Source organism: Moschus berezovskii, chromosome 23 (assembly GCF_049115385.1).
Source record: "Moschus berezovskii isolate FMDL1 chromosome 23, NW_MosBer_1.0, whole genome shotgun sequence".
In the NCBI taxonomy this organism is placed as follows: Eukaryota; Metazoa; Chordata; class Mammalia; order Artiodactyla; family Moschidae; genus Moschus; species Moschus berezovskii.
This window is the reverse complement of record NC_142482.1, coordinates 18,629,387-18,917,744: the sequence shown is the minus strand read 5'-3', so window position 1 is coordinate 18,917,744 and position 288,358 is coordinate 18,629,387. Positions and strand designations below refer to the sequence as shown.

Below are 288,358 nucleotides of genomic sequence, written 5' to 3'. Positions count from 1 at the left end.
CTGGAGGGCTCAGTCCACGGGATCGCAAAGAGTGAGATGTGACTGAGCGACTGAACCACCACCCCGCGTGTATGGAAGCACACTCTCCCCATGCTGTGGCACGTGAGGGCACAGAAGGGCCCCGAGCAAACGACCTCTGTCCTCTGTCCGCTTCTCACACCTCAGAAACCTGTCCTTAAGTTCCATGCACTCCTGGACTCACGAACAGAAACTCGGAGGATGCAAGTCCTCTGATACTTTGAAGGGAGAGGTGAGAGAGGCCGAGACCCTGTTGGTGGAGACCTGTCTGAGCTCTACAGGTCTGTCGACAACCCAGGAGAGCAGACACATCTATTGTTTTACATCCGGAAACTGAGGCCCAGATAAGGCACTTGGGCTCCTTAGCTGTGAGCCGTCAGCCTAAGTCAGATCCTTTTATCTACAGCATGACTTCCTGTAGGACTTACCAACACTGTGGTGACTCAGGAGAAAGCAGACCCTTGGGGGATGGGCCAGCACCCACTGTGAGCTGGCCTGGCCTTGAGCACAAGGGAGATCAGGCCGTGATGAGCACCTGGGGGTGGAAGTCCAGCCGTTTTCCTGCTAAAGAGGGGCACTGGAAGAAACCAGGGAAATAAAAATCTTCAAGCTTCAAATTCCCCCCTTTCAGCCAGCTCAAGCTGGAGCTTGTTTTATAGTAGAAATTAGGCAACCAGACCGGTCTGTAGGGCACCAAAGTTTTTGTTGAAAATGTATGTTTGACTCTGGTGAAACGGAGTCTTTTACCAAATGGAGGGTCTCTTGTGTGTTCTGCAGAAGTCTGCATGCTTGGTTGTTTTATTTTTTCCTCTTCCTGCTGTTCAATGTCTTTTTTTTCTTTTCCTCTATCCAGAAATACCAGTTAAAGAGGTCAAGAAAATGCTCTTTTTTATCAGAGTTACACGTCAGGTGGAAAGAAGGCTGTGTTAGGTGAGAGGGTTTTACGTTATAGTAAAACCAGGCAGCTCATCAGTGATTCCAGACACCGAGACACCCTCTCTCTCATCCTCCACTCCCATGGGGTACCGTGCTCAGATGGTCAAAGAGGGAAGCTGGGTGATGGACCTGCAAAGATTTTCACTGATTTTTCTCTGTTTACCCTTTTCTATGTGCTATTTCTAGATCTTCAGTATGATCTAGGCAAGGATCATTTGTTTGCAACGAGTGAAAACAAATTGAAACTTGCCTAGGTAATGTAGGGGAGGTGGGTGGATAAGGGAAGAATTTGAGGAACTATCCTGAACTTCACCTGCAGGAAGTGTGCATGGACCTCCGGGGAACCCTCCCTGTCTCTCACTGTTGTCTCGTGACCTAGGTGACAACTGTTCTGCTATTTCCTAGGACCCTTGCTATAAAATGGCCCAAATGACTATAGTGCTGAAATAGCTACATAACCACTCAAGTTCACTTTTTAAGAATGTGTTTTTTGGGGACGTCCCTAGTGGTCTGGTGATGAAGACTCCATGCTTCTACTGGAAGAGATGCAGTTTCAATTCGGTTGGGTAACTAAGATCCCACATGCCTCAAGATGCAGCTTCCCTCCAACCCCCGCTGCCAAAAAAAGTATGTTTTAAGCCAAGGTTTTGCAAGTTGCTTCAGGAAGATTCTGTAAAATGCTTACAATAAAAGTCTTATTAATTCACATTCATCTTAAAAAGTGTAATGAATCTACGCCTTGTAACTTGTTTCTTGTAAGTGCAGACGGAAGCTGTGTATAAGTCTAGATGATCAAGCAGTTAGTGATGGGGTGCCAGAATTTCTAAGAGGTTGGGGGTGGTTGTTGGGGGTGGTCAAAGAATCTGTTCCCCCAAAAGGCATGTGGCTTCTGGCCAGCACAGCTCAGAATTCCTTCCCTTCTCTTCCCTCCTCTATTCCTGGTGCCTTCTTAAAATGTCTCAGAGTAACCAGGTGGAATGAAAGATAAGGTGTGTCACCCTTCTAACATACACAGTTACTTCTGCGATACATGGCTGCTTGCAAAGTTTGGGTGTGCTGTTCTGGCTTTTGTCTTTTGGAAGTTTTTAAAGTCACTTCTTCATCTTGCATCAAATACTGGGCCAGAGGTCAGAGTCCAGAACATTAGACTCAGATGGTAAGCTGGTGGGTTGTAAATAGGGACAAGAATGGCACTAAATCTAAATAGATCTAGAATGAGTTACTAAAATTAAGGAAACAAGAAGCAAATTTGGATCCACTTAAAAAGAGTAAAACATAAAGAGATGTCCTATTTATGAATAGAATGAAGAGAACTGGAGCATGAAGAGGACTTGCTTGTTCTCTGGTCAGTGACTGGTTGGTCACCTCTCCTGTGGTGACTCTGGCCCTGGTGTGCTGACCACACTGTTGCTGTAACTTCCAGGAGATGGGACCCCATGAGTCAGGCACTTCCAGAGGGCTCGGTCAGGGTGCCACCATAGGTACTAGAACATCAGTGTGATCCGCACCGAAAGGCCAAGAGATGCCTGTGGTCCGATTAGATTGAGAACATTTCAGGTCACAGAGATGTGGAAACAGTTTTCTTCTTCCCTAGGAAAAGGATGATGCAATAGATGACAACAAGCATCTGGGTAAGTCCCTCCATCCATTCTTGGACGGCATTCACGCCACCTGGCAGGTGGGTGGGAGAAGTTTCTTTGGTCCCTAGTGTTCTTCCAGGGCCCACGTCCAGCCAGAGCCTTTCAGTTCTAAGCCAAGAGTGGGGCCAGCATTCCCAGTCTATTTGCGAACGACCCAGAGAGTGAGATGGGGAGAGGAAGAGACCGCTTTTAATCTAGCCTGGAGGGGTCTCTAAAGCTTTGAGCTGATTGAGGAGTGTGCGGTCTCATTGAGCAGTGTGTGGTACAGTGTTATTTTTAACTTGAAATTAATTGATTTGTTAGTGAATCGGCTGATTGATGGGCGTTGGGGATCTGAACATGAAAATCACATGGTCATACCCCTTACGGAGCTCAGAGTTTAGTGGAGAATGTGGATAAATATTTATGGTGTTGTGTGATGAGAGCAACCATAAAGCAAGTTCCAAGACAGAAGGAATCTTCTGGGCTTCATGTTACACACAATGCCTCTGGAAGGCCCTCTTACCTGCAGGCTGGTGTGGGCCTAGCTCCAGCTCCTGTTGTGCTAAATGAGACCTGAGTCTAAAGATCACAGATTATCTCATATCTGGAGCCATGCCTGCTGTCTGAAATTTCCCTGTGGTTACCAAGTTACTGGTCTGGTCCCTACAGGCCCATTAATTATTATCCATCCCACATGGCTACTTCTGGAGCAGACACTGGATAGGTAGTGTCAGGAATGGTACAGCATGTGTTTGTCTCAAATAATCTTTGAAACAGGCAGGCCTGCTCCCGTTTGGCTGGTTCCCATTTGGAGAACCAGGACCTTTGCTTCCTGGTTTCTGTTACACCCTTTCCCTCAGCCTCGTCTGCCAGGCCCAGATGGTTAAAGAGCTCAAAGGGCAAGACATTAGCATGGGTGAGACCCGGAGCTCAAGAAATGAGCAGTAATGTCGCAGCCTGGATGGGAGGGGAGTCTGGGGGAGAATGGATGCATGTGTATGTTTGGTTGAGTCCCTGTGCTGTTCATCTGAGACTTCACAACCTGAGACTATTCACCTGAGGCTATTGCAACACTGTTAATTGGCTGTATTCCAATATAAAATAAAGAATTCAAAAAAAAAAAAAAAGAAATGAGCAATAAATAGTTAGTACATCACAATCATGGATAATTCAGCAGCCCCTGAAAATAGATGACCCTGGAGGGCTGCAGTGATGTTTAATAAATATTCTGTCTCTGACTCTGAGTGGTTCTTTCTCTGCCAATCTTTGGGGAAAAACAATCCTTGCTACATGCAAAAGTATAAAAGACAGTCTGTGTAAAAGGTGAAAAAGGAGCTTCTGTTTTAGACAAAGCTTGTGAAGGTTAAAGGATCGCTTATCTATTGGTCCAACTGAGTTTCAGTGGCTTAAAAATAAAAGAAAAAAAATAAATACAGGTATTCTGGTCTTCTCATTCTACTTAAAGGCACATTTCCTAAAATTTTCTTCTCCACCTAGAAATAGGAATTGGGAACTATTCAGAAGAGATATTAGATAAGACTAGAATTTCCGTAACCTGAAGATAAATCCAATTCTTAGAAGTAAGTGCTTGGTTCCAAAAGGTCTCTGAACACCATGGAGCAAGAAAGAAACCACAGTTTTGGGCTCAGATGACATAATAATTAACACATATTAGGAGTTTGGGCTTCCCAGGCGGCGCTAGTGGTAAGGAACCCCCCTACCAATGCAGGAGACATAAGAGACGTGGGTTTGATCCCTGGGTGGGGAAGGTCCCCTGGAGTAAGGCATGGCAACCCACCCCAGTATTCTTGACTGGACAATCCCATGGACAGAGGAGCCTGGTGGGCTACAGTCTATGGGGTCACAAAGAGTCGGACATGACTGAGCACACACAAGCATTAGGTGATTATTATAGTCAGGCACGATTCTAAAAGCTGTATATGTATACTAATTTATTTATTCTTGTAGGACATGAAAGATTAGCAGCCCCTTCAGGTTCTGGTATGTTCTAAGATGGGGTTAACCCAGAAACTGTCACAGAAAGACAGATTCAGCAAAAAGACAGCAGCCAATATATTAGAATCAAAGTCCCTGTGGCTTAGCAGTAGCGACTGGACATTGTGCCCTTGGGGAAAAATTAATGAGGTCAGAGCAGACTGGGCGAGATCAGGTCTGGCCCTTTTGCCACAGAGCTTGGATTCAGAGATGATCTGATGGGAAGCCAGGCAGACAGTGCAACTGAGGCATTCACCCACAGGGCCGGGCCAGAAAGGCATAGTTTGGGTTGAGAATACGGACTTGCCTGATGAAAGCCAGAGGCTGGCAGAAGGGATGTGGGAGCTGAGAGGAGCCTCAGTCCCTGGGACAAAATTGAGGTGCTTTTTATAGAGCACTGGGTTTGGGATGCTCCAGGGGACCCTGGGAAGGCCTTGAGTGTCCCCAGCACTTTTGGAGATATCCTGCTGTGATTCAATGATTCTAGCGAAGGAGGGGACAAACTACAAGAGTGACAACAGTGGGGAGTTGTGCCAGGTTTCATCCCAGCACCAAGCATAAGATTGTATCCCCTTGTCATAGACTTATCCCCTAAAGGCGGAGAATTATGTTTTATTTGGCGGGCTTTGCTGAGGTCTTAAGCCTGGGAGGCAGCCTCTCAGGGAACTCTGTGGGACTGCTCTGAGGTCATAAGGGAGGAGTCAGGATACATAGTTTTGCAACAAAAACCATGAATTTAGGAACATCAAAAGATGACTGTTAATTAAAGAAAAGCAGCATCTCAAATGGATGAATGTAGCACTTTTCTGTGGATAGGGAGATTGAGGAGTCTGCGCTCCCTGAAACCATCACTCTGACATGCACCTAAACTACCCAGGGCCAGTACCCAGCTTTTTCTCCGTCCCGAGTCCCCCTCAGGTGCCGCGCGGCAGGGCGGCTGCCGTGGCTGAGGGCTTGATGCTGCAACGTCCTCGGTTTACTGATAAGGCAGATGGCAACCTTCGTTCACACCCTGCTTCAAGCCTTAGGGGGCTATTCTAAACTGTGATTCAGTCTTCTATTCGTTCTGGGATTCTGATTCTTAAGAGTGCTCACTCCTGGTATCTCTATTGTTATGATCGCTAGCGGGTTTTGGTGGTTTAAACCCTACCTGGCTTGTACCAATGGGTACTAATGCCAAGCATTAACCACTAAGCTCATAGGCTTGTTCTGAACCAGGAGGTTGCAAGTTACTGCTGGTAACCCATGTGTTTGGGGCCTTGTGATATCCTTTAGTTCCTAATTCCCTAAATCTGGATAAAGCGTTGGCAGACGTCTTCTGTAAAGGGCCAGTTGGTAGATATTTTAGGTTTTGCTGGCAATGCCCAGTTCTGCCCTATAGTGGGTAGCCGGGATAGACAATTAAACAAATAGGGGTGGCCGTTTTCCAATAAAACTTTATTCACAGAACAAGCAGCCCTCGGGTTGGCACGTGGGCCGCCATTGCTGACCCATGATATAAATAAACACACAGGTGAGCAAACAGGTAAATAACTTTCATGCTCTTTACAAGCAATTTTTTAAAAAAATTTTAAATTGTCTTTTCCTAAAGAATGGGGAAAGGAGGACCTGTTTTGCCTGCATGGAACTATGTCACTGTCATTTCCCTTTTATCTTACATTGTGACTTTGGAAACTAACATCCTTAAACCAAACTTCAGGCCTGCTTTTAAGATACAGAAAGAATGTGTTGGTCCAGGCTTCCTTTAAAGAGAGGGCGCCCCTGTGCTGTTTCCCTCCCAGCTAGTGAAGTTCTTTGCTCACAGACGGCCTCTGCTGAGAGTTGAGGAGCGTCTCTGAGGCGGCCTCTGTCTCCTTTCTCCCATGTCAGTGCCAACAATGACCAACTAAATAGCTTTTGGAATTTTACCTTCTGGGGTGACATCCACACGAAGAACTAACAACAGATTTAAAGACAGGACAAAGACGGTTTCTTCCAAAACGGGAAGCAGACTAAAACAGAACTCAAGTGCAAAACTAGAAGAGAGCTTTCCTTAGAAGATCGAGTCTGAGGGTAAAACATCTTTGCTCTTCTCATTTAAGGAGTGAAGATACTCAGACTAGTGGGCAAAACTTGATCAACTCTGAATTCTCTTCAGCAATTAGCAAATCCACACCTGTTACTGTTTGCATTGTGTCCCCCACCCCCAAAGAGATGTTGAAACCCTAACCCTTGGTACTTGGGAAGGGGATCTTATTTGTGATAAAGGTCATTGCAGATGTGATCAAGGTAAGTTGAAGTCATTAAGGTGGTACCAATCCAGCACCCTAAGGGAAGTTTGGACCCACCCACCCACACACACATACACATATGCACACACACACACAGGAAAATGCCACGAGAAGACACAGGGACACACAGGGAGAGGAATGGTCACGGATTTGTAGTCATGGACCTACAAGTCAAGAAATGCCAAAGATGGGCGGAAGCCTCCAGCAGCTGGGAGAGAAGTGCAGAACAGACGCTCCCTCGCAGCCCTCCAGAGGAACCAGCCTTGCTGGCACCTTGATTTTGGGTCTCTTGCCTCCAGAACAGTGAAAGAATACATTTCTATTGTTGTGAGTCACCCAAGTTGTGGTCACTTGTTACGACAGCCCTAAAAACTAGTCCACCACCTGTGGACTCAGATACATCCTGTGCGGGGCTCCCCTCTGCTCATGTTTGCCAAACGCCCCCTTCTTCCTATTTAGATGCCTCAGGAATGGAATAAATTTAATAATTCTGCCATCAGATGCAATGGGCTGCACTCTGGTTTTAGTTTGACTGATCTTTCAGATAATCTGGGACTTTTAAAGTCTGATGGAAGTGAGCATTTTAATACCCATCCTCTTTTTGTTCTGTGAATCCAGGGACGATGCCGAAGGCGGTTTGGCAAACAGTCAGCCACTGGTAGTATGACTGCAAAACCTGATATGTCAGCTATTGTCCCCCTGTATTAGCGGCATCTTTGGGTGCCATGAACTCATGAAATACAACAAAGCAGTGTATTGTCTAAACCCTTCTGAATATATGGCTGGTGTTCACATAACTCCCTTTGTCTTGGTCTGTGCCTGTCAAACGGGAATTCTCTGGTGTCTTTGTTTTCCTGTGGAGCTTTCCTCTCTAATTTGGTCTGTGTTTGATGACATGCATAGAAAGGGCGCCGTGCACCTGGCAGAGCCGGGTCACGACAAGCACTGCTGAGTCGTTCTGCAGGGCTCCTCACTTCCAGGGGGAAGGGAAGGAAATTCTCCAGGAAGAGGAATGGTCACAGCTATCACAGTTAGCCTGTAATACCTGCGTGCCAAACCCTCCTCTAGGCACTGACAGCAGATAACTATTTCCATTCTCACGGGTACCACTTGAGGCAGGTACCCTCACTCAACTGCCCAGGCATCTGAACTGCAGGGATGGTAAATAAAACCTGCTGATCACAGGGCTTGTCAGGGCTGGAGCTGAGCCAAGGAACCCAGGGCGACTGGTTGCAAAGTCTTAGCTTTCACCATCACTCTGTTGGCTTCCTGCCTGAGAAATACTCCCATCCTGAATCTGAATGCTGTGATTTTTTTTTCCACTGAAAACTAGTCTTTCTATTCTTTTCAGCTACGCAAACTTTGGGTCTATAGCCTTGCCCAAGGTTGTGGGATCATCTTTGGAGGAAGGGGAGAGGGTGAGAGGGCCCCTGGAGTCCAGCTTGAGGGAAGCACAATGGGTGGTGTTATAGAGGGCTCTCCATCTCGGAATGAGGAAAACCATGTGGGCACCATTCTCAAGCAGTTACGTTTCCTCCAACTAGACCCACTCACAGAAATCCCTGTTGCTGTTGTTGTTCAATTGCTCAGTCGTGTCTGACTCTTCGTGACCCCATGGACCACAGCAGGCCAGGCTTCCTTCACTGTCTCCAGAGTTTACTCAAACTCATGTCCACTGAGCTGATGATGCCAACCAACTATGTCATCCTCTGTTGTTCCTTCTTCTCCTGCCTCCAATCTTTCCCAACATCAGGCTAAAAATTAAATATTTTACTTTAAAAAATCATGCTATTATATGATAAAATTAGTGACAGTGACTATTTGCAGATCCACTTACTTCCTTACAGAATACACACATTTTGGCGGGGGCGTGGGGATGTCAGAGACCCAGGAAGGGAGGACTAGGGTCCAGTGCCTTGTGGTCACGCAGGCCAGCATCTCCTCCAGTTGGAGTGGGCAGGAGAAAAGAGAGCTAAGGGAAAAGATGGTCAGAAATGTTTCGAGGGCAGGGTTTGAATCCCATCTTCCCCAACACCTCTCCCTGTCACTTAAAAAAAAAATTAACTCCTTTATCTTAAAATAACTTTCAGAGATAATATAACCTGTTATACAATCAGTATAATGACCCACCTGAAAAATAAAGAAAAAATAAAAGGAACATCAGTGAAACTCATAATAGTTTGATATCTGTTGCTCGGGACCAACTAAAATCACAGTGAGGTAGCCAAATGTTTGCACCCACATGGAGCCTCTGCAAAGCCACACAGAGGATGCACTGAATCGAGGCTGTGTGTCTGACTCAGGCAATCCCCGTGGCCTTTGCCTCAAGAGCTGAGATCTTCCGGTGGTGAGCAAATCAAGTAGAATTATTGCAAAACAACCTACAGTTGTCCTCTGCTTAAAAAAAAAAAATTATCAACAAAGCAACACACAATTTTCTTTTTAATCTAGCAGCATTACTAGGATATTCGGCTTATATCAAAATAGAGCAAAAATACTGTGTGCTAATATGGAAAACAGAGTCGACTCCTGGATCTGTCACCTTCCTGGATTAGTTCCATGGTTAAGCAGGACGTGGTGGACAAACAGCACGGTCCTACTGTATAGCACAGAGAAATATATTTAGTATCTGATGATAAACTAATGGAAAAATATTTTTAAAGAAGAATGTGTATATATTTATACATATATAACAGAATCACTTTGTTGTATGTACAACAGTAATGAACAGAACATTGTAAATCAACTCTACTTCAGTAAAAAAAATAGGATATATAAACCATCATTAAGTGACCTTTAAAACATAATAAATATTGATAAGATAAAATTTTTTAAAAAAGCAAGCTGGGACTCTTCTTTGAGTGGTGGGGTCTGGAGATCCACATGACATCTGCCATGTGCCAGCTGCAAGGGTGGGGACAAGCACCTGCTCCCTTAGATTTTCCCAGCATCCTCTGGGGCTGTAACACTCCATCCCAAGACCCTGAGGTGAGCACGTCCCTGTTACAGGGCTTCTCTCGCCCCCTTTCCCTCTCTGCATTTCCTTCTCCCTCCCCTGTCCCTAGACCACATTCTTCTTCATTTTACCTGCCCTTTACGTTCTCCAGTCGTCCCTTTACCTCGCCCAGGCCCTCCCCCTTCAGCAGGAGGAGGTGACGGCTGCTTTCTGGAGTGGAGCTGAGGACTGCTTGTCTCTTGTCGAGAACAGGTCTCATCAGGCTGCCCCCGTGGTCCTCCCAGCCCTGTTCTCCTGATACCACATAGTATCAGGAAAGAGAAACACTCTTTCTCTTTTTTCCAGTTCTTAAGTTTTAATCTATAATTTCAACTGTAGATGTCAGACAATACAGTCTGAGGAACACTGTGATATCAGAACCTTAACTCTTTAATACAGTTTTCATATAGACGCTTAAGCACCAAACAATGGCTAAAATATATTTGCTCAAAAACTAACTTACCGGCACTGTGTCAGGTGCTTCACTACTCATTACTGGCTTTGATGTCTGTGTTAGCCCCATTTTGCAGATGAGTACTAAGACTTCAGGAAATTAAGTGGTGGGCCAGGCTCACAGACCTCATAAACGACAGAACTGGAGTGTACGCTATGTCCGTATGTTCTCAGGGCACCAGACAACCAATTTCCCTCGTCAGAGAGCTGAAGAGAATCTGACTGCAGTACTCACTGGATGGGCTTCCCAGGTGGTGCTACTGATAAAGAACCCACCTGCCACTGCAGGAGACACAAGAGACGTGGGTTCGATCCCTGAGTTGAGATGATCCCCTGGAGGAGGGCATGGCAACCCACTCTAATATTCTTACCTGAAGAATCCCATGGACAGAGAAGCCTGTCCACAGGGTCACAAAGAGTTAGACATGACTGAAGCAATTTAGCATGCATTTATTGGGCATTGCATGTGTCATCAAGTGTGTGCCACTTGCATTATCTTATCATCATTATCCTCTTAATAACCCCGTAATGATCAGGCCATTATTAGCAAGGCCACCACAGCCTCCCCCTTACAGATAAGGGGCCAGAGGCAGGAAGGTTAAGCAGCAAGGCGGAGGTTCAGACTCAAGCTGACTTCCTGGGGGCCTGGGTTCTTTCCCACTAGTCTAAGCTGATGAACCTATTCCCGACATCTGGAATCAGGGAGGAGTGGCACTTGGGCTGAGCTTAGGGAGGAGAAGGGCTTCCCTGATGGCTCAGATGGTAAAGAATCTGCCTGCAATGCAGTAGATCCGATTCCATTCCTGGGTCAGGAAGACCTCCCTGGAGACGGGAATGGCAACCCACTCCAGTATTCTTATCTGGAGAGTTCCATGGACAGAAGAGCCTGGCGGGCTACAGTCCAAGGAGTCACAAGAGTCAGACACGACCGAGCGACCAACACTTAGGGAGAAGAGGAGTTTCCACAGGCAGAGGTGGGAAAAGGGGGTTCTGTGCCCAGAATGGCTGGAGGGGAACAGAGCAGGGAGGTCCCCACAACTGTGCAGACCCCTGGGGAGAAGGCGGGAGCCTGGGCAGGCAGGCAGCCTGTGCTTTCTCATTTATATTTTAGAGGCATGGGGTTTTTTATTTTTCCTTTTTTTCTCCAGCTGAATATTGGAGGGAATGAGCTTTACTGTTGAGCATTTGTGATTGGAATAAATATATCCCTGTCCTGAGTGGCTATCAAGATGATGTGTTAGGAGGACTGCTGTCATCCCTCCTTGGTGCTCTGGGTACCATGTGTACACAGGGGATGGTCTGAAAGCAGGAGCTGGAGTCCAAGTCTGGATCCCACCCTGGGACTTCATCCTCCTCATTCTTCTGCAAGTCTGGGGCAGTCATATGTGCCCCAGCTTATCCTTATCCTGGAAAGACATTAGGGGGTCCGAGAGAGAACAGATGTGCAAGGCTTCAGAAGAAAGGTGCTGTGGAACTCGAAAGAATCAAATCGTGTATTACTCTGATGAGTCTGTTCTTTTAGAACATGGCAGTCATTCACAGCAGCCACAGGAACTCAGTGTAGAAACGCGGTGACCTGAAGTAATCTGTCGGGTGCCCTAGTGTTTTCCTATACATGATCTAGTTTAGTCTTTACAATTGTCCTACGAGATAAGCAGAATGGTTATGATTAACTACCATTTTTACAGAAGCCAAACCATTTGTTTAGCAGATGCTGGATTTAGATATAAAACACCAGTTTTCCAACTCTCAATTTAGGCTTCTTTCCAAAGACGATAGATGAGGTCACGAGGGGATAACCCTTGTTAAAATTTTTGGCAAAATTCAAGGGAGGCCAGAGTATACACTTATAATGCTCTTTAAAAAAAATAAACTAAAAATTTTTATTTATTTTTGGCTCGTTGTTTTGCGGGCTTTTCTCTAGCTGGAGTGGTGGGGGCTACTCTTCGCTGCGGGCTGCGGGCTTCTCGCTGTGGCGGCTTCTCAGGTTGCAGAGCGCGGGCTCTCGGCGCACGGAGTTCAGAAGCTGCGGCTCCTGGGCGCTAGAGCACAGGCTCAGCAATTGTAGCGCACGGGTTTCCTTGCTCCACAGCAGGTGGGATCTTCCCAGAGCTGGATCGAACCCACGTCTCCCGCATTGGCAGGCGGATTCTTCACCAACTGAGCCACCAGGGAAGCCTTACAATGCTCTTCGAATGTAGTGCATGATCCACAGAAACACTGGATATTTAAATCTTTTCTTAAAATCCAGTTGGAAGTGTTCCCTTTTGCATTGACCCCTGTAGAGAAGTACCCTCTCCCGCAGGATCCCATGAGGCTCTGCACACACCCTGGGGTTCCCTGCATTGCATCATCTGGCAATTACTTGTTTACACTTCTGTCTCCCAGCCTCTCTCCCACACCCCTCCACCCCTGGGGACTCCCACGGTCTAGTCATCTTGGGTCCAGCGCCTAGCAGGTTGCTAGACATAACAGTTCAAGATGTAGTTTTATTTTTTCACAAAGGGAAAATTTGTTTTGACTGCATAACAGTTAAAGACATTTAAACAGTAAAGGATATATCCTAAACAAAATAAAGGTTAAAAACAAATGGAAAAATAAGAAACAAAGGTGAATGTCAAATCCCCTGAACTATGAGTTAGTGATTATAAAAATATTGCAAGACTAAGTTTAGCTGGGGATGGTGTTGTCATTTGGCTTCGTGTGTGCATGCACACTCATGTGTTGTTTTTTAAAACAATCAAAATTTTTGAGATATTAACCTACTATTATAGATTTCTAATAACAGCTCATAGGATATAGAAATGGAGAAGGCAATGGCAACCCACTCCAGTACTCTTGCCTGGAAAATCCCATGGACGGAGAAGCCTGGTGAGCTGCAGTCCATGGGGTCGCAAAGAGTCGGACACGACTGAGCGACTTCACTTTCACTTTTCACTTTCATGCATTGGAGAAGGAAATGGAAACCTACTCCAGTGTTCTTGCCTGGAGAATCCCAGGGACAGCGGAGCCGGGTGGGCTGCCGTCTATGGGGTCGCACAGAGTTGGTCACGACTGAAGCGACTTAGCAGCAGCAGCAGGATATAGAAATGATCTTTATGCTTTTGAATGTTTCCTTCTGTCCGTGTTGAAGTTTAATGATGGCTTAAATGATTATGGACCTTTTATTTTAAACACAATGTAATATTTATATGATTTATTCTCTACAGGAAATAATGTATGCATAAGAATTACATAGCAACCACTTATATTTGAAAAACAATACCTTAGGAATTGTAATTTTATCAGCAAATGTGGCATCAATTAAAAAAATAGTGGTTGAACTAAAAACATACATCGAGATGACTTTTAAAGAGAGAAAGCACAGGCAAATCTCCTGTGGCCATGGATGCACAGGGGCCAGTGAAAGGAAACAAACCTGCGTGTGACCCTGGGTTCCAGAGTCCTTAACTCTCCTCCCCCTTGGGGACCTGATGCACTGATCTTTTAAGACCCGTGTCCAGGGCTGCTTGTCGACTGGAAGAACATTAGCTCTCAACTTAGTTCCTCAAAACAGCACACATTTATTCCAGTTCTGTAGGTAAGAGGTGTGACCTTGCTCTCTGGTTTCTTTGCATCAAAGTGCCGATGGGCTGGGCTCTAACAGAGAGGCTCAGGCTAGGCTCATTCAGGTTGTTGGCAAAACTCAGTTCCTTGCAGCTGTAGGTCTGAGGTCCTGTTTCCTGGCCAGCTGTCAGCTGGGGGCTGGCAGTAGCTTCTAGAGGCTTTTCTTCAACCCTTGCAAACGGACAACTGCAACTTGGCAGTGCAGTGAATCCTTCTCCCACCTGGAATTCCCTGACTTCCTCTCTGACTCCAGTTGGAGAAATTTATCTGGTTTTTCAAGGTCTCAAGTGATTATAATGGGTCCATCTGGTGAGTCCAGGATAGTCATCACCTCAAGATCCATAATCTTAATTACCTCTGTGAAGTCCCTTTCGCCACATGACACAAGACATGCACAAGATCCAAACATTAGGGTGTGGTCATTAATCAGCCCACTCTAGGGCTGCTTGGGGAAATTGGAAATTTACTTCAGCTGATTTTTGCCAGGTATGGCCATTCCCTTGTCTTAGCTCACTGAGCTTTCTTCCAGTTGTCGAAGCTGCCAGTCAGCTCTCTTGAGCTTTTTTCTCATGGGAGATAATCCATCTAGCTTTCCAAGAAGGAAGTTGTAATTCTTTCTCCAGACCTTCAGCCAGACCTTCTTCTGGTTGGAGTTGTGTCTCCAATTCATGCTTCTGATGCTTTTCTACATTTTTGGAAGTTTTTCCTCTAAGGGATAAATTACCTCCTCAGCTGGTTTTCTGCAAAGTTTCACTGTGTGTTCTTGACAGTTCAGGCAGTATTTGAAGTTTCAGCTGAAGTTCTTGACTCTCACCTTTAGGCTGTGAATTTTTAGATGTTAAGATACTTGCTCAGTTTGGAAACTTTTCATTTGAACTGTAAACTCTTCATCCATCTGATTTTAGTCAAATTATTTAAAATAATTCCTGTTTTTCTCTTTCAAGGAAACATTTAAGTAAGCAGCATTGATAAGTTTCTTCAAACTGACTTCTGACTGATAGTATAAGTAGCTGTGCTTGAATCACTTTTTTCATCTAATTCAAATGTAATCTTTCCTAAACCAAGCAGGCAGATGTAGCATCTTCACTATGGTTTCAGTTAGAGATGTGAACTGGCTCCCTTCATCATTTAAAACTATTTTGTTTTGTATGGTTTGAATGTTTTTTTCCCCTTTCTTAATTCCCATACTTTCTTCCATCTCGTGACTTCTTGGATCAGCAGTTTAAGGCTTTCCAGAGATGAGTGTTTTCATCCAAACCGTTCATCATCTCTCTCTGAAGTTGCTCTACACTCTTCTGAGATGCCTAGAAGGTACTTTTGGTGTGAGTTACTAGGCACTGGGCGATGTCGATGCCTCTTCAACTGACTGTGTGTCTGTCCTTGAAGGTGAGCCAGTGCCACACCAAGAGATGAGAGGTTGGGGGTCTCGATTTTCTATCTTTTGTCAGGAAGGCCTATTGTATCCTCAAGTGAAGAGATGGACATATTCGGATTTTTGTCACATGCTTGTAACTTCAGAGGGCCGGTCTCCCCTAGAGGTGACTCAGGCCTTCTTGGGTCTTGTAAGCAGTCTGATTTTCTCTCTGACTTTACTGTAGTATTAATCCCTGGCACAAAACCTTTTGCTTCACTCTTTTCCCCTCCTTATAGCTCAGTGGGCAAAGAATCCACCTGCAATGGAGGAGACCCCAGTTCGATTCCTGGGTTGGGAAGATCCACTGGAGAAGGGATAGGCTACCTGCTCCAGTATTCTTGGGCTTCCCTTGTGGCTCAGCTGGTAACAAATCTGCCTGCAATGCTGGAGACCTGGGTTTGATCCCTGGGATGGGAAGATCCCCTGGAAAAGGGATAGGCTACCCACTCCAGTGTACTGACCTGGAGAATTCCATGGGCTGTGCAGTCCACGGGGTTGCAAACAGTCAGGCGTGACTGAGCAACTTTCACTTTTCCCTCCTTAAAGTACGTAGGTTCTTTAGTATAAAGAGCAGATACCACACTCAGTGGGAAATTCACAGAGAACTGAGCACCATGCCCAGCATTCTGACAACACAGGGAGACCTCCATCCAGCTGTTCCAACACTGCTGGAAAGATATTTCTGTGGCAGTCAGCAGGCCCTCCATGGCTCCAAAGAACACTGCAGCTCTGTCGCTGGTTGCCAGTGTCCTGTGAGCCACAACTGATACTCTGCATGGAATCCTGCAGAGTTCTGACCCAAACAAGTGCCTGATATCCAGGGCAGACCATCAGTGGGCCTGGATTCTATGAAACAGGGCTCTCTAACTTTGCACTGCATAAGCAAAGAGAAAATGCACAAAGAGAAAGTGGAATTATGTAATGTGGTGCATTGGGGGAAAATGGAAAAGCCTGAGAAGCATTGGCCTCTGCGGGTTCCATCTGGCAAACCCACAGCCAAATCCCTTCCACTGCATCCCAACAGCAAAGAGGAACTGAAGAGTCTCTTGATGAAAGTGAAAGAGGAGAGTGAAAAAGCTGACTTAAAACTCAACATTCAAAAAACTAAGATCATGGCATCCAGTTCCATCACTTCATGGCAAATAGATGGGGAAACAATGGAAACAGTGACAGACTTTATTTTCTTGGGCTCCAAAATCCTACAGATGGTGACTGCAGCCATGAAATTAAAAGATGATTGCTCCTTGGAAGAAAAGTTATGACCAATCTAGACAGCATATTAAAAAGCAGAGATATCACTTTGCTGACAAAGTCCCTATAGTCAAAGCTATGGTTTTTCCAGTAGTCATGTATGGGTGTGAGAGTTGGACCATAAAGAAAGTTGAGCACTGAAGAATTGATGCTTTTGAACTGTGGTGTTGGAGAAGACTCTAAGGACTTGAGAGTCCCATAGACTGCAAGGAGATCAAACCAGTCCATCCTAAAGGAAATCAGTCCTGGGTGTTCACTGGAAGGACTGATGCTGAAGCTTAAACTCCAGTACTCTGGCCACCTGATGCAAAGAACTGACTCATTGGAAAAGATCCTGATGCTGGGAAAGATTGAAGGCAGGAGGAGAAGGGGATGACAGAGGATGAGATGGTTGGATTGCATCACTAACTCAATGGATGTGAGTTTGAGCAAAGTCCAGGAGATGGTGATGGACAGGGAAGCCTGGCGTGCTGCAGTCCATGGGGTTGCAAAGATTCAGACACGACTGAGCGACCGAACTGAACATCCCAACAGCAAACCCAGGAGGCATCAAAGCAGGGCTGGGCCATCACTTGTTCCCTGCTCAGGAGCGTGGCGTATGGTGGCACATGCTCCATCCCAACCAATGTAAAGTCTCCTCCTGCAGCGTGGAGCCCAGGGCTGCCTGTGGTCACAGGGACCTCTCACCCCTGAGAACTCCCTCTCTCATCTGTGTTTGGTCAATGTAGTCAGGGTCAGAGGACTGACAGACTTCACCAAAGGCAGTGACTTATTGAGTTGGATTTCTACTGGGGGATAGGCTTCCCTGGTGAATCAGTGGTAAAGAATCCTCCTGCCAATGGTTTGATCCCTGGGTCAGGAAGCTTCCTTGGAGGAGGAAATAGTAATCTACTACAGTATTCTTGCCTGGAAAATTCCATGGACAGAGAAGCCTGGTGGGCTACAGTCTACAGGGTCACAAAGAATTGGATGTGACTGAGCAACTGAGCATGACTGAAGGAATTCAACAGGCATCGAAGGGAAGTGACAGTATCTCAATATTTCATGGACTTTTGGTGAAGCCAGTTTGTCCCTGTTCAATCCAATGCTTCTTGGATGGAGAAGTTCTCCTCCAGGGACCCTGCCTCCTTCAGCACGTGCCTTCTGCCTTTGCCTGGGGTCAGTCTCTGGTCTACTGTATCACCTTCAGAAGGGTGCCTCTGGGGAGAGACTCTGAAGAGTAGGCAGGTCCTTCTTTCAGTTGAGTTTACCACCTTCTATTCTATTTAATGTCACATTTTAGTGTCTCTGGAAGATGTCCTAGTATCTCAGGCCAGAGCTGTGCTGTCCATCACCCAGGACTGTGACCCAAGTCCTGACTGGTCCTCAGTATCTTTATCCATGAGGGAAACGAGAGAACCATCCGTGAAGGCCTGTCTGGGGGATCTGAAGGGCTCGAGGGTTTGGGGTGCAGGTGCCCTGCTCCCAGGAGTCCCTCTGTCTATGGCTCACTCCTGAACCAGAAGAGGTCCTCTGGGAGTCAGTGGGTGGGCTCCAACCTTCCTCAGGTTTCCCCATGTGGTCAGGAACATGGCGGCCCTCAAGACGTATTTAAAGAAATGAATGTTGCCTACGAACTCATTCATCTCCTATGTAATTTAAGGCAATGGCATCAGAATGGCTGTTAAATCTCAGAACCAAACGTGATGAGACACAGATATGTCTCTGTCTCTACAATCTTCATCTCCACCTCTGTTCCTAGCTCAGTCTGCTCCAGCTGGGGCTGCTGTAACAAAACACCGTAGACCAGGAGGCTCCACAGCACACATTCATTTCTCACCGTTCTGGAGGCTGGGAAGTCCTGAGAGCTAGCGTGGTCGGAGTCTGGGTGAAGGCCCTCGTCCTGGTCCACAGATGGCCATCTTCTCAAGGTGACCTCACAGGGGAACAGGCAGGGCTCACTCCCCCTCTTCTTACAAGGACACTAATCCCATCACGGGGCTCCACCCTCATGACTTAATAATCTCCCAAAGGCCTGCTTCCAAATACCATCACATTAGGGGTTCAACATAGGGGTTCTTTTCATTTCACATGTGATAATATACATGTTTCAATGCCATTCTCCCAAACCATCCCACCCTCACCCTCTCCCACAGAGTCCCAAAGACTGTTTTATACATCTGTGTCTCTTTTGCTGTCTCATATACAGGGTTATCATTTGCATCTTTCTAAATTCCATATATATGCGTTAGTATATTGTATTGATGTTTTTCTTTCTGGCTTACTTCACTCTGTATAACAGGCTCTAGTTTCATCATATGTGAAACGAATCGTCAGTTCAGGGTCGATGCATGTTACAGGATGCTCGGGGCTGGTATGCGGGGATGACCTAGAGGGAGGATAAGGGGAGGGGGGAGGGGGGTTCTGGAGGGGGAGCTCATGTACACCCAGGGCAGATTCATGTCAATGTATGGCAAAACCAACCAATATAATATTGTAAAATAATTAGCCTCCAATAAAAAAAAAACATAGGGATTCTGAGGGGACACAGTCCCGTTACACATAACATTGTAACTATATATATAAGTACATATATATGCATAAAACTATATATAGGACTCATTTCTACATTTAGCTGCTATTTATTTAGTGATAAATATAGATAGGTCTAGCTCGCTACAAAATTTAACAGGATATATATTCATATTCATATATATACACCATTGACAGAATAAATATAAAAAATATATTCTATCAAATTATATATAATTATATACTATATATTTATATTCTATATAGTAAGCACTAAATAAATGCTTGTCAGTTAACTGCTGAAATTAGTCCTAACCTGCTTTTAAAGGTTTGGCAATATTAGAGAAAAAGTATGCGATTTAAAAAAAATTAATGGGGAAATAAGTATAGAAATATCATCAACCTTCTAAGAAATTTAAAAATAAATAGGCAGACGTAGAGTAAGGTTTGGCTGGATAATTCCCTTTGCCTGTGATGTGTTCTCAACAGTAGAATTCATGTCCCGTTAGTTTGGAGAGGTTCTTGTTGCCATGGTTGTGGCAACAGCCTTCATTATACGCACCTCTTCTTGGGGCAAGGGAAAGTGCTTCAAATGTAGTAGATGTGCAGTAATTGATTATTAAATAAATGAATGGGGCTTCCCTAGTGGCGCAATGGATAAGAATCCACCTGCCAGTGGAGAGGACACGCGTTCCACCGCTGGTCCAGGAAGATTCCCGCATACCACGCAGCAACTAAGCCCATGCGCCACAACTACTGAACCCTCCTGCTCCAACGACTGAAGCCCGTGTTGCCTAGAGCCCGTGCTCCTCAGGGAAGAAGCCACCACAATGAGAAGCCTGCACACCACCAAAAAGAGTAGCCCCACTCACTGAAACCAGAGAGAGCCAGTGCAAAGCAGCAAAGACCCAGCACAGTCAAATCTAACCAACTAAACAAACAGAAATCAAGCTGTTTAAAAACAGTAATAACAAAGGACCTTGTGTGTGTGCTGTGCTAAGTCGCTTCAGTTGTGTCTAACTCTATGTGACCCTACAGACTGTGGTCCAACAGGCTCCTCTGTTCATGGGATTCTCCAGGCAAGAATATTAGAATGGGTTGTCACGCCCTCCTCCAGGGGATCTTCCTGACCCAGGGAGTGAACCTGCGTCTGTTACATCTCCTGCACTGGTAGGTGGGTTCTTTACCAACAGCACCACCTGGGAAGCCCCATAAAGGATATTGTCATTCTTTGAAAATAATTGGCATGGGAATCTAGCAAGCAGTAAGTTACATGGGTTTGTAATTTCATTCACGTGTTCACCCATTTATTCAGTCAACAAAAGGTGCTGATCCCCTGCTGTGCACCAGGCATGTTCTAGATGCTGGATGTTCACAGCAGTGCTTGAGACAGACAAGGTCCTCTCTCTGAAGGGACATATTCCCAGAAGGGTGGCAGAACATGAACAAGCCAGTGAGAAGGGACCCAGGGTCGGCAGCTGGTGTGGAGGTGTCAGTCCAGCGAGAGCCGGAGTCCCGGGGCTGCAGGCGCAGAAGAACCGCGGAGAGGGACGCCTGCTGGAGAACAGGCCAGAAACACCGCGGCCGCTCTCTCCCCCTCTGACCTCCCTGAGTCCTCCCACTGGAGAAGTGCAACCTCTCAGCTGAAGGGTCTGAGTCTGGGTGCGAGTCCCTGGGGGCCAGCCTCCCGGAGCACAGAGGGGGCAGAGACAGAGCATGATCAGGGCCCAGCGGGGTCAGTCAGGAAGCTTCTCACCACATCTGAGCACCCTGAGGGCAGGCTCTAAGCTGGGTGTACCTTTCTCTTCTCCAAGCACCCAGGGAACACAAAACTTGGCAAGAAGCACACGCTTGCTAATTTAATTGTGTGCTGCGGGGTTGGCCCTGCCTGGTCTAAATGTACGCTTCAGGCATCAGTCACCCCTTGGGGACTCTGGTTCTTCACTATCCTTGGGGAAACACGGCATCTTGTTCACCATGTATCACAGCAGAGTGCCTGGTACTTGTAAACATTTGCTAAATTAGGATTCTTTCTGCATGCAGAATTTTCTTTGTTACCCATATGAAGAACTGTGATAGAATAAAACATCTCTCAGCTTCAAGCCTGCACTAAATGGAAAAGGTTTCATAGAGGTTAGGGAAGAAGACTTGGAGGACAGACTGATTATTTCAGTTTCCTTCCTCCTCTCTCCCTGAGGAATCCTTTCTTGTGTTGGTGACGAAGAACTGATGAATTGAGGAGAGAAGGATAAATTAGGAATTTGGGATTAAAATATACACACTACTATATGTAAATTAGATAAATAACAAGGACTCATTGTATAACACAGGGAACTCTACTCACATCTTGTAACAATCTATGATGGAAAAGAATCTAAAAAAGAATATATATTATTTTGCACATATTCATATATGTATGCATAATTGAATCACTTTGGTGTACATTGGAAACTATATAAAAAGAAAACAAAAGAATCGATGCATATTATTTCCTCTCTTAGACTACATAGTATGCTCTTTCTCCCAAATCATCATGCATTAGGAACCTTCTTCTATGGCTGGAATGAGAGAAATTTAGTCGCAGACGAGGACTGTACAGTCCACATTGTCTTAGAAGAGGTATTTTAATAAAATCAAGAAGAGTTTAGAGCATTCTAGAAGTAGAGGGACAGGGAGACCTGGGGTGGGGGGAAGGTGATGTGGACAATTCTGATATTAGACCAATTTCCTTGAGTTCATTGGCACCAGATTTATGCAAATACCCGAGGCTTACAGAACCCATTAAATGTATGCTGGAGACCCATAAGAGCCCTGAACTGAGAAAAGCCTGCAAGAGCTGTCTGCGCTTGTCCTTCAGAAAGGAAGAAGCAAGATCTAAGGAGGGGACTGAGTGTGAGAGCTGTGAGCCCAGAAGTGGGTGGACGGAGCGCATGCTGTGGCGCGAGCACAGACAGAGGGGCGCTGGGAAGCTCCTTGCTCCCTGGACAGCCGGGATGGGAGACGCGAGCTACGGCTTCCTTCATCGTGTGGAGACAATGCTCTGAGAAAGCTTTTCTTTTTCCCTCCCGGGCTCACCTGAAGCCTTCTTTCCCCAGCTCCCTTGTATCCAGGAGGGCCACATGCCTGTTTCTGGCTGAAGTGATGTAGATGCAATTGACATAAATCACTTCCATCCCTGGCCCACCAAACATTCATCTTGCTCAGTGTCCCCCCCCCCATCTTGTTGAGGAGGAAAGATATCCCCAAGATGGAAAGAGAATTTCCGAATATGGAGCCTCTGATGATAACCTAAACGTGAACGCAAAGCAAAGATGGTCAGAAAGGGAGAGTAAGTTCTCCATTCGTATCACTGGACTCTTCCCTCCTCTGGGTCCATGTTGCTGGTGGGATGGGGAGGCAGTGGGAGAAAAGTTATTACTATGATCAGAGCCGTGCTTCTTCCTTTTTGGCACATCATCCCTTCTGGGCTAAACGAATAATGGTAATTAATAAGGGTCTTCTTTTTGAAGACTGCGATCACTTCTGAAAATCAAGGCAAAGTCCGGGTGGAAGATCAGTCATGAGTCAGCCTGACTTACTTTATAAGGCTTTGCTCTGAAAGGGATAAGGAAAGAAATTGCATAGGATCTTTAGGCTAATCTGAGGGTACTGTTTCTGTCCAAAGGTTCAGGAAAAGTCCTCTCTCCTCTGCACCACTCCCTAAAGAGCAGATTTGGTCTGAAACTGGGTGGAAGGTTGGTGCTGGCATGAGGAATAATGCATGTTCCACCCAGGTTCATAAGCCAGCAAAAGGGCTGGGCAGGGTGTTCTCCGGGGCCACTGCTTGGATCCCTCTCTCCCTAAAGCCCTGTCCGCTTTTGTGAAATGGACCTCCTACTTCTCTTCTCTGTACCGCTTTGAAGGGAGGAAAGCAGAGAGGAAGGTCTGAGTATCTTTTCACTGCTAGTCTTTCTACCAAGTTTGCCAAGTACAGTGTGTGCAAAATGGTTATTCCTTTGATACACAAAGGAGTAATTTCATGAAATAACTTCCTGTGTATTATGATATTAATAGATGGTATATGAAAGTCAGGGGAGAGGAGTGCTAACCTGCAGAGAAACTTGGAGCTCTGTGGGGGTTCAAAGAAAATGCGAGGAAACTCTAGGGCCCTTGGCTGGGATGCTCACGATTGGGAATGCCACCTCTGTTTCTGTTTGGGGCCCAATCCCTGGTGGCTAGGTGGTAAAAAAAAAAAAAAATCCACCTGCAACGTGGGAGATGAAGGTTTCATTCCTGGGTTGGGAAGATTCATTCCTGGAAGAGGGCATGGCAACCCACTCCAGTATCCTTCCCTGGGAAATCCCATGGACAGAGGAGCCTGGCGGGTTACAGTCCATGGGGCTGCAAGAGTAGGACATGACTTAGCAACTAAACCACCGCCACTAACTAGTCTCTGTGCCTGGTCATGAGACTTGGGGAAGCTTAAGAAAAAGTTATTTCTGCCATTTAGAATTTTCTAGAAATGACTAAGATGGTCTCAACTGAGTTTTAATGTTTTACTACTAGGACTTCCCTGGGGGTCCAGTGGTTAAGACTTCGCCTTCCAACGTAGGGGGTATGGATTCTATCCTTGGTTGGGGAGCTGAGATCCTAAGGCTGGAACCAAAAACCAAAACAAAAAACAGAAGTAATATTGTAAAAAAAAATCAAGAAGGACTTTAAAAAATGGTCCATGTGTAAGAGAAAAACAAACTTTACTGCTAACTCAGATCAAAGGTTGAACACCTCGTGTTGGTTACATGTCATTTACTCGTTTGGATGGTGAGGTGGAAGGGAAAGGCTGTGAGGCTGGTCTCGACAGGAACACGGTTTCATTTCCTAAGCGGTGGTTTCGTTGCAAATGATGATGAATCCGAGTCTGTTTCGGGCTGGCTGTGGTCAGCGCAGAACCAAGATGAGAAACCACACTTAATCTATGACTTATGCACGGTCAGGACCCACAGACAGACCTGGGCTTCTGTCTAAGTTACAAAGCAAGTCATTAGCAATGCTTTTTCCCTTTTTATTTTTCACTAGTCTTCAGGTTATTGGAACAGCTTTTTAAATGATTTGTTGCTTCCTTTTTTGTTGTGTTTCGTTGAGGTGAGTCATCATGAAAACAAAATAAAGAAGAAAACAAAAAGAAACCAACACCCAACTATCACAGAAAGAACACTTCAAAGCTGCCCACATCTGATCACTGACAAAGCGCTTGTTGAATGCAGCTTTATTGATAGTGAGGAGATTATAAACAGGATATACCTTTTAGTTTGTTGTTCCTTATGCAGTACAAGAATGTTTTAAGCAAACAAAGAAAATTTTGGCCAAAATTTGCTGAACAAACACAAAGATTTTTAAGGAGTATTCAAGACAAGTATTTTATTTCTGGTTCCCTGAGAGGGGCATTTAAATGATCTTTACCCTCTCAATGTGCTGAAGGGTAAATTGTTAGTTTTAGAATCTTTAGTTCTCATAATTACAATGGAGGAGTGTTTAGGAAACCAGTCTGCAGTTTTTAAAATATGAAAGCATGTACTGAAAAATAATTCCTTTGAATTATTTTTGTGCTGGAGAATATACCCATCAGTGGCTGGGCTGGGAATTCTAGTTTATTCAGAGATGACTCATTCAGAGTAGATGGCATAAACTCATTTCTTTGTAACTCTGGAAAAAAAATAATTAAGTGAAGTGATATTAGTTTCTTTTATCTAATAACTTGGATGAATTTGGAAGCTATTTGGCCAGGGTAACCAGCAAAAGATGGACCTCTTAACACTTACATATTTCCAGGCAAACTAACTATATGCATGTTTATAAAATACACTTACTATAATGCTGCTCTGCCTTAAGTCATAGAGCCAGTCAGTACATTCTCACATCCTTCTTACCTCAATTATACCTCCTCACTCATAACACTCCACTACCATCTAATCCTGGTTTAGAATTATATTCATCTGCACCATCACTGACCTCCTATTCATAACCATTCTTACAACATAGGAAGCAAAATTAAAACCCATCCAATACCGCTGAAAGCAACTAGTACATCAGGGATAGTAATCTGGCACCAAAAGTATAACTAAAAATGGACAGACTACAGTCTGGTATCCTGGAAACCTTCACATCAGATCTCTGGCCTATTCCAAAAAAGAGAGCTTGAATTTTATTATTTCAGCTGCTGGGTGGCCTGCTATTTCTCTGATACATTGAACTAAAGCTTTTATTTCATCAGAGGACTCTGGTATTACAAAAATAACAAATCCTTTGCTTTCAGAAAAATAAAAAGAGGAACAGGGTTGGATCCTAAAGGCCTGGAAGTGTGATTGATTCTAAGTTTAAAACATACTGAAAATAAAGTAATTTTCCAGTTGGAAAACATGGGGAAATCATCAAGTTTTCTAGGAACACCTGCTTCAGTAGTTGGGTTAAAGAGTCTGTTTCCCTTACATGTGGAAGGTGACAGACATCATTTTGATGCTATACACTTTCATGTCTTTCAATTGTCCATGCAGGATGTTCTAAGATGTAAAACTTTCACCAGCCCTTAGGTTCCATGCTCCCTACTAATTTGTTATGTCAGAAATTCTGGAATTTCAAATTTCTATTAGTTTTTTTGTTCATTGACCTAACTGTTGAAGCAGATGAAACAACAGCAGTAAACCCAGGAATCTGGTTAGCGCTGATATTTGTATTGTCTGAGTCTTCAGGCAACCAATGTAGAATGACATTAAAAACCAATGACATTAAATGGTCATCTCAAACGATCTGTCCATTCTAACCCAGGCTCTCTTCTAGAAAGTTACTACCGAATTTTTGCACATCATATTTTACCAAGCTCTGATGGATGAAAAATCTTCTAGTTTTACCATCTTTTCTCATTCTTCCATGATAAAGTACTATAATTGATTGATTGTATTTCATTCAAATCTTAGGCCCCCCACTTCACAATGTTTCTAGGATCTTGGTGGGAGACACATCCAAGAAATCATGTCTGTTTGCCCACTTATGGCCTGTAACCCACAATACATCACTTTTATCTCTCTCAGAATTAACAATGTGCTATAGGTTTCTCAACTGTATAAGAATATATCATAGCAAACTAAACACTATTACAGCCACCCTCACATTGGCTTTGAAAGTTGTGGCCAAAATAATTTATTACAAACCAAAAAGTTAATTTTACCAGTAGCGCTGCAAGGACAGAAGTCTATCTATATGTTGCACATTGTGACTCAAGAGCTCAGTGCTATAACTGGCTCCATACACTGGCTTCTCACACAGGCTTTATTTTTCAGCCTGGGACAGTAAAGAATTGAGGAGCAGGTCTGCTCTGCATTGCCCTGCATGGGGAGAGGAAACAGCCCAGTGTTTTTATATTAATAATGTCTTATTCTCAACCTATGGTGTTTTAGCCTTTACCCAAGTGTTACCATTAAACATGCCGAGACTGAACTTTCTATCAGGGGCAATGATATACAATTGTTCCACAAAATGGACTATATGAACCACTTTTCACAGTTCGAATAAAATATTTTAAATATAAATATTGTAACTCTAGCCATAACATATCTACACACGGTGGGAGAGGAGGGGGTTCATGGAAACCCAGTTATACGGTCATAGATACTCATGTTTCACCATGTAGATACTTTGTCTTATTTTCTCAAAATCCATTTGCATGTAACCCATAATTGATAAGCCCTTCCTCTCCAAAGCAAATGAACTATCAAAGAATAAAAGGATAAATTATAAGAAAGGAAAATATGTATCATTTACTACCATCATTTCTTTGCTCCCAAACTTGGCAAACATAGTAAAAAAGTGATATGGAGTGGATACAGTTTCATTTGTAAAGCTAATTTGCAACAGACAAAATTTTAAAAATATGTAATCAAATGGGCATATATTATTTTAACATTTCAATGCGAAATGAATGTGTTAGATTTTTAATTAAGAAATCAGGATTGACATGAAATGGTAAACAATAGGATTTACCAACAGGAAAAGCCATTCATCCCACTTCTGCCAAATCCGGGAATTCTAAACATTTCCTTCATTCTCACTCATCTGAGAGTGAAGAAATCAAATTATTGTTACTGGCTCCATAACCTTTGGGCTGTGTATGCTTTAAGTTAATGATCCTTAAGGACAGACTTTTATTTGATGTTCTTCTGGGGTCCTACATGAAGGTCAAGGTTGCCTTTAACCATCTTGGAGTAGTTTTTAGATTAGCAATTATATTAATAATATCAATATTTGCAATCCCTTTAACAGGGAAGTAAAATAAAGTGCAAATACTTCCAGGAGAAACAGAAACATGATCTAAATTTGCACGAGAAATGAAATGACTAATGTCGGTTTCTCTCTGAGAGTAGGATTTTATGAGAGGAAATACTCGGGAGGGCCTGAGGCACGGAGGAGGCAATCACTCCAAAGCCAAAGGCATCGACCTGACAGCCCGTGGGTGGAGCCCCTGTTACTTTCCAGTCGGACTCTCATCTTATGCTTTATGACTTTTCTCCTGGGATGCCTTTCGAAACCTTTTACTCAGGCACGCGTAGGAAAAGAAATTGCATTGAAACATAGAATTAAATCTGAGTCCTTATGGACGCAGACGGATTTCCATTTTAAAATAAAGCCTATAAGGAATATTTTTAATTTCCTAAAGAAATAAAAAAGAGGACAATCAACTTTTGTACGAGAGATCTTCTACTCACATAAGCTTCCTGTGTTACTAAAATGCGGAAGCACCATCTCCAAGGTGGGTGTAACCGCTCTAGTTTAAAAAGGATGCGGCCATGAAGTGCGCACCGCGAGTCCTGCCTGCCACCCAGTGGCCGCTGAAATCAACGGCTTCTTGTCTCTGTTGGTTCTGGCCCTGTCTTTTGCTTAAAAAAAAAAAAAAAATCGACAGAGAGGTAGATGATGCCCCACCAGCAACTGCAACCCCCCAAAACGGGTGCCTCGATGCATCTGAAAAGACTGCCCGTAGTAAATGTTAGATATTTTCCTTTCCTCCCGCCAGCTCACGCTTCGCCGCGCCGGCCGCTCGCTCTCCCCGCGGCGCCCGGGCTCAGATGCTGACCGGCACCGAGGACACCGAGCTGGCGCGCGACTCCCGGGTCACGGGGTTGGGCATGGCCAGGGCGCAGCACGCCACGCCCACGGTGGCCTCGGGCAGCTCGTCGTCCTCCGTCCACTCGTTGAGCTCGGGGTTGAAGCACTGGATGCACTTCTTGTACTTCCTCTCGCCCTCGTTCCAGCCGCCCAGCAGGTAGGCGCGGCCGTGCAGCACCGAGGCGCCCGCCGTGCTCACGCCCACCGGCAGCGGCGCCGCGTAGCTCCACTGGCCCGAGGCCGGGCAGAAGCTCTCCACGGTCAGCACGTCCACGCGCTCGCCGCGCGGCCCCAGCTGGCTGCCGCCCATCACGAACACGCGCTCGCCCAGCGCCACCGCGCAGTGCCAGCCGCGCGGCGTGCTCAGCGCCGGCCGCTCCTGCCACGCGTCGCGCGCCGGGTCGTAGGCGCACACGGAGCGCGAGTAGGCGCCGCCGATGTAGCCGCCGGTCACCAGCACGCGGCCCTCGGCCACCGCGCTGGCGTGGCAGCAGCGCGCCACCTCCAGGGGCGCCTTGGGCAGCCACTGGTTGGCCGAGGGCACGTAGCACTCGAGCGAGGCCAGGCTGCCCTCGGCGTTGCGGCCGCCCACTGCGTACAGGAGCCCGTTGAAGACGCTCAGGCTGAAGTGCGTGCGCCTCTGGGTCATGCTGGCCAGGTGGATCCACGTGTTGAAGCGGGGGTCGTATCTGGAAGTGGCAGAGCAAGCGTGACAGCCTGGCGGGAGGTACCCGGTGTGTGTGTGTGTGGGGGGGTGTCGGTGGATGAGGGAGAGACCACCAGCCCGTCCGTTCGAGGACCCCGGGGACCCAGGGCAGCTCCTTGCCGGGATGGAGGCTGCTGATCCTCTCTGATCCAGTGACAAAGTGGGGCCCTTGGCAGGGCCGGCGAGGGTGACTCCCGCTCCTCCCGCGTGTAAACCCAGCCGCAGCCGCCCCGCTGAGATGACCTCCAGCCCCCTATCCTCCGTATTCAAATATCCATTCTCCGGCAGGATTTAGGGGATGCCCGCGTGGAGCGGGGTGGAGCCGGGATGTGTGGAATCAGAGAAGGGAAAAGCAAAGGCGGCTGCTTGAAAGCCAATTCCACTATCCTCAGACACCCCAGCTTATCCTCAAGCTCAATCAAAGTAGGGGTTGACTAACTGGGTTTGTTTCTCTTTTTCTCACAAATCCCTTCTCGTTCACACACCTCTCCTGTCCATTGGCACCGTAAAGCTAGTCTTCTATCGTCTGTGTAGAATGAGAACAGTAGAACTCATGTCTCAGCGCATCAACAAAGCTAAACTTTGGATGCTTCCCTAATTTCTAGCACTTATTATTAATAATAGGTCCGATTTTTTTTAGCGTAGGTATACCCTTTTTTCAGTGTTCAACGTTACAATTATTATACCATCAGCATTGAAGTCAGTACCGCAAAAGGTCGAGTACCAATAGTTATCAGCTGGAGAAAAAGAAGCACCCATAGGAAACTAATACTTTCCTATTTCCTAGTTCCAAATAGTGTAAACACAGAACTGACTCTGTCTGATGTTCATTCATGTTTGTCTCATTTCACCTCCAAGTCATGACTTTACCATGGCTATCAAGGCTAAAAATCATTAATTGTTTAAATGACATGTGCATATAATAAAATAGTAAAGAATATTTTTTATGATTTACTAGATGAAGTTTCAACTCTTGTTCATTAGTTATGTTTGGCTTTGAATCACTACCACAATAGAAGCACTGCTTTCTGAACATTTCATGTGTATGTAGGTTTCATTTTTTATTATAAATATATAAAAATAACATGCATATAAATTTCACTTTCTGCAGGATTCATTATGCTTTTGCTCTCTACGTGCATCAACGATATTAATGGCATTTAGTCTTGAAAGAAATGTTTAAATTAATTAAAATTAATTTAAAATTAATTAAAATTAATTAGCTGTCACATTTTTAATAATCTCAACCTAGTTGCCAGTTATGAATCTGACAGTCATCAGAAACAATCCACTTAAAAGAAATTTTGCATCCTTTTAATCTTTCTTACTTTGCACCCAGTTCCTTTCAAGAAGGCAGGGTATCATGAAGAGTACACTGACCAGAAATGAGAACATGTGAATTCCACTTACTAGCAGTATCACTTCTCTGGGTGTCAGATTTCTCATATGTACAGTCAGATTCATCAGACTCTTCCTGGCTTGCTTCACTGGCATATGCAGAAATTTCTAGTGCAGAATATATGTGAGTGCACTCTATAAAATGTGAAGTTTTATACATGTGGTGTTATTATTATTATTGATTTACTGAGCCAGTGACCTAAGCTAATAGACATGATTAGCTTCCTTCTATGTCAGGGCAATTCCCTCATGATATTGAACCATTTCTATTTCTAATAAAGAGTCAGTACCTGCAGAAATTGCTGACTGCATGCTTGGCTTGATTTCTTGCATCGTTCTGGTCTTCCCCACCGGCCACATAAAGAAATCCATCCATCACAGCCACACACTGATTAAAACTCTTGGCTGGCATCTCTGTAAGCTTGCTCCATCCGATTTCAGGGTCTCTATACAAAATGTCTCTACTAAGGGACTTCTCTGTAAGGCCTGGACGGCCCCCCACAGTGACAAGCACACGGCAGCCTCCTCGGATCCTCGTGCGTCTAGACTGTAACGTGTTCTGATGATAGGGAAGGAGGTGGTAGTTCATAGCATCTACAAGAAGCTTGTGACAGTCAGCATCTTGCATCATTCTCGGTACTGACTGAACATAATTGACCAGGTCTTGTGCAGAGATGGTACCAAAGCGAATATTGCTCAAAAGATCGGCAGCATATTTCACTCTCTTTTGGTCAAATTCTAACCATTTCATTGCAATCTGGAATGCTACTATTTCAGAAGGCAACTGTAAATCATCATCTATAAGAAGTTCATTAATTTGCTCAAAGGTGAGTTTCATAAAGTGATCTGTTTCTGCAAATTCAAGGAAGTTATCCCGGATAAATTTCTGGGCGGCTGCCTTTGCGGTTCTCAGGGAGTATGTTTCGGCAATGTTAGCAATGTACATGCAATTCTCAACGCTCATCTCTTGTATCAGAAAATCACTGCACATCTTGACAAGGGTGTGGATCTGAAGATAAACAGCAGCAGAAATAATGCTTCCTATGGTATACAGGGAGAGAGTGAGCTTTCCGGTGTAGGCGTATGCAATGACCGTGGCCAGGCCCAGTGGTGCGATGTCATTGAGATCCACCCTTTGGGTTGAGGGGTCTTTTTTTAGGATATTGTAAAAGTACTCACTGCATGAAGCCATCACTGACTTGTGAACGTCAAAGGATTTGGTTTTGGTGCTGATGACTAAGTCACAAAGGAAGCCCTCCTGCCTCATTTTACTCAAACCTTCCAAGAGGTTGGGGCCATAAGAAGCATCTGTCAGTTCAGAAGAAATGCAGCTAAGGCCGTTGCCTCCTTCCAGGAGCCCATTCAGAGCGTTGAGCTTGTTGAGGGGACTGTCTTCCACAATGATGGTCATCTCATTGACATCAGCTTTGTTCTTTCTGACAGTCTTCTTTTTCGGGGCCATGTTGGCAAACACACTGTCACAGGCAAGAACTTGCTAGAAAAATTTAAAAAACATGGTTTTAATTGTGCTTTGGACTTTGAAATACTGCCCTGAGAAACGTTTCTCTCTTTTTTTTTTTTTTTTGTAAGATAGTAGTTTTTTAACGGCACAATGTAGATTGTCTCAAAAAAAGATTTAAAGACATTGAACTAGATCCACATCTTATTGACAGTTGACTTAAGCATCAATCATTGCAGACAATGCTAGAAAGATTTATGTTATCAAATGAGACCTCTCAGTAGCTATATGCACAAATGTTATACAGCAGAGATGACCAAAATTCTCTGATCTAGCTGTCCAATAATTATGGAATAAGTTAAACATCATTTCAAGGACTTAGTTTGCACTCAGGAAGAAGTAAATTATAACTGTGCTTAGTCGCTTAGTCATGTCTGACTCTGCGATCCCATGGACTGTAGCCCGCTGGGCCCCTCTGTCCATGGGGATTCTCCAGGCAAGAGTACTGGAATGGGTTGCCATATCCTCCTCCAGGGGATCCTCCCAACCCAGGGGGCCACCAGGGAAGCCCAAATTATAACTACTCTGAAGTTTTTCTCAGTGAAATACTATAATACTAAAACTCAGGAATTCATGTTAAATGTAGATGTCTGAACATATATTAGAATACACATGGCTAATAATCAGTGGATAAGAACTTGTAATGATGTTCAAGTACTTCCTACTCTGCATAGTCACTAAAATAATTTCCAGATGAATTAAATAGCTAAAGGATGCATATCCACACACACAAACTTACAAGAACTAGAACAAAGTCGTTAAAAAAGAAATCTTAGCATCAGAAAGATACTTAAAGCATAACATAAAATCCAGAAGCATACAGGGAAAGACTGAACTCTGAATATTAAAAAAAGTGAAAACTTGTATCTATAAAACAACATCAACTATTTAAAAGACAAGCAACAGACTTTGAAAACAAATCTTTGTAATATTTTTGACAGATAAAAGGTTAAAGTTAACACGGTGTCTATTTTTATTTATTTTTATTTTTTGGCCACACCTCACAGCTTGTAGGATCTTAGTTCCCTGATCAGAGATCAAACCTAGGCCCCAGCAGTGAAAGCAGCAAGTCCTAACCACTGGGCCATCAGGGAATCCCCTAACATGGTATTTAAAGAGCTCCTGCAATTAAGAAGTAAAAGGTTAACAAAGGAATCTTTGTAACAGAAAGTGGTTGCTAAGGAACATCCATAAAAATGCTATGTTATAAACAACAACAAAAAAAGATGCAAAAGGTAACCTAACTAGAAAATGGATGAAGATTATGACTAGGTAACTAGGTTGTTCACAGAAAATAAAATACAGAGTTAATATTTTTTTTAAAAGCTAAACTAACAATAATCAGGGAACTATCAACTGAAATCCAGAGAGCATTTTTATTTTTTGTGGTCAAATTTTGCTTATCAAATGATCAAAATATCTTAAAACACGAAGAATATCAGATGTTGGTGTGGTACTCTCCAAACATTGTTGATGGGAGGATAGTTGATACAGACTTTTGAACAATAATTTAGCAGACGATCAAAAACAACAAAAAAATTTATGCTTTGACACTAAAGTTCTAAATCTACTAATGTGCCTCTTAGAAATATATTTATATGGATGCTGATGCATGAAGGACAGTAACCGTGTCATATGATCAGTACCATAAATATTTGAACCAGCTTCTAAACCTATAGGGAGTGTGGGTTTAGCTATATATTTAGAGCTGTGAACAGCTCTAATATTAAATGCAGACTTGAAATATATTGAGTTTACCAAATACATAGCTCTTAAAGTATCACAGATTAAATTATTTTAGCCCTTCTCAAAATACTGGGCACAGTCATCAGAACATGCTAAACCTGGCTTTTTAGATGAATTTTATCTACAGTCATGGTAGCCTTCACTTTCTTTGAAATTAATGGCATTTAAAATTTTTTATTTTTTATTGAAGTATAATTAATTTACAATGTCATATTGGTTTCAGGTATACAGCACAGTGGTCCAGAATGTCTATATATATTTTCCAGCCCTTTCCTCTTATAGGTTATTACAAAATTCTGAGCACAGTGCCCTGTGCCAGTAGGTCCTTGCCGGTCATCTATTTTGCATATAACAGTGTGTGTGTGTTACTCCCAAACTCCTAATCTATCCCTTCCCCACCCCACCCTGTTTCTCCTTTTGGTCAGGGTAGTTTGTTTTCTGTCTGTGGGTCTATTTCTGTTTTATAAATTAGTTCATTTGCATTTTTTTAGATGCCACATATAAGCGATATCATATGATATTAGCTTTTTTCTTACTTAGTATCATACTCTGTAGGTCCATTCATTTTTTTTTTTCATTTTTAAAATGACAAAATCATGTGGATGGACCTAGAGAGTATTATACAGAGTGATGTTAAGTCAGAAAGAGAAAAACATTGTATATTAATGCATATATGTGGAATCTAGAAAAATGGTATCAGTAACCTTATTTGCAAAGCAGAGATAGAGACACAGCTGTAGAGGAGAAATACAAGGACACCAAGGTGGAAAGGGGCGGTTGGGAGGGGTTGGGAGGTTGGGATTGACACATACATACCATCGATATTATGAATAAGATAGATAACCAACCAGGACATACTGTATAGCACAGGGAGCTCCACTGGAAGCGCTGTGGTGACTGGACCGGAAGGAAGTCTCGAAGGGATATGCGTGTGTGCGTGGCTGACTCACTTTGCTGTATGGTAGAAACCGACACCACATTGGAGAGCAACTAGACGCCGACAAAATTACTTTAAAAAGGAAACATCGTGTTTCCCACCAAAAAGAATAAATTTATTGCAAACAAACAGTTTGCAGTTTGTCGTGTATCATTCCAGATTGTATATGCTTATGCATATAGATACCCATAGATCTTTCAGGGCGTCCCTGTGGCTTAGTGGTAAAGAATCCACGTGCCAATGCAGGAAATGCAGGAGGTGTGGGCTCGATCTCTGGGTCGGGAAGATCCCCTGGAGGAGGAAATGGCAACCCACTCCAGTGTTCTTGCCTGGGAAATTTCAGGGATGGAGGAGCCTGGCAGGCTATAGTCCATGGGGTTGCAAATAGTCAGATACGACTGAGCGACTAAGCAACAACAATCTCCTTGATATAAATACACTTGTGGTTGGTTTTAAGCTGTCAACAACCAGTTTGCTAAATTCCTGAAAATATAAATTGGTTCTTACAAGCTCCAGCATACCACTGTGAGACAACTTATCTCAACTGTGTGCAACTCCATGCAACCCGCCAGGCTCCTCTGTCCATGGGATTCTCCAGGCAAGAATCCTGGAGTGGGTGGCCATGCTCTCATTAGGGAATCTCCCTGTCTCAGGAATCAAACCCGAGTCTCTTACGTCTCCTGCATTGGCAAGCATGTTCTTTACCATCAGTACCACCTGGGGAAGCCCAAAACAAATTTGTGCTATATTATTCAGCAATTTGCTTTCTTCACTTGGATGTACTCACGTACGTCTTTCCATATCAGCACATACATAAATTTATCTCATTCTCCCTAATAGCTGCAGAGACTCCCACAGCAAGGATATATAAAACTTGTTCAGTTATTCTCGTGTTTAGGTGTTTTATCATTTTTGAAGGGTGGTGTGTATTTTAGGTCTCACTGAAGGGTGACACTTAGCTTTGAGTCCCTCTTGAATGTTTTCAATTTAATTACTACTGGGATAGATGTTTAAGAACTCTATAACCTTTCTGTTGCGTTTGTCCTTGTTCTTTTCCGTGTGGAAGGAGAGAAGCAAGTCGGGAAGGAACAGGCCGTCTGTCTCTTTGTGGGCCTTTTGTCTTCCCCATGAGCTCTAATCGTCACGTTCACATTTGTGTTTGTTGACAAGACGAGCACGTTTGTCTTCCCTCATTCCTCCTCGTGAGCAAAGCCACGTGCAGCTTTACCTGTGAAGTAGATTTTCAACCCACCATCACTGTAGTCTTCAAATGCATTTGACTTATGTGGTAAGTGACCCTTTATTGGATTTTTCTGGGGAAAATTTTAAAAAATTGTTCAGCAAGCAGTTATCAGTGTGTGGGCGGCACTGTGCTGGGAGTGAGGGAGCAATACAATATGCAATTCATGTTAAACAGACCAACAAGGGCAAGTACGAAATGACAGCCAGAGAGTAGGGAAGCACAGCAGAGTACCTAAAAAAATAACAAACAGCAGTTTCCACCACTGGGAGCACACATGTGTTTTTGGAAGAAGCCCTGTCTGTTTTTCCTAGAGGAATCCCTGTGGGCAGTTTTTCACTCATGTAGATGTAGGGCTTGTAACTACTCATCAGTCTTTGTTTTGGAGGACATCAGGGAAATCAAATAATACATTTCTAAATAATCCATGAGTCAAAGAAATCACAAGGGAAATTGGATTGTATTTCAAACTGAATGATTATGAAAATATGATGTCAATAGCAGCTTGCCTACTTACTTGAGATGTGACTTTTCATAGATTACTAACCGCTCAGAGTCTGCACGGACTTACCTCTAAAGGAAAGATAACAATGGTGCTTGCCTGTAGAGTGGTCCATGAAAGCTTAGTGAGGAAGCATCTGTACAGCATTTAATAGGGTATCTTGCAAAAAGTCAATGTTCAGAAAATTTCAGTTGTTGTCATTAAAACAAACAGCCCCTGTTATTTGTGTTTAGAGGAATAAAGGAAGTGACCTGTTTAAGCTTTGAGGTGAAGCCCATCAGAGAAAGCAGCCACAGTATGGAGAGGTAATCATGAGATTAGGAGAAGATTTCTGGAACAGTAGACATTTCTAAGGGATCTTTGAAAATGCCAGGGAGAGAACTGGAATTCATGCAATGACATAGGCTTAAGAACAGGTTATTTTTACGTTGCTATGAATAAGAAGGGTAACCCTGGAAGTTTAGGAAACTTGGGACACCGATTATGTAAACAAAAGAACTGATATATGGGTGACTTCCCTGGTGGTCCCCTGGTTAAGACTACCCACTTCTGCTGCAGAGGGCACCGCTTCCATCCCTGGTTGGGGAACTAAGATCTCATATGCTGCATGGTGAGGCAAAACAAAAAACAAAAAAATACGAGCAAACCAAACAAAAACCCCCAAAACAAACAAAAACACGGATTATATGGAACAGGTTGAATCTATGAGCCTGGACTTTAGAATTCAGATGAAAGGAATTGTTTTGTTGTGGTGAAGTTAGGATGGGAAGGTTTGCAGATAACAAGAATCTTGCTGGTTCTAGTACTGAAAGCTTTTTAAGAGGAGTAGGTATGGGAGTGGGTGGGGGGGGACAAGGGCTTCAAAGCAGAGGAAATGCCCCTGTGGAAGCAGAGAGGGATGTGCAGACCGAGACGGCTGGGGTGATGGAGACAGGTGGGAGGTAACACCAGACCGACACAGAAAGGATGCTGGGCGCTGGGGAGGGTTTGAACGCGAGAAGCTGGGACACGACTGGGAAGGATAAAGAGGCCTCCAGGAAGGAGAGGACATGCTGCGGCCCTGGTGCACCCCGTCAGGTTTCCGCACGGCATCCTGCTCTGGCTTCCTGTTGCTGCCTTCTCTTTCCTCCACAGTCTGGCCTTCCTGCTTCCTGCTGCCCTTGGCGTTCCCTTGGAGACCTCTCAACCCTCTACTGAATCCTCTTGCCTTTGTCCCATTTCTGCAGCACCCTACTGGGTGAGACATCTCACCAGTAGGGTGATACCCTTCTGGTCTGATAGATGATCCAGGATATGCATGGTTTCTCCCAGATATGCGTGGTTTTTGTTTTGTTTTTATAAGTGTCCTCCTACAACTCACATACAAATTTCTAACAGAGTTGCCACCGTGGAACATGTATTTTTTAAAGTATTATTAGGATATAAATATTCAAGTAATATTTTAACATTAATTTATTTAATCTTACTGTTCTTGATGCTAAAGCTGAAACTCCAACACTTTGGCCACCTCATGAGAAGAGTTGACTCACTGGAAAAGACTCTGATGCTGGGAAGGATTGGGGGCGGGAGGAGACGGGGACGACAGAGAATGAGATGGCTGGATGGCGTCACCAACTCGATGGACATGAGTTTAGGTGAACTCTGGGAGTTGGAGATGGACAGGGAGGCCTGGCGTGCTGTGATTCATGGGGTCGCACAGAGTCGGACACGACTGAGCGACTGAACTGAACTGAGTGTTCTTAATTAATATATTTTAAATACATAAATATTTTTTAAATAAGAGAGGGTTTTTAGAGTCCTCAAAAGCACTTTGTAAAGGCTTCTTTATCTCTTAGATGCAGGGAACCATTTAAGAGTTTTGAAAGAAGAGCCTGCAGACCCCTTCCTGGTGGCCTGTTTCCCCAGATACGCTCATACGTCTGGTCTTTCCTTACAAGAGCTGCCGCTGCATTCCGTTCCTAGGTCTGCACCTTGGAGATAAAGCTGTCCAGGCACCTGCCCAGGTGTGCTCGGTCGGGGCTGTGTTCCTTCAGCAACACTGCAGACGCCTCCGAGGAGCCTGGGGTCCAGGCTCACTCCTTGGAATCTGGGCCAGGTCCTGATGATGTCCTCTCGGCTGCGGAGATGGTCACCGCCTCCCACACCCTGGGCAATGCTTTTCCTCTAGCGTCTCTCAGGGAGACAGGGCCCTGGCCACAGCTCTTCTCAGTTTATGGTGGCCGCAGGGTGCTCCGGGCCCCACTGCAGGTTCTACCAGCTCGCTCCTGATGGGGGGAGCAAGACCCAGAGGCTCTGTTCTCCACAGGCACCCTGGGAAGCCTTCAATGACCCTCTAGGCCCCTCACACCGAGGCCTTTCTGACATGACACGCTAGGGACAAACATACACACACTCTCTCACCATGCCATGTGACTAACACACCAGCATTGTTCTACAATCACACTTAAATGAAAAGCAAAGGCAGCCTTAAAGGAAAGAAGTTATAAGCAGGCAGCCCGAGTCATCAATGGAAGGAAAGGGGAACAGTTTAATTCACTTCCATTCACTCATCTAGTGGTGGTGGTGGGTTGCGAGGCTGATGGTGTGGGCTTATTAGAAAAAAACGGAATGTTCACAGACACATACTACTCAGCCCCAAGGTCATATGTGAACATGTAGTCGACACAATCTGCACCGGAACCCTCACTGTATTTTTCAGTTATTTTGTGTGAAAGTGTTAGTTGCTCAGTAGTGTCTACTCCTCGTGACCCCAGACTGGAGCTTGCCAGGCCCCTCTGTCCATGGGATTCTCCAGTCAAGAATACCGGAGTGGGTAGCCATTTCCTTCTCCAGGAGATCTTCCCAATCCAGGATCAAACCCATGTCTAATGCATTGGCAGACAGATTCTTTACCATCTGAGCCACTCGGGAAGTGAATGTGTGTGTGTGTGTGTGTGTGTGTGTGTGTGTGTGTGTGTGTGTGAGTTTTTCAGTTCAGTTCAGTCACGCAGTCGTGTCTGACTCTTTGCAACCCCATGAATCGCAGCATGCCAGGCCTCCCTGTCCATCACCAACTCCCGGAGTTCACTCAAACTCATGTCCATCGAGTTGGTCATGGTATTCAGCCATCTCATCCTCTGTCGTCCCCTTCTCCTCCTGCCCCCAATCCCCCCCAGCATCAGGATCTTTTCCAATGAGCCAACTCTTCGTATGACGTGGCCAAAGTATTGGAGTTTCAGCTTCAGCATCAGTCCTTCCAAAAAACACCCAGGACTGATCTCCTTCAGGATGGATTGATTGGATCTCCTTGCAGTCCAAGGGACTCTCAAGAGTCTTCTCCAGTACCACAGTTCAAAAGCATCAATTCTTCAGCACTCAGCTTTCTTCACAGTCCAACTCTCACATCCATACATGACTATTGGAAAAACCATAGCCTTGACTAGATGTACCTTTGTTGGCAAAGTTATGTCTCTGCTTTTTAATATGCTATCTAGGTTGGTCATAACTTTCCTTCCAAGGAGTAAGCAACTTTTAATTTCATGACTGCAATCAGAATCCGCAGTGATTTTCGAGCCCCCCAAAATAAAGTCTGACACTGTTTCCACTGTTTCTCCATCTATTTCCCATGAAGTGATGGGACCAGATGCCATGATCTTAGTTTTCTGAATGTAGAGCTTTAAGCCAACTTTTTCACTCTCCTCTTTCACCTTCATCAAGAGGCTTTTTAGTTTCTCTTCACTTTCTGCCATAAGGGTGGTGTCATCTGCATATCTGAGGTTATTAATATTTCTCCCGGCAATCTTGATTCCAGCTTGTGCTTCTTCCAGCCCAGTGTTCCTCATGATGTACTCTGCATATAAGTTAAATAAGCAGGGTGACAATATACAGCCTTGACATACTCCTTTTCCTATTTGGAACCAGTCTGTTGTTCCATATCCACTTCTAACTGTTGCTTCCTGACCTGCACACAGGTTTCTCAAGAGGCAGGTCAGGTGGTCTGGTATTCCCATCTCTTTCAGAATGTTCCACAGTTTATCGTGATCCACACAGTCAAAGGCTTTGGCATAGTCAATAAAGCAGAAGTAGATGTTTTTCTGAAACTCTCTTGCTTTTTCGATGAGCCAGCAGATGTTGGCAATTTGATCTCTGGTACCTCTGCCTTTCTAAAACCAGCTTGAACATCTGGAAATTCACGGTTCATGTATTGCTGAAGCCTGGCTTGGAGAATTTTGAGCATGACTTTACTAGCATGTGAGATGAGTGCAATTGTGCGGTAGTTTGAGCATTCTTTGGCATTGCCTTTCTTTGGGATTGGAATGAAAACTGACTTTTTCCAGTCCTGTGGCCACTGCTGAGTTTTCCAAGTTTGCTGGTATATTGAGTGCAGCACTTTCACAGCATCATCTTTCAGGATTTGAAATAGCTCAACTGGAATTCTATCACCTCCACTAGCTTTGTCCGTAGTGATGCTTTCTAAGGCCCACTTGACTTCACATTCCAGGATGTCTGGCTCTAGGTGAGTGATGACACCACCATGATTATCTGGGTCGTGAAGATCTTTTTTGTATAGTTCTGTGTATTCTTGCCACCTCTTCTTAATATATTCTGCTTCTGTTAGGTCCATACTGTCTCTGTCCTTTATTGAGTCCATCTTTGCATGAAATGTTCCTTTGGTATCTCTACTTTTCTTGAAGAGATCTCTAGTCTTTCCCATTCTATTGTTTTCCTCTATTTCTTTGCATTGATCGCTGAGGAAGACTTTCTTATCTCTCCTTGCTATTGTTTGGAACTCTGCATTCAGGTGCTTATATCTTTCCTTTTCTCCTTTGAGTTTTTACAATTATACAAATGTTCATTATGCACCCCTGGGTCATACTGTAAATGATCACAAATGATGGCCACAGATGATGCCAAAATGTGGCTGCAAGTGAAAGGCAGAGGTTACACCAGTGAGTTAGTTGCCTATACACGTCCTTATATGATCCAGACTATAATCCAGGTGTAGAGTAATCAGTTTGGAAAGCCTTCCATTCTTATTATATCAACTCAAAGTTGGATGAGCGTTCTACTTGTTGTTTTCAAGGTGTTTTGCTTTTTTTGACGAGTGAGTGCTTTGTGGCCAGTGGCTCAGGGAACCCCCCAGCTTGGTAGCTGTCGCCATGGGTCCCACACCCCGGGGGTGGGGGCTCTAACTGGGGTTGCAGTCAGTCTCCATGGGGTCTGCATGGTCAGCCTAGCTGAGCGGCCTGCAGCTAGGACACTTTCAAGACTGTTTCTCTGTTTTTCTCTGAAGCATAAAGGGCTGGATTCTCCCTCCCCACTGTGGGGTTCTAATGAGTCGTTCCCTTGGGATGGAAGAACTTTTCCAGCACCCTGGGACCGTGAGTGGCCCTGCCATAGCAGGACACATTAGACAGAGCAGGCCCAGCCCTGGCAGCTGAGGTTGTGTAATGGGATGAGCAGCTATTTGGAGGCACTGCCAGTCCCCTTCTGTCCCTTCCCTTTTTGAGTAAAAGAGGTGCAGGGTGCAGCAGGCTGCAGAAGGTTCTCAACCGAGCCATGCTTTCATTCTGTGGAGGGAACTGGAAGAATTCTTCTCTGGTCTTGAACCGCACCGCCTCCTTCCCCTCTGCTACATCCACTGTCTCCCAGAGCAACCTCCTGGCTGCCCTGGAAGAGCTGCCCATTAGAAAGTGGGCAAAAGGCAACATAAGGCCACACTCCTCCCACTGCCCACCACTGCTCTCAGCACTTCTGTCATTTCTATGACAACAAGATCATGTATTCAACATGTGATCAATGAGTGGGCAGTTACATGAGCTGTCGAATTTGCTATGATCTTTTGTCTTTGAAAATTTTAAGTATGTGAATGATTAACTCCTAAATATAAATCATCAAGCATGAATCTAGACTCTGTATTCAGTGGAAACCATTACCTTTATTTCTACCTAAAATATTGATAATATTTAAAGAACTAGCAAATGTTGAGGACTACTGTGTTCTGTGCCTAGGTAAATACATTATTTTATTTTTATAAATTTAAGCATCATGAAAATTCCAAAAAGGCAGGTGGTATTATGTTCACTTTACAAATGAAGAAATTAATATTCTGAGAGAATTTAAAAACATATCCAAGTTCACACACACTGGGTACAGAATATGTAGTGGAGCAAGGATCCAAATCCAGATTGAATCCTGAGCCCCTATATTACCCTTGCATCCAGAGCAGCTTGTAATCTTTCATAGGTTAGAAAGTTAGCTCCTTCCAACATGAGCAGATAGAGACTGAATGAGGTGGAACTCAAGTTTATAATTTCAAAGGGTAGATATGGAGAACATGAAATGGTTCTTTCTGGCTCCAAACACTGAAGCTGTCCTTCTCAGCGTGAGACAGATTTGTTTAGAGACAGTCAAAGCCTGTGAGTTTCTTTATCTTATTAGGGGTAGTGCAGCTATGAAACTCTAGTAGTTTGGGTTAGCCAAAAGCAAAAGCAGGTTCAAGGAGATCTTACATGAATTTGTTGACCAGAGAATCAAATACTTCCTTTTAAGTGTTAGGTTGAATATGAAGTTATCAGCTTTTGTTTAAAGACAAATATTGCCAATTTCTTACGGATCAACTTAGCTGGAGACCTGTTTATCTATAAAGTGTACAGACTCTATACCTAAAGCTACCTTCTGTTATCCAAACCTGCATACACGATGTAAGGACTCTGTGCTAAGATTTTTGGTCTTGATTTTGTTGAAAATTTTAGTAAAATAGTTCTTTCTTATTTCTAGTCTTTGGTGTGTATATGTTAAGGTTGTGAGAAGCGAGGTTGGAAATCTGGTTTGTAAGGCTAATGATCTGGTCATCACAGAACTGAGAATTGGGTTTTGGTGTTAATGTTGCTGTAACCATCTGAATGATCTGTGGCAAAACACTCAATTTTTTAGGATTTCAGTTTAATCATCTGTCAAATGAGAAGGTATATACCTTTCAGTTCTAAAATTTTACAGAGTTAAGAGTAAACAGCTGGCTTTTGCTGTTAGAATTGTCAAAGTCTGGTCTGTATCACTTCTTCTCCCTGACCCACCTTCAGTATGGCCTTTTAGGCCTGTAGTATCAACTCATGATTAGCTATGGATAAACCAACAGAGATGGGGGATTCTTCATCCCGAGATCATGCATTTGGGTCTGAGTTGCCAACTTTAGCAAATAAAAATAGAAGATTTGATAAATTTGAATTTCAGAAAAACCACTAATCATCTTTTAGAATTTAAGTATATCCCAGGCCATATTTGGGACAAACTTATACTAAAAACTGGTTTGTATCTGAAATTCAAGGTACCTGGCTGTCCTGAATTATATCAGGCAACCCTTTTCTGGGTTGGGTTTCAGGAGCCCAGGAATTGCGTGAAAATTTCTGGAATATTATGAAAACATATTCTGCGTGTGTGTTCACATGTATTTTTCTCTAAGTGGGCCCAGAGTTTTCATAGGTTCAGAAAAAGGTCCGTTACCCCAAATATTGGGTTGACCAAAAAGTTCGTCCAGGTTTTTCCATAGCAGCTTTTTAGGCAATCCAATAGATCCGGAACCACTGGACTTCGAAGTGAGGCTGCCAAGAAATGCTAACGTAATTCTACCCTCTTTTACCAGGGGCAAGCCCACATGACAGGATCATACTTGTCCCTCATGGCCTGAAATAGATTTCAGATGAAAACTCCTAGAAGCGATTGCAGAGTGGAACAGTCCCTTCATAAGTAAGAACGTGTTCTTTCCTTCCGCCTTCCATCCCGCCCCCGTGGAGGCCTCTGCCCGGTGCAGCCTGGGCAGCCTTGTGTGTCCAAGTGTCCCTGTCACTCTCCTGCCAGACCGCGCTGGGATCCCAGAGGGCCTTCTCGCCAAGGGGGCGGCAGCTGCGCCTGCCCCAGCCCCAGCACATTCCAGCCACCGTGTGTGTCCGCCCGGCAGCCCGACTCCGGGAATAGAAACAGCCGGCCTCTGCCTCTTGCCATTTTAAGCGAAGCCCAGCTTTAGGGGGGGTTTCCATTTTACTGTTCCACTTCCAAAATGATTTCTAGCGTAAAACACACGTCAGTATTGCCACAGGTGCCCATTTGGAACAAAAACTTGTTTTAAAGTTAAATTAAAAGCTCTTCTTTTTTTTGCAGGAGAGATTTTGTCAATAGGCTCTCTTTCCGGGAATTCAAAGAGCTGTCTGACTTGTTGGTACCAGTTTCAACACAGCGGATTATATTTTATCTAAACTTATCAGATACTAAATGCTCCTGATGTTCCTGATAAAAACGAAGATGAACTTCTAAACTTTATGAACAAAACCTCAGAGGCTTATTTTCTCCTCCCTCCTCTCTAACACAGAAAAAGAAAAACCTACATTAGCATTAGAGACTTAAAATGAATGTTAGCAATTATCAGTCACTTTGCTTTTATGTCATCCCTAGCATGCCTTTCTATGACTATACTTCCTCCTCATCTATCATATTCCTTAGATTTCAAGAAAATGTTTTCTGGCTCACAGCTTCAGGACTTGGAGGGCCTGACCGAGGGGAGACCGCTGTCTATAAAATCACTACCACCGCACAGACACCCTGCCTCCACCCTCCGCCATTCACCCCCCCAGATTCGGAGACTGGGGCCCCAGCTCCTTACCCTCCTGTGTGAGAGGCGTCCCCGACTTGCGATGCTGAAGTTTCAGCTGCAAACTCCTTTTGAGAAGCAATCTGCGGAGAGAGGGCGGAGGAAGACCCGGTGGGGAGCCAGCAGCAGCCACCTGAGGCCTCCAGCAGCAGCAGTGCTAAGAGTGACCCTTCACCGCCCCGCGGCTGAGGCGATGAGCCTGTGCTCTGCCCTCCGCTCCCTCTCTGGCTTCAATTTCAGGCCACCCCAGGGCAGAGGGCGGAGCCTCTGGTTGGTAGAGAGGGTTTGGGTTTCTTGATCTCCCCACTTATTGAAAAACAAAAAATAGTCAAGCCCCCATAACCTGAGAGTGTGGAGAGAAAGTTAATTAGGTGGATATTTAATTGTCAGAAGCAGATTAGAGAGTGTGTGGACTTGGTCAGAGAAAGGGGAGGTCGTGGATAAAATGAGCTTCTGGAAAGGTGAATAGCCTGGTCAGCTCAGGTCCTTTGAGAAGACTGGGCTTATAAATAGACTGTTAGAAGAGGAGCTTCTGGTAGCCCGTACATGGCACCGTCATCATTGGAGCCACAGTTTCACGGGGTGAGGTTCACGACCAGCCCCGACTCTCTGGTGGTTCCCAGGGAGGCCCGAGATGAACATGCACCCCAGCACACCCAGAGCTTGGGGAAATACTTTGGCAATGCTTCCTGTGGGGGGAGAAACAGAGAGGGTCATAACTGACCAAAAGCTTTAAATAGGCTCTGGGAGAGTGAAATGGCTGCTAAAAAGGTTACCCTGATAGTAGACTGCAATAATAGAAAAATAGATCATGGAAAATAAATGTTCTAATTATTCTTGATTAGTCAGATCGTGCATTCAGCATTGCTTTGCTGCTGTGGCTCGCTGAGAAATTCTTTTGTATCCCAAAGGAGGGGGCTGGAAGGAAGCTGGCGTGTTGGGACCATCTGCAGAAAAGAAGAACCAAGAGAGGACTCAGGAGGAGTGGGAATCCCGGGTGCAAGTGTCCTGGGCAGCAAGGGGCCTTAATTAAAAATGTGGTTTTAAGATATCAAAAGTTAAACCCAATGGGTAGAACTTCCAACAAAAGACCAAAGTACTCAACTCTATTCCTGCTGTGATAAAAAATGAGCCTTATATCTGTATTTATGATAATGATGATATAATGGCAAGAGTGTCTAAGAGGTAGGTGTTGGAGCCAACACTGTTTTCGAGGGTTCAATACTGTTCATTGAACAGTATTGTTCCAGTTGTTCAACTGGAACAACACTGAGATAATCCTTTCAATAGACTATTATTTTAGGTAGAGGTATGAACCCAAGTGGAAGAAATCAGTGGCAGAAATGAGAAATCTAAGACACTTTGATTTAAAAAAATTTACAGAGTAACTACATGTGCCAGGATTCAATTTCTGCTGTGGTTTGTATGCTAGAAATGGAGGGCATAGAATGTGGGTGAAAAAGGAGTCCTAGTGTATATTAGGACATTTAATCTTTATTTTTAAAGCAATGGGAGCCTATGTATTGAAGTCTGTTATGACCGAAAGATGTTCATGATGAGATTTGCATGGGAAAGAATGCTCTGGCATTTGGGGACTTTAACCTTTGTAGACGTTAGAGGTTTAGAAAGATAGAAAATATTTGGTGAGTTATCAGCAAAGACTGGGGTAGAGTAGATGATGCTGGTGGTGGAACGTGGGTTGGGATTGCCTGGCAGGATAGAAGGCCCCGCTGAGGTCAGTGGTAATGACTGTGGGTCTGAGACAGGTCAGTCTGCGTGTATGCTTTTCTTAAGCCAATTTCAACTGCAGAGAAACCAGTGAGCTGGACTTAACCGGAGAAGGGGTATTGCAAAGTGGGTAGTTTATTTGTTTCCATTGCTGCTGCCATCTCTCCTTCACCAACCTCTCTTCCAGACCCTGTACGCAGGCCATCTCAAATATAAGCTCCAGGAGAGCAAGGATCTTTTTCTGATGAGTCCTGAGTGCCTGAAACAGTGCTTGGCACATATTGGATGATGCGTCATTGTTTATTAATTGACTTGGTGAATAAATGAATGAATAATTAAACACTGAATGAGTACAATGAAGAAGTATTATAATAGCAGGCCACAAAACTGAGCTGAGTAAGGATGGATATGAAATCCTAAGGGCAGGGGATTTTTCTTGTTAATTACTGCCATCCCAGAACCAAGACGCTGCATGTAGTAGATACTCATTAAACTAGAGTTTATAAACAAACAAACACTGGACTTACATGCTGGTCCAGTGGTTAAGACTCTGCACTTCCACTGCAGCTGGTGCAAGTTCAATCCCTGGTCAGGAAGCTAAGATCTCACCTCCCTCACAACGTGTTAAAAAAAAAAAAATCCACTATTATAAATAAATGGTTACTTTAAAAAATAATACTGACAACACAGTAAAATACAAAGCTGCAAAGTATTGTGATATTTTGCTTTTTACTTATCCTATTTATCTCTAATAGAAATTCATAGGGATTCTGTAGCTAAAACAAGTGTGTCTTTTTAAAAAGCTTTTATAGCTAAAAGACCCATTGGACAATAATGCATGGTCCCCAAAGTATATGTATCTGCTGTAGATTACAGCTATGATCCTTTAGTCAGTTTTCAACTCTTAGTTTTAATTGGAAGTCACTTAGAATGCTGTTTCTCAAGTTTTAGTGGATACAGGAATTCTGAGAACATTTTTAAACACTGATTCTGGTTAAGGGATGTCTGAAGTGAGGCCCAAGATTCTGCCTTTCTAACTAGCTCACAGGTAATGCTGATGCTGCTGGTCTGAGGGCCATGCTTTGAATAGCAAGGGTTTGGAATGCTTGGTTACTCAGCATCTGAAAGGAAAGGGTTTGTTAAAAGGCAATAGAAGCCACTTCATCAGAACTCAGTATTTCAGTATCACGTCTTCAGTATTTCAGTATCACGTCTTCAGATCTGCTGGGAAAAGTTCCTGACATTTCTTCGTGAAGTTGTAATAGCCCGGACTTCCCTGGAGGCTTCCTAGTAAAGAATCAGCCTGCCAACGCAGGAGACACAGGTTCGATCTCTGATCCAGAAAGATACCACATGCCTCGAGGCAACGAAGCCTGTGTCCCACAACTACTGTGCCTCCAAACTACTGAAGCCCACCCACTCTAAAGCCTGTGCTCCGCAACGAGAGAAACCGCCGCAGTGAGAAGCCTGAGCGCCACGACTAGAGAGGAGCAAGCAGAGAAAACCACAGAAACAAATCAGTGGCGTGGCGCAGCCCTCTAAACCCGGCTTTGGACCGCTGGCACAGCCACCTGTTTGGGAACCTTGCTCTCTTGCTTCCCCCCAGTCTGTACCCCACCCTCCGTATCTGCAGCTAATTTCTACCGCCGTTGAATGGTATGCAGGCTCTCTCTATTAAAAAACAACAAGAGCAAACAAAACTTTCCGTTTAGTCTGTTGTTCCCTGCAGTTAAAGTCCTGTTTCCTTCCTCGTCCTCACAGGCAAATTCCTCAGGCTGTCTTCACCTGCTGCCTCTTCTCTGTTGCTTTCCATTTTCCCCTCAACTGTATCCAACCATGCCCTCTACCAAGTGATTTGCCAAGGTTGTAAATAACCCCGGGTCACTGTTTCTTTGGACATTTGCCAGTGTTTGACCTTTCAGAATGATTCCACACAGCTGACCAATCGCTCCTACTAAAAATGCGCTCTCCCCACGGGTTTCGGTTTTTCTCAGATTACTCTGGCTTTCTCCTCAGTCTCTTTTCCTCACGGAAGGTCTTCTGCTCAACTCTTGAAGATTACAGAGCTTCAGGTCTGTCCTGGACTCCCTTTCAGCCTCAAAACTGTGTCTGGAAGACGAGCTCATGCATTCTGAGATACCCACAGATATCTAAGAATATCTTTCCAAGACGGAAGTCGTCCTTTCCCTCCAAATACGTTCTTCTTACAGTATTCTCTTTGGTAGTGAACAAGCCACCCCTCGTGCAGTTCCTTTAACCGTGAATCTGGGCTCATCCCCGACCTCTTCCTCACCACCCCGTGCCCGCATCTCCACAGCGGATTGATCGCCATGCCCTTGTGCTGCTGCTGCTGCTGCTGCTGCTAAGTCGCTTCAGTCGTGTCCGACTCTGTGCGACCCCACAGACGGAAGCCCACCAGGTTCCCTCGTCCCTGGGATTCTCCAGGCAAGAACAGTGGAGTGGGTTGCCATTTCCTTCTCCGTGCTACATACCTGTAATTCCTTCTCACTGCTGCCATTCCGGTCCAAGCCATCAGTGCCTCTCACTTGGACCACCGTGAAATCCCCCCAAATGACTTCACTGTGTCCCCTCTTGCTTCCCTCCAATCCATCCTCCACACAGTACAGTCAAAGTGATCTTTTCACATCTAATCATGAGACTCCCCTGCAGAAAATCCCACAGCTTTCCATTTCCTTAGGAGAAAGTCTCCACTCCTTCTTGGTTTGCAGTGCCTCTCTGCCACCTGGTCCCACAGTGTCCACCTCTGTGACCACTTCATTCAAAACCCTCTTCAAGGGCCCCCAATACTCCGTACTCATCTTCTGCCTTGGCTTTCCATACTGGCTGTTCCTGCTGCCCGAGTGATCTCTTCCTCACCTTTGCCTAACGAGTCCTAACTCATCCCTTGCCTCGTGGCTTAAATATCACTTCCTCAGAAAGTCCTCTCGTGAACCTTCAGCTCAGCTTCTGTGTTCTCACAGCAGCTTCAGTCCCTTCCAGAGCACATCGCTGGTGATGGGTGGAGCCAGGATGCGGACCCACACGGTCAGGTTCCCGAGGCCACGCTGATGACCTTGACTTCGATGGAGGTTCACTTCAGTTCAGTTCAGTTCAGTCGCTCAGTCGTGTCCAGCTCTTTGCGACCCCATGAATCACAGCACGCCAGGCCTCCCTGTCCATCACCAACTCCCGGAGTTCACTCAAACTCATGTCCTTCGATGGAGGTAGGTCTGTCTAATGTGTCCACAGCTCTAATCCTAGTCACCACACGGTACTTAGCACCTACATTACTTGGTTAATTAATTGATTACTTAATTCAGAAAATTACTAAATGAATAGATTGTTTTTGTGCTGGGGACTTTTACAAGTGTAATCTTCAGCGGTATAGTGTCTGTTTGGTCTCAAAAGCATCTTCTCATTCTGTAGATTGTCCAGGTGTGGGGTGGGCCATATACTAATTGACTGAAAGTTATAGATGCATTTCAGTGTACAGAGCAGCATATGCACATCATGTGAGTCACATATGTAGCTTTACATTTTCTGGAAGTTGCTTTAAAAAGAGTAAAAAGGAACAGGTGAAATTAATTTTCACAGTACATTTGATTGAACTCTGCTGCTGCTCCTAAGTCACTTCAGTCGTGTCTGACTCTGTGTGACCCCATAGACGGAAGCCCACCAGGCTCCCCCATCCCTGGGATTCTCCAGGCAAGAACACTGGAGTGGGTTGCCATTTCCTTCTCCAATGTGTGAAAGTGAAAAGTGAAAGTGAAGTCGCTCAGTCGTGTCCGACCCTTAGCGACCCCACGGACTGCAGCCTACCAGGCTCCTCCATCGGGGTGACTGAATTCAGTATATGTATAACATGGGTTATCAATATAAAATTAGGGAGATACTTTAAATTCTAAGTCCTAAGACTCCAAAACGTGGTCTTTTACATTTTCAGCACATTTCAAGGGCTGAAATTTGGATCTGCTCCACTGCAAGTGCACAATAGCTAGTAACATTCACCATAGGCGCATGGATGGTGCGGTGTGTGGGCAGTACAAGTGGAAACAAAGGAAGCTTCAGCCCGTGAGAGTCTGCAGAGTGTGTTATCCTCATTGCTCCTCCTGCTATGATCTCAAGACACACTCCAAATTATTCCAAAGAAAAGCTGAACTTTAGGGACAGAATTTATCTTAAAGTTGCTCTTTATTTTTTTAATCAGTTTTTCTACTCTGTTTACAGCATTTTATTTTTTTATTTCAAAAATATAAATTGTAAAAGTATTATAACACATTTACAGGAGACTTGGAAAATACGGAGCAAAGTTACATATAGTTCTATTATATATTACAATTATTTTTTAGGTAGATAAGTGAAGATGTTTAGTTGGAGTTTTAATGTCAAACTCTCAAAAAATTAATAGCATGAATAGACTGAAAAGTAGAAGGATATAGTAGACCTGAAAAGCTATGGACCAATTCAACACAATTAAGAGTTATACAATTTTCACACAACAGTAGGATACACGTTCTATCCAAGTTCCCATAGACTATAAGCCAGGAGACACTGACATATCCAGGGACATAAAAAAGGTACAAAAATGTCATGGTCTCAAGTTATTAAAATCATATAGGATCTGTTCTCTTATGAAATTGCATTAGAAATCAATATCAAAAGATATTTGAAAATAATCCACTTATTTTCAAGGACAGTGTGACATTTCCCAAGAGAGGTCTTTGACTTAGCCATTGAAAGCCTCAATAAAGCTAAAAGACTGCACAAACACAGAAGGTGATTGCAGCAAAGGAAACATTTAAACATTTAAATGGGAAATTAGTATCAAAATGAGAAATTAACATCAAAGATACTTTAAAAACCCCATGTAATTGGAAATTAAATGTCTACTTTTATTTTTTATTTTATGTTTTATTTATTTATTTATTTTAATTTTTGTTTTTATTGGAGGCTAATTATTTTACAATATTATATTGGCATGAATCCACCAATTAATGTCTACTTTTAAATGATGGGTGTATTTAAGAAGCCATAGCAAAGAATATTAGAAAATATTTGTAGAATAAAAATTAAAAGAATTTATCATAATTTGTTGCATGTAGCTGAAGTTGCTCAATGTAATTAAAGTTGCTCTTTACATGGAAACTGGAAAGTAAATCCTGACCTGTGTCTTAAACGGTAGCCTGAGAATGGAGTTTAAGCTTGTGCCTTTGTATTTCTGACATTTGGGCTCCCTGGGATGTGCACTTTCATCTCAGGCTGGAGACAGGAAAAGTTAAGAGAACAAAGCTGCCTGGGACTTCTCTGGTGGTCCAGGAATTAAGACTTTACTTTCCAATGCAGGGGGTGCAGGTTTGATCCTTGGCTGGGGAACTAAGATCCCACATATCTCATGACAAAAAAAAAAAAAATCAAAACATAAAATGGAAGCAATATTGTAACAAATTCAGTAAATACTTTAAAAATGGTCCACATAAAAAAGAATCTTAAAAAAAGAGAGAGAGAAATATCCAAGCTGCCAGTTTCTGTGCTCTGAAAAGGCGAGACTAGAGAAGATAGCCCTTTATTGATTGAAAGTCAAAGTGTCAGTCGTGTCCGATTCTTTGTGACCCCATGGACTGTAGTCCACCAAGCTCCTCTGTCCATGGACTTCTCCAGGCAAGAATCCTGGAGTAGGTCTCCATTTCCTTCTCCAGGCGGTCTTCCCCACCCAGGGATCGAACCTGAGTCTCCTGCATTGCAGGCAGATTCTTTTACTGTCTGAGCCACCAGGGAAGCCCTTGTTGGGCAACGGCTACAGCAAGTCTTTGGTTGTGCAGAGTCATCAAGGAGCCAGAAAGGCTGGGAGAATAACAGGCCTAAAGGGTGAAGCAGGACGTGTTCCTTCCGGCTGCTGGACCTCTAACCCACCTTCTGATGGCTGTGTGCTTTCCCAGGCCATAAGGTTGGGTACAAGGCAGAGTCGGTCTCCCAGCCTAGAAATCAGAAAGCCAGGTGCTTGCTTTGCCAGCCTTCTTTGCAGGGATGGCGTGGATGAGTGCCAGGCATAGACCTGGCTGATCAGATGCCTGCGCCTCCAATTGGAGGTTGAGAGCTGATGGTGCATGGCAGCAGGCCCGAGAGGAGGCCCGCCTGGCAAAGGGGGTGCCCTGGCTTGCAGGAGCGGCGCGGGCACTGGGGCCAGTGGCTGCCTCACTGTTTGGGCCTTGAGGCATTCAGTTGTGGCTTCCGTGGCCCTGTGGGGGCCACTGTGGTGTCTGGAGCTTGTCTGGGCTGTGGTTCTATCTGCAGAAGCCCCGTTTTCTCCTTTCCTTTCCCTGGTCTGTTTCTCTGGTCATCCAGCTGTGATTCCCTGAGCTGCACGGGATCCTTTCTTTTAAAAAAAAATTTTTTTTTTCTTTTTCTTTTTTTTTAATTAAAGTAATCACTGCAGATGGTGACTGCAGCCATAAATCAGAAGATGACTGCTTCTTGGCAGGAAACTGATGACAAACCTAAACAGTGTGTTGAAAAGCAGAGACATTACTCTGCCAACAAAGGTCTGTATAGTCAAGGTGATAGTCTTCCCAGTGGTCTATGGTTGTGAGAGCTGGACTGCAAAGAAGGCAGAGCACCAAAGAATCAATGCCTTCCAACTGTGTTGCTGGAAAAGACTCCTGAAAGTCCCTTGGACAGCAAGGAGATAGAACCAGTCAATCTTAAGGGAGATCAACCCTGAATTTTCATTGGAAGGACTGATGCTGAAGCTGAAGCTCCAGTATTTCAGTCATCTGATGCAAACAGCCGACTCATTGGAAAAGTTAATGATGCTGGGCAAGATTGAAGGCAGAGGAAGAGGGTGTCAGAGGGTGAGATGGCTGGATGGCATCACCAATGCAATGAACATGAACTTGGGCAAACTCTAGGAGATGATGAGGGACAGGGAGGCCTGGCGTGCTGTAGTCCATGGGGTCGCAAAGAGTTGGACACAACTGGGTGCCTGAACAACAACAACAGGTGATTTACAATATTGTTAGTTTCAGGTGTGCTGCACAGTGATTCACTTACATATTTATACGTGAGTGTACATATATATGTCACATATATGTCTGTATAGATATATGCACATATATATGTTAATATATATATGCATATTCTTTTTCAGATTCTTTTCCCTTGCAGATTATTGCATGCTATTGAGCACAGTTCCCTGTGCTGTATAGTAGGTCCTTGCTGGTTATCTATTTTTATAGCAACATGCATCTATTAATCCCAAACTCCTAGTCTATCCCTTCCATCCTTGCTTCCAGTAGACCCCTTTTCTCCCTAGTTACACAGTTATCCTGCTCAGGAGCTCGTGAAATGAGGGGCACTGAGGAGCTGGGAGCAGACCACCTGGGAGGCAGGAAGGTTGGGGCTGAGGCACACGACTTGAGCTGGAGTCTGTGGGGAAAAGGGGCCCGGGAGGACTTTCTGAGGCCCAGCGGCCAAGGGACCCATGTCAGCAAAGGTGCCTGATGGTCTGTGTTCAGGGGCTTGCGCTCTGTGGAGTGAGGACCCTCCATGGCGCATGGGTGTCAGGAAAGCCTGCTCTCCGTAAATGCCGGGTGGGTGTTTCGAGTGGAGATCCCTGAAGAGAGCGCTCGGTGGGCAGAGCTGACAGGAGAGCTAAGCAGAAGGACATGATGGGGAGTGACAGACGCACCCCTGAAATGCAGGTGAGGGCAAGGAACTCCCCAAAGGCTGTGACTTTGAGAGGTCAAGCCAGTTCTATTTAAATACTAAAAAAGCTCAGAGACCTCAGCTGGCATCCGGGTCACACCAGAGTTAATCCACTTGTCTTCACTGAGGGGGACACGTGGTGACAGGTCCCAGGGAACGGCCAGGCTGTTTCCATCTTTGCTGCGGGTGGAAACTGCCTGCAAGAGGAGCTGTCAGTGACTCTGCAAACAAAGGCAACGCGCAGAGCCAGCAGAGGCCACGTGCCAAGAATTCCAGATAGCAGACTCGAAACCTTGCCTTTTCAAGGGGACCCAGAGTGGGATGCTTCATTATTCAGACAGGTAGGTTGGAAGCATAAAGCCGTAAGTTCAGCACAGATGTGTTGAGTTCCCATCAAGCTCTCACTTCTGGAAAATAAACAGGAGGTTCATCAATGTAGTCAAAACTTTCATGGAGACTGCTGCTAACTCAGTGAATTCCCACTGCCCATTCCAACAGCCTCTAGAAATGCCAGCTGTGCTGGGTTGCACTGAATATAGTTAAGAGCTTCTTGATGTAAGTGGACACTTGCGGTTCACATGCTCTGTTGTGACATTTTAAAGGTAGAAGCACTGTTTTGGATAAGACACACTCGCAAAGGAAAAAGCATATTCATTGCAAGCACTTCTGAAAATATGGTGCAGTTTGCAAACCCCAGAGCAAGGTTCCTCTGACTGTAAGCGGACAGCCACCGTGGGCTGCTCCTCAGTGTCAGATAATGAAAACAGTACGCATGAGAGGGCTGGGGGCCAGCCCGCCTTTGCCCTGGCACTGTTGAAGAGTCTTTCTTCTAGAATGTAGATGCCTGTTAATCAGACTACTTGCTTTCCTGGCAGCATTTGGCTTAATAAAAAGTAGGTACTGACTCCTGTGACATCACTTCACCGACAAAGGTCCATCTAGTCAAAGCTATGGTTTTTCCAGTAGTCACGTACGGATGTGAGAGTTCGACCATAAAAAAGACTAAGCGTCAAAGGATTGACATTTTTGAATTTTGGTGCTGGAGAAGACTCTTGAGAGTCCCTTGGACTGCAAGGAGATCAAACAAGTCAATTCTAAAGGAAGTCAACCCTGAATATTCATCGGAAGGACTGCTGCTGAATTTGAAGCTCCAATACTTCGGCCCCCTGATGCAAAGAGCTGACTACCGGAAAAGAGCCTGATGCTGGGAAAGATTGAAGGCAGGAGGAGAAGGGGATGGCAGAAGACGAGACGGTTAGATGGCATCACCAACTCAATGGACATGAGTTTGGGTAAAGTCCAGGAGTTGGTGATGGACAGGGAGGCCTGGCGTGCTGTGATCCATGGGGTCACAAAGAGTAGGACATGACTGAGTGACTGAACTGAACTCCGCTTCATATGAACAAGTTGCATTCCAAGAATCAGTTCGAAAGGGCAATTTGTTCATAAGTTCAAAGAAGTTAGCCTAGTTACTAACACAATTGGCTGTATAATGCTGGACCATAATAGGTTTATAATACTTTTCACACAAATAATACATAAAAAACAAATACAAAAAAATAAAACATTTTTAATCTTGCAGTATAGTACCTTGAAAATATAGGAGTGTAGCACAACAGCTGGCACACAGGGGCTGCCAGTGAACAGTCAAGAGTTACTGACTGGAGATGGTAGCTCTGAAGGATCATCAGCAATAGGAGATAAAGGGCAATCCGCAATGTCACTCACGCCTGACATTGACAGCACAACTTCTAGTTCCTTGCTGGAACCAGATGCATCTCCTCGTCTTTGGAAGTTTGCAACTTGAAGGTTCACATGTAGGGGGCTTACTGTATAGTTCTCTTGAAGTGTGTATTTTTCTGGGGTCGGTCTGCTGTGGGGCCTGAGATTCTGCATGGCTAACAAAGTGTCAGAGGCAAGGGATGCTATTGGTCTGTAGATCATGCTTTGAGATACATCAGTTCTATTCCTGACATCCTGACTTCCTTGCTCTGGGTAGAACTCAGATGTTACCATTTTCTAAAAGCTTTCCAGGGCTCTTTGTAAACAGAATGAAAGTGATGAGTAGCTTGGGACCCCCTAAGTGAGGGTAGGAACACTGAGAAGGAGACTGCATTAGAGATGCTTCATTCTGAATACTTCAGCTAAGAAAGTGTTCTGAAAGATGAGTGTAATATAACTTGAAATTATGAAAGTTTATAAAATAAGAGAATCCTTCATTCTTCACACAGTATAAAGAAAATTAAAAAAAATTAAGCTACCTCTGCATATGCAACAATTTTTTCTTTTTAAATTATTTTTAGTTATGTGGAACCTTAGTTCCTGACCAGGGATCGAACTCGTGCCCCCTGCAGTGGAATTGCAGAGTCCTAACCACTGGACTTACTCCTTGGTAGGAAAGTTATGACCAACCTAGATAGTATATTAAAAAGCAGAGACATTACTTCGCCAACAAAAGTCCGTCTAGTCAAGGCTGTGGTTTTTCCAGTAGTCATGTATGCATGTGAGAGTTGGACTGTGAAGAAAGCTGATTGCTGAAGAATTGATGCTTTTGAACTGTGGTGCTGGAGAAGACTCTTGAGAGTCCCTTGTACTGCAAGGAGATCCAACCAGTCCATTCTAAGGGAGATCAGTCCTGGGTGTTCATTGGAAGGACTGATGCTAAAGCTGAAACTCCAATACTTTGGCCACCTCATGTGAAGAGTTGACTCACTGGAAAAGACTCTGATGATGGGAGGGATTGGGGGTGGGAGGAGAAGGGGACGACAGAGAATGAGATGGCTGGATGGCATCACCGACTTGATGGACATGAGTTTGAGTGAACTCTGGGAGTTGGTGATGGATAGAGAGGCCTGAGGTGCTGTGATTCATGGGGTCGCAACAAGTCGGACACGACTGAGCGACTGAACTGAACTGAACTGAACTGAACCACTGGCCTACCAGGGAAGTTCCTGCAGCAATGTTCTAACTCAGTGATGAGTCACGAGCCTCTTCCACCATCAGTACTTGGAGACTTACCGTGTCCTTACTGACTTGGCATTGTATTCCACAGCTCAGTTAAGCCATAATTCATCTCACCAACTCCTTATAGGGGGAAATCCTGTTGACTCTAATTTTTCTGTTTTGCAGATAATGCTCTGTGAACATATCCATGGATACATGTACACGATGTTCTATAGGACAGATTTCTAGATGTGGAAGTGCTGGGCTATTTAAATAATGCTCCTCAAATTGTCCTCCAAATCACATCTTCTCCAAAAGGCTCACCAAATTACATTCCCACCATCTTATATAAAAATGCTTTTTTCCCAATCACTTTGCAACTGTGGGGCATTGTCAGTCTTTTCGAGATTAACCAATATGATATGTGAAAAGTGGCTCCATGGATGTTGTAGTTTGCCTGTCATGATGAAGGTGTGAGGATGAATTAAATTTAAGTACCTCTTCTTGGGATGGCCTGTTTATAGCTTTTGTCCCTTTGGCTATTTGATTGTTCGCGTTTTTACAGTAATCTTTTGTCTACTATGCATTATAACTATTTTCAATCTGTTTGACAGTGGTGCACAGACATGTTCCCTTTCTATACAGTGAGATCTATTAGTTTTCATGACTTCTGAGTTTTACTTCTTGTTTAAGAAAGACTTCCTTATCCCAAGATTATAAAATATATTCCTGGTTTCTCTATCTGCTACTTGCACAGATTTGTCATTTATTAATCTATCTGATCATTCAGTTCAGTTCAGTTCATTTCAGTTCAGTCGCTCAGTCGTGTCCGACTCTTTGCAACCCCGTGAATCACAGCACACAGGCTTCCCTGTCCATCGCCAACTCCCGGAGTTCAATCAAACTCATGCCCATCGAGTCGGTGATGCCATCCAGCCATCTCATCCTCTGTCGTCCCCTTCTCCTCCTGCCCCCAATCCCTCCCAGCATCAGAGTCTTTTCCAGTGAGTCAACTCTTCGCGTGGGGTGGCCAAAGTATTGGAGCTTCAGCTTCAGCATCAATCCTTCCAATATTATCCTTGTACAAAATATATGCTTCACTTAGGACTTGAAGTTGAGCTATTATTTTGTTTCATTTCCAAATTTCATTCATCAGCATCAGGTCTTCATTATTCCTGGATTTGAATTATCTCCTTTATCATATAGTCAACTCCACAGATACATTCTGGTCTCTCCTTTTATCTCTTCCTCTTTTTATGTGACTATCCAAGCTGTCAAAATTTCTGCAGTTTTATAGAACTTCTAGAAATTTCAGTTTTCATTTTTCTTTTTCTCCCCTTCTTCCCCGTTTCTTCTTTTAACAAATTTCTTCTTCACTTTTTTCTAGATGGATTTAGAATTTCCATGTCAGGTTCTAAAGCAGTCTCATTGGAATTTTTACTGAAATTGCATTTTAATGCACTAATGTGAGAAGAATAGACCTTTTTACAGTATTGAGTGCTCCAGATAGAAACAAGGTCTCTCTCTCCACTTATACATGTATATTATTCATATATAAAATATTTTTTACAAATATAGATCTTACACATTTCTTATTAAGCTTATTCCTGATATTGACAGATAGACTGATCTATTAATCATAATTTTAATTGATTACTAATAGTATATGACAGCTAATGATTTAAATATCTGCTGCTGCTAAGTAGCTAAGTCATGTCCTACTCTTTGCAACCCCATGAACTGTTGCCCACCAGGCTCCTCTATCCATGGGATTTTCCAAGCAAGAATACTGGAGTGGGTTACCATTTCCTTCTCCAGGAGATTTAAGTATTTTTATCTTCTAATCATCAATCTCACTAGGCTCTTAAGGCCTCATAGTTTAATTCATTGTCTTTGGAGTTATTAAGCTTTGATTTTACAAAACCCATTTATTAGTTTCCTTTTTCAACTATGAAACTAATAAGTATGCAGTTGAGAAAATTAGAAATATAGAAGAGAAACTACCCCAACAACCAAGAACAACTATTATTATTTTACTTGTATCAGTTTTCACTCCTTTTTTAAACATTTTTTTTTAAATTGAAATGTTGTAGGCTTACAGGGCTTCCCTGGTGACCCAGTGGTAAAGAATCCACCTGCCAATGCAGGAGACACAGGAGATGCAAGTTTGATCCCTGGAAAACTCCCTGGATGGAAGAGCCTGGCAGGCTGCAGTCCATGGGGTTGCAAAGAGTTGAACATACACACACAATTGAGCATGCACATGTGCACAGGTTTACAGTATAATATTAATTTCAGGTGTACAACATAGTGATTCAATATTTTTATATAGTACAAAGCGATCATTACTGTGAGTACAGCTACCCTCTGTCATCATACAAATATGACAAAAGGAATTATATTCAATATCTTATAGGTTATTATACTAATTTATAATGAAAAAGAATCTGAAAAATAGTATATATGTGTTACTGAATCACTTAGCTGTACACATGAAATATTGTAAATCAGTTGTATTTCAATAAAAAAATTTTTTTAATTTTAAAAGATAGGAGGACAAGATGTATTTTCATGGCTTCTTCCACATAATTGTAATAACACAGCATACTTAACTGGGTGTCCTTCTTAAATGAATAATTGCCTTCTATTTGCCAAACCGTTTTGCTGGAGGCATATTTGTCTGATAAGGAACAGTGTGCTTCTCACTTAGGGGCAGAAGCATTAGTGTGATTTGTGCACTGAGTTGCTGAGTTCAGGTCAGCGCCTCTGCTGCCAGCCTGGCCTGCTGGCATCTGAACCACCCACTCTGGTTCAGCGTAACCAGGCCTTTTGGCCCTTGCTGCACACATAGCTGCTAACCTCACTGGATACCCAGCTGCCCCTTTTCAGGCCTCTGAGCAGTCACTTTCAGGGTTCAAGTGATGTGGAGGTGGCAGAAGCCTTACAATTCTACTTTAAAGGCTGACTAGGGACTTCCCTGGTGGTCCAGTGGCTAAGGCTCCATGCTCCCAATGCAGGCGGCCAGGGTTCAGCCACTGGTCAGGGAACTAAAGACCCAGCACAGCCCCCCCAACCCAAAACAATTACAAAAAAAAAAAATACTGACTAGACTGTGACATGATAGAGATTTCCCAAGAATACTTTTAGAAACCATTTCCCACATGGCTCTTCCATGGGGGCTGGGTAGCAGAGTTGCTGGTTCTTGAATGGGTGCTTCTCCATAAGCTGACCCTGTGGGAGGTGGCTGAATCCCGCTGCTGTGTGTAATGGTGTTTCTCCCCCTTCTCTGGGCACTAGCAAAATTCCCTGCAACAGGAGAAACCCATTTACCTGATACCCTATTACTCTGCTAGCCTCTCGGGAGTATTGGAGGGTGACACCCGGGGTATTTGTGAGCCACTTGAGCCAAGACAAGGGGATGATCTTTCGGTGTAGCTGCATCACCCACATGACCAACGTGAGGACTGAACTAGGGTGGTGGGCGTGGGCTTCGACCCCTGGTCACGTGGAAATGAGCAGAAATGTCGGCACATGGCAGCTGAAGATGTTCCAAGTCTAGACGAGCCTTTTGTCGTTTGGAAGGGAGCCAAGCTCGATGAGTGACTGCACCTGTTCATCCAAAGAATCTTAAAAAAATCATCTCAAGGGAGCAGAAATATCCTACACTTGACTAAGTCCAGGTTTCTGGACTGAATAAAACACTTTTTTATTTTATTTTTTTTAGGTTTTGAGCCAGAATTGGTCAGGTATTGGCGAAGATTTCGTATTTTTTCCCCTTCGTGTCAATTAACAGGCTTCATTTTTCTTTTGCCTCAGGGATGAAGGTCTCACTTAAATCATTAGCATAACTCCATAGATTGGAGCTTTACTGAGTGCTGATCTCAGAGGTAGCTTTGAATGTTTAAAAACCATGTATAGAGCAGACCCAGACCAGTACCCACAGAAACAGCAATGAGGGTACTCGGCTCAAAGGAGCTGATCAGATGGAGCACAGCCCCGGCTCACAGACACCACGACAGATCCCACAAGCAGCTTTCTCTTCAGCAAATGATATCCGCGATGGAGAGAGCTGAGACACGCCGCAGTACAGAGCCTGACAAAGGCAGGTGATCCCCAAGCCTTACCAGGGCTATCTCCTCTGAATTTCTAGATTATTACAGATTGAGAACTCAGACTACTTGCTCACAGCTGGCATGAAGCTGAGGCATCTTCATTTGTTGCAAACAGCCTGCTGATGCTAAAAAAGGAACTCACTTCATCCCGGGCTTAGGTTGCTGCTTAAGCCGGCTCCGACCAGAGCTGTTTAAAACAACTGCGCTGAAATTAACCAAATAGCCACATTACTTTAAGAGAAACACGTTGTAGGCTGTCAATAAATCTGTGCTGAAGAGAAGCGCAAAGTTGTCTGAACTGATGTTTACAGGTGAGCAGGGAGAGGTAAGGATGGCATTGAAAGGGCTGTTGGATTTCACACATGTGATTGGAGGGTGTGCGTTATGACACCAGCACCCACTCCAGTCCTCAGTCCCCAAACCCAAGGGTAGTTCTGGATTCCTGCTCCCACCTCCCCCTTCACAGTCTCTCAGCAAGTCCTGCCAGGTCCAAAATGCAACCAGACTCACCTGCTTTCTCCCTCGCCACTGCCCCTGAGCAGTCCAGCAGTCTGCCCTGGCTTCCTCTCCGTCCCACTTACAGCCACACCAGGGCCCTCAGCACTTCTCTACCTACCACCCCGCGGGGCACCCCTCCTTAGAGCCCACGGGCCCTTCAGGATCTGAGCCCTGCTTCCCTCTCTTCCCCTCATCTTCTCGCATCTTCTACCCTAAGCGAGGGCAGCACCCTGCAGCCCAGTCAGATGCACTAGTGGCTTTCGTTTCTCTGATGGGACTTCCCTGGTGGCTCAGACAGTAAAGAAACTGCCTGCAATGCAGGAGATCCAGGTTTAATCCCTGACTCAGGAAGATCCCCTGGAGAAGGAAATGGCGACCCAGGGGACGACAGAGGATGAGATAGCTGGATGGCATCACTGACTCAATGGATGTGAGTTTGGGCGAACTCTGGGAGTTGGTGATGCACTGGGAAGCCTGGCGTGCTGCAGTCCATGGGGTCGCAAATAGTCAGACATGACTGAGTGACTGAACAACAACAACCAATATTCTTGCCTGGAGAATCCCATGAACAGAGGAGCCTGGTGGACTGCATACGGTCCATGGGGTCACAAAGAGTCGGACATGACTGAGTGACTCACACTCTCACTGTTTTCAATGTACCTCGTGGTCTTTGCATTGCTATTCCCTCTGCACAGACTGTTCCTCACAGGGCTCACAGCTCAAAGGTCATCTTCTTAGAGATGCAACCCCCAACCCCTGCGCCACGGCCTCAGTCACTGCTCAGTCCCTCTATGGCGTGACCAAGCTTTATCCCCTTTATAGCTTGATTACAACCTGACCTCTGCTTGTTTGCTAACCAACTCCTTAATAGAAGCAGTGACTCTATCTGTCTTATTCACTGCCCTGTGCCTAGCGCCTACTCATTCTCAGCTAATATTGGCTGAGTCGGTGAAAAGTTGCCACGTTTCCCACCCATTTGCTTCTATTTGGACTGTGCCCCCTCTTCCCCCCAAATCACAGAACTATAATGCATAACAGTTGTCAGGAAACTGAGGCCAACAACTTCCCTTCTCCCCTGCTGGGCTGGGGAGCTGGAGGCTGCAGTTCCGAGTGGTTTGCCCAGTAGCACACAGCTCACCAGGGGCAGAGTCCGGAATGAAGCCGGGTCTCAGGACTCTGTCTGGTACCCTCCCTACAAAACCTGTGGATGGGTCGGGGTCCAAAACAATTGGATTTTGTGGCTGAGCGAACAGTAACAAGGAATATGCGATGAAAGGAGGAAGGAGAGCCTGGGGAGGGAATATCATAAGACCCCTTAAAACAGCAGGGATAGGGAACAAGGTCCTGGAGTAATAAGCAAAGGGAAGTCTTCCCTGCTGGCTTAGTGGTGAAGAATCCATCTGCCAATGCAGGAGACGCAGGTTTGATCCCTGGTCCAGGAAGAGCCCGCAGGCCTGGGGACAACTAAGCCCAGGAGCCGCAACTACTGAGCCCACAAACCACAGCTACTGAAGCCCATGTGCCCTAGAGACTGTGCTGCGCAACAAGAGAGGCCTCTGTGGTGATAAGCTGAGCACAGCAGATACAGGGGAGCCCCTGTTGGCCACAATTACAGAAAGCCTGCATGCAGCAACGAAGAACCGGCACAGCCAAGATAAAAAGTAAAGGGAAGTACACGTGCGGGGAGGAGCAGTCATTGGCACGGGCAGTGGAGGCTGAGGTACAGTCTGCTGGTTTATAGAAGGGTTTCCAGGGCACCAAGGTGTGAGAAGGCGTGGAGGCTGCCCTGTGAGACAGTGATAAGGACCCAAGCGGGTAGGAGGCAGACATTCACAGGCACTACTCAAATGCTCTTGTGGACAAATGTAAACTTTTTATTTGGCTGGATGCAGCCCCGGGGAGGTCAGTTTGAATCCTTTGACACAAAATCTCTGAATCTGGTTGGGTCTTCTTGTCCAGTCGCTCAGTCATGTCCAACTCTTTGTGACTCCAAGGACTGCAGCATGCCAGGCCTCCCTGTCCTTTACCATCTCCTGGAGTTTACTCAAACTTTTGTCCATTAAGTCAGTGATGCCATCCAACCATCTCATCCTCTGTCATCCCTTTCTCCTCCTGCCTTCAATCTTTCCCAGCATCAGGGTGTTTTCCAAGGAGTCAGTTCTTCGTAAAAGTGGCCAAAGTATTGGAGCTTCAGCTTCAGAATCAGTCTTTCCAATGAATATTCAGGGCTGATTTCCTTTAGGATGGACTGGTTGGATCTCCTTGCAGTCCAAGGGACTCTCAAGAGTCTTCTCCAGCACCACAGTTTGAAGGCATCCATTCTTCAACACTCAGTCTTTTTGATTGTCCAGCTCTCACATCCATACATGACTACTGGAAAAACCATAGCCTTGACTAGATGGACCTTTTTAGTCAAAGTAATGTCTCTGCTTTTTAATATGCTATCTAGGTTGGTTACAGTTTTTCTTCCAAGGAGCAAGCGTCTTAACTTCACGGCTGCAGTCACCATCTGCAATGATCTTGGAGCCCAAGAAAATAAAGTCTGTCACTGTTTCCATTGTTTCCCCATCTATCTGCCATGAAGTGATGGGACAGGATGCCATGACATTAGTTTTCTGAATGTTGAGTTTTAAGCCAGCTTTTTCACTCTCCTCTTTCACCTTCATCAAGAGGCTCTTTAATTCCTCTTCACTTTCTGCCATAAGGGTGGTGTCATCTGCATATCTGTGGTTATTGTTATTTCTCCTGGCAATCTTGATACCAGCTTGTGCTTCATACAGCCCAGCATTTCACATGATGTACTCTGCATATAAGTTAAATAAGCAGGGTGACAACATATAGCCTTGACATACTCCTCTCCCAATTATGAACCAGTCTGTTGGGTCTTATGTTGTTCCAGATATATAGTGAACTTGAATTGTGGTCAGTGCTGAGCAGAAGATCGCCTCTGATGGGAGAAGTGGCAGAAAAAGCTATGGGGTTGCTTGTGAATCTTTGTCATCTTCTCTTTCTACCAAAGCTGTGTGCAGAGTTTGGCGGCTCAGGCAGGGAGTGACTCAGGAGAAGATGGAGCTGGCCTGTGGCTGGTCCTGGGCACCTGCACACACACCTGTCCACACACACGTCCTTCTTCTTTACATGGACTCCAGGCTATGACGGATTGTGTCTGGAAATAAAGACAGTCATGTACTCTGGTCCCTGGGTGGGATCCCGGATTTTGCTGTTGAGTTAGGAAGGAAACACAGGGGGTTGGAAAGCAAGAGTGATGGGAAAAGTCAGGGCATTAATATCAACAATGGATGTAATCAGAAGAATTGGAAGGGTGGCAAGTAATTAAAGGGAAAACTCTTTAAATGAAAGGGGGGAAGTCCACTCAAGTTGTAGCAATCAATCTATTTTGGTGACTATTCTTTAACTTATCTTTTATACATAATAGGCTGTGTGTGTGGTGGTGGGGACTGTTCCAGATAAAAATAAATACCAACCACCAAAAAAAACCTTTTTAAGGAACCTACCAAAGTAATACCCAATTTTTTTTTGTGGGTCCCTGACTCCAAAGGAACTTTCTGAAAAAACATCAATACGAGATCCTAAGTCTTGGCTTATTTTTGCAGGAAATTGTTCTGAATACAATAGAATTTCCTCTAACGCACTGCACTGGTTGACAATGATCACTGCTGTTCATTACATTTCAGTTCACGGGAGATTAAAGTCTTCAATAACCTGGGCAGAAAGGAAGGAAGAGTAACAATAGTTTTAAGACAGGAAGCCCACTCCCAAGAATTATTCCTCTTCTTCCCCAGCCCCTTAAATAAGGCACATGCTGCCTTGGTGGTCTTTCTTCCTGACTTTCGCGGCCTGTTTGACTGTGTAGATGAGAGTGCAGGCTCCGGAACCTGTGTGGGTCAGGAGGTCTGTCCACATGGGGGCAGTGAGGTCTGGGGATCAGGGCTCAAGTGGAGGGAAGAGGGGAAGTGATGTAGAAGAGGGTGTCTCAGGTTCGAGCATCCAAGCAGAGCGAGGGCGGTGATGCAAGGCAGGATGTCAGAGCTCAGGTAGAGGAGGGAGGCTCCCACCCTCCGGAGGGCCTGATGGTGGGGGCGGTGTGACAGGATGAGGGAAGGGTACATGTGTCTGGGAGGGGGGTGGCAGCAGCATTATGGACTTGATTATAAGGAGGCAATTGATTCGGTAAGTAAACATATCAAGAATGATGGGTGCCTAGTCTCTCACCATCAGCAAGAGAAACTATAAATATGGAAAGGGGGAAAGCAGAAGGAGCCCTGTGGGGAGTGATTAGAATTGGCATCGATGCTGTATATTCTGTGAGTGTGTTCTCTTTGCTGAGAACCTGGGAGCAGGTTCGACTCTAAATTCTAAACACCATTTCCTACTAAAAGGAGCCGGAGATCATTGAAGAATTTGGCTGATTTCAGAGCGAGGGCAAGGAAAACATACTCCCAAATGACTGTGCTTTTGTATTCACGTTTTTGGAGGTCGTCCACCAGTGGAGTATTTTTGTTTTACGTGGTCTCTGCACCTCCAGCCTAGCACACAGTAGGTTCTCAGCATAAATATTTGCTGAACACATTTCACTTTCATCTTTTGAATACCTACTTTGAAAACACAGAAAGCTTCAGAAAAATTTTACCTTAAATTGTAGATGAACACTCCTATGCTAAATGTTTTATTTATGTACTTATCTTATTGAAGTTCAGTTGATTTACAATGCTATGTTAGCTTCCAGTGTACAGCAAAGTGATCCTTTGCTGTACACACACACACATACACATATATATTCTTTTTCAGATTCTTTCCTCTTATAGGTTATCATGAGATATTGCAGATAGTTCCATGTGCTGTACAGTACAAGTTTGTATTTATTTTATATATACTAGTGTGTATCTGCTAATCCCAAACTCCTAATTTATCCCTTATCCCTTCCTCCCTTTCCCCTTTGGTTTTCTATGTCTGTGAATCTATTTTTGTTTTCTAAATAAGTTCATTTGTATCATTTTTTTAGATTTCACATATAAGTGATATCATGATATTTGTCTGATTTATTTCACTTAGTATGATCATCTTTAGGTCCATTCACTTTGCTGCAAATGGCATTACTTCATTCATTATTTCATTATGGCTGAGTAATATTCCACTGTATGTTTATAGACCACATCTTCTTTGTCCATTGATCTGTTGATGGATTTGTAGGTTGCTTCCTTGTCTTGACTATTGTATAAATAGTAATGCTAAATGGTTTAATAAGAATTTCATATTCAACCAATTCATAACCTAGAGTATGACCCAGACATCGGATCAGAACACTTATTGAATATTTAGAGGGAAGGGTAAAATTATAGAAATCAAGATTTTTGTTTCTTTATAAAGGTGATAAAATTCTCTAAAGTTTATATTTTAGCGGAAAGTTAAAGAAGCGTTTAATATGTCTTTTGCTTAATTATCAGTCCGGGCCAAGAGACTTCCGTGGAAATTTTCACATGCTCAAGTCTTGCCTGTTACAGGGGAAACTTGCTTTTAAAGGCAACTGTCACCTGACAACGCAAGTCTACCGGGAGAACAGGTGAGCGGACAGGGCAGGAAGGAGTCTCCGGTGGGAGGAGCTGCTATTTAGTCATAGAGATAGAGAATTGCATAGCAGATTACATTTCAACAGAGAAGGGGTGCTTTCAGGGGAGCTTCAGGGGTTCTGATGTAGTTGAGGAAGAAGAGATGGCATTCCTGAGAGCAGGTTAAGCTGAAGCGTGAATAGGAGTCCCCCAGGCAGAGCTGGGGAGAGAGGTTTCAGGAAGATGAAGCAGGGCCTGAAGAGACTGTGCAGTGCAGCCTGTGCAGCTGGAGGTCAGGGCATGAAGGCCTAGAAGGTGAAATGAGCCCAGAGGGGTAGGTGGGGCTGAGTTTTGGGCAACACAAACCCAAGAAGTGAAGAAAACTAGATTAAGCAAAATCTGAATATACTTTGCAGTGGTAAAGTTCAAAAGCATCTGTATAATACCAGTCTCTGGTTTTTCCAGAAGGCATGTACAGATGTAAGAAATGGACCATAAAAAAGACTGAGTGCCAAAGAATTGATGCTTTTAAATCATGGTGCTAGAGATGACTATTGAGAGTCTCTTGACTGCAAGGAGCTCAAACCAGTCAATCGTAAAGGAAATCAGTCCTGAATATTCATTGGAAGGACTGATGCTGAAGCTGAAGCTCCGATACTTTGGCCACCTGATTCAAAGAGCCAACTCACTGGAAAACACCCTGATGCTGGGAAAGATTGAAGGCAAAAGGAGCAGGGGTTGGCAGAGGATGAGATGGTTAGCTAGCATCACTGACTTAATGGACATGAATTTGAGCAAACTCCAGGAGATAGTGGAGGACAGAGGAGCCTGGTGTGCTCCTTTCCATGGGATCACAGAGTTGGACATGACTTGGTGACCGAACACCACCAACAACAAATACCAGCCTGGGTGAGAGTGTGGGAAACCAGGGCCCTTGTATTAGGCTGGGGACAACTTTCTGGATCCCAATTTGGTCAAGTATATTATAAGCCCCTTAATATCCTTTGACACAATAGTTCTACTTTCAGGAACTTACCATAAATAATTACATGAGGGTACTAAGATAGTGTTATTTAGATTTTGTAGAAAAGAAGATTTCACACTTGGGAGATTTGTTACTTCTTTTGGTATAAATGAAAGAATTCATGAAATTTTCTTTTTGAGTGTGCAAATCAATTTATTTATCTGAATAGATGGGTTTTTTTTTCTGCTTATGTCCCTAACAAAGTAAAAACTAAACATTATTAGTTTAGTCATTATTTTAGTTGATTCCAAACATGATAAAGCCATTTGTTAAGAATGAAGAGATATTTTTTCTTTTAAAAACAGTTCGAACCACATGTCTTCATGGTGGATCTTGCTATTTAAGGCGTTGTTTTGGAGTCACAAATCACTGCCTGTCCATGGCAACTGCTGTAAGTAATGTGATTTTGCAACGTGGCAGCTTGGACACGGGGCTGCTGACTCCTGCAAGTGATATGGATCGGTTTTCTTGCCTCATATAGAATGGTGCTCCTGGCAGGTGGATTATATGCCTTCAGGTCTACAAACATGATTTTTCAGAGTGATTTAAATGTGGTTGCACGTGTTTTAGAATATCATCGAGAGCTAGAACTACCAGTGATCACCCTAGAATTGATAGGACCATGTTAATATTCAGCATCACGGGTCTCATCAGGGCTTTAGTAAACTGTGAAGAAGCCCGAAACCAACTCTGGCGTCAAAGAGCATGGATTCTGCTACTTCCAACTGTTACCTTGCCAGGGAGAAAGAGGTAAATGAACTTCTCTGAATCACTCTCCTTGTCTATGATTGGAGCTAACAGTAGTATCACCTTATCAGGTGATGTAGGGGATTAAATGAGCTAATACAAATAAGTGCTAAGAGTCACACCTCGCTCAGGGTAAACCCCAAACAATGTCAACCGTCTCGATCCACAATAGAGAGATTGTCAGAGATGACATTTTCCAAGTTAAAAGAAGTTATGAATTCACTGGGAGAAAAATGCTGTTATGGAAAAAAAGGGAGACATGTCTGGGCATAGCCTTAAAATTGCCGCTTCAAGAAACCCAAACTCTTCTTTGTTGCCAGCCAAAAAGTGACAGACACAGAACTGCTAGTCTCCAGGTGTCAGAGGAAAGGCAGATGTGGGAGACCCGGGGAGGAGAAGAAACTGGGACTTCCCTGATGGGGGAACGGGGTGAGCTGCAGGTAAATTTGAAGAGAGCCACCTTTGACTGGACATAGAGAATGAATGGTTACCTTGGAAGAAATCATCTCTAGATAGTCACGGGCTACATGACTTTGCAGTAAGCATACACCTCCAGAATCCTAAAAAGTCTTCTTTTCTAGTCAAAGGTATGTGTCTTTTCCTTATGGTTACTTGACATCTTTCAAAGGGATGGTTTGTAGAGGTTCAGTGTACAGACCCTTAAGTCAGAAAAGTCTGAATTTGTATCTTTTTTCTGCCAGTTTCTTAGCTGTGTGACCTTTGGCATGTTAATCACCCTCTCTGGGCCATGTATGGTATTAATTACATCTACTGCAGTGAGTTGCTGTGAAAACTGCAATAATCTCTATGAAGTGTTTCATACTAACTAGCACTTGCTTGTGTGCTCAGTCTCTCAGTTGTGTCCGACTCTTTGCAACGCCATGGACGGTAGTCCTGTAGGCTCCTCTGTCCGTGGAATTTTCCAGGGAAGAATACTGGAGTGGGTTGATATTTCCTACTCCAGGGGATCTTCTTGACCTACAGATTGAATCTGCATCTCTGGCATCTCCTGCATTGGCAGGATGATTTTTCTTTTTACCACTGCACCACCTGGAACTAGCACTTACCAAAAATACTATTATTATGTGTATTATTATTTCTTTTTCCATCTTCTAGTCTCTGGAGTTCTGATTGTTTTTATAGACATTCAGCCCCTTTCTGGGTTCTCTTTTTTCCTTAGGAAACCAGGGCCTGAGCCCATTTTACAGGAATATCTCCACCACTTTGGATTCTGGACACACAGTGGGTCGCTAAACAGAGTGGGTGCCAGGAGAGCTCAGCTACGAGTCCAGGTTGTCAGTGGGGCATCGGCGTTAATACAGGATGTCGAGGCCACTACTGATTGAGAACAGCAGCTTTGGAGTCAGATGACAGGGTCCAGGCCTGACTCTGATCTCTGACCATCTACAGTGCCTTAGACAACAGAGTCCCTAGTCTATGCCTCAGTCTGCTCACCTGTCAAATGGGGCTGCAGCCGGGGCTGCGATGGCGCTCGGCCGGTGCCCCACCAGGTGACGCCCTTCCCCACCTCTGCTCTGTGCCCAGGGGATCCCAAACCCCCATGGGAGGCACCCAGAGGTCGGTTGGCACATTCACCTGCCAGGAGGGCAAAGGTCAGGTCAGACTTGTGCAAATGCAGCTCTCAGGAATCTGCTGGGCCCCAAGATTCCTGCCCATGGAGTGAGTATGCAATTGTCGTATGTAATTCTTCCTGACCTGGCAGGAATCTCCCTTTTACCTCCTCTTCTTCCTGTCGAAATCCCCTGGAGCTGAGCTGATGAGTGCAGATTACTCGCCCCCCGTTTCCTGAGCACGTCCATGCAATTCCCTACCTTTGTGCCTCTGCCGATCCCTGCCAGGTCCTGACTGTGCAGGACTCAATTCCTGTTCTGGCTCAAATGCCTTCAAGACACACAGTGCCTCGTCCCCCCAAACACAGGAACTGGTTTCCTTCAGGAGCATCCACATCCCTGTATGAGTATCTTTGGACACTTCCTGCCTGTATTATAACTGCGCGTTCTATTTCCCATGTTGTTTGGGAAGTTCCATGGGGAAATGTCCACTTTTGGACTCATCCAATGCCCCCACAATTACCTGCCCACGGAGGCGGCTCAACAAAGACTTCATGAATGAGGCGTGGTGTGTTGATGGATGGGTGATGTCCACGCGCTGGTTAAAACGATGATACCAGTTTACGGATTTGCTTGTAACCAGCTCTTCTGGAGGTGTTCAGCCATCTGAGTAAGGATTGGGCCTCTTGTAAAGTGCTGCTCAGCTCAGGGGAGGGATGAGGAGTAAATTCACCTCTAATCTTCCTTTTGGACCACTGCTACTTATAGTTCATGACAACACCCTGTCTAAAAAAGTTCACTGGGGTAACCCTGTGTGGATGGTGATGTTCCAGAGCAGATGGTGGGTGCTGGGGTTAGGTGGGGTGTTAAGAAGGGAGAGGGTGAAATTTTCACTCTCTGCCTGCCTGCCAGGGTAAAAGAGGAAGCATCTTCCACGCTGGCGTCTTTGATTCCCCTCTCACATTAGGACACACAGGAGTGATGGACGCAGTCACGTTGTATGAACCTGCACTGGGTGTCCCGGCACTGCCTCGTGCTTTGGGGGACCCCAAGGACTGGAGGCAGGGTCTCTGCCTGGAATGTATTGTTCAAATTTCCATGGGAAGCAAGATCGAAACTATAGCATCCACAGCAAGGAGGCACGTGGGTTTGTTCATGATCTGACAACTTTTGACCCCCAAAGCCATTCATGAGTTGAAAGTAGTTTGATGTAATTTGAGATCACATTACATGAGCCAGATTCTCTGGCCTGAGTTCTTCTCCAGGAAGAAATAAGGTTCCTTTAAGGCAGCCCAGGGATAAAAATAGCTTGCTGTGGACTTTGAGTTGCCCTCTGAGGAAGCAGACTTGGACAGCTCCCTGCCCTTTTGGACCCCAGGCCTGCCCTGTACTTGTCTCCCTCGTCTCAGAAGCCCGAACAGACCCTGCTGGTGGTGGCCACTGGAGGGAGGCGTGAGACTGCCCTCGGTTCCCGGGAGTGGGCTGGGCTGCTGGCGGAGCGGGAAGCAGTTTGGGTGGCCCCACGCCCAGCAAGTGAGGCTGGGCCCTCCTTTCCCCTGAGTGTCCATTTAACCTGTACTATTTCAGACTTGGGCTTCCCTGGTGGCTCAGAAGTTAAAGCGTCTACCTGGAATGTAGGAGACCCGGGTTCGATCCCTGGGTCGGGAAGATCCCCTGGAGAAGGAAATGGCAACCCACTCCAGTACTCTTGCTTGGAAAATCCCATGGAGGGAGGAGCCTGGTGGGCTACACGATGGGGTTGCAAAGAGTCGGACACGACTGAGCGACTTCACTTCACTTCATTTCAGACTAGTTTACAAAGCCTGTGACTCAGAAATGAAAGGAAAGGCAATTTCACATGTTTAATGTCACTTAATCCACTGGTCACGGCTTGATTCTTGCCCTACTTGTCTGTTTTCCCAGCAGCTTTAGGAGGTTGGGAAGATGAGCTCAAATCATTTAGAGTACTCAGCACTTTTACTTCTTTGACCCTTTATCCAAGATTCCCAAGGATTAACAGAATCCTTAGGCAAGTTATTAGCACATCAGTGCCTTGGTTTCCTCATCCGTGAAATGAGAGGATTATGTGAGATAATACCCATAAAATACTTAGAGTAGTGCCTGACACATGGCAAGCACTCAATGAATGTTGGGCTTCCCTGGTGACTCAGTTGGTAAAGAATCTGCCTGCAATGTGGGAGACCTGGGTTCGATCCCTGGGTTGGGACGATTCCCTGGAGAAGGGAAAGGCTACCCACCCCAGGATGGCCTGGAGAATTCCATGGACTATATAGTCCATGGGGTCACAGAGAGTCAGACATGACTGAGCGACTTTCACTTTCAATAAATGTTGGCTGTCACCAGCTGGCCTTTTTGTGCTCCTATAACAGTTTCTTTCATGGGGCAGTTATTACCTCATGCCATATCTGTTTGATTTCTTTCTATAACTTCTGCCGTATTGATAGCATAAGCATACCTTGTGACCAGTACCAGGCCTTACATGTAATATGCTGTATGTAAATACCCACTGAATAAAAATAAAGTACTTGGCAGGGTGAAAGTGCAGAGCATCGTGCAGAAATATTGTGTCATGTATAAGATTCATCATTTAGTACTGTGTCTCAGCCTATTGATGCCTTGAGAGCAGAAACCACATTCTAATTTTTTCTGATTACAACGTAGCGTGTGGCATAAATGCATTCCTCACTTTGATTAAGCCGTTAATACTATGTGATGATGGGTCCTAAGAAAGCAATTTGTGACAGTACCTGTTACAATGAACCCTCTTCCTTATGTTATGCCTACATGTTTACTGTGAGTGTCCCTCAATGCATCGTTAACTGGTTTGGAAGAGAGGACCCTGCCCAGAACTGTATTCAGAGCAGCTTGGGGACAGTCTTGGTGTTATTGAACTTGTATAAGTTTTTTTTTTTTTTGGTCACAGATGAACGGACATCAACTCTTGCAGCTGCTCCAGTGGCTCTGTCCAAAGGAAAGCCACTCTCAAAATAGAATCAATGGGAACAAATGGTCTGCCTGATAGACTATTTTGAGGAGGAGGTTGGAGAATCCAAATTTGAAATAATGTTGTCAAGGAGGATGAGAAGGAGGTAGCATTTGGAGAAGTTTGGGGGTGTGATTTAAAAATAAAGTTCAGTTGGCCAAGTCCATGGATATGCGCCACTATATCAGAGAAGGCAATGGCAAGCCACTCCAGTACTCTTGCCTAGAAAATCCCATGGATGGAGGAGTCTGGTAGGCTGCAGTCCGTGGGGTTGCTAAGGATCGGACACGACTGTGCGACTTCACTTTCACTTTCACACATTGGAGAAGGAAATGGCAACCCACTCCAGTGTTCTTGCCTGGAGAATCCCAGGGACGGGGGACCCTGGTGGGCTTCTGTCTATGGGGTCACACAGAGTCAGACACAACTGAAGTGACTTAGCAGCAGCAGCAGCAAGACTTCCTTTATGACCAAGTATATGGTCAAATTTTTGATAATGGTGTTGGGGCTGCAGACATCCATGTTAGAGAACATTTAACTCCTTCACCACTGGGACTCTTGGTAGCACAAAAGACAGGCCCAGCTTCAGCCGGATCACCGCCCTGGACTCCACCCATGAGCTCACAGCCCGAAGCCAGCCCAGGCTCCCCTCCCTGTGCGGTCCTAAGTTTCCTTCCCTCTCAGTAAGTTGGGGAGGATCCAAATGAGAGGTCAGCAAATCAAACAGCAGCACCAGATCCAACTGTGTGGACTGATGTCCTTTGTGGGCACCCAGAGTTCTGTGTCCAGAACCATTGCTAAGTTTTTCATGCATGTTCTTACATGCTTTCAATAATAATAAATAATTATAGATGTAATCATAATGTTTATACAGGCATGCCCTTTGCCTTTTCACGTATAAATATTTTCGCCCCTATCTATTTGTTTACGGCTGGCTGGGGTCTTCTGCGCTGCATGGGCTTTCTCTAGTTGCGGCGAGCAGGGGCCACTTTTCCTTTTGGTGCTGGCCTCTCACTGCAGTGGCTTCTTCTGTTGCAGAGCATGGGCTCTACGTGCCTGGGCGTCAGGAGTTCTGGCACATGGGCTCAGTGCTCAAAGCTCGAATGCAGGGCTGAGACGCTGATGCTGAGTGACCCAAATGTTTGTACAGATAGTTCAGTTCAGTTCAGTCGCTCAGTCGTGTCTGACTCTTTGCGACCCCATGAATCACAGCACACCAGGCCTCCCTGTCCATCACCAACTCCCGAAGTACACTCAAACTCATGTCCATCGAGTTGGTGATGCCATCCAGCCATCTCATTCTCTGTCGTCCCCTTCTCCTCCTGCCCCCAGTCCCTCCCAGCATCAGATAAGACCCTGGCAAAATAGATTTGTTCTTCCCCTGCTCCTGCCACCCCAGGGGCAGTCCTGGAAAATCAAGGGAGAGGTTGGACAAAGGAGGGTGCCAAGTTGCCAAAGGGCCTGAGAGAGATCAAGAGACTTAGCCGGGGAAGATTTGAGAGAAAGTCCATTAACAATAATATGTAGTTAGTAATAGCTAGTACCCTCACAGGATTGTTAGTAGTAGCTAGTACCCTCACTGGAGTCTAAGAACTCTGCAAATACGAACTTGTTCTATCCTCACAACAACCCTAGGAGGTGCGGGCTATCAGTATCCCAATTAATAAGAGAGAGAGAAAAAAAAGAGAGAGAAAGGAGAGAGGGAAGAGAGAAAAGCGAAGGGAAGGGAATGAAATGTAGAGTGTATCTGTTAACCTCAAACTCTAATTTATCCTTCCCTTGCCCTTTCTGCTTTGGTAACTATAGGTTTTTTCCCCATGTCTGTGAGTCTATTTCTGTTTTGTAAATAAGTTCATTTTAGATTCCACATGTAAGTGATATCATATGATATTTGTCTTTCTGATTTACTTCACTTAGTATGATAATCTCTAGATCCATCCATGTTTCTTCAAATGGCATCATTTCATTCTTTCTAGTAGAAAGAATGGGTGAGTAGTCTTCCATTGTATTTATGTACCACATTTTCTTTTTCCGTTCATCTGTCGATGGACATTTAGGTTGTTTATGCCCTAGGTATTGTGAATAGTGCTGCTATGAACACATCTTTTGAATTATGGTTTTGTTCAGATATCTGGCCAGAACTGGGATTGCAGGATCATGTTAGCCCTGTTTTTAGTTTTTTTTCCTCCCTTTTTATTGCTGAGTTGCATTCCATGGTATTATACCAGTTTGTTTAACTATTCACTTGTTGAAAGAAATCTGGGTTCTTCCCAATTTTGAGCTATTTCAAAGAAAGCTGCTGTAAACCTTCACTTACAGTTTTTTTGTGTGAATGTAAGTTTTCATTTTTTTTTTTTTTTTCCTGTAACAGTTACCCAGGAATTCAAGTGCTGGGTCATTCAGTAGTTGATGTTGACTTTTCAAAAAAAAAAAAGTAAAAATATTTTCAGAGTGTCATAACCATTTTTTCCTTCCCATCAACCATTCACAGTAATCTAGTTTATCTCTCTCCTTGCCAGCATTTGGTGTTGTCTTCATTTTTCATTTCAGCCATTTTGATATGTGTTTAGTGATGTTTTGTGGTTTTGTTTTTTAATTGAAGGATAATTGCTTTACAAAATTTTGTGGTTTTCTGTCAGACATCACCAAGAATCAGCCATGGGTACACCCATGTCCCCTCCCTCCCGAACCTTCCCCCATCTCCCACCCCACCCCACCCTTCTAGATTGTCACAGGGCCCCTGTTTGAGTTCCCTGAGTCATAGAGCAGATTCCCACTGGCTATCTATTTTACATATGCTATTGTAAGTTTCCATGTTACTTTCTCCATGCATCTCACCCTCTCCCTCCTCCCGTTTTTAGTTTTTTTAAGGAACCTCCATACTGTTCTCCATAGTGGCTGTACCAGCTTACATTCGGAGTGGGCTTCGTCTTAATTCCAGTGGTGATGTTGGAGCCTGGAGGCTTTACTGAAACCTTCTAGCACTTTCTGCTATTACATCAACTGATCCATGGAAATGAGTGTTTCATTGGATTCTGCTCTTAGCTTCTGCTTGATTCAGTGAAAAATCCAGGATAAGGTATCTTGTGTGAAGTTTCTTGATTTTGTGGGTAATGTGATGCTGTAATGTATGTGTGATATATGAGATTATATTTGAAATGCTTCAAAGGTCTTACCTTTCTCAGGGAAGGACTGTTGACCCTTTATGCCAGGGATTTCTTGCCCTTTTTTATCCCCTTGTTTTTCAGTTCTCCTTATCATCTTGGCTTTGGCTCTGTGGTTATTTTAAGGCCACTGTTGTGACTGAGCTTCTCAGTGAACTTGACCCGGCACCTTCCAGTCCCAACAGACAGGGGAATGAGAAAAGGGCTGGACGAGCTGGAAAGAGAGAATGAGAAGGCCAAGTGTTGGAAATGCCACCCCTCTAAAACCATCCACTCGGTGGTAAATTCCAGCAAACAACTTTCCAGGTGTTGCTGAATTTCCAAGATATTAATGCAATCCCTAAGGGCAAAAATCTTAAAAAGAAACCAGAAATCAGTATGGGAAAAGGGCAGTCCTGGGAACCCACACAGAGTGGCTCTGCTGTGTGTACTTCTTACACTTGACTCATCACAGACCATGGCTATAAACAGAGAAATGTCATTACTTGGAAATGTGGACGTCTCTTTGGCTCAGACAAGGTTTCCGCCCCTAGGATGTGAATGATTTGTGCCACAAATAACAGCAGCTTCCTCTGACGCTGCGGTGGAGGAATTCCATGGAGAAGGGAAATGCATTCATTGCCATGTCTCACCCGGTTTGGTCATTTGTCCTGTCTTAGAAGGCCTAACTGCAAGTCCACCATGTGAAACTAAGTACAGAGACAAAGAACCAGAGCATCACCTCCGGCCCCACCTTATTTTGCACACACCCTCCCCTGCGTCTCCACAAGCAGCCTGTGACAATCCGGGGTCCTTGTTCTACACCCCTTCCTCCTTCTCCGTCAGGCTACTTTCATCTTTTCTATGTAAGATGTAAGACTCTATTGACTGTAGTATTTCTTATTTGTTTGGTATGTTATGTGGTTCCAACTGTTGATATTTTTATGAGAAATAGTAATTTGTTCCCAGATTAGAGTTGCACTGACTGAGTTGCCTGCCACTTTCCCTCACTCCATAAGCCATGCTGTTTTTAATGTAGGATATCACAGAATGTGAGGTGTTTATTTTGGGGGTTACATCATGAATGGATGTAAGAGAGCTGGACCAGAAGGAAGGCTGAACACTGAAGAATCAATGCTTTCGAACTGTGGTGTTGGAGAAGACTCTTCAGAGTCCCTTGGAGCAAGGAGATGAAACCAGTCAATCCTAAAGGAAATCAACCCTGAATATTCATTGGAAGGACTGATGCTGAAGCTGAAGCTCCAACACTTTGGCCACCTGATGCGAAGAGCAGGCTGGTTGGAAAAGACCCTGATGCTGGGAAAGATTGAAGGCAGGAGGAGAAGGGGAGAACACAGAATGAGATGGTTGGATGGCATCACCAACTCGATGGACATGAGTCTGAGCAAGCTCCGGGAGCTAGTAAAGGACAGGGAAACCTGGCGTGCTGCAGTCCATGGGGTCGCAAAGAGTCAGACATGACTTAGGGGCTGAACAACAACAAAGAATTGGTGAATACACTGGGCGGACAGCTGCAGAAATACCCCGCTCCGGCCGGCGGGCTCCGGCGCTTTGCCGCTTCTCTGCTCCGCCCTCTAGCTGCGCAGGGCTGCTGCGCTCTGCACCAGGCTGCCAGGGACGCATTTTCCAGCCCTGTTTCTGAACGTTACTCTTCCAGTCCTGAGAGTTTTTGCTCAAGTTCTTGTTTCTTGCCAGAAGAGGGTCAGCTTTAACGGACAACAGCGGTCTTGGGCCCTACTTTGAGTAAAAGTGCTTAAAAAACGTAGAACATCCGGCTGCAAAGAATATGCCCATTTGCAGGAACCAGGATGGGATCCAGGCCCCTCGAGGAAAGCCTCCGATTCAGCACCGTGGGGGCCGAGGGTGGGCTGTCGGGGAGCTGTAGCCGGGCAGGGGTGCCCCTCTTCACCACCCGGATGTCATTCCCAGCTGTCAAGAGGGAGGTAGCTTTTCTGTTCTATTCAGGTTCTCAACCGGTTGGGAGGGTGGGTCCATCCGCATGCAGAGGACAGTGTGCATTACTCCGCCCACCAACTGCAATACTTCTCTCTCCCGGAAACCCCTTCACAGACACCCGGAAACCCCCTCACAGACACCCGGAGACGACCGCACAGACACCCGGAAACCCCCTCACAGACACCCGGAAACCCCCTCGCAGACACCCGGGGACGCCCTCGCAGACACCCGGAGACGCCCGCACAGACACCCGGGGCCGCCCTCACAGACACCCGGAGACGCCCGCACAGACACCCGGAAACCCCCTCACAGACACCCGGAAACCCCCTCGCAGACACCCGGGGACGCCCTCGCGGACACCGGGAAACGCCCTCGCGGACACCGGGGGACGCCCTCACGGACGCCGGGAAACGCCCTCGCAGACACCCGGGGACCCCCTCGCGGACACCCGGGGACGCCCTCGCGGACACCCGGGGACCCCCTCACAGACACCCGGAAGTAATGTTTAACCCGCTTACATGAGGAAACAGCAACCCACTCCAGTGTTCTTGCCTGGAGAAGCCCAAGGGCAGAGGAGCCTGGCGGGCTTCAGTCCATGGGGTCGCAAGAGTCGGACACGACTGAGTGACTAAACCATGAGCATCTCACCGCGAAGTCAAGCTGCTAAGTAAATTAACCATCACAGGGAAAAATTATTTCAGTGAGGAAGTAACAGGACGAAAGTAAGTAGTGTTAGCGTGATAAAGAGAGGAAGTGAATGGTGGCTAAAGGAAAACTTGTCAGTCTCGAACATGGTCTAAGATGAAGAATTCTCAGCTGCTAACGATTACTACTGGTACTTTGTAAACCCAGTAGGGCGGCCAACCAAAGACCCCAAGAAGGCGCTTCGGAGCTGCGGCGTCTCAGTCTGTGGCTCAGAGGTGAGCCCCCAGAAAAGGGCAGGGAGGGCCCCGGAACAACCTGAAGGAAGCGCCAAAGAGAGACCAAAGGACGCAGGTGTCGGATGCCCATCTGAGGGGGATTATGGAAATTAAAAGGTAACTTGTGAGAACGATGAAGTATTTTGCCACACGTTCTACCCTCCGTGTTTTAGTTTTTATGTTTATACTACTGTCTATGTGAAAACAGATTTTACCTACAAACCATTTCAGGTGTTGAAGGTGCAAGTAAAAGTTACATGGAAGCTTTAATGCATCCCTGGTGCTCTAGAGAATAAAGGGGAATGGCCCGTGTCCTGAATTGGAATGTCGTGTGTTCCCTACGAAATCTCATCCGCGCATATAACTCGAGGCCACGCTGACTTCACCTGGAGTCAGAGAATCACCTGGAGACTCTTCAGAAAGTTAAGTTGGAGTGGGGGCGGGGCAGCGGGTTTTTCAGACCCTCCCCAAGTGATCAGAAGGTACCGGTGGCCACGATAGGAACACTGTGTGAGCACTTAGCGCTCCTGCACCTGCGGGGGAAGGGTGAGGATTAGGTGGATATTTTGTTGAAGTGGAGACATGATCCCACACGCTCCTCTGAGGAAACCTCCCCAGGTACCAGCCAGCAGCCCTGTCATCCCCTGGGGACGGCACACGGTCTAGAGATGATATTCAAGTGCCTTATCTCAGGTCAGTGGGGTTATACTGTTGTTTTCTTCCTAGATTGTAAGCCCAAACCGGAAATCTAGAAAAGTTTATGGTAAAAAAAAAAAACAAAAACCAACAACAACAACAAACAACCCAACGGGTTCTGTTTTGTTTTGTTTGTTTGTGCTATTGGCTTTTTCTCATTGATATTTTGCACTTTGATTTTGGTTTTCTGTCATGTATTGTTATACTGAAAGCACGCTGTCAAAGAGCCATCTCTGTTACTGCCTGGGTTTTCTCCTTCACCTGGTGATTTCTGATTTAGTCTCTGAGCCTTAGCACACTGAGGCCTTGGGGACACACTGCCTGCTCGCCCCCACCCCCCATCTGACTTACACCCCCCTGCCCCCGGCTCACATTGCTTTTAGGACGTTGCAGTTTCCTGATGAACTCACCTGTTGGCCTCGCTGCAGAGACCATAATACGCCTGTGGCAGGAAATGGCCAAAAGATGCTGGTCTGCACAGTCTGCACATGCATGCTGAAATATTTTAATGAATGAAAATTTTCAAAGGCAAGAACCTTATCTTCCTTATGCAATATTGAATTTCGAAGTGTTCAGCTAGTGCTTGCCCAGGCCGCCGCGCCGCCCCTCGCCTTTAGCGGTGACTCCCACAGTGCGGCGCTATTTAACGGATGGAGAGTGAGTTTTCAGTATAAGGTCTGCCCCTCGCTCAGCCCTTGTTGGTCTCTGCTTGGGCTTCCGAGAGGACGCTTAACACGAAGTGGTCTGCGTTGCCCTCTAGTGGTCGCCGCGTCGCAGGACACCTCCAAAGAATACCTTCATGAATTCTTACTCTGTAGTAGTAGAGGATGAGATGGTTGGATAGCATCACCGACTCAGTAGACTTGAACTTGGGGAAACTCCGGGAGATGGTGAGGGACAGGGAAACCTGGCGTGCTGCATTCCATGGGGTCGCAAAGATTCGGACAGGACTTGGCGACTGAACAACAACAGAAGTCGTAGTAACGGTCATAATAGTAATCAGATGGTTAGATAGCATCGCCATCTCAATGAACATGAATTTAAGCAAACTCTGGGAGATAGTGGAGAACAGAGGAGCCTGGCCTGCTGCAGTCCATGGAGTTGCAAAGAGTCGGACACAACTTAGCGATGCTGACTGAACAAGCAGTAATAGTCCTCATCATCACCACCATCATCTCTCCATAATGGTAGTGGAATGCCAGCCTGTGCAGCAGCCTGTGTATGACATACCCGATCGTTCTCCCTGCCTTCTTTTACTGTTTTCTGTGAGAGGTGAGGGACCCTTGGTCAACGCGCTGTAGGCATACTCTGCAGGAAATTTTGTGTTTAAGAACAAACCTCGCCTCAACACTCTGCAGGTCCAAGCAGCATCCCACAGGCCATTTCAAATGTTTTCTGTCTTTCGAATCCCAGATATTTTCCCATACGATTTAGGAGTGACTACAGATTGGGTTTGGCAAGATTCCTTTAGGCTAAATATTCAAATGAAATTCTATCATAAAAATTCAACATAGCCCAATATAGCTGAACTACTATGAACAATTTCATGGGGCTTCAGGAAGTTAAAGAAAGTTATTTTTCAGATTTCCCTGGTGGTCCAGTGGTTAAGAATCCACCTGCCAATGAAGAGGGCACAGGTTCGATCCTAGGTCCAGGAAGATTCCACATGCCTCAGGGCAACTAAGCCTGAGCGCTGCAACAACTTAAGCCTGTGTGCCCTAGAGCCCATGCTCTGCAACAAGTGAAGATACTGTAGTGAGAAGTCTGTGCACCACAGCTAGAGAGTACCTCCCACTCGTGGCAACTAGAGAAAGCCCACATGCTGCAATGAAGACCCAATACAGCCAAAAATAAAGTATATAAGTATGTAAATAAAAGAACCACAATGTTACAATAAGAAAGAAAGCTACTTTTCTTTTTATTAAATTATAGTTGATTTACAATATTGTGTGTGTGTGTTTTGGGTATACAAAGTGATTTCATTATACATATGTGTATATCTATATTCTTTTCCCTGATTCTTTCTCATTATACTTTACTACAAGAAATTGAATGTAGTTCTCTGTCTATACAGTTAAATTTTGTTGTTTATCTCAGAAAGTTAGATTCTGTGTTTTGTTGTTGTTGGTGGTGGCAGTATAAAGCCTTTTTGTTTGTTGAATTTTTGTGTTTAAGTGTGACAACAGAAAGTTTTTGTGAGGATTTGGGGAAGAAACACAGAATATTCCTGAGGCCAGTTGCTTTATAAAACCGACCACACAAAATCTGTTGATGAAGAAAAAAGGACATTCTGATTCCTATCTGACCTTTTTTAGATTGGGGCATGGGGGCAATGAGGGACAGTGCAGGAAATAACACGGTGTCCACAGAGAGAGTGTCCCCTGCCTATGACCAGTGCTGTGTCCTACGGATTGCTGCAAACACTCTCCAAATTGCAGGCACAGTTTTGAGTCCCCACAGTGTGGTTCATGATGCAATTTGTAGTCTCAGTTTCTTTTACAAAATTATGATGTTTAAAGCATCGTGTAATTAGGTCAGAGGAAAACAGTGTTTATTCTATGAGCTGAGCAGAGGCTGTGTGTCTGAGTTCTCATTACCCCAGTGGTTGATTAGCTACTGCCAAGAGTTTGCTGACAATGAAGGCATGGGAGCAGTCCGACAGGTAATGATTGCAAAGGAGTTCTTCATTTTACGTTTCACTCTTTAAATTTTAGTGTTGATTACTTAGAACTTCTACAGACTGTTCGAAGAAACTCAGTATTCCTACATAGAATGGATAGATCACCTTATTTGTGTTGTTGTTAATATTTAATATTTTATTTTTTGTTTTGGGGTTTACAATTTTTTAGATTTATTTTTTAATTTGAGGACGATTGCTTTACAATGTTGTGTTGGTTTCTGCTGTACAACAATGCAAATCAGCCATAAGTACACAGATATCACCTCCCTCTTGGTATCTTCCCCCTCCCCATCCCACTTCTCCTCTAGGCCATCCTAGAGTGCCAAGCTGGGCTCCCTGTGTTATAGAGCAACTTCTGACCAGCTATCTGTTTTATACATAATAGTGTATATATGTTGATGCTGCTTTCTCCCTTTGCCCCACTCTTTCCTTCCCCCACTGTGTCCACAAGTCTGTTCTCTAGATGAATGGATAAAAAAGATGTGATATATAAATACAATGGAATATTACTCATCCATAAAAAAGAATGAATTTGCATCAGTGCTAGTAAGGTGGATGAACCTAGAACCTGTTATACAGAGTAAAGTAAGTCAGAGAGAGAAAAACAAATATTGTACATTAATGCATATATATGGAATCTAGAAAAACAGTATTGATGAACCTATTTGCAGGGAAGGAATGGAGATGCAGATGTAGAGAAGAGGCTTCCTTATAGCAGCAGCTCACAGGCAGATGCTGATGGCTTCAGACCCTGATCCTGTCTGAGAACGTGCATAAGAATGAACTGGATTCACACCTCAAACCCCCTTGGAAGAAAATAAATTTTCTTCCCCTCAGATATGTACAGTATGGCACCTGGAAAAATGCAGGTATTCACAGATGAAATTATTAAACCATGCATTTTGGATAAGACAACAAGGCTTAAGAGAGACAGCTGATCTCAGTGCTAGATGACTACTGACCTCAGCGCCCCAGGGAACCAGAGTCAGTGGTGTCTTGGGAAGTCCTTGATCACCTTCTGCTTTCTTTTTGTAGAATTGATCAAAATGCTAATTGTGAAGAAAATCTCCTTGGGAAGCTGTAGGGCTCAACTCAGTCCTAGGCCCAAGGAGATTAAAATAACAGTTATGAAGTTCCTTTCTGGTAAAGCTCCAGAATCCTGTGAAAAGTATCGGAGGAGAGTAATTAATGCAAAAAGAGGACTTAACCTTGTACCTCAGAGTCAAAGGATGTGCTGTTTTTGTTCAGTTGCTCAGTAATGTCCGACTCTCTGTGACCCCATGAACTGCAGGACGCCAGGCCTCCCTGTCCTTCACTAGCTCCCAGAGTTTGCTCAAACTCATGTCCATTGAGTCAGTGATGCCATCCAACCATCTCATCCTCTGTAGCCCCCTTCTCCTCCTGCCCCAATCTTTCCCAGCATCAGGGTCTTTTCCAGTGAGTTGGCTCTTCACATCAGGTGGCCAAAGTATTGGAGCTTCAGCTTCAGCATCAGTCCTTCCAATGAATATTCAAGGTTGATTTCCTTTAGGACTCACTGGTTTGATCTCCTTACAGTCCAAGGGACTCTCAAGAGTCTTCTCCAGCACCACAGCTGAAGATGGAGTAGAACATTAACTTTAGTCACTCCAGTGTGACAGAAATGCTACATATTCCTGCCACCTCAAGTCCCCAGTCTGTTCTTGATCACACACACACACACACACACACACACCCTAACTTCCTTTAGTCTTTCTAGCAGATTGTTTCCTTGCTTATGGTGCTCTATGTGGGAAGCAGCTTAAAGAGAGGAAGCCTTGTCTAAGTGGAGACTGTTTTTCAGAACTTGACTCTTTCACCCCAGGTGAACGTACCTGGATAGAGCATGACTACCACCTCAATGGTAAATCAGTTTAGCTCTGAACCCAAACAAAAGCTCTCATCCTCAGCACCTCCCCCACTTCCTGTCTGCAGGTGTTCCCCCTCCCCCCCCACCCCAGCAACATCCTGCGCAACATCCTGACTCCTTTCTTCCCTTTGAGACAGGCTGGGACCTGGGACCCTTTGCTGCAGTGCTTCTACCTGGACACACCTGTCCTCGAGCAACAAAATACAGAGAAACTGTGTGGGACTGAAAATGCTAGCATGCACATTTGGGGCAAATTCTAGACCCAAAAGATACAAAGAAACCAAAAACCAACTACCACTTTTTTCCAGCTACCACTTTTGAGAACCGTGGTGCAAAAACAGGGGTTAGGGAGCAAAAGCAGGGTACTTGCACATGCCCCCTGCATACTCTACCACCTAAGGAGTGGGCAAACCACCTAAGCCACCCCTCTGGTGAGACCCCTGGATACACCCCTAACCTCAGCCCATATAAGAAACAATCTTGACCCCCTCAGGAAGCAAGCATGGGAACATGTTGCTTGTTCTCCACCCCCGCCCCCTGCCGCTGCAGTACTGCAGTAAAAGCCTTGCCTGAATTTCCTGTCTGGGCTCTAGTCAATTTCTACTGATGAATGAGGCCGAGAATCCTGGTCAGTAACACCTTTGCCAGTCCTGACCTCCTCCTGCAGGGCGCTGACTTCGGGGGCAGGTTCCATCTCTGTCTCCTTCCTTATTGCTTGACTGATAAGAAACGGCCTGAGAAAACGCCGCGTGGATAACAGAGCCATGAATCTGAGAGACTCCTTCTAATGCAGCTGTCTGCTGCCCTTCAGAGCATCTCAAAAGACCCCTCCCTCACTTTCTGCCCAGACTTTAATCTTGTTGTGAGACTGGAAGGCCAGGCGTGATGTTTCCCAGGAGGAGCTGTGGGTGTCGAGGTTGAAGATCCTCACTGAGGTTGCCCCAGGTAGGACTGTGGAACAAGTACTTGGTGTCTTCCATCACCTTTTAGTTTGTACCTGCTTTCCTCCCTTCCATTCCTTTCTTTCCTGGTATATTTGGTGCAGAAACTTCCAGGATCAAATTTGCTGCTGGCTCCGGCATGGAGATGCACTGCGTTTAACAAGGCGTCTCCATTCGTGGTCCATATAGTCAAAGACCCATCTAGTCAAAGCTATGGTTTTTCCAGTGGTCATGTATGGATGTGAGAGCTGGATCAGAAAGAAGGCTGAGCGCCGAAGAATTGATGCTTTTGAACTGTGGTGTTGGAGAAGACTCATGAGAGTCCCTTGGACTGCAAGGAGATCAAACCAGTCAATCCTAAATGAAATCAACCCTGAATATTCATCAGGACTGATGCTGAAGCTGAAGCTCCAATACTTTAGCCACCTGATGCGAAGAGCCAGCTCATTGGAAAAGATCCTGATGCTGAGAAAGATAGAAGGCAGGAGGAGGAGGGGATGACAGAGGATGATATGGTTGGATGGCATCATTGACTAAATGGACATGAGTTTGGGTAAACTCTGGGAGATACTGAAGGTCACGGAAGCCTGGTGTGTTGCATTCCAAGGGCTCGCAAAGAGCTGGGCATGACTTAATGACTGAACAACAACTTCATTCCTGGTGGTAACAAGTTGGTGGGCAGGGATGCTCTCTTTGCCTCTTTCAATGCTTCTAGCTTCAACTTCTCTTTTCCAAACATCATAATGGAAACCCCTTGCTTTTTTAAAAAAAAATTTGCATTTGAATGACAGTTTATTTAGCTCGGCATTTTATTTTTAAAATTTGTGTATATATTTTTGCTATATATCTGTAACTTATAAACAGCAAATTATTGGAAAAAAAAAAAGTCTGTGGAGGCTGCCCTGGGTGGATACAGTCAGGTTCTTCCTGGAAGACTCAAGTTGCTCTGAGAGCCTGTTCTAGAACTCTGCTCCATTGCCAGCATCACCTGCAAAGTTACTGACAGAAGATTGACAATAGTCACCCACTTGAATTTCTCTGGTCAAATTTGATTTTTTATCTCAGAGGGATCTCTTCTTGCTTTAATCCAGCAGCTACTGTTTTCATGGGATACAACGTTTTTCAGATGTGACAGTTTTTTCAAAGCAAGCCTGAGCCTGCAAAGATCTAGGTTCTCATTCTTGGTGGCTGTGTGGCCTCAAGTAAATTGCATCCATTCATTCTACGAACATAAGTGGCTGCAGGCCCTGGGATGCAGTGATGAGGAGGGCACAGAAAATGGCCCCCAGTACAGGCCATGACAATTTGCTCTAAAGTCACAGTACAGGACCAGGAGCAGACAGGAAGTAACTCCTGAGTCTGCTGGAGGAGGAGCCCTTTCACAAAACAGACAGACATTAGCTCTAGTGCTGTGACACACCTTGTTAGCTGTGCCTGACCACAAGCTTTTTGAGAGCATCTGTTTGAAAACTTCTGTTTCTGTTGATGGTGATAGTTACAGTCTGATCACACATGGGTGACTTTCAAAGTCTGAAGTTAACAAATGTCTCTGCCTCCCAGTAGACTTTAGAACACTCTCAGCCAACAGTCTTGTTGGAACTCCATCATATTTTTATAAGTACAAATCAGTCATTGTAATTATGTTGGTTTACACAATCAAGACCTATTTAGAATTTTCTAAATATATAGTAACTTTGCTTACTACACCTTTATGCATCTCACTCCTTCCTTCTGAGTTCAAATTTTTTTCTTCCTGAAGTAGTAGGGCCTGTTAGGAGTACATTATCATCATCATCATTATCACTATTTTAATGATAATAGTAATAGTTTAGTTGGGCACAGGGTCTTAGGTTGGTGGCTATATTATCTCAGCCCATTGAAGATGGGAGTGCGCTGTCTTCTGACATACAGTGTTGCTGTTGAGAATTATTACATGGATCTTTCCATTGTGCTCCTGTGTCATCTGACTTCTCCCTCTGCTTGGTATGATCTTGGTCTTCAGTATTCTGCTGCTCACTACAGGCTGTTTATGATTTACTTTTATTTGTCCTGATCAAGACTTCTTTTTTGTTGTTGAAGTATAGTTCATTTGGCATGTTGTGCTAGTTTCAGGTGTACTACAAAGTGATTCTCAGTTGTGTATATATATATAGCAAGAAAATCGTACAGCTGAAGGGGACCTTGGAGATAAATGTATTTATTTGTTTGTCCAGCCAGCCAGCCAGTTACCTGATGGATGTTTACTAAAACGACACAGAAACTGCTGAGGATACAGTTGCTCCTCTTATAAAGCTTATCTTCAGATAGGAAGCGGCACACAATGAACAGAAAACAAGTGATTAAGTAAAATAGTTGCAGATGGTGATAAAGGCTGCAGAGAAATAGAGCTGGAGAGGCATCTTCCTTGAAGAAGCAACAGTGAGGGACTTCCCTGGCCATCCAATGATCAAGACTCTGCCTTTCTAGTGCAGGGAGCTCAGGTTTGATCCCATCTGAGAACTAAGATCCCAGCACCTGCGTGCAGCCAAAATGGGGGGGAGGGAAGAAAGAGCAATGTGCTGACCCTAAACCGTGAAAAGCAACCAGTTATAAGAACAGCCAGGGCAGGAAGACAGTCTGCAGTCCAACCAGCGGAGGGAACCCTAGTGAGAAACCACAGCAGATGGATTCCAGAACCCAGATCCCAGCTGTGCCAGAGCTGATCCTACTGAGGCTCTGATCCTACCGCTTCTATTCTCTAATTCCCAGCCTCTCACATGCGGCTAATCCCCAAGCCAGCTGTCCTGCTCAGCCCCGTCTTTAGACAAGCTGTCATCTCCCACATCAAATAATGCTGAGTGCCCACACGAGCCACACAGTCACCTGCAGCACCCGCTCCTCCGGCTGTCTCGGGTGTTGGGGCCCCTGGCTCCAAATCCTCAGAGCTGCTGCTATCAATGCCTCTATGAGCTCTTGCACCTGTTATTTGTACGTTTCAGTGTGTGTTCACTTGGATAACCACTAATTATGTTCTGGTATAATAAATATAAAATTTTCTATTGTGATTTTCTCAATAAAGAAAGTGTTAATATGTTAATAGAAAAATCTCTAGCTTTCCTTGTAAAACTCCCACCCACTTTTGTTACATACAGATCTCTACAGCTCTGCTTCAAGTTAGCAACAAGAATATATTTTATACAGAGGTATATATGCATTTATATGACAGTCCTAAAAGAAAGAAAAGGACTGTTGGGGAATTTTACTGTCTTCTCTTTCATATGATATTACTGATTGATAACTACATATTCCTTATACTTTGAAACTATTGTTTGCTTGATTTCACCTTATTTTCATAATAATCACATAAGGTAAATAGTTTATTTCTCTTCCTTTACAATAATTTGAAAACTTAGTCCAAAATGGGAACAGATTTGTCCATGATGGTACAATACAAAATATTACTGAGAATAGAGTAAGGTTAAAATATTTGATCCCTCTCTGTACTAAGTGAACAGCATTCACATTTATACCTTCATTTGTATTAATTAAATACTTTAAATAACTGTAATCTCCAACCATTAGTAGGAAGACTGAGGTGTATAATAATACTTTTAAAATAAACATTCATTGACCAAGATTCATTCATTATTGAATACAATATCAAAATTAAAATTTCAGTTTTTATATGTAAGATATGATTTTATGTTCTTTACCTTGTTTTTCAAAGGCCTTTTGATAGGAAGTCAGGGTCTTCTATGAATTCTGGAATGAGATATATTTCTGAGACATTAACCAAGTTACACGGAGTTACATTCATTAACCCTTTGTAGAGCAACTGAAAAGAGATGGTGGAAACATTCAGCTTGGACATAGAAACACCCCATGGGAGGAACATCCCAGCATGGTCCTGTTTCCCCAGTCTTAATTTCATCTTAGCTTTGGTGCTGCAAACGGAATATTAGGATTTGTACTATCAGCGCTTGTCACGTGAATTTTCTCAGCGACAATGTTGCCTCAGTGTCCCCCTCCTGCCCATCCAGTCCATCAAGTGATGCCCTCGGGACAAGTTAGAACACAAACCAGGAATTGAACAGCTTTCTGATGCAGCTATGTTGCATTTCAGGTTTTGTTTTACTTGGTCCGGTCAAGTGTCTTCACTTGACAGCAAGGCTGTTCCTTCATGCCTATAAAATATATCAGGCAGGAAAATAATTGTGCAAATCACATACATGCATATGATTTCTAACCATCCCTTCAAAAGTTAAGCTTTGGGAGGGAAAAAAAGAGACTTATCTAGGACCTTAATTGTGGATACTAGATAAGTCTGTATAGTACTGTACAAGTTAATCTTCACTAAAGGACACAAATAAAATGAGCAGACAAAAATTAGTAAATATGAGGATTTAAACAACATGATTAACAAATTTGACATAATTGATGTATACATATTAAAAAGTGAACTCAACAGCTGCAGACTGCACATTTTTTTCAAGTACATGTAGAACATTATCAAAAATTTGACCATATACTTGGTCATAAAGGAAGTCTTGCTGCTGCTGCTGCTAAGTCACTTCAGTCGTGTCCGACTCTGTGTGACCCCATAGACAGAAGCCCACCAGGCTCCCCTGTTCCTGGGATTCTCCAGGCAAGAACACTGGAGTGGGTTGCCATTTCCTTCTCCAGTGTGTGAAAGTGAAAAGTGAAAGTGAAGTCGCTCAGTCGTGTCCGACCCTTAGCGACCCAACGGACTGCAGCCTACCAGGGATTTAGCAAACATCAAAAGCAAATAGTACAGAGATGGTTCTCAGGCCATAATGCAGTGAAGCTTGTAATAAATATACCAATATAAAAATATACCAACATGAAAATCCCACAATTTTAGAAATTAGTACTATATTACTAAATAATCCAGTGGATCAAATGAAAAATCACCAGAGAAATTTTAATATATTTTTAATTGAACATATTGAAAATACGAGATACCAAAATTTGTAGGCTGCATTCAAAGCTATGCTTCACGGGAAATTTATAGGCTTAAATGCATTTACTAGAGAAGTAGAAAAACTGAATGATCCAAGTATCCATTTCAAGAAGTAGAAATACAACAGAAAACTCGAAGTAGAGAAGGTAAATAATAAACCACAAAGTATGAAACAGACAACAAACTTACAATGAGGATTATTTGATCTAAAAATTATATCTAAAAATAAAAGGTCAAATTGACAAACACTTGGCCAGTCTGATCCTGGTAACTCAGATGGTAAAGAATCCGCCCACAATGCAGGAGACCTAGGTTCGATCCCTGGGTTGGGAAGATCCCCTGGAGAAGGAAAAAGCTACCCATTCCAGTATTCTAGCCTGGAGAATTCCGTGGACTGTATAGTCCATGGAATCAAAAAGAGTCGGACACGACTAGTGACTTTGACTTCACTTGGCCAGTCTGATCAAGAAAAGAGCTGGAGGAAATGTGTAAATAATGTCAAGGATGAACAGAGTCGTGGAAAAGGTCATAGGATGTCCATGTGAATAATTTTATGCCAATAATTTTGAAAATTTAGACACGGATAAAACCCCAGTGTACCTAAATGGACACAGTAAGAAATAGGATTAAAATCTAGATCTGGGGACTTCCCTGCTGGTCTAGTGGTTAAGAATCCTCCGTGCAGTGCAGGGGACATGGGTTCAATATCTGGCTGGGAAGCTAAGATCCCACATGCCAAGGAGAAACTAAGCCGGAGAGCCTCAAATCCTGAGTCCACTCACCGCAGAGGTCACGTGCCTCAATGGGAAGTTCCCGCACCAAAAAGAAAGATCCCACATGAGGCAACGAAGTTCCTGTGTGCTGCAACTAAGACTCCACACGGCCAAACAAATAAGGAAATAAAAAATTAAAAATCTGGATCAAAGATTGAGCCTCTGTCATCAAACTCTTTCCTACTCTAGATGCTTCTCTAGTGAGTTCTACCAAATATTTTAAAAAGTAATAACATCAGTCTTATACAAACTTTTCCAGAGAATAGCAAAAGAAGGACTTTTTATGAGACAGACATAAGCTTGATACCCAAACCTGACAATGAGATACAAGGAAAGAGGTTACAGGGCACTCTTGTTACCAAAAGAGTGTCTAGGGTTCGGCTGCTCGCCACTTAAAAGCCAATAGACCGGCCAGGTTGGTGGAAAGGAAAGTTTGCTTTATTTCAGATGCTGGCAACTGGGGGCAGAGCAGGGAGGGGGCCGGTTGACGGACACCTGTCCAAAGGCCAGCTGCCCGCCCCCAACAAGCAGGGGGTGAGAGCTTTTATAGACAGAGCGGGGAGGGGCAGGGCTACATGCAGAAACAGTACAGTGATCTCTAACAGTCATCTTCAAATTAGTCATCAGTGGTCTGACCACCATCATCTTGGTTGATTTAGGTAGAGTTAATCTTCAGTTCCAGGGTCCAATTTTTTCCCATTTCTTTCCCATTTCTTTGTGGTCAATTCTCAGAACTGTGGCAGCTCAAGTCCTGGGTATCATGCAGTTAACTTCTCCATCTGGTGTTTGGTATCTATAAGACAGCTCACAGATATGGCTGAGAACATTATCCACAGCCCTTGAGAAAGAACTAAAGGTCCTTAACTATGCCTAGTGACTATATTATTATTATTTCATTTCCTTTGACTGTTTCCTTTGTTTCAGCATTTCTCACTTCTCTGATTAAACTTATATTTTGACTAAAGTTTTTCACAGACAAAAGGCAGACAGAGGACAAGGTGTGGGGTGGGGGCTGGGGGGCAGGAACCTGCTCCATTTCACTCTCTCTCATAAAAGTAGTGAAAGTAAAAGTCACTCAGTCATGTCCGACTCTTTGTGACCTTACAGACAGTAGCCTGCCAGGCTCCTCTGTCCATGGGATTCTGCAGTGAAGAATACTGGAGTGGGTAGCCATTCCCTTCTCCAGGGGATCTTCCTGACTGAAGACTTGAACCTGAGTCTCCTGCATTGCAGGCAGATTCTTTACCACTGAGCCCCCAGGGAAGCCTTTTGGGATTAGAAAAAGAGAAATAAATCTGTAAATATTTATATAATTTCATGTGCAGAAAAAGCAAAGATATCTGCAGATAAACTGTTAGAAATAGGAGAATTGAACAAGTTCACTGCATAGATGGTCAATAAACAAAATCATGTAGTTTATTTCTGTACATAACTAATACTATTGATATTTATCAACATAACACAAAAAGCGTATGTCTAAGAACCAAACCAAAAATACTCTGCAAGATCTTGACACAGAAAATTACAAAACATGGTGGGGAGAAATGGAAGAACCTCTGATAAAGGAGCAACTGAGCATGTTCATGAAGTAAATTCATATTCTAAAGTCGTTGCTTTGTTACCACTCCAAAAAGTAATGGCTGAAATCAGCAACAATCAGTCATTGCTGATGACTCCATAGATGGCCAGACTCAGTGGACAGCTCTGCTGGTCTCCCTGGGGTCCCTCCTGCAGCTGCAGTTGGATTGGTACTGGGATAGCTTCATTCACTGATGCCTTGAGGGGACAGCTGGGCCGCTGGGCTTCACACTTTCTTACTTGTGATCCAGGGTTTTTCCCTCCCCACCTGGCCTTTCCATGTGATTGCCCCAGTGGAGCATCTGAAATTCTTACACGGCAGCTCAGGGATCCCCAAAGTACAGAGAGGAGGCTGCTTGGCTTTGTTAAGGCTTGTGTGCAGAACTGCTGTGGTGTTACCTCTGCAGTGTTCTGATAGTGAAAATAAGTCACCAGGTTTAGTGTGGGAGGACACTGGCTTCCTAGGGGCCTGAAATCCAGGAGGTCAGGCTGACCGGGGTGTGTTTAGATACCAGTTACGAGTGCACTCTCAAGGGGAGCCCTCTCATGGGCTTCAAGGACTCACACCCCTCACAAGCAAAATGCATGTACACCCACTCCTCTCTTCACTTCCAAAGCCTCATCCCATGACACAGTTCTTAAAAAATCCTGTGGGTTTCTGATGCATCAAATGACACACTGACTCCCTTAGGTTCCATTTGTATAAGCTACTAGTTAGCGGGGAAAGGGGCTTCCCTGGTGGCTCAGACAGTAAAGAATCTGCCTGCAATGCAGGAGACCTGGGCTCACTCCCTGGGTCGGGAAGTTCCCCCGGAGAAGGGAATGGCTACCCTCTCCTGTGTTCTGGCCTGGAGAATTCCATGAACAGAGGAACCTGGTGGACTACAGTCCACGGGATCGCAAAGAGTCAGACATGACTGAGCGACTAACACTTTCACTTCACGTCACTGGGGGGAGAGAAACTGATGACATCCTATTTCTTGGCCCGGTGGCCCCCTCCTTCTCCTGTGTCTCCACCTCAGACCCTCTGAGTACCACCTGTGTCTTCATCTTATTAGCACCAGAAAAACCACAGGATGATCAGATCAGGATGTCAGATACAGAATTCTTAGTGAAAACGGCTCCACTGAAGTGTATTAGTGGTGATGACTGAATGATTGTCCCAAACCCAGAATACCAGGTAAGACGCATATACAAGAAAGTTGCTTGAGCCCTGATTTGCTACAAGCAGCACTTCCTGTTTCTCATCAAGTCACAACCAGCTATTCTTAGGCTTTTCCTCATCCAAACCAGTTCTACCTGTTAGAATGCTTTACCTCCTAGAACTTGTTAAGGAAATATTTTACCCACAATGGCCAACTGAGAAAATCTCCCTTGTTCAAGTCACACAAATGGCAACCTAATAGATTTCAAGTGTTAATTTGAAATTAACGATAGCGATATTATTTCACAGGTATCAGTTCTATTAGGAAAGATTTTAAAGTTTGATAATGCAACTGTGGGTTTTCCCGATGGCTCAGCAGGTAAAGAACCTGCCTGCAATGCAGGAGACAGAGGAGACGTGGGTTCAGTCCCTAGGTCAGGAAGATTTCCTGGAGGAGGAAATGGCAACCCACTCCAGTGTTCTTGCTTGGGAAATCCCATGGATGGAGGAGTCTGGCACTGTCCAAAGAATCACAGAGAGTCAGGCAGGTCTGAGTAATGAAGCACACACAGTGCAGCTGTGGGAAAAGGAAACTCTCATACACTGCATGTAAGGTTGACCATACTGGAGTGTAAATACTAGAAGAGCTAAAGCTGCACCTATTCATTGCTCGGAAATACCTCTTCTGGGTGGAGTGTGTGTGTGTGTGTGTGTGTGTGCTCAGTCGTGTACAACTCTGTGTGACCCCATGGACTGTAGCCCACCAGGTTCCTCTCTTCATGGAATTTGCCAGACAAGAATACTGGAGTGGGTTGCCTTTCCTCCTCCAGGGGATCTTTCTAACCCAGACATCGAACCCACATCTCCTGCATTGGCAGGTGGGTTGTTTTTTTTTTTTTTTTTTTTTTTTTTACCACTGTGCCACCTGGGAAGCCCTCTGGCTGGAAACTGCGAAAATTCTGAAATGCTATCATGAGAATCCAGTGTGTCCCTTTTGAATTTCCAACCTATTGAGGATCAACATATTTATAAGGATAAAGCAAAAAAATTCATAAAATGTGGGAGAGGGCGAGGGTGGGATGATTTGGGAGAATGGCACTGAAACATGTATATTATCATATGTGAAACAGATCGCCAGTCCAGGTTTGATGCATGAGACAGGGTGCTCAGGTCTGGTGCGCTGGGATGACCCAGAGGGATGGGAGGGGGAGGGAGGTAGGAGGGGGGTTCAGGATGGGGAACACATGTATATCCATGGTGGATTCATGTCAATGTATGGCAAAAACCACTACAGTATTGTAAAGTAATTAGCCTCCAATTAAAACAAATAAATTAAAAAATAAATAAAATTCATAAATGAAATATAACAACAGACCTACAAAATATAAGCCTGAATAATTTTTTATTAGATTCCATAGATGTAAAAGTCTCAGTTGAATAACTTTTGAAGTTGTTTCTAAGTGCTTATTCTGCACTTCTGCAGTTCCTGGCCGTGAAATGCTAACAGTCTGCAGTTCTCAGTTTGAGGAACTGTGCCATTAGTAACTGAACCCCAAGGCCATGAGGAGATGCATTTAAAGAAAAAAATAAACATTAGGGGAAATGTTCATAGGGAAAAATAAACATTATAGTCATACAATGAAATACAATATAGCAGTTAAAATAAATGTTTCTATCCACATATTAACATGGATAAACCTTCAAATCAAAACATTGAGATAAAAACCTGTGAATTGACTCTTTCTTGTCTGTTATCACTTACAGGCAGACCTCGTTTTAATGCATTTCATTGTGTTTTACAGATATTGCAGTTTTTACAGATTGAAGGCGTGTGGTAACCCGCCTCACACAAGTCTGTCGGAGCCAGTTTTTCAACAACATTTGCTCAGTTCATATTTCTGTCAGATTTCAGTAATTTTCACAATATTCAAACTTTTTTTGTTATTATTGTGTGTTAAAGTGATCTGCGGTCAGTGGTCTTTTATGTTGTTACTGTGATTGTTTTGGAGTTCTGTGAACCGTGCCCACATAAGAAGGCAAACTTAAACAGTGAATGTCGTGTGTGTTCTGACTGTTCCACCGACTAGCTGCTCCCCTTCTCTCTCCTAGGGCCCCTCCTGTTCCCTGAGACACAACAGTATTGAAATTACATCAGTTAATAACTCTCCAGTGGCCTCCAAGTGTTTGAATAAAAGGAAGAGTTGCATGTCTGTCACTTTAAATTAAAAGCTAGAAATAATTAAGCTTAGTGATGAAGGCATGTTGAAAGCCAAGTTAGGCTAAAAGCTAGGCCTCTTGAGCCAAACTGTTGGCTAAGTCATGAATGCAAAGGCAAAGTTCTTGAAGGAAATGAAAAGTGCTGCTCCAGTGAACACATGAACGATAAGAAAGTGAGATAACCTTATTGCTGATGTGGAGAAAATGTTCACCTCTGGGTACAAAGTCAAGCCAGCCACAACGTGCCCTTAAGCCCTAACTCCCTGCAATTCTATGAAGGTTAAGAGAGGTGAGGAAGCTGCAGAAGGAAAGTCTGACGCTGGCAGAGTTTAGGTCATGACTTTTAGGGAAAGAAACCACCTCCCTAACACAGAAGTGCAAGGTGAAGCAGCGAGTGCTAATGGAGGCGCTACACCAGTTAATCCAGAAGATCTTGCGAAGACAACTCATGAAGGTGGCTACACTGAACAGATCTTCCATATGGACAATACAGCCTTTTAGAAGAAGATGCCACGTGGAACTTTCACAAATGGAGAGGAGAAGTCAATGTCCGGCTTCAAAACTTCAAAGGGCAGGCTGATTCTCTTGTTAGGGGCTAAGGCAGCTAATGACTTGAGGTTGAAGCCAGTGCTCGCTCATCATCCCCCAAATCCTAGGACCTTTATGCTAAATCAGGGCTTCCCTGGTGGCCCAGAGGCCAATAATCTGCCTGCCAATCCAGGTGACACAGGTTTGGTCTCTGGTCTTGGAGGATCCCACATCCTTCGGAGCAACTAAGCCCACGCACTGCAACTGCGGGGACTGTGTTCCAGACCAAGGGAGCAGCAACCACGGACGCCCCCACACCCCGGAGGCCCTGCTCCACAGCAAGAGAAGACACTGCGATGAGAAGCCTGCACACCCAGCTAGAGAAAAGCCTGTGCAGCGACGAAGACCCAGCACTGCCGAAAATAAAACACATGATTTTGAAAAATTGAAAGAAGAATTATGTGACATCTATCCTGCCTGTGCTCTATAAATGGAAAAACATAACCTGGGGGATATCACATCTTGTTCACAACGTGGTTTCAGGAAAAAAAATATTCAAAACGTTACTGCTCACTGAGAACGCACCTGGTCTTCGGAGAGTTCTGATGGTGCTGTGCAAGGAGGCTCATGTTGTTTTCATGCTTGGTAACAGGACATCCACTCGGCAGCCCAAGAATCAAGGGATAATTTCAACTTTCCAATCTTATGATTTAAGAAATACACTTCCTAAGGCTATAGATGCCATAGAAAGTGATTTCTCTGATGGATCTGAGCAAGGTCAATTGCCAAGAAAGGATTCACCATCTCGGAGGCCATGAAGAACATTTTTGATTCATGGCAAGAGGTCAAAATATCAAGGTTACCAGGAGTTGGAAGAAACTGATTCCTCAGAAATTGAGCAGGACCCTGTGGTCGTTGCTCCCTCACCATATCCTCTGCATGCCTTTTGTCTGTGGAAAACTTTAAAGAATAAGTTTTATCAGAGAAGTGAGAAGTGCTGAAACAAAGGAAAACAGCCAAAGGAGACTAAATAATAATAACGTAGTCATTAAGCATAGTCAAGGACCTTTAGTTCTTTCTCACAGGTGTGGATAATATTCTGAGCCATATCTTGTAAGCTGTCTTGTAGATACTAAAACCCCAGGTGGAGGAGTTAACTGCATGATGGCCAGACTGTACCCAGGACTTGAGCTGCCACAGTTCCGAGAATTGGCCGCAAAGAAATAGGAACAAGTGCACCCTGGAACTGAAGATTAACTGAACCTAAAACAACCAAGGTGATGCTGGTCAGACCACTGATGACCAATTTGAAGATGACTGTTAGAGATGACTGTGCTGTTTCTGCATGTAACCCTCCCCCCGCCCCGATACTCTGTCTATAAAAGCTCTCATGCTTGTCAGGGGCAGGGACGAAGTTGGACAGGTGTTCACCACCCTCCACCCCCAGTTGCCAGCGTCTAAAATAAAGCAAACTTTCCTTTCCACCAACCTGGCCTCTTTGTTGGCTTTTGAGTGGTGAGCAGCCGGACCCCACACTCACCTTTTGGTAGCACTCATGGATGACTGAACGATTCAAGACCTCAGTGGAGGAAGTAACTGCAAATGTGGTGGGAAAAGTAGGAGAGCTAGAATTAGAAGCGGAGCCTGAAGGTGTGACTGAATTGCTGCAATCTCAGGATAAAACCGGAACAGATGAAAAGTTGTTTCTTATGAATCAGCACATAGAGTTTTTGACACAGGACCTACTGTTGGTAAAGACGCTGTGAAGATCGCTGAAATGTAGGATTTAGAATATTATACAAATATTCTAAGTAATTATATAAATATCACCCAAAGTTTACAGGTTACTCTTGGTTTTGTAATTTGGTGGGTTTGGACAAATATATTCATCACGTACTTTTCAAAGTTATATCTTAAAACTGGAATACTCCAGAAACTTAGTGGGGATGATAGGAAAAAAGAAAGAAACAACTGATGCTTTTTGAAAACAAAATCTGTGTCCCAGCCCTTCCTGTACCCATAGGAAGCCAAAAAAAAAAAAAGCTTTAAAGTCGGGCAGATCTTGGTGTGAGTTCAAGCCCTGTTCTGTGCTGTCAGCTATATGACCTTGGTCCCAAGGTGACTCTTCTTTAAGTACAGGTCACATATAGCCTCCCTAATGAATTTACACAATGAGTATCTAATGTGATTTTTGCTCGCCCTTTTTGCTTGCTACTGCACCGTTATTTTTAACTCCATGCCTGCTTAGAGCTGATGAGACAGAAAAGTTAACAGATGATGGCAAGTCAGACAAGGGCCAACTGGAGACATCAGAAGTACTCTGAGGTAGCTGAAGAAGCAGTAAGTAACGACTATACTAGACTGTGTTGCCATATAACTATCTGGGTTTCAATGTATTCCCTTATAGAGTAACTCTCTGCTTGTTATTCTCCTGATTCAAAAGTGAGAGCATCAAAGAGTGAAAGTCTTGGTCTGTCATACAACATAACCGCCAGCAGGAGGTGCGCTAGGCAGAATAATGGCCTACGATGTCCATGTCCCTGTGTTACCTAGTAAGGTGGGATGGAGACTGCTAACCAACTGCTTTTATTTATGTTTTTGGAACATAATTATTTATTATTTGCCTGCGTCGGCTCTTAGTTGTGGCGTGCGGGATCTTTAGGTGTGGCATGTTGGAGCTACTTCCCTGACCAAGGATCGAACCCGAGCCCCCTGCATTAGAAGCTCAGAGTCTTAGTCACTGGATCGCCAGGGAAGCCCCAGCTGTCCTTAAAATATGGATTTTATCTTGGACTGTCTAGTTGGTTCAATATAATCACAAGGGAAAAGGGAAGCAGAAGTTCAGAGTCAGAGAAGGTTTTGAAGGTGCTGCTCTGCTGGCTTTGGAGACAGGAAAACGGATGGCCTCCAGAAGCTGCAGAGGTGAGGAAACAGTCTCTCCTGGAAATTCCAGAAGGAACGCAGCCCTGACAGCAGCTCCGTGTGAGCTCATTAGCCCATTTTAGACTTCTCACGTCCACTGTAAAATGTATAAATGTAGAATGATAGATGTGTGCTTTTCTAAGACTTTTTGACAGTATTTGTGTGTGTGCTTATTTTGGCTGCACTGGGTCTTGGCTGCTGGGCGTGGGCTTTCTCCAGTTTGGTGTGCGGACTTCTCACTACAGTGGCTTCTCTCGTGGTCCACAGGCTCAGCTGCCCTGGGGCATGTGGGATCTTCCCGGACCAGGGGTCAGAGCCTGTCTCCTGCATTGGCAGGAAGCTTCTTAACCAATGGACAACCAGGAAAGTCAGATGTGTGCTGATTTAAAGCTGATTTAAGTTTGTAGTAATTTGGTGACAGTGGTGTTGGGGCCCAAGGCAATCTGGCCCCAAATATGCCAAAGTGGCATATTGATTAGTTTGAATGAAAGTTACATAAGAAACAGCTGATATAAGGACGCTCTGATCCTCCCTTCCATCTCCCTGAAAACAGGAAATGGGTCTACCATGTAAAAGTTGCCAAGAAGGCTCTAGAAACAACCTTGTTTCTTCTTTATTAATTTAACACCCAAGCTCAATTCTGTTTAGATTCTTCACTAAAGTCACCCAAGTCTCAGTTTCTTCATCCTCTCCATTCCTCACAATGTGTTGTTTCTTTGTCTAAAGAATCTAAAAGCTGACTGCCTTGGTTACTTCTTAGGTCTGTTTCTATAAGACCTCCATACATATGAATTGTATGTTTTTTTCCTCCTGTTATTCTGTCTTGGGTCAATTTAGTGATTAGCTTATACAACAGAATTCAAGAAGGATGGGAGGAAATTGTCCTTCTTGAAACATGAAAGAATCCCCCTCTCTTTCATGCAAAGACAGGCACAATAAAGAACAGAAATGGTATGGACCTAACAGAAGCAGAAGATAAGAGATGGCAAGAATACACAGAAGAACTATACAAAAAAGATCATAATGACCCAGATAACCACGATGGTGTGATCACTCACCTAGAGCCAGACATCCTGGAATGCGAAGTCAAGTGGACCTTAGGAAGCATCACTACAAACAAAGCTAGTGAAGGTGATGGAATTCCAGCTGAGCTATTTCAAATCCTGAAAGATGATGCTGTGAAAGTGCTGCACTCAATATGCCAGCAAATTTGGAGAACTCAGCAGTGGCCACAGGACTGGAAAAGGTCAGTCTTTATTCCAATCCCAAAGAAAGGCAATGCCAAAGAATATTCAAACTACCGCACAACTGCATTCATTTCACATGCTAGCAAGGTAATGCTCAAAATTCTCCAACCTAGGCTTCAACAGTACATGAACTGAGAACTTCCATATATTCAAGCTAGATTTAGAAACGGCAGAGGAACCAGAGATCAAATTGCCAATATCTGTTGGATCATAGAAAAAGCAAGAGAGTTACAGAAAAACATCTACTTCTACTTCATTGACTATGCTAAAGCCTTTGACTACGTAGATCACAACAAACTGGAAACTTCTTCAAGAGATGGGAATATTAGACCACCTGACCTGCCTCCTGAGAGATCTGTATGCAGGTCATGGAGCAACAGTTAGAACCAGACATGGGACAATAGACTGGTTCCAAATTGGGAAATGAATACATCAAGGCTGTATATTGTCACCCTACTTATTTAACTATATATAGAGTACATCATGAGAAACGCTGGGCTAGATGAAGCACAAGTTGGAATCAAGATTGTCGGGAGAAATATCAATAACCTCAGATATGCAGATGATACTACCCTTATGGCAGAAAGTAAAGAACTAAAGAGTCTTTTGATGAAAATGAAAGAGGAGAATGAAAAAGTTGGCTTAAAGCTCAACATTCAAAAGACTAATGGCATCTGGTCCCATCACTTTGTGGAAACAGTAACTGACTTTTTCTGGGCTCCAAAATCACTGCAGATGGTGACTGCAGCCATGAAATTAAATGACAAACCTAGACAGCATATTACAAAAGAAGAAAAGTTATGACAAACCTAGACAGCATATTACAAAGCAGAGACATTAATTTGCCAACAAAAGTCCTTATAGTCAAAGCCATGGTTTTTCCAGTAGTCATGTGTGGATGTGAGAGTTGGACAATAAAGAAAGCTGAGCACTGAAGAATTGATACTATTGAACTGTGGTGTTGAAGACTCGAGAAACCCTTGGATGGCAAGGAGATCAAACCAGTCAATCCTAAATGAAATCAACCCTGAATATTCATCAGAAGGACTGATGCTGAAGCTGAAGGTCCAATACTTTGGCCACCTGATGCGAAGAACTGACTCATTAGAAAAGACCCTGATACTGGGAAAGACTGAAGGCAGGAGGAGAAGGGGACAACAGAGAACAAGATGGTTGGATGGCATCACAGACTCAATGGACATGAGTTTGAGCAAGCTCCAGGAGATGTAGAAGGACAGGGAAGCCTGGCGTGCTGCAGTCCATGGGGTCCCAAAGAGCTGGACACAACTGAGCGACTAAACAACGGCAATAGTGGAAATAGGAAACTAATCCAATCCTTGATGCATGAAGAACGGATTCCTATGGAAAGCAGCACAGAATGTGAGTCCTACTTTCCCTCTTTTAAGAGTCACTATGCATCAAACTGGAGACACTGGGTTCAAATGGCCCCTTGTGGCTGGTCTGGGCCTCGTCTAGCTTGATGCAGCTCTGGCAGCCACAAGGCTGTGCTCATCACCATGTGCTTGTGGCCCTGGCGTATTCCATGACAGATGCTGATCACGGATCCCCCAGAACACGCCTGACTTCTACCCTCAGGACTTTTCTTGGAGGTCAGATACTGTGCCTGAATGGTGCTTGATCTTTCTTGATCTTTGTTTTAGATGTTTAGGTTTACCTGGTAAACTTAAGCTCATCTCTCAGGATGTAGAGCCAAGGTCTTCTCTTATGGTAAATTGAGTTTGGAGCCCCGGTTTCTTTACTCCCCTGTAGAGCATCCACACCGACACTGTGGAAAAGTGGAGTGTACTGCCCAGTCCCTTGACTTTGGATGTGAAATTTTAGTGACTGCAGTGAGCGGTGAGACTTACTGTTTTTGTACTGTGGAGTTCTCTTGCTCTTTAGAGACCCACTCTGAGAGCAAATTCAGATCTAAGGAAGAGAAGAGCCATGTGGAGTGGATGCAAATCCAATCAGCAGCCTAGAGCTGGAACCCAGAGCTTGCAGTCAAGTTCAGCCCAGTGGTTGGCCGTTGTCTGGTAGACCGTGAGCCTGAGGAGTATTGTTTTAAGTCACTGTGTCTTTGAGCCATGAGCTGCAGCACTATTGTGGCCATAGCTGGTTGATACTCCTCCCACAGGACAGCTTTTCCAACTCCTCTCCCTTGATGGGTGGAACGGACCACCCTGCTTGGTGCCCGCCATACAGCCTTACTGGGACAGATGTTCACATCTATCTCCCCAACTGGACTTAAGTTTCCCTGATGGCAGGTACCAGGTATTGACTTAGAATCTGTGACCTCCAAGCTGCTCAGAATATAGTCAGCCCCGATACATTTTTTTTTTTAAACGAAAAGAAATGATTAACCAAATGAATGGATACAAGGAACACAATGGATTCCAAGTCTGTGACCTTCAAGTAGTGACAGTGAGGAGAGGAAGAAGTCATAGGTTTCTGGGCTACTGCAAATATCATCTAGTTCCTTAGGGGCCAAGCGTTGTTGGTCAACTGAAGAGTTCATATTTTTTAATGAAATTTTCCAATAGCATAAATGCTATTGTAATCCATGAGGCAAAGAAATTTATTTCAAAGTCATAACAAAGGTGCAGCTGCTGGTGATCATGTAGGCCTTTCTTCAAATGATGTATTCAAAAAGAACAACGCAACTCATAGAGGGAATGAAAAGTTTTGACAGGAAAAAGAGGCCCTCCTATTCCAAAATATTGGGAACTGTTATTCTAAATGATCCCTTTTTAAGACGCCATCAAGAATTCAGCTCTTGCTTGTTGACTTGTGTGGTTCATGGAGCAGGGACTTTGTGTGACTGTCTGACTTATTCTCCTCTGAATCTTTGGGTCACTGCCTGTTTACATGACCAGGACAGGACTACTATGAGCCTTCAGGATGCCTCAAAGGAAATTATAAGCTTTCATTCTCTCTCCACCCTTCCTGTCACAAAAGCTGTCACATCACGGCACTTTCTAGCTCAGTCTTGGGTTTGCAATTAGTTGTTGCCATAAGAATGCTCCCCAAAGAGAGGCTTATTCAATAGGAAGAAACTCACATACACAAAAGAAGGACTTCCAGTATGGGACAAATGATCGAACTTGACTGTTTAAAACAAGAGATCTATACGCTGAATGTGGCTGGGAGTGCCTTGAGCCGTGTTGCCTTCTTATCTGAAAGATTCTTAGCAGCAAAGAGGTTTCTGTGCAACATTTCCCTTCTGTGTTAAAGTCCTTTCTTTCTCTTTAAATTTGTTTATTTTCTTTCGTTCTAATTCTTTTAAAGGTTGACATGTCTAATCTATGGGTGAAACAGAAGATTGAAATACTGAGGAACTTCCCTTGCAGTCCAATGGTTAAGACTGTGCTTCTGCTGCAGAAGGCGTGTACTCCATCCCTGGACACAGAACTAAGATCACGCATGCCTCTCGGTGCAGCCAAGAAAAGTACTGAAGGATCCAAAGGCATGTTCTGGGGCCTGAGAGTGGAGGTTGGGGAGGGGGAAGCAATAAGCCAATGGTGACTTCACTTAGAATCTTTATCTGCTCACTGGTGACTTTCAGTGTCTTAACTTTAGCCATGACACAACCATAGCTCTCTGGGGCTGGTGGAACTAATAGGAGACATGGAAAGAATGTTAGATAAATATTTGTTGATGAATATGTGAATGACGGTCTCCGCCTAACCCCTCATTCTCCTGTTTCCCGATCATCCTCCTTGTAATCCTGCAGCAATGATCCGCTTGCAGTTCCAATAAATATCACATGCTTCCTCTTGCTGTAATTTCTGACTTCCTTATCATCCTAGGCAGCCCACCACTGCCCAGCAGTCCCTCCTCAACTTCCAAGTTATAACTCAGGCTCCGTGCTGGGGCGGTACTTCATATGTATATGATGACACAGGACTTGGCTTGTTGCAGTTTTCCCAGCCCAAGCGCAGGAACCATGTATTTTAGATACTAATTTATTTGGCTGTGCTGGGTCTTAGTTGCAGCACACAGAATCTTTAGTTGTGGCAGGTGAACTCTTAGTTGTGGTATGTGGGACCCAGTTCCCTGATCCGGGGTCGAACCTGGGCCCCCTGCACTGGGAGTGTGAAGTCTTAGCCACTGGACTAGCGGAGAAATCCCAGGAACCATGTATTGTAATCATTTTCACTAAGCAACTGACTTGGTGCCAGACACATCACAGGTATTCAGTAAGTGATCACGAAACAACCTTTATGTTATTTGAGTCTTCCAGTGCCTTCCAAATCAGACTATAAATTACGTCCATATAGGATGGTCTCCTCTGCGATTCTCTTATGTGTCTTCTATTCCTGATTCATGGCAGTCCCTCACTCTGACCCAACAGTGATCAAGCTGGGAGAGGAGGAAGACATGGTTCTGGGTGCTGGGTTAGGAGTAAGAAGGTAAGACCACTGGGAAGCTTTTAGTTGGAGATGATGTCATCAGATTACCTGTGGGAAAGAAACCTTAGAGTTTAGAGAGAACACCATTTAGAAGTAGACAAGAGAGTCATGGGGACAGTCCAGAAAAAGCGACTGCAGATTATTTCAGATTTTAACTAGGATCACAGCTCTGGGGATAGAGTTGGAGATCTATATTTTGTATTGCAGAGATTGCATTCAGATTTGGCAGATGATTAATAAATGGTGCAAAAGATGGAGGGAATCTAGGATGACTCCAGGGTCGTTTGCTTGGGCAGATTGTGTATCCTTCTACACAGGGGGAATAGAGTGGGAAGAGGTCCACCAGCAGAAGGGAGAAGGGCCCTGAATTCAGTATTGCTTTGACTGCAAATGTGGATCGACCGGAAGATAGGTACCCACTAGCAGATGGTGCTTTGGAGCTCAGCAGGGTGATCTGGATTGAAGATGCAGTTTTCAGTCATTAGCAAGCAAGCAGAAGTTGAAGATGAGATAACTACGGACTGACTTTGCCCAAGAATATTGTATAGAGCAGAGGTTCTGGGGGTCTGGGTTTACACAGAATTTCCCCACCTGAAAATGTTTTAGGTGACCTACAGAATATGCCTTCAGGTACTTCCCTGGAGGTAGAGCGGTTAAGAATCCACCTGCCAATGCAGGGGACATGGGTTCAATCCCTGGTCCAGGAAGATCCCACATGCCATGGGGCAACTTAGCCTTTGAGCCACAACTACTGGGCCTGAGCACCTACAGCCCGTGGTCCACAGCAAGAGAAGCCGCTGCAATGAGAAGCCCTGAAACCGCAGCTAGAGAGTAGCCCCTGCTCGCCGCAACCAGAGGAAGCTCACACACAGCAGCGAAGACCCAGCACAGTCAAACGCCCCACAAAACAAACAAACAAAAATCCCCCTGGACCCCACGCCTTTCATTGCTAGGTACAGGCAGGAGCAGTTTTGAGGAGGTGAGACTTACTGAGAGTGCAGCATCCCAGCCCCCTGGAGGCGGCTGTGTGCGATCTGAAAAGTTCCCCGTGTGTGTCTGCTATCACCTCCCATCTCGTGAGCCTCTGTGGAATCCGCTTCTAGAACCCTGGTTACATCCACTTACAGATTTGACTTTCCTGTAGATTCTGCCCTGTTGGAGAGCTGCAACTTTGTCTTGTTCAAAGTATATCCCTAGGACTTAGCACAGGGTCTGGCACACAGGTGTTCAAGTGTTTTATGAGTCAAATGATCTCATGTACTGTTGACTTCATGAGATGTTGTTTGTCACTGACATTTTAGATGTGAGAAAAGGAAGTCCCACAAGATGAAGTATCTTGGTCACGTCACACAGTTATTAATAATAAGTGACTCCACAAATACTCTACTGCAATGTCAGTCCAGGCTCTTCCCCTGTAGACAGGCCTCTGCTCATTCCTGCCCAGCCCCCAGCATCAAAAGGAGGGATGGGAGATTTGCGGCAACGTGGATGGACCTAGAGATGATCCTAAGTGAAGTCAGAAACGGAAAGACAAACACATGATATCACTTATATGTGGAATCTAGAATATGACCCAAATGAACTTATCTGTGAAAGAGAAACAGACGCACAGAAAAAGGGCAGACTTGTGGGTGCCAAGGGAGGGGAGATGGGGGAGGGACAGAGCGGGGGTTTGGGATGAGCAGATACAAGCTGTTACACATGGGATGGGTTAACAGCAAGGTCCTCCTGTACAGCACAAGGAGCCATATGCAACAGCCTGTGATAAACCACAGTGAAAAGAAATGAAAAAGAATATATACAGACATACACATATATATGGGGCTTCCTGGGTGGCTCAGTGGTAAAGAATGTACCTGCCAATGCAGGAGATGCCGTTCAGTCCTGGGTCAGGAAGCTCCCCTGGAGAAGGAAATGGCAACACGCTCCAGTAATCTTGCCTGGAAAATCCCATGGGTGGAGAAGCCTGGTGGACTACAGTTCACGGTGTTGCAAAAGAGTCTGACATGACTTAGTGACTAAACAACAACAATGTATGTGTGTGTGTGTGCATGCTCAGTTTTGTCCGACTCTTTGCGGCCCCATGGATTGCAGCCTGCCAGGCTCCTCTACCCATGGGATTGTTCCACCAAGAACACTGGAGTGGGTTGCCATTTCTTCCTCCAGGGGATCTTCCTGACTCAGGGATCAAATCCATGTCTCTTGTATCTCCTGCTTTGGCAGGTGGACTCTTTACCACTGGGCCAGCTGGGAAGCCAAATATATAAAATGGAGTCACTTTGCTGTACAGCAGAAATGGATACAACATGGATACAACATCAGTTATACTTAAAAAAAAGTATTTATTTACCTACTGGCTGTGCTGGGTCTTCTTTGTTGCACAAGGGCTCTCTAATCGTGGGGCTCGGGCTTCTCCCTGTGGTGGCTTCCCTTGTTGTGGAGCACAGGTTCTCGGGGGTGCTGGCTTCAGCAGCTGTGGGCCTCGGGCTCTAGAGCACAGGCTCAGTAGCTGTGGCTCATGAGTCCAGCTGCTCCTCAGCAGGTGGAAACTTCCCAGACCAGAGATCGAACCCAAGTCCCAGGCACTGGCAGGGAGATTCTTAACCACTGGAGCACCAGAGAAGTCCAACTATACTTTAATAAAATAAATTTTTTAAGAAGGTGGGATAGCAGTCCAGTGGTTAGCACTTTGAACTTTCACTGCAGAGGGCGGCACAGGTTCGATCCCTGGTCAGGGAACTAAGATCCTGCAAACCATGCCCAAAACAAAAATTTTTAAAAAATTAAAAAGTCTAAATAGGAGGCTAGTTTAGCAACTGACTGCAGCTCTCCTGGAAGATTTTGCTGAGGGAAATACAAGGTGCCCTCTAAGATTCATGCAATTTAGCTGCTCTCTATTAATAGATTTCTTAAAATGTCAATGAAAAGAATAGGAAGATGGGGTTATTTCATTTTGAACTCAAGCTTGGGTGGGAAAATAGGAGAAATGAGTAACTGGAGACGTGTGTGTCATCATTCTTGATAAGCATCACCCTTTTTATCTGATCAAATAGGGAGTTTGTTTTCACATGTTTCTTGTATGAATAATACAATTTTTCAAACCGGAAAGTAAAATTTGTACTGTTCTTTAAGACTCTATCCAATATCTTGTAATAACCTATATTGGAAGAGAATCTGAAAAAGAATATAGGTATATATATATATACACAGACACATACCTGAATCATTGTATAAATAAATAAATAAATTATATACAGGTGTACATCAAAGTGATGTACACCTGGATCATGGTAAATCAACTCTTCTTTCAGTAAAACAAAACAAAAAACTAAACACTATTGAACAAAAAAAGAAAGTTGACAGATATACGGTTGTTTAAAAAAGGACTCTCATTAACCGAAACACTGATAGGTGAATGCTGAATTTGGGCTTCCCCAGTAACTCAGCATGTAAAGAATCTGCTTGCAATGCAGGAGACAAAGCAGACTTGGGTTTGATCCCTGGGTTGCGAAGATCCCTGGAGGACAAAATGGCAACACACCGCAGTATTCTTGCCTGAAACATCCCATGGACTGAAGAGCATGGCAGGCTGAAAGTCCAAAACGTTGCAGAGAGTTGGACGGTACTGAGCATGAACCTGATGGAATGTTGGATTTAGTGCAGAAAATATAGACAAAGGAAAAAGAGAAAAGCATTGAGAAGGGTGGTGGGGCTAGAGAGGAATTTTGTGATTGAAAAATACAGGGGGCCGTACGGGCACTTGGCTCCTCTGAGTGGAAACACCTAGTACCTGCCAGAATGGGGGAGGCAAAATTGTTCTGAGGCTCAGATCTTTCCTGAGCTATGCGTCTGAGATTCTTGGTGGTCTTCCATGAGTGAATAAGCATACAATTTTGCCCTGTCAGAGTTTTCTCTTCTATTTTATACTCAGTTGCTGTTAATTTGAATTCCTTTCTCCCTGAACAACTTGTTGTTTGGAGTTTTCCAAGGACACATTTTATTAATTTTTTTTCTCATTATAAAAGCAACACTTGTTCACTGTAGAAAACTCAGTAAATACAGAAACAGAGAAAGAAGAAAATAAATGTATCGTCCTTCTACTCATGGCAGCCACTTGCACACCTTCCTTGAGCCCTGGGCCACCTTCTGAAGCGGGCTGGCTGGACTTATTGATGCCCTTGGGCCTGGCCTCCACCTCCATCTTCTGTCTTTCCTGCCTCCTCCCCTCTCCCATCTCCTTTACTTCTGCCACTCACCCCTAAATCACAAACAGCTCCCCAAAATGAAAAGTGTAAATGTCATTATGAATATTGTACTTAGGAAATTTAGGATGGGACAGATCCACAGGTAAGGGCATAAACTTGCCCATTCACTTTGATAGGACAGGAGACTATGAGCACAAGTCATCTGAAGAAGGAGCTGGGTAAGAACCAGGAAAGAGTTTGTTCTGGGGTTACAGAAAAGCTCACTTTCTCCACCTTTACAGAGTTGGCAGTCCAGGCTTTTCTAGAGCAAAGCCTATCTTATTTACTGTGTTCTAATAAAGATGATATACAGCACACAGCACTTGAAAGAACTGAAAGTGAAAGTTGCTTTACAGTCCTTGGAACTCTCCAGGCCAGAATATTAGAGTGGATAGCCGTTCCCTTCTCCAGGGGATCTTCCCAACCCAGGGATTGAACTCAGGTCTCCTGCATTGCAGGCGGGTTCTTTACCAGCTGAGCCACCAGCGAAGCTCAAGAATACTGGAGTGGGTAGCCTATCCCTTCTCTAGCAGATCTTCCCGACCCAGGACTTACTATGCACCAAACCCTGTTAGAAGTGCTGTATGTATACTGGGGTTTCCCTGGTGGTCCAGTGGTTAGAACTTGGCACTTTCACTGCCAGGGCTGTGGTTCAGTCCTTGGTAGAGGAACTAAGATCCTGCAAGCCGTGTGGTGCGGCTGGGGAAAAAAAAAAGCATTTTGTATACATTAAATTCATGGTGCTGTCACTCCATTTTACAGATGAGGATGCTGAGGCATAGAAAGATTGAGTGACTTACTTAATGTTGAGAAGCTAACAAGACTTACATCTGGGGTCTGAACCCTGGCAGTCTGTTCCTAGAACCCATAGTTTCAAACCACTGTGCCACGCTGCACCTAAAGTGCTTTCATAGGCTTTAGGTTATGATTTCCACAGTGTGGGATGTGAGACAATTTTAGGTAGTTTTTGGAGAAAGTTTTAAAAATACCATGTCTTTCATGTGTGTTAGGGAAAAAAAAAATCTCTTACAAGTGTAATGTTACAAATTTTTCATGTAACATGAACAAAATTTAAAAGTCAGCTCCAAGTCAGCTACTGTTAATAACAGTACAAATAGTATGAAAAGTTGCAGAAATAATAAAAGTGACATGCTTGTGAAACACTGTTGTTTAAAAAACGAAAATAAAAATTCCCACTTCCAACTTGATGAGGCACCTGGGAGAGATTTTCCCACTAGTAGAGATTGATTCAAAGGTGGTGGACTGAGACCTGCTGTACAGCACAGGGAACTATACTCAACATTTTGAAGTAACCTATATGGGAAAAGGATCTGAAGAAGAATGTGTGTGTGTGCCTGTGTGTGTGTGTGTGTGTGTGTGTGTGCATGCCCAGTCATATCCAACTCTTTGCAACTCCATGAACTATAGGACTCCAGGCTCCTCTGTCCGTGAAATTTTCCAGGCAAGAATACTGGACTGGGTTGCCATTTCCTCCTCCTATATATATATATGACTGAATCACTTTGCTGTATGCCTGAAATTAATATAACATTCTAAATCAACTATACTTCACTAGAAAAAGCAATAAATTAACGATAAAACCCCTCAAAGGTGGCAGGCTCAAATTCCTGCCCAGAGCTGATTCTATTGGTGCTGTGAGTGAGGCCTCTCTGGGTGAAATTTTTTTAAAAAATTATAATCCTAGAAAAAGTTGACTTAAAACTCAACATTCAGAAAACGAAGATCATGGCATCTGGTCCCATCACTTCATGGGAAATAGACGGGGAAACAGTGGAAATAGTGACAGAATTTATTTTCTTGGGCTCCAAAATCACTGCAGCCATGAAATTAAAAGACGCTTGCTCCTTGGAAGGAAAGTCATGACCAACATAGACAGCATATTAAAAAGCAGAGAGATTACTTTGCCAACAAAGGTCCCTATAGTTAAAGCTGTGGTTTTTCCAGTAGTCATGTATGGATGTGAGAGCTGGACCAAAAAGAAAGCTGAGTGCCAAAGAATTGATACTTTGAACTGTGGTGTTGGAGAAGATTCTTGAAAGTCCCTTGGGCTGCAAGGAGATCCAACCAGTCAATCCTAAAGGAAATCGGTCCTGAATATTCATTGGAAGGCCTGATGCTGAAGCTGAAACTCCAAAACTTTGGCCACCTGATGTGAAAAACTGACTCACTGGAAAAGACCTGATGCTGGGAAAGATTGAGGGCAGGAGGAGAAGGGGATGACAGAGGAAGAGATGGTTGGATGGCATCACCAACTCAATGGACATGAGTTTGAGTAAACTCCAGGAGTTGGTGATGGACAGGGAAGCCTGGCATGCTGCAGTCCATGGGGTCACAAAGAGTCAGACACGACTGAGCAACTGATCTGAACTGATACTCCTAATAATTTTTAAGATATTATCTGCCTTGAAAAGTTGTCAGCCTGGGTATCACAGGCTGAAGTTCTACCTAAGGAGCGAGCAGGGAACGGATAGTTATTCCATTTCTAATCTTCACTATATTTTTATTGACTCACTGAGAAATACGTTAGAAATATTACAAGATTGTGTACAGTTTTTATAGCCGGTGCCTTGGCTGAGGGCTGGTTACGTGAGAGGCATAGTCCCCTGGTCACTGAGCTGCACCAGAATCTGCCCACAGAGGGGTCAAGGTCAGGACAGAGTCTTGGCAGCTCCAGTAATCATTTGTAGTGAATAAAATACACATGTATTTTTTAACAGTGTGTTTTGTCTGCCCATCCTTGAAACTTATGCTTCAACGACTTGATTGATGCTCCAATTCTACAAAATTCTTGATTGTACAGACGTTGAAAGAATTTTTTCAATTTTTTTACAAGGTCCTCTTTTTGACAATGCTGGAGGCATTTTCCCCCTCTAGTCTCAGTTCCAGACATTTTCATTTAAGCAGACTGTGAATATACTAATTGTTTTCATACAATAAAAGGTAGAGCTGGGTGAGTAGCCACTGTCTCAGTGGCTCTCAAGTCTCAGATACCATGAACGTACAGCCTTTGACTTCTGTCTCACCATTTTCCCACTTATTTTTCATTTGGCTTGTGTTCTTCATTCTTTTATTCAAAATTGTGTTTTCTTCCATGGCCCATATATCTGTATAATCCATTTTACATTTTGCATGGAATAAAACAGAATGTAAATAAGGAAAATTATTATGCCCCAAATACTAAGCATTAAATAGGTTATGACTCAAATCGCCAAAGGCAGGGAAACCATAGAAAGTGTATTTGTAACTGCCAGTCACCATTAATTTGGCTTTGTGAGCCAGAGCTAATACATGCATCTTTTCCAGTCCCACACCCAGGCATGCATATTCATGGTGCCTTTGACATCCTGCTTCTCCCCTGGTGCTTTATGGCTCAATAACAGAACTAGTTGTCTGGGTGTGGAGCCCATGAAAGCAAGATTTTTTTTAAAATTTCTTTTTCCTATAAAGACTGCCTGATCTATTTTAGACAGGGTCTGGGTATTTGTGGTAATAGGCATGATTCTCTTGTTCTGTTATGGTTCAATATCATTCTGATCATAGATCTATTTAAAGCTTTTTTAAAAAGTTTAAGAAATTCACAGCACCAAGAAAGAAGTAGGGAAACCAAAGTGCTAGTCAAAACACTTCTCCGAGACTCGTGTGTAAAGGCCTAAATAGACATCTTTGCTGTTTCCTTGTCAAACTATTTTTGGTTTAACCTTTTAATTAAACTGCCATCAAGACCCTTTTCGGAGAAGGCAATGGCAAGCCATTCCAGTACTCTTGCCTAGAAAATCCCATGGATGGAGGAGCCTGGTAGGCTGCAGTCCGTGGGGTCGCTAGGGTCAGACACGACTGAGCGACTTCACTTTCACTTTTCACTTTCACACATTGGAGAAGGAAATGGCAACCCACTCCAGTGTTCTTGCCTGGAGAATCCCAGGGACGGGGGAGCCTGGTGGGCTTCCGTCTATGGGGTCACACAGAGTCAGACACGACTGAAGTGACTTAGCAGCAGCAGCAGCACGACCCTTTTAGAATCACACTCTACTCTCCGATCCATTCTGAAAACGAGGTGAAGTTGCATACGCGCTTTAAGATCTCAGTGACTGCTTTAGACTCAAGTTTTATCTACCAGGGACACAGGGAGTTCAAGTGTGTGGGATTCTGGAGATCTACAAACTGTTGTAAGCAGAGTTTTTTTTTTAAATTATTTTATTGAAGTACAGTTGATTTACAATGTTGTGCTAATTTCTTCTGTAACAGCAAAGGGATATATATTATATATAGACATATATATATTCTTTTCCATTAGGATTTATCACAGAATATTGAATATAGTTCCCTGTGCAATACAGTAAGAAAGTGAAGGTTGCTCAGTTGTTTCCGACTCTTTGCGACTACATGGACTATACAGTCCGTGGAATTCTCCAGGCCAGAATACTGGAGTGGGTAGCATTTCCCTTCTCCAGGAGATCTTCCCAACCCAGGGATCAAATCCAGGTCTGCCGCGTTGTGGGTGGATTCTTCACCAGCTGAGCCACCAGGGAAGCCCGAGAATACTGGAGTGGGTAGCCGATCCCTTCTCCAGCAGATCTTCCTGACCCAGGAGTCAAACTGGGATCTGCATTGCAGGTGGATTCTTTACCAGCTGAGCCACCAGGGAAGCCGGAGAATACTGGAGTGGGTAGCCGATCCCTTCTCCAGCAGATCTTCCTGACCCAGGAGTCAAGCTGGGATCTGCATTGCAGGTGGATTCTTTACCAGCTGAACCACCAGGGAAGCCCGAGAATACTGGAGTGGGTAGCCGATCCCTTCTCCAGCAGATCTTCCTGACCCAGGAGTCAAGCTGGAATCTGCATTGCAGGTGGATTCTTTACCAGCTGAGCCACCAGGGAAGCCGGAGAATACTGGAGTGGGTAGCCGATCCCTTCTCCAGCAGATCTTCCTGACCCAGGAGTCAAGCTGGGATCTGCATTGCAGGTGGATGCTTTACCAGCTGAGCCACCAGGGAAGCCCTTGTTGTTTATTCATTTAGTTTGTATCTGCTAATCCCAAACTCCCAGTCCATCCCTGCCCCTCACCTTGGCAACCACAACAAGTCTATTCTCTATGTTTGTGACTCTGTTTCTGTTTTATACATGTTTACCTGTTTCACACGTTAGATTCCACACATAAGTGATGTCATATGATGTTAATATGTCTCTCTCTGACTGACTTCACTTATCACGGACATCTTTAGGTCCATCCATGTTGCCGCAAATGGCAAAATTTCATTCTTTTTTACGGCTGAATAATATTCCATTGTATGTAAGTACCATAGCTTATTTATTCATTCATCTGTTGATCAGCCATCAGTTTCGGTTTTTTTTTGGGGGGGGGGCTGTGCTGGGTCTTCATTTACAGTGTGCAGGCTTTCTCTAGTTGCATGGGTTTACTAAGCAGGTAACCAGGAGCCTGTCATTTGCTGTCCTAGGAATGCACCGCTCAGTACAACAGGGCCCCTGCTTTGCTCACTCTTTCAATCACCTGGAAATCTTTAAGATCTGCTCCTGCTGGGCCCTGCCCTCAGACAAGCTGATTTAATTAGTCAGGGACAATGGGGATCAACAAGCTCCCCGGGAAATTCTGGGGAGTAAAGCTTAGGAAAGCCTAGGAAATTCAGGAAAGTGTAGGAAACACTGATCTGATAGCTACCATCATTGCCTCTGCATCTTGTAACTTCTGAAAGTGATTATTGAAGTCAGAATAAAACCTTGGTCTGCCTGAGCCCTGAGCCTACCAGAAGGGAACTGCTGATCTTTCAACTCAAGCACTTTATACCTATTTTCTGTGAGTTTCTTAGAAATTTTTACTAGGACTGTATTATTTTCATACAATAATAAAGGCCAATCTTGATAGTCAGAAAAAGCCAGGAGAAATTAGTCATGTAGGGTGACATCAAGTCTATTTTGGTAAGCATTTAATATAATACTAAATGGTGCAAAGAACAGGTATTAACAACTGCTTTGTAAACAGATAATTAAAAGTTCCCTGTTAAGGTAGGTAAGATCATAAAAGTCGGTTCTGGACCAAGTTTTTCAGCATGTGGCAAAAGTTGCCCCTGCCCCCCACTAACAGGCAATTCTGTGAACACCAGCTGAGTGTCCTATGATTCAACACAATTCTGACACTAGTTACCTGGAGATGGTGTCCCTGCCCACTTCAGATGCCAATCAAACATCCAGCCTTTTGCCTGGCTCACTGGAGATCAAAGGTTCCAATGACCTCAGCTGTGGGTTCTGTTAATGTGCTCATAGAACTCAGAGAAACACTTTACGGTCACCTGTTTATTACAAAAGACTGTAACTCAGGAACAGGCAGAGGAAGGCAGTGCAGAGGGTAAGGTCTGTGGGAAGGGGTGTGGGACGCCCATGCTCCCTGAGAAGCTCACCCTCCCCACAGTGCCACATGGTCACCACCAGAAACTCTCTGGACCCAGTCCTTTGGGGTTTCGCGGAGGCTTCGTGGCACCAGCACAACTGATCAAATCGTTGGTCACTGGTGGCTGACTCAACTCCAGCCCCTCTCCTCTTCCTGGAACTGCAAGGTTGGGACTGAAAGGTCCAACCCTCTACCTGTGTGATTTGTTTTCCTGGCAACCATGTGTGTTTCTGGATAAATGGGCTGGAAATAGAACATCACAGTGATCTAGCCAGACCAGACCGGCAGACTCCTGTTGGGGTTCCAGCTTTTCCCTTTATAGCCTTGTGACCCGGGAGCAGGATTCAGGGTACCTGGAAGGTGGGCACCATCAGCCTCAGCAGGATGAAGGCTGCTCAGGACCCATCGCAGCTGTGGCCTCAGGTCACCCGGGACAGAACTGCTCACGCTCTAGCACGTGAATCAGGGGATGTTTTCCGAATGCAGATTCCAACTCAGCAGGTTTGTTTGGGATTTGGCCTGTGATTCTGCATTTCCAACAGATTCCTGGTGATGCCGCCGCTGGTGTACAGACCGCACTCGGGATCGAGACAGCTTGGCATCAGAGCTGCTCGGTCCCCTGCTTCGGTGCTTGACCGACACCCTGGTTCTTTCTCGGTCTCCGTGTTTCTCCATGTACCGGTAGCGTCTGTCCCTCCTCCAGCTGTTTGTATCTTAAGTACAACTAATTACAAATTTCCACAAGAGAAAAGATTGAATTGTTTCCTCTCGGAATAGTGGAGATATGGGCTTCCCTGGTGGCTTAGACGGTAAAGAATCTGCCTGCAATGTGGGAGACCTGGGTTTGATCCCTGGGTTGGGAAGATCCCTTGGAGGAGGGCATGGCAACCCACTTCAGTGTTCTTGCCTGGTGAATCCCCGTGGACAGAGGAGCCTGGCAAACTACAGTCCACGGGGTTGCAAAGAGTCAGACACGACTGAGCAACTAGGCACAGCACAGTGGAGATACGGGAACTTTAAAAACTGTGCTTTCATCCTTTCTCAAAGTTCTTTCATACCTTCTAAATATTCTTTCACACGCTAGCATAACTTGTTTTACCAGAAAAAAAAATTTATCTTCTGCTATTGCAATGAGCCACATTATCACTCTGCTGTCTTACATGCCACACTGACCAGATTTAAGCCCTTCAGAATCCCACAGAGCTGGAGAGGAAAATACAAACTCAAGAGGCAGGAAGTAGAACCTGTGGCACCAAAGAACACATCCTAAGGACACAGCCAGCATCTTTGGAAGGAGCCGCAGAATTCCAGAGGGTCCAGCAAATGGCATCCAAACTTTACGAGCCCTGCTTTCCTGAGAATTTCTAATGTTCTGTGTGTCAGGGAGTCTGACATCGCAGCTCCGCGGGCTCATTCTGGAAGAGGGCAAGAGAGCTTTGTCAGTGTGTGATGGTTTCCATCTTTAGACAAGCTTACAGCAATTCCATGTCAGCCATGCATGGTCCCTTGTCACATGAATACAGTTAAAATGCAAGAGTGGCTTATCTGAGTGTGTCCACAGAAGCTCAAGTCGGCGTGTGGATAACTGAAAGGCTTAAGAAGATTTTTCTGCAGATTTGTGCTAATTGTTGACTCAGGACTTCACTGGCTCAAGATGGTATGTTTTACCAGCTTTTTGTATTTTGCACTCAGCAACTCTGGCTCAGACATAAAGAATCTGCCTGCAATGCAGAAGACCTGCGTTTGATACCTGGGTCTGGAAGATCCCCTGGAGAAGGGCATGGCAACCCATTCCAGTATTCTTGCCTGGAGAGTCCCATGGACAGAGGAGCCTGGTGGGTTACAGTCCATGGGGTCACAAAGAGTCGGACAGGACTGAGCAAATAACACACACACACACACAGAATCAGAGAAACAAGTACCTAACATAACACAGGGGTGGGAGTGGTGGGGTGGGTATCAGAGTTCTTCCCTTCTGGGGAAAGCTCTAGGATTTGACTGAAAACTGCTTCATAATGGTCCAAAGACTTGGACGCCTCTCAGCAGTTCCGAGCTGAAGGGTGGGCCTGCTCTGGTTGGTTTCTGACTCTGTTTCTGTTAAAGAAAGGGCTTTCCTGAGCCTGAACTTGCCCTCCCCTCTGGTCACTAGCCTTTAACCACAGCTGCATGAGAGCATTGTTTTCTGGACTCAGGGGGTCAGGAAATCAGCTGATCCTACCTCCTGCAGGCTCCCATCGCCCATCCACCAGATGGCGTCATGGAAAATTGCACATCGACCCTCAAGTTTTCTGTTCGTGGAAAGGACCACACTCCAGGTTGCCCTTCGAAAGGTTCTGCTGGCCCCGCCCCAGTTTTCTTCCTGGTGGTGCTCAGAGCACACAGAGCTGTTAGTTGCATCTTATGAGCTGCTGAAGTCCTGAGACAGGCAATGACGAGCACCATACCATATACCCCAGGTCAGTGCAGGAGCCATATACATGGCACAGACATTATCTCGTGGCGTAATTTGAGCCCGCTGACGTGTATAGATATTTCTAACTGAACCATAGACATCGTTTTCCATGTTGGTTTGTTTTGCTGGCATTCCTGCTTCAATCCCCCAACCCTTCAAACACTGGTTGTTTCTCCTTGAAGTCATAAAGACTTTCTGGGTTGGCTTGGGCTGTTTGCTTCCTTTCTCTGTGCTTTGTCACAGTGCTTCGGTGGAGCAAATTAAGACAGGGAGGAAAGTCAGAGTGCTTCTAGAAGGGCAGAGAAGACAATGCCCACACTAGAGGCAGAGCTGGAGAAGAGGCTTCAGGAAGAGAGAAAGGTCTAACGGGTAACTCTCAGAAAGTTCGCTGATGGTGTGGGACACAAACCCCTCTGCTGTTTCTGGCACAGAGTCTTCATAAAGGATGTGGTTCTGACTGATGGCTTTGTGTGAACAGAAGACACAGAGTGTGTGAAGATTTGTTGTGTGTGAAGATTCTCAGGTTCTAGGGGGTGTGAGAGAACACAGCTCCCAGGCGCAGGGGCTAGGAGATGGGGGCCCTGGGTGTGTTTGCCCAGGTCGCGCACTGCCTGGGGAAGCACTCCTCCTGTTGGAGGTGAATGTCACCCACTAAAACAGTCTCAACCTGCACAGCCATCTGTGGGGCCCCAAATCAAAGGTCAGCTCCTCAGTGGGTTTGCTTTTTCAACATCAGCCATTTACAGAGCACCTCCTGTGTATATGGGCTTCCCTGGTGGCTCAGCTCGTAAAGAATCCACCTGGAAAGTGGGAAACCTGGGTTTGATCCTTGGGTTGGGGAGATCCCCTGGAGAAGGGAAAGGCTACCCACTCCAGTATTCTGGGCTGGAGAATTCCCGGACCATGGGGTCGCAAAGAGTTGGACACGACTGACTTTCACTTTCCTGTGTATATGGCTAGAATTTTATTCTTGCCTTGGAATTTCCCATATGTTGTAGGGAAGGTGAAATGAAACACAGAGATAAAAATATAACATAGCATATGCTGAATGTCACGTGAGCCGTATAGAAATTCTCAGAAATTCCAGTTCCATCAGATGTTCTGTGAAGTGTTGCAGAGTGGATTCAGTTGGGAAAACACTCATGGAGCCCTTCCTTTCGTATTTCCTTGGAGACTCTCCATGCAGATGAAGACTCCTTAGCATATGAAGGCTGGGGGTCTTGCAGCAGTATAATCTACAGTCAGTTCAGTTGCTCAGTCGTGTCCGACTCTTTGCGACCCCATGAATCACAGCACGCCAGGCCTCCCTGTCCATCACCAACTCCCGGAGTTCACTCAAACTCATGTCCATCAAGTCAGTGATGTCATCCAGCCATCTCATTCTCTGTCGTCCCCTTCTCCTCCTGCCCCCAATCCCTCCCAGCATCAGAGTCTTTTCCAGTGAGTCAACTGGTTGCATGAGGTGGCCAAAGTATTGGAGTTTCAGCTTTAGCATCAGTCCTTCCAACGAACACCCAGGATTGATCTGCAGACCTTTTGTTAACACTGAATTCCCTATTTGTTTGAAACTGGAACCCATTTTTGTATAACACCAATGAAACATTCCAAGAAAATGGTGAGATGCTGTTGTAGGGGACACGCACTGAGGATTTAAGGGTGGAAGAAGTCACCATGGGCTGGAATCGCTGTACTAGGGAAACATTTCAGGGAAGCAAAGGAAAAGCAGCTCAGCCTCCCGAGATCCCCAACAGTCAGGTGAGCAGAGCCAGGCAAGGAAGACAATGCTCGAGAAGCAGGAGAGGAAGGAACACACACACACAATTCATGTAGACACAGTCACACATGCATGGACATGCACACACATAAATGCCAGCACACACATACATATACAGACACACAGGCACACAACACACACACACAGATACACATGCACACACACACACAGATGCACACACACGCACACACAGACACACACACAGATGCACACACACACACGCACACACGCACACCCCCTGCTGCACCACAAGGGGTTTCAGTGTCCCGCCTGCAGTACAGGGATTGTTAAGGTTGCTCAGAAGATCCCGTCAGTCTCTGTCATTGTGTCATCCTAGGTCCTGGAATAATCACCTTAGAGGGAACCTTTGAAATAACTAGTCTTAATGGTGGTAGAAACGCTGCAGACTTAGGCTTCTAAAATGTCTTACTCTTAAACTCAAATCAACAGGTGAATCATATGACATAATGGCACGAGTTCTTTATTTTTTACACATTTCTTCTGGTAGTTTTAAAGTTACCCACAGTGATGAAGTGGCAGTGCTTAGTCTATTATACAGAATAAAAGCACTCCCCTCCCTATTCCCCCTTTAATTGGTTAAACTCATGAGGAACCACTTTTGATGACTCTTTAGAAGAATAAGCGAGATTAAGAACTTTATTTCTATCATACCTTTAGGCTAGGCAGAGATTTTGTGAGGCTTTTAAAGGTAAGAGTAAAACAATGAAATGTGTGTTACCTGAGGGTGTGGAGCAAAGGAAGCCTTTCTACACTGGGGGTGGGAATGTAAATTAGTGCAGCCACAATGGAAAACAGTATGGAAGTTGCTAAAAAAGATAAAAATAGAATTGCCATATGATCCAGCAATCCTGTTCCTGGGCATACATCAAGACAAAACTGCAAGCTGAAAAGATAGGTGCACCCTGATGTTCATAGCCTCACCATTCATAATAACCAAACATGGAAACTACCTAAACGTCCATGGACAGATGAATGGACACAGAATTTTGAGATACATATATATGATGGAATACTACCCAACCACAGACCAGAATGAAACAATGCCATCTGCAGCAACATGGATGGACCTGGAGATGATCACACGAAGTGAAGTAAAATGGAGAGAGAAAGATAAGTACCATATGATATCACTTGTATGTGGAATCTAAAGTATGACGTAAGTGAATGTGAAACAGAAAAGAGAAACAGACTCAAACAGAGAGAACAGACTGCGGCTGCCAAGGGGTGTGTTAGTAGGGGAGGGGCGGAGCGGGACTTTGGGCTTAGCAGATGCAAACTATTCTGTATAGAATGGGTAAACCACAGGGTCCTCGTGTACACTACAGGGAACTCTTCAGTATCCCGTAATGAGCTACAATGGAAAAGAAAAAAAATAAAATGCCGCATACAGATGGCCAGTGAACACAGAAAAGGATGCTCAACACTGCTCATTATTAGAGAAATGCAAGTCAAAACTACAATGAGTACACAAGTCAGAATGGCCATCATCAAAAAATCTACAAACAACAAATGCTGGAGAGGGTGTGGAGAAAAGGGAATTCTCTTGTGTTGTTGGTGGGAGTGTAAGTTGACCCAGCCACTATGGAGAACAGTATGGAGATGGCTTTTGGAAAAAAAAAAACAGGAATAAAACTATTATATGACCCAACAATCCCACTACTGGGCATATACCCTGAGAAAACCATAATTCAAAAAGACACATGTACCCTAAAGCTCACTGCAGCACTATTTACAACAGCCAGGACATGGGAACAACCTAGATGTCCATTGAGGGATGAAGGGACTAAGAAGCTGTGGTACATATATACAAGGGAACATTACTCAGCCATAAAAAGGAATGAATCTGAGTCAGTTCTAGTGGGGTGGATGAACCAGGAAGCCTCTTATACAGAGTGAAGTCAGAAAAACAAATGTTGTTTCTTAATGCATATGTATGGTATCTAGAAAAATGGCCCTAATAAACCTACTTGCAGGGCAGGAATAGAGACGCAGACACAGCAGGGGAAGGAGAGGGTGGGACAAATTGAGAGAGTAGCATTGACACGGGTGCATTACTGTATGTAAAATAGACAGCTGGTGGGAAGCTGTGTATAACACAGGGAGCTGAAACCAGGGCTCTGTGACAACCTAGAGGGGTGGGAGGGCGGGGGAGGTTCAAGAGGCAGGGGACATGTGTGTACTTATGGCTGATTCATGTTGTTGTAAGGCAGAAAACCATACAACACTGTAAAGCAATTATCCTCCAATTAAAAATAAAATGTCAAAAAAGAAACATATGTTATCAAACTGAACACAGCCATATTAATATTCGATCACTTAGACTAAGGATTCTCAACTGGAGACAATTTTGTCCCCCAGGGGACATTTGGACATAACTGGAGACATTTTTGAACGTCACTGCTTGGGAGCCAGGTGTCTTGGCATCTAGCGGGTGGAGTCAAGGATGCTGGTGAACAGCTTATAAAGCACAGGACACCCTCTACTACAAAGAGTTGTCCAACTTAAAGTGGTAATGGTGTTAAGTTGGAAAAACTTGGATTTCAAGATAGAGACAGGGTGGTTCAAACCTGTGTTCTAGTTTCTCAAGTGAAATGTTTCATGAGTGTATGGACTGAGTTCTTGTTAAAAGAGGGCAAAAAATAAAAGTCACTGCACGAAGTTTCTCTACATTCTGTAGGGACAGAGTTGGTGGCATTGAGCGAATGGCAATGTAATCACCGCTTCTGACTTTATTTTGGAGCACACAACTTAATTATGCATGACAGTTCCCAAGGTGAGAAAAGAAATTGTCATGATGGTACAAGAAGAAATAACCACCCTCAAAAGTCCTAACAACAAAAGCGGTAGCCAGTGGAAATCGAAGCAACTGTCACCTTGTTCCTAAAACAGCTGAACCCTCCTGGCAGCAACTGCCAACAGCATGCTGTGTCAAAAGGCCCTTGTCAAGGAAGGGCTGTAATTGCCAACAGTTTCCCTGGGCAAGAGAGGGAGAGAAAGAGTTGAAAATTTCCATCGCTCTGTGAATTGCTGAAACACAGAGCACAAAGGAGAAGTGACCATAACAGCTTCTAAGCAAACAGCTGCTGCAGACCCTGCAGATGTTTAATGAACCTGTGAGAGGACACTGCTCCATCCCACGAGACACAGATGAGTTTCACTAAACCTCACTGACTTGGTGGGCAAGGGTTTCTGAGTGAGATGTCCTATCATTTTTCTTGGTTGCCTGTAAATACATTGCAGGAGGTACAGCTCTGTAGAATTCTAGTCTGTTAGAAGGGCTTCCCAGGTGGCTCAGTGGTAAAGAAGCTGCCTGTCGGTGGAAGAGATGCAGGAGACTCAGGTTCAATCCTTGGGTCAGGAAGACTCCCCTGGAGGAGGAAGTGGCAACCCACTCCAGTATTCTTAGCTGGAAAATCTCATGGACAGAGGAGCCTGGTGGGCTACAGTTCCTGGGGTCACAAAGAGTCAGACATGACCGGGCGACTGAGCACACACTGTTAGAAATAGAAGGAGGTACAGATGTGAGCTGTGGGTGCTGTTTGCTCTTGCACAGGACAGAAGCAAGAAGATTCAGAACCATGGTGACGGCATCAGGGGTCTCTGGGTCACTGAATGGCAGGTACCTTCCCTTTCTTCTGCCACTCTGAAAACACCCCCAATTCAGTGTGGCCTGCCTCAGTGCTCTTCCAGGAGATGATGAAGGGTGTTAGGTAAGCTGAGAATGGAAGAAACATGTCTGCTGGGACAGAGTTTTGGGGAGAAGTACACAGCTGGGGGACACCCTGGAACGGTTTCCAGAGGCTGATTTCCAAGTTTTAAAGGTGAGTGGCCAGAGATCGGGGTATATAAGTCCCAGCCACCAGCCCAAGGGCAGCTTGGTCTAAATTATGAAAGAAGACCCTTCTGCAAGATGATTTTCTGCTGTTCTCCAGAAAACTGTCATAACAATTATACAATCTACAGTGACTACTTCATCAGACCTCACCCCTCAAGTTGTGTGAAGCACAATCTATAAAATCATAACAAAGCAGCTCTGGTGAAAATAACAGTGGTCACTGAAGACTGACATTTTAAAATTTCACTGGTCTTAGTTCATCCCCAGTTAACAAGAGAAAGCTCTTTCTTCTTAGAACCAAGTCAGCTAACAGATTTAGCAGAAAGCATAGAACCAGAAAAAGCATCATTTTTGCAGCTCCCGTTTAAATAACTGGTGCAGGCAAAGATCATCAATGAATGCTAAAACTACTTGGGGAAATGTCCCTGCAGAACAGTACTTCCATGGTGCCAAAGTATCACCCTGCAAATCATTTGATTTTCAAAAAGAACCAAACACGTCTTTTTCTTTTTCCCATTATAACTTTACTTATTCAGTACTGTATTCAGTTACTTCTGTATGAATGTATTTCTAAAACACACACACACACCATGCATCTAAAAGAGTGAGTTATAAATAGAAAAAAGTATTAGGCAGGATCAAGATGGCAGAGTAGGAAGCCCTGAACTCCCCTCCTCCTGTGGACACACTGAAACTGCCACTCCACAGAGAGCAACTCTCTGAGAATGGACGACCCGAAGCCAAACAGCTCTTCCGTAACTAAGGTTTGGTTCAGTTCAGTTCAGTCGCTCAGTTGCGTCCGACTCTTTGCAACCCCATGAATCACAGCACGCCAGGCCTCCCTGTCCATCACCAACTCCCAGAGTTCACTCAAACTCATGTCCATCGAGTCGGTGATGCCATCCAGCCATCTCATCCTCTGTCATCCCCTTCTCCTCCTGCCCCCAATCCCTCCCAGTGTCAGAGTCTTTTCCAGTGAGTCAACTGTTTCCAAGAGGTGGCCAAAGTATTGGAGTTTCAGCTTTAGCATCAGTCCTTCCAATAAATACCCGGGACTGATCTCCTTATAAGGGAAAAAAAAAGCACATAAAGATGGGGGACAGGGCAGTGATGCGGTCTAGTCAGGACCCACACCCCCAGCAAGGGAACCCACTAGCAGGACGGAAAATCCCAGAAGCAAGGTTTTCCCTCAGGAGCTAGGGGTTCAAGCCCCACATTGAGCCCCCCTACCCTTGGGACCTAAACCTGAATGATGCCTGGCTTTGAAAGTTGGGGTGTGTACATGGTAGAGCAGGGGAGCTGGGAATCTGAGACTCCTGTTTTCTTTAGAAATCCTTTTTTTTTTTTTTTAAATAACTGAAGTATAGTTGATTTATAATGTGTTAATTTCTGCTATACAGCTAAGGGACTCAGTTATACATGTATTCTCTTTTATATTCTTTTCCATTATGATTTATCCCAAGACACTGAATAGAGCTCCCTGTGCCACACGCTACAATTTCATTGTTTCTCCATTCTTTGTATAACAGTTTGCACCTACTAACCCCAAACTCCCCCCACCCCCTCCCCCTGGCAGCCACAAGTCTGCGCCCTGTGTTTGTGGAGACTCCACTCCGCAGGGCTCACACGCAGACTCACTGGCTCCAAGTCCCAGTGCAGAGGCAGCAGTGTGAAAAGTACCTGTCCATGTGTGGAAAAGATCCATTGACCGCTTTTATTTTCACTAATTTTTATTGGAGTATAGTTGCTTTACAATGTTGTGTCAGTTTCTGCTGTACAGGAAAGTGAATCAGCTATGTGGATACATACATCCCCTCTTTTTAGATTTCCTTCCCATTTAAATGACCACAGAGCACTGAGGAAAGTTCCTTGTGCTCAAAGTAGATTCTCATTAGTTTTCTAGTTTATGCATATCAGTAAGCATGTCAATCCCAATCGTCCAACTCACCCCACTCCCCCTGCCCCCCTTGGTATCCATAAATGTGCTCCCTACATCTCTGTCTCTGTTTCTGCTTCGCAAATAAATTCACCTGTATCACTTTTTCTAGACTCTAGCTATAATCACTGACTACTTTCAGGGTGAGTGCCAAAGGGGCAAGAATCTTGTGGAACTGTCTCTAGGGAATGGACCACTGATGGGCTCCCCTCTACCTAGCTACTTTGCCGTTTCTGACTCTGGCCAGCTGCCTTGCCAGCAGTGGCTGCTCCAGCATCCCCTGTGGACTCCCCCTGGCTGCACCCCTCCACAGTGGCTCCCCCAAACCCCGCACACTCAGAAGGCAGACTTGGAAGGGACCAATGTCCTGACTACCCTTGTTCAGGCAGCAGGACCACTTCCTTGGGGTCTTTCCAGCCCCTTTCCCTCCTATAAAGTCTCCTGAGCTGTTTATCGTTTTCAAAATATACTCATACTTTACGTTTGTAGATGTATTTGCATATTACACGTTGATTGCCTCTCTTGCCTTATTGGAATGTCGGCGCAGCCTTCCTACCCTCATTGAAGCATGATGGTGCTCAATAGGTTTGCGTAGCATTTGCTGAATGAAAGAGCCCATTGTGCATTCATGGAAGGGCCGTGGGCCTGATGCTGCTAGGACAATAGAAAAATGGATAAAAGGCAGCCTCTGCTCCTTGCAGACAGAGTCCACCTGCCTCCCTGCCTCTGCTCCCAGCACTGTTCACATCATCATTATCTCGCAAACACAGACCTTTTGTTTTTATTCCCCTTTCCCGTTTCTCATATTCTTTTTTTCCTTCTTGTCTTTAACTCTCACCCAATTATTCTAGGAAAATATCTTTTCCTCCCTTAAAAGAAATCACTGTGACTAATGAGCAGAGGAGGTGGTACTAGTAATTACATATTTATTAAGAGAAAGTCAAATTTGAAGAGAAAACAATAATAATAGTATTATCAGTTGGGAACATCTAGTAAGTGTTTGCCATATGCCTGATTCACTGCCAGGCAATTTCTATGCATGGCCTCGTTGAATCAGCACAGATAAGGACACCATGTCAGCAAGAAGTAACCTGTCCTGATCTCAGAGCCAGTAACTGGTCTGAACCAGTGTTGGTCTGATTCCAGAGCTTGAGCTGTCCCAGGGGTAATAGAGGCTGTGCTGTTCATGTCTGCTGTAACCCTCATGGGGGTTTCCTGCATCCCTGCCCTGCCACTGCCATTCATGTTCCTGCAGCAATGAACCCGCTCTGACTTCAGCTCTTATCACCTGAAAGGTGAGGCGTGCCTCTGGAAGATTTTCACCCATTCCCCATGTCATTCACTGCAATTAGCATTGTAATATAAGCAGGACCTCCATGTTTGTGTATCTACTCACAGGTCAGACTTCAAAACCAGAGTTCCAAACCAGTGTCTGCCACCTGCTAGTGCTATCGAGGTGGGCAAGTTATTTAACTCTTCTTTTTTAAAGTATTAAAAAATTTTCATTGGAGTATAGTTGCTTTACAATGTTATGTTAGTTTCTGCTGTATAGTAAGGTGAGTCAGCTATATATACATATATAGCTGCCATATATATATATATTCCCTCATTTTTCAATTTCATTTGCATACAGGTCACCACAGAGCATTAAGTAGAGTTCCCTGTGCTTTATAGTAGGTTATTAGTAGTCATCTATTGTATACATGGCATCAATAATGTATATATGTCAATCCCAATCCCCCGATTCATCCCCTTCCCCATTTTTAAAAATATTTCAGGAATTTTCAGTTTATTTTCTTTTCAATCCTTGTCCAGTGATTTTCAAACTATTTTTAGCTTGATCATGATTTTTTCAAATCTAATATTACTTAATCTATTTTGTTGTTTAGTTGCTAAGTCATGTCCCACTCTTTTGCAACCCCATGGACTATAGCTTGCCAGGCTCCTCTGTTCATGGGATTTTCCAGGCAAGAATACTGGAGTGGGTTGCCATTTTGTTCTCCACTCCTCCATATTTTTCAAAGTATTTATTGGAGAGGTTTTTATTTTTTCATCTAAAATAGATTATATCAATTTGTCAAAGGAAATAAACTTTCTGGATAATTTCTTAGCCTCCTATTTCAACCCTCCTCTGCATACAAAGTCATATGCTAAAAAACTTCCCCAAACATGTGAAGTTACCACCAATCTTTGATTAGCAGAAGTAATGGAACTTGGAAAAGACTCTTTGAAAATACACTTCAACACTATTTCACCTCACACGCAGAAGCCAATTCTAAGTACGTTGAGAGCTTAAGTACAGAAGGAAAGGAAAGTGAAGTCACTCTATCGTGTCTGACTCTTTGTGACCCCATGGACTGTAGCCCACCAGGCTCCTCTGTCCATGGGATTTCCCAGGCAAGAACACTGGAGTGGGTTGCCATTTCCTTCTCCAGGGGATCTTCCCGACCCAGGGATCAAACCCGGGTCTCCTGCATTGCAGGCAGACACTTTACCCTCTAAGCCAGGGAAGCCCAAGTAAAGAAGGCAAAATTCAAATTATTCAATCCTTCTGAACCTTAGGTCATGCGTGTGTGATATGGGCAGAATGACTCCAGGGCTCCAGAATGACGTGAGTAACTCAGATGTGTCTGTAGGCACAACACGGTTGCTCCGTGCGCTGGGTCACCATCCACGTCTCTCCTGCCTCGACTCTGATTCTTCCACTCCACCTTGTATAGGAGTTCAGCTATGCCAGGTATTACCTATTATGGGTTGAATTAGTCATCTGTTACTGTACAACAAACGACTCCAGATTTTGCAGCCTAAGGCAATACACATCTATTGTCTCAAAGTTTCTATGGGTCAGGGATCTGGGCACAGCTTCCCGGGGGGCATTCTGGCTCAGCCCCACCGCGAGGTTACAGTGAAGATGTCAGCCGACCTGCAATCAACTCAAGGGGAAGACTCTGCCCCCGAGCTCAGTCATGTGGCTGCTGCTGCGCTTCAACAGACCAGCTTCCAGGCTTAACTAAGTGGGCGTCTCTGCAGGGCCGTCTCAGGCCGTGGTGGCTGGCTTCCCCCAGAGCAAGTCACACTAAGACAGGAGACAGGACACCCCAGATGGGAGTCGTAGCTTTTTATGACTGAATCAAGTCTCATGAATTTTGCTGCCTTTTGATTCATTAGGAGCAACTCAATCAATCCAGCCAACACTTGAGAGGAGGGAATAACACCAGAACCTGTGCTGTGTACTGAGATGGGGAGATGGCTGGGGACATATGAGAGTCTGCCTACCACATGGTTAGTCCTACAGACCTAGCCCAGGGACTGTGACGTGTCCAGTTGTATTTCATCGCTTTCATAAGAAAGTTAGTCCTGTCTTTCTGTAAGAGGCTTGCACACTATGAAAACAAAAACATTGCTAAGCAGTCTAACCAGCTGTACCAGAAGAGCTTCGACATACCCCACGAAGAAAATAGTAATTACGCCTTCTTCTGTGTAATCTTGGAACTTATCACACCATCTGTACCTTTCAATTCCCACTCTAAGTCTAATTGTACTTTTCCTCTGAGCTGGTTTGTTTCTTAAAAACCATTTCCCCTTTGGCTGTCTCCTTGGTACATTTTCCACTTCCTCTTCTTTGGTTTACACACACACACACACACACACACACACACACACTCCAGCTTCCTTCCTCAGGGAGCCCCGAAGATCAGGTAGGTAGCCATGGTGACATGGAAACATCACTCCCAGCCCACACGGGGAAGGCAGCTTGTTTGCTATTCCCACCTGGGGCGCCGTGAGCTGCAGCCACCTCCCCAGGGTAGAGTGCTCTGCCCCTGGGTGATCGCGGCTCTTCTCCCCTCTTTGTCCTGCTGGCTTCCCCTTAGCTATGGCACTGCCCAGTTGCATTAGCCTCCCAAGAGGCATGACATAGATAAAATCTGACAGTTGCCTCCTTTCAGGTTTTAAAGACAAATTATACCGTATAAATACTAGACTACGTATGATGCAAGTAGATAAACATATCATAAATACTAAATCAGAATTATAAATATTAACAATTTACTGTATAAGTAGGAAAATGTACCTTTTATAAAAATACAACCTGCTTGGAGATTAAGAAGGTCAATACATCAATTTGACATTTTGTGTTCTTCCATCTCTATGAATTACAGAGAGTCTATTTTATTAGGGACAGCATTTAATTCCTGGGTTGCTGATGACAGTCAATCACTCTATTAAACTTAACAATTTCTGTTTTTGAAGTATTCTTTCTCAGTAAAGTAGAGAGAAATTAGGAGCCAGATGAACATAGAAGCGACTGTAAGGGGCTATGAACAGATGACTATTCTGAGGCAAACAAATTTGATGATCACAGTTACACTGGGAAGAGGAAAAGTAATCATGGAAAAAAGGAGATGCCCTGGCTGTGAATCATGAAAGATGCTTGCAAATGTGAAAACCTGCTAGCATGTTTCCTTATGATGGAGTTTGTGCCGTTTACTTTTGCTAAAAAGTATAAGGAGCACAGGACTGGAAAAGGTCAGTTTTCATTCCAATTCCAAAGAAAGGCAATGCCAAAGAATGTTCAAACTACCGCACAATTGCACTCAGCTCACATGCTAGTAAAGAAATGCTCAAAATTCTCCAAGCCAGGCTTCAGCAGTATGTGAACCAAGAATTCACATGTTCAAACTGGATTTAGAAAAGGCAGAGGGACAAGAGATCAAATTGCCAACATCTGTTGGGTCATTGAAAAAGTAAGAGAATTCCAGAAAAACGTCTACTTTTGCTTTATTGACTATGTCAAAACCTTTGTGTGAATCACAACAAACTGTGGAAAAGTCTTCAAGAGACGGGAATACCAGACCACCTAACCTGCCCCCTGAGAAATCTGTATGCAGGTCAGGAAGCAACAGTTAGAACTGGACGTGGAACAACAGACTGGTTCCAAATAGGAAAAGGAGTACGTCAAGGCTGTATATTGTCACCCTGCCTATTTAACTTATATGCAGAGTACATCATGAGAAACGCTGGGCTGGATGAAGCACAAGCTGGAATCAAGACTGCCAGGAGAAATATCAATAACATCAGATATGCAGATAACATCACCCTTATGGCAGAAAGTAAAGAGGAACTAAAGAGCCTCTTGATGAAAGTGAAAGAGGAGAGTGAAAAAGCTGGCTTAAAACTCAGCATTCAAAACATTAAAATCATGACATCCAGTCCCACCACTTCAAGGCAAATAGATGGGGAGACAGTGGAAACATGACAGACTATTTTCTTGGGCTCCAAAATCGCTGCAGATGGTGACTGCCACCATGAAATTAAAAGATACTTTCTCCTTGGAAGAAAAGCTATGACCAGCCTAGACAGCATGTTAAATAGCAGAGACATTACTTTGCTGACAAAGGTCCATCTAGTCAAAGCTATGGTTTTTCCATTAGTCATGTATGGATGTGAGAGTTGGACCATAAAGAAAGCTGAGCACTGAAGAATTGATGCTTTTGAACTGTGGTGTTGAAAAGACGTTTGAGAGTCCCTTGGACTCTCAAGGAGATCAAACAAGTTAATCCTAAAGGAAATCAATCCTTAATATTCATTAAAGACTGATGCTGAAGCTGAAACTCCAATACTCTGGCCACCTGATGTGAAGAACCGACTCATTGGAAAAGACCCTGATGCTGCGAAAAATTGAGGGCAGGAGGAGAAGGGGACGACAGAGGATGAGATGGTTAGATGGCATCACTGACTCGATGGACATGAGTTTGAGCAAGGTCTGGGAATTGGTGATGGACAGGGAGGCCTGGCGTGCTGCAGTCCACGGGGTCGAAAAGAGTTGGACATGATGAGGGACTGAACTGAACTGATACTGAGCAGAACATTTTACAGCATAAAAAGAATCATTGACCTTTTAATAGAAGTTGTCAGAGACCTTACACGCTTTGTCATCCCATCTGCTCTGGGTAGAGATGAGAAACTGAGACCCAGGAGAGGAGAATCTTCTAATGTCTAATGCTATTTTGTTGAAAAGCCAGGACTGACAGTCACTGAATTCTTGATTCAGTGGCTTTTGTTAATAATTACATTTTATAGTCTAGAAGAGAATTGGTTTAAGTTTTTCTTATAAATGTAAGTTAGTTATTTTCTATATCACTTAAGATGTTAAAAATATGAAATAAGCACAGGGAACTATAGTCAGTATCCTGTGATAAACCATAATGGAAAAGAATATGAAAAAGAATGTATATATAACAGAATCACCCTGTTGTATAGCAGAAATTAATACAACATTGTAAGTCAATAAGACTTCAATAAAATAAATTTTAAAAATATGAAACAAACTTATCAAGTGAACTTTCCTTATACGTGAGTGTGGATTTTAGCAAGTTGTGCTTTCAGTGTGAATTTTCCTCAATTCTTGCTATACAGCAGGCCTAAGAGAAATTCAAACTCTCTGGTGAGGGGTTATGTTCTGACTGCCTCAGGACTTGCACAGAGTAATGTCTTCACTGTTAAGCACAGGTGTTGAATAATGTCATATTCAAGACTAATGCATTAGATGTCTGTCTACAAAATTATATGAAACAATTTTTTGGTAAGTAAAATTCAATTTCAGTACATTAAAATAACTATCCATTTAAACCCTGCAGTAAATTGTTTTGGCAAAGCAATAGATTGAGAGAAGGCATCTCCTCAAATTTGCTATAAGATTAGGTATTCTCATGTTTGATTTTCTTAGAGATAGTGTTGTCTTCCTACAAACTGACTTAGGTTATACCAAGCAATAGATTTATAATAATATCAGTTACTGATATTTCTATCCAAATACTCAAATCTTTATCCCTTTTAAGGTGCTAGTAGAATTAATAAAAATAAATGTACTTGCATACAAATTGTTCAACATATTAAGAAAATAAAATTCTTACAAGATAATGCTCTTTAAAAATATTTCTCCCTCATGTTTTGTGGGGGAAAATGAAAAATAAAGAATTTTTAGTTGATCTAGTAATGTAAAATACTAAGAATAAATTAGAATTAAGGAGACCTCTGAATGGTTTATTAAGTAAAGAAATATGATTGAATAAAATCTAAGTGTTCTACTTTTAAATGTATAAATATTTATAACTTTATACATATATATGACTGATCTTTATTATTTGGTTAGTAATGTAACTGGAAGATGAAAAATAAGCTATCTGGTACTCTTAAACAGTTAATTTGTTTTTGTAGATAGCCTGGAAGTCCACAGTTACCTTTCCTTTCTTTAAGAAAGCTTCCTTAGAGATGTCCACTCTCATCACTTTTATTCAACGTAGCTTTGGAAGTCCTACCTACAGCAATCAGAGAAGAAAATGAAGTAAAGGGAATCCAAATTGGAAAAGAAGAAGTTAAACTGTCACTGTCTGCAGATGATGATACTGTACACAGAAAATCCTAAAGATGCTACCAGAAAACTATCAGCACTCATCAGTGAATCTGGTAAGGTTGCAGGCTACAAAACTAATGCACAGAAGTCTGTAGCATTTCTACACACTAACAATGAAAGACAAGAAATAATTCCATTTACCATCATATCAAAAAGAATAAAGTACCTAGGAACTAACCTACTGAAGGAGACAAAAGACCTTATTCTGAAAATTACAAGATGCTAATGAAGGAAAGCAAATAAGACATAAACAGATGAAAAGATATATCATGTTTGTGAATTGGAATAATCAATACTGTCAAAATGACTATACTACCCAAGGCAATCTACAGATTCAATGCAATTCCTATCAAGTTACCAATGGCATTTTTCACGGAACTAGAACAACAAAAAAAATCTCAAAATTTGCATGGAGACACTGCTGCTGCTGCTAAGTCACTTCAGTCGTGTCTGACTCTGTGTGACCCCATAGACGGAAGCCCACCAGGCTCCCCCGTCCCTGGGATTCTCCAGGCAAGAACACTGGAGTGGGTTGCCATTTCCTTCTCCAATGTGTGAAAGTGAAAAGTGAAAGTGAAGTCGCTCAGTCGTGTCCGACCCTTAGCGACCCCATGGACTGCAGCCTACCAGGCTGCTCCATCCATGGGATTTTCTAGGCAAGAGTACTGGAGTGGCTTGCCATTGCCTTCTCTGGCATGGAGACACAAAAGAGCTCAAATAGCAAAAGGAATCTTGAGAAAGAAAAACTGAGCTGGAGGAATCAGGCTCCCTGACTTCAGATTATAATACGAAGCTACAGTCATCAAAACAATATGATACTGGTACAAAAATAGAATTTAGATCAATGGAAAAAGATAGGAAACCCATAAATAAGCCCATGCGCCTATGGACAATTAATCTATGACAAAGGAGGCAAGTCTAATGTTGGAAAGACAGTTTCTTCAACAAATGGTGCTGGGAAAACTGGACAGCCATGTGTAAGAAAATGAAGTTAGATCATTCTCCAACTCCAACTTACACAAAAATAAGCTCAAAATGGATTAATGAGACCAGACACTATAAAATTCCTAGAGGAAAACATAGGCAAGACACTCTCTGACATAAATCACAGCAATATCTTTTTGATCCATCTCCCAGAATAATGGAAATAAAAAAATAAACAAATGTGACCCCTTAAACTCAAAGGTTTTTGCATAGCAGAGGAAACAATCAACAAAACAAAAAGGCAACTCACAGATTGGGAGAAAATATTTGCAAATGATGTGACTGATAAGGGATTAGTCTCTAAAAGGTACAAACAGCTCATGATGCTTAACAGCATCAAAACAAACAAGCCATTCAAAAAATGACCAGGAGACCTAAATGAACATTTCTCCAAAGAAGATATACAGGTGGCCAACAGGCACATGAAAAGATGTTCAACATCACTAATTATTAGAGAAATGCAAATCAAAACTATAATGAGATACCATCTCACACAAGCCAGAATGGCTGTCATCAAAAAATCCACAGACAATAAATTCTGAAGAGGGTGTGAAGAGAAGGAAACACCCCTTCACTGTTTGTGGGGATGTAACACCACCCTTCGGAGAAGGCAATGGCACCCCACTCCAGTACTCTTGCCTGGAAAATCCCATGGACGGAGGAGCCTGGTGGGCTGCAGTCTATGGGGTCGCAAAGAGTCGGACACGATTGAGCAACTTCACTTTCACTTTTAACTTTCATGCATTGGAGAAGGAAATGGCAACCCACTCCAGTATTCTTGCCTGGAGAATCCCAGGGACGGCCGCGCCTGGTAGGCTGCCATCTATGGGATCGCATAGAGTCGGAAACGACTGAAGCAACTTAGCAGCAGCAGCAACACCACCCTTATGGCAGAAAGTGAAAAGGTACTAAAAAGCCTCTTGATGAAAGTGAAAGAGGAGAGTGAAAAAGTTGGCTTAAAGCTCTACATTCAGAAAACTAAGATCATGGCATCTGGTCCCATCACTTCAAGGCAAATAGATGGGGAAACAGTGGAAACAGTGTCAGACTTGACGTTTTTGGGCTCCAAAATCACTGCAGATGGTGATTGCAGCCATGAAATTAAAAGATGCTTACTCCTTGGAAGGAACGTTATGACCAACCTAGATAGCATATTAAAAAGCAGAGACATTACTTTGCCAGCAAAGGTCCATCTAGTCAAGGCTATGGTTTTTCCAGTGGTCATGTATGGATGTGAGAGTTGGACTGTGAAGAAAGCTGATTGCCGAAGAATTGATGCTTTTGAACTGTGGTGCTGGAGAAGACTCTTGAGAGTCCCTTGTACTGCAAGGAGATCCAACCAGTCCATCCTAAAGGAGATCAGTCCTGGGTGTTCATTGGAAGGACTGATGCTGAGGCTGAAACTCCAATACTTTGGCCACCTCATGCGAAGAGTTGACTCATTGGAAAAAACTCTGATGCTGGGAGGGATTGGGGGCAGGAGGAGAAGGGGACAACAGAGGATGAAATGGCTGGATGGCATCACTGACTCGATGCACATGAGTTTGAGTGAACTCCAGGAGTTGGTGATGGACAGGAAGGCCTGGTGAGCTGCGATTCACGGGGTTGCAAAGAGTCGGACATGACTGAGCGACTGAACTGAACTGAAATTGGTGTAGCCACTATGGAGAACAATATGTGTGTGTGCGCTCAGTTGCTAAATTGTGTCCGACTCTTTGAGGCCTCTTGGACTATATCCCACCAGGTTCCTCTGTCCATGGAATTTTCTAGTCAAGAATACTTGCATGGGTTTCCATTTCTTTTTCCAGGGGATCTTCTCGACCCAGGGATCAAACCCACATCTCTTGTGTCTCCTGCATTGGCAGGCGAATTCTTTACCAATGTGCCACCTCCTTAAAAAACTAAAAATAGAGTTACCGTATGACCCTGGGTATGCCAGGTATATATGCCCACTCCTGGGCATATATCCAGAGAAAAACATGATCCAAAAAGATGCATGCACCCCAATGTTCATTGCAGCACTATTTATAATAGCCAAGACATGGAAGCAACTTTAATGTCCATCTACAAAGGAAAGGACAAAGCAGATGTGGTACACATATACAATGGAATATTACTCGGCCAATTAAAAAGAAAGAAGTAATGCCATTTGCAGCAACGTAGATGGACCTAGAGCGTGTCATGCTGAGTGAAGTAAGTCAGACAGAGAAGGAGAAATATTTTATGACATCCCTTATATGTGGAATCTAAAAAGGAATGATACAAAGGAACTTACAAGACTCATAGACTTCGATAACAAGCTTATAGTTGCCAGGGGAAAGGATGGGAGAAGGGGGTAGTTAAGGGAGTTTGGGTGGGCATGTATACACTGCAATATTTAAAAGGATAAACAGAAAGGACCTATTGTATAGCACAAGGAACTCTGCTCAATGTTTTGTGGCAGCCTGGATGGGAGGGGGGCTTGGGGAGAATGGATACATGTATATGTATGGCTGAATCCCTTCACTGTTCACCTGAAACTATCACAACACTGTTATTCAGCTATACTCCAGTACAAAATAAAAAGCTAAAAGTTTCATTAGCATCCCAGTCTTAGATGGCAGCACAGGAATCTCCTGAACTTACCTCTTTCCCTGGATGTACTAAATCTATTCCTCTAAAAGAAATCCAGAAACGAGCTGAGTAATGTCTGTATATTGGGCAGATGAGAAAATACGCATATTGAAACGGGCCTTGGCACACCCTTAATTACTGGGAGCCACTAAGAACAAAGAAGGCAGCTTGAATGATCACAAAGACTCGAGAGGAACACGCAGCTCAGGCTACGCTGAGTGATAAGGGTAATCTCTCACACAAGGCCATTCTGTCCAGACTGAAAAGTGACTGTTTTACCTAAGGCACAGAATTCAGCACAGAGAGTCAAAGAAAATGAAGAAAAAGAAGAATATATTTCAAAAAAAGATAGGATAAAATTCCAGCAACAGACCTTAATGAAATATAGATAAGTGTATACCTGATAAGGAATTCAGAATAGCAGTCAGAAATATGCTTACTGAAGTCAAGAAAGCAATGCAAGAACAAAGTGAAAACTTCCACACAGAATATAATGAAGTACACAAAAGAAAGAACGGAGCTGAAGAGAACAGCAATTGAACTGAAACATTCAATAGAAGTGTTTAACAGCCGGCAAGATAGAGAAAGAAAAAAAACCAGAGAAATCAAAGAACGGGCAGTGAAACTCATCCAATCAGAAGAGCAAAAAGAGAAGAAAAGAGTGAAAAGAAAAGATAGCTTAAGGGATTTATGGGGAAACACCAAGTGGACCAATATTCACATAATAGGGGTGCAGGAGGAGAAGAGAGAGAAACGGGCAGAACGCCTACTTGAAAAACCAATGGCTGAAAGCTTCCCTAACGTGGGGGTGGAAATAAACATCCATATTAACAAAATGAGGTATAAGATATCATGAGCTCATTTTGACAGATACAGAAAAAGAATGTGACAAAATTCAACATTCATTTATAATAAAATGAACTGGGTGTAGAGGGCACACAGTTCCGCATAATAAACTCTGTATGTGAGTCGCTCAGTTGTGTTCAACTCTTTGTGACCCCATGAACTGTAGCCCACCAGGCTCCTCTGTCCATGGAATTCTCCAGGTAAGAGTACTGGAGTGGGCTGCCATTCCCTCCTCCAGGGGGTCTTCCCTACTCAGGATCAAACCTGAGTCTCCTGCACTGCAGGCAGATTCTTTACCATCTGAGCACCAGGGAAGCCCCCTATATCTGATAAGCCCACAGTTAACATAGTATTCAATGGTGAAAAGCTGAAAGATTTCCTTTAAGATCTGGAGCAAGACCAAATGCCCACTGTTACCAATTTTATTCAATACAGCATTAGGAGATCTGGCCAGAGCAATTAGGTAAGAATAAAAAGGCCTCCAAATCAGAAAGAAAGATGTAAAACTATCTCTATTTACAGATGACGTGATATTATATAGGTATAAAAACTCCACCCAAAACTATTAGAATTCAGTAAATTTTCAGGATACAAAGTTAGTAGACTACAATCGGTTGTATTTCTATTCATTAACAATAGACTATCAGAAAGAGGGCTTCCCTTGTGGCTCAGCTGGTGGAGAATCCGCCTGCAATGTGGGAGACCTGGGTTCAATTCCTGGGTTGGGAAGATACCCTGGAGAAGGGAAAGGCTACCCACTCCAGTATTTGGCCTCGAGAATTCCATGGACTGTATAGTCCATGGGGTCACAAAGAGTCAGACACGACTGAGTGACTTTCACATCAGAAAGAGGAATTAAGAAAACAGTTCCATTTACAATTGCACCAGAAAGAATGAAATACCGAGGAATAAATTTAACCAAGGTAGTGAAAGTTGTACACCAAAAGACATTGATTAAATAAACTGAACAAGACACAAGTAAATGAAAAGATATTCCATGTTCATCGACCGGAAAAATTACACTGTTAAAATGTCCATACTACCCAAAGCAACCTACAAAGTCAATGCAATTCATATCAAAATTCCAATGAAAATTTTCACAGAAATAGAACAAGCAATCCTAAAATTTGTATGCAACTACCAAAAACTCTGAAAAGTCAAAGCAACTTTGAGAAAGAAGAATGATGCTGAAGGCATCAAGTGTCCTTGTTTCCAACTATATCAGAAAGCTATAGTTATTAAAACAGTATGGTACTGGTACAAAAACAGATACATCGGTCAATGTAAAAGAATAGAGAGCCCAGAAATAAATCCATAAATATCTGGTCAATTGATTGACAATGGATCCTAGAATATACAATGGGGAGAGGATAGTCTTTTCAGTAAATGGTGCTGGGGAAACTGAGCAGCTATATTCCCTTCTTATACCACACACAAAAATCAAACAGAGAAAGGCAAATACTACATGGTATCATTTATATGCTGAATCTTTTTTAAAAAATTCAAGCTCATAGAAACAGAGTAGGAAGGTGGTGGTTTGCCAGGAAGAATAGAGTGAGTGAGGTTGGTAAAAGGGCAGAAAATTTCAGTTATAAGATGAATAATGTTTTAGCCTCTAATGTAAAATATGATGTCTATAGTTAATAACACTGTACTGTATAAACAGAATTTGGCAAGAAATTAGAACAGAAATTTCTCATCAAAAAAGAGAAAAAGAATAAAAAGACAAGTTTGCTAATTAACTAGATGAAGGAATACTTTTGCATGTGTAATCAAATCACCATTACATACACATTCAATATTTTATAATTTTAGATGTCCATTATACATCAATTAAACTAAATTTTTTATAAAAAGCTTTATCAGTAATCTCACAAAGTTTTACTCTGATAGGGCATAAAAGGTATTATTTCTCCAATCAAGCTTACATCAATTTTATGGATGGTGCACACTTCACTGGAGAAATATGACCTTTTCTAGATTTTAGTGAACTGATCAACATATTTTTATTAGCAGTGGTATTTGAATCTCTTGAATCATTAGAAGGGGCACAGTTCTGCTCATTGATATCTTTTTCTCTTGTTGGTATGCAGTGAGTCTTGGCTTTCAGTGAAGACTTAGCATCCATGCGATTTTGATTTATATAGTAAAAATTATAGCTATAGGAGTAACATACAAAAAGGAGGATTTGTAGGACCTTCTTAAGTCCCTTCTGGATCAAGTTGGAAAATAAGTGAAGCAAGAAATGAAGCCTCTGTGTTTATCTAAATGACTAAATATTAAATTTCAATCCAGTGAGATGATGTATGTTATGGTTCTTTAAACTAAAAGGCATTGAGACTTCCCTGGCGGTCCAGTGGTTAAGACTCTGTGGTTCCGTTGCAGGGAGCACAGGTTTCAAGTAAATTAAAAAGCATTATACAAATGGACATCATTGCCCCAACCTGAGGAAGGGTGCTTGGGAGCCTCCTCTAGGCTTTGCCCGACATGTTCTGCTTTTTTGGAAGGAGGTTGTGAAACAGAGACAGAAAAAATAAAATGGACTCAGTGGTGGGTGCTGTAGTTTTTACTGGGCTCCTCTGGTATATTCTCTTTCATGCTGAAAAACGTTACAGTCTAACTTTTCCCAATCCAATAATTTACATACTGTTTACCCAGAGTATACACACCACAGGCTTTATTTTGGCTGGTGACTGAGAAAAGAATACGGACCGACAGTGACTAATGCCTAATGTGTCATTTTCTGTGGCACAGAAAGCTCTTCCCACTACATTAATCCACAGTTTTCTTGACAGCTTTTTGAGGGTGGCATTTTTCATCTCTTTTGAAGACATAAAGAAAATGAAAGCTGGAGTTAGTATGATTCACCCAAGATCTCGTCCCTAGTTAGCAGCAGATGCAAAAATTCAATGCAAAATTATGAGTTCTTTATACCAGCCTACATGACAGACAGTGCTTGGCTCATCTCCACCAAGGCAAAATGTTGTTCAATATTTGTCTCATCATGAGCACATTTATAACACTGAGAAAAACAGAAGAGCAGATAAGCTGAACTGCTCATTTGTAACTTCTCTGAGTGGAGGAGCAGATTAAAGTCTTCATCATGTGAAATTGTAGACTGCTTACATATATTACAACCTATAAAGCTGGATAAACAAATGATTATGATTGATAAAAAACAGAAAACAGTGACTGAGTGGTTACCACTGGACCAACCTTCCCACAGACGACGATGATAATGTCGGACAAAATGTTAAGAAAAAGCTATCTGGGGTTTCACTGGTGGTCCAGTGGTGACAACTTAGATCCCACAGCAAGGGGGCATGGGTTCAATCCCTACTCAGAGAACTAAGATCCCACATGAATAAATAAATAAACATAAAATATAGGGGAAAAAAGAACAAGAAAAGAGTATCTGAAGGTACTGGAGGGTGACCAAAACCAAGCGGAAACTGAAGGGAAGTCTATACCAGGAAGGGGAAATAACACTTGGTGAGGTTCTGTTTCGTGGTTTTGACAAGTGTAGTCATTATTCTTTACTGCACAGAACAGATACTACTTCTTCTCTATAATAAAACAGCCAAAGTTTAGAGCAGTTTGGTCAGGGTTGGGGTGACCAAAGCAGTTGGGAAGTGAGAGGAGGAGCCTCAGAAGGGATTGAGTGGTGGTCCATCCATCCATCCATCTATCACCTGCTCAGTTGCGTCTGACTCTTTGGGACCCTATGGACTGTAACCCACCAGGCTCCTCTGTCCATGGGATTGTCCAGGCAAGAATACTGGAGTGGGTTGCCATTTCCTCCTGCAGAGGACCTTCCTGACCCAGGGATTGAACCTGCATCACCTGTGTCTCCTGTATTTGAGGTGGATTCTTCACCGCTTGAGCAGTAAAGGCAGCCCCTGAGTGACAGTGGGTGCTCTCAATTCTGCATCAGCTCCTTCCCTATCTCTGGCTGACCTTTCATTCAGTTCAGTTCAGTTCAGTCGCTCAGTCGTGTCCGACTCTTAGCGATCCCATGAACCACAGCACGCCAGGCCTCCCTGTCCTTTCATTATGCATGTGCAGTTCAGTTTCCAAGAATCCCAGTTAAGAATAAAATAACTCAACACAAAATTTCAGCTACATCCAGCAGAGAAGATAAGATGCTATAGATTGAGTAGGTATTCCCCTAAATTTATATCTTGAAATGTAATTCCCAATGTGATGGTATATGGAAGTAGAGCAATTGGATGGTCACTAGATCACGAGGGTGGCACTCTCATGAACAGGATTAGGGCCCTTATTAAAGAAACCCCAGAGAGCTCCCCTGGTCTCCTTATACTGTGTGAGAACACAGTGAAAAGATGATCATTTGTGAACCAGGAAGCAGGTCCTTACCTGACATCATATCTACTGGTGTCTTGATCTTGGACTTCCCCACCTCAAGAACTGTGAGAAATACATTTTTGTTGTTTATGAATCACTAAGTATATGGTAGTTTTTTTTTTTTCCTGAATGGACTAAAACACAAGAGTTTGGAGTTTGATTTCATTCAAGCTGACTGTGTGCTAAAACAAAATTAGTTCTCTTTGGAGGAATATAACAGAATCCAGAGACTCTATCATTCATAACGTCTAGGATAAAGTTAAAAATTACTAGGCATAAGAAGAGACAGGCAAACAAGACCCACATTTAATAAAAGACTAAATTTGTTAAGTATTCCCAATAAAATATGAGATGGGGATAGAATATTAATGTACAGGAAATTAACTTTCCTGCTGGCTCAGATGGTAAAGAATCCATCTGCAATGCGGGTGACTGGATTCCATCCCTGAATTGGGCATGGCAACCCACTCCAGTATTCCTGCCTGGAGAATCCCCATGGACAAAGGAGCCTGACGAGCTACAGTCCATGGGGTCGCAAAGAGTCACACATGACTGAACTACTAAGCACACACACACAAGAGAAAGTCAAGGGGATCTTAGGGTGTTGACTTTAGTGCTGATTATAAAGGTGACTGAATTTTAAACAAATTTATCCCTTAGATTATTTAGGTTCTAAGGCTTCTTGACAGAGAAGCAATGGCAACCCACTACAGGACTGTTGCCTGGAAAATCCCATGGACGGAGGAGCCTGGTAGGTTGCAGTCCATGGGGTCGCACAGAGTCAGACACGACTGAGCGACTTCACTTTCACTTTTCACTTTCACACACTGGAGAAGGAAATGGCAACCCACTCCAGTGTTCTTGCCTGGAGAATCCCAGGGACAGGGGACCCTGGTGGGCTGCTGTCTATGGGGTTGCACAGAGTTGGACACGACTGAAGCGACTTAGCAGCAGCAGCAGGCTTCTTGAATGATTTGGATGTCTTTCCCTTACAGTGAAGATGTATAATCTCTAGAAAAGATCCTTAAATTCAAGCTTGGGGAAGCTGAGGTATAGGTCTTCCAGAGGGCTGTGTGATTCTTATGCAAATTTCTTCCAGCATTGCATTGCCTATAAGATTTAATTTCCCTGTTTGATATGCTTTTTGCCCTCAGTCTTTCTATCCATATCTCTACTCCAATCTCTGACTGCAGGTAACCAGTGACCTAGGTTGTACTGCAATATATTAGTTTGTATTTTCTAGAATTTATATGTATATAAAAGGAATCAAACAGTATAGAGTCTTTTGTGTATGGCTTTGTTTTTGTTAAACATGCTGTTTCTGAAATTCATCCACATTGTTGCAAGTATTGGTAAAATTAGGAAAGTAGTAGAAAAATATTGTTGTTATTCTATTGTTTCAATGTAGTACAATTTGTGCATTCATTTATCTATTGATGACTATTTGGATGATTTCCAGTTTTGGCTATTTTTAACAAAATCAGTACCAACACTTGTAAACAAGGTTTTGTATGGAAATAAGCTTTCATTTTTTTCATTTCACTCTACCTGGGGGTAGAATGGCTGGATCATCAAGATAGGTATATGCTGATAAAAAACTTAAAAATTGTTTTCCAAAAGTGGTTTTTATTATTTCATACCCCTACCAGCAAAGCCTGAGTTCTAGTTGCTCCTTAGCTTCAGTAACACTTGAGACTGTTGATCTTTTACATTTTAGTCATTCCAGTGAAGGGGTGGTGTCTCCCTTTAAAATTCACGTGCTCAAAACTCTGAATTCTCATTTGGCCCCATCTTATCAGCTATCGCTTTGGACTTTCACTGTCAATGACGACCATCACAGCCAAAGAAATCATAATAGGGCAATACCACCACCATTAACGGAGCATTTATTGTTCTTAACAAGATCTGTCTGGAGTACCATCTGGGGAGCATGATAAGTACATTTACAAGTTATCTGTCACTGTGTAACAAATTACCCCAAATATTCAGTTCAGTTCAGTCGTGTCCGACTCTCCGCAACCCCATGAATCACAGCACGCCAGGCCTCCCTGTCCATCACCAACTCCCGGAGTTCACTCAAACTCATGTCCACAGAGTCGGTGATGCCATCCAGCCATCTCATTCTCTGTCGTCCCCTTCTCCTCCCGCCCCCAACCTTTCCTAGCATCAGTCTTTTCCAGTGAGTCAACTCGTCGCATGAGGTGGCCAAAGTATTGCAGTTTCAGCTTTAGCATCAGTCCTTCCAATGAACACCCAGGACTGATCTCCTTTAGAATGGACTGGTTGGATCTCCTTGCAGTCCAAGGGACTCTCAAGAGTCTTCTCCAACACCACAGTTCAAAAGCATCAATTCTTCAGCGACCAGCTTTCTTCACAGTCCAACTCTCACATCCATACATGACCACGGGAAAAACCATAGCCTTGACCCAAATATTAGCTGCTGAAAATAAGAAACGTTTGTTTTATACAGTTTCTGAGAGTAAGGAGTCCAGGAGCTGCTTAAAGTGGTCCTGGGTCCAGGTCTATCATGCTGTTGCAGTTAGGGGATTGGCTGGTTCTGTAATCATTTGTAGGCGTGACTGCGACAGGAGGGTTGGCTTCCAAGTCTACTCACTCACTTAGCTATGGGCAAGACAGTCGTGTGGGTCTCTCTATGGGGCTGCATAGCACAGCTGCTGGTTTCTCCAAAGTGAGTGATCCAAAATACATGTTGATTACACAGAACAACTAGTACATCAATTCAGTTCAGTTCAGTCGCTCAGTCGTGTCCGACTCTTTGTGATCCCATGAATCACAGCACGCCAGGCCTCCCTGTCCATCACCAACTCCCAGAGTTCACTCAAACTCATGTCCATTGAGTCGGTAATGCCATCCAGCCATCTCATTCTGTCGTCCCCGTCTCCTCTCACCCCCAATTCCCCCCAGCATTAGAGTCTTTTCCAGTGAGTCAACTCGTCGCATGAGGTGGCCAAAGTATTGGAGTTTCAGCTTTAGCATCAGGCCTTCCAATGTACTCCTTTTCCTATTTGGAACCAGTCTGTTGTTCCAGGTCCAGTTCTAACTGTTGCTTCCTGACCTGCATACAGGTTTCTCAAGAGGCAGGTCAGGTGGTCTGGTATTCCCATTTCTTTCAGAATGTTCCACAGTTTATTGTGATCCACACAGTCAAAGGCTTTGGCATACTCAATGAAGCAGAAATAGATGTTTTTCTGGAACTCTCTTGCTTTCTCCATGATCCAGCAGATGTTGGTGATTTGATCTCTGGTTCCTCTGCCTTTTCTAAAACCTGTCTGAACATCTGGAAGTTCACGGTTCATATATTGCTGAAGCTTGGCTTGGAGAATTTTGAACATGACTTTACTAGCATGTGAGATGAGTGCAACTGTGCGGTAGTTTGAGCATTCTTTGGCATTCCCTTTCTTTGGGACTGGAATGAAGACTGACCTTTTCCAGTCCTGTGGCCACTGCTGAGTTTTCCAAATTTGCTGGCATATTGAGTGCAGCACATTCACAGCATCATCTTTCAAGATTTGAAATAGCTCAATTGGAATTCCATCACCTCTACTAGCTTTGTTCGTAGTGATGCTCTCTAAGGCCCACTTGACTTCACATTCCAAGATGTCTGGCTCCAGGTGAGTGACCACGCCATCATGATTATCTTCGTCGTGAAGACCTTTTTTGTACAGTTCCTCTGTGTATTCTTGCTACCTCTTCCTAATATCTTCTGCTTCTGTTAGGTCCATACCATTTCTGTCCTTTATCGAGCCCATCTTTGCATGAAATGTTCCCTTGATATCTGTAATTTTCTTGAAGAGATCTCTTGTTTTTCCTATTCTGTTGTTTTCCTCTATTTCTTTGCATTGATCCCTGAGGAAGGCTTTCTTATCTCTCCTTGCTATTCTTTGGAACTGTGCATTCAGATGCTTATATCTTTCATAGTGAATATTTATTGACTGAATAGACGTGTGCCTGACACTCTGCTAAGCATTTTACTTACATCATCTTAATTAATCCTGATAACAACTCCTGGACCATCATCGTCATTTGTGCTGATAAAACTGAGGCTTATAAAAGTGAAGCCTATCTAACTCAACAAAGCTGAAAGTCAGACTTCTCTAGCCCCAAAGGATGTGAAGAGTGGTCCCACAAAAAATTAATTGCATTATTCCAAACAAAATTAGATTTCTATGGTTATTTACATTTTAACTTGAGTCAAAACATTTACACAGTAGGAAAGAAATTAGAATTTTTGTCAGTAGGGAAACCCTCAAACTCTTCAGGAAGATAAAGAATTGATTTTCTAATTCGCCACTTCGCAAAATGTTTTCATGTTTTCTCTATTACCAAACTAACGTTTCAGATTCTTGGCAGATCTTTGAAAATGAGGAAATTCAAGAATTCGGCCACTGGCTTCCCAAAGATTCAAGGCAATTTGATCATTCAGTGCACATATAGGACTATGGTAGTTCCTGGGGTCTACAGAGCAAGTGAAATAGTACCTGTGGTCTAAGAAGCCACAATCTTTTGGAGATTAAGTAAAAATAATCTAATATATGGAAGTGTAAGTGCCATGGAGAGGCACATGGAGAATGCTTCTTGAGGTTTGGAGTCTTAAAAAAAGATCAGCCTCATTTTAAAAACATTTGGTGTTTATGATAATAACCTAGTGTGATAATTCTGGAAATCAACAGAAGATGAAGATGAGGGGGCTGGGTCTCCTTTATTATTATTTTTAAGCAGTTGGAAAACTTACAAGGCCAGAGATTTGCTTACTTTCTTAGACCTAGGCTCTCAGGCAGGAACCAGTCTCCCCAGCAAAGGTGTCAAAAAGTGGGTTTCTGGAATTCGAGAATGAAGGAAGGGTGACTAAAGTTCAAAGTCCAGGTAACCTCCCTTGAGAATGCAGAAATTAAGCCAGGACAAACAAAAGACGAGGTGGACTGGGTAGGGCAGTGGAGTTAAGGGACTGATTGGAATTAGAGTTAAGGTGATAATGCCGGGGAAGAAGCAGACAAGGCTACGGTACTTGGACCAGTGCTCAGTGATTGGGAAGTGAAAAGCTCTCCTAGCAGAGTTGAAATGATGAACTGTTCTCCCCACTCACCCCACAAAGACTGTCCCATGCACAGTTGAAACCGAGACCACTTATACCTTGCAAAAACTAGTTTCAGACCCAAATTTGCTTTGACCACAGAGCACGCTCAGCTCTCAGACTTCTGCAGAAATGTGGATTCCTTGACTTCAGACTCCTTGACTAGCTTCCGTAGTTTGGGGGCGGGGTGGTAGAGCCTGGGGGTGAGAGCTTAAGTTTGTCTTGGTAGAGGTCATAGGTCAAGTTCACTTGAAGGGGAAGGTGTGAGGACGAAGGGGCGCCCAGGTGGGGAGTCAGAGTCGACCCCGAGAAAACAACCCATCAATGTGATTGGTATTGACCTGGTCAGCAACCTTTTGCCAAGGAGCCAGTGTGGTAATTCGGGGACAGGAAGAGGGGAAGTTCAGGGTGCTGGCCCTAGTCCTCTGATACGAATCAGGGGCAAGGTCATGGTCACTCCATAGTGGGCCTCCTGGGTGCTCCCAGCTACTCCTTCTGGGGCTGCAATCCAACCTTTGCAAGAGACTAGGTGTTGGTGGAGAAACGCAGGAGACAGACGGAGGATGCTCACCTGGCGGCCCGCCTCCCCCGCTGTTCCCTCCAGTCCAGGTTGGTCCCCAGGGGCCAACGTCCGGCCGGGCTGCAATGGGCTCAGAAACCCGTCTTTGCTCGTTTGTGTCTGTGGGCTGCCTGCGGGGTGCCATCCCCTCTATGAGGGTCTCGAAGACTCCCTGACGCCTATGTCCTTGTTGGTGTGGTAAAAGGGGTCTCCTTTCACTGCGTGGAGAAACGACGGTTACCGAGGCCGCTAGGGCGGCCTGCAGGCACAGGGCCGGGGGCGGCCCACTTACCTGTGGGGCCGCCGGAGCGTCGCGCACGCAATGGGCGGGCGGGGGCGGCAGAAAAGTCGCGCGGCGGCGACGCCTCAAACGCGCCCGGAACCCGGGGCCCGGGGGCGCCCAGGGCGCGCAAGGTACGCTCCGGGGCGGCGCCTCCCGACCCCGGAAGGGAAACCGGTTTCGGGGCGAGGGGAGCGGGAGAGCGAGGTACGCGCAGCTACCTCAGAAGTTGTCCCGCCGCCCGCCGCGCCCCCTCCCCGCCGCACCCCCACAAGGGGGCTCCCCGGACACGCCCCGAGCTCGAGCCCGAGCCGGGGGGCACGGGGAGCGCACCGCCAGCGTCCGGCTGCCGCGGCGCCGACCCTCGGGTCCCGGGCCGCCGGGAAAGCCCGGAGCGGAGCCGCCCTCCGGCCCGCGCGCGCCCACCCCGGCCCTGGCGCGCATGCGCAGTGGCCTGGCGGCGGCATGTCGAAAGCGGGGCCCGCGGTGGGCGGGGCCCGGGTGGGCGGGGCGCGTCGGAAGCGGCGGTGGCGCGGGGTGGGCGGGGCTCCCGCCGAGGTGCCTGCGCGCGGCTGCGAGCGCGGAGCCCGGCGCGAGGCGCCAGCGAGCGAGCCCTGGGGCCGGCGGGCGCGCGGGTGCGCGGCAGGCGGAGCGCGGCCGCCGGGCGGGCGCGGAGCCCGGGTCTCGGCGGCGCGGGCCCCGGCGGCGGGCGGCGATGTTCCACTGCATCCCGCTGTGGCGGTGCAACCGTCATGTGGAGACCATCGACAGGCGCCACTGCTCGCTGCTCTACGTGCCCGAGGAGGTCTACCGCTACGCCCGCAGCCTGGAGGAGCTGCTGCTGGACGCCAACCAGCTCCGCGAGCTGCCGGAGGTGAGTGTGGCCTCACCTGCGCGCCCCGCCGCCCCCTCCCCCCTTCCCGTTCCCCCTTCCGTCCCCTCGGCCACCCGGGGGGCTTGGCCGCCAGGTCCCGCGGGCCCGACGTCTACCTGCGCTCACCTGCTGCTTCCTCCTCAAAGTTCCTTTTCTTTCTCTACGGAGCGACCTGCTGTGGTTGCCGGAGCGTGTGCGCTTTGTGGCGACGTCCTGGGCAGACACGCCGTCTAGATACACATCTAGGGACCAGAGCCCGGCACCTGTGAGCGGGCGAGTGCGGGGCCAGGCGGCCCAGAACGGTGCCCGGCTGGGAGAGCCCGGCCGGGCGTCCGGCTCCCGGGGCCGGTCCTCTCGGCCCCACCACGCCGCGATCGCCGGCCGGGGCGCGGTTCCCCTCCGGCCCGGGCAGGGCCGGGAGGAGGAGGCGGGCAGCGCGGCCGTGCTATCTCGGCATCTCCCGAGGAATGTGCTCCCGGCCTCTTCGGGGGGAAGAACCGTGGCTGGCCGGCCCTCCCGCCGGGGCTCCAAGACCGGCCGCCCGGAGCCGGGCGGGGTTGGCGGGGGCTGCCCCGGCGGAGCTGTGGGCAGGTGCCCAGGTGCCCGGCTCTGCGTGGACCTGTTGCGCGGAAGGAACCGCGGCGAATGCCAGCACAGCCTCCGCCGGGCGGGCCAGCCTTGCCGCCGGGCTCCCGGAGCGGCGGCGTTCAGCCTGCTGATTGCTGCCTTTGCAGGGGTTGCATTTACCTTTTCTGAGTTGTTTGCCGTACATTAATCACCCTACCCGGCCAGACCTGTCGAAGCGACACATGCTGATTGTGCTTTAGTGGAGGGTATCTCGGGGACTGCGAAACTTTTACGCTTCCAGCCTGCCTGGGGAACTTAGCTTGAGAGAGCCCGAAGGAGGAAGGTAGCCCAGCATCCAGGGCTCTGCAGGAAGTCGGGGCGCTTGATCCGAAGGTGTGCAGGAAGTGCGGAGGCTGCTGGCAGCGGGGCCCTACCTGAAGGCCCGAGCGTCTTCCTGCTGGACCCTTTGTTAACACAAAGCCGAGACGCGGTCACAAAAACACTCAGCAGTCAAATGTTCTGGTCTGTTAGAATGACCCGATTCGTCCTCCGGCCCGGCAGAGCGTTTTAAACACAACTATGTTTTTCCTCAATATTTCAAGTGTTGTTATTATTCCTGGATTAACTTTCCTTGGTCCCCGGTTAGAAGTGATTGGATGGTTTGCTCTGTGCAGTTGAGGGGGGATTATCCTCACTAGGATCTTTGCAAAGCTCCCCCACCCCAAGCTTTATTTAGCTTAGAAGCAGAAAAGCCATCCAGTTCCCTCCGGCATTTATTATTTTGCAGGCATTTTCAAACGCATGGTTTTATTTGGCCTTTAGCTGCCTTAAATTTGACTGAAAAGTCATGAGCTCACTTACTGCCTTAAGTTGTAATAATTTTTAGGCATTTCTACTGTCAGGAATATCGAATACGTGATTTAATACTTTTCAAGGGCTTCAGAATGAAGTTATTAAAGCTTGAGTGAAAAGCTGTTCGACTAGAGATGTTTCAGGGCTTTTTGTGGTGTTCATGTTTGCTTGTTTTCCATTGTAGCACTGGAAGAGTTCCTGTGACTGGATTGGCTTTTTACTGCCTTTCACAACGTTTGTGGGTTTTCTGCAATGTTGGGGGATCCAGCTTGGTATGGGAAATTATGGGGTCTGGCTGTGTCAGGTATTCTTACTGATTCTAAATGGAAACTTCTCAGAAGCTCAATACAGTTGGATCACCCTCAGTAAATTTGGTTAAAAAAAGGCTTTTCAAAGGTTGTAAGAGATCTTGCTTATGGATATTGCTCTTACAGCTCTTAAAGTAGTTTTATAGTTTTCAAGTTGTGTAAAATGTTTCTCCTTGCCTTCTTGTGTGCCTGGGTGTGTGCAAGTCAGACTGCAGCAATGGCCTTGAAAACACGGGTGTTTCATTCACAGTCTTTGAGATCCGAGTGGCTCATTGGTGCTGCTCACCGCTGGCCTGACCTCCTCCCTCAGCCCCTGTCCCACATCACCAGAGGGCCCCTTTTGCTGACACACCTCCAGGGTCCTTGGGGTGGTGGCCATACCTGTGGTACCTTCTCCCCTCTGCAGTTTGTTTGCAGCCTTGGTCCCCCAACCCCAACAGCAAAGGTGCACACGGACCTTAGCCTTCAGCATCATGAAAAGCATCTCCTCGCCCTGAAGGTCTGCAACCTCTGGTTTGCTTCAGTCCCCTCATTTTCCAAAGCGAGACTCAGGATTGACGTGACTTTCAGGGCTCTTCAGCCAGTGATCCCTGATCGCTGTAGCCACCCCCGCCTGCCTCCCCCGCCACAGGTCTGCCAACTGAACAGGGAGCTGGCCTCATGGGCTTCTCACCACCATCAGACCCTCAGTTATTCAGCCCCTCTGGTTTATTCTTGTCATGAAAGCTAGGTCTCAGTCGAGCCTTTATTGACCCTCTAGGATTTTGCTGGTTGTGGGGGATACAGAGATTAAAGAAAATGTGAGTCCTCTGAGCAGTTTGCAGCTTTGTGGAGAGACAGTGACTTTAGTACAAGTGCTGTGGGTGTGGGTGGAGCGGGCACCCCAGTCATCAGACTCAGCGGTGGTTACTGACCTAATTGCTGCCCTCTTGCTGAACCTGCATTGGCGCCCTCAGCGATGGCTACACCCACAGATAGCCTGTCATGGCTGCAGGGGACTCAGAGTCCTCACCTTCAGCCTCTTCACCCCTTCCCCTCCTCCGGCTGGTCCCCTCGCCCAGCCCCATCCCTTTGGGATGTATGTTAACGTGACACCTTGAGGTGCCCCCTTGGGAGCATGAGTTGTGTGTCCAGAGGGTCCTGCTCAGTAAACTCCTGTTCTTCTGTTGAATGAAGGTTGCTGAGTCTGGTGCAGATCCTCCTCTGCTTCTTGTCCCTTGAAGCTCATCACTGCTGTGGCCTCTGGCCTTCTCTGATATAGTCAGAGAACAGTCAGGTCTTCAGAAGGGAAAGTCATCGCGTGGTGCAGTGGTTTTGTCTGCCTCCCCTTCCTTCCTCTCTGCATTCCTGACACCATTAGTTTTCCCCTCCGTGTGCACGATTCTCAGATACCTTCAAACGTGTGTTTGCTGTGGCCTCTTTGGACCATTGCAGGGCCTGGTCTACCAGGCAGCAGACACTTGCAGCGAGTGCTCTCAAGCCTTTCTAGGTTAAAGAATTGAGTTTCATCTTGTCCCCTCCTCTTAGAGCTCAGTTGGTGGTTCCACGATTGCCAGATCCCATCTGCCCCCACCCTTCCTTCTCTTTGGCATCCTGCTTTATTCTTTTCCTGCCCTTAGACTCCAGACTGGGTCCTCACTTTCTCATTTTTTGTCTCCTCAACCAGACCTTAAGCTCCACGTGGGCAGGGGAGTTTCAGTTCGTGGCTGAACTGAGGACAGTGTCTGGGACACCGTGGGCACGCCTGTTGCCTGGATGTGTCCTTACACGTGGTCGCAGGGACACCGTGCTGTTTCTTCATCATCGTGATTGCCCTTCCCACACCTGACTTCTCCCATGCACTGGTCTGTTGGAATTAGAAAAGACGTTCAGAGTTCAGTGTCCTATCCTGCCTGCCTTTGTTCTCTGTCTCTTCTGTGCTGGACAGTTTATTTATTTATTTTTTTTGCCGCGAGGCTTGCAAGATCTTAGTCCCCTCCCCAGGCATTGAACCTGAGCCGCCAACAGTAAAAACGCTGAGTCCTAACCACTGGACCGCCAGGGAGTTCCCCCATGCTGGACACTTTGACTGTCTTGTCTTTCTGAAGTCATCTTCATGCGTCATAAACATAATTTCTGTGAATGTGACTGCAGGCTCTTCAGCTGTGATCTGTTGAGAATAAGTCCGCTCTGTCTTCAACCCACTGTGTTTGTGCAGTGGCTCCTCTCGCCAGCAGTTCCTTTGCTGGAGGCCGGGCCCGTGGTGGTTTTTCCGGGCTCACAGGTTCAGGGACTCACCCTGTCTGCATTCCTCCTGTCAATGGGTCCCACCGTTTCTCGGGCTGGTCTGGAAGCAGCAGGGGCGGGGCTGCTGGCGTCAGTCCAGGGTTGGGCTGTGGGGAGCTGCTCTTGCATCATCTGCATTCTCTCCTCGAGCCTTGGCTTCCTCCTGTGTCACGGTGACGTCTGCCTTGTGGGGTGGTTTCTGGGGATGAAAGAGGATGCATGCAGAGCGCTCACAGTTAGGACTGCGATGTTTAAGGTTTCTGGATATTACGGTAAGTCACTTTTATTAGGAAACGGTGTTTTTTCTCATATAATAAATTTGTAATATTTATACAGTTGTTCTCTTCTTTCACCAAAATATAATATTCTCTTGACTTTTGAGGAAACAATGTCTTTTAAACTGGAGTTTAAAGGCAATTTCCTGGGAATTTGAAAAAAAAGTTAAAATTTTAATATCCTTTTAAGTAATAATTAAAGGAATCATAGATTCTGTAAAATATAGCTGACCTCACAAGGGCATTGTGCCATAAGGATTTCCTGCTGATGTTCCTTTGTGCACTCTTTCAGTTGTAGCCAAGGGGGAAAGAACAGATGTGGACTTAGTGCAGAAGTCATCTCTTGGGATCTAATGAGGGCTGGGAGTTGATGGACGGGGTTTCAGGCAGCCCGCTAGAGGAGAGTGACAGCTGGACGGCTGAGGGGTCCCAGCCCTGTTGGGGGCGGCCACACGGGGCCCCTGGGAGCCCGCTCCGAGGCGGTGGTGTAGTTCATACGCGTTCAGCCGGGCGTGGTTCACAGTCGCTTCGTCCTTGCCTGTCGTGCTCAGTGCATGCTGAGTTCTCTGCTGCTGCTGCTGCTCAGTCGCGTCAGTCGTGTCCGGCTCTGTGAGACCCCATAGACGGCAGCCCAACAGGTTCCTCTGTCCCTGGGATTCTCTAGGCAAGAATACTGGAGTGGGTTGCCATTTCCTTCTCCAGTGCATGAAAGTGAAAAGTGAAAGTGAAGTCGCTCAGTTGTGTCCTACTCTTAGCGACCCCATGGACTGCAGCCCACCAGGCTCCTCCGTCCATGGGATTCTCCAGGCAAGAGTACTGGAGTGGGTTGCCATTGCCTTCTCCGGCTGAGTTCTCTATTTGTTGCTTTTTTTAAAATCTGATTTTTACATTGTCTCACCTTATAGTTTTATAAGGGCTAAAGCATATAAAGCTTTATATTTGGACAGACTTTTAGTAACATTATCTTGGAGGAGGGCATGGCAACCCACTCCAGTATTCTTGCCTGGAGAATCCCCATGAACAGAGGAACCTGGTGGGCTGCAGTCCACTGGGTCGCGAAGAGTCGGACATGACTGAGCGAATAAGCACAGCACAGCAAGTAACATTACAATGAAAATAATTTAAGGCAAGCCCAGGAGGAAGGGCATCCAAGAGAGCGCTTGCCTCTTAGAGCTTGATGAGTTTGTCCTTAGGGAGCCAGTTCTCCTTCTGCAGAGAGCCTGTCCTGTTACCCAGTTGAGCACTTAGCTGTTTCCTGACTCTGTTCTGTGTTAGCCCAGCCCCCCACCTTTCCTCCCTCCACCCACACCCCCCGCTTTACAGGTGAGGAAACTGAGGCCTGGGGGGGGTTGTAATTTGCCCTAGGTTGGTGGACACTGGAGGGTCTTTGATTAGAAACATTCAGTATCTGCTACTTATTAATAATAATTACTGAGATTTGAATGAGCGCCAAACACTGCATTAAGTGTTCTCTAGAAATTATTTCCCTTAGATGGAATCACCACTCACTTTAGCCCTTATAATTCCAGTTTTGCCCTTGCGGGCACCGAGACGTATTTAAGGAGTCTTCCGGGAGGCTCGTGCAGGAAACTTGGCCACGGTCTGCTGTGGGAGCCAGGCCCCGCCTCCAGCCCCCTGTCACTTGCACCGGGGGCTGGGCCTGGCGCTGTCACAGTTTAGAGGCAGCTCCCCCTCTGGGGGGCGGAGGGGAGGTTTCAGGGGGTGATGCTCACCTTAGAAGGAAGAAGAAGATCCGTCGCGGTCCCCAGAGCCTGTCCTTCCTGGGTAGCCAGAGCGAGGGGTGCCTGGGCGGTCGAGCAGGACTGAAGCGGGGCCAGGCCGGGTCTGAGCAGGTGGGCCTCTGTTCTGGAGAGGTGGTTCCTGAGCGGAGCAGAGGAGGCAGTGAGACTTGGCCACGGTGGTCTGGCGCCCTGGGGTGGGCCGTGCCCTGAGGGACGTTCTGGCGTCTGATCCAGCGCGCTTCCTCCCGCTCCCCTTGTGTCATGCTGACCGCCCAAGCCCCTGTCAGTGCTGGGGCTCACAGCGCACAGAACATCCGCCTCCTTGTCCGGGATGTGTTTTCCTCTGTCGTGGGGCATGTTGGCATTGAACTTGTCAGTTGCTGGCTAAACAGCCTACGTGGACATGAACTCAGGAGAAGGATGGAAGGCCCAAGGTGCTGACTTTTCTTTTGGGTTTCAGTGAATGTGGTTATCGAGTTGATAAAATTGTCGCCACAGTGACGCTGGAGACCTTGTGGGTTCTCTTTTCTTCAGTGACATGAGCTTCGCTATGCCTGGACCTCACCAGGGAATTCAGTTTCATCCTCCTCTGCTGATGCTTTGAGGCATTGATGCTTGCAGCATTTCGATTTCCAGAGTCACTTGAAGTGAACTCGTTGCTGAAATCTTTTTTGAAAAACAGTTCAGTTCTTTGAGAAAAAGTAAAGCTGTTCCCTGAACAAACCCTTCCCAGCATTGACAGAGTTGAGTCATGTTGGTAACATGGCAAAATAATCCCATTTCCACAGCCCCCCTCCCTTCTTCCCAGGGACTTTTGGGGAGAAGGAGGCACCCTGGCCCCTCCTCACATCTTCCAGAATTTTATCACCTCTGCCAGAAATTGCGGCTGCTATAACTGTGGTACTTGGGTACTTGGTGGTATTCAGGCGCTCACTCATGTCCGACTCTTTGCAACCACATGGACTGTAGCCCGCCAGGCTTCTCTGTCCATGGAATTCTCCAGGCAAGAATACTGGAGTGGGTTGCCATTTTTTCTCTCCAGGGGATCTTCCCGACCCAAGGTACTTGGGATTTCCTCACAAAGGACCCTTTACACAGGCTTGAATTTTGGGGAGGTGTAAAGAATTGATGCTTTTGAACTGTGGTGTTGGAGAAGACTCTTGAGAGTCCCTTGGACTGCAAGGAGATCCAACCAGTCCATTCTAAAGGAGATCAGTCCTGGATGGTCATTGGAAGGACTGATGCTAAAGCTGAAACTCCAATACTTTGGCTACCTCATGCGAAGAGTTGACTCATTGGAAAAGACTCTGATGCTGGGAGGGATTGGGGGCAGGAGGAGAAGGGGACGACAGAGGATGAGATGGCTGGATGGCATCACCGACTCGATGGGCATGAGTTTGAGTGAACTCCGGGAGTTGGTGATGGACAGGAAGGCCTGGCATGCTGTGATTCATGGGGTCGCAAAGAGTCAGACACGACTGAGTGACTGAACTGAACTGAAAGGGTAGCTGATATTTACACAAGATGGTCAGAAATAACAGTGTCAACAGTTCTCAGCAGTGATGACAAAAATCCCAACCACCATCCCGCCTAGCCATGGCCAGAGACATTGGGCTTATGAGGGCGTGGATCCAGTGAGGCTGTGGGCTTCTCTGCTCACAGGAGTCTGAAGGAAGTTTGCCCATTTAGGGTTTCCCTGGGAAGACAGGGCTAGACGTTTGCCTTCCACTTCGTGTGATAGTTATGGGGGCAGTGAGCTCATGGGCCAGATCTCAGTTAACGTGAGGAGACACTGCTAGATGTCCATTTACTTTCGGCTGTGATTTAGAGGACAGGGGTGGTAATTTACCATTGTGTGTGGTATTTCAGCAGATCTGATCGTGTGTGTGTGTGTATGTGTTTCTATGTATCTTAGTGTAAAATACTCTGAATTTCTAGAAGTCAGATGGGATATGAATTTTTTTGTTATCACAGTTTAGAAGAATTTCCTTATCTAGGCTGTAACTTCTGGATCCCAAAGAATTTGACTCAGTTGGGAGAGATTTGGTATTTCTGATTCCAAGAACCACAGGGCATGGATTTGTCATGTAGCAGGCGGAAGACGTTACGCCTATTTGCAGTACATTCCAGACTGATTCGTGGAAGTGTGGCTTCTCCAGCCTGATGGCTCTCATCACCTGTCTTTCCACAATCCATACCCATTTCTGGGAGATGGATAGTTGGAGGGGCTGTCAGCCGACTTGGGGTGGATATGGGGAGCTTGAGTCAGACAATCAACGGTAAAGGCTGGAAAGGAGCTGCTGAAACTCTGAGGATGTGACCTGGGCTCTTGACTGCCTAACCTGATGTGGAAGATAGGGAGGCCTCTGAGGCTCGTGCCTTTAGCGCAACCTGCCTGACTTTGACCATGACACGGCCTTGTTTTGTCTGTCTGTTATGTGTTGAATATGTCGAAGAACTCAAAGAATAAAAAATGTGACTTTTCCTTAATTCCTTCCAGGTAATACCAGACATGAATGATTTTATTTATTTACTTTTTTAGTGTACTTATTTATTTAGGCACATCCATGCAACTAGTGAGATCTTAGTTCCTACACCAGGGGTTGAACCTGTGCCCCCTGCAGCGGAAGCTCAGAGCCGTAACCGCTGGACCCTGAGGAAGCCCCTGCATGAAGAATTCTAGGTTGTTCTTACTGACTTTTTCTCTTCCCATACAGCATCTATTTATCATTCTTGAAAAGAGGGCTCCTACATACATTACTTCCATGTACGTTACTGTATGAATTGCTTCACCTGTTGCTTTCTCTGCACGTAGCGCCCTGCCCTGGGCGTCTGCTGCGTCCGCGTGTGAGATGCGTGTCAGAGGCAGTGCTGGTGCCCTGGGCTTCCTCGTGCTGGACACGCCGTGAGTTATTTGTTTCACCGTTCTCCTTTCTCTGGACATCTAAACTGTTCCAGTTTTTTGAAGCGCTGATTCATGTTGGCTTGAATATTCTTGTCCATATTATTTTGTACGCCTGTGCAGACATTTAAGAGAAAGTTCAAGGTGCATGATCGTTGCATGAAAGGCTGTACACTTTGCGGAGTTCAGTAGGTGTTGCTAGGTTGTCAGAGATTATTCCTTTAAAATGTTATTTATTTATTTTTAGTTGTGTTGGGTCTTTGTTGCTGCTCGGCCTTCTTCTCTCGTTGTCACGAGCGGGCTCGTCTCTTGTTGTGGATCGTGGGCTCTAGGCGAGGGCTTTAGTATGGGTGGCGCACAGACTTAGTTGCCTCTCAGCACCTGGAATCTTCCCCAACCAGGGATTGCTCGCTTGTCCCCTGCATTGGCAGGTGGATTCTTATCCTCTTCACCACCAGGGAAGTCCAAAGATTGTTATTTTTGAATACAGGTGGGGTTGGAGAAATCTGCCCACTTTACAGCTAAAGAAACGCAAGATGAGAGAGGCAAAGTGATCAGTCACAGCAGAGTGAACGTGGGCTGTCTTCTCCCTCTCCCGACTCCAGGTCCGGTGGTCCTTCTGGGGCTGGAAAAATACATGGTGAGATGGATTCTGTCATCTCTGCCCCCTCTCCCCTTGGCTGGGCTCTTTCCCAGAGACCTGGGAGGACCCTGGGTTTTCCATCAGTCAGTCAGATGTTTGCTCTGGGTCTTCGGAAGACTGAGGTCTGATGCTTGCATCCAAGAGTCTGCATCTTTAGTTGGGCAGAGAGGTTGGCGTCCTGGAATTCCAAATGTGAGCTGACGTGGTTTCTGGAGCAGGAGGGCAGGTGGTGAGCAGGGTGTGGGGCCTGGGAGGCCTACATTGGTCTGCACCTCCCTCCGACCCTCCTGTTGGCGTGTTGGTGCCGGCTTGAATCTCTTGCTTGATGGAAAAGTGTGTAGGGTGGTTAGGAGATACACCTCTTAGCTGTGATGCCTGGGACAAGTTCTTCAGCCTTACTGGATCTTAGTTTGCTCATCTGTACAAAGGGACTAACAGTCCCCACCTCGTGTGTGAAGATGTAATGGGTTACTGTGTATAAAGTGCTGGGAACAGTGTCTGTTCCATAGACAGCACCCAGTCGAATCTGCTGGGTGTTGTCATCGTCCTTGGCTTTTTCGTGGGAGAGGCCCAAACACCTCTGCCCCGTCTCCTTCGAATCCTGTTTCAGTTCCTGGTGGGAGAGATCTGGTGTGAAGGGTGGCTTGGTTCCTGGTGGGAGAGATCTAATGTAAGGGGTGGCTCCCCGCCACAGTGGCTGCTCTCTGGCAGAGCACAGCCTGGCTCTACCTTCCACCTCATCTCCTGTCTCTTCCCAGCCTGAACTGTGCATTTTGGCAGCCCTTTGCTGCCCTGGGTTTCCCGTCATTTCATGGCTCTGAGTCTTCATGTTTGTGCTCTGTCTCCTGGGAGTTCCTCTTTCTCAGCTTCTTTGTCTGCCTCTAATCTTCCTCCCATGGGATGCAGTTCAGGAGGTCCTGTTCCCCGGGCAGCCTTCCCTTCCCCCCTGCCTGGTTTCCGGGGACACCTGTGTCATTACTTTGACCTCCTTGTAATGACCTCTGTCCGTCACCAAAGCTACACGCCTTGCCTTCTTTGCATTCCTGCTGCCCCACAAATCAGGCTTTGAAGACACATTCGAGCAGCATTTCAGCCCTTTTGGGGAGTGTCTTTGGAAATGGGTTGGGGCCAGACCCGTAAATTGAACTTACCGCTGGTTACTTCAGGAAGAGCTGGGCGTTCTCACAGCCTTGCCTGTATGGGTGGCGTCTGGGTGGTGGCCCTGATCTCACGGTTACGCAGCCCTGGACTCGGGTGCTCGCTCTCACAGACCATAGCACTGACCTCAGGCAGTGTGCGTGATCTCAGTTTCCCTGTTTGAGTCATGAAGGGCTGCTATCAGTGATGTTCAAGGTCTCTCTGCGCCCTGACCTCCCTGGATGCTAATTTTATGACAGTTTATGACTCCACGACGCAGCCTTAACCCGAGGGGAGTGGGCCCCAGTTGTGCACGTGACCTGTGAGGTTGCTCAGTGAGGTTTAGTAGAACCACAAGTTGAGGCTTAATCATTATAATCAAGGATTCGATAATAAGGAGAAGCTGTTCCAAACGCTTACCCTCCTGTGGTCAGTTGTTGATTCCCAGAACCAATTAAGGGAAAAAGATCAGCAGATTTTCTTTGGTTAAAACACACACACACACACATACACACCCTCCAGCAACCTTTGAACACCGAATTTTTTCCCCTGTGTCAGTTGCATTCTCCCAGCTTTTAGAAGTGATGTAAGACAGGCCAATTAGCTGAGGCCGTTTGTCTCCTTTTGAAATGAACTCAAGCGGTTCAGAGGAGGTTGCTTGAAACTTCACTCCGGGTTGGTTTGAGCATCCACTCAAGAGATTGTACTTTGGGAAACTCACGTTGGGGTCTGACCATTAAGGAATGTCTGTGGGTTAACATCAGACTGAAGTGGCTTTTCGAGGCGTATTTTAGGATCAGAAGCTGCAGCCTTCTGCTCTTCCGCTGTCGCTTGCTCTCCTGACTAGACACTGGTGTCAGGCTTCCCAGGCAGTGTGGTTCAGGAATGGGCTTTGGGGGCAGCTTATCTGCTGGGCCCCGGCAGACCCTACCTCCCATTCCCCTGCGCACTCAGCATCTTCACTGAGTGCTGTCTGCGTTCCAGGCTTTGTTCTGCCCAGCAAGGTCCTAACGGAGCTTCCATTCCAGGTAAGGGAGTCTGCCAGTAAATGGAAGAGCAAAGAATTTCAGATAGTGATCAGAGCTATAAAGCAAACCAAACAGGGAAATGCCATCAAGCGTGGTGGAGAGGTTTCTGTTTATTCCGAGAAGGCCTCTCCCAGGAGCTGACCTTTGCTCTGGTGTGGTGAGGCAGCTGTGTGCGCAGTGAGGAGGTCCTTGCACAGGTTCGGGATGAGTTCGGGGTGTTTGTGGGCGGAAGGAAGGTCAGAGTAGCTCGTGTGTTGGGAGGTGGGTGGGAAATAAAGGTGAAGATGCTGGTGGGGTTAGTGTGTGTTGGGTCTCAGACACCCTGGTGATTTCAGATTTTTTCTTTTTCCCCACACACTGAAAGTATGGCAGATGTAAGCCCATAGAGATCCGGTTTGTGTTTTACAAAGTTTACTCTGCAGGCTGGTGAGAGTTTAATCTCGAGGGAGGAAGGTTCACAGAAGCAGAGAGACCTGGAGAACCAAGGGGGGCTTGGAGCAGGGTGGTAGCAGTGAGTGACGAGATTTATATTTGGGGTAAAGTCAACAGGACTTTGCTGCTGTGTGAATGCAGGTTTTTGGTTTTATCAGCTGAGGGGCTGGCAGAGCCTTCACTGGTTTGGGAGGACCAGGAAAGGGTGTATAGTGGCATCGTTCCGTTCCGTTCCGTCACTCAGTCGTGTCCGACTCTTTGCGACCCCGTGGACTGTAGCCTACCAGGCATCTCCGTCCATGGGATTCTCCAGGCAAGAATACTGGAGTGGGTTACCGTTTCCTTCTCCAGGGGATCTTCCCGACCCAGGGATAGGAACTGGTAAATCCTTGAGTTAGGGTGTGGCAAAGTGTTTACGAGACCCGGGACTTAGGCGCAGAAGCCTGGATACCAATAATTATAATAAAGACAGCAGACATATTTTGAGCAATGGGCCCTGGACTGCACTTTGCCTAAACAGTTCCCATGATGAATTTGTTCAGTCCTCACAGAGACCTAACTTCCTTTTACATAAATGCATACATGCTCAGTCATATCCGACTCTTTGCGACCCCATGGACTACAGCCCGCCAGGCTCCTCTGTCCATGGCATTATCTAGGCAAGAATACTGGAGTGGGTTGCCATTTCCTCCTCCAGGGGATCTTCCCAACCCAGGATCGAACATGTGTGTCTGGCATCTCCTACACTGGCAGGGAGATTCTTTGCCATTGGCCCCTTTTATGTAAATAGCTTTATTATACTCCCGAGGACTCCCCGGGCACAGACAGACAGCAGAGCTCAGGGGTCAGACTGAGACAGTCTAGCCTGTATCCCTAACCCCCGGACCAACCTTCATCAGGGTCACACACGCAGAGACCACATCGTGGGCGCCAAAAGCCCCCTGATGGGCTACGAGTTATGTCTGCTCTAGGTTCTTTTTGCAGTTGTTTAGAAAAAGAGCGCTGAGCTGAAACACCGTTTTAAGAATTAGGTCACCAAATATTAATGTGCTTATTCACGCATAATCTTTCAAAGAAGATTAGTGGTGCCCATTTTGTGGGGCTGCATTTTTTACCTTCAGGAGAGAAAATGAGCGTTGGTTTTATCCTAGGAGTGTGCCCATTATAATTCTGCTCCCGATTATTCAGCTATTCTACTATTGATTTCTGTTCTGAAAGCGTGATATCAAGTGATTGGCTTATGAGGCAGTTACGAGTCTTGGCTGAAAGGTCAGAATCACGGAGAGGTTCTGGTGAACTGTGCGCGTTCCAGTGCTGCTGCCCAGGGATGCCAGTACGATGAGGTTGCTGGAAACTGCGTCTGATAGGAGAGGCACCTTACCCAGTAGCGTGTCACCGTGACTCACCACCTTCGTTTTTGACATCTTCATTCTAAAATGGCAAGAGATAGGAGAGAAAAGAGTCACGTCATCTCTGTTAACAGTGATTCACGCAAGTTACACAGAGGGCGAGAGAAAGCGCCCCACCCTCTGCCCACCCCTCTTTACAGCTTACCTTCAAGATGCCTTTGTCAGGCAGATAGAGCAGAGGGTAATTGCTTGTGAGGCGTAGTTCACGTGGTCTTTACAAAATTTCTGTATTCTAGAATGTTTGATTTTGATTTTCGGGCTTAGGTCTAGCGTGAGTCTGGCCCAGGAGGTGTGTCAGGTCACTTATGTGGTTTCAGCTCGCTGGTTGTTGCCCTGCATAGGCGCTTCAGCCCCCCCAGAAACAGGAGCGCCTTTGGAATAGTCTTGACTGCAAGGAACAGGCGTCTCAGCCTAAGATGCCTTGAATGACAGGGACCCTTGGGGCCTCGTGTGTCAGGAGGCCAGGAGGAAGGCGGTGGCAGGGTTGGTTCAGCAGGTGGCTCCTCAGAGGGCGGGCCCCCGGGTCGGGCGTGCTGAGAGTCACAGGCGGGCCCTGGGCTCTAAGGGCGGGGGCGGGGGGGGGGAGGTGAGGAGCGGAGCTCTGGGTGTGGTGGGCGTGGGTGCTGTGCTCCGCCAGGAGGGAGGCAGAGACCGGTGCCTGCCTGTTGGCGCTGGCAGGTGTGATCCTTTGGTGACCTCTCTCTGGTCTAACCCTCTGTCTTTTTCTTTTTTTAAATATTTATTTATTTGCTGCTGTGGGTGTTAGTTGAGGGATCTCATTCCCCGACCAGGGGTCGAACCCTGTGTTGGGAGCTTGGAGTCTTAGCTGCTGGGCCACCGGGGAGGCCCCTAATCTATGCCTTCTGACAGAAGCACGGAGACTGCTCAGAAAACATCTCTGGCGGAATGATTTCTGTTTTTAAAAAAAGGAAAGCTTGGACATGTCAGTGTCTTCCCTAGGTTTTCTTCACACTGTGTGTGAGAGATTTGGGAGAGAGGAACAATATAAGTCAGTAGGATATTATAAAGATTTAATTGCCAAGTAGACTTACTTTCTAAGTTGTTAAATTCAAATGTGCTGGATACTTTCTAGTAGTTTCTGATTGTGGTCTTTCATTGCTAACTTTCTCTGACTTAGTGGTCTCACGTCTTCCAGACCTCCATGCCTCTGTAGGTTCTGTGCACTTTGCTTAGAAACCTCTTCTCCAGATGCTGCCTCCTCCGAGAAGCCCTCCCGGCTCTGCAGCCACGCCCATATCTCCATGCCGCCCCCCAGCCTCCCCCACCCCAGCACTGCTCTGCCCACCTCTCTCCTGCTGTTCCTCAGGGTTAGACTTGGCCATGCATCTGTTTGTTTCCCTTGGTTTGCCATCAGGGACTTGTTTTATGTATCTCTGTCTCAGGCACTGGGGAACTCAGTGTCTTATTCACAAGAAGTGTTCAGAAAACTTCTGTTGCGTTGAAAAAAAAAATTATTTTGATGGGGTAGCTGAGATACATAAATCCTTGGATGTTTCCTTTGATGCCCCAGTGTGGTGAGTTGCTCCAGGGGACCAGCGATGCTCCACCCTGCCTCAGCCAAGTCCAGCCTGTGCCTCTTGTTCCTGGAGGGACTGCAGGCCGCTGGCAGGTGGGGCGTGCTGCCCCCTGGACAGGAGGCTGGGGCTGAGTCAGCACACCGTGCCGGTCCGGAGAAGACCCAGCACAGGCCTGCTCAGGCCTGTCTCTTCGCAGAGGCGTGGATGAGGAGAGAGGTGATCAGGGTTGGGGGGGAGTAGATCTGCCCACACACTGGACCGCCTGCCCTCACCTTGGAAGGAGGGAAGGAAGCCTCAGTGGCAGTTTTGAAAATGCCCAGAGCAGCCCTGTGCTGATTGCCTTTGCTGATCGCATGTTTCAGACGCACAGCTAGGCACGTCCCTGGTATGTGCTTGGGCCTCAGGTCAGCCTTAGGTAGGAGGACTTTTAAAAGTCCATTTTACAGATGGAAACAGGAGGCCGAGCCCTTGGCTGAGGCCGCCTGCAGGGGAACAACCTGGTGGGAAGTGCAGGTGCTGCAGAGGCCCTACTTTTCTGCAGCGTGCTGTGTGTCAGAGCCGGGCCGGGGGCCTGGAGATCACCATGAAGCTCCGGGGCGTTGAAAGCCCACCGGGCAAGCAAAAGTGAGCGGTAGCATCCGACACCCGAGCCGATGGTGCCTCCCTCAGAGGCCGCGGAGCTGGTGGCACAGGCTTCCTGGGGTTGGAGCGTGGAGGGCACAGACCAGCCACATGTTTCAGGAGAGGGGTCAGGATGTAGGAGCCCCATCATGGACGGCGGAGGGAGCCAGCTTTGGGAGGTTGGGCTTTATCTTGTCAGGGGAGGCAGGCCATCAGTGGAGTTGCAGTAATCCCAGGCGGAGGGGGGCACCAGGCGGGGGCTGATCAGACTTGTGTGGAGACAGCTCATCCTGGAGGCAGCTTGTGCATGGACTGTCCAGGGAGTGGGTCAGGTGACGGGGGGCATATTTAGGAGGCAGATAGAGTCAGAGTTTGGTGATTGACTGACCTGGGGGGTCTCAGGGGACAGGGGTCAAGGATTACCGCTGAGTTTCCAGTTTGAGTCACTGGGTCCCCCGTTCAGAATTTGAAGAATGAGGGGACGGGTGCATGAGGTTAATAAGAGATCAGGCCTGGGGGCCTCAGTTCTCCCAGTGGAGGATGGGGTGGGGCAGGCGGAGAGGAGGTTGTGGGGGGCCTCCGGGCGTTCTCTGCGGGGGGTCGCGGGTTCCTGGGGTGCTGCTGGCCTTCCTGCCTATGGACCTGGGATAAGGCAGGGTGCCTAGTCTACCCGCAGGGGAGGCCGTAGGATGAGAAGGGGTGATTTGCCTGATGGGTTCAATCCCTGGGTTGGGAAGATCCCCTGGAGGACAGCGGGGCAACCCACTGCAGTGTTCTTGCCTGGAGAATCCCACGGACAGAGGAACCTGGTGGGCTGCAGTCCACGGCGTCGCAGGAGTTGGACACGACCGAAGTGACTTGGTACGCATTAGCTTGAAGCCCTTGAGGTTTCCCATGCCTGAGGTTTGGGTTGCTGTTTCCGCAGACAGAGCAGAGGGTTCCTGTGAGGGGAGGAAGTCCTGGAGAAGCGGTGGGTGGAGGCCATGGGAGAGGTTGTGGCAGGTCTGGAACAGCGGAGTCAGGGGAGTGACAGGAAGTAGCTCTGAGCAGGGTCAGCGTCCCAGGGTGTGACCAGGAGGCGACAGGGATGCCCAGGGCGTGGCGGTCACCAGCCTTCTGTCCCTGCAGGAAGGGGGGTCCAGCCAGAGACCGTGTGGGCGGGAGGGGTGTGCCCCTGCGCCGGGGGGGGGGGAGCCCCTGCTACCGCCTCACTCAGCGCTGTCTTTCTTTATTCTTCTTCTTTTGCTGGAAAACAAGAGTTTCCATGTGAAGTCTCCCGAGTTTTGAGTGTTAACATCTTACTCAACCATTTAGGAGCCACACTGGGTCAGGGGCGCAGGGTCGGTTTGGCTGGGCTTCTGTGGGCTCTGACGTTCCTAGGACTCTGCAGAGGGATTGACGGTGAGCTGGATCCCGCTGTCTGGGCGGTGTCTCGCCTTCCTGGGCATCTCCTTTGGTTTGGAGATGAAGACCTAACTAGCTACTTAGTTGCTCAGGAGGAGCTCCCAGGGGCGACGGTGGCCTGTGAGGCGGGGCCCTGCTCACAGTGTGCAGCAGCCCCGCTGCTTTGCTCTCTCCCTGTCCCCAGATCCCCCCGGCTTCTTCACAGCCTCGTTTTGCTTGCCGCGCTTCCCCCGTCTCTTTGTTTCTGTATCTCCCTTCTTCCCACTTCACTGTCCTCAGAGCTCGCCTCAGGCTAGTTCCTTCAGGCTGAGCGTAGACCAGTGTTTCTGCGTGTTGCTTCAGTAAACTTTCATATTCCCTTCTCCGAGTTTTCAGACTCCGTGAATGAGCTATAACGAAGGCACATGTATAGCCACAGGCAGCGTTCCCCCTTCAGATTCGCGGGGAGCCTGAACCGTGGGGATTTTGCTCAAATTTCAGAAACGCTGTCTGCCCTCAATCACTCTCTCATAGCTTTGACCACCCTTGAGCTGGCAGCTCCTTGTCCCTTTGGAGGGACAGTTGACGTTTGGGACAGGCTGGGAAGCAGGCCTACAGTGTAAGGTGTGGGTCCGTGTGGGAAAGCCCTGCAGCGCTGACCCAGGTCCTCTGCATTGCTGACGTGGGGTATTCCTGAGGCGGCCCCCCAGGTGGCCCCCGGGGAGAGGTACCTAGACATGAGACCCTCGGTGCCTGCCTGGGGTCTGTGCCACTTCCGCCCTCCGTTTTCAGTCTGGCTGTGAAGACTTGGAGTCCAGACACACTGTATTTGTGAAGTAACTAACCATTAAGTTTTCTCACTTCCAGAGACATTTTACTTAGACCTTGAGTTCGTCTTTTGGAGAGAAAGGGCCGATTTCTCTTGGCCTTTATGGTGCTGAGGTGGGTGGACTCTGAGACCTGTCTTCACAGGCCCTTTGGGCTCTGGAGGTGGCAGGTTGGGAGCCCCCGGGGCCTGGGCTCCCCGGGAGGGTGTAAGGAATGCCATGCACGTGGCTGGCATGGTGGGTTGCTGACCAGCACGTGCACACGAAGCAGGCCTTCGGCTACACCCCTCCTGGACCTGCTGCAGGCCGGGCTGCCTCCTCTGGCCCGTCCCGGGCAGACTCTGCTCGGGTGTGGACTTGCTTCTTCATCAGAAGCACCTGCAGAGTTCTCTGAACATCGTGGATTCCGGAGCTGCGTTTCTAGGGATACTGACGGTGGCGTGGAGCCGGGGGCGGTGGGCACCCAGGTGAGTGGTACTGGGGTCCGGGGGCCCTGCCCTGAGGACCATGGGCGCGGCGGGCCCTGGGGTGGGAGGGACAGGTTCCTGCCGCGTCCTCTCTCCCGGTCCCATGGTCTCGCCGAGTGACCTCACGTCTCCCAGCCTCGCCTCTCTGGTCCTTTAAAGGGAGGCTGGCGCCGCCATCGGGAGAGCGTGGTGAGCAGCACAGTCCCATCCGCGGGGCGCCCGGCTCAGTCCGGTGTGTGCCTTGGTGCTCATCACCTGGGGTCGCAAACCCAGGGAGCTGCTTGTCAGGGAGAGCAGATGGCTGACCCCTATGGCTCCCCTCTGTCCTGGAGCCCCTTCCTCTGGGGGGACCCTGGGTGTGGGACCCTCATCCTGTCGACCCTGGTGCTTGGGGCTCAGCCTGTAGGTCCACGTCTGCCCTCGGTTGTTGCCATTCTCTCACTTTCTGATTTGCTCTCCTGTAGGGCCTTCCTCCTCAAACTACCGCACAATTGCACTCATCTCACACGCTAGTAAAGTCATGCTCAAAATTCTCCAAGCCAGGCTTCAGCAGTATGTTAACCGTGAACTCCCAGATGTTCAAGCAGGTTTTAGAAAAGGCAGAGGCACCAGAGATCAAATTGCCAACATCCGCTGGATCATGGAGAAAACAAGAGAGTTTCAGAAAAACATCTATTTCTGCTTCATTGACTATGCCAAAGCCTTTGACTGTGTCGATCACAATAAACTGTGGAACATTCTGAAAGAGATGGGAATCCCAGACCACCTGACCTGCCTCTTGAGAAACCTGTATGCAGGTCAGGAAGCAACAGTTAGAACTGGATATGGAACAACAGACTGGTTCCAAATAGGAAAAGGTGTACGTCAAGGTTGTATATTATCACCTTGCTTATTTAACTTATATGCAGAGTACATCATGAGGAACGCTGGGCTGGAAGAAGCACAAGCTGGAATCAAGATTGCTGGGAGAAATATCAATAACCTCAGATATGCAGATGACACTACCCTTACGGCAGAAAGTGAAGAGGAACTCAAAAGCCTCTTGATGAAAGTGAAAGAGGAGAGTGAAAAGGTTGGCTTGAAGCTCACCATTCAGAAAACAAAGATCATGGCATCTGGTCCCATCACTTCATGGGAAATAGATGGAAAAACAGTGGAAACAGTGTCAGACTTTATTTTGGGGGGCTCCAAAATCACTGCAGATGCCGATTGCAGCTATGAAATTAAAAGACTCTTGCTCCTTGAAAGGAAAGTTATGACCAAACCTGATAGTATATTAAAAAGCAGAGACATTACTTTGCCAACCAAGGTCCGTCTAGTCAAGGCAATGGTTTTTCCCGTGGTCATGTATGGATGTGAGAGTTGGACTGTGAAGAAGGCTGATCGCCGAAGAATTGATGCTTTTGAACTGTGGTGTTGGAGAAGACTCTTGAGAGTCCCTTATACTGCAAGGAGATCCAACCAGTCCATTCTAGAGGAGATCAATCCTGGGTGTTCGTTGGAGGGACTGATGCTAAAGCTGAAGCTGCAATACTTTGGCCACCTCATGTGATGAGTTGACTCACTGGAAAAGACTCTGATGCTGGGAAAGGTTGGGGGCGGGAGGAGAAGGGGACGACGGAGAATGAGATGGCTGGATGGTATCACCGACTCTGTGGACATGAGTTTGAGTGTACTCCGGGAGTTGGTGATGGACAGGGAGGCCTGGCGTGCTGTGATTCATGGGGTCGCGGAGAGTTGAACACAACTGAGCGACTGAACTGAACTGAACTGAGGGCCTTCCTCCGGAGAAGGCAATGGCAAGCCACTCCAGTACTATTGCCTAGAAAATCCCATGGATGGAGGAGCCTGGTAGGCTGCAGTCCGTGGGGTTGCTAAGGGTCGGACATGACTGAGCGACTTCACTTTCACTTTTCACTTTCACACATTGGAGAAGGGAATGGCCACCCACTCCAGTGTTCTTGCCTGGAGAATCCCAGGGACGGGGGAACCTGGTGGTCTGCCGTCTATGGGGTCACACAGAGTCGGACACAACTGAAGTGACTTAGCAGCAGCAGCAGCAGCAGCAGGGCCTTCCTCCTGCATCCTCACACGCATATACGCACATGCAGACACGTATGCACACACGTGTGTGCGCTGCTGAGCTGGTGCCGAGGAGCTGTATCTGAGGCCTGGCTTAAGCCCAACTGTCTTCTCCCAGGTCACTGGAATGAGGTGGCAGTTGTCCGAGGGCCTGGCCTGTGGGGGGCTCTGCAGCCTGCAAGCGCTGGCCTCTGCCCGCTGGGCCTGCGGGCTCAGGGACGAACCCAGGCTCCGTTCTCCCTCCGCACCCAAAGGACACACGAAGCAGGCCTCACACACCGGTCCCCACGAAACTTCATCTCAGCCACCGTGACCTTGAATCTTCCTGGAAGACAGGCAGGCTGGCTTTTACCAAATGTTTTGTTTTTATTGGTTTTTAATGCTAGCCCTGAAAAAGAATGCCTTGGTTTTGGCCCAGGTCACTGTCAAAAGAAAAGCCTTCCCGTATCCAGGATAGATGCAGGTTTCCGGAGGGCCCGAGCGTGTTGCCACAGTTGAGTTTCCATCTCCCCTTTGTGACTTTTCAATAACTCTGCATCCTTCTTGTGCTGATCATTTAAAATTCTAATTGAAAGTGTGGCTTTCATAACGTGAGCTCTTTTGGCAAACACATGAAGGTGTGTCTGATGTAATTCCAGTCTCAGAAGCAGTTTTTAAGTTAAAAAAGGCTTTAATCTTCAATGCCTTTGATGCTGGGCTGTTCATTAGATATTTTGAGAATGTAAATTATGGTGAACACAGTACCAAAGGGCACATTTTTTTTTTTTCTTCGTTTGGTGTGTTTCCTCATTCTTGGGTTGGTAATTATATTTGGGATGATTTAGGCTTGGACTGCAGAATAGATCTTGGGTCTGTGTTCTCTGTTTGCTGTGTAGTACTGCTTCTGTGTTCACCACCTGACAGAGCACCAGGTGTGTGTGTTTCAGGAACCGAACCCCTTCCTGTCTTTCTCAATAGGCTCTTGAATCTTAAGTAAAAGAAACACGTGGGGAGAGAGAACTCACAGAGATGGAAATTCTAAGTGCCCAGCGCCTATAGAAATGAATCAAAAACCTTTTTGTGTTCATTTTGAGTTACCAAAAATCAAAGTAGAGCTAAATTTATAGTTAGTGCTTTTTGAATATGGCTTTATTTCAATAGAATATTTAAATAACATGTTAAAGTTCCTTATTCAAGTTTTTAATAATTTTCTGGGATTCTTTGTAAACTGTTTCTTTGAAAGTCAGGGAAGGCTGATGGACACGTGCCCTTCCTTCCTTCCTGGTCTCTCTGATCCGTACATCTTGGGAATGCTCTTCGAGGTGTCAAACCATCTGAAACAGTGTGAGAGCGCCCTGAGAACCCAGCTCTCTTCCCCTCTACAGACATTTTATCACGTTAGTTTCACGGTAATAGATTAAGACAGAGAAGATAGCCAGAATTTTAACTAGTGCTTCCATTTTTAAGCTAAAAAAATCCAGTTAGGATGATATGTTTGATTCTGGACATTGATTTTGGGGGGTAGTATTTTTTTTTCTGCCTCTGATTACAAATGTGACACTGATGCCCATTTCGGGAAACTTGATAAATTCAGAAATGTTTAACAAGGCAGAAGAAAGTCCCCCATAATCACATCTAAGTTTCAAAAGATTCGAGTCCCTGACTCTGATGAGAGGTAGTGATTGTAAAGAATCCCACCCCAGGACCTCTGGGGGCCATCTGTCACCATCCAGCATCTGGTTTCGCATGCCCCGCCACTGCGTTGTGAATGCCTTTCTTTCTCCTGGACTCAGAGCTCCTGAAAGGGAGGGGCTGCCTTCAGTTTTTGTATCGCAAGGATCTAGAGGTGTGGAGGTGCTCCAAAATCGTTACGTTGAGGGACTTCCCTTGAGGCCCAGTGGTTAAATATCTGCCTTGCAATGCAGAGGACGTGGTTTCGATCCCTGGTCAGAGAACTAGGATCCCACGTGCCGTGAGACAACTAAGCCTGCAAGCTGCAGCTCCTGAGTCCACGTATTCTGGAGCCCACACTCTGCAACAGGAGTGGCTTTCTCTGCTGAACCCCAGTGCAAACAAAAAAAGATTAAGTTGAAATGAAATTCCATGCCTTTTAAGTTCACACCATTGAATTGGATGCAGCCAGTGCTCTGTGGTCAGGACTGGGATTTGTTTTGTTTTTTTGAAATGTCTAGAAATACTTTAGAGAGCATTTGTATTTTGGATAAGTAACGTATGGATGTGATAAAACATTAAGACAGCACCGGAAGCGTGTATACAGAGGAGAAAATCAGCATCCCTTTCCCAGGTTCCAGGCCTGCACTTCCCTTCAGCAGAGAACGCCACTCTTTTATCACTTTGTGTCTTTCCAGAGGTAGTCTGTGCACATACAGACATGAATGCCGATTGCCTTTTAAGCAGCCTTCCTTTGGGAGGCAGGGCAGGGGTGGACATGTGAGTGATAGGGCCTTTCTGGAAGCCGTTCTGTACTCCCTGTGAAAACTGGAAGCCAAGCCCAGCAATTCCAGCTCTGGCATTCAGTTTTAAAAATAGAAGTACCAGTCTGTCAAGATAGAGATTGAAGAATTTTGTTAATGCATTTTTGCAGTGGCAAAAAGGAGGGAGAAGAAAAGGAACAGAAAAAAGGAAAGGAAAAGGAAATACAGTGAAAGCTTGTCAGGGAAGTGATTGAATGGGTTGCAATATACTTACAGAGAGGAGGCGGTTCTTTATTAAGTAGTCTGGAGGAACTCTCTTGATGTATTTTTATCTAAGAAAAGAAAGATGCAGAGAGAAGATCGTCCAGTATCTCCTTTTTACAAAATAATTTGAAACTCCGTGTGTGGCTGTGCGTTTGTCTGTTTACGTGTGATGTTATGAGTGTGGAGAAAGATGGGGGAGGGGAGAGTCAAGTCAAAAATGCTTTCTAAATTGAGTTTACTTTTCTTGATTTTTAAGAATATGCCTGGAATCTTCCCTAGAATAGGTATCACGGTCATTGAAGTGATTTGTGAAATCTCCTTCCTTTCACTTCTAGGAAATGGGTACTCAAATCCTCACTTAATCTCATTGCACAAGTGCGCTTATCTTTCAGGGTCTGAGTCACCCAGGGCAGGAGCTCGCTGCTCAGCACGCACGTGGTGGGTCCCGCCCTGTGGCTGGAACCGCTGGAGGTGCTCAGCGCCTCTGTAATTGCTCTGTAGGACCAGAAGAAATGACTGCTGAGGCTGTGCAAGAGCCAGGGGTAGTTCAGGGTCTGATGGTCATCAGGGTCTGATGGTCTTACCAGCAAGGTGAGTTAGGTGGCAGAGTGACTCAGTGGTGACGGTGACAAATGGAAGGGCGTTGTGGAGAAACAGGAAGTTTAGGGGAGTGTCCGCTGGGTTTGCATCTCAGCATACCTCTTGGTTGCCCTTCGCGTTTATCTGGTTAGCCTTGCTGGGGTTAGGAAAGTACTCCAAGATATCGTGTCCCCCCCCAGCTTCACAGAAGTGCCTACACACTCCTGAGTGAACGTGCAGTAAGTCCCAGGGGAAGGTCTAAATGGCTGTTATCGGGACCCTAAATATTAGCCTTGGGTTGAGAAGGTACCCTGTCTGCTCAGACGTCTGTAGAGGAGTCTGGAAGCTCCCCTCTTGACCAGAGCAGTATAAATGCCAGATGGAAGGGATGCAGGTGGCGGGGCCTCAGCCCCCGAGGGTAGGGCTGCCCACAGCATCTCTCTGGCTTGTTTGTCCCCTCCTGCTTCTGTAGAATCTGGGCACCAATGAAAACTTTCTCGTTCCTCGATTTTCCCTGTTGTGCTTCTGTAGGAGATGTTACATTTCAGCAGAGCTCTTTTAAAAAATGCTACGTCTGAAGTGAGATTTATCAGCAGGGGCAGAGAAGGGCTCCTCCCCTCGTTATGGGCAGAACACGCTCACAGACGCAGTCTGAGAGCACAGAACACATGCGTGACTGTCGGAATTATATTGTGCTTAGGGCTTAGTTAACATGTGTAGTTCGGGGTATAAAATGCTTGGTTAACTCCATCTGCAGGTCTTGCTCACGCACGTTGCTTCGTTCAGGCCACGTCTCCATTATTATATGCAGAATTTTAGTTTTTTTTAGAATCAAATGCAAGACCTCACATTTCTTGGGGCTAAATTTAATCTCATTAGATTAGCACATTAACTCTACTGTGGTTGCCTTTCAAGAGATCTTTTTTCCACTGGATTTTCTTACAAACTTACTGGCTAGTTTCTGGGACCCCGAAAATGAAAGAAAAATGTGTCATCAAATGGAAAGGAAGTGGGAGCCAGGAGCTGAGCTTAAACTTCTGACCTTCAGCAGGTTACTCAGCCCCTGTGACCCATATGCCGTCCTTGGTGTGAAATGGAAACCTCTTGCTCCTAGTCCTGTTATAAGTAAGGGCGTGGCGAGTCCACGCAGATCTGGAGTGGAGCTGTGCACACTGTCGGCTCCCTGGGATTAGCATCAACGTCTGAAACGCCACCCACATTAGTGCCGCACGGCCGGGCACCTGGCTCGTGCCCCCGGTCACTCCTGCAGGTGAATGACACACCCATGGCCAGCCTTCTCTTGAGTTGACCTTGATCGTTCCACCAGTTTCCAGTCCCCCTGTTTTCTCTTCGTTGGTCCAGGGCACCCTAAGAGGTGTTCCCACATCCCTTGTTGAGCTCCAGATGCTCTGTTTAGGGACATGGGAAATGATTCAGGATGTAATATTACAGGAAAAAGGCAAGACATTGGCGTGTACAAATCACACTTCAATGAAACAAAAAATTGCAAGGTGAAGTAGATGTGACCTGAGGTGGCACGCCCAGCCTCAGCACTAACGTCGCAGGCACATGTGGGCTGCACTTCTGTATGCTGCTGTGGCGGCCACCCGGAGCGGCTCCTTCAGGGCGGGTTGCCTTCTTTGCTTTCTTCCCGGGTGCCAGAGCTTGTTTCCTCTCTGCTGTTCAGAGAGCACTGAAACCTTTGTCATCGGCACCACGCTCTCTGAACAACTGAGAGCAGAAATGATGTTTCCTTTCCCTGTGCCTGTTGCAGTCTGCAGAGCTGAGCCCTCATAGCGGGTCATTTGTGTCCTTGCTTTGCACCACTGGAATCCTGCACCGCCTCCTGCGCTCTCCCGTCCCGGGTCCTCAGGTGTCTGCCCGGGGCCCTGGGTAAACAGCGTCTCCGGCATGCTTTCCTCTGTGCATGGGGCTGGGCGTGACTGTCTAGGGCCCTGCTGCAGCACTTTTCCTTCATGGGCCCCTTCCTTTATAGAAATATTACCAGTTCCATTTTATGACCATGATGGACAAATATAATCCAGGCTGGGTTTGCTATTCTTGTAGCCATTGTTTTTTCTTTTGATCTTAAATGAAAATATTTTTGAGGTCCTCAGAGTATCCTGGGCCCTCAGCACTGGGCCTCCTGGGTTGAAAGGCTCAGGGGAGCCCCTGGCACCCTGACCTTGTGCTGACCTTGATCGTTCCACCAGTTTCCATTCCCCCTGTTTTCTCTTCACTGGTCCAGGGCACCCTAAGAGGTGTTCCCACATCCCTTGGTGAGCCCCAGATGCTCTGTTTAGGGACACACCTGCTTAGGGTCACAGCACCCTGAGGGCCATGCGATTTCTGTGGTCGTGCCTGTCCATTTTGTATCCTCAGTTACTCTGAGCATATTGGATGGTTATTCCAGAATATCGATGACCATCTGAGAAGTCACGGCTTGCTTTTCCTGTCTTCATACCTTTCTCTGGCTTTTCCAGGTTATTGGGCCCTGGTGGCCTTTCTCAGATTCTGTGCAGACCCCTACTCTGTTTTTAAAAACAGTTAACTTATTTTTGGCTGTGCTGGGCCTGCATTGCTGCACAGGGGCTTTCTCTAGTCGTGGTGCCCGTGCTTCTCGTTGTGGCGGCGTCTTGTTGTGGAGCATGGGCTCTAGGCACGAGGGCGTCCATAGTTGCTACATACAAGCATAATAGCTCCTCAGCATGTGGAATCTTCCTGGACCAGGAATCAAACCCCTGTCCCCAGAGTTGGTAGGCGAATTCTGGACTGCCAGGGAAGTCCAGACCCTTGCACTTAAATATAGTGATGAAGGGGAACTTTTTCAGTAAATGCTGTTACCATTTCAAGCTGACTTTGGAAAGACTCCAAGGTTAATGCTTTGCTTTCTAATACTAGGCTTTTAAAACATTAAGGAAAAAAACTTTTCTTTTTTTAATGTTGTGAGAGCATTCTGTTCTTTTCCTTTTTGAATGGAGCCCATCAAACATATTTAGGTTTTTGTCAGTAATTATTTTGAACTAAAACTCGTTTATAGAAATTATAATCACCACACTTGTCATGAATTGAGAGACTGTTTACTCTTTGTTCTTACCCTGGCTGTATATTTCTGGGTCCTGTTAGGAACAGCACATCCACTGTTCTAGTGTCAGATGGCTGGTAAGGAATACAGCTCCTTGACAAGAAGAACATAGCAATTGAGAGAGGAAAATTGCAGAGGAGCCGGGAGGACGCAGGAGCCGCAAAGGCTCAGATGCCAGCGAGAGACCAGGGAAAACGGTTTAAACTTGCTTCTTGAGTGTTTAAACCAATGGGTGACCCTAAAATAAAGCCCCACCCCCACCCCACAAAGCCAGAGCAAGTACCACTGAGTGAACCCCACCCTTCTAATGGAGGAGGTCAGGGAGATCTAGACGAGGCTTAGTCTGGCAGTCCTGCTGTGGCCTCATCAGGGAGGTGGCTTTGGCATTCTGAGAGCCAGGAACACTGCTAGCATCTTCAGTGTGCTGACAGGTGAGTTGCCTGGAGCAGTGACAGTGTGTCTTCCTAGAGGTGGCTGGGGAGCGAGCAGCCAGCATGTGGGGGTTTCTGAGCTGCAGCCAGGTCCTGGAGGGCTGGCTCAGGTTTCCGAGGTTCACCCGGGATTAGCAGACGAACGGCCACCTCGTCTGTCCCTGGCCATGTACTGAAATCTCATTGGCACTGAATGCCCGCTCACTTCACTTGTCCATCCTAGGGCCTCTTGGAATGTGCTTTTTTGTAATGGGCAGGAAGAATGGCCACACAAAGGATTCATCCTCTCCTCTTCTTCTTCTTGACCTTGCAGACATGAAATCCACACGTGTATTCTTGGGAGATGTGAATGTGTTCCCTGCAGTGGGGAAGGTTGAGCCCCGTTTAGGTGGGAGCCTCCCAAGTGTTAGAAAGGGCTTGAGCAGGTGCCATGGTGAGAGGTACGCCAAGGCTCCTTCCAGCTCAGCCGTCACTGGCATACAAAGAGATCAGACGCCCGGATGCATCTCCTGAGGTCAGACTCTGAACTGTCCATGTCCTTGGGGAGGTCGTGGCAGCCTGAAGGTGGTGGCCAGCCTGCCCCTGGTCTGAGGCATCATCGTGCTTCACCCAGACCAGCGTTCTGTAATAGGGAAGGGCAGCTGTGTTCTGTTACAAGTGTCCCACTAAAGGGATGTTGCCTGTAAGCTTAAATTCTACATAATGGCCCATCTCTGGCAACCCTGACTCCCAGGTCTCCCAGGTAGTGAGTATGAAGCTAAAATATCTTTGTTCAGGTCACAGGCAGGACGATCTTGACTAGCTCATCTGTGAATGACTACAGGAAGGAAGAAATTAACGTAATCCCTCTGGAGGTTGATGGGAACCAGGAAATGCTTGACTTGACTCCCTCCCCTTTTAGTACAAAGGAAGCCTATCTTCTGACTCAGGCGAGATGGTCTTTGGGACGTGAGTCCACCGTCTTAGTCTGCTGGCTTTCCTAGTGAGTCACTGTTCTTTGTCCCAACAACTCTTCTCTTAATTATTGGCCTGTTGTGTGGTAAGTAGCATGAGTTTGGACTCGGTAGCAATTCCCACTCATAGTTCATTCTCATCTGTGTGTCTGTGTGTGTGTGCATACCCATGTGCTCAGTCACGACTGACTCTTTGCGACCCCACCAGGCTCCTCTGTCCATGGGCTTTCCCAGGCCAGAATCCTGGAGTGGGTTGGCATTTTCTTCTCCAGGAGATCTTCCCAACCCAGGGATTGAACCCTTGTTTGCTGCGTCTCCTGCATTGGCATGCGGGTCTTTACTACTGAGCCACTTGGGAAGCCCCCACTGTTCTCATTTATGAGGTCTGATTTTTGGATTTAAAAACAAAACAAGAGCCTTCGATTAGCATGGAAAGTACTGATAGGAATCAATTAAGATTCCGTATTTTTTTAAAAGTTCTTTGTAGCTCCTGAGGGAGGACGTGGTCCTTTCACGGAGAACTTCCTGTGTTGCTGCCTGCATCCTTGTGCAGAAGCCAGTGGTGATGCTGTCTGGCCAGACTCTTTCTTTATCTCCTTCCTTCCAACTCCCGTGAAAAGTCACGCTATGCTTCTGACATCCGTCTTGCTCAGGCTTATTTTCCTCCTCAGTCACCAGGGGATGTGCTGTCACGTTCGTTCTTTTTGGCAGCACTGGGTCTTTGCTGCAGCACATGGGCCTCTCCTATGCATGGAGTGCAGACTCTAAAGCACGTGGCCTCAGTGGTTGCAGCACGAGGGCTTAGCTGCCCCGTGGCTCCTGGGATCTTAGTTTGCTGACCAGGAACTGAACCCATGTCCCCTGCCTTGGAAGCTGGTTTCTTAGTACTAGACCGCCAGGGAAGTTCCATGACATCATGTTATGACTTGATTTTGGGGTGCTGAATTCTGACCCCAGATAACCTACTGATGGCTTTGCTGCTTCTTGCAGATGCTGTACTTTTCGCTCAGTCGTGTCTGACTCTTTGCGACCCCATGGCCTATACAGTCCATGGAATTCCCCAGGCCAGAATACTGGAGTGGGTAACCTTTCCCTTCTCCAGTGGATCTTCCCAACCCAAGGATTGAACCCAGGTCTCCTGAATTGCAGGTGGATTCTTTACATGCTGAGTCACAAGGGAAGCCCCAGTGCTAGTTAATTATAGGCCAAAGAGCAGATCACAAGTTGTTATCTAAGAACCTTCCTATGTTTTGACTGGAAGGAAGAACATGCCCAAGGGAAGTTGAACTTGCAGGATCTCAGGGTCAGAAAGGTGCTTTGTAGATCAGCTTCCCATCTAGTCCGTCTGATTCCATCATGAAACCACGCTGAGCAGACATCTAGCCTATTTGAGCAGGGAATTCACTGTGTCCCCAGAGGACTCTGCCACGTTTCAGTTCAATTATAGAGGGATGTTTTTCTTTCTTTGGTTGGGCCTTACTGAGCAAGTCTGATTCTTTCACCACGTGACAGGTCTTCAGGTACTCACAAGCCATTTGACAATCCCTGCACATCTGTGCATGATCAGGGCTCATCACCATTCTTGCTGTGCTGGTTGCTCTGTCCTGAGCTTTTTGCAGCATCCTGTGCAGTTCCCTTTGTTGCCTGGCAACCACGCATGGGGAAAGAGCGTGACATTGTCCTTAGACCTTTGATCTGTATGGTTCTTGTGTATACTTCATAATGGCAGTAAGTTTCAAATCTTGCAAATGTGGTGGAAGAAGATGCACTTAATTTTTTTTAAAAATTGAAGTACCGTCGATTTACAATGTTGTGTTAATTTCTGGTGTACAGCAAAGTGGTTCAGTTATACACGCATGCAAGCATGCTGAGTTGCTCTGTCGTGTCCGACTCTTTGCGACCCCATGGACTGTAGCCCACAAGGCTCCTCTGTCCATGGGATTCTCCAGGCAGGAACACTAGAGTGGGTAGTCATTTCCTTCTCCAGGGGATCTTCCTGACCCAGGGATCGAACCTGGGTCTCCTGCACTGCAGGCGGATTCTTTACCATCTGAGCCACCAGGGAGGCCCTCAGTTATACATGTATATGCATAAATGCTTGTGGTTTTTCCTATCCCTTTCCATTCAGGTAAATCACAGGATATTGATTGGGCATAAAGGCTTCTGAGAGGTTGTGGCATTTGGGATGAGTGGCATGTTCCTAGCTGGAGAAAGGTGTTGGAGACAGTGAGGGGGGGCCTGTTGCATAGCAGATGGTTCCCTGGGACTGCATATCTGGGGACCAAGGTCAGAAAGGCCACTGGGCAGTTGTGGGCAGAGGGTAACTGGATGTCAGACTTGCAGCCCAGGGAGCCTGGATGTGAGGGGTGGTTTGGATGCCTTATGTACCATGGAGTCCTCCTTGAGTTCAGTTCAAATGACTGACTGCTCCCTGGGCAGTTCTGTGGGTGGCATGGAGTACGAGGAAGCCCTTCACAAACTGCCAAAACCTACAGAAAATGACGATGCTGTCAGTAGAAGGTGCCCAGGTTATGAGAGCCAGAGTGTGTAGCTCTGGGGCTTGAGTCTTGTTCTGTGAGCAGGGGTCAGCTGCTGGGGGCTTCGAGAAGATCCATCCAGGCTCCCCGGGGATCAGGCAAGCTGTGATGAGCTGAGGGGTGCCCTGAGCGTGCACCGCTGACCTGCAGGTGCGCATGGAAGGCGGCTTGTTTGAGAGGTGGCTGGTCTTGGCTCAAGGCCAGGGAGTGGCCTGCGCAGTGTGCCTCACTCACTCGCCTTCCTTTCTCACCCTTAGGCTCCCAGGCAGTGGGTGGCAGGAGCCTAACTGAGTCGCTTTGGCTTCTGGAGCACCAAGGCTTGCGCTACTGGTCATCACAGGGCCAGGCCTCGAGGGGCCGCTACCCAGGGGGCTTGCCTGCGTGGGCTCTGCCCTCCTCCCGGCAGGCCTCCCGACCTCCCCCCCACCCGCCTGGGCTCTTCTGCCCTCTTCCCGGCAGGCCTCCTGGCCTCCCACCCACCCGCGTACCCATCCGAAGTCTCGTCTGACTTTGCCCTCCCCTGGTCCCCAGGTTTCCCCGAAATACTTCCAGCCCTGTCACGTTGGTTTTCATTCAGTCTTTTGCTTTATTGTGTTTTGGATGATTTGATGAGTTGGAAATAACTGCTTTTGAATTTACTTGCCTTATTTGGTTAGTAGCTCTAGTACTATCCAAATAGTACTAGACTGGGGGTGACTGGCCTTGTTAACTAACATCTAAGGTCCCTTCTCCAGGTCCTGTAAGCATTTGGTCTTAGCATTCTATTGATTTATGTGTAATAACGTCTTTTTGTTTGTGGTCTTTCTCTGCTTTTGAAAATAACAGAAGTCTCGAAATGTATGGATGTTGTCCTCATTTAGCACCTAGCTGCATCCTAACAGGATAATCCAAGGGCAGTAATGCTATAGTTGGATCTATATATCTTACATTTGAGAAGTTTTAGTAGCTTAGGTATATGTGAAGTCGCTTAGTTGTGTCTGACTCTTTGCGACCCCATGGACTGTAGCCTATCAGGTTCCTCCATCCATGGGATTTTCCAGTCAAGAATACTGGAGTAGATTGCCATTTCCTTCTCCGGGAGATCTTCCTAACCCAGGGATTGAACCTGGGTCTCCCACATTGTAGGCAGATGCTTTACTGTGTGAGCCACCAGGGAAGCTCTCAGCTTAGGTATATAGGATGTTTTTTTTTTTTTTTTTTTTTTTTAGTGTATGATTCCGTTTATATGAAATATCCAGAAAAGGCAAATCCATAGAAACAGAAAGCAGATCAGTGGTTTCCAAGGGCTGGAGAAAGAGAGGGTTGGGGAGTTACTGTTTATTGGGTGCAGAGTCTGGTTGGGATAATGAGAAAGTTCTGGAAATAGAAGTGGCGGTTGCACAGCACTGTGAGTACACCCAACACCACATAACTGTATACTTAAAAACAGTTAAATGGATGCATTTATGTTTATATATTACTACAGTTTTTTTAAAAGAGACCAGAAGGTCATAAAACAAACTTTAGTTATTGACTTTTGAGTGGCAGATTTACAAAGATCATGCCTTCTTTCCTCTTTAAAACATGTTACTTCTTTACGGGGGACATTGCTTATGACTGGCTTCGATTTATAAAGTACTGTGGGGTCACACAGAGTCGGACACGACTGAAGTGTCTTAGCAGCAGCAGCAGCAGCAGCAGCGGTATGTAGTCCATCTGAGTTTATCCCACTGCAAAGCCTTCTGATGCAAGAGCCCCTCGACCTCTTGGTGGGGACCCTGCTCAGACGACACCCCGTCCCTGTCGCTGTGCGGCTACCATGCTGCCCGGAGGAAACGATCCGCCTCTAGGCTTCACCCTGGTCGGGAGGGGTTGTTTTATGGAGGGATAATAATGATAATTACAGCTAACATTTGTCCAACGTTTCTCCTAGGCCAGCACTGTTCTACATACTTGACCTGGACTTACTCATACGATTATCACTGCAGCTCTGTGAGGGGTGGGTCCTGCTATGATCTCCTTTTACAGATGGAGGTACCGGGGTACAGAGAGGCTAGGCAGCTTGCCTGAGGTCACACAGCCAGCCAGTAGCCTGGGGAGCCAGCTCTACAGACTCGGGGCTCCACAGTGCTTCTTGACCCTCTGTTTATTGTAGCAGACGGGTAGGGACTTTGGACATGCCTTTGGATCCTGCCGCTGACACACCTGTGTAAAGGGGCCCAGGTGTGTACCTGTGCTGCACTTTCATGATTTGTGAACTTCTGGTAGGTGCTGGGCTTAGGGTGGTTTTTAATCCAGTGAGGCAGTGTTTATAGAGCCCCATCCTGCTACCTGGTACCTTAGAGGCATTTCTTATTTAGTTTAGAGTTACTTTTGTGAAAAGTAAAGTTTTGAAGTTTTTGAAATTAGACTTTCAAAATCCACTCTGATCATGTAGCATTTTGATTTTAAGTCACTTGGACCTATGCATACGAGAGGATTGTCCTTAAAAGAAATGATCAATGATTAGCCAGCCAGTAGTCAGCAGTGCTGCGGAAGGTGCTTTCTAGAGAGAAGGTGATGCTGGATTGGGCTCCGATTCCATTGGTGCAGATAGAATGGATGGATGGTGCTGATGGGACCCCATGGCAGGGGTGAAGGGATGACCTGGTGTCCTTTTATTAGACGCACCTGGGTAAAAAGCTGGACTCTGGGCTGGGAGTTGGAGGCTGGGAAAGTGATAGCACAGAACCTATTGGAACCCCGAAGCTACCACAGAAAATTGCCCTGGGAGCTTACGGGGGGTGGTCCTCACCGTTATAGCAGGCCACCTGGGAGCTCTTGCTTGTTTCCAGGGGTCCAGGAGCTGAAAGAAGGCAGCTGCCTCTCCTGCTTCACTCTGAGATGCATTCAGGAGTTCCCTTTTTCTTGAATGTTCTTTTTGGTCACAGGCTGCAATGGAAGGTTTCCGACTCTGCCAACTCGTGAGGTGATGCACTGAGTAAGCTCTTATCCTGCAGAGATGACTGGTTGGCAGTGTGAGCAGGTTGCCGGCACCTCCCTGCAGAACTTGGTGGCAACAGAAGAACCAAGTCCTTAACTGTTGGGCCGAGTGAGTGGAGTGACTGGTGGGGGGTGGGCCTGGGTACCCCCAGCCCTGCTGTATGTCCCGACGTTGGGCCAGTGCCAGGCACGTCTCGTGGCCTTTGCCTAAGGTTGCTGGCAAACAGTAGAAATAAAATCTAAAACATGTTGAAAAGCACAGCCTGAAGAAGTGGCTGGGAGAGAGCTCTGCCCGCCCTTTCCCCACGCAAAGCGTTTACTTAGATGGAGACCGTGGGGTCGAGTGTTTTCTCGGGGACACTAGTGTTTTCTCTTGTTCCTTGCTGCTAAGTCACTTCAGTCGTGTCCGACTCTGTGCGACCCCACAGACGGCAGCTGACCAGGCTCCGCCGTCCCTGGGATTCTCCAGGTCTCTTGTTCCTTACAGTAGGGCAATTCAGAAATTTTCAAAATTAGGCCTTGTGTTTGTGGTTCTTCATCTGGATTAACACTGGAACTTAGTATCTGTTCAGTTCGTGGCGCTGAAACGCGGGGACAGGCAGGAACTCCGTCATGTTTTTGCGTAACTGTTTGGGAGTTGCTAGGGAATCTGCTCTCGGTTTTTTCCATTTTGCTTCTCACTGAGCTGTCAGGGCAGCCAGTAGGAAGCAGAGTGCATTTAACGTGTGTGAGAAGTTTGAACACGAGAGAGGATCTCCTTTGAAGGTGCCAGGCTGCTCTCACAGGAGCTAGACGCACTTGGGAACCCGAGTTTATCTAGGCGGAGCAGGATGCTCATACTGAAGTTCCTGAATTATGAAATTTTAGTCTTGAATTGTGATACAGACATGCCAAAGTACATGTTAATAGCTCCTATGTATTTAGAATATATTAGAAAATGTTTGCAGGGGGTGAGCCCTGCAGCAGCTTGTAGAACATGGATTCTGGGCGTCTATCTGTCAAATTCACTGGTTCCCCCCACCGCCCCAGAAATCTCTCGATAGCAGCTTACAACAGTGTGATCATCTCCAGTGTTTTTGAGGATAAGAGACAAAGTCCTTTTCTTACCTCTTTACTTATAATTAGTGTGCACCGAAACTGCCGTTAAATGTCACCATAGAAGGTTAGGGACCATTCTTCTGTTTTGATTTATTTCCAATCACATTGACGGACATTTAAAAATTCCTCCCATGTAATCAAATGTTCTGTGTACTTTTTCAGTGCGTTGCCTCCTTTGGGCATCCCAACAGCTTCTCTGTCCTTAACAGACAGTCTTGTCCCAGCCCCTTCCACCCTCTGTCAACATCGGATCAAACACAGGCTCTCTTGCCAACCAGAGACCAAACCAAGGGCTCCCTTTCTCAGTTGAAGGTCAGCATGGCGTGAAGGGCACTCAGCAAGTAGTGCCCAGTAGCCCAGGATGTGCTGTGCCGACCTTCACACGTCTTCAGGCTTCAAATCCAAGACATGGTTTTATACCAACGTTCATGTGATCAATTATAAGGTATTTTGAGTCTGTTGTAACGAAAAGTCACACGATCACTGTTTTCACAGTGAGGTATCTCCAAATAAAAGTTCCCACGTGGAAGGGCTTGGAGCCTTTGTGAGGTTTCTCTAATGGACACTTCCTTTGCCTCGGGACCCAGGCTGGTTTGGGACACTGTGGAGTTGGTGGTGTGATTTCACTGGAACCGCTGCTGAATATTCAGGGGAAATGATGCAGTACAGTCTGATTCGTTCAGATTATATAGAAAAAGACTCACAAATTAGGCCTGTCATTATTCTAAAGATATCAAGCCACAGAGGTATTGATGAGCTTTGTGGTTAGCAGAAGAGGCTCTTCTCCAGAGTTTTGAGTGACTGTGGTCTGGTAACTCAGAGTTAATAGCGTGCCATTATTTCATTGGTGACCGGATTCATCCAGTTCTTGCTTGCTATCCAGAAAGATCAACCCTTGGCTGGGGTGCTCTCAGTTTATTTCTTCAGGAGGTGGAAAACATCAGCGAATCGGCAGTCGGCAGAATTCTGTTCATCTCGGATGGGCGTTCATTAGTGTTGCCTGTATCTTTTCTTAGTTGAGCCTGGAGAATGCAGAGCATTGATACAAATGTTGGTATATTTCTTGAGAAAATTTAGCAAGTCTTCCTAATACATTTTCTGAATAACCCATTCTTAAGTGGTGTCTGAGGAAACTGATCTTACTGGTGTGGCATGACTAACCATAAGATAGCCTGATTTTTTTTTTTTTAACCTAAAGAAACATATCAGGCAGGTGTAGCTAAAGACAACACATTTATTATCCTTTCCTGGTATTTTGAGCCTCACGTGTGATGATTCCACTTTCCCCCTTGTGTTTTAGCTACTGTTTGTGTCAGCTCCCGGGCGTCTCCTGAGAGTAAGGACTGTGTCTGTTGACGTCTTTTCCTCCACTTCAGGGCCCTGTGCGTGGGTTCTGTGCAGTGCCTGCTCCTGTTGTTAGCTTGGAAGAATTGTATCGAATCCAAGACAAAACGTCCCCCAAACAGGATTTTATTCCACTTGAGTCATGTAATGCCTTCCTGAGTACAATGTGTGAAAAATTCAACGTTATTCAAAATCCTGTGTCAAAATACGAGACCACTTTAGTAATTTGAATTGATTATCTGTTTGACTTCTTGTTGGAAGAGCTGTTTTTTGGTGCATAAGCTGGTCTTAGCTCCTTCCCTTCAAGTTTTGCTTGAAGTCAATTCAAGTTTAAAGGAAAATCAACTCTTCAGATAAACAGGCTTTGGATTTTTATGGTATAAAACATCGGTACCCCACAGCTGGGTGATCCTTATTCATTGAATTAAAATTATTTTTTCTCCGATTTAGCTTTTTAAAGTAGTTTTTTCCCCTAAAATTAGTATTGCATTAGGAAATGGATCGTTTATTTTTGGCTGCGTTGGGTTCTTGTGGCTTTGCATGTGCTGTCTCTTTGCGGCGAGCAGAGGCTGCTCTTGACTGTGGAGCTGTTCACTGCGCTGACTTCTCTTGCTGTGGAGCCTGCTCAGGTGCGCCAGCTTCAGGGTTACAGCACTTGAGCTCAGTAGTTGTGGCTTGCTGGCCCCAGAGTGCGGGCTCAGTAGTTGAGGTCCACAGGCTTAGTTGCTCCTTGGTGCGTGGAGTCTTCCCCAACCAGGGATTGAACCTCCGTCCCCTGCCTTGGCGGGCAGATTCTCATCCCACTGTGCCACCAAGTAAGTCCCAGCATTACTTTTTTAGCATAACTGGCATTATACAGTTTATATACTTTTGCATTTTTTTCATAATCCTAGAACACACGGATTTATCATATTATTAAATATTCTCCAGAAACATTTTTAATGGTCATGCAGTAACTCATTGCTTGACTTGGCCAGCCTGTGTTTACTCCTTCCCCTTTGTCTGGTTTCAGGCCGATATCTCTTTCTTGCTGCGGTATCTGATCCTCCCACGCTGGGCCTCTCCTGCTTAGTCCACATCTGTCCCTTCTCTCTGTGCCCCCAGCCTGCCCTCCAGCGCTTGCTCCTCATTCAGGTTCTCGGCACAGGAGAACCCTGTACTCTCAATGAATGTTTCTCTTCTCCAAACCATTGCCAATACCTCTCCCATCCTCATCCACAGACTTCTGATCATAGCACCATAAATGAAGCATTCCCGGTTTTATGATTCTCACCGTGATTCACACCTGAGCTATTTTAATTACCGAGGGGTGCACCCTTGAGATGTTCGTATCCTCCTTACTGTTCATTCATGACACCAGCTTGATAGTATAATGAAAGCACTGTGAAAATGTGAAAATTTGTTGGCAAATAAGAGAGGGTAAAATGGTTAGTAGAGACTAGAGAGAGAAAAATTGAAAAGAGAAATATTCCAAGCAGAGTAAACACCTTTGTTATAAGTGCTTACATATCCATGCCAGCTCTTACTGGGAAGCTCGTTTGCTTTTCTGAACTTTGATTTGCCTGTGACCTTCTGGGGCCACTCAAGGAGAAGAACACGTACTCTTTTCTTTGTTGCCTGAAGATCATGGACCTGTGCTGCTCAGTCAGGAACTGATTAAAACATTGTGTTTTGGAACAGGAGACTTTTTTCCCTGTGGTCTGTTCCACTTATTTGTCTTATGGATGAATCGGTGAGCAGGGAGATAGATTTCTCCCGCTTCCCATTGTAGAGGGCGGCTAGTGTTATTGGAGGGACTGAACCTTTATCTCATTTCACGTTTATCATCCCTGCGCTGGTCCACACAGTGGGGTGTGGACACCAGCTTCCCATTTGGTGAATCAGCATTCTCAATTCTTGACTCTCTTTTGAATTTCATTGTATGTCTATCTGAAAATCGTTCAGAGACTTCGAATTGCCAGTTGAACACCGTGGGAAGTCTTTTTTGAAATCTGCTAGGGCTGCCCTGCCACTGGGGATGTTTCCTCCTTTGCCTCCAAAAGTAGACCGAGCTTTTTTTTATGGACATGTCCCTTTTGCTCTGACATATTGTAGACTTGTATGAAGGCAGGAGGCGAAGGGGACGACAGAGGACGAGCTGGTTGGATGGCATCACCGGCTCGATGGATATGAGTTTGAGCAAGCACTGGGAGTTGGTGGTGGACAGGGAAGCCTGGGGTGCTGCAGTCCATGGGGTTGCGGAGAGTCAGACAGGACTGAGCCACTGAGCTGAACTGGTCCCAGTTCTGTGTACTCACGTCCTGTCTTTCAGCCTTTCCCCGGCCTTAGGCTTTATCTGGAGTTACCATTAACCTCTTATCTGTCTGGATTTCTTCCCCTCCACACCTGGTCTCGGTGCCTGCACTGCCTGGGCTGCCATGAGGGCTCCTCGGCGTGTTGTTTTCTTCTCCTACATCACTGGCAGCATTGTAGTGTGATGGAGCCCTGGTTCCCACTTCCTGGGACTTTGTTTCACTTTGCTCATTAGAATATAGTTTCACAGATGTTTTTTGTTTGCCGGTTACCTGAATTTATTATCCTGTGGTGTTGGAGAAGACTCTTGAGAGTCCCTTGGACTGCAAGGAGATCCAACCAGTCCATTCTAAAGGAGATCAATCCTGGGTGTTCATTGGAAGGACTGATGCTAAAGCTGAAACTGCAATACTTTGGCCACCTCATGCGATGAGTTGACTCACTGGAAAAGTCTCTGATGCTGGGAAAGGTTGGGGGCGGGAGGAGAAGGGGACGACAGAGAATGAGATGGCTGGATGGCATCACCGACTCTGTGGACATGAGTTTGAGTGAACTCCGGGAGTTGGTGATGGACAGGGAGGCCTGGCGTGCTGTGATTCATGGGGTCGTGGAGAGTCGGACACGACTGAGCAACTGAACTGAACTGATCCTCCAATGTGGGCGTGCCTTGGAATTTTCCTGAAAGAATGTTACTGACTGGTAGTGGCATCTGGGAGCTGTGCAATGTTGCCGAAGTCTGTTTGCGCATCAGTGAACTGGAGATGAAAAGCTTTCCCTCACGGGCGGGCGCGCACAGCAATGCAATTGAACGAAGTGCTCAGTTGCTCTGTCGTGTCCCGCTCTGCGACCATGGACTGTAGGCCTCCAGGCTCCTCTGTCCATGGGATGATCTCGGCAGGAATACTGGAGGAGTTTACCCTTTCCTTCTCCATGGGATCTTCCTGACCCAGGGATTGAGCCTGAATCTGCTGTGGTTCCTCCATTGGTAGGCAAATTCTTTACCACTGAGCCACCTGGGAAGCCCAGTGAAATAAAAATGTCCAGGAAAACTCTAATTTGAAAAGATACATGCATCCCCATGTTCACAGCAGCACTTCTTACAATAGCCAAGACATGGAGCAACCTAGATGCCTGTCTGCAGATGACTAGATAAAGGAGGTGTGGTCCATATATACAGTGGCATACTGCTCAGCCATAGAAACGGAAATAATGCCGCTCTATAACAACATGGATTGACCTAGAGATTACAGGAGTGAAGTCAGACAGAGAAAGACAGATACATGGTATCTCTTATATGTGAAATCTAAGAGAACGAGACAATTGAACTTAATTTATATAACAAAAACAGACTTACATACACGGAACACAAATTTACAGTTACCAACAGGGAAAGCAGGGTGGTGAGGAGGGCTAGATTAGGAGTTTGGGATTAGTGGATACAAACTACATAAACTAGATAAGCAACAAAGACCTACTATTTAGCACTGGGAACTGTATTCAGAATCTTTTAATAAATAACTATAATGGAAACTAATCCGAAAAAGAACATGAATGTGTGTGTGTAACTGAGTCATTTTGCCGTACACGAGAAATTGACACAACAGTGTAAATCAACTACATTTCAATTAAATAAAAAGTGTGTGTACCTAGCTTCGGTTCAGTTCAGTTTAGTTAAGTCGTGTCCGACTCTTTGTGACCCCATGGACTGCAGCACGCCGGGCCTCCCTGTCCATCACCAACTCCCGGAGTTCACTCAAACTCATGTCCATTGAGTTGGTGATGCCATCCAGCCATCTCATCCTCTGTCGTCCCTTTCTCCTCCTGCCTTCAATCTTTCCCAGCATCAGGGTCTTTTCTAGTGAGTCAGCTCTTTGCATGAGGTGGCCAAAGTATTGGAGTTTCAGCTTCAACATCAGTCCTTCCAATGAACAGTCAGGACTGATCTTTTGGATGGACTGGTTGGGTTCCTAGCTTCAGTTCCGTTCAGTTTCAGTTCGGTTCAGTTGCTCAGTCGTGTCCGACTCTTTGCGACCCCATGAATCACAGCATGCCAGGCCTCCCTGTCCATCACCAACTCCCGGAGTTCACTCAAACTCATGTCCATCGAGTCGGTGATGCCATCCAGCCATCTCATTCTCTGTCGTCCCCTTCTCCTCCCGCCCCCAACCTTTCCCAGCATCAGTCTTTTCCAGTGAGTCAACTCTTCGCATGAGGTGGCCAAAGTATTGGTGTTTCAGCTTTAGCATCAGTCCTTCCAATGAACACCCAGGATTGATCTCCTTTAGAATGGACTGGTTGGATCTCCTTACAGTACAAGGGACTCTCAAGAGTCTTCTCCAGCACCACAGTTCAAAAGCATCAATTCTTCGGAGATCAGCTTCACATCCATACGTGACCACTGGAAAAACCATAGCCTTGACTAGACTGACATTGGTTGGCAAAGTACTGTAGCTTAGTCTTTTATTATCAAGGGGGATTCCTTATCAACATCTGTCAATTCTGTGCACAGTTTGACATCCTTATTGAGATGTAATTCACAGGCCATACAATTCCCCCACTTAAAGTTGATGATTCAGGGGTTTTAGTATATTCGCAGGGTTGTGCATCCATTACCACAATTAATTTTAGAATGTTTTCATCGCCCCCAAAAGAACCCCATACCTGTTAGCAGTCATTTCCCGTTTCCGAGGCAACTGCTAATCTACTTTCTGTAATTTTATTCATTTTTAACTGCATGCTTGTTATATTGTGCACTAATAGGATTGTCATGTTTTTATGGTACATTGAAGGTATTTTGAAATGCAGTTCTAACATTTTTAGAAGTAAAAAGAGCCCTCCGATCATTTAATGCTTATTTTTTACACAAAGAAACAGAGGACCAGGGAAGTCAAGTGATTGCCCTGGGGACATTTGCATTCCACACCTCTTTACCAAAACATAATAGAAAAAGTATCTTATTAACACTTGTTTCATCAGTGAGTGAAAGCGAAAGTGAAGTCGCTCAGTTGTGTCTGACTCTTTGTGACCCCGTGGACTGTAGCCTACCAGGCTTCTCTGTCCATGGGATTTTCCAGGCAAGAGTACTGGAGTGGGGTGCCATTTCCTCCTCCAGGGATCTTCCCAACCCAGGGATTGAACCTGGGTCTCCTGCATTGCAGGCAGACGCTTTACCCTCCGAGCCAGTAGTTCTTATTTTTGAGTGTTTGCTGAAACCCTTTCAAATTCAATTTCTGGATGTGAGATATGATCCTTTGAATTCTCTGCTTCAGCTAATGGATCTTTTTATTCTTCTGTGAATATTTCTTGGGTCTTTTCCCTTTAACGTTCTCATGTGTTAAAAGTCCTGTCTTAACCAAAGTTTATCCAGTATATTACTACATTTTCTGTTTCGGTTTCCTTTGGGAAAATCGTTACTCCGAGGTGAATCATAGAGTTTTATAGGATAGTCTGTGTGGTTTTTACGTGTGGTCTTCTGTGCTGCCTCTGAGGCTCCTGCTTCATTTTCTGGCAGACCATCTAATCTGCCAGATCTCACCCCTTCCAAGCCTCTTTTCAGTGTGATTAGTGCTGCTCTCCCCATCTGCCAGTGGAGACTTACTTCCCCAGGCCCCTCACGATGGCAGAAGTGACACGGTGCGGATTTCAAGGTTTCTGCTCTTCGAGTCCTCCTGGACTCTTTGCCCCTTTTGAATGCTGGTCTGGGAGCTTCATGTCGGAAGCCGCTGGATCATGTGGCAAAGGAGAGGCTGTGGAGAGCGGAGGAGCCCCAGCTGGGTGTTGGCACAAGTTCCAAACCATCCTCTGAGGCCAGGGCGGTGGTCTTCCTCCCCTCTGACCTGCTCACTGAGTGACACTGCGTGAATGAGCTCAAGTGAGAACAGCAGGCCCACGGAAACGTGAGGAATTTCAGACAGTCGTGTTGCTCGTGCGTCGCCGAGTTTGCGATGGTTTGATGTGCAGCAGTGGCCGCTCTGTATGGATGTTCGCTCTGTGCAGTGTTGAGATGACTGGAGTGTGATGCCGGTGGAGTCCTTGGCTCACTGCTGAGCGCGGGGAATCCGCAGTCAAGGGGGCGGTTGATGGCTGCAGCGTGATCTTTCCAGTGTTTCTGTTTTGGTTCCCGTTGGCCTTTGTATTTCTCCTCCTCCAGACATAATGCCATTGCTTTTCGTTATCATTGCCTCTGTCAAGGTGAAGAATTTGAAGTCATTGGTCCTAATTGTCTGGCATTTTTTTCTGATTAATCAGTAGTTTAAAACTTAAAACTTTTCTTATTGTGAAATAAAACACATATATTAATCGTGCACAAAAGCATAAATATACAGCTCACAGCAAATTACAAAATGAAAACCTGTGACTAGCACTCAGGTTAGAAGGTTTAGAATTGGCAGGACTCCTGAAGCCCATCTCATGCCCTTTCTGATCACGTTTCCCTCATAACTAGAAGTAGCCGCTAACTTGATTTAATACTAATCACCTCTTTGTGTTTTTTAAAAATAGTTTTTACCACCCCTGTATGCATCTCTAAGCAAAAAGTTTAGTTTTGGTGATTTTTCTACATTATATAAATGGAGTAATATAGTGTGCCTTTTTTTGTGTCTGATTTTATTTGCTGAATATTATTTCTAGATTTCTCTGTACTCTAAGAGTAAGCGTTCATTTTCATTGCCGTGAAAAATTTCATTGTTAGAATATATTTCTGTCAGATGTACTATTGATGGGTATTTGGGTTATTTACAGTTTTGGGCAATTATGAATAATTCTGTCAAGCACATTCAAATATAACGGTGAAGAAAGCTGATCACCGAAGAATTGATGCTTTTGAACTGTGGTGCTGGAGAAGACTCTTGAGAGTCCCTTGGACTGCAAGGAGATCCAACCAGTCCATTCTAAAGGAGATCAATCCTGGGTGTTCATTGGAAGGACTGATGCTAAAGCTGAAACTCCAATACTTTGGCCACCTCATGCGTCGAGTTGACTCACTGGAAAAGAGTCTGATGCTAGGAAGAATTGGGAGTGGGAGGAGACGGGGACGACAGAGAGTGAGATGGCTGGATGGCATCACCGACTCGATGGACATGAGTTTGAGTGAACTCTGGGAGTTGTTGATGGACAGGGAGGCCTGGCATGCTGTGATTCATGGGGTCGCAAAGAGTCGGACACGACTGAGCTGAACTGAATATACGCGAAAGTTTTTTATTTTTAAACAAGTATGCAAAGTACATACCTAGAAGAATTTCTGGGTAATAAAGTCATGGTCACTTTTTAGAAGTCTTATAGTGAAGAACATTGCCAGAGGATAAAAATGATAGATACTGTAACATGATTATTCTCACCTGGAGATTAGAACCATTGGTTTACAATATCTTTGCCAAGCTGGTTGACCACAAAGGCAGTTCACGTCTTTGGGGACAGGGATGTGATGAGACTTGGGTAGGGTGGAAAGGGGTCAGCGTTTAGTTGAAGGGTTGAAAAATGAAAGTAGTCACTCAGTTGTGTTCAGCTCTTTATGGACTGTAGACTGCCAGGCTCCTCCGTCCATGGGATTCTCCAGGCAAGAATACTGGAGTGGATTGCCATTTCCTTTTCCAGGGGATCTTTCTGATCCAGGGATCGAATCCCGGTCTCCCACATTTCAGGCAGATTGTTTACCAACTGAGCCGCCAGGGAAGCACAGCTGAAGGGCTGGAAGACGCCCAGGAGGAAGTCTGTGCATTAATCTGGTGTCCTGACAGCTCAGAGTCAGACAGCTTTTCAGGAGTTTAACCCCATTCTTTATAGTGTCATCCCCCAGGTGAGTCTGCAACAATGGTTCATCTTTTCCCCACCTTATGGGAAAGTTTGGGGAGACTGTTGATCCTTGGCTCTATGGTGATAGCAAAGGACGCAGCTCTTTTAATACTCAGATTGCCTAAGAAGAAGGGAAAGGAACTAACACTTTATCAAGAGAAGGAAAAAGAATCTTGTTAGAAGTGGAGAATGGGAAAAAGAAACGTTCTGTTCAACCAGATTAAAGACTCTGTATCTACTGAAAACAATGGTGGCTATAAGAAGGCTGTGGTGTGGCATCGCAGGTCAAGGCAATTTGGGTTTCTTTGCGTGTCACCGTACAGAATGTGCTCGGTGTGGGCCAGGGCACTGTAATCAACACGGTGCAGTTGAAGAATGGTGTCTGTGTGCCCTATCATGCGATCGCCCTGCCAAGACTGCCGTGGGAATTGTTCTTACGGGCCCTGGCTCATCCCAGAGAAGGCAGAAGGGTTTATACACTTCGTGAGTTTTCCTCCATGACTATCTGCAAATCCAACACTTGAATATTTAAGCAGTCTTAGTGATATTGTGTCTCTCTTACAGAATGTAGTTGATTTAAAGTATTTGGATGCCAAATTAGGGTCCCATCAGGATAATGAGGGAAGGATTGAGGAATCGCTGTTTTCATTGTGGGATGCTGTCAGATAGGGCTGTTTCTCTATCTGATTTGTGTGTCCCCAGTTGATTAAAGTAGTATTTGTGATAGGTTCTTTTTAAGGATGTTTTTAACATGCAGAACAACTTAAATTTGCTTGCTTGAAATTAGGATTTAAAGTTAGGATTAAATTAGGATTTCTGTTGAACATTGGGATTCGAAGCTTGTCATTTCCACAGGCGTAAAACTAGCTTATTATCCATCGATGATCTAAGTCCCTGGTTGACTTGGTTTCTTGTATTATTTCTGAACAGTCCTCAAATGTATGGATTTGGTGATGGCTTTTGTGCTATAGCTTTCCTGGAAAACAAAGTGAGCTTTTCATGCCTGAGTAAACACATCGATGCATTATGAAACTGTCAGACTCTTTTGAACAACTGGCATAAGCTGTGTTATTCAAATGTGACTCTTTTGAATGGCTTTTGTGTCAGCTAATGCTTTAGTATAACCCGCATAAAGAAATTTCAGAATCTTTCCTTAAGAAATTAAATTTCAGTCCTATGATTGAAGAACTCCAAAGGATTAGTCCTTTTGTTGAGCATGCTCATTATCATATATAGCTAATTGGTAGTGTTCATTTGATGGGATTCATAGTTCATTTTAAAATATCTTTTTTGTTAAAAAATAAAATTGTTCATGCATTTTCCTTGTCTCTTAGCGTAACTTTCCCGCCGTGTTCTCTTCTCAACAGGTACATGTGCTTTTCCATAGTGTACCTGCTATTCTGTCTTCTTGTAAAATTATATTTGCATCGTCAATCTCTTTCAATTTCTCTGGTGTTTATAGTAATCATTGGTTGCTTAATATTGAGTTCTGAATAGCGTGCTAATCATTTCCCTTATTTGATATGCTTTTCATGTCTAGTGATAAGAATGCAGAAGCATAGTGTGCACTGTAGCTGCTTTTTCTTATTTTCAGTTATGTTACAAGAACAGATGAGCATAAGTATTGTTATGATGTCAGTGGACTTGAAAACTTTTTATGTTTAGTATTGACCAATTGGTTTCCAAAAGATGGTGCCTTCTTTTTGATTATGTAAGTTACAGTTCCTTTTACCAAAAGAAAAACCCGATGAAGCTTATTAAATATTGGCAGCCTTCATAACTATCATTTGGAGTACCCTGTTGTCTTAGTGGAGACGTTTTCTTTTGTAAATTCAGTTTCTATTTTTAGCAAGGTAAAATACGCAAATAATTAAAAAAAAAATACCATAAATCTCTTGTCTTCCCCTCTCCTACTCCAATGTCTTGCTTTTGAGAACCCCCAACTCTGGGATTTCTGTTAACATTTGCTTCCACATTGCTAAATGGCTTGCTTTTACAGTTTGATTTTTACTGAATAGTTATTTATTGATTTCCTTCTGTGGAAGATGAGTCTTCAGCGCTTATCCTCTCAATAATGACATAATATAAAATTTATTTTTAACAGTATATAAATATTAAAATGTTATGAATGCATAAATATTGTTCATAATAAAATCTTGTATTTTGATTATATATCTTCTTTTACTCTTTTTTTTTTCTGGAATTAATAACTCCTTCCTTTTTTTGCTTGCTTTGTTTTCTCTATTTCATTTTCTAATTTGTCACCAAATAAATTTCCTGACACTTCCAAACATGTCAGATAATTCCTCACACGTGTTTTTATGTTTTTTCCAAGCTCTCCTCTGAGAGCCCTCATATTTTCCTCAATGTAAACCGGCTGCTCTTGGGGCCTGCTGCTTGGCTGCCGTCTTGGAATGCCTTCACTGTTTTAGCCTCTGTCTTCTTCTGTTTGGTTGATTCTCTGGTTTCTGAATCTCAGATCTTCCTCCTTTTAGATTTGCTTCCACATTTTGATGGATTCTTGGGAAAGGTGCAAGGAAGATAAAATTTTTTGAGACCGTGTATGTCTGAGAATGTCTTTTATTCTTTCACCATACCTGATTGATAGTTTTGGCTGGGTATGTGAGTTTGGGTTGGAAATGTTTTCTTGGAATTTTGAAGGCATTGCTCTGTTGCTTTCTTACTTTCAAGGTTGCTGTTGAGTCCAGTGCCATTTCTGAGTCCCAATCCTTTGTTATCACCCCCTTACCCTTCTCTCCACCCTTCGGCCTCTGGAAACTTTTAGAATCATCTTATTTCTGGAGTTATGAACTTTTATAATATTCTTTGGTATTCCTGTATGTTTTGTTTCATTCATGAAATTGGCCACGTGGTGGGCCTTTTTAACCTGGAAACTTATGCTCTACAGTCTGTATGTTTCTGTCGTTGGAATATCTGTTCATCGGATGTAGTACCTTGCAACCTTATCCTCTAATTTCCCTAGTTTTTTTGTTTTTTTTCCTCTTCTGTCTCTCCATCTCTTTGTCTTTCTGTTCTCCCTTCTGGGAGATTTCTTGCTTTATTTTTCGTCTCTTTTGTTGGATTCTTACCTTGATGCTGCACTAGTTTTTAATTTCTTAGGTTTTATTTCTTCTTCTTTCATGGCTGCTTCACCTCCTCTTATTTATCCGTGTCTGAAGAACCCCGGCTTTGTCTCAATGAGATTCAGGCACCTGGATTAAAAGAGAACTGAAGCTCTGAGTGCCTGAATGGGGCTCATTACCTGGGGCTTCCCTCTTGTATAATCTGTGTCTGTAAGTCTGTCTGTTTTCTTGCTGAGAAACCCGGCTGCAGGGAGAAGGGGGTAGATCTCATGGAGCAGGCTCTGACTCCCCTGTTTCCAGTTGCATGCCTCTTCCCTGATTTTAGCTGGTCTTACAGTCAGCTCTTCTGCAGGAAATTTCCAGTCCCCTGCTTAGTTGTGCAAGCCAGGGGAGGGGCTATGGGGACTTAATTGTCTCTGTATCCAAAGTGAAAGTCACTCAGTTGTGTCTGACTCTTTGTGACCCCACGGACTATACAGTCCATGGAATTCTTCAGGCCAGAATACTGGGGTGGGTAGCTGTTCCCGTCTCCAGGGGATCTTCCCAATACAGGGATTTAACCCAGGTCTCCCACATTGCAGGCAGATTCTTTACCAGCTGAGCCACAAAGGAAGCCTGAGAATACTGGAGTGGATAGGATAACCTATCCCTTCCCCAGTGGATCTTCCCAACTCAGGAATCGAACCCGGGGTCTCCTACAGCGCAGGTAGATTTTTTACCAACTGAGCTCTCTGGGAAGCCCCTTCCTTCAGAGATACCTGTACCTAATCTCCGTAGGCTACTCATTCCACAGGCTTAAAGTTCAGCTTTGTTTTGACTCTTTTATGCGCTGCCATTTATTCATGTTTCCTTGCTTCAAGATTTTGTCACATGTCTAGTTTGCTTTTCATCCCCTCTCATCTTGAATTGTCTTCATCCCTTTATTTTGTATTTTTATGTCTATGTCCATCTCCCTATAAATTCCTTTAATGCTATTTTAGTGCAGTTTTTAAAGGGTGTGGGGCAGAAGGCATTTGCCCTGTGTGCCATGGTTAAGGCAAGGGTCCAGTGCAGGCTCTTTTTTAGATTGACCAAAAATATTTCCTTTTCTCCTACACACACTTGTGGGATATTTATATATTTTCTGATGCACAGGAATTTCTTTTGAAGTGTTTAAGAAATATTTTATAATAATTTTCAAATATCTTTACATAGCAGATTTCATACCAGTTTCTGTAAGTAAAAAATGTGACCACCTACTGGATACTTTAAAGGAGGCATTACTATTCTCACTGTTACTTGTTCATTGTGAAAAAAATTTAATTTTGAAATAATTGTTGCTTGTGCACAGAAATGTCTTGTGTATCTCATTTACCCCAGTGGTACAATAATAAGATCAGGAAAGTGACATTGGTACAGTCCTTGATAATTTTTAAAAGACATTTAAAAAAATTTATTATTTTATTTTTGGTTGTTCTGGGTCTTTATTTGCTGCGTGGGCTTTTCTCTAGTTGCAGCAAACAGGGGCAGTTTTCTGGCTGTGGTGTGTAGGCTTCTTGTGGCGGCTTCTGTTGCGGAGCATGGGCTCTCGGGCACACAGGCTTCAGTAGCTGCGGCTCGGGCTCTCGAGCCTAGGCTCAGTAGTTGTGACACACGGGCTTTGTTGATCCAAGGCATGTGGGATCTTCCTGGATCAGGGATTGAACCCACGTCTCCTGCAACGACAGGCAGATCCGTTACCACTGAGCCCCCAGGGAAGACCCTAGAAGACAAACTGTTTTACATTTCATATTGGGCAAAAAGTTTGCATTGCAAATATCCGTGAGACCTACATGAACCTGTTTTGTCTTTCAGCAATTTTTCCAGCTAGTCAAGTTACGAAAGCTTGGACTGAGCGATAACGAGATCCAGCGACTCCCTCCAGAAATAGCCAACTTCATGCAGCTGGTGGAGCTCGACGTGTCCCGGAATGGTAAGAAGAAAATGGTTTCATGTGAACCGTCTGTTTGTCTCTTCCGATGCTGATGTTTGCAATTTTTAGTAAATGTGGCTGGATGAATGTTCAGGAAGAAAGCTATGTATACGTTTTGGTATGAAATTACTGCCATTATCGAATAGTTTGCCACAAAACAAATTTTAGGTGCTGATTTTCTCCCAATCAGTTCACCCTGATTCACAGCGGTGGAGAGGGACCTAAGAACTTGGCAGCTCTCCCCTCATTTGATGGGAGGAGACACTGGGGGCTGGGAGCGTGGTCACTTGTCCAGACCTCAGGGGGCTGCTGTGGTGGGAGCCGTGCTCAGGGAAGGGCTGGACTTTCCTGGTGGTGGCCTGGCCCCTCAACTGCTCCCCCAAGAACCTGCCTTTCTGCTGCAGTGAACAGACCTGCCTGCCGTTTCAGGCATTTCTGTCAGTCTCATTTATTTCTGACTACGCCCTAGGTAGGCCTGCCCACTTGAATTTGTGTGGCGTATTTGTGAGTTTATTTTGATTTTCAGATTCCACTGTAATGTTGCCTCCTTTTAATGGAACGTCCTGACAGGGTGTTTATATCCTGTTTAACCTTTCACTTTTAAATGGGTACCTGGTTTCACCTTGCGTCTTATAGCCTTAGAGCATTCCCTGGGTAGACTGGTCCCATGGCTTGTTGGAACATGTTTGATTAATTACCTCAAGGTAAAGTGGCAGCTCCCAGGAGCCCTGTCTTTAGCGGTGGAATTCTGTTCTTGCGAGATCTCTGGTTTAACGTCCTGAGGATAAGCCCACGTGTACTCTGTTGTTTATAGAAACGATAATCTGTTTCTGTCTCACCTGTTGCACACCTGCTTTGTGTTTTAGTTTGCTTTAGTACAAAAATCTGTAGGTTCCTTCTCAATGACCCTCAGGTCTGGCTCTCTTAGTCTGGTGTCCTCTGCAGAAGCCCCAGGTCTGGATGTAGTCTTTTCCTGTGGGTCCTTGCTATAAGGCAGCAGTGATGATCAGTGCTTCATTGAAAACGTGGAGAAGAGAACAATGATTCCCCACCCCCTACTTCTAAATTGCCGCCCCCTCTCAGATCCCTGGAGTTGGTGATGGACAGGGAGGCCTGGTGTGCTATGATTCATGGGGTCGTGGAGAGTCGGACACGACTGAGCGACTGAACTGAACTGAACTGAACTCAGATCCCTAACTGGAGACTGTCTTTAGGCCGAGTCATACGCTCTTGTCATAGTGTCTGCTTTTGTCTGTCACGAGAATTGTTTCTTCCCTTGAAAGTACTACAGAAAGTAAAAAGATTATTTGGGGGGCTTGTTTACTGTCTTCTTTGGTTGCAGGAGAGTTTGGCTCTCCTCAGGTGAAAGGGATTTGGTGGTGAGAATGGGGGTGGAGCTGACGTTCTGAAAGCGTTGCCCTGGGGCCCACACCCGACACTGCTGCTGCTGCTGTGTCACCTCAGTCGTGTCCGACTCTGTGCGACCCCATAGACGGAAGCCCACCAGGCTCCCCTGTCCCTGGGATTCTCCAGGCAAGAACACTGGAGTGGGTTGCCATTTCCTTCTCCAGTGTGTGAAAGTGAAAAGTGAAAGTGAAGTCGCTCAGTCGTGTCCGACCCTTAGCGACCCCATGGACTGCAGCCTACCAGGCTCCTCCATCCATGGGATTTTCCAGGCAAGAGTACTGGAGTGGCTTGCCATTGCCTTCTCAGACACCCGACACTACTCTAGGAGTTTTGTGACCTCTGTTTGTGGATGCTCTCTGTTCCTCCCTCTGCGCTGACCTGCTGTCTCGCAACCAGCCTCTTCAGTCTCTATTGGTGGTCTTCTGCCCTCGTGGTGGCATCTGACGACCATTTCTAAGTGAGGCCTGGTCGACCCAGCGCATCTTTCTAAGGCAGCCATTAGCCCCAATTCCAGGTGACTGGCTGCCCTAGACACTGGTTGTCCACAGCAGGGGTGGCTGGCAGTGCAAAGTGTGGTCAGCCTCCCATACACTCCTGTGCAGCGGGGGGTTGTCAGGCATCTCCCCTGTCTGAGGTCCAGCATCCCCCTGTCTGAGGTCCGGCATCCCCCCCACCCCTCTGTCTGAAGTCTGGGGTCTCCCCTGTCTGAAGTGCACATGATATAAACGGCTTGCTCTCATCTCAGCAGTGCTTTCAGTGGTAAAGACTGGATGGCTATGAACTCTGCAGCGACTTTGAAAAATGACCGCTGAAATCACACAATGCAAAGAAATCAGATAGCCTTTCTGAAATTGGCATTAAGAAGGAAAAGAAGCAGGGCTCCAGGAATCCTCGAGAAAGAGGATACATATTGGCTTCAATTATTTGGGAGCCGAGGAAGAAACATAGAGCTGGAAGGTTGCAGTCCCGTTACTGACTCTCGTGGGAAGACGTGCTCCAGATGAATTCAGCCTCGTCAGGGGCCAGTTGTACTGGTTCCCATGTCAGCTGTGTCTTTCGAAACATTCAGAGGAAGAAAGAAGGGCTATGTGCCTCTCCTCATGCACCCGTTTATACCTTCCAGCGTGGATAGGAGGACGTGAGCTGTCACTGAAGCCCCGTCAGGTCCCAGTGTTTCCTTTCCCCGGGAGAACCTGCCCTCCTGCAGGTCTGGACTTCGGTGATGGATCCTGCAGGTCTGCCCCCTTTTTATCAGGCTCTTGTGGAAATGCTGGGGGACTTAACTGCCTGCTTCTGTTGGCAGAGGCTTGCTCTGGTGTGTGTGCGCGTGTGTGCGTGCGCGCGTGTGTGTGCGCGTGCGCGCGTGTGTGTGCGTGCGTGTGTGCACGTGTGTGCATGTGTGTGTGCACATGTGCATCACCAACAGGTGATGAGCTGTTTGGGTCTTGAGCTGTTTCCAGACCAGGCAGATCTGCCCGTGTCTCCTCTCATTTTTTCTGGCTGATCACATCCCACGAGTGTGAATTTCCTAGGCAGGTCAATCAAAGTGGTAGAGTCTGCAGCCTGAGAGGCCATGTGGGGACCCCCCACTTTTCGCAGATGCGGGCGTTTGTAAGGGTTTGTGTCTGGGGGCCCGTATGAAACTCTAGGCTGCTGTAGCCCCCGCAGAGGCAGCCCACCCAGTGATAAGGGTCCTCTGTGTCCCTGAGCTGTCTCAGGGCCGTGGCCGGCGCTGACCACTGTCAGGGTAGAACCTTTCCTGGCGTCTTCGGTTCCTGACTGTGCAGAGAGCATCACTGACCGTGGACGGAGGCACGAGAGAGGGTGGTGGCAGAGCCCTGAAGCCCTTTGGATCAGTGCTCGTCAGGCTTGAATGTGCCATGGATTAACCGCAGGATTTTGTTAAAATGTGGATTCTGATGCAGGCCGTCTGGGGTGGGTCTGGGGTGCTGCATTGTTCAGAAGCCCCGAAGGGATGCCCAACACGCTGAGGGTGGGGTCTTAGCTGTCCCCCCGGCCCCGACTTTCTCCTGACATCCCCTCAGCAGCTTCCTGTGGCTTTCAGCACAGATTCACTCAGCTTCTGTCAACCCCACACCTGCCCGTGAAGGTGGGAAACCTTCAGGGTCTGACCTCCTGGCTGAAGGGTAAGATGCTGGAGCTGAAAGGGTGAGATGCTGGAGCTGACTGAACAAGTTGGCTTTGATTCCAGGAGCAGAATGAGCCCTTTCCTGATGTTCCCTTGCTCATAGAGGGGAACAGCGCGATAGGTTTCAAGTTAAGGTCTGATGCAGTGTTCTGTCGGAGAAGGCAATGGCAAGCCACTCCAGTACTCTTGCCTGGAAAATCCCATGGATGGAGGAGCCTGGTGGGCTGCAGTCCATGGGGTCGCTAGGGGTCGGACACGACTGAGCGACTTCACTTTTACTTTTCACTTTCACACATTGGAGAAGGAAATGGCAACCCACTCCAGTGTTCTTGCCTGGAGAATCCCAGGGACAGGGGAGCCTGGTGGACTTCCATCTATGGGGTCACACAGAGTCAGACACGACTGAAGTGACTTAGCAGCAGCAGCAGCAGCAGTGTTCTGTGGTGAAGGGCACACTCCACTTGCATGCCTGGACTTTATATCTGTTTTCTCTGTTCACTGATTCTTGCGGTTGGAGGCAAATGCTCTCTGGATATGTGAGAAAAGGCACGATTCTATAGTACTGTCTCACTGTCCACAAATCGACGACAGACTTTCTTAATGCATCATGAATCTTGCCCAGAGGGTTAGCAATTCAAATTTTATAGTCCATGGTGTAATTTGACTTACATCACAGTACTGTATCATTATCTATTTAGTTCAGTTTTTCCCCCAGAATGTAAGGCCTGTGCCACTGGCACTTTGGAGACGATCTTAAGTGGTACTGCAAAGCAGCAGTTTTTAGTGTTGACTCCAAGTGAGGAAGTTAGCCTTTTTCCTTTTCATTAAACATTTTTTTCTCCCTGTAGGTTGCTTCCTGTAAAACTTAATAGCTATATTGTATTGATTGTTATATTTATCTTTGATATCTGTTGATGATAATAGCTTTCTTCCCTGGTCGCTCAGCTGATAAAGAATCCGCCTGCAATGTGGGATACCTGGGTTTGATCCCTGGGTTGGAAAGGTCCCCTGGAGAAGGGAACGGCTACCCACTTCTGTAATCTGACTGGGAGAATTCCAGGGTCTGTATAGTCCATGGGGTCACAAAGAGTTGGACATGACTGAGTGACTTTCATTCATGTTAGTGATTTTAAAAATAAATCTTACTCAGAAGAGTTAACTAAAAAGAATGAAGTAAGTAATAAAGAACACAGGTGCTCCACCAGGATAGCACAAATCATAAAGGTAGAACAGGGATGGATGAAGTTGAGGAAATGCTGTTATTATTTGCCCAGCCAGTGAGGGTTTGAGTTTCTTTCTTTTATGGGGCAAATAATGCTGTGTGTGGAACAAACATGGCCAGAGACTCCACATCCTGGAGAATTACTTTGCAAACTTGAGTGAACAGGAGACGAAAAGGTAGATTTAGTACAGACCCTCACTGGCACCAGGACAGCACTTCACACTTAGCAGAGGGACAGCTGATCCAACGGAGAAGGCAATGGCACCCCACTCCAGTGCTCTTGCCTGGAAACTGCCATGGACGGAGGAGCCTGGTGGGCTGCAGTCCATGGGTTCGCGAAGACTTGGACACGACTGAGCGACTTCATTTTTCACTTTCATGCATTGGAGAAGGAAATGGCAACCCACTCCAGTGTTCTTGCCTGGAGAATCCCAGGGACGCAGGAGCCTGGTGGGCCGCCGTCTGTGGGGTCACACAGAGGCGGACACGACTGACGTGACTTAGCAGCAGCCGCTGATCCAGTCCACCAGCAGGATCCTCGTCCCACAAAGTCAAGAGCTAGATGTGTGCTAAGTGCTGGGGTTAGTTGCCCTCTATCCGCTGCACGACGGGGATCAGAGTCCGTGGTCAGCGGCTGCGGGCTTGTTTAATGGCATCTGAGGCCAGTTCTGAAGCCTGCTGGAATGACCTGGTGACATCAAGTCTTGGTGCTTCTCAGTGAGCCCTGCAAAAAGCTCTTTCTGGCAAGCAAGGCATCCCGTGTGCCTAAAAGTCCCTTCTCAGTGATGAACAGTTGGCCCTTTGGGGGTGATGACTACGTACGTCCACAGCCCAAGTGTGGCAGAGGCCGCTGCCCACGCAGACTTCAGACTTGCCACAGCCAGACCATCGTTCTCTCCTCCGCTTCTGCCTAATTTGGGACTGGGCTTGGAGCCCTGCTCCACTGCTGGACTTCAGCCATGCTGTCGGTCAGGGCGTTTCTTCGTCCCAGTCCCTGTGAAAACAGACCAGGAGACTCCCCTGGGGGAGACGCCTGTGGAGCTCCTCTGCCTGCAGTTGCGGAGCGACCGGCCTGCCTTTGCTGTCTCTGTGGGTGCTGCCACGCTCCTGCCTCAAGCCCCTCCTCTGTCTTTTTACCTTTTGTTCGGAATAGGGGTTCACAGTAAAAAATATGTCTTATTGTCTTTTACTCACGTTTTAAATCCCGATAACAGTACTGATTTTCAAAGTGGATATGGAAAGAAAATTTGGCATCTGTTTTCTAATCACACTTCCATGCCACAAAGACTTTTTCGGGGAACCTTGTTTATTTTTCTAAATTAGCACTAATTATTAGAATTAAATAGACATTTTGTTTATTGACCTGGCTGGTCAGGTCTCAGTTGCCGCATGTGGGCTGTTTGTTGCAGTCTTCGTTGTGTCATACGAATCTTTCTTTGTTGCATGTGGCTCAGTAGCTGTGGAATTGGGCTTAGTTGCTCTGCATGTTGTGGGATCTTAATTCCCCAATGATGAATTGAACCCCTGTCCCCTGCGTTGGAAGGTGGATTCTTAACCCCTGGACTGTCAAGGAAGCCCTGGGAAGCCTTGTTTAGATGTGAGGATGTATGGGAATCATTGTAAACATTGAAAGTTGGAATAAACTTTACAAATGTTGCAAAAGATCCTTCGTCCCTTTTCTTCTGTGCCATAAAGAAACATCAATGGTATTTTATCAAATTGTTAAATTTGAAGGGAAGTTTTGAAGCAGTGCCTCTGCTCAAAATGATTTTGCAACTCTTTAAGGATTTGTTGGTTTGCGATCCACAGACCTGTGGTTTCACGTCCTCAAGTGGATTGGTTTTCAAAAACAGCCACCTTAGGTAAATAAACCAGGACAGTTTTATAGTAATCAAAATCTGCCTCAGGTTGCAATTTCAAAGAAATGTAGAAGAGTCGTTAAGTAAGTCAGTCAGTGAAAGTCATTCAGTCGTCTCTGACTCTTTGCGACCCAATGGGCTATACAATCCATGGAATTCTCTAGGCCAGAATACTGGAGTGGGTTTCCTTTCCCTTCTCCAAGGGATCTTCCCAACCCAGGGATTGAAGTGGGGTCTCCCGCATTGCAGGTGGATTCTTTACCAGCTGAGCCACCAGGGAAGCCCCAAAGAGTTGTTACTCTTCATTAATTCATGTGGTCATTTTCTTCTTTTCAGAAAAGTTGTGACTGTTCTCAGTAAGTTGTAGGTTTATATAACTTCCTCTCTCTTTCTCTCTCTTTAATTAGCAGGTTCGTAATAGAGAAGATGCCCCCTGAGTTTGAGGTCAGCACCTCTGAACGCATTTTTCAGGTTAATGTGCTCTTCAGTCTGTCCTGGGTTCTCGAAATGCTTAGAGATTCTCATCCTCATCCCCTCTGCACGTCTCCCCATTCAGTCCATTCACTCGTTCTCTGCTGCTCTGTGCTGGGGGGTGAATTTTCCAGAACAGTGTTAGATTTACACAGAGTGGGCTAAATTGAAGATACGTAATTGTAGTGGTTTCTCCTGAAATAAAACAGAACCCTGGGCATATATCCGTAGAAAACTAATTGGAAAAGATGCATGCGCCCCAATGTTCATAGCAGCACTATTCACAGTAGCAAGAAGCAACCTAAACCGTCCATCGATAAATGAAAGGATGAAGATGTGCACATGTAAAATGGTTTATTACTCAGCCATTAAAAATGGAATAATGCCGTCTGTGGCAGCATGGACGGACCCAGAGATGATGATCCTAAATGAAGTCAGTCAGAGAAAGACAAACACCACATGGTATCACTTATATGTGGAATCCAAAATATGACGCAAAGGAACGTATCTATGAAATGGAAACAGACTCATGGCCGTAGGGAACAGACTGGTGGTTGCTGCGGGGGAGGGGTGGTGGGGCAGGGATGGGCTGGGAGTGCGTGATGAGGAGAATGGATGACCAACAGGGCCCTACTTGCCGCACAGGGAACTCTGTTCAGTGTCCTGTGACAGTGAATCTATTGGTCACCTCCACTGTACAAGGGGTTTGATTTAGGTCTTACCTGAATGGCTTAGTGGTTTTCCCTACTTCCTTCAATATAAGCGTGAGTTTTGCAGTAAGGAGCTCATGGTCTGAGCCACAGTCTGCTCCTGGTCTTGTTTTTCCTGACTGTATAGAGCTTCTCCATCTTTGGCTGCAAAGAATATAATCAGTCTGCTTTCGGTATTGGCCATCTGGTGATGTCCATGTGTAGAGTCTTCTCTTGCATTGTTGGAAGAGGGTGTTTGCCATGACCAGTGCATTCTCTTGACAAAACTCTGTTAGCCTTCACCCTGCTTCATTTTGTACTCCAAGGCCAAACTTGCCTGTTATCCAGGTCTCTCTTGACTTCAATCCCCGTGATAAAAAGGGCATCTTTTTTTTTTTTTTTTGGTGTTAGTTCTAGAAGGTGTTGTAGGTCTTCATAGAACCGTTCAACTTCAGCTTCTTAGGCATTAGTGGTTGGGGCATAGACTTGGATTACTGTAATATTGAATGATTTGCCTTGGAAACAAATCAAGATCATTCCATTGTTTTTTGAGATTGCAACCAAGTACTGCATTGAGACTTTTGTTGATTATGAGGGCTATTATGAAGAATTCTTGCCCTCGCAGTAGTAGATACAATGGTCACCTGAATTAAATTCACTGATTCCTGTCCCTTTTAGTTCACTGATTACTAAGATATTGACATTCACTCTTGTCATCTCCTTCTTGACTACATCCAATTTGCCTCGATTCATGGACCTAACATTCCAGGTTCCTATGCAATATTGTTCTTTAAAGATCAGGCTTTACTTTTACCAACAGCTGGGCATTGTTTCTGCTTTGGTCCAGCCTGTTCATTCTTTCTGGAGCTATTATTCTACTCTTCCTCAGTAGCATATGGGACACCTAATGACCTGGGGGGTTCATCTTCTGGTGTCATATTTTTTTGCCTTTACATACTGTTCGTGGGGTTCTCGTGGCAAGAATACTGGAGTGGTTTGCTATTCCCTCCTCTACTGGACCACGTTTTTTCAGAACTCCTCACTATGACCTGTCCGTCTTGGGTGGCCCTGCATGGCATGGCTCGTAGCTTCATTGGGTTACGCAAGCCCCTTCACCATGACAAGGCTGTGTTCATGAAGGAGAGACTATTATATATAGAATGGATAAATAACAAGGTCCTGCTGTATTGCAGAGGGAACTCTATTCAGTATCCTGTGATAAACCATAATGGAAAAGAATATGACAAAGAATGTGTAGATATGTAAAACTGAGTCACTTTGCTGTACAGCGATCACATTGTAAATCAACTATACTTCAAAAAAAAAAAGTGGGATGATAGCCTCTGCTCCCTTTCTAATCAGACAGTTTATGTCGGTGTTGGGTTGACAGTTTCCAGCTCTAACAGTGGTTGAGGGTGAGTGGCCACAGTGCCTCATTTTTGATTTTGAGGTCACCTATTTTGTCATGTGAATGGGGCTTGAGCCAGGAGATACTAAGCCTTCAGGCAGCTGAGGGTTGGATGGCCTCTCTCCATCAGGTTGCTGACAACCATGTGTTGCCATGACCACAAACGGTGCTCTGAGCTTGTTAAGCTAGAAAAGATGGGTCTTAGAAAGGGATGAGGACTCCTAGGAGGAAAGAGGGAATGAGGAGCAGGACTGAGAACTGAAACTGGAGGGTCACATATAGAAATGGTGTGGGTTTTAAATAGGCTTTGTAAGCACTGAATACGTACTCAGTCTAATATACCTGCTCAAAGCTAATAATAAATTATGATTCTTAAATCTTTTCAGTTTGGAAAACCCATGGACCCAGTTCTTTTTTTTTTTAAATGCTTATGATTATCAACTATATTATTATTTTTTATTCAAGCAACATTTATTGAGTACTTACTGTGTTTGCGTAAGACTCTTTGCTGAATTCTTCTGTCCCTGAAGGAGGTAATTGTACAGGCACAACAGACAAATGTAAGGAATTCAACATTAATGACTTACATTGTTATGTAAATGAAGTGCTCACTGCATGCAGAGAGGTGTCAGTTACAGCATAGCTGATCTGAAAGAGACTTGAGAGAATAATGGAGATTTTTGGTTTGAAGTTGAAATCATGCAGTCTTTAACAGTTGCAAATTTGGAGGGAGTTAATGAGTGGATACCTCAGCTGAGTTGTTTGTTGGAAAAAAATTTTCAAATGTTTGTTATGTATTCACAGAGTCAGTGGTATCATTAAAACTGCAAATATCTCAGTGCTTGCCTAGTGGATATTCACTGAAAAATTTTAAATTCATCAAAGATCAGAGAAGAGGGAATTCCCTGGTTGTCCAGTGTTTTAGGACTTGGAGCTTTCACTGCTGTGGGCCTGGGTTCAGTCCCTGGTCAGGGAGCTAAGACCCACAAACTGTGCGGCCAAATCAATCAGAGACATTCTCAAGATCAGAGATAGCCCTAGTGCATACAGTCAGAATTGTCCCGAGAGTCAGTGTATGGCTGACCACTGCTGTGTTGTAAAGGGTTTGCTCTGACTATGCTCAGCTCTGTGCATTAGTCAAGAGAGACTGACTGTTGCTGCAAAATGCAGAAATCGCAAGGGCTCAACAGAATGAGAGACTTGCTGATCAGTCCGTCAGCCTATAGTCCTGTGTGTGTGTGTGTGTGTGTGTGTGTGTGTGTGTGTGCTGGGGGGTCATGGAATGGGGAAGTGGGTGGTGAGAGGCTCTGCATATTCAGGGATCCAGCTTTTCCTTCTTGGACGCACATCTTCCTTCAACTAGTGGCCCCCAGTGGGAGGGGGAGATGGGGTTTGTGCCTGGGTTAATTTTGTGGGCGGTGTTGAGAAATGGCCTGCTTCATCCCCATCCATGGTCTATTGGCCAGTTCTGTGTCCACAACTTAACTGAATGGAGCTGGGACGTGCAGTTAGCTGTTTACACAAGAAGAAGGGAAGCCCAGCTGTTGGTGAGGCAGGAGCAGTAGCTGCTGCAACATGCCTTTAGTTGACTCGTGGATTGTATGGTTTATATGGTGGCTCAGTGGTAAACAGTCTGCCTGCCAGTGCAGGAGATGTGGGTTCAGTCTCTGGGTTGGGAAGAGACCCTGGAGAAGGAAATGGCTACCCACTCCGGTACTCTTGTCTGGGAGATCCCATGGACAGAGGAGCCTGGGGGGCTATAGTCCATAGGGTTGCAAAAGAGTCAGACACAACTTAATGACTAAACAGCAACAACATGTCATTGATCACACGGAAGCCTAGTAAACACGCACACACTTGATTCTGTTGCACTGTCACAGTCTTCCATTGAGTGACCTATTTGTAGGAAATTCAGGTGTATGAGGAAGGGTAGACTCCTCCCCACGTCTGCACAAAAATGTGTAAACTCAGAGACCCATCAACCTGGTGGGTGCCCACCCATTTGCTAAGAGTTAGCATAAAGCCTACGCAAGTACACATGATTATTTTAAAGTTTGAATTTTTAGAAACTGGTTTAAAGCGTATTTTGAAAATACACTTTCCATTTGAGGGATGTTTGAAGTACTTGCTTTAGGCATGCACTTGCTTTAGCATGGAATCCTGAAAGGTGTTCAAGACGGGAATCACCATCTTGGATGAGCTGCCTCAGCGCTATCTTTCTCGGTCTCTTCGTCTGTGAGATGGTATGATGACTCTTAAAAGAGGCTACACAAGTAGAGGGCTTAAAGCCGTGCCTTGTATGCTGCGAACACTCTGTTGGCTGCTGGAATTGACCTGCCACCGTCCTTCACGTGGCACCATGAGGTTAAGGATGCAGGGCAAGAGCGAGGGCTTGGGCAGGTCTGGAGGCTGGCAACGCAGGCGAGGGAGGCCCTTCCTGAAGCGACGTCCAGACACTGCGCTTTTTGCACGGCACACCTGTGTTTTATCTAATCAACACACCAGTCTTGCGCGCTGGATCAGCAGCATCTCAGGATGACTGATGAGGAAACTGGGCACTGAAGACGCTGTGATGTGCCTCCAAGTCATATTTCTAGTTAGGGATGGAGCTTCAGTAAGAAACCCAGAGGGGTGGCACTTTTAATTATTTTGGGGAACACTGAGCATGATAGAGGTAAGGCTGACAGTTCTAGTCTGTTATGAGAGAAAGAATGTAGATGCCATTAGGACTAAGTACTCTTTGCATTTGGAGCTGAAAAGAGGAAGAAGTTATCCTAAGAGACTTAAACTCATGAAATTCTACCTGGTGAATGAATTCAGCCACCAGTAGATGTGGTCCGCTGTGAGAGGTGGCTTGTATGTCTTTTATGTCCAGAAAGGGAACATCAGCTAATGAGAGAGAGTAGAGCTTTCTCGGGAAGCTCTGAAGTGATCCTTCTAAGATCATTGTGCTGTTTTGGCAAAAGATCCGTGTGTTGCCTGAAGTGTAGAACAAGGAAAGCCCAAAACAAAAACCTTATGGAGTTTTACTTTTGAAAACAAAGTAAAAAGATTAGACAATGTGAATGTCCCAGGTCCTTTGGAAGCTAGGTATGGCCCTCTCCTTTGGAGAGTACTGTGTCTCTGATTGGCCAGTGGCCAAGGTCATCCCATGTTCTTTTCTCAGAGGGCGACTATTCTGCAAGCACTGTAATGGGGTGTTTAATTCTTGATATGGATCCTGAAGCTGTAGAGAATACCTTCAGCTGATACGCTGACATGTTGGCATCTGGCTCTGTCAAGTTGATCACTGGTCCCACCTGAATTTTCTTAGTATGGCACCCATTTTCATAGCCTTATCTCCTTTGTGCAAACTGCCTGGCAGCTGGGCGACTCACCTGGTGAACCCACTGACGCTTGTCTCACTCATGGTGGGCCTGTGGAGCTCTTGGTCTCTGGGAAATTCTTCTTTGAGTACCCCCAACTTAGCTGGTGTCTTTTTGTTTTTGTCTTGCTCTAGATAAAGTGAATTACACTTGACCTGTCCCTGAGATGACTAGGAGGGGTAGAGCCAGGATCATTTCTTTAGCACCTTATGTTTTTTAAAACACAAGTTGCTTGTTAACCATAATAATAAGGCAGCGTAAAGAAACATGGTTGATTAACCAAGAGAATGGGGTAGATCTTTATCCTCAGAATACTTCCTGAAGGCTTACTGTGTATAAGCTGTGAGTCCCAGCATGCACGGCCTGTGTGTTTTCACATTTAATCCTCAAGCCAGCTCCAAGAAGGAAGCTTGTACCCCCTTTCTGACGTTGAGAAAATCATCTCTCAGGTTTGAAAACTCGGTTGCTCGTCACAGGGCAAGTGAGTACTGATCCAGGTTTGTTAGAGTCCAAATCACAATTCTGTTTCCCCAGTATGCAAATTCTGTGTCTTCCCAGAAGTAGTCATCATTAATGTTTTTATGTATTCTGTTTATCATTATTCTTTTCATGACCTGCTTCACAAAGTTGGGGTTATGCAGCGTGTAGATATTCTGTCTTGCTTTCACTCACTTCATTTAGGTTTGCGAACGTTTCCGGAACCACTGTTGGTAAACATTTAACTGTTTTACCAAGGTATATTAATCAGTAACTCTTGCCTTTTTGACTTTCTGGAGAAAACATGAACTGACCTGTAACTTTAATACCAAGAGGGAGCTATAGGCGTGAAAGGTAGGATTAGATAGGTGACATCAAGACGGGGGTTTCCCGAGAATGTGATAAGGTCCAGGCGACCGGGCAGAGTGCGGAAGGAGGTGAGGAAGCAGTTGGGAAGTCTCTGCCTGCCTGAGATTCTCGTGCTGAGAGCTGCGAGGGAGGCACCGCCCCCCTCTGGGCCCCAGCTCAGGGTGGGCGCGCGGTAGTGGATGTGGACCGGCTCAGTGAAGCGTCAGCCCCGTGTGTACCGACGTGTGTACCGACGTGTGTCTTGTTGGTGAAGGTGCTCAGGGAAAGTGCCGCTGCGCGTTCAGAGGTGTTGTCCTGAAGTGTTTAACGGCGCTGTTCACCTTTGTCCGGCGGTGCTGCAGGCTGTGAAGGAACAGGCCTTCCTGTGCTCAGCGGGGTGGGCGAGTGCTGGGTGGAGAGGAGCATGGGGTCTGAGCGAGCAGACGCACGTGGGAGGGCCACGTGCCAGTAACTCACACGCGTCCCCCGCCACAGGCGGCCCCGAGCTGGGGGCCGTGGCGTCCCCAGGTAAACTGGAAAGGGCAGCGGGGGTCGGGTCTCCCATCAGCGGCCCCCACTCGGTGCAGGGGCAGCCGGCACCCTGGGGACTGAGTGGGTCATGGGGCTTCCTCCCTCCCTGCGTCTAACTCAGACCTTTGTAACTTTTTTAATTCCAATTTTTAAATGTTGTATTGGAGTATAGTTGATTTACAGTGTTGTGCCTGGAGCAGGGCATGGGAACCCACTCCAGCGTTCTTCCCTGGAGAATCCCAGGACAGAGGAGCCTGGCGGACTACAGTCCAGGGGGTTGCAAGGAGTCAGACACGACTGAAGCGACTTAGCACGCATGCACGTATAGTTGATTTATAATATGTTAGTTTCAGGTGTGCGGCTAAGTGAATCAGTTACACATATACATGTATCCATTCTTTCTCATATTCTTTTCCCTTGTAGGTTATTACAGAGTATAAAGCAGAGTTCCTTGTTGCTTATCCATTTTATATATAGTAGTGTGTGTATGTTAATTCCAAGCTCCTAATTTATCTCTCCCTACCATGTTTCCCTTTTGGTACCCATATGTTTGTTTTTGGAGTCTGTGAATCTGTTTCTTGTAAATGAGTTCATTTGCATCATTTTTTTAAAATTTCACATATAAGTGATATCATATGGTATTTGTCTTTCTCTGTTTGACTTAGTACGATAATCTCTAGGTCCATCCATGTTGTTGCAAATGGCTTTCATTCTTTTTTTGTGGCTAATATTTCATTGTGTATATGTACCACATCTTATTTGTCCATAACTCAGACCTTGTCATCAAGGTCCCTGCCTTGAGCTCTTATCTTGGACTAGTCAGCTTTTAGGTGTGACCCCTTGAACCATGGCGAGGAGGTCTCCCTGTACGTCATTGGCATTTCCTGAGCAGATGCTCTGGCTTCTGGAGCCCTACTGTGCTGCCCGCCAAAGTTATTCTTATTTCTGAGATGCCGCTTGGCTGTGTTGGCAACTGTTATGACCTTCCTCGTGGCCCAGATGGGAAGAATAAGACTCAAGTCAGCGCTTGAAATTAAGGCAGCACGTTTCCTCGTGAAAGGCCGATCGGAGCACGGGCGAAGTTTCTGGGGCCAGAACGCACGCTTCACTGAGACGAGGGACGGTGGGGCAGGAGCAGTTTTGGAACGAGTTGTACTCAGTTCTTGAATTTTTAACCAAAACCACGTCTTCGAGTTCTGTGCTGGGGGCCACCAGTAACAGGTCAGAAGGGTGATGGCTCTCGGGATTTAGGGACGGGGTGAAGGGACCAGGTCTATCTGTGATGACTGGACTAGGTTAGAGGTGTGCCTGAAGGAGCATGGGGTGGGATGGGGCCTCCGTCATTTCCGGGGATGGAGGAATGTTAAGAAGGCTTCCTGGGAAGGGTGCCATTTACTCAGGCTCTCAGGAACAAGTCACAGGTAGAGACAAATGCAGGAAAGATGTTCCTCGGCAGACGACATAGCACGTGTGCTTGTCTGAAGGTCTGAGCCTTGGGAAATGCAGTCTGTCGCCGCAGCCCGTGGCGAGAGGTGAGACTGCAGAGAGGTGGGTGGCAGGGGGCCAGGGAGGGCCCAGGGACCCAGGTGAGGAGCGTCTTCTGGACACCCGGGGCTGTGAGGGTGTTGGGTCTATGAAAGGGTGATGCTGAGGTCACCCAGAGGGAGCTTGGGCTTGGTGGGGGCAGTCTGGGGGCAGGAGGCAGGCGTCCACGTGGGAAATGGAGAGACTGGGTGGGGAGCAGGGGAAAGGGAGATGCTGGACCAGGCCCGAGGGTGACAGGTGGGGAGGTGACTGGATGTGGGGGGAGGGCGAGTGAGAGGTCTGGGTCTGGGATAAACCCCGCTTCCCACCACGGGGAGACAGGAGATCCTGAAGGCAGGAGCAGGACTGAGGGCAGAGATGCAGGGAGATGCCTTTGGAAGATCCCAGTGGGGGTGTTCGGCGGGCAGCAGAATATCAGGTCTGAGGCGTGGAGGAGCTGAAGGTTAGGGAGGGATCCCCGTGGGGGTGATGTTTAGTGCTGCAGGGGTGAAGGTGCAGGTGCCTGCAGGGTGTCACACTTAAGGCAGAGCAGAGAAAAATGCGAGGAGTGGCGAGGGGGCTGGTCGGCAGAGTGCTGGCTGGCATCAAGGACAAGCTGCCGTCTGACTGCGTCAGACACCCCAGAGGACAGACCTTACAGGTGGCATTAACGCTTGTGGGTCACTGAACAGACCTTACAGGTGGCATTAATGCTTGTGAGTCACTGATCAGACCTTACAGGTGGCATTAACGCTTGTGGGTCACTGGACAGAGCTGTCACCACCGATGAGGTGGTCCAGGGGCTGTGGGAGGGCAGGACCCTGGGGAGCATCACTGTGACGGGACTGATAGAAAGGAACCTGAGACCAGGGGCTGGGAAGGAGCAGGGAGGGAGATGGGGGTCTCCTGAAATCTTGCCCGGGAGCCGGATGCAGGACGCGCATCCGGGAAGGCTGCCTGGAAAAGGAGGCGGGATGGTCGTTAACGGTGGCTGATTTGGCATCGGGAGGTCTTCTGCGACCCGAGAGGTGGCAGCAGGTGGTTTATAGCCCTCATTGCTTTGTTTTGTGCGTGTGCCCAGACTCTCTCTACGAGATCAGAGAAGTGCTGACAAGGCACCCCGGCCCCATTTCCTAAAGGAAACAGCAGCTTCCTGGCTTCCTGCAGGATCTGCCAGTTCTAAGGGATGGGAACAGTTCTGATGTGAAGTGTGTCTTGGACGGCTGACTGGGATTTTGTTAATGGAGGACTTCAGTCACTCGGGTCATATGTGTACGGTTTGATGGCTGTCTGGCGTGGGGATGAGCCATCCAGGCAGACCCTTCAGAAGGCAGAAGGGTGGGGAGGGGAACCAGTCATCAGTATTCTTTTTCTGAAGTCTGGTTGTCAGTGATGATTGGGACCAGAGTGGATCCTGGGCATATTAAGCCTGGTTATTCCATGTTAAGTCTTGAGGACCACAGACAGTGTTCCTTCTTTCTAAGACTCTTGAGTGATTGCATTTCCTCATTGTGTTTCCAAGTTTATTTCATCTTGGGATTTTTTTTTTTTAAATTATAAAAGCAGCATATGGTTCATTATAAAAATCAGTGGAGGTAAATAAGGTTTTAGTCATCGACCTGCCCTTCCCACTTGCAGACTCTACCCATGCTGGTAAGGTCCTGGTGTGGGGCGTCACACTATACTGCTCTCTTGCCCCCTGGATTTTGAAGTCTTGTGGGCCAAGGCTGTAACTCTTACTCACCTTTGCCTCCTTACCTTCTGCCACACAGCTTGACCTAAGTCTCCAGGGTCCACTAAATACTAGCGGCATAAATAACCTGATATGTGAACAGATGAATGAATAGGGTGATCTCTTAGGCTTTGCCCTTGGGGCTGTTGCTTCGATTTTAACTTCAGAGAGAAACTGGACACAAGAGGAGAGTCCCCATGTTGGTCACTTTTTGATTTGCAGGAGTGTTTATTCTATGGAAGGTGCTTTGCAACAAGGTGTAGGGTCTGCAGCCCCTCTGTCCAGCCTTAGGTGTAGGTTTCTTGAATTATGTAAATTAATCTGTTTAGAAACCAGTAGATGGCTGACAGAGAATCAATGAGATGAGAGGTTTACCACGTTCATGGCATTATAAGATGTGATCTTTATAATGCATTTTAAGTTCTTCAAAAGCACAGCAGAACTTCTACATTAAGTTCAAATAGTCAGGAGACATTTACTCTCCTTTCTCTGAACCTCAGGCACTGGGATGTTATCACAGATAAAGCAGAAGGAAGAATCCTGTCCAAGAGATGGTAAGTCACAGTCTGTCTCCAGAGGCCTGCAGACCATGTGGGCAAAACCATATTTGTAGGTATGAAAGGGAGGATGGAGAAAAAGGTGAAAAAGTCCAGCAAATCAGAATGTCCTGCTGACCACAGACCACAGAGAAAGGGGATTTCGGGTATGACGGGATCGAGATTTCTTTCTACCTGGAAATTCAGACTTTGGGTTTTATTCCTCCTTCGTTTACTTGGAGCAGTGTTTCTCCACCTGGGCTCTGGGACCACCTATGTCAGAATCCTTGTGAAAATTGCTTATTCCCTACCTTCTCCAAGGACTGTACAATCAGAATTCCCAGGGCAGGATCCCAGAGTCCGCATTTTAATCTCCAGGGCAACTTGTGTAAGTTAAACTGAAACCAAAAGACACACACACAGCGCTGTTCATAGCAACACTGATCACAGACAGGGCACAGGGGCAGCCTGATGTCTACTGACGGATGACTGGGTAAGGAAGATGTGAGACACACACACAGACACACACACCACACACACACACACACGCGCGCGCACGCGTGCGTGCGGGGGCGGGCAGCCTGATGTCTACTGACGGATGACTGGGTAAGGAATATGTGAGACACACACAGACACACAGACCCACAGACACACATACCACACACACACACGTATGCGCTCGCCGGGGGGGCAGCCTGATGTCTACTGACAGATGACTGGGTAAGGAAGATGTGAGACACACACACACACACCACACACTGGAATACTACTTAGCCATGGGAATGAAATAATGCCATTTGCAGTGACATGGATGGAGTTAGAGATTATCACAGTAAGTGAAGTAAGTCATACAGAGAAACACGAATACAGATATTGCTTGTAGGTGGAAAAAGATACAGTGAACTTACATACAAAATGGAAATAGACCCATGGACATAGATAACAAACTTACAGTTACCAAAGGGAAAGCGGGGGATAGATTAGGTGTTTGGGATTAATCGGTGCATACTACTTCATACAGAATAGATAGCCAACAAGAACCTACTGTACAGCACAGGTAATGATACTTAATATTCTGTAATAATCTATAAGGAAAAAGAATCTGGAAAAGAATACATATACATATATGTATAACTGAATCACTTTGCTGTACAGCTAAAACTAACAGAACATTGTAAACCAACTGTACTTTAATTAAAAAAGAGGCATCACCATTTAAAACAAGGAAAAAAAAAAAAGAACCTAACAGAACCTAGACAGTTCCTGATGGTTTCAAGATCCTAGACTGCATTTAGGCCAAAATTTTTCTTGCCATGGACTAAATCCATGGACCAACAGCTTAAGTACAGAAAATGATTTTTTGTACAGTCCAGAATTCAAGAGTGTGCTGTACTAATCCAGATGACCCTTCAGCAGAAGCAAACATTTCATCTTCTCTCTGCCTTTTTGCCTTAAACTTGGGAAGAGGGCCTGGAAGGATTGGTTTAGGATATGGACATAGATGCAAACTTAATCATCTTCAGAGTGAGATTCAGTGGAAACACAGAGTATATTTTATACTAGTTCCCAGTGTTGAATTTTCTGTAATTGATAGAGACAGTATTGGTTCTGCAAGATTTTCTCAAAACCTTGGGTTACGAGAAATACTCACTGCAATCCTGAGAAGGAACACTAAAACATTCATCTAGTGACAACACCAGAATATGTACGCGTGTCTCCTGTGATGAGTGCTTTCAGGGACACTACCAGTTTTAATGTGTAAGTTTTTGAAATATTTCTTTTTAAGAAGTTAAATGTGTTCCTAATAGCATACCTTTTCTTCTATCAGTTGGCCACTTATATATTTAAGCCCTTAAGCTCTTTTCTACAGTATTACTTGAAATTGTGTAAACATGTTTTTGAGCCCTTTATAGAATACTTTTGCACTCCAGTTTTCTAGTTTAACCTTTTTTTTTTTTTTTTAGGGTTACCTTTGAAAAAGTATACTTGTATCACAGGTAGAGGAATTTCTTAAAAATTTATTTTATTTAAAAATGGGAAGGAGACTGTTGAATTAGATTCAGACAGACTCCTTTTCCGTGTTTTCCCACCTCTTTTTCCCCACTCTTCTCCCCATCTTCTTCTAGACAGCAGAACAGCCCGATTTCCCCTCCCGTCACTGTTCTGCCTCCCTTTGAAGCACTCTGATCCAGGCCTCAGTGTGTGCGGCCTTCCGTGTAGGCTGGGCTTCCCTCTAACAACAGAAAGAGCTTTCCCTGGAGATGGGTGGTGGGCAGGAGCCACGATTAATTGTCGGGTGGGTCAGGTACCGCACCAGCATGGCTAGAGCTACCTCATCAGTGACCCCTGACCTGACTGGATCTTAGATTCCGCTGAAGTAGGGGTTTTTTTTTAATGACATGTAGTTGATTTGCAATATTGTGTTAGTTTCTGGTGTACAGCAAAGTGGTTCAGTTATATAAATACATATTCAGTTATAAAATGCATGTTTAAATACATACATATAAGTGTGTATATTCCTTTTCAGATTCTTTTCCATTATAGGTTATTACAAGGTGTTGAATAGAGTCCCCTGTGCTGTGCAGTAGCTCATTGTTAATTTATTTTGTATGAAGCAGTCTATATCTGTTCATCCCAAGCTCCTGGTTTATCCCAGCTGCCTCCCCCTCCCTTTTGGTAACCATAAGCTTGCTTCCTGTGTCTGTGAATCTGTTTCTATTTTGTAAATAAGTTCACTTGTATCTTTTTTTTTTTTAATTCCACATAGAAGGGATATCCTGTGATGTTTGTATTTCTGCCCAGACCCCACCCAGGAATGACCTCACTGGACTCTCAGGCCCCAGGTGATTCTGATGTGCATTCAAGGCTAGAAACCAATGAGGTCACATGCCTCAATGTTTCTCAGGGGCTTCAAGGCACTTTCTCTCTGCGTCTCCAGGAGATCTGGGTTGAAATGCAGAGTCCTTCTCCATACCCCAGACCCTGCGAGTCTGTTGCTCGGAGTGGGCCCGGCCTCATCAGCGTGTAAATGCGTCTGTAATGTTGGGAGCCCCCAGCCTTGGGATCCTCAGTGGTGTTTTTGAACCCGGGTTAGGGAGGTGCCCGGGGAAGGCTGGTGGGAGCTGTGGAGCGTCATGACTCTGACCAGTTTGGGGCAGGAGGCTCCTCCCCGTTCTGGGGAGGATGGTGCACTGTCCCCCTCTGTTCTCCGTGCTCCCCAGAGCGTGGCTCCGGGCTCTGAATGACTCACCCCAGCCTGTGGCCTGTCAGCTGGCAAACACCGTGCCCAGTGTAGGGGTGTGAGGATGTTTATCCCAGCTGACAGGCGCAGATGCTAATTGGAAAGATGAAGGGAATACATTTACAAGGGTGCCACAAACAGCTCGGGGCCAGGCCTGGAATCCAAGCGAAGGGGCCGTGACCCCATGGACTCATCTGCAGTTCAGGGGAGGGAGGGGAGGGCTTGTGGTCTCAGAGAATGGAGTGGACTTGGGGTGAGGGGCGCTGAAGCCTTCATTTCTGGGCCACGGCATCCCAGATCCATTGGGAGACCTCATTTCCCTGAGAATTTTGGTGCCTAAAACCCGAGTTGTGATTTTGTCCGTATTAAATGGAGATAATTAAAATGAATGGTAATTTTGAATGACAAAGTAATGATGAAGACAAATATCATTTTTTAATTTTGGGCATTTAGTTGCTGTTATGTTGATGTTTAAGTAGACATTATTTCAGAATCTATATATTTTATTTCGAGAAGAGGACAAGCAGAAGGAAACCCAAACTGTGTGCGTCTTGCGTCTTGACCCCCGACCCCTGCCAGTATGCCTGAAATCCTACGTTTACTATTGGACTGAATGCTTTACCTTCTGGTGATTCCCACCCACCCCCCGCCACCCCCAAACGAGAGATTGTGTATCTTAGGACATACTTGTGTTTATTGAGCCAGCGCTGCTGGGGAGGAAAAGCTGAGGCGTAAGGGTTATTTTTGTAATTGTGGCTGGAATTAGGTGAAAATCCTCTTGGCTGGGAAAAGCTTTTTCGTTTTTTTTTTTTTAAATGCTGAGTTACCAAGACTCAAAATAAAACTTTGACAAAGGGGCCTGTGTCCCCTCTGCCCCCTTCACCATGTAGAGACTGCGCCAGCTTTTCTGCCCTGCGCTGTCTGTTCCCATCGTCCCTTCCAGAGGCTGGACACGCTTCCCCGGGCAGAAGTCCTGTCCCTGTCTCTCCAGGGCCGACTGCCTCCTGGGCGAGTCCCTGGGGTTTTGGAAAATGTGATAAATGGAGGGATGGTGCCTTTGAAGAAAAGATCTCTGCTTCTCATTGTTATTTTCCCTGCATGACGAGAGGAACAGCTTTGGCAGCAAGTGCAGGCCAGGATTACACGTTCATCCTGAGGCTTATTTGACAATCCCAGATATGTTTAAGCAGGATGGAGCCAGGAGCCCAGCAGGCAGCCAGCCCAATTGGTGTACAAGGCCCTGTGTGACCCGAGGGGTGAACGGCCCTCAGTGAAGCAGTGTGATGTACGGAGCGAGCCCGAAGTCAGCCCTCAGGGTTCCACTGCGGCCGAAGCGTCTCTTTTCAAGCACTCATCCTGTCCTCGGCTGATGTTTAGTCCTTGTTGTGTTCCAGTCCGGTCTTGGGCGAGGCCTCGTCTCATGGTGTTGATTCGTGACGTGACCCCCAGAGTGAACTTCCCGTGTCCCCCCACCCCCTGGGCCTGCGTGCAGCCTTGCAACCAGATGCAGGGTTCGTCGTTTGCGGATGTTTCATGTTTGGGGTCTTTTCAGTTGCTTCTGCGGTGGGGAGGTCTGTCTCCTGGCCTGTGGGCCCCTCCTTCGTCTGCACAGGGCCCCTCCCACCTTCCCTGTGGACACGGACGGTGTCCTCAGGCCTCCCCTTGGCCCCTGTGCCCAGCCTTGGAGTGAAGGTGGGCGTGAGTGTCCACGGCCCTTCACCCCACTTCTGTCTGCCTCTCTGCCTGCCCCGTAGATGTCCTCAACAAAAAGATCAAACCCAAACATGCTTGATTTTCTCCTCAAGCCACAGACCCTTCCTCTCTCCCCTGAATTGCCAGGCTTTCTGAAGGCTTTCCCCCGACCGTAGGCTCGCAGATGTCCAGATTTAATGGAGCAGCAGTATTTATTTTAGATGGGATCATGACATGGGATTGCCAAGTCTTTTTGATAAGAAAAACTCATTGTCATTTAGTGAAAAGCCAGGAGATTCAGCCCCCCAGGAAGGCTGTAATCTCTGATTAAACAGAACCAGGGCACAGTGGCCCTTGTGAACACATCTGTCCAGCTTCATGATGGCAGAGTCACGTCACTGTCCCCCATTTCCCGGTTTTGCCGGCCAGAAGCCCCACGTCTGAGACTAGAAGTGGCAGCTTCTGTGTGCCCGCCCCTCCTCTCTGTCCACGGGAGCTGGTGGGGGGCCTGGCTTCCCCACCTTTGCGGTCTGATTCCTCACACCGTCTCCATGTTGATGGCCCCTGGACGGTGCCCGCGGGTCCCTGTGGGCAGCACGTGCTCCCCTGACCTGCTGGCCACCCCGCCGACCCGCCCTCTTGGGGACCCTTTGCTCTTCGACCTTTCGCTCTGCCCCCACAGCTGCCTGTTGGGGCCCCCGGCCGCCTCAGCACAACTTCACCCCTCTTACTGTGGGTGAAATGACTGCCCGGGGGCTCTCGGAACCCTGCGGGGTCCCCCAGGACATTTCCTGCAGCGTCTGTTTCTCCAGCACATGGAGCCGGGGGTCTGGCCTGCCCCCGCGTGTGAGGCCGGACCCGGGTTTCCAGGCTCTGCTCGTGGGCGCAGGACCTCGGCTGTTTACCCCGGGCCTTCAGGCCCGCTCCCGCATCTGCTCACGCTGACGGCCGTCCATTCTGGTGTTTGTCGCTGGGTTCAGACCACGCGTGGAGGCCCTCGGAAGTGGCAGCTCTTCTTGCCGGGGCCACGTGGGCAAGTGGTGCGGGAGGACCTGGACCTGTCACTTCCTGCGCCCAGCCTGCCTGTCCCCTGCTGCTGTCTCGGTGCCTGAACCTGCCGCTCGTGTCCCGGGGGGTGGTGACAGCCCCCTGCCCGGTGACCGATCCTAAATGGGCTGCTCTGAACACTGGGGAGTGGAGAGCAGCTTCACACCTTCCTCTAAAGTAGACGTATTATGCTAAGAAGTGTAGGTGTGTGTGTGTGTTTGGGGGGTCACACTGGCCAGTGGGCCCTGGTGCACCTTTCTTCCCAGGACAGGTCTCGGGGTGTTCTTTTGAGTGTCGCTGCAGGTTCAGGGGCGGTTAGAGTCTGGTACCCGTGTGCCTCTGAAGCACCTGGGCTGCCGCTGGGTCATCGCTGCCCCTGGATCTCTGAGGGTGGTTCAGGGGTGCCTCCTGTTTCCCTGGCGCCATTTGCTTGTGCCTCTTCTTTTTTGTTTGCCTCTGACGTGGTTAAGCATCAGGTTCTGCCCTCAACTCCTGACGGTTCATCAGCGGCAAGCTTCCCTCAGATGGGATGCTGATGGCGATGCTCAGGTGGACCCCGTGCCGATGGGGGTGTTGATGAGGGCTTCCCCCCTACTCTGAGTGCGTCAGGGTGAGAGGAGGTGCGGCACGTGCCCCGCTGATGGAAACGGTGATGAAACCTGTGCGCCGCGGTGGGGCGCCCCTCACGAGTCCTTTACGTTTGTCTGCTTTCCCGCGGTGCCCCGTCCACCAGCCCATCGAACCTCTCAGCCGCTGCACTGCTGGACGAGGCAGAGGATGCCCGTGGGAGGAGCCGCAGTCCTGGGCAGTGCGGGTGTGCCCCCGACCCCAGGCCCAATGCAGGGGTCAGTCAGTAGCGTTGCACACCGGCTCCGGGCCTGCGTGCTCATGCTGCGCAGATGCTGGGGACAAGATAGGCCTGGTCCTGGGGACTTCCCTGGCGGTCCAGCGGTTAGGGCCTGCTACTGTCACTGCCGGGAGCCGAGGTTCAATCCCTGGTCGGGGAACTAAGATCCCAGAAGTCATATGGTGTGGCCAGAAAGAACACACGTGGTCCCTCAGCCAGCAGAGTGCACCTGGTGGGGATGGCTGGGACCGGGAACATTTTGGTGTTAGTAGATACTCACTTCTGAGCACAGGGCATGGTTGGAGGCCTCATCTTTTTGAGGGGGTTTGGGGACAATATGCCTGGAATTTGATGACACTCTGGTGCCTTTTTGTCAATAGTGCTAACTATATTATCTTCCCTCATAGGAGCTACCTTAAGCAAGAAACAAGGACGAAATAGTTTAATATCTTGTACTTAGGCAAATACCATACTTAATTTCAAAACTCCATCATAGTCAAAAGTTGGTAAAGATTAGCCAAAGCACGGAATAGAGTTTTGAACTTTCTCCTTTGCTACTTTGATATTTTTGTGATGTTCTCTTGAAAATGAATTATTAGCTTGGTTTCATTTAATCAGAGGAATTAGGTGGAAAAAAAAGAACATTTAAAGCTGCCCTCAGAGGTCTGCGGGCTGGAGTCCTCCCCCAGGCTCCCTCACGTCACCTGCTGGAGACAGGGCGGGGGACGGGGGTCCCCCTGCAGTGGTGGCCTTGCCTCCCTGAGGGGCACACGCTGGGGGCTGGCGGCTTGGGCCTTTGGGTGGAGGTGGATGGTTTCTTGACCTCACAGGTTTCTTTCAGAGTTGGGAGGACTTCATGGTCCAGAGCGCGGGCTCGGGGGAGAGTAGGGTGAGACGGCCAGGGTTATCCTCCCTGCTGTCCTGCTGACGAGCTTCCTCCCGCAGGGAGCGGGGTTGGGGGTCACTTCTGTGGAGCTGTTGTGAGGATTTAATCCGGTTCATTTATGCGGCGTGCTTGGAATCATGCCTGACTCTTAGTAAGCCCGCCTCCCTTGTGGCTCAGTGGGAAGGAGGCTGGGCTGCCCTGGCGTTCAGGTGAGGGGTCCTGGGCTGCGGGGCTGGAGCTGGGAGCGGAGCCATCTGTGCTGGACGCGGCCTGCCCATGGGACAGCGGAGCCAATGCCATCTGTGCAGACGGCGACTGACATGGCTCTTGCTCCATGTCCAGTAATAAATCGTCAACTTACCAGCCTTCCACGGACTGTGTCCTGAGTTTTAAAATGTTATTCCTTTCAGTTTTACCAATTTATGTGATGTGGATCATAATTTGCTTTCTTTAAGCCTTTCAGTTCTCCTTTAAACACGCTCCTTCAAATTTTTAATCAATTAACACAAATTAGATACTCTTAGAGAAAAGTGTGAAAGTGTTAGTTGCTCAGTTGTGTCCGGCTCTTTGTGACCCCATGGATGTAGCCTGCCAGGCTCCTCTGTCCATGGAATTCTCCAGGCAAGAATGCTGGAGTGGGTAATCATTCCCTTCTCCAGGGGATCTTCCTGACCCAGGGATCTAACCTGTGTCTCCGGCATTGCAGGCAGATTCTTTACCAGATGAGCCACCAGGGAACAGCTATCACATATATAAGGCTTTCTTTTTGCTTCAAATGTCACAGTCTTCTCAGTGGAGAGAGCCTGGTACTTTAACTGCAGACATAATACAGATCTTGAACCCAGGAGAAGAGATGCTCTTTATGTGGAACCAGTGAGAAATGCCATTTATTCACGTAGCCTGTGCACAGGGAGTATGGTCTCAGACTGGGCAGACTGCCTGCACGCAGTTCTCCGTGAAAGGAGATGCCCTGGAAGGTTCTCTGCCCACACAGACGGTGAAGGAACCACGAGGCCGCACAGTCCAGCCTGTGTCCATCACACGGTGGGCCCCGAGATAGCGATAGCTTTTCGGGAGAGGTGCTGGTCCACCTTCAGGCGTCTGGGCATCCGACCCCTTGTCGAGGGATGTAGACTAAGCCTCTGTATTGCTTTTGTGGGTTAGGGGGCTGCGGAAGATGGAACCACATCCCGATATGTTAAAAGTGGTTGCTGAGGAAAAGTGTGCCCGGAAGGGCAGCCCCGTCCTCTGGATCGCTTTCTAAATGACAGAATCTGCAGCGAGGAGCGTGTCCTCTCTCAGAAGCCCTTGGGCTCTTGGCGCCAGGGTGGTTGTCTGCCTGGTGGTGGTGAAGATGAAGGTTTTGGGCACTGCAGGGTTTAGGGCTGATTATCAGTCTCCTGTATACAAGTGGTAGTGATGGTTATATTGGTAAACAGCAGATTTGGTATTTTTACTTTTTAAGTAAACTCAAAGCAGTTCTGATTCAGAAATGAGGAAAGTTTAGAGTGGGTCCAGATTGAAGGTTATCTTAAGAAAGTTGTAGGGAAGAGATTACTTAATTTTACTATCATCCTCAGACATTTTATAAATATCAAATTTTATGCTTTTATTCTTGGACGTACATGAGATAAAGCCCATTTGAATTCATGAAAAATGTGATTAAAATTGTTTTTTTTTTAACCGTTTTTTTAACTTGTGTAGAAGCTTGAAGTAAGCTGAATGTTGGCAGTTAGGAGTTTGGGGGCACCTTCTTTAATGAGATGAAAACCTCATGAGTTATTTCTCATATTTGTATGTTAATAAATATTCATTCAGGGTTTAATCACTATTGCTTCTCAGTTAAAACAGCAGCAGAAGCTCTCAATCCTCTCATCTCTGTTAATCACACTGGTCGTCTTCAAATTATCCACCCCTCATTCACAACAACATGAATGGACTTAGAGATGATCATACTGAGTCAGAAAGGGAAAGACAGATACCACATGCTATCACTTACATGCGGACTCCAAAATACGACACAGATGAACCTGTTTATGAAACAGACACAGGCTCACAGACGTGAAGAGCAGACGTGTGGTTGCTGGGGGTGGCGGTTGGGGAGGGTGGGGTGGGGGTTGGGGTTGGGGTTAGCAGGTGTAAACGTTTATGTATAGAATAAGCAACAGGTCCTACTGTAGGGCACAGGGAAGTATATTCAGTATCCTGTGATAAAACATCATGGGAAAGAAGACTTTAAAAAAAAGAATGTCTAGGGGACTTCCCTGGCAGTCCAGTGGTTGAGTCCAGGCTTCCACTTCGGGGATTGAGGGTTCACTCCCTGGTCAGGGAACTAGGATCTGTATGCCAGGCAGCTTGACCAAAAAAGAAAAAGGGTGTGTGTGTGTGTCTACATATCTGTATCAGATATATATAGATCTGAATCTCTTTGCTCTATAGCAGAAATTAACACAACACTATAAATCTAACTACATTTCAGTTTTAAAAAATGCTCAGCCTTGAATGGAAAACGGTGGTCCTCTCTACTGACCCGCATCCAGTATAAAACAAGAGGTCCAGGAGATTGCGCCCTCTGTGTTTGTGTGCCTCTCCTTATCCTTTGACAGCCCTCCACTGGAGCTGTGATTATCCCTTTTTTAGAGAAGAGTGAACTCCGTGTCTGGCAAGTTAACTGCAAACACTCAGCCTCGTCTTGGGAGTCTTCTGTCAAGAGGTCTCTCAGCCTTCTCCGCAGACACTCCTGCACCGAGGCCCTGAGTTCAGGCAGCTGTGTCCAGGGCTGACCCTGTCCCCACTCGGCTTTCAGGATCACGTTTCTGCCTGTGCTCCTCTCCTCCTCTTTTTTATTTATTTCAAAGCATGTGTCCTTTGTCTCATTGTATCCTTTCTCTGAACTTCTGCAAAACTTAAGGTATGATATGCTGGTATTATTTGAAAATACCTGTTGATGAGCCATTTTACAGATGAGGAAGTCAAAGCCCAGGTAGGTTAAGTAGTTTGTCAGAGGCCACCGACCTGGTGAGTGTGGAAAACATGCAAATTGGTTTTGTGACTGTTTGGATTTGATGGATGACTAATGGGATTCAGAGAGACCGTTTAGCAGGATAGTGTAGTATATAAAACAGATGATGCCTGTGTAGCACAGGAACTCTGCTCAATATTCTGTGATAATCTGTATGCAAAGAAGAATAGATACACGTGTGTAAAACTGAACTCCTTTACTGGACACAACAGTGTTAACTATCAGTTCAGTTCAGTCACTCAGTCGTGTCCGACTCTTTGTGACCCCATGAATCACAGCATGCCAGGCCTCCCTGTCCATCACGTATTCCAGTGCAAACAAAAATTAAAAGAGGATAGTGTAGTCCTCTAGAGGACTGAAGCCTGAATTGGACTGACAATAATGTGAGTGGATAGGAAAAGATGGATAGGGAACATAATTATAGAATAACAGAAGGATTGGGAAATTGGGTGTGAGTGGTAGGAAGAGAGGGTGTGGGGGAAGGGGTTGAAAGTACAGTTTTTTAATGAGGTTCGTGGTCAGCCTTGACCTCACTGAGAAGTGGTTTTTTATCTGTATTGTTTTCATATGTTTAGTCTTGAAACTAACATTTATCCAGAGCAAAACACTGGGAAGACAGTTAAAGGGGATTTCAGCTGGGAATAACCTGCAAGCTTTATACTATCTCTTATGAGAGGCCTAGGACCAGTTTTCTTACTGGTAAAAACAGATTGGAGGATATTTCCTGACTCAGGTAAGAGAGCAACTGTCTTTGCAGAGGCTTCGCAATGTGAGTTTCTCATTTACTCCTTCATTCCTTCAGCACTGTGGGCTGCTTGAACTTAATACAGGCATCCCTCAGCATCTGGGATGCTGTAATTAATCCCTTATAAGACGGCACAGTGTTTGCATGGAATCTTGTGTATCCTCCCATACACTTTAATCTCCAGATCACTTCTAATACCTAGTACAATGTAAACAGTTGTCAATACTATGTAAATAGTTGTCACATGAGTAAATAGTTTTGCTTTTGGACCATTCTTGAATTTTCTTTTTTTAATATTTTGATCCACAGTTGGTAGAGTCTCCAGGTGTGGAACCTGGGAGCCGGCTGTACTATATCAGCTTTGGGGACACAGACAACGCCCACACGGTCTTTCTTGCCATGAGCTCAGAATTAGTAAGGGAGAGTGACCATCACCAAACAATTATTTAATTACAACTGTAACAGATTTCAGGAAGCTGAAGCCCAAAGAAGCTGAGAGCCGGGGGATGCAACCTAATCTTGGGGCCAAAGGAGGTGTCCTTGAGGGTGTGGCATTTTAGCTGGGTATTTAAGGAGGAGTGGCTGTTCCCCTTCTTCAGCTTTCTGTTCTGATATTTTTAGTAACTTAAAGCAAACCAGTAATCAGGACTCTTCAAACAACTCTCTTGCTTTCCTTGTTTAAAAAGCTCTTATTTTTACAGGCAAATGCCTTCTTTTCTTTCAAGTTAGGAACACATATAAGGTAGAAAGAAAGTCTTTGGAGTTGAGACCTGTGTTCCATTTGCTGGTTTTGTGTGCGAACAGGTTTGCCCAGGGAGGGAGTGCCTTCCTGAGAGGTGGACCTTGCCCACCTCCATCTGGACTGGGTCCATCTGTTTTCTCTGGCAGTTGCTGTTTCTACTTTCAGAGTCCCTGACTGCAGACCCCTCCTGACCAGAGTTTCTTGCAGCCACTACTCATGTGTTCCTTGGTAAACCCATCATCCTGAGCTTCAGGGATGTTTCTCATGCTCTTTGAAGTGTTAAAGATTTCCACCCAGTTAACACGCCTTCACTCTTTCTCTGTTTCCTTGATCTTTTCCTCGGAAAGCTGCCATATGACGTACATGTGGGTGTCAGCTTGACCTTCTTCCCAAACGCTTGAGAGGTGACAGGTGCAGCCCTTGCACCTGTTTTCTCAGCCTTAAAAAACCTGCTCACCAGGACCTGACATGGTGGCCGAGCAGGAGTGCAGGACCAACCAGCACTGCTCACCGGGGTGGCCTCACCTGCCTGAGTAGCCACGCTGGTCCTGGAATGCAGGGAGGTTCCTTCCTTCGCTCTGTCTTTTGTTTTTATTTTTTGGTCTTTTCCTTTTTTTAAAAACTGAAATATAGTTGATGTACCGTATTATATAAGTTATAGGTACGCAATATAGTGATTCACAGTTTTTAAAGCTCATACTCCATTTATAGTTGCTATAAAATATTGCCTGTACTCCGCGTATTGTACAGCATATCCTTGTAGCTTTTTTATGCCCAGTAGTTCGCACCTCTTGCTCCCCTCTCCCATCAGCCCTCCCCAGTGGTGACCTCTAGCTTGACCTCTATATCCCTGGGTCCGCCTCTTTTTTGTTACATTCGCTAGTTTGTTCATTCTTATACCCAACGGTGCCATGACGTCAGCCCTCAATAAAGTGACCACTAATGTTGCGGGGGGGCGGTTCTCATCTCTGAGCCTTAGTGTCCACTTGGGCAATGGAAGTTACAGTAATTTATGTTGCAGTTACACAAGATAATGGGCTTCCCTGGTGGCTCAGATGGTAAAGAATCTACCTGCAGTGCAGGAGAACCAGGTTCGATCTGTGGGTCTGGAAGAATCCCCTGGAGAAGGAAATGGCAACCCACTCCAGTATTTTTGCCTGGAGAATCCCTTGGACAGAGGAGCCTGGCAGGCTACAGTCCATGGCGTTGTAAAGAGTGGGACATGACTGAGCAACTTCCACTTTACTTTACATAAGGTAATATGTATAAAAGTTCTTGCCACTGTATATGTGCCTCAGGGCCTACAAATATTTGTGTGTTTTAAAAATTAATTCCAGGCTCAACTGTGGAAAAGCCATAATCTGTCTTGTATATGTGTGTGTACGTGCTCATATATGTATTAATATATATCTGTATATGTGTGTGTGTATGTATGTGTATGTGTGTGTGTGTATACAGCTATCATATTTATGAACTAGGACCATAAATAATGTGTGTTCTTTACTACCTTAGACGACAAGGCAGAGACTTGTGTGAGGCAGATGTCACCACAGATTTAAATATTTGCAGCTTTAAAATTTGTACTGAGAGCTCGTCTGTAGCTTCTGATGACTGTGCAGCTTCAGTGCAGGGTGTCCATCTTCCCCTGACTTCCTCCGTTTCTCTTGACCCCCAGTTTAGAAATAGCAGGTATGTTTAAGCTCTGCTTGCATTTGTCGAGCTGCTGGGAGAAACATCATGGGACCAGAAGAAGCTTTTCTGTTTCAGCCCTTCTTAATGTTGCAGGCTCAGTCGTGTCTGCCTTTGTGACCTCACAGACTGTAGCTCGCCAGGCTCCTCTGCTCATGGAATTTTCCTGGCAAGAATACTGGAGTGGGTTGCCATTTCCTCCTCAGGGGATCTTTCCCACCCAGGGATTGAACCTGCGTCTCCTGTGTCTCCTGCATTGGCAAGTAGATTCTTTACCAATGAGCCACCTGGGAATCACTTCTTAATGTTAGTATGTCCAAAATAATGTATTCTTGAAATTAAATACTATGAACTAACCTTTTCCAGCCCTGAAAGCTGTTATATCAGGGTTTAAACAAGAGGAACTTAAAATAGCGATTTTGGTCATTTCGAGAATTGCAGCAGTTCACTTCAGTTCAGTCGCTCAGTCGTGTCCAACTCTTTGCAACCCCATGAATCACAGCACGCCAGGCCTCCCTGTCCATCAGCAACTCCCGGAGTTCAATCAAACTCATGTCTGTCGAGTCAGCGATGCCATCCAGCCATCTCATTTTCTGCCGTCCCTTTCTCCTACCACCACAATCCCTCCCAGCATCAGAGTCTTTTCCAGTGAGTCAACCCATCGCATGAGGTGGCCAACGTATTGGAGTTTCAGCTTTAGCATCAGTCCTTTCAATGAACACCCAGGATTGATCTCCTTTAGAATGGACTGGTTGGATCTCCTTGCAGTCCAAGGGACTCTCAAGAGTATTCTCCAGCACCACAGTTCAAAAGCATCAGTTCTTCAGCGATCAGCTTTCTTCACAGTCCAACTCTCACATCCATACTTGACCACGGGAAAAACCATAGCCTTGACTAGACGGACCTTGGTGGGCAAAGTAATGTCTCTGCTTTTTAATATGCTATCTAGGTTGGTCATAACCTTCCTTCCAAGGAGTAAGCGTCTTTTAATTTCATGGCTGCAGTCAGCATCCACAGTGATTTTGGAGCCTCAAAAAATAAAGTCTGATACTGTTTCCACTGTTTCCCCATCTATTTCCCATGAAGTGATAGCACCAGATGCCATGATCTTTGTTTTCTGAATGTTGAGCTTCAAGCCAACCTTTTCACTCTCCTCTTTCACTTTCATCAAGAGGCTTTTGAGTTCCTCTTCACTTTCTGCCATAAGGGTGGTGTCATCTGCATATCTGAGGTTATTGATAGTTCTCCTGGCAATCTTGATTCCAGCTTGTGCTTCTTCCAGCCCAGCGTTCATTATGATGTACTCTGCATGTAAGTTAAATAAGCAGGGTGACAATATACAACCTTGACATACTCCTTTTCCTATTTGGAACCAGTCTGTTGTTCCATGTCCAGTTCTAACTGTTGCTTCCTGACCTGCATACAGGTTTCTCAAGAGGCAGGTCAGGTGGTCTGGGATTCCCATCTCTTTCAGAGTTTTCCACAGATTATTGTGATCCACAAGTCAAAGGCTTTGGCATAGTCAATGAAGCAGAAATAGATGTTTTTCTGGAACTCTCTTGCTTTCTCCATGATCCAGCGGATGTTGGCAATTTGATCTCTGGTGCCTCTGCCTTTTCTAAAACCTGCTTGAACATCTGGGAGTTCACGGTTTACATATTGCTGAAGCCTGGCTTGGAGAATTTTGAGCATGACTTTACTAGCGTGTGAGATGAGTGCAATTGTGCGGTAGTTTGAGCATTCTTTGGCATTGCCTTTCTTTGGGATTGGAAAGAAGACTGACCTTTTTCAGTCCTGTGGCCACTGCTGAGTTTTCCAAATTTGCTGGCATATTGAGTGCAGCACTTTCACAGCATCATCTTTCAGGATTTGAAATAGCTCAACTGGAATTCCATCACCTCCACTAGCTTTGTTCATAGTGTTGCTTTCTAAGGCACACTTGACTTCACATTCCAGGATGTTTGGCTCTAGATGAGTGATCACGCCATTGTGATTATCTTGGTCGTGAAGATCTTTTTTGTACAGTTCTTCTGTGTATTCTTGCCACCTCTTCTTAATATCTTCTGCTTCTGTTAGGTCCATACCATTTCTGTCTTTTATCGAGCCCATCTTTGCATGAAATGTTCCCTTGGTAGCTCTCATTTTCTTGAAGAGATCTCTTGTTTTTCCTATTCTGTTGTTTTCCTCTATTTCTTTGCATTGATCGCTGAGGAAGGCTTTCTTATCTCTCCTTGCTATTTGGAACTCTGCATTCAGATGCTTATATCTTTCCTTTTCTCCTTTGCTTTTTGCTTCTCTTCTTTTCACAGCTATTTGCAAGGCCTCTTCAGACAGCCATTTTGCTTTTTTGCATTTCTTTTCATGGGGATGATCTTGGTCCCTGTCTCCTGTACAATATCACGAACCTCCGTCCAGAGTTCATCAGGCACTCTATCTATCAGATCTAGTCCCTTAAATCTATTTCTCACTTCCACCTTATAATCATAAGGCTTTGATTTAGATCATATCTGAATGGCCTAGTGGTTTTCCCTACCTTCTTCAATTTAAGTATGAATTTGGCAATAAAGAGTTCATGATCTTAGCCACAGTCAGCTCCTGGTCTTGTTTTTGCTAGCTGTATAGAGCTTCTCTTCTTCTCTTTGCAGCCAAAGAATATAATCAGTCTGATTTCGGTGTTGACCATCTGGTGATGTCCATGGGTAGAGTCTTCTCTTGTGTTGTTGGAAGAGGGTGTTTGCTATGACCAGTGCGTTCTCTTGGCAAAACTCTATTAGCCTTTGCCCTGCTTCATTCCGTGCTCCAAGGCCAAATTTGCCTGTTACTCCAGGTGTTTCTTGACTTCCTACTTTTGCATTCCAGTCCCCTATAATGAAAAGGACATCTTTTTTGGGTGTTCTAAAAGGTCTTGTAGGTCTTCATAGAACTGTTCAACTTCGGTTTCTTCAGTGTAACTGGTTGGGGCATAGGCCTGGATTACTGTAATATTGAATGGTTTGCCTTGGAAACGAACAGAGATCATTCTGTTGTTTTTGAGATTGCATCCAAGTACTGCATTTTGAACTCTTTTGTTGACCATGATGGCTACTCCATTTCTTCTAAGGGATTCCTGCCCACAGTAGTAAATATAATGGTCATCTGAGTTAAATTCACCCATTCCAGTCCATTTTAGTTCACTGATTCCTAGAATGTCTATGTTCACTCTTGCCATCTCCTGTTTGACCACTTCCAGTTTGCCTTGATTCATGGACCTAACATTCCAGGTTCCTATGCAATATTGCTCTTTACAGCACCGGACCTTGCTTCTATCACCGGTCACATCCACAACTGGGTATTGGTTTTGCTTTTGCTCCATCCCTTCATTCTTTCTGGAGTTATTTCTCCACTGATCTCCAGTAGCATACTGGGCACCTACCGACCTGGGGAATTCCTCAATCAGTATCCTATCATTTTGCCTTATGATACTGTTCATGGGGTTCTTAAGGCAAGTATACTGAGGTGGTTTGCCATTCCCTTCTCCAGTGGGCCACATTGTGTCAGCGATTTTGGTCATTTCAAGAATTGCAGCAGTTAGTGGCAGGTAAATATGGGGGAAAATATTCAGCCTCATTAGTATTCAAAGGAATAGAAAACAAAATGTTACCAGACTGTTTTACCAATAACACAGGCAGTTTTTAAAATGTAAGAGAGAGAAAAGAACTGAAGATGTTGAATCGGTAGCGGAAGCATAAGGGTGTACCTTGTAAGCAGTTTAACAGTGTTTGTCAAGTGCTGTTAGTGCCTTTGGCACAGTGCTTACCCTGTGGGAACTTAGCCTAAGGAAATAACAGGAATGAGCATAAATATAATTATCACCTTAGGAACTTGGAAACAACCTAAATGTCCAACAATTGGGGATTGGTTACATGGAGTATGAAGAGATAGGCCGTGGACTTTTCTGCCACTAAGAATGGAGAACTATTTGGGAAAATAATGATGGGGGAAAGTTTGTAAAATAACGTAAAGTGAAGCATGAACCAAGTCACTGTGTGTCTGTGTGTGACAAATGAAAACTACATTGGAACAAAATGTCATCACTGTGTGATGGGAACGCTGGTGGTACTCCCCCCCTAGACTTTTCTGTATTTTCCAGATTATGCTCAGAATCAGAAGAAAATCTGTAATTTGGAAATGCATCCTTTGTGGCTGAGTAATGTTCCGTTGTGTATATGGACCGCAGCTGCTTTATGTGTTCATCTGTCGGTGCAGGTGCAGGTTGCTTCCATGTCCTAGCTGTGGAAAATAGTGCTGCAGTGAACGCTGAGACACACGTGTCGTTTTCAGTCACGTTTCTCAGGGTGTGTGCCCAGGAGTGGGATTGTTGGGCATTTGAGTCGGTTCTAATGAAGCAGATGAACCTAGAACCTAGAGAAACAAATGTTGCGTGTCAGTTCATATATATGGAGTCTAGAGAGAGGTCACCGACGAGCCCATTTGCAAGGCAGCAACGGGGACACAGAGAGAGAGCTGGACTGTGGACACAGAAGGGGCAGCAGAGGGTGGGCTGAACGGAGAGAGTAGCTTGGGATCATTGCATTATTACGTGTGAAAGAGACCGCCAGCGGAACTTTGCAGTGTAACTCAGGGAGCTCAGGCTGCTGCTCTGTGACAGCCTAGACGGTGGGATGGGGTGGGAGGTGGGGGGAGCCTCAGGAGGGAGGGGACGTGTGTGTACTGTGGCCGAGTCATGTTGATGTGGAGGGCACATGTGTGTACTGTGGCCGAGTCATGTTGAAGTGGAGGGCACATGTGTGTACTGTGGCTGAGTCATGTTGATGTGGAGGGCACATGTGTGTACTGTGGCTGAGTCATGTTGAAGTGGAGGGCACATGTGTGTACTGTGGCTGAGTCATGTTGATGTGGAGGGCACACGTGTGTACTGTGGCTGAGTCATGTTGAAGTGGAGGGGACATGTGTGTACTGTGGCCGAGTCATGTTGATGTGGAGTCCACATGTGTGTACTGTGGCCGAGTCATGTTGATGTGGAGGGCACATGTGTGTACTGTGGCTGAGTCATGTTGAAGTGGAGGGGACATGTGTGTACTGTGGCCGAGTCATATTGATGTGGAGGGGACATGTGTGTACTATGGCCGAGTCATATTGATGTGGAAGGGACGTGTGTGTACTGTGGCCGAGTCATGTTGATGTATGGCAGAAACCAACACAATACTGTAAAACAATTGTCCTTCAATTAAAAATTCACAAGTGTAAAAAATGCGCACTTTAGAATACTTTGTACTGATGATACCATATGAACACATGGGGGGAGGAAAGCCTCATGGGAATGACAACAGTGCCTTTTGATGAGGTGATGGGACTTGGTGGAGGGGATTGTTTTTAATGTTTTGCTTGAACATGCTTCTGTTCAGAACATATCTTGTATCAGGAAAGCAAATATAAATGTAGAAAAAGTACTTTGGAAATCCATGCCACATTTGAGCAGAGGTGGGAGTGTGCAGATACCTCCTGGTCCATGTTGAGGATGATAGAAACAGCTAACAACGGTGGTCAGTGATAGACATTTTCTTTCCTTCTGCAGATATTCCTGAAATTCCAGAGAGCATCTCATTCTGTAAAGCACTACAGATCGCTGACTTCAGCGGAAACCCATTGACTAGGTAACCTTTCTGCTTGCTTTTCTGACCGTGGTACTAAACGCGGCTTTTCCCTCCTGGCTCAGTTGTGAGCCCACTGACCGGTGGATTCCAGGCACCTGTGATGCCAGGGTGACTGAACTGCTGCCCACACAGCAGTGCGGGGACAGCTCTCTGGAGTCTGTCCCAGGGGTGTCTCTGGGCCATGTGGGCCCATTTCTAAGATGTCTCCAGACTCTAAGCAACCTCAGAAGAAAGAAAGATACTTTTCCTTTCCATTCCTTTTGTTTGTTTTTAAAGTGTCTGGAAAAATTGGGATTAAGTTAAAGCTTGGGAGTCATCTATCTCAAAATTGCTTGGGTCTTCTTGGATATGGGGAATGCCCTATTTCACTTTATTTTTCCTATACCTGCTTATTTTTAAGAAGTAAATATGTCTTAAAAACTCTGTTTTTTCTCCTTTGAATTTCAGTTTTATGTTACTAATAATGATTATTTTATGGAAAGTAGTATCCTAGTAAGCTCCAGCCCGATGGCTTTCTGATTCACCACTGTCGTCGCGTCTCAGCCTCTTTCCTGACCATCCTTGTCAGTGTGGTTGTCCCTCTCCCTCAAACGTTTACGGAGCTCCCACCCCTGTGAGGTCAGGTGGGAGCCCCTGCCGTGCTGTGAGTCTCCTCCACCCTCTGTCTGACCTCGGCCTGCCTCCCAGCCTTCACGTCCCTCAGTTGCCTTCTCTGGCCTGGTGTCCCTATAATAAAGGACTCTGGGTCCTCGATTTCCCTCCCCCTCTGTTTTGACTGTGCCAGTCCCTTCACTCGCCTTTTGGATGCAGCCCACACATCACATTTCTGCAGGACCCTTTCCCAGTGACTCCCACGGCCCCTCCTCTAGGCTCGGTAATGCTCTCTGTGTACTTTTCTCATAACGCTGGAAATCTGCATGTGAGTGATCACTCCGACTCGGGCTCCGGGGCTGGACTGTGTTCCTCTGTCACTTAGGTTATATCTGATGCCCTGTTGTTCTTTCTAGAAAGGAGTGAACCCTCAATTAGTGTTTGTGAAACCAACTGAGCTGCTTGTGCTCAAGGCAGCTTCTGGGTTAGGCAGCTGGGAAATAATCACTATACTGCCCTGAAGTTTTTTGTCAACTCTTCAGTTGCTTAATCCCCTTTTCTGTTTCTTATGTTTTTTACCCCTCATGTCTGCCGACATGTGACTTTACCATCATTTCAAAACTCTGGATGAGAACACATGGCATCATATGAGGCCTTGCTCAAGTTTTCACCCTGGCCTCCTATTTTGCAGGTTTCTTGAAGGAAAGCCATTTTAATTTGGCAGGTGTGTTCTTTCAAGAATTATGAGTTAAGAATCTGTGAGTTGAAGGGACCTTAAAAATTATTCAGCATGGCCTATGGATTTTATTACTGAAGCAGCTGAGGCTCCAAGAGATGGAACGACCATTTGGGATCACATAGCCACCGAGTGACAGCGCAGATTAGCTTTCCTCTCTCCCCACCATAAGTCTGGCCTTCCTCAGCCTAGCGCATCATGTCACTAACTTGGCTCTTAATGTTAACAGCCAGTAAAAAAGCAAACAAGCCACTTAAAAATATATTTTCCTTACATTTAAGATCATTTTAGCTAGTTTTATTTATTTATTTTTTTTTGCAAGGATCATATCTGTTTAAAGGTTCAAGGCTATTTTCTCAAGCCTGACACTTAAAAAATCATTGAGTACATATTTATTGATACATTTTTCTTTTACAGAATTAGTTCTGAAGGTGGTAGAGTTGGAAAGAACAGGGAAGACACTGGGTTCTTCTAAATCTTTTTGGATCTTGAGATTCCAACCCAAACCCTTGCCTTTCTCCTTCTTATTATCTTCTTTACAAGGAGGCTGGTTTTAGCTAGTTTTAAAATTATTTTTTTATATGTATATAATTTATGGCAAAAATTCAGAACAGAAAAGTTGCATCTTTTGAAGTATAGATAAAAAAAATAACTTAGCTCTATTACACCATGGAAGAGGCTATTGTTGTTACTCAGTCACTCAGTCGTGTCTGACTCTTTGCGACCCCATGGACTGCAGCATGCCAGGCTTCCCTGTCCATCACCAACTCCCAGAGCTTGCTCAAACTCATGTCCATCGAGTCGGTGATGCCATCCAACAATCTCATCCTCTGTCATCCCCTTCTCCTCCTGCCTTTAATCTTTCCCAGCATGAAGGTCTTTTCTAATGAGTTGCTTTTTCGCATGAGGTGGCCAAAGTATTGGAGTTTCAGCTTCAGCATCAGTCCTTCCAATGAACACCCAGGACTGATCTCCTTTAGAATGGACTGGTTGGATCTCCTTGCTGTCCAAGGGACTCTCAAGAGTCTTCTCCAGCACCACAGTTCAAAAGCATCAATTCTTCAGCTTTCAGCTTTCCTTATGGTCCAACTCTCCCATCCATACATGACTACTGGAAAAACTATAGCTTTGACTAAATGAACCTTTGTTGGCAAAGTCACGTCTCTGCTTTTTCATATACCATCTAGGTTTGTCAGAGCTTTCCTTCCAAGAAGCAGGCATCTTTTAATTTCATGGCTGCAGTCACCATCTGCAGTGATTTTGGAGCCCAAGAAAATAAAGTCTGACACTGTTTCCATTGTTTCCCCATCTATTTCCCATGAAGTGATGGGACCGGATGCCATGATGTTCGTTATTTGAATGTTGAGTTTTAAACCAGCTTTTTCATTCTTCTCTTTCACTTTCATCAAGAGGCTCTTTAGTTCTTCTTCACTTTCTGCCATAAGGGTGGTGTCATCTGCATGTCTGAAGTTATTGATATTTCTCCCGGCAGTCTTGATTCCAGCTTGTGCTTCTTCCAGCCCAGCATTTCTCATGATGTACTCTGCCTGTCAGTTAAATAAGCAGGGTGACAATACACAGCCTTGACGTACTCCTTTTCCTATTTGGAACCAGTCTGTTTTTCCACATCCGGTTTCTGACTGTTGCTTCTTGACCTGCACACAGATTTCTCAGGAGGCAGGTCAGGTGGTCTGGTATTCCCATCTCTTTCAGGATTTTCCACAGTGGAAGAGTTTGCAACTTTGTAAAAAACCATTCCTGAGAATGTATTTCATCGATTATGAAAGCCCTCATTAGTACTGTCATAGAATTCTCTATATTAAACGTCATACAGCATAGGATTTTTTTTTAAAAAAGGAACCTAGAAAGAGGAAAGAAATGAAAAACTCTAATCTGGAGGCTATCACTAAGGCAAGAAGCCCTTACTACCCCCTGCAAAAAAATGAGTTATGTGATCTCTTCTCCATCTTAGCAGATTTATGTATAAGGACCTTTAGCATTTTAGATGCAATGAGACCTTTTTGCCTTCAGTTGGTGTTTTTTAAGCCCCAAATATGGTAACCATAGAAATATTGAAAATAAATTTTTTGTAAGTATTTAAATAATTTTATTTTGAATCTTCTCGGTTCAGTAGAGTGAGTCTAAGAGAAGTATACAGAATTTCTTTTTTGTGTAGAACGTTGTGAAACATATAATCATCTCACATGATTGGCATCTTAGATCAAATCAAAAGAAAAATATCAAGAAAGTAGCAACTGGCTGTCAGCTGATCAAATTCTAAGTAATCTGTAGGTTTGCTCTGGGTATTATAAGCTACAGGGGAAAAAAAAAATCAAGCAGCTGTCTTATGTTTTATGATAATCTTGTGGGCTAAAATTTCTCTCTGTTTTCTGTTAATCGATAAAGTGTTTTCACTCTTAGGCACTTTCAACTGCAGGAAGTATTTATCATTTTCTTTCATAGAGTGCTCCGTAGGCTCACAACGCTTTTTCTCCTTTATTCTTATAATTTGTATGTCTTCCATCTTTAGTTCTGAATCACTCTATCAACAAGTATTTATCATGTCCCTGTGCTGCTAGGGAGACCAAGTCCTTATTATTTTTCCTTATAGTTAGAAAGACAAGACAAACGTGCCACATATAATGTAATTTTAAGAGGTTATTTCAATCAGCAAATAGAAGAAATCATTATAATTATGTTCACTATTCACCATATATGCAACTCTCTTTATCAATTATAACATTTTTTGTTGTTTTTTTTTAGATTGCCAGAAAGCTTTCCTGAGTTACAGAATTTGACATGTCTTTCTGTAAATGACATCTCACTACAGTCTCTGCCTGAAAATATTGGCAAGTAAGTTAAGTTTTTATGTGACGTTTGCTTATATCAGGGTGAATGGGCATTTATATCAACTCCACCTCCTTCCCTTTTTGGGCTCTTGTTTTACATCTACTCAGAAAGCTCTTTACCCAGTCTTCAGTTTCCCCCTTAGGAAAGATCACAACCAGCTTCTGTGTGTTTTGCATCCAGTTGCCCCTGAATTTTAATAATTAAAAAGGGTGCTGCTGCTTGTTACTAGTGAAGAACCTAATTTGTGTGGAGTGTTTCTCTACAAACAGATGGATTCTAGGGTAGTTAACTGATGCGAAGTAGCATTGTCACGGAGAAGGCAATGGCAAGCCACTCCAGTACTCTTGCCTAGAAAATCCCATGGATGGAGGAGCCTGGTGGGCTGCAGTCCGTGGGGTCGCTAAGGGTCGGACACGACTGAGCGACTTCACTTTCACTTTCACTTTCACACATTGGAGAAGGAAATGGCAACCCACTCCAGTGTTCTTGCCTGGAGAATCCCAGGGACGGGGGAGCCTGGTGGGCTTCCGTCTATGGGGTCACACAGAGTCGGACACGACTGAAGTGATTTAGCAGCAGCAGCAGCTTGTGTCATACAGGTGGTTATTAAATACTGTTAGGAATGACTGCTCCTAGTGATTCCATTGAAAACGTATGGCCTGTGCCTCATACAGCAGCTCTGTCTGACAGAGGTTGTGCACCGTGGGTCTGGGGACAGGGAGTGAGGGTGGTGGGTCTGGAGAGCTGGCTTGGAATGGGGAGCAGCGAGCCATGGGGAGGCTGTGTCAGGAGGGGATGGAGCAGGCCGGGCAGGGGACTGGCCCGGCACGGTCCTCATGCTATCTGCGGAGGTCGGGGAGCATGGCCATGGCAAGAAGTGTAGGATTCTTTGAAGGATCTGTATGCTGGTGAATTTGTTCTCTTGCACATTCCCACGGATGAACTGATGGATGGAATTATCTTAGCTGGTCTTCTCCATCCCTTCAGGACGGATGGTGGCTTGAAGCAGGCCGGTGGCTCACGCTTGACCGCTTGAAAGCCCACTCTGGCCGGCCAGCACTGGTGGCCCAGCGTGTCCTGCTGTCGTAAAGGATTTCTCTCATGCTTGCCTGTCCTGCTTAAGTTCTGAGATAAAGCAGAAGCTTGCTTTTTGAGAACTGCAGTGTATCTGTGTCTCTTCTGCAAAGGTTCTTCTTCCCAGGTGTCTGCAGTCCACTGTGCCCCTCCTTACGAGCGGGAGACGGCTGGCTGCCCCGTTTCTGCCTGCAGGCCCGTGTTTCTCTGCGGTTCATGCAGATGTTTGGACCCTGAGCCAGCATATGTGTTGATTAAGAACTCCACCCTTTTAGCTCTGGTACAGGATAGACACAGGAAGGTCCCAGCACCCCGAGTTCACGGTACCCTTTGTGGAGGAAATAGCAGTGTTTTGTGGTAGAGAAAGCAGTCATTATGATGTTTTTGTGGAAACATTTTGTTGTTGTATTTTTGTTAATATGCATATTTGAAAAGTGTTCCAGCAACCATTGGATTTAGTCTGAGTGAACTCCGGGAGTCGGTGATGGACAGGGAGGCCTGGCGTGCTGTGATTCATGGGGTCGCAGAGAGTCGGACACGACTGAACGACTGAACTGAACTGAACTGAAGATGGACTTCCCTGATAGCTCAGTTGATAAAGAATCTGCCTGCAATGCAGGAGACCCTGGTTCGATCCCTGGGTCGGGAAGATCCCCTGGAGAAGGGAACGGCTGCTCACTCCAGTGTTCTGGCCTGGAGAATTCCATGGACTGTATAGCCCATGGAGTCACAAAGAGTCGGACACGACTGAGTGACTTTCAGTCAATAATCATGCCTTGCACTCCTGCTGTGTCAGGTTTCATGTATTTCTAATTAATACACTAGCCACGTAAATATTGACCTTGCCTGCCCCTGCCCTCAGGGTCTCTGGAATCTAATTTTCTGAGCCCCTCCTCCACTCTCCACCGGCTCCCACTGGCCAGCTGGCTGCTCTGTCCATTCCCTCGTTTGTGTCTTTTTAAACAGGTTTCACGCTTTGAGAGAAAGCATGTTCTTATTTATAACCAGAGTGTTGCTCACATACCTCACTGCACTGTTTTCATGGAAAATGCTACTTAATAATCCTTTTAGGATAATTTACATACAGTATTTTTTATGCCACCTTTTCTGTTCATACCTGTGCTTGTTTTTGTCATTGTTAAGGATTTCTTGTGTATCTGCAGTTTCTGTCACCAATGAGGGCAGTTTTTTGTTTTGAGTTTAGACCTGATCAGCTTAATATTATAGCCTCTCATATACTGTTTCCAGAATCTTAATACCACTTTGAGCCTGAACCCTGTGGTGATTGATCACCCAGAAAGTAAGAATACTGGGCAGACAAGTGAATCAACTGATTGTTGTTAGCTCAGACGGTGATACTGATGGGAAATGGGAGTTTCACATTCGTGGTGGTGTTTGTTACCTTAGCCAGAGACTCTGTTGTTTCTGCCTGTTGGACTTAGGGCTTGTGTGTCCGTTTTCACTAAGCAGAAAGAAAGGGAGGGCAGGCCCCTCCCTGGGGAAGACTGGGCCCCTCTAGTGTCCTGGACCGTGCTGGAAAGGCACCTGATGCAGCTGAGACGCTGACTGTCCAGGACACCTCCTGTTGGCATATGTAATCTCTACCGACTGATGTGACTTAACAGCAGCAGCAGCATTCTCTACCTTAAATCATCATTTGTTACCAACTTTCCTCACTGGGGGGCTTGCCAGGTGGTGCCAGTGGTAAAGAACCCACCTGCCAGCTCAGGAGACATAGGAGACCTGGGTTTGATCCCTGGGTTGGGAAGATCCCCTGGAGGAGGGCCAGGCAACCCACTCCAGTGTTCTTGCCTGGAGAATCCCATGGACAGAGGAGCCTGGCGGGCTGCAGTCCATAGTGTCTCAAAGAGACAGACATGACTGAAGCTACTTAGCGCTTCCTCATTGGGAGGGACTCTGCAGTTTCCCCAATGATGCCCACCTGGTTGCTTTGGAGCATTTAACCAAATATTTAGTAACCAGAAAACTTCTTAGTGACAGGGTGGTATTGTAAACAGGGCACAAATAGCCAGTGCTGCAGAAAGCACGAAAAGGACGTCGAATGGCCACTTGCCTGATGGATGCTCCCCGCTGTCCCTGTGGATGCTGAAGTGGAGGGCTGGGCGTGAGTTACCCTGCCAGTTCGGTCAGATGAGGCGGACACCTCAGTGTCAGTCCTTTGAGTCTCTGTGGACAGTGGGAACCTGGTTTCTCCTTTCGCCACCTGGCCTGGACAGGTGGCCTTAACTGAGAAAGCTGTGGATTTCTCCAGGGCCGGGTGGGCATGTCCCACCTGGGGGAGAGAGCCCAGCCTTTAGGACAAGCACCCTTGCAGGACCTTAGAACTGGGGGCACCCTGTTCCCTCCTGTGTGATTTGCCATGAGGCGTTTGGGAGTTGAGGGCAGAGCTGGAGCTGGAGTCCGGCTCTTCTGGTCCCAGGCCTGCTTTCCCCAACTCTCCCCCCATCACCGTGGGACAGTGCCTCCCACGGCCCTGAGAGCCTCAGCGACTGTCTGCTGGTTCCCCTTATGACACCTAACAGTCCACTTGTTAAGGAGTCAGGTCCAAACAGCTTGGTAAAAATTTTTCTGCTTACAACCTAGTCGCTGTTTAAAAAGCTAGTCATATACATTGCAAGACTGAATATTGCATTCTGAAACATCCCCAGATCTGTGCCATGGGAGTGGGGGGGGCCCCTGATGGGCACCAGGCCGGCTTCTCAGATCACTGTGGCCTCTGCTCCTCCATCCTCACCGTTTGTCACTGCTCTGCAAAGATGCGCTGCCATCGACAGACGCTCAGAGCTGTCCAGTGTGGAAGCCGGGCTGCTGGTTCACCTGGTAGCGTTTTGCTGCATGTCTTTCTCATAGAGGACTTTCTGCGGGGCTCCCGTGAGTTCCCCCCAGTGCACAGGAGCTTGAGCTGCTGCTGTGGGAATTGCTGAGTGCGCTGTTTGGATTCTTTCGAGTCTGCAGCATCAGCTGTTGGTGATGAGCCGCAGCCAGTGTTGTGCTGGTGGTTCATGTCCTGCAGGGCGTGGCTCTGAGCCAGGTAACCATTGTGTGCCTACTGTGGTGAAGCACGTCTCTCAGCAGTAGAGTCTTTGCACTACTTTGTGACGAGGTGAGGAATGATCGGAAAATGTTGTAAGCCACCAAGAGGCACACCAGCTACTCCACGCCAGCTACTCCACACCAGCTACTCCACACACCAGCTACTCCACACCAGCTACTCCATACCAGCCACTCCACGCCAGCCACTCCACACACCAGCCACTCCACGCCAGCCACTCCACACACCAGCTACTCCACACACCAGCCACTCCACGCCAGCCACTCCACGCCAGCTACTCCACGCCAGCTACTCCACGCACCAGTGTGCGTTCTGCTGTCGCTAGAGTAAAAGCGCCCCACCAAGAGGTATACCAAGAGGCACACCAGCTACTCCACGCACCAGTGTGCACTCTGCTGTCGCTAGAGTAAAAGCGCCCCACCAAGAGGCACACCAGCTACTCCACGCACCAGTGTGCATTCTGCTGTCGCTAGAGTAAAAGCGCCCCACGTTTGCTGACCCTTTGCTGGGATGGCCCGTCCAGAATTACTTGGCCCTTCAAAGGAAAGGTGGTATTTAACTAGGAGCAGGAAACTGACTTTCCATGCGTGTTTAAAAACCTCTTTGTTAAAAATATACTTTCTGACTAGTCTTCATGAACAAGTATTTGATGTTGGGGATGATGGGAATTTATCATCTGAATTTCAGCAAAGACCTTTCCATAATCAGAACAAATTTTTAAAAATTACTAATCGATGACTTAAGGGAGTTGGTGATGGACAGGGAGGCCTGGCGTGCTGTGATTCATGGGGTCGCAAAGAGTCGGACACGAATGAGCTACTGAACTGAACTGATTTAGTAAGTGCAGCTGATGACACAGTTCTTGGATCAGTGTAACTTAAAAATATTTCGGCCGGGCTGAGGCATGTGGAATCTTAGTTCCCCGACCAAGGATCAAATCCGAGCCCCGCTGCAGTGGAAGCGCCGAGTCCTAACCACTGGACTGCCAGCAAAGTCCCTGGATCAGTGTGACTTGTCTTTTTCACTTGTTACACCATTAAACAAGTATCAAAGTGAATCATTTAGGGTCAGTTTTGTTCCTAAATGTAAAACAGTATTTGCTACATAATATGGTATTTTCAGTCTCACTGCTTTCACTCACTAATGAGAGCCCAAAGGACTTTGTATCTCTAATAAAATGTTTAAGAATATTTTTGTTTTTATTTTCTACTGAATTTTTTCTTTTTATATATTTTATAATTATGCAATATATTGGTACATAGTGTATCTATATATCTGTTTTACAGTAAATACAAGTGTGAGGATTTACTCTTAAGTGTGTGGGGACCACCCTCTAGAACAGAATAGTTGGGAGTCACTGAAGCCAGAGACCAGTGGTTCTCAAACTCCACCTTATTCGGTGACCAAGGGGTTTTCAGAAGTCTTTCCTGGGTCTCGTGGAGAGTATGGACCTGGGCTTTGGTTGGTGGTCCCTGCTAGCCCCTGCTTGTACCAGCACAGTTCTGCTGTTAGCTTCTGAACTTTTTGTATCTGTGTTGCATATAATGTTTGCACCTAAAAGCCTGCCGCATGTGTGTTTCACGTGGTGCGGTGGCCTGTTCCAGACGCCTGGCTGTGCTTGCTCACTGTAGCATCGGGAGTTTCACTAGGCTGTAGATCACTTCAAAGCCTCTCACGAAAGTGAATTTAAAATTTTTACCTGTCTGCTCACTATCCAGACTAGCTGAGGTTTCCCCCCACTTAATGATTGAAGTTGTAGCTCTTTTCTGAAACCTTCTCTAGTGACTGGGAGAGATGAAACAGACCCCAGGCTCACAGATTCCCTGAGCCCTGGATCGCCCACACGCTCAGCACTAGAGTGCTTTGTCTACACACGGAAGGCCGTGCAGTGTGAGTGTGTGTCTGTGTGGTTAGCGTGTGCACTGGGCCCACCTTGTCTCGTGGGGCCGTGGAGCTCTGGGTCTGAGCCCCTCTTTGTGTCCGGACCAACCCTGCTGTGGCTCTGATGCGCTGGGCGAATTCATGGATGAGGCGCACGGTGTTCCCGCCTCCATGCTGCTGACCTCCAAATGAACATCGTAGGTGGTCCAGGTGGGCTCTAGAAGCTTCGTGCTGGGACCGCGTCAGCCTGTCCCTGCAGAGTCACCTTCTGGGCTGAACACTGTACCGTCCTGTAAAAAGCTGACTGAAGAAGCAGCTGTGAAAAGAACCTGCTTCTGTTGCTCTGAAACCTTCTCCTGAAGAATGTGTGTGTGTGTGTGTCTCAGTCGTGTCTGACCCTTTGCGACCTCACGGACCGTAGCCCTCCAGGCTCATCTGTCCATGGGATTCTCCAGGCAGGAACACTGGAGTGGGTTCCCATGCCCTCCGCCTACTGAAGAATACTTGTTACCAAATAATGTTGCTTGCTTTCCCCCAGGTAAGGAGTCATTACAGGGAGATTTAAAAATATACGTATTTTTAGGGGAAAAATTGCCTCACTGGGAGAACCGTAAGCTTCTTCCTTTTAATAACAGTTCTGACATTTATCACGTTTCCCTTTCTGCTTTTGTTGCCAGAAAGCTGAGAGCTGGTTCCCACGATCAGCAGGAGCAGCTGTGCTGGTTTCCATGTTGTGGAGGGACCGGGAACCCGGGGCAGTGGTGCTGCTGGTGGGCAGGGGGTGGGGGGCAGGGTGGGGCATGGGCACGCCTGTCCCGTTCCAGCTCCCACTCGTTGAGTACCGGGCGCCATCCCACACGGTGTTGGCTTTGTCTGTAAAGTGAGCTAAGTCATCTGCCCGTGTGTGTCTCACTGGTGGGGTTTGAACTTGGTCTCGTCCTGTAGGAAGCTGCATTTCCGGATGCCCGCTGAGCACAGGAATCTCCTGCCTTCCCCAGCCCTCATTCTCTGATTCATGAAACTTTTGGCCTAGTTGTGCTTCATGAAGACCTCTTTAAGTCCCTCCTAGAAAGAGCTGGGGTGAAGTTAAGTAAAGGGCTTTGTCACTGAAGGTGCCAGTGAGGCAGGAAGGGCGGCAGGGGAGGAGGGAGGCCTTCGCAGACCTTTGAGAGGAGAATTCCAGGTCTCGGATGGGCTTTATGAAAACTCTCTCGGTAAAACTGAGTTTTCAGATATGCCCTTGAAAACAGTCCCAAGTGACAGTGACTTTTTACTATCACTAGAAACACCTTTAAGATTCCACTGGTTAAGCCAGGAAAGAGGAATTTAAGAAGTTTTGAAACATTGGTGCAAAGTGTAAATGAACTTTCCTCTCAAAAGAGCTTGTTGATGGTGAAATATTTTTCTTGAAATTATTTGTAGCAACATGGGTGGACCTAGAGATTATCGTACTAAGTAAAGTAGGTCAGACAGAGAGAGACAAATACACCAGTTTCATGTGGAATCTGAAAAATAGTGCAAATGGAGTTATTTATAAAACAAAAACAGTCTTGCAGACAGAGAAGACAAACTTTTGGTTACCAAAGGGAAAAGGCAGCGAGGGATAAATCAGGGGATTGGGCTGAATTAGATACTCACTACTGGGACTCTGTGGTGGTCCAGGGGTTAAGAACTTGCCTTCCAAAGCAGGGGACGTGGGCTCGATCCCGGGTCAGGGAACCAAGATCAAATATGCAGTGGGGCAGCTGAGCCTGCATGTTACAACTACTGAAGCCCACACACTTTAGGCCTGTGCTCTGTAACAAGAGAGGCCCCCTGCACAGTGATGAAGAGCCTATGCAGCCATGATAATCATAATGAATAATTTTTAAAAAATCAAATACACACTACTTCCCAGGTGGAGCTAGTGGTAAAGAACCCACCTGCCAGTGCAAGATATATGAGACATGGGTTCGATCCCTGAGGGAGGGCATGGCAACCCACTCCAGTGTTCTTGCCTGGAGAATCCCCATGGGCAGAGGAACCTGGCAGGCTACAGTCCATGGCATCACAAAGAGTCGGACATGACTGAAGTGACTTAGCGTGCATGCATGCATATATATATATATATACACACACACACAGTTCAGTTCAGTCGCTCAGTCATGTCCGACTCTTTGCAACCCCATGAATCACAGCACGCCAGGCGTCCCTGTCCATCACCAACTCCCGGAGTTCATTCAAACTCATGTCCATCAAGTCGGTGATGCCATTCTCTGTCGTCCGTCCCCTTCTCCTCCTGCCCCCCCAATCCTTCCCAGCATCAGAGTCTTTTCCAGTGAGTCAGCTCGTCGCATGAGGTGGCCAAAGTATTAGAGTTTCAGCTTTAGCATCAGTCCTTCCAATGAACACCCAGGATCGATCTCCTTTAGAATGTACTGGTTGGATCTCCTTGCAGTCCAAGGGACTCTCAAGAGTCTTCTCCAGCACCACAGTTCAAAAGCATCAATTCTTCGGATCAGCTTTCTTCACAGTCCAACTCTCACATCCATACATGACCACTGGAAAAACCATAGCCTTGACTAGACGGACCTTTGCTGTCAAAGTAATGTCTCTGCTTTTTAATATGCTATCTAGGTTGGTCATAACTTTCCTTCCAAGGAGTAAGCGTCTTTTAATTTCATGGCTGCAATCAGCATCCGCAGTGATTTTGGAGCCCAAAAAATGAAGTCTGACACTTTTTCCACTGTTACCCCATCTATTTCCCATGAAGTGATGGGACCAGATGCCATGATCTTTGTTTTCTGAATGTTGAGCTTCAAGCCAACCTTTTCACTCTCCTCTTTCACTTTCATCAAGAGGCTTTTTAGTTCCTCCTCGCTTTCTGCCGTAAGGGTGGTGTCATATATATTATATAAAACCGAATCACTTTGCTGTATACTTGAACTTAACACAGTATTATCAATCAAGTGTACTTTAATAAAAAGGATGCAGCCCTCATTTAAGGGAGTAGGTCTTTCCTCAAAAAGTTGAACATGGTTACTACATGACCCAGTGGTTCCCTTGCTAGTCATGTTTACCCGAGAGAACTGAAAACATATGTCTATGAAAAATGGGTGTAGAGATGTTCATAGAAGCATCATGATAGCCAAAAGGCAGAAACAATTCAAATTTTCATCAGTGGAGGAACCAATAGACAAAATATGCTATTCCAATGTGATGGAGTATTGCTGCTGCTGCGTCACTTCAGTCGTGTCCGACTCTGTGTGACCCCATAAACAGAAGCCCACCAGGGTCCCCCGTCCCTGGGATTCTCCAGGCAAGAACACTGGAGTGTTCTTGGAGTATTACTCAGCCATAAAAGGTAATGAGGCAGTTAGACATGCTCCAGTGTGGATGGACCTAGGAAACATGCTCAGTAGGGAAGCCGGACAGCAAGGTTGCACATCGTACCATTTCATTCATATGAGATGTTCAGCAAAAGCAAGCTCACAGAGACAGAAGTTAGCGGTTGCCTGTGACTGGGGCAAGAATAGGGTGGGATGGTGGGAGCAGGGTGAAGATAAGGATTGACTTGTGATGGGTGTGAAGTTTCTTTTTGGATGATAGAAATTTTCTAGAATTAAGTCGTGGTGATGTTTGTACAACCTTGTGAATATACTGAAAACCACTGAATAGTACACATTGTAAAAGTGGATATTATAGTATGTGACATGTATCTAAATAATAATAAAAAAAGAAGAGACATTAGGCAAACTTGAAGAAGCCTGGTGCTGCTGAGGGGTAGTGCCATAACTCGGAACTGAATCTACACTATTCTTAAAGGAAATCCTCTGTAATGTAGCCTCACCAGCAGTGTGCTAAGATCATTTCATCTCGGTTACTGGCACCTGGTGATAAGCGGGTATACAGAGCCAGAGCCTCCAAAATGTCCATGTGTTGCGGAGTCGGGGGGAGGGGGGTGTGGTGGGAACTCAGGGAGAATTGTGAGAATCTGGGAAGCCTCTGCCTGCATCGTGAGCAAGCGTCTCTGTTTGACTTTGTGTATCTGGCTTCATGAGATTCCATATCCTTGGCTGTTAAAGAAACTGGTACCATCAGAAAAAAGGTGAGTTAGCCTAAATATATATAGACATCTCTATTTAATTAAATTTCCTCCTTAAAGAATAGCATTCTTTAAGAAGAAGAAATATGTGTAATTGATTGGTATGGTGCCGAAAACCCAGTGGTCAGTCACTAAATGGTTGTCATCAATAAAGAGTTGGTTGTGACCATTTGCTAGTAGAAGCAGAACAAGCAGATAAGCCCTGGCTTCTCTGGCAGATTGAAGTCGAGCGTGTGGGTGTGATTTTGTGTCTGCTGCCCTTGGGAATGGCAACCTGTTAGTACATGCCGCCTGAAAAGAATCAGTCTTTTTGAAAACTGTTACTGTATTTAATACTCTTTTTTTTTTTTTAGACCTGGGAATTTCTGTAAATATTTATTGCTCCAAAAATAAAATGAAAGATTTTTAGAAAATTTTCTAGAACAACACCGCCATAAGGAAGTTTGTAACCAGAATTTTATTAAATACTAATCTGGTACTAAAAAAGCAGAAATACCGTGGATATGTAAGCACTTCCCTCATCCTAGTTGAAAAGCATTACCATAAATGTTTACAGATTTTATATTTTAATGGTTTAATAGTGTACTGTCATTTGTTTGCTTGGGGGCACCTTAATTTATTTTATTCCTTACTTTCTTAATGATATTGGCCACCAAAATAGGAAAAAAAAAATCCAAGTGGTTTAGAAAGGAATTTTTAAAATACAGTGGAGGACAGATGTAAAATTTATTTTTTAAATAACCCCTCATCCAGTCCCTGAAATAGAATCCTAAAAATACAGTTGGCCTGCGTATTGGCTCACAGCAGGGTGAACTCTTATGTGTGCTCTTAGGGACCGTCAGCTGCTGGCACCAAAGGCTTCTGCACACTCTTCCTGCAGAAGCTTGTTAGGATTTTGTCTTTCTTTTTTTAAACCCCGTTTGGGGGACTTCCGTGGTAGTTCAGTGGTTGAGGGATCGCCTTCTAGTGCAGAGGACACAGGTTCAGTCCCCTGGGCTGGGAGCTAAGACCTCATGTGCCGCAGGGCAGCAAAACCTGTGCACTGAGCTACTGAGCCTGAGGTGCTCTGGGGCCTGATGCCAGCTCGAGGAAGCCCAAGTGCTGCAGTGAGGACCTGGTGTGGCCAAATAAATAGTATTTTTTTGAAAAAGAGAAGAAAAAGTTAAACCCCATTTGATGGTAAAAACGGTGGGAGTGAAGGAAAGACAGAAAGTAGTGGTTTGTGTAGGAGGTCATCCTGATGATATTACACAGAAATTTAATTTGCCAGAAATTAAAATTGAAGGGTAAAATATCTGTTGCTAGGGGAGCGGTTTAAAAAAAGTAAGGTCTGTATGGATTCTGAATTACCATGCAATTAAAAAAAATACTGTGTGTATTATCTGTTGATAAGAAGGTCAAAAATCTCCTTTGTAAAGGATGCTGCCTTTTGTATGAAAAAAAGGAAGCTAAGGCTATACATTCATACCCCTTTTTCTTTGCATAAAAGGCAACTGGGTAAATGCATAAATAACTAACAGAAAGGATTATTTCCCGTGAGAAGGGTCTAGGTGGTAGGAGACTGGATAGACGTAGGACAGAGGTGGGAGCCAACTCATTCCTGAATATTTGTTCTGCATGTTTATCAGTGTGTTATATTGCTACTGCTGTTTAGTCATTCAATCGTGTCTGACTCTTTGTGACCCCATGGACTTGGCCCGCCAAGCTCCTGTGTCCATGGAGTTCTCCAGGCAAGAGTCCTGGAGTGGGTTGCCTTCCTTCAGGGGATCTTCATGACTCAGGGATTGAACTGGTGTTTAATTGACAGACAGATTCCTTACCACTGAGCCACCTGGGAAGCCCCGGTATATTAGTACCCTGTTACACATATTCACAAATTTTGTATTCCCTATTCACAAAGTGGACCTCACAAACTCGCGGGTGAGAGCAGAAAGTGGTGACTGAAAATACAGAATCCATGGTGAGTCCTGGCTCTGCCCCTTCCCAGTCGTGGGAGATCTCGTTCAGGTGCCCTCTTGTGCCTTTGTTTTCTCATCCATAAAGTTAATTCTGGGCAGGAACTGGCAACGGCCTCTGTCATGCTATTTCTGCTGATGTCATTACTATAGTCAGAGCATCACGACCAGTCATTCTCATGTTGCCTGTCGAGTGTCTAAGCTTTTGGTCACATGTCACGTGTTGACTGCAGCAGCTGATAAATGCATGTGGAGTTTCTCTTGGCCTGTGGCTAACACCCTGGCCTCTGAAGTAGAGTTCAAGTTCCCGGACTGCGTCAGTTCTTGGCAGTGTGTCCTTTACTTGCAAAGATGCTGGGGTGGAATTGACCAGGTTGCCTGTGTAGGGAAGGCACCATCCTGAAGTCTTGATGGAAGATGCTTATTCAGAAAAGCCAGGAGAGGAGGTCATTCATCCTTGTGTTTTGATCTTACTGTCTGGTCCAAATCTGGACTCAGGCCGGCCCTGTTTTATGTCAGTTCTTCCTAGAGAGAACTCTATTCTGGAGGGACTGGTAGGATTGTGCATCGGCCTGGGACTGTTCAGGGCAGGGTACTGATGAGAACCAAACCCATGGTTTCATTTGAGAATCAGTTGATAATGGAAATGAGAACAGCCAGGCCTGTTACACTCTGAGGTTTGGGCTTATGTGGGAGGTGGGCATCTGTAGTCAAACCAGTGTCCTTGCTTTTTATTCATCATTGTCCCTCAAGTCTCCACTTATGGATGATGTATCCTTAAAAGTTGTCCCTTGCCAGCCGCTCCCCATCTGCAGGCCTGTCGTTGGAGGCGGTTTTGGGCAGGGGGGGATGGCTCCCGTGGTTGATAGAATTGTGGAGCAGTCTTTCCGGGGACCCTGCCTTGGGGTTTACACATTTGTGTGGCCCCCAACTATACTTCCCTGGAGTAGGAAATGTCAACCCACTCCAGTATTCTTGCGTGCAAATTTCCAGGGACAGAGGAGCCTAGCAGGCTACAGTCCATGGGGTCAGAAAGAGTTGGACACGATTGAGTGACCGCGCATGCATGCAGGCATGACTGCTTGGGCACAGGGCCGTCTCAAGGAAATAATGTCTCAGACCAGCTCTGTTAACTTGAAGGAATATGTATCATGCCCTAACTGTGGCAGTAGGTATGACTGTCTTCATTTTAGGGGAATCGAGGCGCCGTGGTGAAGCCCTTCAGCCGAGCAGATATAGGTCGTTGTGAGGGATGTAAATTATAGAGACAGTGTTCCAAAGAATGGCAGTGCCCAGAGTGAGGGCGGAGAAGGACGTGCACCCTGCTCCAGTATTTCTGCCTGGATAATTCCATGGACATGGGAGCCTGGTGGGCTACAGTCCACAGGGTTGCAAAGAGTCGGACACAACCGAGTGACTAACGCACACAGGGTGAGGGCAGGGTCTTGGCTCTCACCGGATTTGAGCTGTGGCATGGCCACCGATGGGCCTCTCACCAGCGGACCTCGCTTTCTCGATTGGGTCATCCTGGTGATGCCAGCGACGTGCTGGGTGGTTCCCGGTCAGGAGATGACAGTAAGGACCGAGGGGGTGCCCCGGGTGTTGGGCCCAGCTCTGTTCTGCTTCAGACAGGAGGCGTCGGGCCAGGAGGTGGCAGTAGCCCGGCCTGGTGATGCTGCTCTGCAAGATGCGCTTGACGGTGGCCAAGGAGGGAGCTTTGGAAGCAGAAGGATGTTTCCCTCATTTCATTAGTGGGTGTCTCCAGTGGGTCAGAAGAGGTGTGAAAGTGACGAGCGTTAAATAGATACAACGGCACGTCTGTCAGTGGTTTTTAAAATAGAGATGTGAAAACAGCCGAATGGTTATCACCTTTCCCACAAGACTGGTTCTGGGAACAGCTCAAACTGAGAACCCAGCCCTGGGTTTCCCTTTTACAGTGGCTGGTAATGTCCGGTCTCCGCCTCATCTATGGGCTGCCTTTGGGGCACATAATGGGTGTCCCCCCACCACGTTATTTCTTCTATGTGAGGGTCTGGCCCAGAGGCAGTGGGACTGGCGAGTTGCAATTCCACCTGGCTGCATTTTGGGAGAAGAGTCTCGCTCGGTATTAAATTCAGAATTACTTATTAGCAGGGTTATTGACTTTTAAAAATATATATATTCTGAAGGGTTTTATTTTTTTCCTCTTGGTTTAGTTGTGAGACTGTTACTCAGTTTCTAAATCTCTAAAATTATTTTTAGAAAATTAAAGGGGATACCAGTTTGGTGCATTTCAAATGTATAGTTCAAATACATTTTTAAGCCACTGGGTTTTATGTGTGTATATGCATTGTTCTGCAAATCAAGTTTACATTTTCTAATGTTCTGAAAAGTGCCGTCGGTGCCTGCGATTCTGGCTTTGATGTTGGAAGGAGGACAGAGGATTAAGACAGATTAGGGTGTTGGTCTGATTCCCTGTGTTCTGTGGGATCACAAGTAAAAAAAGTCCTCCAAATCTGGGCGTTATTTCTGGTGACATTAGCAGAAGCTGGAGTTCTCGCTTTTCAGAGTTTAGCACAACGCCTGCTGGAGTAACCAGCCAGTTCTCTCCTGAATCAGCGTGTCGTGCCCGTGCTGACATACTGGGATGTGTGTGGCGTCTGCTGATTCAGAATCGCCACCGTGACCCAGATCATTGGCATCCGGGGAGAGCCTCTGTATCCTTGCATGGTGTTTCTGCTAGACGTGGATTACAGCTGAGAGGCGGGAGAATCTGCTGAAAAGAGTGCCACTCGGGGTTTGTTAAGAATAAAAGCAATATTATCACAGCCACCATTTACCGAATCAGGTTGGTGTCCTGGGCACCGCGTGGAGTGTGTTGTTACTTGACCTCCCGCATCTCAGGGGCCCCTTGCTCTGTGAGGGTGGGAACTTAAGTGGAGCACGTGGACTCTCTGAACTGAGATGCCCACTGCGTTCAAACAGACAGACTTCCCAGTGAGGTTCAAACAGACTTCTCAGTGATGTTTGCAAGATCAGTGTGAGATTAAAGGCGTTCGGGCGGTCCTGTTTTTAAGGCAGCGGTGCATTTTTGACATTCTCAAGCCTGGAAGTGCATATTCGGCCCCTTTCTTGGTCCTGGGAGTGGCTGTCTCTCAGGGACTGGCGAGTTCTTCCCACGTGTCAGCTGCACAGAGTTGGTGTGTGCGAGGTCCTGCGGTGATGGTGCCGCTCTCTTTACTTTAGTGTTAAAATTTGCGAAGTAGAGACGATGCTATTTTTACTGGGGATGGGGTGGTCATAGAGATTTTTTTCTTGGGGAAGTGACTTACAGGGCTTACTAAGAGTTGCTCCTTCTGGAGTGCATACATGGGGAGTGGGGGTTGCTGGGGAGGGGAGGGAGGAGGAAGAATCTTAGGCATTTTCCTTAAACCCTTTTTTCCTTCTGTTCATTTCTAGTCTTTATAACCTGGCTTCACTGGAACTGAGAGAGAATCTGCTTACTTATCTCCCTGAGTGAGTCTCTGGGGAAAAGGAGAAGGGGGCTGGGGGCGGGGGGCGGGGGGTTTCATACTGAACGAATTTCCTGAAGCATTAAAAAAAAAAAAAAAACTACAGTAGCTTGTCAAAAAGAAGTTCTGTGTCTTTTGGAGAATTTGAGAGATGCCAGCCTTAATAGACTTCCTGTGCAGTATTTATGGCCGTAAAATCCAGGTGAATCTTATTGTAGGAAACTAGTCCAAGTGAGGGATCTCATTTCGCTCAGCATTTCTAAGTCCCAAGAGCTCCTCCCCTTTGTATTTTTTTTTTTTAATAGCTCCCTTACCCAGCTACGGAGACTAGAAGAACTTGATTTAGGAAACAATGAAATATATAATTTGGTAAGTCTGTACTGAAGAGCGATTTGAATTTCACCTTATTCTTACTTACGATCACAGAATATTTGGGGGGCATCTCTAGGGATGCTCTTAAGCCAGTGTTTCCACAGAGACAGCTTGGCAACGTTAGAGCACGCGCTTCGGTTCACATGGCTTATGGATACTGATTGGGGGTGGAGGGTCGGGGGTGGAGGTGACAGCGTGAGTGGAAGCAGCTGGCATTCCTGGGGAGTCTTGGGGATGCTTTTAGGAGCTGGGTGCTGATTTTAGAGAAGTACCCACAAACCTCTGCTGTGATACTCCATTCCTAACTGTTGAGTGAACGTCTGCTCCTTCTTAATGGGAGGCTAAATACTGGAGCTTTGTCACCATAACATTGCTTTTTGTTTTAGCCAGAATCAATAGGAGCTCTCTTACATCTGAAGGATCTCTGGTTGGACGGAAATCAGCTGTCAGAATTACCTCAGGTGAGTGGCAATTTCACACTGTTTCCCTCCTGCTCCTCCATGAGAGTCTCTAGAAAAGGGAGCTTGAAAACTAAAACGTTGGTTGCCAAAGCAGATTTGGAAAAATACGTTGAGCATTCATTGCGCCACATTGCCATAAAAAGTTGAAAGCCTCAACCCACCGTTTCTAAAGATAGTAAATATATCTTTTGGTGTGTGAAGTCTGTATTTTGTTTCATCCTGACTCGAGGCCTGGGTTGCCTGCTTGAAGCCCAGCTCATTTGGAAGTTACCAGGATGCTGGATTCTGATGGCAGAAGTTTCTGCCAATGTTTGTGGTATGCCAAGCGTTTTGGGATGATTTGAGCACATTTTGCTGTGTAATAGTTGATGTAAAATCAGGGCAAAAAGTTTCTACTTCATGTTTTTTCCAAATGTTGCTTATGGTGTAGCTGGAACATCACAGGCTGTTTATGTTTCTCCTGCTATTACCAAGTGTGAGAAACCGTGTTCCAAATGAAACGGGGTCTCGTGTGGGTTTCTGTATGTGCGGTCAGCTTTGGGTTCTAGCACGCAGACCACCTTTCCATCAGTTGAGAGAGAGACTTAAACAACAACACGCAGGCATTTCCCCCAACTTTGTTTTTCTCCAGCTGTTACTGAACTCTACTCTTCGGGGTCTGTTAGAGCCAGGGTTTAAAGTCCATGTATTTCCTGATGATCCAGGTATGTGTATTGTATAGTAATTCAGGAGCTGTCTCTGCTAGGCTCTCTGAACCACGCATGATGGGACCGTGCCCTTTGGGTGGAGAAGGTGTATCTGTGCAAGGAAGCCTGGTGCTGTAAAAAAGCACTGGAGTAAAATTCTAGTTGTAGTTATGTGCTGGAATTGCCAGGACATCACCGACGACTCAAGGAGCTAATTCGAGTCTGTTTCTGAGGTCTTGGCTGCATTTGGGAAAAGGAAAGGGCAGATCAGCAGCTGATATGAGTGAGCGTTTGATTAACAGATTTCTCTAGGAAATTATGAAATGTCCTGATTAAGAGAAGTTACTTAAAAGAGTCAAAGGATGGGGCAGAAATGCCAGGAAGATATTAAGAAATTATAAAATACCAGCTATAAAGGCTGGATAAACAACAAGGTCTGATTGTGGAGCACAGGGAATTATATTCAGTGTCCTGTGATGAAACAGAATGGAAAAAGAATATGAAACAGTATGCATGTATAACTGAGTCACTTTGCAGTAGAGAAGAAATTAACACAGCGTACTTGAATAAAATAAAAATCAGCTCTTAGACATGCAGGGGAGAATATATGTGTGGACAGATGTATGTAAACAATTATGTGCAAAATGTCACGTCCTAAACACAAAGAAATTAACATGCCGCTGATCGTGTTATTAATTTTTTTTTTAATGCATCTCATCGGCCCACTTGTATAACCTTTTGTTAAGTCAGGACTGAACTCATCAGACAGTCTCAGATAATCAGTTATTTTCCTGTCTTCACTGATGAGAGAAAGAAAAGGAGACAAAGACATTGTTTAAAGGAATAAATTTAAAAAGTAGACTGTCCTCGGGAGCCTGGCCTGAGATTAGTAGAAAGGTAGTCTTCTTTCCCCCAGGCAGGAAATGCAGGGGTGGAGTCCCAGGGCGAGTACTGGGTGGGGGATAAGCTGGGAAGAGTTGTTTAGGCCAAATTCAAGGCTGATTTAGGAGCCTCTGCTTACGTAGACTTCAGGGGGCCACTGGAGTTCAAGGTAGGGTTTCATTCCGGGCCTGAAGCAATGTTTCCCGGAGGGAAGGATGGAGGCACAGTTGTGAACAGACTTGAGCAGAAGGTGTCCAGACCTGTCCAGGCAGGATGGTGCTGAGCGTGGGAGGGAACAGGCTGGCAGCGGGTCGGGGCAGTGGGGGCACCGGTAAGAGAGGGAGCGTGTGTCGGGAGAGGAGAGGGTCAGATGCCTCTGGACTGGAGCTCGGGCCCCAAGGAGGTGCCTCCCCTCTTGGGTCGGCTCTTCCCTTTCAGAGCAGTCGGGCTCTCTTGTCTGGTATTAACAGAGAGAGTGTGTGTGTGTGAGTATTAATAGTGTGTGTGGTGTGGGTGTCTGTGTGTATGTCTGTCTGTGTGTGTGTTTCTGTGTGTGTATGTGTGGCTGTGTTGTCTCAGGTATTAACAGTGTTTCTGTGTGCATGCGTGTGTGCGTGCGTGTGCCCGTGTGTGTGTGCCTGTGTGCGTATATTAGTGGTGTGTGTGTCAGTGTCCGCATGTATCTGTGTGTGTGTGTCTGTGTGTGTGCTTCAGTTTCCCCAGGGGGCAGCTGAGCCCCTGCTGTGTGTGTGTGTGTCCGTGTGTGCCTTCCAGTTTCCCTGGGGAGCAGCTGAGCCCCTGCTGTGTGTGTGTCCATGTGTGTCTGTGTGTATCTGTGTGTGTGTGTGTCCATGTGTATCTGTGTGTCTGTGTCCGTGTGTGTGTGTGTGTGTGTGTGTGTGTGTGTGCTCGTTTCCCTGGGGAGCAGCTGAGCCCCTGGTGTGTGTGTGTGTGTACCCATGTGTATCTGTGTGTGTGTGTCCATGTGTGTCTGTGTGTATCTGTGTGTGTGTGTGTGTATGCGCTCCAGTTTCCCCAGGGAGCAGCTGAGCCCCTGTTGTACCATGTGCTGCCTGTCATGCTCATAGAAAGGAGTCGGCTTCCCACAGGACTTCGCAGGCTGTTCTGAGTATTGAGTCCAAACGTGCAGAACTGGCGTCTGGCCTCTTTTTTTTTTTCTTTATCCCCGAACTGTGGGGCCTTCAAGCAACTGGTTTTTCCCCAGGATCCATGCCCTCATCCTACTGAGGGAATGACTCCTCGCCTGCCTGCAGGCAGAGGGCCTGGCCTCCCTTCCCAGAGCCACATGTGTGATTCACACAGCTTCCCGTTTTCATCGGAAGAGGGTCTGGAAACTCACCCCTGCTGTCATCTTCAGCCAGCACTTATAGAAACATCCTCAGGATCACTCTGCGGTTTGAGCTTGAAAAATCAATATATGAAATTCCCCTGTACAGTGACTGGTTCCGGCATGATTTTCTTTTCCTGTGTCCTTGGTGCAGGAAATAGGAAATCTGAAGAACCTGCTCTGCTTAGACGTCTCTGAAAACAGGTTGGAAAGGCTTCCGGAAGAAATCAGCGGCCTGACTTCATTGACGGATTTGGTCATTTCGCAGAACTTGTTAGAAATGCTCCCGGACGGCATCGGTGAGTGTGGATGCTAGCTGCCAGAGTGCTGGCTGTTCAGGTGCTGGGGCGTGGTTTCTTCAATCGTTTGCTTTTAAAGAAGGAAAGCAAGGAGTATTTAATACAGTTTAAATTTCTCTGTATGCAGGTATTTCTGTTTTCCTGATCTGATAGCAGGCATGTTGAATATATATTACTACTTTTAAGTGTTGGCCTGTCTACTTCCTCTGCAGCTTGTGTCCATGACTTTGGTGGGGATCAGCCCAAAACAGCATATGAACAGTTACCAAGACTTTCCTAATTGAGCATCACAAATAGTTTATGCAGAATGACCTTTGACCTCATGGTGTGACCCCCAGAAAGGGCTGCTACTGGCGAGGGGACACATTGAGCCTTTTCTGGTCCATCGGGGATCATCTTTTCCTTGAACCATTCTGTGCTGTTTCCTTTAAAAAACAGTCCAGACGTTTCCTTTACCGGAAAGGAGCTCAGCCCAGGGTGAGAAAATAAACACAGAGAAAATAAACAGACGTGGGCTGTCAGCTCCGCCATAGCCAGGCCTTCCTAGAAACTGTAGGAAACTATATTTAACCATGTGGCTGTCATAGGACAGCTTCTTTGACCTTTACTTAACTTGCATTCAGAACATCAAAGGGAGTTTGGGAGAGGTTTTCAGTAGTCGGAGAAGCCGTGTGACAGCGGGCCGGCTTCCTTTCTGGCGTCTGGTCCAGATGAAAGGGTCGCTGATAAGAGCAGCTTGGCAGAAGGACAGACATACGCTGCCTTTCAGGTGAGTCTGGTTGGGGAGCTGATGGGGACTTTGACTCTAGGTGGGAATGTTCGGTAGGAATCACGTATAGCATCAGAACAGCTGTGGGGACTCAGGATGTTTGGCTGGGAAAAGGGAGAAATGGCATGAGATGGCTGACAGCAGGCCTTTGAAGGGCTGTCAGGTAGAAGGAGGTGTCGACTCATTCTGTCTTCTAGTTCAAGAGGGTGAAAGGAAAGGGCTGTGGATCTCAGTTTGATTTAAGAAACAGCTTAACGTGCATCTCTTAGGATTCAGTGTGGGCTGCTTAGTGAAGAAATGAGCCTCCCGACACTGGAAATATTCAAGGAGAGTCTGCAGGCCCGCTTGTGAGTGGTGTTGAGGAGTCTTCTGGGGTGAGCTCTGCCAGCTGTATGTTCCATGCCCCAAAGACGATGCCGACGAGGTTCATGGCTTGAGGACTGGGGGCCCTCCGGGGACAGTGTTAGGAGGTACCGACTACTAAGGAGCCCCCCTGCCCTTCCCCGTGACCACACTGAGTGCGAGTTCACCCTTTCAGCACCCTCTGATTGTCCTGAGGATAGTGACATGTCGCTAGCCACCCTCTGTGGACAAGGACACCTGCTCGGCAGGCACAGCCCCTGAGGCAGGAGCAGTTGACAGTGAGACTCTGATGGCTCAGGGTCTCCTCCAGCCCATGGAGGCTGCAGAGGCTGCGGTACACCGGCTTTTTCCCTGTGGCCTGAGGGCACCTCTCATGAGTCCATTCTGCACTCTGAGTGAGACAGACTTGTCTTAATGTCGCCTTCCAAAGGTTACCATCTGACCCCTCAGGCACAGAGATTTCCCTTGTAGGGACCCTCACTGACTCAGCGTCACCCACAGGTGACAGAATGGACTGCCGTGTGCCATCTTTTGTGGTGACCCTCACTGACTCAGCGTCACCCACAGCTGATAGAATAGACTGTGGGGACCCTCACTGACTCAGCGTCACCCACAGGTGATGGAACGGACTGCTGTGCGCTGTCTTTTGTGGGGACCCTCACTGACTCAGCGTCACCCACAGGTGACAGAATGGACTGCCGTGTGCCATCTTTTGTGGGGACCCTCACTGACTCAGTGTCACCCACAGGTGATGGAACGGACTGCCGTGTGCTGTCTTTTGTGGGGACCCTCACTGACTCAGCGTCACCCACAGCTGATAGACTGTGGGGACCCTCACTGACTCAGCGTCACCCACAGGTGATGGAACGGACTGCCGTGTGCTGTCTTTTGTGGGGACTCTCACTGACTCAGCATCACCCACAGGTGATGGAACGGACTGCTGTGTGCTGTCTTTTGTGGGGACCCTCACTGACTTAGCGTCACCCACAGGTGACAGAATGGACTGCCATGTGCTGACTTTTGTTTTCAGCGAGGATGATTCTCGTGTGTGTTAGTTGCTCAGTTGTGTCCGACTCTTTGTGACCCCATGGACCGTAGCACATCAGGCTCCCCTGACCATGAAATTTTCCAGGCAAGAGTCCTGGAGTGGGTTGCCATCCCCTTTCCCAGGGGATCTTCCTGACCGAGGGATCGAACCCAGGTCTCCTGCATTGCAGGCAGGTTCTTTGCCATCTGAGCCAGGATGATTCTTAGAGTAATGTAAAATTCTCACCTCTGTACACAAGACATTTCCTGTTCTTAAAGCTCCATCAAGAGCCAGCTTTTTGTTTTTTCGTGAAAATCTATGGGCTTTGACATGATTTTTTTAGGTAGCAACTTTTTAAATGATTTGCCATTAATTGCCAACTGTTTCTGACAAACAGAACACATGATTTTAACTCTTAACCTTTTGTACTCTAAATGCAAATAGCACAATTTCTTGAAGCTGGGTGAGGAAACCAAAGGAGAATGGAAATTCCAAGCAGCAAGCAGAGGGGAGATGCCCAAATGGTGACCAGAAAAACAGTGGTAACTAATGAGCCTAAATAACACTTTTACAGGAAAACTAAAGAAACTGTCGATCTTGAAGGTGGATCAGAACCGACTCACCCAGTTGCCCGAGGCGGTCGGAGACTGTGAGAGCCTCACAGAATTGGTTCTTACAGAAAACCGGCTCCTGGTGAGTGTGGCCCCAGGGTCAGAGGGAGGTTGATGGTGTGGGTTCCGCATCAGCAATGCTTTGCAGGGTTGCTTCTACGTATTTGTAATTTGGGTGGACCAGATGGAGGTCCCCTTACGTTGTAACTAACCAAGGGGCCTGAGAAGCAGGCTCGGGACATGCAGATGATCCTGGTCCCCCCGTCAGAGACTGCGCCCCATCGTGACGCTCAGGGTATGGGCACTGGGCTGGACACCTGGGGAAGGGAGGCAAGGGGACCAGCCCTGCTGGTGGAGGTGCCTCTGCTCATGTCTGAGGGTGGGCCAGTGGGAACGGTGTTCTGTCTGGTTCTTGGAGCAAATGTGAGCGTGGGGGAGGGGATGGGGATGGGGATGGGGGCTGGGCCCAGAAAGCCTTGGGGGCACTGAGGGTGGGGGATGCTCTTTTGGGGAGCCAGAGCACAGCTCTGACCTTGATCTCACCCCCTGCGAGAAGCTGGGTGAGGCAGAGCAGGTGCCCGGGCTTGGACCGGCCCTCCCTGTCCTCCTGGCCGTGCCTGCAGAATGGGCTTCTGGGGCGGCGGCTCTCCGCCCGCTGCTGCTGCTCCTGCCGCCCACCCCGTCTGCTCGCCCTGCTCCCCTTGTCCTGGCCTTGGGGCCTCCTTGTCTTTGGTTTACTTTCCTGCCTTTTCCTCCACTCCTGTCTTCATTTTGTCACTTTAGTTTTTACCTGACGTTTCCTTTTACCTCTTTCTCCCCTTTTCTCCTCTCTTTATAAGAGGAGTAGGTAATGCTCTTCTGGGGGGCAGAGCAGAAGACAGCAAGAGTGGGTGACGGGGCGGAGCTGGTGGGGGCATGGGAACACCCCCCTGTAGTCCGGACACTGGCCTCCTTCCTTGTTTCTGGAAAGAATCCCTTAGAATTACAGATGGTAGTCCTGACAGAAAAGTGATGTTCACCTCTGGATTGCATCAGGGTTGGAGATCCTCCTCTCCCCGTGGACCCAGGGCCGGTTCCTGAGGGGGCCTGAGCACTCACACCAGCCGGGGCGGTACCCCCCGCCCCCCCGCCGCGCCCCGTCCCACCTCATGACCACGCCCCCAAACACGCCCGCTCAGCTCAGGCTCTCACGCCAGCCTGGGCGGTTCCCTCTCCCGGCCCAGGCCTTATGAACCCTGCCCCCCCAACACACACCGCCACCAACACACACTCCCAGCTCCAGCGCCCACCGCCTGCACTCTGGCCCCCACAGGCATCTGCAGACTAGCATCTGAGAGGTGCAGGCAGGGGAGGGGTGGATCTCAAGGGTGCAAATTTCACTTCCTTGACTTGAAGGGCCTTCGATCCTTCTTTTACTGTGTTTCTCTGTTCCCAGGCCTGTGTCTTTAACCTCATTTCATTGAAACATATTCTCATTTCTACAAAAATGCAAAATATTAGATGCCACATCCCCAAGTGAGCGTTGCAAACACCTGCTGTAGAGGAAGGACTTCTCTTGCTGGATGAGATTACACCCTCTCAGTTCTTGAAAAGACCTGTTTTATCTGTTTTACTCTGAGCCACGTCCAAAGTATGTGTTCATAACAAAAATGTTATTTTAACAGACTTTACCTAAGAGCATTGGAAAACTTAAGAAGTTGAGCAACTTGAATGCAGACAGAAATAAATTAGTGTCTTTACCAAAAGAGGTATGTGCTTTTAAGAAAATAATATAATAATTAATAAAGAAATAATGATACACAAGGGATCACAGATGTCAAATACTCATGTGCTGCTTTTTAAAGGTGTGAACTCTTGTCTGTGAGTCCAGAGATAGTCGGAGGAATTGTATCAAAGAATGACCATCGGTAACGTTGGGGAGAGTAGGTGGGTCCAGATGGCTGTGAGCAGAGTTGGGAAAGGTGAATTCCGAGGGGGACAGAGAGAGTGGGGTTTGGGGGCTGGCCTAGGAGAACAGCAACACCGTTGACAGGAAGGGTGATCCTGGCCTTGGGCTTTGGGGGTGATTGGGTCTAGTGAGCAGGTAAGCCCTCCCATGAGCCACTGGGGTTGTGAAGATCAGTCTCGGTGGATCGTCTTCCTGGGCAGAGGCTCATGTCTGGGAGAACAAGAGGGAGCCCTCCACACAGAGGTGGGCGCCCGGGAAGGTAGAGCCCGGGCCTAAGATTGTTTGATCGGTTCTCCCAGCAGGAGAAAAGAGCCTCCACCCCTTGTGGGCGTGGCTGTGTGACTTAGAGGCATTTAACCAAGGAGGAGTGGAAACTGAGAATGGGAAGAAGCCCTGAGAGGTCACACGAGGTGGCCTCCGGGGTGCTGTTTAAAAGGAAGGCTGTCTTTCTCCTTGGAACCAGGAGAACCTGCCTGGAGATGGGTCCCACCGAGCTTGGCCTCTATTAAAGTGTAAGACGCTGTTTCTCTGCCGCACAGCAAGCTGCTGAGCCGCTCCGCCCGCCAGGGCCGCACAGGAGGAGGTGTGGCCTCCTGCGCGGTGGTCCCTGGTCGGGAGCAGCTTCCAGCTTCCTTCTCTGCTAGACCCTTGTCAACGCCCATCTTGTAGTCATTTCAGAGCTGTTCTCCAAGCAGCAAGAGCTCGAGGGGCTCTGACGCTCCCGGGCCGCTCCTGCAGGCGTCTCACCTGACCTGGTCTTTTCTCCCCCGTCCCTGTCTGGGGGTTCAGTGACCCGGCCTCTCCCTGGGTGCCGCGGCCGGCGCTCCTGAGCGGAAGGATAGGGATGTTTGTTTCAGATTTCACAGCCACGATGGGAACCCCATTTAAGTAAAGCTGTTTCCAGCACAAAGACTTAAGCCTCCAATTTCGCTAAACTGGGACTCAAGGAAGAGATTGTGCTCATTAAATCCTCAGTTTGGCTCCAGTCTAAAAGCATTAAACCGAAGGACAGAGCTGGTGTTGATTGTACTCTTATGGGAGAGGGCCTCTGGGTGGGTGTAGGTCAGACACAGGCACAGGCAGAGGGAAGGAGAAGAGATCCAGGCCCTCCCTCCTCAGCGACCTGCCCTGGACCAGGTGCTGTCCTGCTTGTTCAGTGAATCTGGATCTCCCTGCTTTACAGACGAGGAAGCTGAGGCTGGGAGAGCTTTCCCACCGAGGCTTCCGCAGTTGGAGTCTGGAGAAGAGACTCCAGACATGTCCCACACGGCCAAGCCCGTAAAAGCCTGGCTGCACAGCTCGAAGAGATCGAATTCCACCTTTTCACCTCTGTGACCTGGACAGGAGGCAACCCCTTGGTTGCGTAAAGGCAGCATAGTTTGGACACTTTAGAAAATTAATGCATTTGAGGAAAGTTTTCAGTAGACCCTGAAGAGAGCACTTTCAAGTATGACGTTAATCCCCAGCAAGGTCCACACATCCCTGCCTCTCTCTGCATCCGGTCTTTCAAAGGGACACGTTGTAGACAAGAACGTGAGGAATTGCTTCCTGTAAACTGTCCCTGTTGTATTCGCATCGGCCCTCTTTTCACTCGGAGAGGATGAAATTATGATGCTTCCCTGGCATTTGGAATTTCATCAGGGAATGGAGTCTGCGCCTTTTCCTTCAGCTGCCCCAGAAGGCAGCTGTTTAGGGCCCCAGGGACTGGCTCCTTTCTTGCCGATTTCACCCCCGCTCACACTCAGCTACCAGACTGGGATGTGTCCCAGTTCTGCTGTGAATCCCAGCTTGGTGACCCTGCAGAAATTGGCAGTGCTGGCCTCTGACCCGCGGACTGGGCAGACAGACCACAGAGGGGCCCTCACCTTGCACTGGGTCTCCTTTGTTGGTCTGGGGCGTGTGTGCATGTGTGCGCGTGTGTGTGTGTGCATGTTCTCTGCCTCCAAGCTTGATACCATGCCATCAAATCCTGCACTCTCCTGATTGGGTTCTTCTCTTTCCAGACGTGATTGCTTCCTCTTGAACAGTTGTCTCACGCATGACACATTTAAACTGACAGTGCCAGCCAATCCCATGTATATGCCCCCAGTCCATAACTGTATTAATGGCCATCGGTCTGGGGTGCTGTGTAGTTCTTCCTCTGTTTTTGTCTTTTCTTTCCTGTTTGATAACATCACATACTGTCAGTTTTACAGCACAGTTCCTTCGTCTATAGCAGCATTAATTTGCATTTTTTCCCCATATGGTTGAGGGGAAATGTTTGTACTGTGTGGGTCACAATGATAGATTGTTTGTGTTGTGTGGTGTCACGTGTAGTAAACATTTCCCAATCAATGAATGTCTCTTGTTTTCTTAATTGTTAGCTGCTTGGATATTTAGAAAAGTCAGGTAAACTTGCCATCTTGTAAGTATTGTTCAGACCACAGTTGCATCTCCAACTTCCATTCTGCTTCTCAAATGCATGAAGATTCAGATTGGCTGACCACTTTATGCGCTTTTCATTGTAAATCATTGGACATTTTCCTAGAAACTCAGTTTTTGTTTTCGTGAATGACTGCATGGCCTGGAACCTAATTTTGTTATGTGTTTGTCAGATTTGTTCCAGTTATTCTCTCTCAAAAGAATGCTTTTCTGTGAATTACAGCTTAAGTTATTCAGAAATTTTAAAGGGCATAACCTGGCAGCTCACCTGCCTTCACCGGATTCTAGTTTCTTGGCATGATTCTGTCTCTGATGGGAAGGCTGGATTCGCTTTATTTGCTACATGTGGCATGCTTCTAATTTTTCAGGTCACTCATTTGCATCTTTTACCCCTTCTCTTATTGCTCAAGTATGTCTGTTTCTGTGATAAGGAAGTTCCCTTAAAAAAATCCTGGTTTTGGTGGAGGGAAGACTTAAGGGGAAGAGGCTGTTGTAGCGTGATTTGTGGGCAGACAGGAGGTTGGTAAATGTGTGATGACGTATATGAAGGTACATTTCTGGCCACATCTTACCTTTAAGTAACCTTGACCACAAAGGTTTCTGGCTGGAAGATGTTGTGCATATACCTAAGTTTATGACTTGGTTTTTTTTCTCTATTAAGTCAAAATGGAAGTGACTCTCACGCCATCATACCTGTCCAATGAAATAAGACAAGGGAGGATTTACAAATCACTCATCACAATTTTTCCTCTAACAGGCAATCTATAAACATCAATTACCCACAGATTTTATTGTGTTATTCAGAAAAGTCCATGGTGGTAGAGTATTCATTTTGTGGATGACTTCCTTTGTAATTCTTCAGTTCAGTTGCTCAGTCATATCTGACTCTTTGTAACCCCATGGACTGCATCATGGACTCCCTGTCCATCACCAACTCTGGAGCTTGCTCAAACCATCAGGTCAGTGATGCCATCCAACCATCTCATCCTCTGTCGTCCCCTTCTCCTCCTGCCTTCAGTCTTGCCTAGCATCAGGGTCTTTTCCAATGAGTCACTTCTTTGCATCAGGTGGCTAAAATATTATTCTTAGTATAATTTAAAATTCTTCTAGATTAAGTTCCCATATGATATAAATGAACTATTGATTAATAAAAGAGATAAGACAAAACCTAAAAATTAAAAAAAGAAGAAAGCTGACCATTGGATTTCAAGATGGAGAAGGCATTTGTATACTTGGAAGATGAAGTAAGTCATAAAAGAAACAGTTGATGGATTTATCTACATGAAGATGAAATTTCTGATCTTTGTGAAAATAAAGACAGCTGGAAGTCAGGGAGACTTTTACAACATTGCATGTGAAGCCTGTCTTTCCTTACTCTGTTAGAAGTTATTTCACATCCGAGAAGAGATGTACCTACTCTAGAACAGTGGACAGAAAGAAAAGCAGAGAAACCCCACAGAAACCAGTAAGTGATTCACAGGAGAAATTGAAATGGGCTTTTAATGTGCAATCACTATTTACAACTGGAATCAAGATTGCTGGGAGAAATATCAATAACCTCAGATATGCAGATGGCACCACCCTTATGGCAGAAAGTAAAGAAGAACTAAAGAGTCTCTTGATGAAGTAAAAGAGGAGAGTAAAAAAGTTGGCTTAAAACTCAACATTCAGAAAACTAAGATCATCTGGTCCCATCACTTCATGGCAAATTGATGGGGAAACAGTGGAAACAGTGACAGACTTTATTTTCTTGGGCTCCAAAATCACTGCAGATGGTGATTGCAGCCATGAAATTAAAAGATGCTTGCTCCTTGGAAGAAAAGCAGTGACAAACCTAGACAGCGTATTAAAAAGCAGAGACATTATTTTGCCAACAAAGGTCTGTCAAAGCTATGGTTTTTCCAGTAGCCATGTGTGGATGTGAGAGTTGGACCATAAAGAAGGCTGAGTACCAAAGAATTGATGGTTTTGAACTGTGGTGTTGGAGAAGACTCTTGAGAGTCCCTTGGACTACAAGGAGATCAAACCAGTCAAGCCTAAAGGAAATCAATCCTGAATATTCATTGGGAGGACTAATGCAGAAGCTAAAGCTCCAATGCTTTGGCCACCTGATATGAAGAACTGACTCATTGGAAAAGACCCTGTTGCTGGAAAAGACTGAAGGCAGGAGGAGAAGGGAACGACAGAGAATGAGATGGCTGGATGGCATCACCAACTCGATGGACATGAGTTTGAGTGAGCTCCGGGAGTTGGTGATGGACAGGGAGGCCTGGCGTGCTGTGATTCATGGGGTCACAAAGAACTGGACACGACTGAGCGACTGAACAACAGCAATTATTCACAACATGTTAATCAAAGCATTTATACCTATCAGATGTTTAAGATTTTGAAAATAGAATAACATACCAAGTATTGATGAGAGTACAGGAAGAGCCTGTTGCCCTGGAAGTGTAAATCACTGCGATATCTCTGGATGGGGTCTGGTAACGTTATTGAAAACTTAAAGCGTGTGCATGCACTTTGATTCTGTTGTTACACTCGTAAGAACTTACCCTAAGGCAGCAATCAGGAGTGCACACTGAGAGGCACGCTCAAGAGTTTTCTCCCGCTGTGCACAGAAGTGTCTAACATGTTCCAAGCACCGTGCCAAGCCTGTGCAGGGGCAGCTGATGTGTGCCAGGTGGCTTCCGGCTCATTCTAGTCTGATTTTCACAACGGTTCTGTTAGGGAGAGGTGGATAATCCTCTGCATCCGACAGATTTCTAAGCTGAGACTCAGAGAGGTTAAGTAACTTGCCCAGGGTCACACAGCCAAGAAATGGCAGAACTAGTAAGCAGTATCTAAAAGGGTGATATGCTGAGTAGTCTGTGATCCTTCTGTGGAAGTAAATAGCTAAGTGGTCAGTAAAAATCCTGTTAGAATCATCATGATGTGGGACAACATTCTTGGTGTTGTTTTGGGTGGGAAAGCATTCCGGTGTGCAGACAAAGGTGCTAAAGATCATAGCTGGTCCTAATTCTGTTGAAGTGCATGTTTATAACCACAGATGCCTGGCATTGGCACCTCTGAATGTTAAGGTTGATCATCCCTCTGTGGCAGGGTTTGGTTTGAGTTGTTTTCTCGTCATGCCGTCGTGTGTGTGTGGTTTTTATTTTTCCCGTCACCTAAGTTACTTTTTTATAATTAGGAGAATACTGTCGCTGTCAGTGGATATTTTGATGTCAGTGCCCCAGCAATTCAGGGAGTCCCAAAACCACATGGTTTCCAAAATATTTCTGGAGTGGGGAGCATTTGAATAATATGTTACAGATGATGGTGGGAAAGGCAAAAATAGCCTCTGGTTTCTAAAATTACACATCATGTTATTTCTTTTCCAGTGGGATTTTGACCCGATTTTGCTTATTGTACATTTTCCCTCTTGCTGGTGAAGCATGGGTTCAGTACTGCTACAATTATATCGAAAGGAAGATACTGAAGGAAACGGAAAGTTCCTTTTCACCTGGGGCAGGATATGGGCAAAGGGGACTCACGCTGCCTTTCGCTTTGAGTCCTGCAATCTGTCTGATGGTCTCCTCTGAGCTGTCACCTGCAGGCAGTTAATACTCAGGGAAAGCTGGTCTGACCAAAGGTTTGCTGCGTGATCTGCAGGTCCCATCTCCTTGAGATGGATCAGATCAATGCCAAAGAGTCAAGGATGGTATTGTCTTGAATTAGGAGAACACAGTAAGTGTCCTCAGCTGTGTTCTATGGTTCTCAGAGAGTCCAAGTCCAGACCTTCGTCTTCTTTTCTGTGGTGCTGTTATCCTTGTGTGCCATGATGAGGTTAAAGGGGTTTAAAATGTCAGCCTCCTATGTCACTGGTGATAAGTTACTTAAGCAGCAACTCTGCTTCCCGGAATTCCTAAGAGATGAGACAGTTTGTCCTGTTGACCCCTAAGGAGCATGTAAACTCTACCTCCTGAACCCAAAAGAGAAAGCAAAACTGCATGTGAATGTTGCAAAGCACAGTCCTGAACTCAGGGCAGTTCTTCACTCCTGTGAACACAAGAAATGTCACCCTAAGGCACCATCATGGGGGCTGAAACCCGAGGGGGCTCTGTGGCATCCAGGGCTGAGGGGGGTGGCCTCTCTAAAGTTCCAGCGACATAGCAGGGGCTCAGGTGTGGACTGCCTCCCAACTCGGACCTGGGACTTGACCTTCTTGGAAAAGCACCAGCTCTGTTTACTTGGCAGAGGCAACAGGCCAGGTCCTAGGATAGGGGCTGTGACAGGTGGCTACTTTGAACCTAATGCTCATTGTTACTTTCGCTAAAGGAGCACGTGAGAACCCACAGGACCTAGGACAGAGCCTGAATCCCACTGCGGGTCTGTGTGACCCCGAAGACCACCCCCGCCCCGGTGCCCACATCCCGCCCTGACGTCTGTGCAGAGCCCCGTCTTGTGACTAATAGTTTTAACTGTCCAGTTACCATTTGTAAAAGCCAATGTTTCGTACCCTCCCTTCCCAGGGGCTTGGACAGAGGCCCTGTGGTGTGTCTTTTCCCCAATCGGGCAGCCCTCGCACGTTGGCCCAGGTAGGCTCTTTGCTGTCATCTTTCCCCCAGTACGTGACCGGTTGGGCTCAGAGGCCACTGTCCCGCCTTGGGGACCCAGGGTGCCTGAGGCTCTTGGACACACCGCCTTCTGTTGTGGTGGCTTGTGCAGCCGCGGACACCCCCCGCTGATACAGAGACCCTGCTGGCGCAGGCAGCGGGTGGCTTCAGTGAAGCCCCAGATCGCCATGCAGTCTCAGCTCTGTGCACCCCCAGGACCTCATGCCTCAGCAGGGATCCCACGTGTGAGTCACTTTCCGCGGCGTGCAGGGAGCCCTGCCTCAGAGCTGGGCGGGACGCGGGGTGTCTGCCCCTCCTTGCAGACCCAGGGCGGGTCCCCGTCCACGTGGAGCGGGGTCGGGCCCTCAGGGGCTGCAGGTGTTCCTCCCTGTGGGTCATCTTTGTTGGGGTCACCTAGATTCATCAGGAGGATCTGGTCCTGTCGCTTCTCACCTGCTCCAGGGCATCCCTGGTTTCCATCTGTCTCCCTTCCCAAGGTGCCTGGGCACCTGAGGAAAACCGATCCCTTCCTCAAGGGAGGGAAGAACGGCTGCTGCCCAGGAGATGCTGACGCCTCTCTTAGGACACGAAATCTGCACGGCATCAGACATAGTGATTCTTACCAGAGAAAAGAGTTCTGTGGTCTCCAGTTGCTGCACATGGAAGCAGATGACAACTTCACGCCACAGCCTTTCAGCAGTAGATGAACAAATCAATGCAAGCGTGTAGGCATACCTTCATGAGGAATGTTGGTTGGTGGCTGGGCTTCCGCTGAGGGCAAATGAGAGACCAGGTGCCCTGATTACCTGTAAACGTGCAAATTAAACAGCCTGTCGACTGATCTTTCAGAGGATTGTGTGGACTAGGAAGGCAGTGGATTGGTGCGGACCAGGGGTTCTGGGACGGCGGTGTGGGGTTAGAGGATGTTTTTGCTAATTAGGGGTGATCAGTAAGATTCGAAAACGACAGAAGGGTGTTTCCGTGAGAAACTGTGTGATGAGAAATATCAGTGCGTGCTCTCGTAGAGGACAGTGGGCAGATCAGTTTTTCTGGGGTGGGAGATGCAGGTACTGAGAATCAAGGGGACGCACACCTGGCTGTTTCCAGGTAATCAGAGAGGAATGTTAGTCCTGTTTTCCTCTATGTCTTCTTATACATTCATTATGGTTACGTGCTGTGGTTAAATATAGTATTTCAAAATCTTTATATTAACTCCTGAGGGAAGATACAATAAGTTGTCCATGAAAGGAATTATGCAGCAGTCTCATCAATGTGCCTTCTGTTAAGGTCCAAACGCACATTTAACACAGAAATAAATATAGAAAAGGGCAGAAGGTATATTCAGACACTGCTGGAGACCCAGGTGTCTTGCTCCTCTTGTGGCGGGAGGCCCTGGAGTACTTTTCCACGGACCGGAATCAATAGGTCCCTTCAGGAGCCCTTTCACAGCAGCCGCTCTGAGTCAAGACAGCCCCTGCATGGAGAGTGGAGCGTAGCCCCAGGCCTGCGGGCTGTTGTGTCTAGGAGGAGCTGGTTTGCACCCCCTTGGCTCAGCTTTCCTGTCTGTAGAAGCCACAGGCAGCTTATTCAAGGGAGGCAGTGAATTCTTTTGTGAACACCAGACTCATACTAAGCTCGATTACCTTAGAATTGGTTACTTTAAAAGAAGGGAATGGGATTCGGTGTGGGTGCAGATATTGACATACGCTTTTAGCAGTCGGTTATGTTGTTGTTTAGTCGCTGGGTCGTGTCTGACTCCTTGTGACCCGATGGACTGCAGCACGCCAGTCTTCCCTGTCCTTCACTATCTTCCCGAGTTTGCTCATTAGGTCATAGCCGACCGAATTTACTTTTTGCTAAAAAATAGTTGATTTTGCATTTGTCAAAGGCAAATGAATTTATCAAATTAAGTTGTGAATGACCAAAAGCTAGTCAAAGATGTAAGGTAGAAATGAGTGTATCATCTCTCAGATGTCTCTCTTTTTTCTTTTTTTAAAATAAACTAGAACACTGAAGTTAATATAGTGGGCAGGTCTTGAAAACTCTGTGTGTGTGTGTATCATCTTTGGCCTAACTTTTAAAACCTAGTGTTCTTTTTTTTTTGAACTTTTTATTGAAGTATAGTGGATTTACACTGTGTTAGTTTCTGGGGTACAACAGTGATTCGGTTATACATATATATGTATATATAATTATGCTTTTTCATATTCTTTTCCAACCTAGAATTTTTCAACTCCCATATTACCAAATTATATATGTGTCTGGACTGTGTCATCTGGTTAATATATTTGAAAGATAAAATGACTTGCTGTTCAGAATGTAATTTTTTAACTGTATTATTTATTTTCTTGGCTTCATTGAGAACATGAAGATTTAATGTTTTGCAGAGATTTTTATCAGGTTAATCAATGTTTTGTATGATTTAAATTGATCATAGTTTGTCATCAGTGAGACTTAACCGTCACGTGATAGAATTTTGTGCATCCTTTTCATGCCATTTGATGAACAAGACCCCCAGTCCCACCCCCGCACCCCAGAATCGCCTGGAAAACTGTCGTGTTTTTTCCTTCACAGATTGGCGGGTGCTGCAGCCTCACTGTGCTCTGTGTGCGTGACAACAGGCTGACTCGGGTCCCCGCGGAGGTGGCCCGGGCGGCCGAGCTGCACGTCCTGGACGTGGCAGGGAACAGGTAAGCCCGAGATGAGCAAAAGCCTTCCAGCCCAGCCTCGGCCGTCTCTCCTTGGCTCCACCTGGTAGAGTGTGTGCTGATGGGTCACCTGAGCCAGGCCCGGGAGCTCTCAGTCTGGGAGCCGGAGTGATAGAGCCCTTGGTGGGGACAAGGTCAGGGCTGCTGGTGCCTGGGGTCCTTTCAGGGTACTCTGGGTGCAGCTGGAGACGTGGGCCGTGGTTGGCGGTACCCTAATGGAAGGGGGCGGAGCCCTAGGTCTTGGCTTTTATAACTGGCTTCGGTGAGTCACTGTGGGCCTTGGTTTCCTCATCTGAAAAATGAGCTCCAGTGAGTCTGAGCTAGAGTTTAGCTGGGAGTCTTGACCTGCTCTGCCTGTGACTCTGAACCCCCTGACTTTGTGAACAATATTGTACTCAGAGACACTTTGCTGGTGAGAAGATCCATAGCTAAAGTCAGAATTACCAACTGCTTCATAGTCTAAAAAGCCTAAAGAGCCGCCTGTCTGTGTTGGGTTCTGGGTCAGAGGCCTGCCTGCATGCTCACCAGCCTGTAACGTGCAGTAGTTTCAACCACTCTGAGCTGATTTCCTCCCTGCAGACGGTGCTGCACTTTCCTTCCCAGGCTCTGCTTTCCACCTCCGACCCTTTCTCTGGCTCTGTACCTTTTTCTTCTCTCCCTCATGCCCCTCTCTGGGAAGACTTCTCCTTTCTGGGTCTGCGTTTCTGGATTATCCCAGTGATCACTGCCTGTTTACCTGCATGTGGTCCTCTGAAAGCTAAAGTCACCTAAAGTGCATGCGACGGTTTGTGTGTTATTGTGATTTGTGCCTTCAGGAGATGCCTGGCGAATATTTGTTAACTGAATTAAAACATTAGAAATGTTAGTTTTGCAGAATAGCTGGTAGGCCACTGCAAAGTGCCTGATGTCACAGGCTTCATTGCCAAGAGGAATTTAAAAAATGCTTTCGAGGGTTAGATGGGAGAGGGTGGGGGATGGTCGTTAGAGTGTTAGATGGGCCGGGGCCCGGGGGGAGGATGATCAGTGGTCCTAAGTGGTTGCCGGCAACTCGAAAAGGGTCTGGGGGACTGTGTCCTCAGCAATTCGCTACTCGCAGGTCAGCCGCGGGCCGCAGTTTGTCACTCCTGCTAATGGATCGTGGGCAGCAGAGCTAAACAAATAGCAGGACACGGGGGATCTGGTGATGAGTTATGGCCTCAGGAAATGCTCACCGTGTTAAAGTCGATGTTTTCAGGACATCATGATAGATTCTTAAGGCTGCTCACTGGTGACTAGAATCTCAGGATTAGTTGGAGCTGGATGTTGACTTTCTGCGTGGACTGAACCCCCAGGAGACGCGCAGCGTGAGAAGGTCCCCCTTCCCTCCCTCCTGTGCTTTTCCTGCAGCAGGAGAAGCCCAGGGACTCCAGACCCGTCCTGGTTCTCGCTGCTCTGGAGAGCGTGTATTTGCATCAGTAATTCTTAAGCAGGAAGATGACTCTGGCGTCTGAAAACTGCTTTTCACAAGTGAAGTCCCCGTTCTCCGTTCTCAGAAGAAGGGAAAGTTCTATTTTTATTACGCCTGGTCCAGGGTGGAGAAAACCCAGTTAAAAAGCTGAGTGCCACAGCTGTCATCTGAGCGGGTTAAGTGTGCCATTTAGGCCATGGTATATACAGATTCATAACCAGATTTCAAGCTTATTAAATGTATTTAATGACTACTTATTTAAAGTATCGGTACAGAAGCTCATAAAAAAGAGGCTGCCATGTCAGCTTTTCAGCTTGCAGAGATTAACACCAAACACCACAGAAGCTTCTGACTGTCCTCCCAAGCATATACAAATAGCAGATGGCACAGGGACCCTGCATGTTCATTCCTAGAAACCTTCTTTGACACGTTTGATAGGAAAAATTACAGCAAGGATAATGCTAAAATGCCACTTGGAAATGAAAGCACGAAGCCTCCGGGTCCAGGAATAGAGGAGGTGCCTTATATCAGTCATAGTCATACAAGTCGGCTGCCTCGTGTCAGCTGAGGTCCCTGACTCTCAGCTTCTTCCCCATGGGACTATCCACCAAGTACACGAAAATTGGGTATTTGAGCATCTTCCTTGAAGTACTGCTAATGCCAAATACTGCAAACCAGGGCTGTCATTGGAAAGATAGTTTGTACCTTTGACTTTCATAATCCAGAAAATTAAGTTAAGACTAAGTAAGGTATCACCACATACCTATTAGGATGGCTTTTGTTAAAAAGATAAGGGGTAAGATGTGTTGGCAGAGAAAAGAGCACCCTGGTGAAGTGTTGGGGAATGTAAGTTGGTGCATCCACTATGGAAAACGGCATGGAGTTTTTCCTCAATAAGTTTTCATAAACAGAACTACTGTACGATCCAGCAATTCCACTTCTGGACATATTCCCAAAGGGGAAAAAACAGGATATCAGAGAGGTATCTACTCTCCCACGTTCACTGCAGCTTTATTCACAGTAGCCAAGATGTGGAAACAGCATCGGCGCTGGTTGGATGGATGGAGGAGATGCGGGGTGTGCGTGTGTGTGTGTTCATGTATACGAAGTGGAATATTACTCAGCTGCGAGAAGGTCGGAGATGCTGCCATTTACAGCATGTGCACAGTTGTGCAGTCGTGTCCGACTCTGCGATCTCATGAACTGGAGACACCTGGCTCCGCTGTCCATGGAGTTTTCCAGGCAAGAATACCGGAGTGGGTTGCCATTTCCTTCTCCAGTTTACAACATGGACAGGCCTTGAAGGCATTTTGCTAAGTGAGACAAGTTAGAGAAAGGCAGATACTGTGAGAGCCCACTGATTTGTGGAAGCTACACAAGCTGAGACAGAACAGAGAGGTGGTTGCTATGGGCCAGTGGGTGGAAATGAGATGCTGGAGGGCGCACATTTCCAGTTAGCAGGTGAAGCAGCTCTGGGAGTCTTAACATGCAGCAGGTGACTGCAGTTAGCCACACTGTTCGATATCCTTCAGAGGTGCCAAGAGGGTCCTTCTGAAATGTCTCCAGCACACACACTCACTGGTGATTATATGAGGAGATGGAGACCCTAAGCCTACTAGGCCGTCATTTCCCAGTGTCGTTGTCCTCTGTATCCTTGGGGAGGTTGGTTTCAGGACCCTGCCCTGACCAGGGTACCGACAGGGGCAGACACCTGCAAGTGCCCAGCCCCTTAGGTCAGATGCTGAAGGACAGTGGAGGACCTGTGAGTCCTCTATCCTCAGACCCAGAGAACTGACTGTACGTGTGAGGACATCAGATCATCACTGTCCACCTCAGGTTTACAAAGTGTTACCTGTCAGTAAAGCTGGAAAAAATATTAAAAGACGAAATGCAACACAGCAGTGTAGCCAGACCATGGAATCCTGAGCCGCTAGAGAATGAACTGCGTCTCCGCCCTGTGACCCACGGTGCCCAGGGCTGAGAGCGTGTGTGGCCGGCGCCCAGTGATCCCGCTCTTGGTTTTAGAATGTCTTGCCTGTGGAGAACTCCAGAAAGTGAAGTGGTTCCCCTGAAGGATGACTGGAAACCCGAGGTTATGGAGGCTTTCTCTCACTTTAGATATTTAGGCACTGTTAACATTTTTTTCACTGATTATGTTCGCTCTCTATATGTATCTTTAAACATTTTTGAAAACTTTGCTTAAAACTAACAATTCTAGTAGGAAGAAGCAAACAGATGAAACACTCAATTGTAAGTACTGTTCAGCCGTCTGTCAAGTTAGTATTACATTAATCAGTCAGCCACGTTTGGTTGTTAAATAAATTGGATAAAGCAACTGCTGTCCTAATCAGCTCATAGCTTCCTCATAGCTACAAGGGGCTTCCCTTACAGCTCAGTTGGTAAAGAATCTGCCTGCAATGCGGGAGACCCCAATTCGATTCCTGGGTCAGGAAGATCCCCTGGAGAAGGGGTAGGCTACCCATTCCAGTATTCTTGGGCTTCCCTGGTGGCTCAGCTGGTAAAGGGAGGGAGATCTGGGTTCGATCCCTGGGTCGGGAAGATCCCCTGGATAAGGGAAAGGCCACCCACTCCAGTATTCCGGCCTGGAGAATTCCATGGACTGTATAGGCCATGGGGTCACAAAGAGTTGGACATGGCTGAGTGACTTTAAAAAAAAGAAAAGTCCTAATAAGAGGTGGGGAAGGTTACTTCAGGCTGGACTGGTCACCGAGGCACCTAAAAAGGAGAAGCTCATGATACTTTGTACTGTTGTTCCTTTCTTCTAGTCCTTGTACTGTTGCTGTAAATGGTTCAGTTCAGTCGCTCAGTCGTGTCCGACTCTTTGTGACCCCATGAATCACAACACGCCGGGCCTCCCTGTCCATCACCAACTCCCGGAGTTCACTCAAACTCATGTCCATCGAGTCGGTGATGCCATCCAGCCATCTCATTCTCTGTCGTCCCCTTCTCCTCCCGCCCCCAATCCCTCCCAGCATCAGAGTCTTTTCCAGTGAGTCAACTGGTTGCATGAGGTGGCCAAAGTATTGCAGTTTCAGCTTTAGCATCAGTCCTTCCAATGAACACCCAGGATCGACCTCCTTTCGAATGGACTGGTTGGATCTCCTTGCAGTCCAAGGGACTCTCAAGAGTCTTCTCCAGCACCACAGTTCAAAAGCATCAATTTTTCAGCACTCAGCTTTCTTCGCAGTCCAACTCTCACATCCATACATGACCACGGGAAAAAACATAGCCTTGACTAGACAGACCTTTGTTGGCAAAGTAATATCTCTGCTTTTTAATATGCTATCTAGGTTGGTCATAACTTTCCTTCCAAGGAGTAAGCGTCTTTTAATTTCATGGCTGCAGTCAGCATCTGCAGTGATTTTGGAGCCCCCCAAAACAAAGTCTGACACTGTTTCCCCATCTATTTGCCATGAAGTGATGGGATCAGATGCCATGATCTTAGTTTTCTGAATGTTGAGCTTTAAGCCAACTTTTTCACTCTCCTCTTTCACTTTCATCAAGAGGCTTTTGAGTTCCTCTTCACTTTCTGCCATAAGGGTGGTGTCATCTGCATATCTGAGGTTATTGATATTTCTCCCGGCAGTCTCGATTCCAGCTTGCTGTAGGCTTTTTATTTCTTTCTTTGTTAAGGGGGTGTGGTCCTGAATGGAACATGGTGATGTGTACAGATGGGGCTGTGGCTTCTCATGTTGATCGTGTAGTGAGCGGAAGGCACCAGAATAAAGCAAAAATATTAACTCTGCTGGAAAGTGGGAAGATATACATATATATACTTAAAAAAATAGAAAACATATGATGTATGTAATATTATATGTCTTTAATGTACACATAGATTCTGTATATTTAAGCTCTGCTTCTGGCCTGTGGCTGACTCGGTTCACCCCAGAGAAGCAGGGCAGTGTGTGTCTTTCCCCTCAGGCTGCATTGCGTCAGTGCAGGGCTGCCGAGCCCGCAGAGTCTGTTTGCAGACTGGGCAGGGAGCGGAGGCTTTTTTCCCCCTTTCGCACTGGGAATACCTCTGTCCACAAGACACGTGTGAACGAGCTCATGTGTGTGGCATGTGCTTGGCCGGTAGCAGCCGTTTCCAAGCTGGTACACGGATGCTTTGCAGGGAAACCTGTGTTCTAGACCACGTGTCTGTCTTCCCTGGCTTGGTGGCATGTGACTTCCAGAGCTGTTGCTGTGGAGTCTAGTGATTTACTTTAGCTCTTATGATTTGTCATCCTTAGCAGCTGTTACTGATGCTCCGCTTTGCCCTTTATTTATACCTTTGTTTTAGCATTTAGCTGGGAAGCCAGTTATTAGCCTGAGAAGGCACGATGACCGTGTCTCTAGTATCTGTGTATCGTGCCAGCTTTCGAGCCTTGATTTATTCTTTTCTTTATGCTCTTAAAAGTAGAGATGCTGACTGTGGATTTCTTGCCCAAGACCTTGAAACATTCCAGAGGGTATTAGCTTAACTCCTTTTAAAAAAAGAAATAGGGACAAACTTTGAAGAGAAATTATCCTCGGGTTCCATGACATGAAAGAGGGTTTGATGTTCTTTAAGCGCCTGCAGTGAATTAGGGTATTCTTTTTAAACAGCCCCATCATAGCGTCTGGCAGATACTTGCCTTGTGTCTTGAGCTTCCTTGAGTTTAGCACGTGTGTGACGGCATTTAGGCAGATGAGAGATCATTTGATGCTTATACCTATAAGCACAGAGATTTCACTTCCAAGCCACCTCAAGGAACCACTGCCTCAGAAAAAGGGAAGCTGGGACTGTAAGTGGCTGTGCCCCTCAGTTCCCCACCCCTGCCCCAGGCATCCTCATGGTGTATGCACGTCACTTCACTGGGTGGATTCTGGGATTTAGAAACACATATCTGCCACCCAGTTTGACTGTCACTAGTAAAATACTGGCAGGTTCACCACATGGAGTCTTTTCGGGGTCCTTTGACAAAGGTGGGTTTCGTGGCATTGACTCGAGACCCTCACTCCCCTGTGGGCACGGTTCCCTACGTTTATCCAGCACCACACCCCTTGCATTTGTAGGGTTGGATCAGCCTTTCCTGGATGATTAGGAAAAGAAAATAGGACAGGGGAAGGCGTTTGTGAAAATGTATTCATTCTTCTTACAGAAAGTTTGTTAATACTCTCACTGCTTTCTTTGGTCATTTTTAACTTTATCCGCTAAAATAACTTAGCTGGTCTGTGTTTACATTTTACTTGGGTTCATCTTATACTATTGGAATCCAACTGCTCTTCCTAGAGTTATAGTTTATTTCCCATAAGTCTGTCAATTCAAAGTGTGCCTGATAAGGCAGTATTAATCTGTTGGTGAGACACGTTACGTGGCTCTTCTGTGTATGTTAAGTGGAGATGGAGGTCCCATTTCATAGAAGGAAGAACCCCAGGATACACACTGTCATGTAATGTCTTTTAGAACTAATGGGCCAGAAATTTCTTTGAAGAAAATGTGTGTCATATTGTGGATAACAGACTGTGATCAGCTAATTTTTTACCTAACTTACGAAATCACTTCTAAGGTGGAACCATCATTTAATCCATGGAGCCATCCTTAGAGTAAAAATACTTGATCAGGTGTAACCTTCGGTTCTTTAAACCTTAAATTCGTGGCATCTGCAGAGGTTCGGGTGTTTTCAAGTGAATTAGTGACGTGTATTAAGCATTGACTTTTACCACGGCCCCACACTCAGCATCCTTCCGTTTGGGGCCAGAGGCTTCCTTGTTGCAGGGCTGTCCTGTGCACTGTGGGATGTTTGGGAGCATCCGAGCTGCAACCAGATGACAGCAGCATCCCCAGGGCTGTCCTGGCAACCCAGTGCTTAGAACTCTGCTTCCAGGGCCAGGGGCCAGGTTCAGTCCCTGGTTAGGGAACTAAGTTCCCACAAGCCAAATGGTGAGGCCACAAAAATTAAGAAAAAATAAAAGCCTCCCCCAGAATGTCTCTAGCTGTTGCCAGGTGTCCCCTGGGGGTAAAATCACCCCTGGTTGAGGTATTCTCTGCAAGTTGCCTTTACCAGGTACCAAGTACATTTGATTTCTGGTAACAGTCTCCACTAAATAGATTTCACTGGTCAAATGTTTGTACAGACATAAATATAAAACTAATCTTGAGGAATCGCTTTACAGTTTTTAAAGTGCTTTAATAAGTTCATTGGAAGGACTGATGCTAAAGCTGAAACTCCAATACTTTGGCCACCTCATGCGACGAGTTGACTCTCTGAAAAAGACTCTGATGCTGGGAAGTATTGGGGGTGGGAGGAGAAGAGGACGACAGAGAATGAGATGGCTGGATGGCATCATGGACTCGATGAACATGAGTTTGAGTGAACTCCGGGAGTTGGTGATGGACAGGGAGGCCTGGCGTGCTGTGATTCATGGGGTCGCAAAGAGTCGGACACAACTTTGCGACTGAACTGAACTGAACTGAATAGATACCATCACCTTTGAAACTGAAGCAGTCTGAGGTGGAAATTAATGATCATGTCGGTGTCTGAGAAGTGGGAGCTTTCAGAAACTTTAAAGTCTAAAATGGAATACCTAAAATAATCTCCCCGGAGAGAGCAAGTGGAGTCCATGAAAAACGCTTGTAGTCTTTGTGATTTAAACTGTTCAGCACCCCAGCCTCTCTCACATCCCGGTTAACAAGTACGCCTGGGATCAGGCGATCCCACGGCTTCATTGCAGCCCTGCTGACCGTGACTCAGGAAGGACTCAGCTTCTGGGTCCTTCCACAAGTGCACTGGCTCCCCCCGACCACCCCCCTACCTTTACTTGGAAACTGGCTTCCCTGATAGTTCAGCTGGTAAAGAATCCGCCTGCAATGCAGGAGACCCCGGTTCAACCCCTGACTTCCTGGGTCAGGAAGATCCCCTGGAGAAGGAAAGGCCACCCACTCCAGTGTTCTGGCCTGGAGAATTCCATGGACTGTATAGTCCATGGGGTTGCAAAAAGTCAGACACGACTGAGCAACTTTCACTTTCCTAGCCTAAGAGTAAACAGTGTGTGCTGTAACTTCCTAATTTTTTTGCCCTGTGGCCTGGAGGTGCCAGGGAGAGGTGATGGCAGGAAAGGGCGACAGTCACCCCCGGAAGCATCTCCTGGCAAAGGGGACACAGCGCATCTCCGTATAAACAGAACGCCGCTTCACTTAGCGCGCCCAGTCTCAGGAAGCAGTTGTTGAATTTTTGTCTTTTGTGGACAAGGTTTGATTTAATCACAGATTGTAAGCGCCCAACCTCTCCCTGTGTTTTCACCAAGGCTGTCGCACCTGCCTTTATCGCTGACTGCTTTGAACTTGAAGGCTCTCTGGTTATCGGACAACCAGGCCCAGCCCCTGCTCACGTTCCAGACAGACACCGACCACGCCACCGGGGAGAAGATCCTCACCTGTGTCTTACTTCCTCAGCTGCCTTCTGAACCCGCCTGCCAAGGTGAATTGAAGGGCCGGGTTCACTTGGCCCTGAGAGTTAGCAGAGGCTCCCGCCCGTCCGTAAGGCCTCTCCCCGACCATGGGGCTGCAGGCCAGCCCAGCTATGAGGTCCTTGGGGGTCTCCCCTGGGGAGCTGCTGCAGTATCTTTGCAGAGCACATGCTCACATGCTCATACCTGTGTATCAGGCCTGGCATTCCTTAAATAGCCTTCTGGTTTTGAATTCCAGCTAAGGCTGAAAATGCACATATGTCCTCCTAAAAGAGATAGGAGTCCCATAACATTCATGCAGACAATTTGGAGGATTAGTATTGATGGTCTCCAGCAGAGCGTTTTTAAGCCAGGGAGTTGTTTTGAGTAACTTTACCTTTGTTTTGTAAATCGTATGTGCTTTAAAACATTCATAGTCACGTGGCGTGGCGTGGCTATCAGAAAGCCTTTGCTGAGAGCTGATTTCCATAGAAGTCTCTGGGCAAACGGAGTCACCTCACTGACCCCAGCCTGGTTAGAGGAACGTTAAGACCCCAAGAGGGCAGTGTAGGTGGAGCGGCCAAGAAAGGACCAGATCCCACGTGTGCGGCCAGCACACTGTCAGCAGGAAGTCTTTGCAGTGAGCATGTAAGAAAGAATCTTGAAAAAGAGGTCTGGGAATCATGATGACGCCCTGGAATGAAATAGTCAACACTGGTTTTGCAGATATGACCTCAGATAGAATTAGGCATCCTCAGAAAGACAGGGTCGCCTTGCCACGGCAGCCCCGCTCACGTGGTCTTTGTCCGGCAGAGAACCTGCCCCGCTGCGGCGCCCTGGAGAGCCTGGTGCACGACGTGTCAGAAGAGGCCTGGCACGAGCGGGCGGTGAACCGGGTCAGCGCCATCCGGTTTCTGGACGATGAGAAGGACGACGACGACAACGAAACGGTGCGGGGTTCGGGCTGCCTGGCGTTCACGGGTGCTCAGAATGGAAAGGCCTTCTGACACAGGGTGGCGCCTGGGGAAGAGCCCTCTTATTTTCAAATAGTCTTTACTCCTTTCTGCCTTCAGCATTTAAGAACTTTTTTTAGAAGGCAAAAGCTAGATATGTCTGAGGTCCTCGTTCAGCAAATGCACGTGAGCAAGTGGGACTCACCAGCCTGTTTGTCTGCTTGAACAGGGTGTGAGTGCTTCTTTTTCTTTCTTCGTGGTCTTTCCCCTCGTGCCCCCACTGCTTTCTTAAAATCAGCGGGGAAGTGTTTCTTTTCTGTTCTCGGTGAGGTGAGTCCCCGTCCTCCCCCACTGCCATACACGGCTGTGCCATGTGCACTCACCCACGTTTCACTGTGCGGCTTGGCTTGCCTGCTGTCCTCCTGGACTCGGTGCTCCCCTTCATGTGACCAGGAGCCCTCACCTTCTGGAAGAGAGCGTGTGGCCTGCGTAGGCTTCCTTTCCCGGCTTTCATTCAGAATCAGGCATAGGTTTGCAAGGCCCACTCAGCCCGACTTGCCTCCATCCTCCCCACGCGTCTCTGCCGCTCGGCTGAGTCAGGGGCAACCTCTGAGCCTTCCTGCGAGTTGACTCTGGTCTTGGAACTTCCTGACGCTAATGGAGGTTTTTATATGCAGAGCTCACAGGGGACACTTGCTGCCACCAAGACAAAGGGAGGTTTTTAAGTTACTGCCAGGCAGTAGTTTGTTATTCCAGCTGTCCACAGGGGGACTTTTATTTACTTACAGTAGTAGAGGGCAGAGTAGGTATTAAGCAAGACAGAATGACTCCAGCCAAAGGGGCTCTTTAATTTTATCTCACGGCTTCTTAGAGCAGGACTGTTTCACCAGCTGCTCGCTGTCTGAGTTCTGCCCTGCCTTTGTTAACCTACGATGCCCTTCCTCAGACTCACTGAAGAGGGTAGGTGCTGTTTTAGGAGCAGAAGAGCACATAGCATCTTTAATAATATAATTTTTAAAACGTTGTCCGTACGCTGTTACTTCACTTCCAGCCCCATGGTCTTTTAGGAAAAAATGTGGATTTTCTCCAGTAGGTCGAATAAATGTTAATAAAACAGACGAGTTAGAAAAGGAGTGCTTTCTCACCTTCCGTTTCCTTCAGCTCCTGGCCCTCGTGGGTTGAAGAAGGCCTTCAGATAACAGTAGAACATTCTAGTGATTCTGATTCTAGAAGTTTTGACCCCTCTTTCTTTTACCTTCCTCCACCCCCCTCATTATAGCTTGTAAGTCTTTTATTATTTTGCTTACTGTTCGTGGAACCTTGTTTTTATCTTAACACATCTCATATGTTCCTAAGTATTCTTTTATCCTGAAAGGAGCTCTTCCATATTGACGAGATAAGTTGTAGACAGCATTTTCATCCTTCCTTCCACTTGGGAGCAGTTGATAAATGCTTGCAGCTCCAAGGCAAGCTTTCCACCCGCTCTGCCTGTGACCTCTGGGCAGGGGTACCTGGGTTGGAAAGCTTTTGCGGGAGTGATGGAGTGAAGCCCAAACACTCACCCTGCTGTTTGCTTTTCAGAGAACACTCCTGAGACGAGCCACGCCCCACCCAGGGGAGCTCAAGAGCATGAAAAAGACGGTGGAGAATTTACGGAATGACAGGAATGCTGCTAAAGGACTGGATTCCAACAAAAACGAGGTCAACCATGCCTTCGACCGCGTGACCACGTCGGTGTAGGTGGCCCGTCTGTCTTACCTCCCGAGTCATCCTGCTGCGGAGCCGGCCTGCCCCCCTGGAGCCCCCCAGGCCCCCGTCTCCGCCGGACCCCTCCACTGGGATGCTGCGCCCCGGGAAGTGCCTTACTCTCATCCGACAGCCAGTCACTGCACCCACCCGCGGTCTCCAGCTAGATTTTTTTCCTCCTAAATTTCAGTTGTTTATAATAAGTAGACTACACTGCTGACAACACCTGGCCTTTGCTTTTGTCTTGTGTCGGGGTCAGAGAGGGCAGGAAGGGGAGTCCCGGCCCCCTCCCTCCCATCAAGTGCTGGGACACTGCGAACCCACGTGCTCTTGGACCTACTGATGAGAGAGTTTTATGTATGGAAAAAAAAATTGGTAATTTTTTAAACCCTTTTTGGCAGCTCAGATGGTGTACATTTAAACATTTTGTATAGGTATTTCGTAACAAAAAATATGTATTTCCTTTTGTTATTTTATCTTGGAAACGGTACACATTTTAGTATTTGTGCAGGAAAGAAAATACAGTCCTAAAGTATTTGTTTTTATTTGTACCATCCACTTGTGCCTTATTGTCGCCTGAGTCCTGTCAAACCAGTTGTCACAGTGACATCTTTGAGCAGAGATGAGGCTGGAAAGGTGATACTTTGAAAGCAGTGTTGGATTTTAATCAGTCATCAGGAGGATTTATTTTTAACCAAAAAGAAGAGTTACCACCAATTTGCAAATTTTATCAGTTGGTTTTTATTTTTTTAAGATGAACCAAAGGATTAGACTGCTAATATTTCATATCTTTTCCACTTTGACATTTTCATGAATGGGTCTCTTAGGATGAGTGTCCTGTCTGATTGTACCTACTCAGAAGGTACGTGCCATTTGTAAAATAAAACAGAGCAGAAAAGCACAAAAAGAGCAAACCGGTTCAGAAATTCAGTGGGGAAATAAATTATGTACTGCAAAGAAAAAGTATGATTTTTTTATTAAAGAAAGCTTTAAAAGTTTTATACTGAGATATAAAAACCACAATAAAGCAGAATAACCTACGGCCCTGTTAGAAATGTTGCTGTCTTTATAAGTGCAATTTAATTTGTAAATAGAGTTTGGATCAAAGTGTAACAAAATATTGCTTCAAGTTTTAATTTTAAGTCTGCTAATTTAAGAGGTACAGGGTATGTTTTGGTGTGTTTCTGTTGATTTCTTTTTAATTTTATTTTGTATGATGTGATAAAAGAGGAATGAAAAATGCCCGTCCCTGTCTGATGTTTAGGAAAATCATGCTGTTGGTGTTGCCTTTTTATTCTTTCCATGAAATAAAGTCAGCCTGGACATTAGCGATACAGCTTTTTAAAGTTGATTATCTCCTCGTGTGTTCAGATAACAGGCAGCCAGGTTCTTTAAGAACGTGCTCCATCTCCTAGCACTACGGAACCACTGGTCAGCTTAGTGTGAGCCTCCTGTGGGACCGAACTCCGCGTCTCCCCAACCAGGGCGACCAGAACCCAACACCCTCCTCCAGTCTGCCTCCCCACCTTGGGTTGGGGCCGACTGGCCAGTCGAACTCCTTAGAAACCTGCTTTCAACCAACCACATAAAATGTCTTCTTTTACTACCGGGCATTTACTTACTGAGTTCATTTTGCCTTTTTGGTTGTTTGTATGTGTGTATGGAGTTGTAAGACTGCTGAGCTGAAAGCGTGTGGCACGCAGTGGTTTTCAGCTGATCGGTCTTTATCTCATTCCCGCATCAGTGGGCACCCTTCTCCTCCTTTATATTTTAAGATTCTGGCATACTCTGTTTTGTAAAGATGATGCCACAGACCCTGGGCTGACAGAGCCGCAGACTGGCTTTATTTAAGGAGAGTTACCTTGACCCTGAAGAGCAGAAAAGACTTCCTGGTATTCTGTTGGTTTATCTCCATATGAAGCCCAAACTCAGCTCGCCATGGCTTGGGTGGAATAGAGACAGACAGGAAGAGGATGTGGGTTTGAATTTTTCTAGAAAATTCTGCATACCTAATGGTTTCCTTTGGTCTGTCTCCTCTACTTCACTTTCCCCTGGTTTTTTGTTGTTGTTGTTGTTTTTTCTGGTTTGTTTGATAATGTTTTTTGTTTTCAGAAGGAAAAGTCACTTTCACTTTGGTCATTTATTCTGGGTGACAAGACGCTGCTCTTACCCTCCGGATGCTGGGACAGAGGAAACAGTACCGACCAGTCAGACCCAACCCAAGAACATGCCAACCTCTTCCAAGGAAAAGAAAATAAATAATTAGGTATGTAGAATCTCCTAGAAAAATTTAAATGCGCACACTGCTCTGTCCACCTCTATTCCTCCAAAGCCGTGGTGAACTGAACAGTAAAGGATGAGCTTGATATGAAAACAAAATCCACCGTGGACGTTCTCTCTGTTTTTCAGGGCCAAGATTTCACCTTAAATAAAGTCGGTCTGCTTCTCATTCAGCCCATGAGTCTAAGTATCATCTTTATAAAAACAAAACCGAGAATGCCAGAAT

At 46.0% G+C, this 288,358-nt stretch overlaps 2 protein-coding genes and 1 pseudogene across 4 annotated transcripts; 1 reads left to right on the top strand and 2 right to left on the bottom strand.

Annotated features, from left to right (window-relative positions):
• Nucleotides 1–23,779: 23,779 nt before the first annotated feature.
• Nucleotides 23,780–45,535, bottom strand: KLHL31 (kelch like family member 31). The gene is made up of 3 exons (XM_055406231.2): nucleotides 44,890–45,535; nucleotides 30,601–31,805; nucleotides 23,780–28,895 (listed from the first exon to the last, which is right to left on the bottom strand). The coding sequence occupies exons 2-3, from the start codon at nucleotides 31,770–31,772 to the stop codon at nucleotides 28,163–28,165; spliced, it is 1,905 nt and encodes a 634-aa protein (XP_055262206.1). The 5' UTR covers nucleotides 31,773–31,805; nucleotides 44,890–45,535; the 3' UTR covers nucleotides 23,780–28,162.
• Nucleotides 45,536–141,021: 95,486 nt separating this feature from the next.
• LOC148774094 (uncharacterized) lies at nucleotides 141,022–149,216 on the bottom strand (annotated as a pseudogene). Its single transcript, XR_016036095.1, has 2 exons — nucleotides 148,649–149,216; nucleotides 141,022–148,574 (listed from the first exon to the last, which is right to left on the bottom strand). The product of XR_016036095.1 is annotated as an uncharacterized LOC148774094 (transcript).
• Nucleotides 149,200–287,188, top strand: LRRC1 (leucine rich repeat containing 1). 2 transcript variants are annotated; one of them, XM_055407241.2, is made up of 14 exons: nucleotides 149,200–149,510; nucleotides 198,653–198,770; nucleotides 235,975–236,053; nucleotides 240,144–240,233; nucleotides 255,736–255,792; nucleotides 256,094–256,157; nucleotides 256,547–256,621; nucleotides 259,692–259,836; nucleotides 262,570–262,688; nucleotides 264,271–264,354; nucleotides 274,142–274,257; nucleotides 283,013–283,185; nucleotides 283,967–284,103; nucleotides 285,688–287,188. In XM_055407241.2, the coding sequence occupies exons 1-14, from the start codon at nucleotides 149,352–149,354 to the stop codon at nucleotides 285,844–285,846; spliced, it is 1,575 nt and encodes a 524-aa protein (XP_055263216.1). In that variant the 5' UTR covers nucleotides 149,200–149,351; the 3' UTR covers nucleotides 285,847–287,188. The 2 variants fall into 2 exon arrangements, with proteins under 2 accessions (XP_055263216.1, XP_055263218.2); XM_055407243.2 differs by lacking the exon at nucleotides 149,200–149,510 and adding an exon at nucleotides 153,703–153,774.
• The last annotated feature ends 1,170 nt before the right edge of the window (nucleotides 287,189–288,358 follow it).

What these genes read in the sequence shown, in the direction of transcription:
- LRRC1 (XM_055407241.2), top strand. Translation starts at nt 149,352, where the DNA reads ATGTTCCACTGCATCCCGCTGTGGCGGTGCAACCGTCATGTGGAGACC. An exon ending in CTGCCTGAAAATATTGGCAA is followed by an intron (nt 240,234 to 255,735) that starts GTAAGTTAAGTT and finishes GTTCATTTCTAG; the next exon opens with TCTTTATAACCTGGCTTCAC. An exon ending in ACGACGACGACAACGAAACG is followed by an intron (nt 284,104 to 285,687) that starts GTGCGGGGTTCG and finishes TTTGCTTTTCAG; the next exon opens with AGAACACTCCTGAGACGAGC.
- KLHL31 (XM_055406231.2), bottom strand. Translation starts at nt 31,772, where the DNA reads ATGGCCCCGAAAAAGAAGACTGTCAGAAAGAACAAAGCTGATGTCAAT. An exon ending in GCAGTCAGCAATTTCTGCAG is followed by an intron (nt 28,896 to 30,600) that starts GTACTGACTCTT and finishes TGCCACTTCCAG; the next exon opens with ATACGACCCCCGCTTCAACA.